The 271,898-nt window shown below is 48.9% G+C and overlaps 16 protein-coding genes and 5 non-coding genes across 47 annotated transcripts; 13 read left to right on the top strand and 8 right to left on the bottom strand.

Annotated features, from left to right (window-relative positions):
• Positions 1-2,479: 2,479 nt before the first annotated feature.
• On the top strand, positions 2,480-14,553 carry GFI1B (growth factor independent 1B transcriptional repressor). 2 transcript variants are annotated; one of them, XR_012045717.1, is made up of 8 exons: positions 2,480-2,634; positions 7,935-8,063; positions 9,606-9,752; positions 10,310-10,572; positions 10,841-10,978; positions 11,448-11,613; positions 12,082-12,344; positions 12,506-14,553. XR_012045717.1 is itself a non-coding variant. In XM_072883373.1 (7 exons), exons 2-7 carry the CDS (start codon positions 7,949-7,951, stop codon positions 12,258-12,260), a joined length of 1,008 nt encoding a protein of 335 aa, XP_072739474.1. In that variant the 5' UTR covers positions 2,480-2,634; positions 7,935-7,948; the 3' UTR covers positions 12,261-14,553. The 2 variants fall into 2 exon arrangements, 1 of the variants encoding a protein (XP_072739474.1); XM_072883373.1 differs by having other exon boundaries at positions 12,082-14,553.
• A 3,694-nt stretch (positions 14,554-18,247) lies between these two features.
• Positions 18,248-34,194, top strand: CEL (carboxyl ester lipase). Of its 6 annotated transcripts, XM_072883380.1 has the most exons (16): positions 18,248-18,457; positions 20,242-20,303; positions 22,858-23,009; positions 24,384-24,653; positions 25,251-25,355; positions 25,782-27,223; positions 27,706-27,856; positions 28,298-28,420; positions 28,775-28,972; positions 29,073-29,203; positions 29,647-29,754; positions 30,447-30,564; positions 31,457-31,643; positions 32,200-32,403; positions 32,907-33,104; positions 33,623-34,194. In XM_072883380.1, exons 6-16 carry the CDS (start codon positions 27,158-27,160, stop codon positions 33,837-33,839), a joined length of 1,701 nt encoding a protein of 566 aa, XP_072739481.1. In that variant the 5' UTR covers positions 18,248-18,457; positions 20,242-20,303; positions 22,858-23,009; positions 24,384-24,653; positions 25,251-25,355; positions 25,782-27,157; the 3' UTR covers positions 33,840-34,194. The 6 variants fall into 6 exon arrangements, with proteins under 6 accessions (XP_072739481.1, XP_072739482.1, XP_072739483.1 ...); XM_072883381.1 differs by lacking the exon at positions 20,242-20,303; XM_072883382.1 differs by lacking the exon at positions 22,858-23,009.
• Positions 34,195-34,264: 70 nt separating this feature from the next.
• On the top strand, positions 34,265-42,188 carry GTF3C5 (general transcription factor IIIC subunit 5). Of its 10 annotated transcripts, none has more exons than XM_072883395.1 (11): positions 34,265-34,304; positions 35,134-35,333; positions 35,575-35,773; positions 36,850-37,045; positions 37,413-37,517; positions 38,047-38,161; positions 38,865-38,945; positions 39,526-39,623; positions 40,306-40,388; positions 40,694-40,836; positions 41,546-42,188. In XM_072883395.1, the coding sequence occupies exons 2-11, from the start codon at positions 35,291-35,293 to the stop codon at positions 41,701-41,703; spliced, it is 1,221 nt and encodes a 406-aa protein (XP_072739496.1). In that variant the 5' UTR covers positions 34,265-34,304; positions 35,134-35,290; the 3' UTR covers positions 41,704-42,188. The 10 variants fall into 10 exon arrangements, with proteins under 10 accessions (XP_072739496.1, XP_072739486.1, XP_072739495.1 ...); XM_072883385.1 differs by lacking the exon at positions 34,265-34,304 and adding an exon at positions 34,562-34,711 and having other exon boundaries at positions 35,111-35,333; XM_072883394.1 differs by lacking the exon at positions 34,265-34,304 and adding an exon at positions 34,573-34,626 and having other exon boundaries at positions 35,159-35,333.
• A 1,671-nt stretch (positions 42,189-43,859) lies between these two features.
• On the bottom strand, positions 43,860-106,993 carry RALGDS (ral guanine nucleotide dissociation stimulator). Of its 4 annotated transcripts, none has more exons than XM_072883376.1 (18): positions 106,796-106,993; positions 52,553-52,663; positions 51,810-52,003; positions 51,336-51,410; positions 50,956-51,149; positions 50,425-50,546; positions 50,051-50,266; positions 49,817-49,920; positions 49,373-49,457; positions 48,586-48,663; positions 48,401-48,487; positions 48,063-48,095; positions 47,699-47,820; positions 47,413-47,508; positions 47,050-47,251; positions 46,461-46,820; positions 46,201-46,315; positions 43,860-46,002 (listed from the first exon to the last, which is right to left on the bottom strand). In XM_072883376.1, the coding sequence occupies exons 1-18, from the start codon at positions 106,814-106,816 to the stop codon at positions 45,827-45,829; spliced, it is 2,391 nt and encodes a 796-aa protein (XP_072739477.1). In that variant the 5' UTR covers positions 106,817-106,993; the 3' UTR covers positions 43,860-45,826. The 4 variants fall into 4 exon arrangements, with proteins under 4 accessions (XP_072739477.1, XP_072739478.1, XP_072739475.1 ...); XM_072883377.1 differs by lacking the exon at positions 106,796-106,993 and adding an exon at positions 70,313-70,734; XM_072883374.1 differs by lacking the exon at positions 106,796-106,993 and adding an exon at positions 70,313-70,643 and having other exon boundaries at positions 46,461-46,787.
• A 4,411-nt stretch (positions 106,994-111,404) lies between these two features.
• Positions 111,405-121,616, bottom strand: GBGT1 (globoside alpha-1,3-N-acetylgalactosaminyltransferase 1 (FORS blood group)). Its single transcript, XM_072883371.1, is given in 7 exon segments — positions 111,405-113,656; positions 114,112-114,246; positions 116,351-116,386; positions 116,485-116,535; positions 117,858-117,920; positions 119,042-119,157; positions 121,159-121,616. Coding segments are annotated over 6 exon segments (1,038 nt in total). The 5' UTR covers positions 119,104-119,157; positions 121,159-121,616; the 3' UTR covers positions 111,405-112,965.
• A 153-nt stretch (positions 121,617-121,769) lies between these two features.
• Positions 121,770-148,348, bottom strand: CCDC180 (coiled-coil domain containing 180). Its single transcript, XM_072883369.1, has 37 exons — positions 148,252-148,348; positions 147,221-147,427; positions 146,292-146,374; positions 145,646-145,755; positions 145,421-145,549; positions 145,113-145,223; positions 143,972-144,067; positions 143,555-143,718; positions 143,201-143,320; positions 142,490-142,569; positions 141,707-141,795; positions 141,069-141,191; positions 140,262-140,435; positions 139,613-139,728; positions 138,141-138,267; positions 137,668-137,707; positions 137,337-137,566; positions 136,521-136,738; positions 135,865-136,040; positions 134,567-134,747; positions 133,874-134,020; positions 133,453-133,597; positions 133,127-133,243; positions 132,618-132,713; positions 132,152-132,265; positions 131,248-131,447; positions 130,410-130,480; positions 129,483-129,615; positions 128,829-128,900; positions 127,821-127,887; positions 127,341-127,482; positions 126,760-126,920; positions 125,792-125,929; positions 124,354-124,465; positions 124,014-124,119; positions 123,323-123,461; positions 121,770-121,901 (listed from the first exon to the last, which is right to left on the bottom strand). Exons 2-37 carry the CDS (start codon positions 147,259-147,261, stop codon positions 121,770-121,772), a joined length of 4,500 nt encoding a protein of 1,499 aa, XP_072739470.1. The 5' UTR covers positions 147,262-147,427; positions 148,252-148,348.
• Positions 148,349-148,679: 331 nt separating this feature from the next.
• Positions 148,680-151,607, bottom strand: SURF6 (surfeit 6). The gene is made up of 4 exons (XM_072882709.1): positions 151,335-151,607; positions 150,756-150,956; positions 150,042-150,133; positions 148,680-149,580 (listed from the first exon to the last, which is right to left on the bottom strand). Exons 1-4 carry the CDS (start codon positions 151,426-151,428, stop codon positions 148,909-148,911), a joined length of 1,059 nt encoding a protein of 352 aa, XP_072738810.1. The 5' UTR covers positions 151,429-151,607; the 3' UTR covers positions 148,680-148,908.
• A 7,077-nt stretch (positions 151,608-158,684) lies between these two features.
• On the top strand, positions 158,685-163,568 carry RPL7A (ribosomal protein L7a). Its single transcript, XM_072882708.1, has 8 exons — positions 158,685-159,152; positions 159,778-159,898; positions 160,344-160,493; positions 161,342-161,482; positions 161,842-161,921; positions 162,265-162,395; positions 162,825-162,894; positions 163,399-163,568. The coding sequence occupies exons 1-8, from the start codon at positions 158,700-158,702 to the stop codon at positions 163,501-163,503; spliced, it is 1,251 nt and encodes a 416-aa protein (XP_072738809.1). The 5' UTR covers positions 158,685-158,699; the 3' UTR covers positions 163,504-163,568.
• On the top strand, positions 160,203-160,275 carry LOC140661438 (small nucleolar RNA SNORD24). Its single transcript, XR_012045752.1, has one exon. It is a non-coding gene; the product is annotated as a small nucleolar RNA SNORD24 (small nucleolar RNA).
• Positions 161,195-161,262, top strand: LOC140661439 (small nucleolar RNA SNORD24). The gene has a single exon (XR_012045754.1). It is a non-coding gene; the product is annotated as a small nucleolar RNA SNORD24 (small nucleolar RNA).
• On the top strand, positions 161,593-161,669 carry LOC140661436 (small nucleolar RNA SNORD36). Its single transcript, XR_012045750.1, has one exon. It is a non-coding gene; the product is annotated as a small nucleolar RNA SNORD36 (small nucleolar RNA).
• On the top strand, positions 162,116-162,188 carry LOC140661428 (small nucleolar RNA SNORD36). The gene has a single exon (XR_012045740.1). It is a non-coding gene; the product is annotated as a small nucleolar RNA SNORD36 (small nucleolar RNA).
• LOC140661437 (small nucleolar RNA SNORD36) lies at positions 162,692-162,767 on the top strand. The gene has a single exon (XR_012045751.1). It is a non-coding gene; the product is annotated as a small nucleolar RNA SNORD36 (small nucleolar RNA).
• A 682-nt stretch (positions 163,569-164,250) lies between the features above and the next one.
• Positions 164,251-169,158, bottom strand: SURF1 (SURF1 cytochrome c oxidase assembly factor). Its single transcript, XM_072882710.1, has 9 exons — positions 169,027-169,158; positions 168,121-168,202; positions 167,869-167,996; positions 167,425-167,507; positions 166,415-166,606; positions 166,036-166,108; positions 165,513-165,675; positions 165,028-165,109; positions 164,251-164,748 (listed from the first exon to the last, which is right to left on the bottom strand). Exons 1-9 carry the CDS (start codon positions 169,087-169,089, stop codon positions 164,682-164,684), a joined length of 933 nt encoding a protein of 310 aa, XP_072738811.1. The 5' UTR covers positions 169,090-169,158; the 3' UTR covers positions 164,251-164,681.
• A 29-nt stretch (positions 169,159-169,187) lies between these two features.
• On the top strand, positions 169,188-172,507 carry SURF2 (surfeit 2). Its single transcript, XM_072882711.1, has 6 exons — positions 169,188-169,367; positions 169,720-169,874; positions 170,105-170,208; positions 170,652-170,843; positions 171,426-171,592; positions 172,409-172,507. Exons 1-6 carry the CDS (start codon positions 169,188-169,190, stop codon positions 172,490-172,492), a joined length of 882 nt encoding a protein of 293 aa, XP_072738812.1. The 3' UTR covers positions 172,493-172,507.
• A 286-nt stretch (positions 172,508-172,793) lies between these two features.
• SURF4 (surfeit 4) lies at positions 172,794-186,987 on the bottom strand. The gene is made up of 6 exons (XM_072882713.1): positions 186,785-186,987; positions 178,983-179,169; positions 177,759-177,835; positions 177,092-177,135; positions 175,931-176,117; positions 172,794-175,685 (listed from the first exon to the last, which is right to left on the bottom strand). The coding sequence occupies exons 1-6, from the start codon at positions 186,830-186,832 to the stop codon at positions 175,419-175,421; spliced, it is 810 nt and encodes a 269-aa protein (XP_072738814.1). The 5' UTR covers positions 186,833-186,987; the 3' UTR covers positions 172,794-175,418.
• Positions 186,952-201,687, top strand: STKLD1 (serine/threonine kinase like domain containing 1). Of its 5 annotated transcripts, XM_072882704.1 has the most exons (19): positions 186,952-187,354; positions 187,868-187,963; positions 188,445-188,489; positions 189,816-189,890; positions 190,517-190,621; positions 190,821-190,891; positions 191,522-191,637; positions 192,119-192,231; positions 192,333-192,493; positions 192,948-193,078; positions 193,672-193,755; positions 195,109-195,225; positions 195,801-195,935; positions 196,912-197,040; positions 198,168-198,296; positions 199,238-199,366; positions 199,910-200,047; positions 200,381-200,460; positions 201,554-201,687. In XM_072882704.1, exons 1-19 carry the CDS (start codon positions 187,340-187,342, stop codon positions 201,599-201,601), a joined length of 1,917 nt encoding a protein of 638 aa, XP_072738805.1. In that variant the 5' UTR covers positions 186,952-187,339; the 3' UTR covers positions 201,602-201,687. The 5 variants fall into 5 exon arrangements, with proteins under 5 accessions (XP_072738805.1, XP_072738807.1, XP_072738806.1 ...); XM_072882706.1 differs by lacking the exon at positions 187,868-187,963; XM_072882703.1 differs by lacking the exon at positions 186,952-187,354 and having other exon boundaries at positions 187,739-187,963; positions 192,975-193,078.
• On the bottom strand, positions 201,458-206,948 carry REXO4 (REX4 homolog, 3'-5' exonuclease). Its single transcript, XM_072882707.1, has 8 exons — positions 206,594-206,948; positions 205,898-206,256; positions 205,446-205,601; positions 205,034-205,227; positions 204,514-204,602; positions 203,864-203,938; positions 203,062-203,136; positions 201,458-202,313 (listed from the first exon to the last, which is right to left on the bottom strand). Exons 1-8 carry the CDS (start codon positions 206,813-206,815, stop codon positions 202,215-202,217), a joined length of 1,269 nt encoding a protein of 422 aa, XP_072738808.1. The 5' UTR covers positions 206,816-206,948; the 3' UTR covers positions 201,458-202,214.
• Positions 206,949-206,964: 16 nt separating this feature from the next.
• On the top strand, positions 206,965-228,978 carry ADAMTS13 (ADAM metallopeptidase with thrombospondin type 1 motif 13). 5 transcript variants are annotated; one of them, XM_072882698.1, is made up of 29 exons: positions 206,965-207,474; positions 207,784-207,850; positions 208,687-208,967; positions 209,165-209,306; positions 209,685-209,821; positions 210,607-210,690; positions 210,776-210,900; positions 211,696-211,842; positions 212,176-212,310; positions 212,865-213,015; positions 213,674-213,778; positions 214,255-214,406; positions 214,531-214,594; positions 215,163-215,289; positions 215,508-215,656; positions 217,054-217,174; positions 217,895-217,975; positions 218,246-218,427; positions 218,871-219,006; positions 221,305-221,434; positions 222,101-222,290; positions 223,008-223,125; positions 223,478-223,607; positions 225,052-225,256; positions 225,761-226,070; positions 226,437-226,583; positions 227,063-227,239; positions 227,578-227,762; positions 228,048-228,978. In XM_072882698.1, exons 1-29 carry the CDS (start codon positions 207,400-207,402, stop codon positions 228,204-228,206), a joined length of 4,212 nt encoding a protein of 1,403 aa, XP_072738799.1. In that variant the 5' UTR covers positions 206,965-207,399; the 3' UTR covers positions 228,207-228,978. The 5 variants fall into 5 exon arrangements, 4 of the variants coding, with proteins under 4 accessions (XP_072738799.1, XP_072738800.1, XP_072738798.1 ...); XM_072882699.1 differs by having other exon boundaries at positions 209,682-209,821; positions 223,011-223,125; XM_072882697.1 differs by having other exon boundaries at positions 209,682-209,821.
• A 1,549-nt stretch (positions 228,979-230,527) lies between these two features.
• On the top strand, positions 230,528-242,542 carry CACFD1 (calcium channel flower domain containing 1). Its single transcript, XM_072883275.1, has 5 exons — positions 230,528-230,697; positions 235,696-235,768; positions 236,201-236,326; positions 236,472-236,579; positions 237,039-242,542. Exons 1-5 carry the CDS (start codon positions 230,574-230,576, stop codon positions 237,130-237,132), a joined length of 525 nt encoding a protein of 174 aa, XP_072739376.1. The 5' UTR covers positions 230,528-230,573; the 3' UTR covers positions 237,133-242,542.
• A 531-nt stretch (positions 242,543-243,073) lies between these two features.
• SLC2A6 (solute carrier family 2 member 6) lies at positions 243,074-247,709 on the bottom strand. Its single transcript, XM_072883166.1, has 10 exons — positions 247,605-247,709; positions 246,815-246,977; positions 246,507-246,713; positions 245,787-245,886; positions 245,041-245,252; positions 244,739-244,891; positions 244,262-244,370; positions 243,867-244,040; positions 243,412-243,557; positions 243,074-243,323 (listed from the first exon to the last, which is right to left on the bottom strand). Exons 1-10 carry the CDS (start codon positions 247,703-247,705, stop codon positions 243,168-243,170), a joined length of 1,521 nt encoding a protein of 506 aa, XP_072739267.1. The 5' UTR covers positions 247,706-247,709; the 3' UTR covers positions 243,074-243,167.
• Positions 247,710-271,898: the final 24,189 nt, after the last annotated feature.

Genomic DNA, 271,898 nt, shown 5'->3' with positions numbered 1-271,898 from the left:
GTGGGCGAGCGCTGAACCAGACACAGCAGTGTCCCCATCTCTCTTCAGGCATTCTACTGTAGTGATGATAGTGAAAGTCACAAAAGAGTATCTGTGCCCATTATCTCAGGGATCGGTTTGTATGCAATTATATCAGGGCTTTGTGGGATGATGGCCACTTGGGGAAGCAGAACAGCTGATACAGATGTTTTATTTGCAGCTGCTTGATGCATAGGTTACTGACACTGGGAGATGTAGTCATCCTCCTTCTCCAAAGGACTGTGCCCAATGCTCTTTGGAGCACCTCTGAAATCAGCTAGCCAGTGAGGTTTTACTGAATACGCTGTTAGATTTTTTGCATAACTAGTTTTCTAGGGTTTTTTTGTGTGGCTGACTTGCTTTTGCTGTCTCTGGTTTAAGAGCCACATTCTGCAGCCATTTGCACTTTATGTCAACGGGAAGTCTGTGCTCAGGGGTGCTAGCAGAAGCCGGCTCCGATGTTTCATAAAATAACATCTCAGTCCTTTCAGCAGCTTGTCATTTTCCTGTTTTGTTTAATTCTTGTAACTGTCTTGTATGAAACCCTGAAGCTGCAATGTACATTTTGGTTTTCTGTTACAATGCTTGTTTTTGTAGTGGGAAATGTAATCCTTCAAATGCCTGTGTTTAAGAGGATGCAAATCAGCTTGCTAGCACAATGCTTTGGGAACGTTTCTTTCATGCAAAACCCAGCTAGATAAATAAGGAGGGGAGGAGGGAGAGGGAAAAGGGATTGTTTGCTTCTATAAACAACAAGAATTAATTACGTTCAGTAAATGACAGATGGGTTAAGATCAAAATCTGAATCTTTCTCAATGTGGGTGAAATCTACACTTCTATCTCTCTTGCATCAAAACCCATTGCACAGCCTGTCCGGTGCCATGGGGCAATGACAGGGCATGATGACAAGAGCTGTGACTTGTGGCAGTCCCGGCAGAGAGCAGTAGGGCCAGCACGCCTGGCACCACCGCCTGCCACGGCGGGATGCAAAGTACCTCCGCTATGAATCTGAAGTGTCTCTGGACCACATCTGCTCCATCAGGGAAACACCAGCCTACCGCCGATCCTGTTGCAGGGCAGCAAAAAGGTTATTGCTTCCCAGTGTTCTCACCACCCTGAGCTACAGTAGGAAAAGGGACCAAACTGAGTCTTGGTTTAATGCAACCAGCTGTAGAAAAGAGAAATGCATTTGAAAGCTCACAGGGAGCAGAAAAACTCCATGATATAAAGGCATTTCTCTGATGGTGATGTCCTAGTACTTGGCACTCAACAGCTGCCTGTATGCTTATATACCTCTTAAATTATAAACTTCTTGGAAGGCAGCTTTGCTGTCCCAATTCCAGCCACGTACAGTGTGCTGTAAGTGCAGGAGGGGATAACCGAGGGCACATACCACCCATGCCACTGTGCACTTGCACAGTCAGGAAGATTGTGATCATCAGAGAATAGGTGAAATCAAGGAATTACTTCCCACCCCACCCCAAGCATTTGGGGAGATGAGCTCTCCTTGTTTGTCCCCAAATAAGCATCATGGCCAAGGATTCTCAAAAGAAAATCACTGCTCTCCAGCTCCTGTTCCCACCTCTACTAGAGGACAACCGGGTGATCTGAGAAAAGTCACTCTGCCTCTGCTTCATTCTCCTGCCTTCCACCCTGCCTTTACAGGGGGGTTTGGCAGTCAATTATTGCACATTCGCAAACCCATTTTCAAACCTTTTTTGAAAGCAAGTGATAGAAGTGCAAATTCTTAGTATTGCTCTTGAAGAGCTTTTTGTAAAGATGCTTATTAATGAGCTTGCTTAATGAGCTTTCTTAAATCTGTATTTATATCCTATATACAGCTGTATATAGATAGAGCAATGCCTAAAATATGTATGGATTGCACACACATATGCCTAGGAAAATAAAGGCTGATTAACACACATCTTTTTCAGTTATTACTGTCCAAGTATTTATTCCTTTTTTCTTGGAAATTGGAGAGATAAAAGATCCATTCTGGAATAAAATAATTTTGTGCATATGTGCTAGATGGTTTTGTTTATGAGGCTGAAGTATGTGAGTGTGTGTATGTGAGACAGATGGTGTGTCTGTTTGTGAAAGATATGATGCGTGGATGAACGTGTGTAAAAATACAGGTTTCTTAAGAGCTATTCTTTCCTTTTTTTTTTTTTTAAAGACAAGACAAAATAACAAATGCCTGCTTGGTACATTATTTCACCGTGTCGTGCTCTTTGTCAATATGACAGAGGAGTACTCCTGCAGAAGGCGAAGCTGCCCCAGAAAGTGAAGGGTGCTGCCCCCAGGGTTTCGAGCTGGGCATCGTGAATTCTCTTCAAGTTTTCAAAGTCCTGGAAAGTTTTGATAAGCAAATACTTTCTGAGCTCTGCTTCTCTATTGGCTGTTTCTTCACCGCCAGATTTTGACACAAATAATCTGATTGAAAAATCAGGGAGGGGAACAGGGGCAAAAAAACAGAGAGAGAAAAAAGGAGAAGTATCTATTTCAGCAGACTGCGACTAAGTGAAAAAGTGGAAGAGAAGTCCAGAGAGAAGACGACGTCTTGCTTGTCTGGGGAGATTTCAAGGCGAATCCAGTAAAGCAAAGTCCCCCAAACAGGTGATTTATTTATTCTTTTAATCACTTTTAATGTCATTGTTTTTCTCATTTCTCTGATAAGTTTTTCCTTCTTCTTTGCTTGTGTTTGCAAATATGTAACATACTCCACTGCCTCAGTCACTTGTCCTGAGGATTCCTTTATGATAATGGTTCACTTAAATGAGTGAAACCTTTTAAAATTATATACCATATACTTACTTCACTCTCACATGTGAAAATAGGAGAACAAAATATAAAAGATGTGACAATCGTCTCGGATACCTGCGTCCCAGCAAGCTCCGTGCAGCAGGAACAGTTTCCAGATGTAGACTTTTGTACTTAAGGATTGAGGAGAGGGTGTACTGTATTTTTCCTTTTAATTGCTCTTTTACAGGGCCAGACCTTTACATTCAGAAAAAGCACACCTCTGCTGACATCAATTAATCTATCCCAATTTTGCTAGAGGAGAATTCAGTCTCTCCTGTTCAGGATTTTTGCTTCAAATCTATCTTTTCTTTTATTCTTTTTCCATCCTTTCTAAGTATATGCTGATTAGTGTAACAATTTTTAGCATATGGAATTAGCTATTTATAGACGCTCCTCATATACCACCAGATTGATTCAATACGTTAAGCAGGAAAACAAATGATTTGCAAGTTCACACAGTAAGTGCATCTATACGTTACGGGGATATAGAACTTGTTAGATTGCACTATATAAGTCGTCTTATCCATGGAAGCCTAAGGCAAAGTTTGCTAAAGCCGGTGGCATTCCCAACATCACTAGGAACTAAATGAGGTTTCTAAAGAACTAATGCTGCAATTATATTCTAAACATTTTTTCTGGATACTACAGATGTACAAGCATTTCCGTTCCACTTGCACTTCTTGGACAAAATTTCCACCATAATTTGCTACCCCACCATAATGTCCATTTGCCCAGTCTTACCACAGGAATTAAAAATGTTCTGCTCATTTTTCCACTAAAAAAGCCACATTCAAATTATTTGCCCCAAGTACATTTGATTTTGCAAGGGTGGAGTAGTGAAGACATGATTAATTTTGTTGTAAAGAACTGAAATTCTTTTTTAATATGACTTTATATTTAAAGAGTCAGGAGTCCATAAACCCTCTTATTTTATTTGGGCTCTTAAAAACTTCAGACACAGCTTGTGTTCTGTTTTGTGCTTTTTTCTTCAAAAATATAGTCTTCTGAAATACAAACTATTCTTTGTTTTTGGAAGCTTCACCTTTGCCAGAAAGAACAGAAAAAAAGCAATATTAAGATTTAAATATAAATTAAGCAATGGGAAGGAAATACACCTCTTTTAGCCTAAAACTTTGTACACTCATCAACTTATATGAAGACATATATCAATTGCAAGTTAAAATTAAGTATTTCCTCTGAGTGTAGTGGGAAAAAGAGTTTCAGCTCTACAATTAACCTCGTAAATTTGGAAACAGGATTACTTGAATTTAGAGGAGAATGAAAGTCAGCTTTAGAATGGAACTTATGCTACAGGTTGGGTTCCTGATTCAGCGTGGCACAATCCTGCAAATACCTGTTCCCCAGTACGGTGTTTCATGTTATGAATCGTCTCACTGAAGGAACCAGAGAGAACAGCTCCGTAATCTAATTCCGTGACAATATTAATTTCTTCTAAATTATATCAAAGGGCCCAATCCTGTCTTTTTGGGCACTGGGCTTCCCGAGGAACATAGGATCAAGTGAATTAGGATCCTGAAGTCAGAAACCACCCCCTAAAAAAAACCCCTTTTAATTTGGTGCTTGCACAATCTCCAGTGTTTCAGTATTACATTACAGTTTTACATGTGATACTCTGCAAAATCACCAGAGAGCATCACTGAGGATGAAGGAACTTTGAGTTTGAACATAGGAGGGGAACATGCGAATGCTGGGTCCGCTTTCAGATCTGCCTGGGGAACTTACAACTGGTAAAAGAAGCTATTCTAAGGTGCTTCAAGTTAGGTACCCAAAATAGTGAAGCAGGTTATTTTCCCTTGGGTCCTTTTGGCTGTCTTTTCCTCAGGGCAGGAAAAGTTACTACAACATTATTGTACAGCTACATGAATGGCAAACAAATAAGAATGTCAATTCTAGCCAGCTACCGATTTTATATCCTGTATTGAATCCAAAAAATGCCACGACACTTCCATTTTGGGTAGGCACTCCTGCCCAAGCAATGAACTCCCTTGTGCACTTGCCAGTTAAGGTAGAAACTGCTGCCACAGGGGCTGGCAGTAACAGACTCCATAAAAACAAAGTTTAATTTTTAGCAAAAGGTTGAAGCTGAATTCTGTCGGAAGCTTCAATGACTTTAAGACGTAGTGGGGTCTGTTGTCCATAGCACTACTTTCCCTGTGAAATACAGCTAGCCATTAGCAGCAGCTGATCACTTGCTGCTGATAATCTTGAGTTTCAAGGAGCGATAGTATTTTTTCTCTCACAATCTGTGCTTCTAGCTTTCCTCTAACGTGCTTGTGTGAATCACAAAGACAGTCCAATGCAGTTGTTAATTAACTATGCTTTGGGCTCCCAGTTCCTGTTTTCTCTGTAAAATGGGGTGGGGGAAGGTAACTTCCTTTTGTAACGTTCAGTAGTGCATTAAATATCGTTGTGCTCAGTAGAGGCCCTTATCAGCAGTCAAGATACTGGACCAAATTTGACTTTTACATATGCTGGGGCAAACACATCCAGAAAAATCCCATTGATTCATGTGCATCTACTTTCAACCGCCATCAGAAAAGAGGGGCTGTACTTAGTGCCTTTGTGTACTTAGCGTATGGGTACTACCATAAACACTGCAAGATTGCTTACGCCACCCATCTCCAGTCCTCTAATTTACCTGGCTAAGCTGTCCGGCTAATGCCTTGGGGTCCTCTAGCCGGTGGGCAGAGTAACTTTTCTAGCAGGCACTGCTGCGTGCAAGCTTTCACCCTGCATTCAGAGTTACCCGCTGCCAGAGCCTCTTCCTCCGCTGTGTAGGAAGCCCAGGGCAATCAACTGGTTAATTCAGGCGGAGAAATCAGATTCCTAAAGCTTGCTGGTATGAATACCCTCCATTGTGGACACAGTCCTGCCCCACCACATGGGAAAATCCCTTTGACATGAGTGGAAATTCCATGTGTAAAGGGTTTGTGGCAAGACTTTAACTTGGGGCACGTCTATATTGCTGAGTGTGGCTCCATGCACAGATACTCCATCTGGGACTGACCAGAGCAGTGAGATCCTCTGAGCTAAGCACTTCTGCTGGGATGCGAGGTGCACAGGCTAAGCAGGGCACACTGCTAGAAGGGTTATGCCCATCGCAGAACGTGCCTGTGTATCGAGCTGGAGGTATTTCTGTGCATGCAGCCTTTCGCCAGGCAGAGATACACTTTACGATACTTAGAAAGAACCTCATTAGAGAGTTACAGAAGAGTAAATACAGCAATGTACTTCCCTCAAGGGCATACTTACGGTTCATTCTCAGTACTGTTTTGTCCTCTTTCTAAAATTAAATTAACAAATCTACTCTTGGCCTCTGCTTTCTCTTATTCATCTCAAGTTACATGCAAATTTCTTGGAAAAAGATGAAGAAAAACAGGTGAGTCATTTCAGAAGAAAAAAATTACTAGAGACACCAAGAGTTATCCCTGAAGTCATAGAAGAAACAGTGGGAATTCTGGACCAGATTTAAAAAGACAGCTATAACTGCATTTCCAAAGGCAGCTGGGCTGGTGAGCACGGGGCTCTCACCGACAACAGTGGGTTTGGCAATCCACCTGTCCACAGCAGACCTCACTGTGAGAATCCCACAGTACATGTACCTGCAGTCGGAGGCAGCTCTGCAAATCTGGCCCTCAGACCCTTAAACAAAACACTGCTGGGCTACATAATTATATTTAGCATGTAGGAGTAGTGCGGGTACTTCTGAACCCTAGGGAGCAGACCTTTTCCGTCCCTGGCTGTTTGGGATTCCAGGAGCCCACACTGCTCTGTCCTGACTTACACAGACATTTCGGGTCATTCCTACTTAACAGGAGCAAACTTTGTTCTTTTTTAGTAAGTAAGTAGGCTACACTTCAACTGCTCTCAGGACAAAAACCGACTTAATAATGCTCATCAACAGAGAGCCAGGACTTACTGCTGACTTTTCATATGAAATATAGCAAGATTTGCTTTTAGTGCTACTATCCTGAACATTTACAAGGGAAAATGCAAATACATATGCAAATAAGGCGCCAGCTGATATTGCCATACACAGCATCGAGCCTGTTGTCATACTGCCTACATGAGAAGAGTTACTAGCCATGGGGAGCGGGCACAGGGCGGGCTGGGTTCTGGGTAGTCAAGATAACAGATGCATTGCAAGAGAATTTTGTATGATTAAATTTCAGCATTTTATGTTTGTTCCTAACCCGTCATTTCAACGGTCTGCAATATTTGAGTCAGATCCAAAAGGTAACCTCTGTCCCCCAGCACTTCTGCTCTGCCTCTGCTTGACTGTTGTTTGTCAGCCAGAATACAAAATACTCAAGCTACGGCCAACAAGAAGGAAACCCACCACACATCATGGCTGCCGGGATTTTCTACTGCATCTCTCCTATTATCCATGTTGTTTCTATAATTATTATTTGTGTACCAATTTCACAGAGGAGCCCATGTCATGGCTTAGGACTGCGCTCTTCTAGGTGCAGTACAAACGCTAAGAGAGACCCTTCCTCAAAGGGGTGTCTCCAACCCATGGTCCCCACTGCATCCTCTCAGGGAAGGTAAGGTCAGAGATGCACCTTGTCCTGTAGCCAGAGCAGAGAGCTCCAAGAGAGAGATTCTGGGTTCTGATGTATCTTTGCCACAGAAACAGTTTTGGTCTGTAACACAGCACTCAATTTAAGCATGGCTCTATTTCTCCACCTACAATATAAAGACAGCAGTAATCCTTTGCCTCAACCTAGGGGTAGGTTATGAAGTGTAATTTTTATGGGGTATACTGTAATCTGCAATCCCATCTTTGATCTGCAGTCCCATCTCTACGTTCAGTGGCAGAGACTATCTGGCAATAAGCTGTTTTGCGTAGCCCCCTCCACAGCTATGTATTTTCCCCAGAGCTGAAATCCATCAAGCACCTAAACCCACGCAAGCACTCCCTGCTCTTCAACTGGGTGGAGGGACCTTTGAGCTGAACTCTACGTCTCCCCAGTAGAAGGGTTTTATTTCTCATCACGTCTGCATACGGAGCTGATGTGCTGGGGAACAACTAAGAAATTACCCCCTAAACCACAGATATTTACCTGCCGTTATTCTATATTTCTGCCCAGGCAGTGAATGGAAAATGCCACGTTCCTTTTTGGTGAAGAGCAAAAAGGCTCATACCTATCATCAACACCGCTTTGTGGAAGATGACCTGCCTGTACTCACGTGGAATCCAATAACCTCTCCCTTCACTGGTGAGTCAATCCATCCGCTATGCTTGTAAGAATACAGGAAGGCAAATCGATAATTCCGTAGGCAAGCTAAGGGAGTAGGATGAGTGAGCTAAAGAACAACTAAGGGCTTCCACACGGGGATGTCAGTCTAAGGACAAACTGATCCCCCACCGTGTGCCCTCTTTCCCTAGGCCAAATCCACGCTGTCCCACTGAAACTGAATTTAGATCCTCCCTTTGTTTCTTGCTGGGTTGCTGGGGAGATTTGAGATACAAGATTGCTGTGTGAAGTTGGTCACTTTTGGGAAAGATGGCCAACTTCAGGCAACTAACAGTTGGGAAAAGAGCTTGCACTTGGTTGTCAGTCTTCTACAAACTCACAGCTCTGCCACCTCGATCTCCAGCTTGCTATGTTCACTGTCCACATTCTCTCTGGACCTACATCTTCTCTACCTCAGTGTGTTACCACCTCCTCCCTATGATTTGCACGGAAGGTTACAGCTAGAGTGAGAAGATACTGGTGATACCGTAACACTGACTGTGAAAGGAGTCCTACACACTCACAGGTGAAGGGCTGGCTGCTATATGCTATATTAACACAAACCAACACTGCTTCTGTTTGTGCCTGCTGTCCTCCCTCTGCCCCTGTTCATGCTCTCCCACAGCCATCCATGCAGTGGCAGGGCCGGGGCAATTATCTTCTTCCTTCAGGCACCATTCAAATGTTCTTTATTCAAATCTAGGATCAACTTACCCTTTGTTCTAGCCCTGGCTATCAAATTAGAGTCCAGCCCTATGATAAGTTTGATAAAAAAGAAAGGAGGTGACATTTTAATTTCAGTTCCTGCCATCATCCTTTGGCCATTTCTTGTGCCTCTCTGGTGCACAAGAGGGTTTGGACGACAGATGAATACTGTCCTTCAGCAGCCCAGTCTCATCTCCAGCAGAAAGCAGGCACATGTATTGAACCTCTGTCCATTTTAGATTCTTACTCTGAAGTCTACTTCTAACAGTGCTGGTTGGTCTCTTTAAGGGCTGGGACAAGCATGGAGAAATGGAAGTGTGGGCAGGAGGAGACAAAGCTCTGTGGTCACCTTTGCAACTGCGTAAGCAGTTACCTCCCCTCTCTGCTTCCCTCCTTGGCTGGCCATAAATTCAGGTTAACAATACCGAACTCTTTTAGGAGAGGGGTGGGGAGGTTAATAAGTTAGTGATTGTTAGTTACCCGCACAAATAAAAATGTTTTAAAATAGAGAAATGATTCTTACAGGTATGTGGCCTTCTACGGTTAATTTTCTCTAACTATACAGGGTATCAAGTGTCCTATCATTTCTTCCTGCCCCCCTCTACCTTGCCTATCTCATCCTGCTTGGAATTTCCCTTTGTCAGCAATGGAAAGACCTTGATTGCCGTGCTGATTGCACCACTCTGCATTTATTCAGGGGATTGAGCATGGGCTCATGTATCCGAGCATGAGTTCATACATAAATACAAAACCCACCTTAACAGACTCTTCTCTTAACAGCTAGAATAAACTAACTGTGACACTACTGTGTGATTACAGCCATAGGAGACAAGACACCGGAGGACATCAAGAAACAGGACCTAGAATGTGTGGTTCCAAAACAAGAAAAGGACCCATCTGAACTGAAAGAAGAAAGTGTCCCTGTCCAGTACCTGAGCAGGATGCTGCCAGGCCCTTCAGCTCAAGGTCTGCTACCCAAGACCACACTTGCAAAAGAGGTCAGGGCTGGGCTGGCTTATGGAACCCCTACAACTGGGTCCAGATTTTCAGTAAATGGCAGCTCTTGACATCAGTGGTCAAACTTGTCCCAGGCAGAGCTCATCGACAGCATTCTGTATTTCCCTTTGCGATTCTGGTCTAGATCAGCATCTCCCTGAAGGATGATGCTATGATTTCCAATGAGTGAGCCTCCAAAACTCAAGGACTAATGCAATTCCATGCTCTATGGGTCAAGGCAGGTGGCCACATCATACTTGTTCAAACACCACATGAAGCAGGGCTAGTAGGGGGGTTAATATTCCTTTAGCATCCCCTCTCCCCTAAAATTTCCTCAGACTGAAATCAAAGTCATAATAGGAACTTTGTGTGGGGGTCACGATTTGAATCAAAGGAGTTATCAACTGCAACTCCCAAGGTCAGGCAGGCCATTAAATGGGGGAATGGTACCTGGGGAGCTTTTTTACTGGTGCCGAGCTGCAGGCAACGGCATGACACTCGCTTCTCCCTCTCCTTTGCAAACTCAGAGATGACCATCCCAGGTCTGCAGATCAAAGACTGCATTAACACGACAAGCACCCCTACCTTCTACAAATCCGGCTTTTCTTGGGATGCTTTCCATTTGCCATACAGCTACCGACAGATGTCTTCCACCATGCAGTCAGCCCTCTTGGACCACCCAGTTAGCCTGTACGGAAGCCACCTCCTGCCAAGCAGCGAGCCCCCTCTGGATTACAGCATGCATTACTCCTCGGACATGGAGACCTACCACTGTATGAAGTGCAACAAGGTGTGTCACAGGAGAACCTCAGGGATGGGGAGGGTCTGGAGTCATTTTCATTGCATACATCAGTGTTTCACTGGCTTGCACCAAAGTGAGATGCATGCGGCTCAAAATGTGTACCTACTTGTTCTCCTGACTGGTGACAAGGACACTAGGAATGATGCAGTTCACATGGCCCACGAGAGGGAAGAATCAAATAAAGAGAAGGAATTAAAAACAGAGATGGAGACACAGCTACCTCATGTCAAAAAGTCACTGGCATTTTGTTTTGCAGGTATTCTCCACTCCCCATGGACTGGAGGTCCATGTCCGAAGGTCTCATAGTGGGACCCGTCCCTTTGCTTGTGAAGTATGTGGCAAAACCTTTGGACATGCTGTAAGCCTGGAGCAGCACACCAATATTCACTCCCAGGTGGGTAGCATGTTTCCAGAGAACCAGCTCTCCAGAGCTCATGAGTGCTTGGACCTTAGCTGTTGCTTACTCCATTATAAGGGAAGTGACATTTCCTAGGTTACAAACACGGTGGCTTTCCTGTGGCGCCCAATGACAATGATAGGAGCTCTGAAGACCATAGATCATAGATCTTGGTCTCACAAATCTCAGACTGCCCTTGAGAATTCCTTGGATGGGAGGGAGGGATCGTTGCTACTGGTTCTTCTGTGCCTTGCCTCCTCCTAAAGGCCGCAGGAGTTTGGATCACAAGATGTAATCAATTTCCATAAGTAACCCTCCCCACATTCTCTTTGTACTGCACCTAGCATATCAGTCCATGAGCTGAGGAGATTTGCTTATCAAATCTACTATTACACTCTTAACACTCTTCAAGCTCTGTCACATGTCTTGCAGCCACAGACATCCCATGATTTTCTTTCCCTAACAGGAAAGAAGTTTTGAGTGCAAGATGTGTGGGAAGACATTCAAACGTTCCTCCACCCTCTCCACTCATCTACTGATCCATTCAGACACACGGCCCTATCCCTGCCAATACTGTGGCAAGCGCTTCCACCAGAAGTCGGATATGAAGAAACACACTTACATCCACACCGGTGAGAAACAAAATATTCCCAATAAGCAAATGCAAATTAGAGTCCATCATGTTGATACACATACATAGTTCCCAGACACAGAGATACTGGACCGGGGATAAGTGTCCAGAGGCACTGGAAAGTCATTCTTCCCTGTGCAGTAAGACAGCAGAAGGTGTAAGCATCACTGAGATGTGTGTCCTCCTCTGTGTGACAGGGAGGTGGTTATTGACCAGCCTCCAGTGCATGTCGTGGTTGTACCCAGCCCTGGATGCCGACAGGGCATGGGCCACACAGCTGGGAGGATTGCCTCTGGTTCTTCTCACCCTCTGGTGCTGGATCAGAGTGCAGGCGCATTAGCAGGACAGCTGGGCTGGCAGGACCCTGATGCCCAAGCGTAGCCAGTCAGGTCTGAGTCTGCTAAAGAGCGTTTCTACCTCCCTTCTCTCATCTGTCAAAGTGTTTCTTACCATTTTCTCTGCCCTGCAGGGGAGAAGCCCCACAAATGCCAGGTATGTGGCAAAGCCTTCAGCCAGAGCTCCAACCTCATCACTCACAGCCGCAAGCACACTGGCTTCAAGCCCTTCAGCTGTGAGCTCTGTGCCAAGGGCTTCCAGCGCAAGGTGGATCTACGGAGGCACCGAGAGACCCAACACAGTCTCAAGTGAGGGATGGCTCCAGGTCTTTGCTGGAGCCCCCACTGCCAGTGCATGCTCCAGGGAAGATGACGCTCCCCAGCATTGCCATCCAGGGTGGGTCTGCCCACCTCATAAAGCTCGTATAGCTTCCTATGTTCCCCTGGGGACGGGCAAAGTCATGTCATTGGCTTTGATGTTCTGGCACCCCAGGGCCTTGCACATCCCAGTAGGTGACAAAGAAACCTGTGGGACCTCTCACTTTTCAATTACAACAGGTACCAGCCCAGATCTGACATCACCTGCTCAAATGCAAATCCAGAGGAATTCCTCCAAGGTCACTATTACTCTGGATTTCCACCACATGCAGAATTCAGTTCATCAGACTGACCAGCAGTGAGGTGGGAACTCCTGGACAAGTGGCAGCAACAATCTGTGCCAAGCTAGTGCTGTAACCATGGTCTGCTTCGATGGTTAGGAAGATAAGGCTGGGGCATGCAAATAGATTGCATTCAGTGAGCTGCGTTCAACCTGGACAAGGCTTCTGCAGAGACTTGCCCAGGTCATAAATTCTGGCAACAGACACCTAGAGTCATTTTCTTTCAGCGGAGCATTTACTGTGATCGAATGACAAGTTAACTGTGTTGTATTTTTAGCTTGGAGTAGGAGGAAAATACTGAAAAAACAGCTCCTATCCCTGGCTGATAACAGGGGTCTCTAAATGCATTCCTCATATGCACCATACTGCAAAGATCCCTGGGTTAGTGGCAGCCAAGCAAGCTCCGGGAAGAGCCATGCCACAGCACTAGGCATAAGCTAATAAGCCCCATGTCTCAGTACCATGCAAGAGAGACTGGCTGCTCTTGGAATCCGGGCTGGTATGTCCCACAATATTTCACTGCATGCTGGACATACCAGCTTAGAGCTGTCCTGGGCAATCCTGTGTCACTGCATGGTCAGGAATGGCCCTTGGATATTGGAGTCAAGGGCCAGAGTTCTGCTTTCCAGCCACTCTCTTAAAGGAGGAAGTGACCTAGCCTGTGCACATTGCCATAGTATGTGAGTACCTTACAAATACTATACAAACAGAGCAGTGGTATTTCCTCCTCCTTCTTCCAGGTCTAGGGGTTGAAGCAAAGCACTGGAACAAGTAAAGAGCCAGTTCCCCTCCAAGCTCTGCTACGTTCTCACTATATAACCTTTGGCAAGTCACTGCACTGGGCTTTTATTTCTCCACCCCTCCTGGTGATGTGGAGTCATTTGCTGAGGTTTGTAGAGTCCCTTGAGTTCTTAACAGAAAGGACAAAGTATTATTATAGCATTAAAAGGACAAATGCTTTCAGGTAAGCGGGGCATTGTAGCAGCACACAGCCCACTCCATAACCACATCCTTGAACACATGGCCTTGGACAATGACACTGGTGGGAAGTAGCCTGGAGAATGGCCTGTGGCACTAGCCGTTTCTTATGAAGGAAGGCTGCCATCATGGGCAAAGAAGAAACAGTCCAAGTGGAAAATTCATTTATTGCCAGGAGAGAAGAGGTCTGTCCTGCCCTCACTGCTGTAAATCCAAAGCCATTCTCTTGACTAAGACCTAAAATGTACTCGCCCCTGTTTTATGCTGTGCCTAAGCTGTTAGTCATTAATATGCATTCTGGAAGCTCAAAACAGAGTCCGTACTCCTGGCTTTACTTGTACACTGTAAATATGTATTTATACCTATCCTAATGTATATTTTTATTGCACTATACCAGACAGTGACAACATGTACAGGCCTGCTGGGATTTATCTGATAAATCTGTTCCCTCTCAGTAACTGGGCTAATACGCTGTATTTCATGTTAAAAACATCCATTTCAAGAAAGGCTCATACTTGGCTCTGGAGATGCAGGCAGTGGGGATGGAGGGGAAAAGGAGAAGGGAAAGAGTACAGCATTGCCCCATACGGTTTGAGTGGAAATTAAGATGGAAATTCACATACAGAACAGGGCTCCCATCAGGAACAGGGCTCCCAAACTTTGACGTGAAAGAAGACAAATTCAGGGAGCGGGGACCTATCGACTGCAGAACAGCCACGAACAACACTCAGAGCTTGGGATCAGGGGACATTCATCATCAGAGACAGATTTGTGCAGAGCCCCAGGCAGGCAGCAAGCCAGCTCCCCAGAGCAAGAGGGCTGTGCAGCTACAACCACATCGGATGACACGGGATTGCGTGCCCGGCAGACGGTGTTATCAAAGCCCCCGTTAAAACTCTGCTGTCCTTTCCTGGTCAGGGCAGGGACTCCAGGGGAGGTGTATAACCTGTGACAGAACTGGGCTTAGGGAACTGGTCCCCAGGTCCTGACCGTGACACCAGGCACACGCACACGTGTGAACACTCTCACACATGTACGTATGCACGAGCCTTACTCAAGGTAAAGTCATTTCAGCTTATTAAGGCTGCTGCCAAAAATGCAAAGTGTGTTTGTTATTCCCCTTGTCCTCCACAAATCTGCAAACAGAAATATTTAAAGAGCATGCCAGCGTCTGAACTGCTCAGAGCTAATACCCTCCAGCCCCAAAACACACGGGCACACCACCACCGACTTCCCTGTCTGTGTCCTGGGGACAGCAGGTGTGTCTGACTCATCTGAAGCTCCTCAGTTTTGGCCATTCTGGAGGGAAGTGCTGGCACACGCGGATCGGCACCGTGGCAAGACTGCCTGTAAAACCACTCATAAAAACAAATCAGACAGCTGGTTCTTCTGAGCCCGCTGAACAAAGGCTATCCATTAGATTTCCATTCCTATCTTTGATTTCCATGGTACGGAGGAGGTATAACCTTCAATGGGCAGCTGGGGTCTTCTGTCCTAAGGCTGTGCTTCTCCAGCCTGCTTCTCCCTCCTAACAAAGCACAGATCACCCCAGTCCTGTCTTTTATTCCTCTAGGGCAGGCAGCTGCTTTCCCCGTTATTGTGGTTACTGAGCCCAGAGACTACTGAAGAGCAGTTACACTGGAGGAGACAGTGTCAGCCCTACCCTTATATTTGTGAGGAACCTGGCGAGCACATCCCCAGGAGATGCAAGGACTGCTTTAGATGGATGGGCAGCCAGTAGAGAAACGCACTGGGGTGGCCTTAGGCAGCGTGCCGCTGCAGAGCCGTGCTCGGGAAAACATGTCTGTGGCCAAAGCAGCCCGGAGCGGCCAGGCTGAGCCACTCCCACAGGCGCTGGGAGCATATCTGCAGAAACACAGGCTGTGGATGGAGGCCAGCTGGCGAGGGCACCAGTGAGATGGTACAGCCAGAGTGAGAAGGTGACCTGAGAAGGGAGGAAGAGGAGAGGGAATTAACTTGCAGTTTTCCAAGAAGGCACTACAGCTTCTTCCCCTAGAGTAACAAGGTGCCACTTTCAGACAAGCAGGTAACACCACCTGCCTCCTTTCTCCCTGAGCCCCATCCTTCCTTTAGGTATATGGATGTCAGCAGCCCAGAGGAAAACTAGGCAGAGCCCCACAGCCTCTTGTTCCCTGCAATCCCTGATCAGGGAGAGCTGTCTCCTGGGAGGAAGATGGAGGGACCGGAGCCCCAGGAGGTGACAGCGGCATTCTGCATGGTTCCCTGGGCTTTCCTCTGCACCGCCTGAAGCTCTGGAAACGCAGGTGAAGGAGGAAGGAAGGAAGCAGATCTGGCATTGCCCAAACCTTGCCACACCAGGCTGGGGGAGAGCCTTCCCCTCCCAACATGGCACCAGCCATGGGCAGGCCTGCTGCATGGAGCGGGCAAAGGGCTTCCCTGATCCTTGGAGCTACTGAATCCACACAATGGGTACCCAAGGATGCTCAGCACCTGTCAGGATCAGGCCCTGGCTGTCACCAACTCCAAACACACCTGGCCTTGCTCTCCAAACATGCAAATCCTCCCCAGTTCTGACCGCTCTGAAAACAACCCCTTTCCCACCATCTCCCCTTGCATCAAAAAAACATTCTGGTTGGTCAATCAAGGAAACAGATAACAAAAAGCAAAATCTCAACTAATCTTTGTGGCTAAAGAAAGAGTTGATTGTTTTTGCCTCTCTCCACGCCCACCCTGTATCCTGCATTTCCCCAGTCCTCTTCACACCTTCTTCCCTTTATTGCTGGGGAAAGAAAATCCTGGTCTTTGGGCTGTTTTGTTTAGCAAATGAGGGATATGCAAAGCAATAACCCCAGGCATCTATCAGAAGGATAGAGGTGCCTCTGTGTCTTCCAGACAGCCTTCAGGCACTGAGAGCAGCAGCCCAGAAGTACTATGATCAAGGGTGGATAGAAGTTTGGACACAGGATGCATCTTTCTCTTCCTAATGAAGACAGAGCCACGGGACACCTGCGGGAAGCGAGGTGTGTTCCCAGCTAGCATGGCATTATGCTGGAGCTTATCTTCAGGTTGTATTAACCTCCACAGAGTGGAATCCTAGGGAAGGCAAAGCCCTGAAGTTTTCACGTTGTGTTGGCAATGGTTAGGGAAGGCCTAAAAAGAACTGGGGGGAAAGACAGGGAAGAATTAGGGTCCAGTTGGGTACAGGTTGTATTGGAAAAAAAATTATTTGCGGAGTCCAGTTGTTTCCCGCCCTAGACTTCATGAGAAAGTGTTTTCAGTGAAAAAAATGATAAGAGCAGAGTCCCTTGTCCTCGCAGCAGGTCGTTCCCCCAGGGCCGTGCAGTCATAGGTGGTGGAGACATACACGCAGGTTGGTTCTAGCCCATCAGCACGGCACACAGGGAAACCTGAAGGCATTAGTCAATCTCCCAGAAATAGCTGCATACACAAGTTTCCTTGTGTAGGGCAAACATTCCTGCCTGCCGTTCAGGGCCTAACCTGGGAACAGACAGGGAGCTTGACCTGCAAAGCTGCTACAGAATAAAAAAAAGTACACCACAAACAATTTTTTATCACTTATTCTGCTCACAAAGCAGAGATGTTTTTCCACTTTTCCTCTGGAATTAGCATGTCCACACAGAGGAGACAACCCAGAACAGCCACACCAAAATTATTCAAGCATAGTTAAATCAGTCGGTTGCCTCTGTGCTGGATGAGACCTAAGAAAATGCAGATCCTTGCAGAGTTCCTGACCCACCATCTTTCAGCTAACAGTCACCATGGACACACACTGATCTTAAGGCTGCAACCCTGAACTGAGGCTTGAGATCTGCCACACATTTCCTGCATGACCTCAGGCAAGACATGAGTGCTGGATTTCTGAAGTTGTTCAGCACACTGTGAAGCTCACAGAAAGCTTCACCCCATCTGTGAGAGGAGGATAATAATTGCCCCTCTCCCTTTCATTTCACTTGTTTATTTCAATGGTAAGATAGTCAGGAACGGGACGGCTCCTCCTTATCTTCTACATGCAGCACTTCGCACAATGGAGCCTTGATCTAGGCTGACACACCTAAGTACTACTGCGATACTAATAACGAGTGATAGAAACTTAATTCAGCAAAGCAACCTAATTCTGTAACTGGCTTAGAAAGAAATCCTCCAAGTGTGCACAGCGAGGCCCTCATATTAAAAGCACTAAACCACCAAACGAGTGGAGAAACAGGGCGAGCAGAAACACAGAGAGAATGTGTTTCCAGACATGAAGCAGCATTTCCACTGGTGAATAATATTCCAAGGAGAGAAACAGAGCTGGATATGGATGCTACAAACATCCCACTTGACGCCCTCATTTTAAAGGCGCTGCTTGTTGAAGATGTCCCTGCTTGTTGCAGGGTGAGTTGGACTAGATAACCTTTAAAGGTCCCTTCCAACCCAAACCATTCTATGATTCTATGATTCAATACAAGCATTTTTCAATCTGGTCCTTAGGCTGATTTTGACCTGCTGGCCCAAGGATGACCTGTGTTCACCGTACCAGATGGCAAGGCAGGCAGAGAGCAAAGAGTCCCCAGGAATGGGGAAATCTGAGGCTGGGGAGGAGCTGAGCATACACTGGGCTCAGCTTTGGTCTGATAAGTTTATCAAGCACTGCCGGCTGCTAACTGTCAGCCGACGAAGAGGGCCTGTTAGGGAGGAGGAACAGCTCCCAGGGCAAGATAGGACAGCCCATGCCTTATCGGAGTGCCTGAGCCAAAGAGGGAACTGGAGAGTGAGCACTTTCCAACCACTTCATGTGAACAACAGACAGATTGGCAGGAAAGGCCTGTCAGCCCTTCGCTTCTGCCACCCAGGCATCAACAGGGAGCCCCCATCCATGCAAATAACTCTGGTAAGTGCAGCGTGAGAGTTGCAAATGTGAACATAGGGGCCTGAGGGAATGCAGGGGTTAGGTTTTCTTAGGAACATTGCCCAGCAGGGAGTCAGATTTACAGCAAACAATTCAGATGCTTACTGAGCAAGCTGCTCCTCAGTGCCCAGAGCAGCAGCTCTCCCCCATGCTGCCTTCCCTAGGTTTGGGAGGGGAATCTAGCATTTCAAAATAACACTAGTCACTAAGTTTTGGTGTACAGATAATTGCTTTGTTTTCCCTTTACTGTTTCTGAAAAATAGTTAAAAAAAACCCTAGGTGAACAGAAGATGAAAAACCTGACCGTTCCCATCTGAGCTGCGAAAGTATGGGCCAGCAATTACCCCTCCACACTTACTCCTAGGGCCGCAATAACCAAATCAATACAGCTGAAGATCGTAGCAGAGAGACTCTCCTACATTTGGATGAGCTCCCTTGGACAAGCACAACCTGTGCAAGCTCCCTGTCTGTACACCTCAGCCATGACAGGGAGGGTAATAAGATTCCCTCATGGCACATCCTCTGCTTGGTTTCCCTGCTGAGGATGTGCCGTGCAGGATAGAACCAGCGTCAGATCAGCAGCTTCAACATACTTCATTTAGTACTAGACCATACAGACAGCTGTCATTCTGCATCCAGCCCCCCTTTGGGTCTTTGGCTGGGTTCAAGCTGGTGACTTGGGTCCCGCCTATATCAGGGAATTTTACTGAGAGCTGGCCCCAGTGCAAGCCCTGACCCTGTGCTGGGAGGATGTGTTCACACCTGGCTGCCTGGATGCAAGTGCTGTCCCAAGCCCTCCATGGGACATGAGGCAGGAAACCTGCAGCAGTGAGGTAGGCCAGGATATATCCAATGTGAGCTAGCCACTCAAAGGCTCCCTTTCTGGTAAGTAACGTATCTAGGGAGCGATTTACCTCCTCCTAAAGCACATATCTAAAACAGGACAGAAGTCATACCTTCAACGCACCTACTTCTGTCACTGAAGAGAAAGGGAGCCTAGTATCTGTAGACATCTAAAGTGACATGAGATGAATTGCACCCCTGTGGTTTCTGCACCACTTGCAGGCCAAATTTCTCACAGCTGTTTCTGCTCCAGCCCATAATCTACTCTCCTCCAGGCCATGAGCAACCTCTAAGCCATTTAATTCCTCTGTGCATCAAGGGCTCCTAAGCAAGTTCCAAGTACAACAGCCATATTCAGCACTGGCTGACACAATTCTGAGGTTCAAGGCTTCCTCATGAAGAATGAGGAGCTAAAAAACCCTACCCCATTGATTCTGCCTTCCTTTTGAATAATTTTAAAGCAATGGGACTTTATCTTACATCCCAGACCCTTCTATATTAGGATCTTTGGTGGGAATTTTGGCAGTGGTCAGGTCCGCTGGTTTCTTCTCTTTATAAAATAGAAGTTATCTCTTGTCTCAGTTGGGGAAGGGGAAGTCAGAGATGATGGAGTATTCCTGTTCTTGAAAGGGCCCCATCCTGAGAGTGTGGACATGGGGAACCAGTGTGTCAGTCAGACATCCCTGCCCCAGCTCTTTATTTAGATCCAGCCTGTAGTAGCTTGACTGGAAATCAGTCAGGCTCAGTGGACACCCAGGTGTGACAGCACTCAGAAAAGAGAGTCCAGGAACTGCAGCTGCATTTTCTGATATCGTAGCATCATGGAGAACCCTAAATATAAGACTCAAAGAAGAAAGATTTTATTCCTGGCTTTGCCGTTGTCAGCTGATCTGAGCCAGTCACTATCCCTCTCTCTGTCTCAGGTTTCCCATCTGTGAAGTGGGAATAACACGGACATGCTCTGAGATCTACAGATAAGAGCAAGGTAGAATTGCTGCACATGCACAGTAATCTTACACTGGAACAGCACCCAGCATTGTGAAAAATCCCACAGAAAACGCATAAAGCATCAAAGCAAAGTCTCTGCATTGTGATTGGTCAGCCTGAGATGCATTTTTCACTTTAAAATATTTGCTCAAATTTGAGTAGGACAACTAGAAATGGAACTCAGGTCACCTGGACTTCCAGTCTTGTTTCTTAACCAACTTTCTAGCTTACCTCCTGGAAGTATAACTTTAAGTAAGACATCCCAAGTTAAAACTCTATTCTTAGGAAAAGTATCATGTACTATTGGTGAGATTTTATTTCTGAGTTCTGGAAAATACTTATAAAAATATGCACAAAACTCATTTTCTAGTGCCTTACATTAAGGGCAGAGCTGACAGAGCAGGAGAAGGTCTTTGCTTTCAGAGTGAATCCACGTGGGACAGCTTAGGTTTGCCATCTTAACTGGAATTTAAGGAAATGATTAGCTAGAAGGTCAGAGAGCCATGTCTGTGTGCCTGCTGCATAGTGTCACAACAGTGGTGTTGGAGGGCTCAGAAATACTAATGATACTTTGCATTTAAATAGCACATTCTGCCTAAAGATTTCAAAATGCTCCACAAAGATGGAAACATCTTATCCCTGTTCTACTGCAAGGAAACCAAGAGCCAGGGAAAGAGAAAGTAACTCAAGGTCATACAGAGAGTGAGTGAAAGACCTGAGAAATGAACCAAGGCATTTTAGCTCCCAGCTCTTATTTTGATCATTAGGCAGTGGGCAAAATTCAGACCCGTTGTGATGAAAACAGCTGCGTAAGTTGTACCCGTGGAATTTGGTGTATCCTCTCCAAATAAACAGGCACATGAGTGTCTTGAAGCCCTGGCGCATCCTTGCTGACATTACTCCTTGCTACTGCGTGTCTGGAAGCAGCCACTACACACCATGACCTATTTCAAGCCAAATCCCTATTGTCTTAACTATGTCTTCCCGCTGAAGTGGACACAATGTATAACAGTCGGCAGGATTTAGCCCCTAGTCTGCAAGTTCTCTCACAGCATCATTATAAATTTTGCAGGAGATACAACACAAACCTTGTGGTTGTCAGGATCAATAATTTATATTTTTGGGGCACCACCTCCTCAGCCCCACTTCCTCAATCCCAAAGTCCCCAGCAATCTTAGCTCGGAAGGGAATGTGACTCAGGCCTTCAACCGAAGGGCTGTCATCTGCAAACCCTGAAGACTGGATGTGGCCGTGGTTTTATCACTGGCCACCAGCTGCCTCTAGAGCTCTTGCCTCCTCCCCAGTGATTCAGCAAATCTTCTTCGAGGAGAAAAACAAGCACACAAGTGAACAAATCACAATGTCAGATTACAAAGATGAGCGGGGAAAAACTGTGGCTCAAAGGGAGAAGATAAAAGCTGGTGAAGTCGCATGATCCAAGGACTGAAAGGCCTGGCAAAGACTTGTTTTTGGAGGACGGGCAATAATAATGTGAAAAATAAGGTTGTAATTTGGAGTCTTTACAGCATGAAACATTGCTAACGATAAAAGAGAACAATGTGGAAGGAAATGAAGCATATTCTGCCCTCCGCTATCTGGGCATTGCACAGGGCGGATAGGGATTTTTACGGGTATAGCTGAGAGCTGAATAGTCCATTCTGGTTTACACTGGAACAAAGTTCCACCAAGCATTCTACTTCCAGAAGGAGTTTCTGCTCTCCATAACCAAGATTTCCAATAGTTTGGAAGCCCATTACCAAGCATTTTGAACTGTTCCTGAAAAAGGTTCTGTGTCATTTGGTATCTAGGGCATGGCAGAGGGCAGTTAGAAATGTTTTAACTTCTGGCAGTTTTGGCCACTGTATCGTATTTATATATCATAGCCCTTTTCCATAAACATTTTGTTTCCTGCTGTAACTACTGAGGTGGAACACAGTATCAGCTTAACAGCTCATGGCACACAGTCTATAGAACAGAAAGTAAAGAAGAAACTTCAGCCAGACTTTAGCTAGGAGGTGTAGTATTTCCCCTAACAGCATTCAGCCCAGACACTCCAGTCAGAGCCCTGTCTTCCAAGAATGCCATGAAATCTTAATGAAAATGAGAGTGTTTGCAATTTATGGAGCGCTCATGTCATGTTTGTGGAATCTCTCAGCCCAGTGGGTCCTCTGATATCTGTGAGACAGAGATACAGCCTTCCACTAGATTAAATGCAACACAAAAAACAAGCACAAAAGGAAGAGGAGCTCAGGAACTGTGTGTACATGTATTGTGGATGGATAAACTGAAGCTGACTTTGGTCTCATATTGCTTTTACACTCCTCCTGATTTACCTCACTAACCAGCGCAGAGATCAATGTTTTGACACTAAAGTACGGCTAAGCAGGACTGACTTAACCTTGCTATGGGTTTGGATATTCTCTGTAAATATTTATGTATCCACCTCACCAACAACTTAGAGCTCACAAAACCTCCTTGCCCCCTCTCTGAGGGCTCTCAGAGGGAGCAGGGTTTTGGGGTACATACTCACAGTGCCTACTGCTCTTCCCTAGGAAATGCAAAGGAAGCAACCACAGCACAAGCCAGAGGACCTCCTCTTAAGCTCACCCCGGGAGTTAATGCCATCTAAACCATGTGTGAATGATGCCAGGGCGGTCACCTTTCAAAGCGTTTCCCTGTGCAGTGTTGCCACCTGCTCTCACAGGTTTGGGGGTTTCCTCTCAAGTCTAGCAATAATCAGGTGTGATCTTAGAGCTGGAGTGGCAGAGCCAAGAGAATTACAGTTTTTAAGCTGAAAATGCGGTACTACTGCACCCTACAGGCTGAAAACAGTGAATATATAATTCTTTTTTTTTTAATGACAATTTCTAAGTCAGGCTCATTGCTTTGGGGAAGAAGGCTGGCTCATGGCTCCTGGGTATTTAGGGCTGGTGGTTCTGCTTCTGCTCCGTCCCGGAGCTCTCACAGAATGAAAACACCCATTGCCCACCCTGCTGGGATGGGCAGGGCGAACAGCAGCGGCTGTAACACTAACACACAAACACACACCCCCTGAGACACACCAAGAACCCTGGCTGAAGGACTCCATGGTGGCGAGGGGAGCAGGGCTCAGCTGTGCTGGGGCTGTCCCGCAGGCCCCAGCTGCTGTGCACAGGGCACCCAGGGGAAAGGGGGAGCTCAGGGACAGGGGGGAGGTTGGTTGCATGGGCTGGAGATGGGATGGACACTTTCACCTGTTAAAGCTGCTGCCCCCTTCTGTTTTATCCCTCTTGATGTGGCACAACAGAGGCAAAAGAGCTTGAGAAACTGCCTGGCAGCAGAACCTCAGCAAAAGTCCGCTTGAGGACTTGCCAATATTGGTGATCTGGTGAAGGCGGCTGCCTCCCCCAGCACGCCCCACGCAGCGTGGGGTGCAGCGAGCCTGGCTTTCTGCCTGCTTCCAGTGGGCTGGAGCCGAGGGGGGAGCGTGCAGGAGTCGATGCCATATGTTCCCGTGACGGCGCTCACCGGACCTGTTCCCTCCTGGCCCCCGGCTGGTTTTGCCAGAAGAACAATCTGTGAGATCTCCCACAAGAAACATCTTTCATTTTCTCACTGTAGTCCTTCATCAGCACTTAAAAAACCCCCGTTATCTTAGCTGCGTTTCCATCTTGCCTTGTCCCCGCAGCCCACTGAGCTGCAGTAACTACAGTGGAGCAAATGCAGAGGGTGAAGTCTTTTGTGCTGCAAATGCATTTCATGCCAGTCGGTCGCCAGCTGCCTGGAGGTTTTCTGTCAGATAGTACAGGGGACCTCAGTCATTAAGGGTCCCCTTAATGACTTTGCAGGGTTTTTTTAATTTTAATGTTCTTTCCTCAGTGGTGTCACAAGAGTCTTTCACGGTACCGGTATGTGATTCCAAGATCCGTAGGCAGGTGGGGCCAAAGATAAACCAACCCAGTGCTCGCATGGCTGAGTCCCTTCTCTTCTCTTCCGAAGTGTGGAGCACAAAGTTCCGTTTTGGCATGTTCCCGTGAAGGCTCCGAGTCCGTGTGTGCCACAGGCAGGAAGCAAACCCGATCCTTTTCCTCTTTCTTAGGGAGGGGTACAACAATCCCCAGGTGTCTGGGGAGAACCTGATCGGCCTCAGCAGGGCCCGTCGCCCGCACAACGCTATCTTTGTGAACTTTGATGATGAAGAAATCCCAACGAAACCCCTGGATGCTGCCGTACAGACCTGGAAGAAAGTGTGCACCAATCCTGTGGATAAAAAGGTGGAGGAAGAGCTGAGGAAGGTGCGTGCCTTTTTCCTGAGCTGGGCTGAGCACTATACCGTGGCATGCAGACCTCACCAAAAATTGTTGTGGTTGTAAGTACTGCTGGCTTCTCTGAAGGTTTTGTGATTGTGTTTCCTGTTTAACCTTGTTAACGAGTGAGATATGGGCCTGTGTAATTAGGCTAGGAACCCAAATCCAGGCCTTTGGGTTCCACTCCAGTTCAATATCAGCTGTCCTTTGTGCCCTTAGCAAAACAAACATTTACTTTTTCTGTTCTCTAATCTATTAAATGAGAAGGGCTGTACTGGCATATTCTGCCAGGGATACAGGAACATTTGGTGTCCTAAACAGCTGCAGCTCCCCTTGAAATGATGGATGGGATAAAAATTTGTCAAGGCATGACAATGTCACGTAAGGAAAGTGAGTGAATGGCACATATCTGAAATGCCACCCAGGGCTCTGAAATTGTCTTAGAGTTGCCCATGTTCTGAAGATGAATTTGCAATTTGCCTTCTGCAGAGCTCTCCAGCCCTTTTGGAGAGTAGACTGGCTACTGGACAGACAGTGTCTGTTTTTCTGAGGATAATGACGGGCAAATCCAAAGGCTGACTGATATAACAAGTCTCAGTAGACACCACTGAGACCACTGTGTTCAGTTCTGAGACCACTGTGTTTCTGTATTATTTTAGCTCTTTGAAGTCCATCCTGTCTCGTTTTGGAATGCAGTAAAAGCCAATATCAGCGTGCACCCGGACAAGCTGAAACTTCTGTTGCCGTATTTGGCCTATTACATGGTAAGTCTGTACATCTGCCCTCGTGCCTGTCGGAGGCTGCGAGGAGGCAGAGCAAGGGAGCATCAGGTGGGTGTTCCTGGTTCTTTACATCTTGTGCTGGACACGAGGTCTTGGACTTTGGGGCAGAGGGTTCCCATGCTCTGATTTTGCAGAGGGCGAGTGGAGGGAAAGGACTTTCTAGGTCATCCAATAAGTCCGTGACAGAGCTGGCATCCAGTCATTACCATCAGATCACATCTCCCTCTGTCCAGGTTAAAGGGGTGTGTTGATCTGATAGGTCTCCTCTCCCCGCCTTGCTAAAGGCAGCATATCCCAGAGACCACCCAGCCTTTCACGCAGCAGTCCAGCACCTCTGTTTCTGAGCTAGGGATACTCTGCAGGGTGCTTGCCCTCAGTTCACGATTGGTTTTCTTTTTTCACCTCTAGGTTACGCCCCCAATGATATGCCCGTGAAAGCAAAACGCAGCACGTATAACTACAGTCTGCCCATCACTGTCAAGACGCCGGGTATGCTGTTCCAGCAGAAGGGCTTTCTGTGGTACAACAAGCAGTGAAGATGGCAAAGAGCAGCTGGCGTATGAGTCTGGAGAGGATGAGGATGACGAAGAGGAGGAGAAGAGGACTTCAAGCCTTCTGATGGGAGTGAAAACGAAATGGAGACAGAAATTCTGGACTATGTGTGAACTCAGCGAGCAGTCTGGCTGCTGTTGGACAGAAGCGCCTCCGCTCTTGTTCCTTGAGCGCTGAGGGCTCAGCCGCCATGCCCGGGATGTGGGAAAGCAGAACTGCACTAAGATGCCGATGGCCTGTCTGCACCGGCTGCGGTGCCTGCTGGTGGGCGTCATTCTGGATGTTTGGGAGCCTCAGGCAAGCTCCAGAAACTCCCAGGAAAGAGCCCAGAATCCAAACCAGCTGGCAATACACCAGGAAAGAGGAGAAGTTACATTCCCAAACCTCTGCGTGTGTGGGAAGTGCACCTTGGCCGAGTTGGTGGCCATGTGGAAAACAGAAGAGGTGCCTGAGGAGGTGCTGGGGGAGCACTCCAGTGCTGCTGGAGTCCCTAAGGCAGGTGCCGCCCTTCTGCTTGTCTAAGGGGACGAAGCTACTGTGCCATGACTTCAGCATGGAGCCTCGCCGGCCATCTTGGAAATAAAGCCAGCAGGAAAGCGCGCTTTCCGGCAGTGAATAATTCCCTTCTGCGGGCTGTCGTGTATGTTGTCCTCACGAGCTAGTGCACTTCTCAATTCCGTTTTGACTTCCCCAGCAGTTAGCAAGGACGGAAGGAAGCAGGCAATGGGGCAGAGCTTCAGGTCCCCAGAGGTTGGCCACTCATTAGTGTGCCAGTGCTGGCTGGATTGTTACCACCCAGTCAGAGGAACTGAGGATCTGCTGGCATTTTCTAAGTCTTGTGCGTTCCCCAGTGGGTTACAAGTGCAAGGTTTCTCATTAGTGGCCAAGAATATGCTCTAATGCATGGTTTAGTATGATTTCAGCCTCCTGCACTTGTGCGAGGCTTCTCAAGGCTTCGGCGTTTTTTATGTTCTCTGGAGTTTTGTCAGACTGAGCTATTTCCTTAGGTTTGGCCTCCAGCACACAAAACAACATCTGCAGGGCTCTCACACAGTGACGCCAGTCTACCTCAGCCATGGTTTGGCCTCAGCCTACTGAAGGACAAGTGTGTAGAGGTTCCCCTGGTTAACCTTAGAGCCAAGTCAGGTCACGGCATTGACGCACAGCTGCGCTCCTAGCTATATATACGTCCACGTCCATTTGGGGACTGGCTCCTCAGGTGTGCGGTCACCATGGCTCGCTGGGAGATCCTGTGCTTTGCCTTGTGCTCCTACCTCGGGGTAGCGTGGGCTGCAACCGTAAGTACAAAAGCACTTCTCATGGCTTTGCCAGATATAGATGTCTGGTCTGGAGCCCATGAAAGAGGACCTGCAGACCGTGACAGCCAAGGCAGGGTGTTTTCCTGCCATAAACGTGGCAAAGGCTGTCACCAGCGTTTTTCCAAAAGTTCCTGTGCAGCTCTGTGTCAGGTCTGGCCTGGTTTACATCTTCAGGCTGAAGGTCCTCATCTTCTGCCATTTGTCTTTGGGAGTGCAGGGGAATTGCTGCTGCCTGTCTGCTCCAAAGGGCAGCCTGCAGGACATCTGCGCGGGCACATCTCCAGTGGCAGCTACCTGTGGGCTTTCCACAAGGGTCCAAAGGGGTGGCTGGGGAAGGCAGGCTGTGAGTGGGTCCGTCTGGGGGCCTGGGCAGGGCAAGGTGTGGGTGCTGGCAACATGGGAAGCCAGAGGCATGAAGGACTGTGCAATGGATTTTCTCTTCTCAATGGTACCATGTGTAGCTGGGCGTAGTGCACACCGAGGGCGGTTTTGTGGAAGGCGAGAGTAAAAAACTGGGACTCTTTGGGAAGTACATTGACATCTTCAGAGGGATCCCCTTTGCTGCCCCTCCAAAGACTCTGGAAGACCCCCAACCTCATCCTGGCTGGGATGGTAAGATTCAACTTTTGAATGCCTTTGGTTTGGGCTTTTATTTTTGCTTCTCTCTCTTTAGTCCGTCATTGACCAGCCAAAGGTGCTGTTGCCTGCTTTCATGTATTAAGCAGCGCCAAGAAAATGCTCTTAGTCTCGTGGTGGGTATGAGAGTCTGTGTCTAAGCGTTCCCAAGCAACTCAAGTAACCACGTGAAGTACCAAAACCAAAGCATGGCACCTGCATCATCTCCCCTCCCCGTGCCTTGGCTGTCCAGAGCTAGTTCATGTGGGAAAGGGTCCCACTTTGTCGCTCCCTCAGACCGGTCACAGTGGCTGGGGAGGCTTTGCTGCCTCTGCACTGGACTCGCAGAGGAGAGGATGGACGGACAGACAGCTTGCAACCAAAGGATGGAGTTGGTGCCTCTAACTAGGACGTGCTGTCTTCCCTCTCTCCTCTCAGGAACACTGCAGGCAAAAGAATTCAAAAATCGCTGCATGCAGATGACGCTTACACAAACTGATGTCCGCGGGAGCGAGGACTGTCTCTATCTGAACATCTGGATCCCTCAGGGGAGGAGACAGGGTATGTGCTTGGCAGAGACCTCTGCCAAGGGGAGGAGATTCTCAGTTGCCTTTTGTGGACAAATTGCTCTGGAGCATCTCTCAGCAGCTACGTTCCCAGAGTGGGCAAGTGCCAGGAGCACTGATTTTCAGAGGGAAAGGTGGGAGCCATGTCAGCCAATGTCCCTCAGCTGCAGCCAGTTGGGAGTTTCAGCCTCTTCTACAGAGCGTGGCCTTTCTTGCCCACAGGCTATTGCAGAGCATCGTCTCTGTTCATGCCTGGGTGGAGGGATCCTCAGCGAGTGGTATGGGGATGGATGGGCAGCACCGTGTAGCTATGTTGCGGCTCACCCTGCTTTTCTTCCTCGTCTCCCAGTCTCCACCAACATGCCAGTGATGATCTGGATCTACGGCGGCGCCTTCCTTGTAGGAGGGGGCCAGGGAGCCAACTTCCTCAATAACTACCTGTACGACGGCGAGGAGATTGCCGTGCGGGGCAACGTGATCGTGGTGACCATCAACTATCGCCTGGGGCCCCTGGGCTTCCTGAGCACTGGAGACGCAAACTTGCCAGGTACCGTAGCTGCTCCCTCCTCAGGGGACCCTGTCGCGGGTCCCCAGCTTATCAGCTTTGCTGTGCCCTTGCTCAGTGGTGGGTGCTCTCTGTTGCTCAGGGAACTACGGGCTGAAGGACCAGCACATGGCTATTGCCTGGGTGAAGAGGAATATCAAGGCCTTTGGGGGCGACCCAGAAAACATCACCATCTTTGGGGAATCAGCCGGTGCTGCCAGTGTCTCCCTGCAGGTGTGTTGTCTTTGTCGGACCCCACCAGAGCCACTTCTCTTCTCTGTAAAGGGGAGAGATGGTCCCCTTGGCACTCGGCCGCTTTCCTCCGCACACGCTGCCTTATTAACGTCCTCTCCTGCCCGGGGACAGCAATGCTCAGCCTCTTCGCTTTGTGGCCGCTCCTGCTTCTTCAATTTAATCAGCCCCACTGCTGCAGGCATGTGTCCTCGCTTTTGGGACCTCTGGTGGAATAGCATTTACTTGCCATGTCCCCCTACTCTGCTCCTCTTCTCACCCCATCACCTTTTAACTTTAACTGCTGAGACCGTTCAACAGCACGAGAGCTGGCAGCTTCCCCGGGCCTGGTGCACAAGCTGTGAGGGGATGGGCCGGGTCTGGCAGGCGATGGTCACTTCAGCATTTTGTACGTGAACCCCCCTTGTTTCTATTTTGCACCGCAGACGTTGAGCCCAAAGAACAAGGGCCTGTTCAAGAGAGCCATCAGCCAGAGCGGCGTCGGTCTCTGCAGCTGGGCCATCCAGAAGGAGCCGCTTGCCTGGGCTAAAAAGGTAGGGTGCAAGTCTCGCTTGAGGGAATGGGAAACAAAACCAGGGATGCCCTAGAGAAGAGGTTCCCTTTGCATTTCCAAAGAAGGGCAACGAAGCTGGTGAAGGGTCTGGAGCATAAGTCTTATGAGGAGTGACTGAGTGAACTGCGGTTGTTTAGCCTGGAGAAAAGGAGGCTCAGGGGAGACCTTATTGCTCTGTACAACTACCTTGAAAGGAGGTTGTAGAGAGGCGGGGTCGGTCTCTTCTCCCAAGTAGCAAGCCATAGGACGAGAGGAAATGGCCTCAAGTTGTGCCAGGGGAGGTTTAGACTGGATATTAGGAAATTTTACTTCACTGAAAGGGTTATCAAGCATTGGAACAGGCTGCCCAGGGAAGGGGTTGAGTCCCCATCCCTGGAGGTATTTAAAAGACGTTTGGACGAGGTGCTTATGGACATGGTGTAGTGGTGGTCTTGGTAGTGTTAGGTTTATGGTTGGACTCGATGATCTTAAAGTTCTTTTCCAACCTCTGCGATTCTGTGATTCTGTGAAGAGCATAACTAGCAAGGGATTTGGCAGTAGCCATGCTGCCAAACACAGAACATTGGAAACACGCTGCTTTGAGATTAAAACCAACCTCTGCCTTGGTAAAGCTGGTAATGAAGCCTGGCTTCAGAGGGTAACGCTGGTAGGTTTCCCTCTCTTCTCCTGCAGCTTGGACAAAAGGTGGGCTGCCCCACAGACAACACCACCGCCTTGGCCAACTGCCTGCGCGTCTCCGACCCCAAAGCTGTGACGCTGGCCTACCACCTGCAGCTGATCCACCTGCCCTGTAAGTCCCCTGGGCCCTGCTGTGGTCCCCCACCCACACAGGGCTCACCGTGCCTTTGACGGGACGCTGGGGCGATTGCCAGGAGTGTTGAAGCAGTGCTTGTGTCCTTCAGAAAGGGGACAATAATGACAGCTCTCGCAGTTGCCCTTCCACAGGCAGGTGCACATTGCGCTGAGTGAACACTGTTCATCGTGCAGTGGCAGCGGTGGCAGAGGAATTATCCAAGGGCCGTGCCTTGGCTCCAGAACAGCTGTTTGGGCTTTCTGTTCTGTGGAAGCAGCAAGAACAATTCCAGAACACAGCTTACAAACAAAACATAATTGACCCCAACCCTGCTATTTTCATTTGAGTCGCTGGGTGGAGCGTAGGGCTCTCGCAGCAGGTAGGGAACGCTCCTGCTTTTGCTGCCTGTGAGAATCTCTTTCCCAAGAAGACTCTCCTCTCCTCCGCTTGCCCTCCTCATGCTCCTGGTACGTAGCCCCAGTATTTAGCCTTGCTCAGGACAGAGAGTGGCCAAGCCACCGCTGTACAGCTGCATGGGCCGGAGCCGGCTGCCCAGACAACGAGTGAGCGCAGGCAGATGGGGTGGGGAGGAGAAGTTCTGCTCTTCCCTTCCTTTGGCTGGGCTTTTTGGGAAGGGGCTGGGGGAAGGAGGAGAGGAATTGCTGCTGTAACCTGCCGGTCCTTGGCTGGCAGACCTTTTGTTCCTCTCCCCCACCTACAGGCGTGCGGTGTACTGAACGCGATCCTGTGGTCACGCTGGAGTCACCACCCAAGCTCTCGTTCACCTCAGCCTATTCCTTCCACAGTTCCTTGAGCCGTGGGATATGCCAGGCCACACATTGGTCTTTTCTCAGCTCCTAACGGACTCCGGTTTTGTCTCCTGCTGCAGCTCCCCTGGTTCACACGCTGGTCTTTGCTCCTGTCATCGATGGAGACTTCCTCCCAGACATGCCAGAGAACCTCTTTGCCAACACTGCTGACATTGACTACATTGCTGGGGTCAATAACATGGATGGACACATCTTCGCTGGCATTGATTTACCTGCTATCAACCGCCCACTTGTGAAAATCACTGCGTAAGTGAAGGATGCTCTTAAAACCCTCAACAGGAGGAACCTTATCTTTAGTGTAGCCCCCAACCTCCAAGGACTTAGACCTGAGTGGACAGGGCACTACCTTCCAAGCAGGATCTCACTCCAAGCCAGGGTGCCTAGGGCCTACGTTGCCAAGGCCAGAGCCTTCAAGAGAAAGGACCAGCGAGTGGGGAAGCCTCCCCATATATCTTTAAGGTGCTCCTGAACTCAGCACCAGCGATAGGCTTGGCAGCCCTGGTGCTCTCTGTCCAGAGCAGGTACATGCCAGACATGCTGGGCGCCCACCCCGTAAGACTCCTCTTTGCGGGCAAAAGGAGCTTGTGGCCAATTTGGCCCCAGGCAGTCCTGCTGGGAAAGCTGGGAAGCACATGCCCGCCATCTAAGACCTGGAATGAAATCACTGGCTTTTCCTCCACCAAACCATTGCTAACCCCAGGGCTGGATGTCAACGTCAATGGGAGCTGGGGTCCGTTTCCATGAGCCCTGCCCCGCTTGAAGGTGCCGGTCTGTAATGAGTTGATACTACTTGTCTTTTCAGGGACGAGGTCTATAATTTGATCAAAGGACTTACCGTGGACAGGGGCGAGCGTGGAGCCAACGTGACATACAATCTCTACACGCAAGTGTGGGGTGACAAGCCGGACCAGGAGGTCATGAAGAGGACAGTGGTGGACCTGATTACTGACTACATCTTCCTGGTTCCCACACAGGGGGCACTGAATCTGCACGTGCAGAATGCCCGGTGAGCAGCTCAGCCCTGGCAGGAGCCCAAAGCCTGCCTGGTGGCCGAAAGGCTGCCTTTCCAGCGCAGGGGGCTTTGGAGCACGTTGAGAGGGCTGAACTTGAAGGAGGAGGCAGGCTTTTTGGTACCGAGTACACACTTGGCGTGGCTCATACAAACGCTATTTCCTAATGCTGCAAGGGAGTCATGCTAGGAACTTGTTTTAAATTCCCATTGAAACAAGTTTTTGCTTCTTAAAAACATCAGACGTCATCCTGGCGATGTTTGATGCCACGAGACATGGCAGTTGGATGATGTGAGGGTTAGGGTGCGAATCAGAAATGGGAGATAAAAATTACCAGACAGAAGGATGTTTTCTGCTGAGAGCACCTCTTGGGTGGATGTGAGCATCTTCCAAGGCCGAATGCCTGGCTCTGCTGCTATTTGGAGCGTGGTTATGAGTCCGCACCCCTTCCTCTGCTCTCCACTCGCAGCTGCTTAGCAAGTCTCTTTTATTTCCCCAGGAGTGCCAAGACATACAGCTACTTGTTCTCCCAGCCTTCCCGAATGCCCGTCTACCCAAGCTGGGTAGGGGCGGACCACGCTGATGACCTGCAGTACGTGTTTGGGAAGCCCTTTGCCTCCCCCCTGGGCTACCTGCCCAAGCACAGGACTGTCTCGGGTGCCATGATTGCTTACTGGACCAACTTTGCCAGGACAGGGTGAGTGATGCCGGTTCCCCATTTGGGGCTTGCTGCAGCACTTCAACCTGCTGCTTTTGCCTATTAACTTCTGAGGAGCCATTCCCCCAAGCGGGGTGTCCTCTGCCTGTCCTTGTGTTGTGAGCCTGGCTCTGTGTCTCCCAGCGGTGGAGTTTGCTCTGGGTCCTCCTCATCCAGAGAACACCTGGGGACAGCAGAAGCTGTCACAAGTTTTCAGAACTTGTGAACTCTTCTTAAACTTAACGATGAGGTTGGTTTCCAAATCCTGGCGTTCAGGCAGGAGTTCAGTCCTTGTCTGCAGCCCGGGACGATGCTAGTGGGGACCAAAGGAGGGCCTGCAGGTCGGCAAGCCGCTCCTAGCAGGCAGGATTGCTGTTGCTTGTCCCAATGTCAGACTCTCTTTGCACTCCCTTAAAGCCTCACTTGAGCCGACGGGGTCCCTGCCGAACACCACACGCCTTGCTGCATCCACAGGCTGCCCTGATGAAACTGAACTTCTATGTCTCCTTTTTCCCCAGTGATCCCAACAAAGGGAATTCAGAGGTGCCCATTACCTGGCCACCCTATACCAATGAAACCCATTACTACCTGGAAATCAACAACAAGATAAACCAGAACTCTGTGAAGCAGAATCTGAAAGCCCGGTATGTGACTTTCTGGAACTCCATCTATCTGAGTCTGCCGCAGGTTGCCAACATCTCCGTGACCGACAAACTGCCATGGAACACCTTTTAAAAAACACCTTTTAAAGATAGGCCCAGTTCATTAAAGGCTTGCTTGTGACTGAGCAATTCCAGCTGCTCTGTGTCTTTGCCGTGCCAGGGTTTTCTCCCCAACGCGAAGTTCGGGCAGCAAGCGCCATCCAGGCCCTGGGCCAAGCGTGTTCCCCTGACCCAAAGCCCAGCAATGTCCCGGGGAAGCTGCTGGCACCCGAGAGCCGCGGCTCGGCCTGCTCTGCCAGCCGTTGGGCTCGGGGCCTGTTTTCCCTCGTTGCGGCCGTGACCCCCGGCAGGACGGGCCCGATCCTGAGCTGTCCTCTGGCTGTCCCCGCCTCACCATCCACATCCACGCTGAGAGCCAGCAGCTCTTAGAGAATCACAGTTGTAACACAGGCACGCAAAGCAAGCGGTGAGCTGTTGCCATTCGTGCACAGAAATCGCCTCAGGAACTTGAAGAGGGGAAAGGAAACCGGCGGGGGAGGTAACACCACACTGGTTTATGGGCACAAATCCCCGCTTGGCAGAGGCCAGGCTGGGCCGGGGAGGGGGAGCACGAGTGCCCGCCGGCCCCCACCTCCGCACCCACGCCCCCACCTCCGCACCCACGCCCCCCGCCACCCACGCCGGGCCCGGCCGGGCCCCGCGCCGCCGCCGTAGGAACCGTCCTGCGGCGGAACGTTTGTGCCGCGGCCCGCGGGTCGGGGGACGGGTGCCGGGAGGGCCCGGGGCGGGGGAGCGATGGCGGCGGGGAGGCGGTGGGGGGAGCGGGGCTCTGCGGTGCTGGAGCTGCCCCGCACGCCGCGGTTGGTGTGCGTGGAGTACCCGGGGCTGGTGCGGGACGTCGGGGCCATGCTGCGGACGCTGGGAGGAGAGCAGGGGGTGTCGCGGGTGAGGGGGGCCGCGGGGGCTGGGGGTGGGCCGGGGAGGGGGCTGGAGGCGGGGGCGGGCCGGGGCCAGGCGGCACCTCGCTGTGGGCCGCCCTGTCCGGGCCGCTCGGGCCCAGCAGCCCCCCGCGGAGGCTCCACGCGTGTTTTCGGGGCGATGCCGCTCGCCTGGGCCGCTGCTGTCCGCCAGGGAGGAGACGGGCGGCGTGGGGCCGGATGGGAGCGGCTGCGCGTCCCCCTGGTGCGGTGCCGGTGTTGGCGGAGCAGGGGCTCATGTGAGGGGAAGGGGCTGGTGGCCGCTGGTGTGGGGGTGTGGGGCCGGGGGCTGTCGGCAGAGAGAGCGCGGGGGAGACGGGTGTGCGGGTGCGACGCGAAGGGAGACTGTGCCTGCCCTTGCTGACAGATCTATGCGGACCCTGCCAAAAGGCTGGAGCTGTATTTCCGCCCCAAGGACCCCTACTGCCATCCCGTATGTGCCAATCGCTTCCCCACCTCCACCGTGCTGCTCAAGGTGAAGAGGAGGACCAAGAAGAAGAAGCAGTTGGGCACGGAAGAGCAAATCCAGCCGGAAGTCCGGTTTGAAATGGAGATTCTTGGGAGCGTCACCACCGTTTACAAATTTCAAGGTAAGACTTGGATTTGTGTCCACGTGGCTTAACGGCGAGCGTGTGTGATGGGAGAGGGAAGGGTTTCCCTCTGAGAATTGAGGACTGGAAGGACAATCGCGTCTGCTGTTGTCACAGCCTCCTTGCTGTATAAGCCTTTGCGTAGCCTTATCAGACTCCTGCTCCTGAATGTTGAGCGTTGTGAGAAATATTGTTGTATTCACAATGAACTTCACCATGGTTTAACCGTTGTTTCTTACAGGAATGTCTGATTTCCAGTACCTGGCAATGCACTCTGGTCCCGATGGCAAGCCAACCTCCATGTATGACAAAGTCCTAATGCTCAAACCAGAGAAGGAAGAATTTTTCAATCGAGAATTACCTCTCTACATCCCGCCACCAATTTTCTCGCGTCTGGACACTCCCGTTGACTATTTTTATCGGCCAGATATACAACACCGGTGAGTGCCTTTTCTCATAATGTAGTAAATAGCTGTGTTGGTTCTGGAATGGAGAGGCAGCGAAACATTTTTGTGGTTTGGTATATACTTCTAACAGACAAGTCTTCAAGCTAAGATTTCCTTTTTTATCACTCGAAGATGCCTTCAATCCATTCTGACTTCAGTGTGGTTATAGGATCTGTGCTCTGGAAGCATCAGGGCAGCACTAAATACATCGTTCATGTATTTCACCTGTTAAAGCTGCTGCCCCCTTCTGTTTTATCCCTCTTGATGTGGCACAACAGAGGCAAAAGAGCTTGAGAAACTGCCTGGCAGCAGAACCTCAGCAAAAGTCCGCTTGAGGACTTGCCAATATTGGTGATCTGGTGAAGGCGGCTGCCTCCCCCAGCACGCCCCACGCAGCGTGGGGTGCAGCGAGCCTGGCTTTCTGCCTGCTTCCAGTGGGCTGGAGCCGAGGGGGGAGCGTGCAGGAGTCGATGCCATATGTTCCCGTGACGGCGCTCACCGGACCTGTTCCCTCCTGGCCCCCGGCTGGTTTTGCCAGAAGAACAATCTGTGAGATCTCCCACAAGAAACATCTTTCATTTTCTCACTGTAGTCCTTCATCAGCACTTAAAAAACCCCCGTTATCTTAGCTGCATTTCCATCTTGCCTTGTCCCCGCGCCCCACTGAGCTGCAGTAACTACAGTGGAGCAAATGCAGAGGGTGAAGCCTTTTGTGCTGCAAATGCATTTCATGCCAGTCGGTCGCCAGCTGCCTGGAGGTTTTCTGTCAGATAGTACAGGGGACCTCAGTCATTAAGGGTCCCCTTAATGACTTTGCAGGGTTTTTTTAATTTTAATGTTCTTTCCTCAGTGGTGTCACAAGAGTCTTTCACGGTACCGGTATGTGATTCCAAGATCCGTAGGCAGGTGGGGCCAAAGATAAACCAACCCAGTGCTCGCATGGCTGAGTCCCTTCTCTTCTCTTCCGAAGTGTGGAGCACAAAGTTCCGTTTTGGCATGTTCCCGTGAAGGCTCCGAGTCCGTGTGTGCCACAGGCAGGAAGCAAACCCGATCCTTTTCCTCTTTCTTAGGGAGGGGTACAACAATCCCCAGGTGTCTGGGGAGAACCTGATCGGCCTCAGCAGGGCCCGTCGCCCGCACAACGCTATCTTTGTGAACTTTGATGATGAAGAAATCCCAACGAAACCCCTGGATGCTGCCGTACAGACCTGGAAGAAAGTGTGCACCAATCCTGTGGATAAAAAGGTGGAGGAAGAGCTGAGGAAGGTGCGTGCCTTACTCCTGACTTGAGTGCTGTGCTGCAGCGTGCTGTGTAGGAAAAAACTGCATGCAGCCCTTTTCTCTGACTTCCCCCGAAAGTCTTGGTGATTGTAACTGACTGATACAGCAAGTATCGGTAGACGCCGCTGGCACTGCTGTCTTCGGTTCAATTATGCAAGTCAAGATTTGAATCTGTCTTTGCAGCCAGCTCACGTTAAGTTTCTTTTTGTGCCTCTAGTTCTTACATTACTGCTCTGATAGCTCATACTGAGGGCCAAAGGCCCCGATACGGAAGAAAGCCCGCTTGGAAAGCTGAACTGCCATTAGTAGCCCAGTTCCCCCTGTTTCCACGGTTGTTTCTGTATTATTTTAGCTCTTTGAAGTCCGTCCTGTGTGGTCTCGGAACGCAGTAAAAGCCAATATCAGCGTGCACCCGGACAAGCTGAAACTTCTGTTGCCGTATTTGGCCTATTACATGGTAAGTCTGTACATCTGCCCTCGTGCCTGTCGGAGGCTGCGAGGAGGCAGAGCAAGGGAGCATCAGGTGGGTGTTCCTGGTTCTTTACAGTTTCTGAGGTCCCACCACTAAGTACCGGAGCTTCACGTTATGTAAAGAGGAAGAGGGAAGGAAAGCCTTGCTTTTGAACAGAAGTTAAAACCATGGAGGATTCAGTAACTCTTTGCTCCATTGGTTTTAATTGGCTTTGCAGTTCAGTCAGACGCTCAAATTGAGTGTCCATCTGGCAACGATAGCAGAATTTTTCCCAACAAACACTTTGTGGTGACCTTGCCAGTTAGTTTGTGAAAGCACGCAAATATTTGGGCTTTGATGCATTGATTGCCCAAGTTTCAGCTTATGAATAGCGGTGTGGCAAGTGTGGAAGATGCTGGTAAAAGACAGAAAAAGACTTTTGGGGCAACGAGGGGAAATATGAGAATTTTCTAAGGAACGCTGCAACGCTGTGCTGTTTTTTTGTAACCATCTTCCCCCACGTGTGTTTGTGCAGTTAACAGGTCCTTGGAGAAGCTTATGGGTTAGGTTTGGGTATGACCCCAGAAAACACGCTGAAGCAAAGATTTATCAAGTGCTGGACTTCCGAATTCGCTGTGGAATGAAATACGGTAAAAGGGCCCAAACCACAGAGACGCCCTCTCTGCTTTCTGGTTAATCCTGGTAGTACTTTTCTTTTGGCTTGTTTTTCAGACTCTTTTGCCATAGTTCTGCTCTGATGAAGATGACACCTTTTGAGTCCGTTGCTTACAGTAGTTCTTCTGTAGACTCCTTTACTACTTTGTTTCATAGTATGCAATATTACGTCTTTCCTCATTTGGCACATTGCAAACGCAGCGGACTGCTGGCTGACTTTCCTCCTCCATGTGTTCCAAGCCCAAGTGGATGTAGCAGACCATCTTCCCTGTGGCGCAGGGGAGGCACTGAGCAGTAGATTCTGTTGCTTACCTCGTCGCTTTTCCTCAAGGACGTCGGCATCTTGTGCTGGACGCGAGGTCTCGGGCTTTGGGGCAGAGGGTTCCCATGCTCTGATTTTGCAGAGGGCGAGTGGAGGGAAAGGACTTTCTAGGTCATCCAGTAAGTCCGTGACAGAGCTGGCATCCAGTCGTTACCATCAGATCACATCTCCCTCTGTCCAGGTTAAAGGGGTGTGTTGATCTGATAGGTCTCCTCTCCCCGCCTTGCTAAAGGCAGCATATCCCAGAGACCACCCAGCCTTTCACGCAGCAGTCCAGCACCTCTGTTTCTGAGCTAGGGATACTCTGCAGGGTGCTTGCCCTCAGTTCACGATTGGTTTTCTTTTTTCACCTCTAGGTTACGCCCCCAATGATATGCCCGTGAAAGCAAAACGCAGCACGTATAACTACAGTCTGCCCATCACTGTCAAGAAGCCGGGTATGCTGTGCCAGCAGAAGGGCTGTCCGGCTCTTCTGCTTCTTTGTTTACCTGATCCGAGTCGCAGTAGGGAAGGGTCTTCCCGTGTTCCAGCTGAGCCAAAATTGGAGCTTTATTTCTGGTTGTGGTATGGTGCAGCTGTTAAAGCCAGTAGAAGAGTCTGCTGCTGGGAAGTGGTGTGAGAGGCCTGGATGCACGTCTGGCTGAGCCACAGGATCTGTTAGCAGACAGAAGGGAGTTCTGCGGGCAACGCTGGGAATTCAGCATTCAGTTCTGTTCAGTGATGGTGCAGAGTAAGGGGAGAGTTGTTCTCTTGTGTTTGTCAAGGGAGAGTAGAAAAGGTTAAAGTTACAAACAAACGCGCTGCGGAAAAAGCCGCCAAGCTCACCGTCTCTCCTGTGAGCGTCCAGTAAGATCTCTGAAGAATGAGCAGCGCGTGCTCAGCTGCTGGGTTGGTCTGGTTTGTGCTGACCAGCAAAGTTGAACCAACGTGGAGACGTGACAGTACAATGCCACGGAGTGAAAGATGTCCCTAATGAGGACTCTCTTTTTTTTTTTTTTTTTTTTTTTTGTCTTTCAGTAAGTCATACAGTCAGTGTACATGATCTGAAACAGGGGCTTGGTACGTGCGGTGCATCTGGTGCAAAAAAGCCTGCCTCCAGCAGGTATAAGCTGAAGGTAAGCATTACTCTCTTTTACCAGAATCTCGAAATAGCTTAGTGAAAAAGGGGTGTTTCCCGTTTTTTGCAGTCATTAGGGGGGCAGTTGTGAGTGAGTTGATGTCCTCAGGTTTACCTGGGCAGCTGCTGTCTGTACACGTCACTACAGAACTTGACCTGCTGTGCGCTGAATGTATTTCTTACATGCTGCAAGATGGGATTGGTACTCTCAGCCCTAGTCTTAGTTGTGGTGAGCATTGTGTTTCAGTTGATAACACTGGAACTCCTTTATGGGCAGTGAAGTGCAAAAAATCACCATGTGTTTATCAGGTCGTCCTGCAAAATCCAGCAGGGCAAAGTAACTATTTAAACGGGAGTCTTTTGTTCTTCCCTTTTTGCTAGAATGAAACCTATGATCCACTGTTAGGCAGCACCAGGCTGCAGACAGAGCTGCAGTTTGAAGAGGTGAAGCGCGTTCTCCGGCCGACTGTGCTGTTGTGACTACGGCTGCAGTGAAATTCTGCTGCATTCCTCATTCGGCTTTCTCTTTTGCCATATGCAGAGCTATGCCTTGGAACGGGTTTGTGTTGGAAGTGCCTTGTTCTTGAATCAGCCCATCGGAAGCACTTTTCAGTTATGCCAGAGTCGTCCTGCTACACCATAAAATGCACATGAATCCTTTCCTTCTTTCCTCCTCTTAGGAATCCATCTACATTTTCCGAGAAGGAGCCCTACCCCCTTATCGGCAGATGTTCTACCAGCTCTGTGACTTGAATGTGGAAAGGTATTGCACGCTGGCGGCCAAGTCTTCTGTGAGAGCTAGATTTCAAAGCCTAGTGTTCGTATCCAGTCCCTTCCCCTGTCTCTCCTTGACCCGAAAAAAAACTTAAGAGGTGTTTGGCTTCTGAATACAAATAGAACAGACTTTTCGCACATGAACTTCCTTTCCCATATGACGATTCCGTGAATAACCAGATACGCTAGTCCAACTCGGTGAAGGAAAATGGAAGTAAGGCATAGTCTGTCTCCTTCGGAGCCTACATCTGAACGCAGAAGGCTAACCTTTCCTTGCCTTTTGCTGCTTTTTAGCCTCCAGAAAATCATCCGTCGGAATGACGGCACAGAGTCAGAGTGCACGGAGCGGGACGGGTGGTGCCTTCCAAAGACTAGTGATGACCTGCGAGATGCCATGTCTCTGATGATAAAGCAGATAATCAGATCCACGAGACCCGGTAAGGATGCTTCTGACCATCAAAGTGTATTCCTACCTTCCTGCCTACTACTGCAGCGTATTACTGCCTTCCTGATGGTGTTAGACGTTGTGGGCTGAATAAGGATGTTGCAGTCAGCGCCAGGGCAGTAGCGTTCCTGTAGTTGCCTCGTCCTTTGTGCTACATCTGGTGTTCTTTGTGTTCTAGCTCATCACAGTGTGTGAGCTGAGGCTGTTGTCCTGCAGCGTGAACGTGGGTTGGGATCAGGAATGGCTGGGAGTAAAGGTTTTCTGTTTCATCTTCCCAGTACGATGGCCTTCAGGTTTTAAATGCCTTTGCCCAGTGATAATCAAGACCTTACTCTTACTGATGTGTCTGTGGGTGGCATTTGACTTTCTATTGATGTTATTAATTGAACAAGAAGTGAGGAAATCATTTTTGCGTGATACTGGGCCAGGGCGGTATCCCGGTGAATTAGGTCAGAACCAGCTAGGAGAGGAGGCACAGCACTGCGGATCAGCTGCTGTTCCGCTAGCATTCCTGGAGTGTGACAACAGATTGCTTTGGGCTTGGTCAGATTCTGTTAAGATGTGCAACATTAGCTGAGCCCCTCTGGCTTCTGCTTTCCTCTCACTTGTTTTAGGAACTCTACTGCAAATGCCTCAGGTTTCACTGAGAGAGGTATCACAGTGTTTGGCTTTCTTTCTTCCTTTCTTTCTTCCCATGGAAGCTCTTTTCTCAAGTACAACAAGCAGTGAAGGTGGCAAAGAGCAGCTGGCGTATGAGTCTGGAGAGGATGAGGATGACGAAGAGGAGGAGGAAGAGGACTTCAAGCCTTCTGATGGGAGTGAAAACGAAATGGAGACAGAAATTCTGGACTATGTGTGAACTCAGCGAGCAGTCTGGCTGCTGTTGGACAGAAGCGCCTCCGCTCTTGTTCCTTGAGCGCTGAGGGCTCAGCCGCCATGCCCGGGATGTGGGAAAGCAGAACTGCACTAAGATGCCGATGGCCTGTCTGCACCGGCTGCGGTGCCTGCTGGTGGGCGTCATTCTGGATGTTTGGGAGCCTCAGGCAAGCTCCAGAAACTCCCAGGAAAGAGCCCAGAATCCAAACCAGCTGGCAATACACCAGGAAAGAGGAGAAGTTACATTCCCAAACCTCTGCGTGTGTGGGAAGTGCACCTTGGCCGAGTTGGTGGCCATGTGGAAAACAGAAGAGGTGCCTGAGGAGGTGCTGGGGGAGCACTCCAGTGCTGCTGGAGTCCCTAAGGCAGGTGCCGCCCTTCTGCTTGTCTAAGGGGACGAAGCTACTGTGCCATGACTTCAGCATGGAGCCTCGCCGGCCGTCTTGGAAATAAAGCCAGCAGGAAAGCACGCTTTCCGGCAGTGAATAATTCCCTTCTGCGGGCTGTCGTGTATGTTGTCCTCACGAGCTAGTGCACTTCTCAATTCCGTTTTGACTTCCCCAGCAGTTAGCAAGGACGGAAGGAAGCAGGCAATGGGGCAGAGCTTCAGGTCCCCAGAGGTTGGCCACTCATTAGTGTGCCAGTGCTGGCTGGATTGTTACCACCCAGTCAGAGGAACTGAGGATCTGCTGGCATTTTCTAAGTCTTGTGCGTTCCCCAGTGGGTTACAAGTGCAAGGTTTCTCATTAGTGGCCAAGAATATGCTCTAATGCATGGTTTAGTATGATTTCAGCCTCCTGCACTTGTGCGAGGCTTCTCAAGGCTTCGGCGTTTTTTATGTTCTCTGGAGTTTTGTCAGACTGAGCTATTTCCTTAGGTTTCGCTTCTAGTGCACAAAAGAAGCATCTGCTGGGCTGTCATACAGTGACGTATAGTGGTGCTCCTGGATACGTATTTATGTATGTGTATATATACACAGAATCTGCATTTGGGGACTGGCTCCTCAGGTGTGCGGTCACCATGGCTCGCTGGGAGATCCTGTGCTTTGCCTTGTGCTCCTACCTCGGGGTAGCGTGGGCTGCAACCGTAAGTACGAAGGCATTTCTTATGGCTTTAAGACTTTATAAGGGGGCTGTGCATTGATCGGTCTGTCTGGGTGTACCTCCAGCCAGGGTAAGGTGTAGGTCCTGGCACCGTGGGAATCCAGAGGCATTAGGGGCTCTGCCACAGACTTACCCTTCTCAATGCAATGCAACAGGGAACTAAAAAAAAAGGGGGAGATGCAGTAGACATACCACTGCCAGGTAAGAATATGTGCTCAGGTATTAGCAGGCACCAAGAGTTAACGCTCTTAGGAATACTAGGAAAAACGCCTGAAGCCAAGCTTTCTATTAACAAGAGGCCCAAGGCCAAAGCAGCCAGAAATCACTCATGCAGAGTTCATCTGTTTCCCAGCCATTTTCAAAATTCCTCTGTCTAGGAAGACTACAGTGATTTGGATTTTTTAATTCTGCCTGAGCAGATAACAGCGTTACCAGCCCTGTCTGTATAATACGATCCTTTAATTTCCAAAAGCTCAGGCTTTAAAACTGATCTACATAGCCAAAGGCACAGAGAAATGCTGGATAGTGCAGCTGCAGCTTTAATACCCCCACTTAGCATCACCACACCATCCAAGTAATCTCCATTGATGGCTGTGAAATTATAGAATAGAAAATAAACATTCTGGCCCTGCTAGGAAATGAGCCCTTGAGCGCCAAAGGAACGATGCCTCAAACCAAGGCAGACCACTGTCTCTGCACCGTAAGGACCAACCATTGTATTTGTTCTTAAAGCCATTGCTTATATTGAAAGGAGTAAAACCAGTAAATTGGACATTGCATTTATGCAACTGGAAAATGCGCCAGTCCCAACAACTCCCAGGTTCAAATGAATAGGGTTCATTTGAAAATCAGGCACTGGTCCCTCAAAACAAAAAGCCCGTATCTTAATTCAAGCACAAAACAAAGCTCAACTCAGCAGAGTTAAACTAAGGTACGAATGACAAGCACAAGTGCTGCCTCCCCCACAGTCGGGTCCGCTCTTTTCCCCAGGAACATGCCAGCATTTTAGGGAAGGAGGACAGGAGAACCCCTGCCTTGGGGCAGAGACATTTGAGCATCAGTATTTTATTGCAAAGACTAATTACATTGCTGTGTACAAGTCACACCAGGCAGTGTGCTCCTTCATTGAAGTGGTACAAAATACATATAGTACAGCCAGTCCCTCCAGTGACACTGGGCTGCTGGGGGACACCGGTGGGAGGGGAGGGGGATGGTGGGGACCAGCATGGCCCCGCAGTGGGCAGGAGCTGGCAGGCACGAAGGAGAGGGAAGACCCTGGGGTGCCAGGCTCTGGGCAGGGTGGGAGGCAGGAGGCTGCCCCTGCGTCAGGGAGCCAGGGGCTCCCATCATGTGCAGTGATGGGCGATGCCACCCGAGGGGACACAGGGCTGGGAGAGCGCAGTGCCGGCCATGCTCGCACCCAAGCAGCCTCTTCCCCAGCTGGTGCCAGGAGCCCACAGCCCAGGTCCTGCCACCAGCCCCTGGAGCATGGCCCTGCAGCATTGCTGCATCCCCAGGCGCTGCTCAGGCCCCTCTCTTGGGGCTGCACCCGCCCAGCAGCACGGACAGAGAGGAAACAGGAAAGATGTGGTGAAAGGAAGTGCTTAAAAAAAAAAAAAAAAAAGATGGCTCCAGGAGCAAAAAAAGGTCCCCCTTCGGTTAGTGTTTTCCTACAGTGATTAAAATAAGCATCTCTGCCCCTGCTTGAGCGACTAGTGGTAGAGAAAGAAGGGAGGGGGTGGCTGGCAGGGTCTGCGGGGCTGCTGCTGCCAAACTCCCTCCCGGCAGCCTTAAATACCATGGTGGGGAGGTGGGGAGAGGAGAGGAACTGGGCTGCAGGGCAGGGGGAGGCTGGATTAGTAAAATGTACAAGTTCGTCTCTTCTATTTACAACCAATAAATATTGAAAAAAAAAAATCAGTAAACTTTTTGTTTTATACAAAAAAAGTCTCATTGCTGCTTCTTCCATGGTCAGTGTTTGCAGAAGTTCGGTTAAAGCCCAAGGTGAGTGGCACTTTCTGCAGGTCAGGCGGTAGCAGCCGGGGCACCCAGAACACCCCAAGCTCTCCGGCTCCTTGCCCGCCTGCACAGACCCAAGGTCTCTATTTACACAAGTTCGGACAGAAATTCACTTTCCTCCTCCGCCTCCTCGTTAGGCTGGCAGCGCTGGGGGCATGACCCAAAGCTTCCCCTGCCGTAGAAGAGACACTGGCATTTGATCTTTGGTGCAAGTTTGAACGTGGGCCGTGGAAGTCCAGCTGGAGGATGCGCTGGACTGGGGAGAGGAGCAAGACCATGCAGGCTTCCAGTCGTCAGGAGCACGAGGTGCCCGCTCCATCACAGCACGGACACAGCCTTCCTCCACAGGGCTCTGAGCACCAGCACGGGGCTGCATCCTCTCCAGCTCGCCTTCCCACCCGGGGCATCCATGGCTTCTCCCAAGGGAAGGGCAGGCAGAGACGTGTGGCGGTGGCAATGCCAGTTATCCCAGGGAGGAAGGACGTGGAGGTAAAACAACACCAGGAAAGCCGGGAAGGAAAGCACCCCACCCTGTGCGAGGCTTTGCAGCCCCGGGGTGACGGCTCATGCTCTGCTCCTTGCAAATGGCCCCTCTGCGAGTCACTGCTCCCCGGCTCGCTTGGACACAAGGCACCTACGGCAGAGGCGGGCTCCAGCTCTGGGCTGGCTGGCGGCTGGACTAGTGTCGCACCGTGGAAGGTTAAAAAAAAAAAAAAAAAAGAAAATAGAGATATCCCCCTCGCTGCCTTCCTGTGTAGAAAAAAAGACCTGATTGAAACGGGAGCTTGTGCAGAGAGAGGCGGAGGCCGACACCGGTTGCCAAAATGCCCCGGCTCTCGGTGCGGGAGGGGGATGCACGGCCGTCCCCCACGGGCGAGGGTCGCTCCTCTCGCCATGCCGGGCGGCACAAGCACTGGCCACAGCCGAGCTCGGAGCAGCCTGCCCCCAAGGCCCCGTCGGTGATGGGTGGCAGTGGGGCTGAGGCTAGAAGATGCCTTTGGCGATCTTCAGGCCTTTCTGCTTCATCCTGGGCAGGGTGGAGCTGGAGCCATGCTTGATCTTCACCCCCTTGGAGAAGCCCCGCTTCTTGAGCACAAAGTCGTAGTTGGCGGCAGAGTTCATGGCATAGAAGACGTTGGCGTTGTCGGGGATCTTCAGCTCTGGAAGTGACCAAGGATGGAGGTCAGGCAGGTACCCTTTCCCTGAAAGGGGCCCAGAGTGGGACTGGGAGTTGTCCCTGGGTGCTGGGACCCCTCTTGCTGTCACCTCCCAGCCCAGCTCCGACCTGGTGCTGCAGGGCTGCATGGCCGGCCAGGGATGCAGCCCCCCAGGAAAGCTCCCCACACCCCAGCACACACCTCTCTCCTCCGAGATGATCTGAACGAGCTCATAGTCTTCAGGCCGGTCCCCGTCCAAGTTGTGTTTGGCCATGGCTTTGCGAATAACGACCGGGGTCTTATCCTGGCTCGTCACCTGTGAGCACAGAGCGTTATTAAGCCGGGCGGTGCAAAACGCTGCAAAGCCTCCCACCACTGTCTCCTCCCAAAATGGGCCATGCCTGCATCCGAGCAGGGCAAGCCACCCCTCCCTGGCGTCACCACGGGTGCCCTGTACTAACCAGGATGCTCTTGTACATGTTGCCGTTGTCCACAGCCAGGCTGACGCGGATGATGCAGCAGTCGTCGACCTGCTGGTTGTAGAGGGGCAGCGAGAGGGAGGAGTAGCTGGAGATGCCGGAGACCGAGCGCTTGTGGGTGCGGGAGGCCGTCACCGGCGTGGAGGAGACAGAAGAGGACGAGGCACTGCTGGAGCCTGAGCCGATGCCCGATGTGTCCAGGGAGGAGAGGGAGGTGGATTCCCAGAACTGGAGGGCAGGGAGGAGAGGGGATGCGAAGGACACAGTGGTTTTAGCTTCTCCATCGGCCACAGACGGGGCGTACCAGCGCTGGGGGAGGGAGGCCAGAGGGATCTCACTGACCTGTGACAACGGGGGACCGACACAACTACAGCCGCCGGAGGTGCGACAGCCCTGCCACACTGCCGGAGCAGCGAAGGGCAGGGGCCTCCCTAGCCCCGGCAGGTCAGAAACAGCCCCCAGGACCCCCACCCACTACCCCCAGCCCCAGTGCCGGGGCAGACGTGGGGCAGTCCCCGCACGACGGCTACACCTGCCTCCGGAGGCCTGGACCCTGCGAGCTGCTCCGTACCTTCTTCTCCTGGCAGTCGGGGGACTCGGGGATGAAGCTGATGTTGATCTCTTCCACGTCGGAGCTGCTGGAGCCAGCGGAGGTGACACTCACGGAGTCAGTGGCATCCCCACTGCACAGGTACTGCCCGCACTTGAGCTGGTCGAAGGATTTCGAGTGGGAGCTGCCGCTGGCACAGGGCTCTGTGCTCGGTGGCTGTCGGCTGCCAGGAGAGATGCGGGGCAGGTGAGAATTAAGCAGAGCCAGGGTGCGTTTGGCTGGCAGGACAGCGGCCACCCCAGCCCGGTGCCCTGCAATCCCTGCAATCGCCCTCTGTTGGCCCCCGCCGCCACCTCGCACCCCACCGGGGACGAGCAGACTCACTCGCTCCATCGCTTGATGATGCCCGTGTTTTTCTTTGCCTTCAACGTGTTGCTGGCTGACTCCGACAGTGGCTCGATCTCACACGACAGCCCGTAGCTGGGAGGGGAGAGATGAGGGTTTGAGCTCTCTGTGCTGCCATGGCCACGGTGAGCACCGTGCCGGCAGGGCAAGCAAGGCAGAGCCGGGAGTGGAGCTCAGGGCAGCTGCTGCTTAGCAGCTGGATCCGAGCGGGGGGACCTCCCGATCCACCACTGGCAGCACGGCCCCGGACCCCGCTCATGCTCACCTCTCAGCCTCGCTGAGTCGCTCCAGGCTGTGGAACCAGTCCACGAACTGGTCCTCCTGTGTGAAGCTGTAGTTGTTGCAGGCCGACTGAAGCAGCTTGATCTGGGCAATGACTTCAAACTCCTGGAGCAAATGGAGGCCGTGAGACCAGATCTGTTTGCCAGCCCCAGCCTCCTCCACAAATGGCCCAGGCCCCCACACAGAGACAGATACAAAGGATCAGAATCCCCCTCCCCATAAATGAAGAACACGACAGCAAAAAACAGAGAGGGATCAACCCCAAAGTGACTGGCACAGCCTGGGCTTGCACCAAGTCAACCTCCTCCCTCCACCCTGCTGTGCTGCTGCCAGGGCAAAGCTCTCACCTTCCTTCTCTTCTCAAAGTTGATCAGCCCGCCCTGGAAAAAAAGGAGCTGAATGTCAGTGTGGAGCAGGCAGAAAAAAATTGCTCCCATCCCTCCCTGTCCCCGGCTCGCTGCCACTGCAGAGCGGGCATCCCTGCCGAGGGGCAGCGCGAGCGCGGCCCATTTCCATGGGCTGACAGAGGTGGATGCACAGGGTGCAGCATCGGATATAGGATGCACAGGGTGTAGTGTCCAATATAAGACGCGTGGGGGACCAGCCCTCCATCTATCAGCCCAGGCTTTGGGGCGGCTGTGCGGAGGAAGGAGAGGAAGGGGAGGATAGAGATGGAGGTACATACGTCCAGGAAATCCTTCATGGCAGTGTCGAGCATCACCAGGTCTGTGAGGAAGGTGCCAAGGTAGGGAATGGTGCCCTGCATCACGCCCTGCGGGGACAGCAAGGGACAGCAGGGTCAGCGGAGAGCTGGGACCAGCCCAGGCAGCCACTGGGGAAGGGGCATGGGGGTGGCCGTGCCAGACTCACCATCTCTCGCTGCTGCTGCTGCCGCTTCTGAGCCCTCTTTGGGTTGATCTCCAAGGTGGCAAATTTGGATGTGCCCTCCTGGATGGTGGTGAGAGGTGGGGTTCAGTGCGGGTGGGAAACTGTGCTAACGGATGAGCTAAAATTCACCCCTGCTTTTACTGGCGCAACTTCCCTTGTAGAGGGAAAGAGAGATGAGGGCAAGAGGAGGAAATCACAGCTGAGGATTTTCATGGCTCACAGGGAGGAGAAGCTTAGTGAATAGGAACTGCTGCTCCCATTTCCAGCTCTGTATAAATAGCTCTTCAATGGGATGTTTTGTTCCCTTTTGCATTTTGTGTCCTCTCAGCCCTCAAACTGGAGCTAGGCTGGGAAGCTGCAGAGAGGCTCCATGGGGAAGAAGGACATTTTTGCTGCAGCCTTTCACAAACCCTAAAACCCCACCTGGAATCAAGATGACTTTGCACAGGGCTGTTAAAATGCAGCTGCCTCTGGGGAGAAGCAGTCACCTGGTGCACTGGATCCTATCCCACAGCTTATCTCTGCTTGCTGAATTGCTCTGCAAGCTTCAGGCAATGACGACTTTTGGGTGGAGAAGCAGAAAGCCCAGCCTGGTCCAAAACCCCTGCCTGCTCCTCAGACTCAGCAGGCCCTGCCCGCACCCACGCCTCAAACCCCAGCAGCGCTGCCAGGGCTTTAGCCTGGTGGCTGGAACAACATGGAAACTTCTGCCAGCATCAGCCCGAGCTCCCTGCCAGAGACAGGGTGACGTGGGTGCCGCTTCCCATACCTTGATGAGAAGCTCCCGACTCAGCGAGTGGTTGTTCTCGTCAGAGAAGATCTCAGAGAGCTCATGGAAAGTGCGGAAGCTCTCCCTGCGTGGAGAAACACAGGGGGAAGTCAGCAATGGTGCCACCCTGGGGTCTCCTCCTTGGGCTCTCTTCTGCTCACCCAAGGGACCCCTGCAATGCTCACAGGTCTAGCAGGGCCTTGCTGTTTGGGGTCTATTCCAGGGTGTTTTGCATGGAAAGGAGGAGGAGGTGATAGTACTTTTATTGCCTCACCCTCCTTAGGTCCCTGACACCTTACGCTGGTCCCTGGGTTTTGGGCACACTCCAAGAGGCAATGCTGGAGCTGAGATGATCCCATCCACACATTCAAGGGCCACAGCCACAGCACAACCTTCCCCTTGAAACCTCCCCATGGCTGCAGGAGCCCAGCAGGCGCTGCTTACCGTAGGACCTCATCCCAGGTCTTCTTCAGCCGGTGAACAGCGTTGCACTGCAGAGCTGAGAGGATGGCTCGGAGGGAGGAGAAGTTCTTCAGGATGCGGCACTCCTGGGGGCACACAAGGAGATGTCAGGACTCAGCGTTAAAGAACGCCCAGGGATCTGCTGGGATTCGCACACCACAAAACCTCAGCCCTTGGGCCAAGGTGGGAGGTGAGCGGGATGGCAAGCTGTCCTACCCGCGCCACTTCGATCCACCGCTCCACCACTTTAGCCCTCTGCTGCGGCTTCAGGGACCGGTCTCCGAGACACGTGGCAATGACACAGTTGGCCACGCTATTGAACTGCGAGACCGTGGCACGGATGGTAGGCGCCAGGTGCTCTTTGCCTTTCTTGTCTCGCTGGGACCAGATGCAGCCCAGGCAGTGGTAAGGCACCACTTTCTTAAACAGCTCCTGGAAGATTAAAGGGATGGAGACGGGTCTCTTTGGGGTCCCTGGGAAGGGAACAGGCCAGGGGGAAAAAGTGGAAGGGAAGAGACAGGCCTCTGCCCAGAGCAGCAGGTAGCAGACGGGCAGAGCACCATCAACACGGCTGTCAAATGAATACTCACAGCATCCATCAGCGTGAACTGTTCTGCCACCATCTCTGGGGAGAAGGAGAGGAAATCCGGCTTCCCATCCCCAACCCCATTCTCCTCCACCAGCTGGAAGGTGCAGCTGCCATGGTCCACAGCTGCGAGAGACGGTGTGAAGCTGAGCACCGCAGCACTGCCGCAAGCCGGGGCCCACGCCGACCCACGCCAGCCCCCTGCAGACACCCACAATCCCACCTCCCAGGCTCTTAATTCCCATCTGGCTTCACGCCTCGAGAAACGAGGCTCAGATAAAAGGATAGTCATTTTAAACCTGGACACAAGTGTCTGCAGAGGATTAAAGGCAGATTAGCTAATCCACTTAGAAATCCCACTTCTGGTGCAGTTGGATTAGCTTCCTGGTGTACCTCCATGTAAACGCAGGCAGGGTTTATGGGAATTCAGCCACGTGACAAGACCCAAGGTTTTGAGGACCCTCAAGGCCAACCAGTAGCACTCTCTCCACCTGCAGCCCCAAATGGCCCCCCACAAGCGGGGAAAGGACCCCACCTTCTGCCTCGGACTCGCTCTGCTCTTGCTGCTGGAACTGGGCCAGCAGGATGCGGGCTCGGCGCTCCAGGTCCGAGCCGGGGATGTTGTGGCACACGTAGGAGATGAGCTGCTTGAGGCAGGCGAAGTCTGGGGGCTTGCGGAAATCCTCTGAGTACTGGTCCAGCCAGGCACCCAGGATGGAGGAGATGGTGCTGCGGGGAGGGGGGAAAACACAGGCAAGCCTGCATGAGAATCGGGTGCCAGGAGAAACCTGTGTGCACCCCCATGAGCCCCAGGCACCAGGAGCACCCCTGGGACTCCACATGCCTTTGTATGAGAACCAAAGAGCTATCACCGGAGCCACCCATCTTGTTCACCCACAGCGCAGTCAGACTTACTTCTTCAGCTCCATCCTCTCGTCCACAGCATGCCTGGCATGGTCCCCATTCGCCTGCACATGGAGTTTGCCATACCTGGTGGGGCACAGCGAGCAGGCAGTGAGCATCCTGGACTCAGCTGTGTCTCGGCGCTGCCTCTTCTCCCTCCACATCACCCCCAGCTCTGCCAGGGGGTCGGGAGGAACCTCTCATACACTGTCCTGCTCCCCCCAGTCTGCCACGGCCTCCGCGTTATGGGAAGAGGGAAGCAGCCAGCACTGGCCACCTCGCAGCAGGGTACCAGCTGGAAGGGCTCCAGCTCACTGGGAAGTTGTGTCCTCCCTGTCCTGCCCCAAAACCTGCATGCTGATGGAGTTGGGAGAAGCCCATCAGCCCTCCAAGGCATGGCAGCAGAAGATGCTGGGGCTCTCCTAGCCAAGGGGGCTCAGACACCGGCCACCTCTAGCTGCGTTCTGGGGCTCAGGGCAGCCTCACCTGTTAAGCAGCAGGTCCAGCACTTGCTTGGTGGTGGCAAAGGCCCGGTAAGTGCACAGGAAGATGGTGACGTAGGTGGAGTCATTGCCCTTGAAGGCTGAGACCAGGTACTCCACCAGCTTCTCCAAGGTCCCAGCTTTTATTGTCCGCACCTTACATGTCTCGTAGAGGTTTAAGGCCGACTCATTCTCAAACTGCCAGGTAAGGAGCAGAAGTCAGTGGGCTGGATGAAGACAGACACATTCAAGCACAATCCCACCCGCTTCACAAGCCACTTATGGGTCTAGGCTGGGACCACGGACCCCCTACAGTGCCCGGGGCTCTCGTGACGGGCCTGGGGAAAGGCAAGCCGGGTCTCCTCTGACATCAAATACCAGCAAGTCAGCTGAGAAGACTTGAGCATTTGGGAAATGCCAGGAAAGGCCTCAAGGTTGCCGAAATCTAGATGCAAATCAGGGTTGCTCTATTTTGCAAAATGGGGCTTCAGCTTGTTTCCCCCATGCCCCTTGCTGCAGGGCAGAGGCCAGCGGTTGCTCCCACGTCCCTGCTCCCAAATAAATACATGATTCCCAGATAAGGCTTGGAAGGAGCCCCCTGGACAGGAGCGTATGGGGGAGCAAGAAGAGGGCAGGACATGGGCTGGTATCGACCCTGGCAAGCCCTGACATCAGGTCACCGTGTCTCTGGCAGGGAAACGTCTGAAAACACCCCGTGGCAGGAGGCTGGCGGAGCCCCCAGCTTACCCCCAGCCATCGCTGCCCTTTGTTAGCCGTGTGATGGAGCTGCACTTTCCGGAGCGATATGCTGTAGATCACACCATCCTCCAGCTCTTCTCCAATCTCCTGTGTGGAGCTCTGCACGGGAGGACAAGATACACCGTGAGATAAGGAGGGTAAAGCGTGGCAGAGATGCTCCTGCAGGCTCCTACAAGGTGTCCTGGCAAGCCAAAGGCAACAGCCGGCAGGCAGCGAGAGTCTCCCTCGCCTGCTCAGAAATACAAACTAGGCGACACCAGTCTTCCTGGCCAGCTTAACCCTGGGCCCACCCGAGCCTGCGCAGAGGCAGAGCTAGGACTTTGGGAAGGTGCTCTCGCTCTGCTCCGTGTCCCCTGGCTCCGCGTCTCAGCCCTTCTGCAAACCCAGGCTGCACCAGTGCCAGGTGCGGGTAGAGCAGGGACCCCTCGCCGGGCAGCGCGGGGGGCGGGTGGCAGCACACCCCCTCCCCAAGCCTTTGCCTTTCCCGTAAGGTGACATTGCCACCCGGTCTGACCGTAATCTTGGTAATCTGCCCCTGTGGGAGCTGAGCACCTCGGCGCACCTTTGGTAATCAATAATAACTGTGAAACCAAGCCGCCTGCGAGCTTTGGCAGTGCTGGCCATGGACACAAGGCAGAAACTCAAGGGGGGAGGGAGCTCAAAGCTGGGGCGAAACCCCAGGGAGCGGCACCGGGGTGGGCTCGGGCACAGCTGGGACAGGTCCCTGCACCCCTGGGGACAGGCACCTCCGGGCCACAGCCTGACCCAGCTATGAGACTCATGTTTCTGCTCTGGGGAGATGGAGACCACCTAAAATTTGGTAAGGAAAGAAGGGATGCTTCTCGGGGCAGGTCCCCAGGCACGTGCCTGCCCCAGCTCCCCCAGCCCCAAGTGCCAGCGCAGGGCTCGGCGGTGGCTCCAGCCCCACAAGGATAATTCGGTTCCCTCCTCCTCCTCTCTCACCACGCTCTGCTGAGTCAGTGCCTCTCTTAAGAGGATTTATCCAGATCCTTTTAAACACCGGGGGGTGGGGGGGGTGGGATCTCCCCCGCCCTCCATCCCCCACGCCAAATGGCGGGACACGGTGTAACACACGGCAAAACCCACTGCTCAGCAGATGGGGAAAATGCCCGAAAGCAATAAACCGGTTAGCAGGGGGAGGTGACCACACGCTGGGGTGCAGGGGCTCGGGGACAAGTGCCCCCTGCATATCACACTGCCAGCCAGGGGCCGGAGCCAGCCCGCAGCTTTCCCTGCAATCTGCCTCTCGGGAGCACAAAAAACCCTGAGCAATGGCAACAACGCAGGGCTCACCGGGGAAGAAGCTGGAAGCTGCCGTGGGGCAACCCAGGACGGAGCCCCAGGAGCGCCGCTGCTCCCTGCAAAAAATCCTCCTCCCAAACCGCTCCCCGTGAACGCGAGAACAGCCATACCCAGGGCCCTGGCTTCAGACGATGCTGCACATCTCAAGAGACACTGAGCAGAAAGCTCCGAACACGACCCTGAGCTGACGTATCGAACGTGCACCTAACACGCTCTTTAACCACCATCCTTTATCGTCACCATCGCAGCAGCGGTCACTGTGCTGTTATCGTACCCTGCTCAAGTCAGGTGCTTGTTATTAGCAAGGAATTAAGGCAGGGAACCACAGCCAGCTCAAAGAATAAGGGGAAAACTTTAAAAAGCCTCTCATTCATGGCTGTAATGAATGAGGACAGAGAATCCCCCTGGGCAGGGTTATTGGACATCTTCCTCACTTTCTGCTGAACCTGCGCTTCTCACTTCATGCCAGACTATCAAGAAGTTTGGTTCACTGAAGCTCAAGGGGTTGAGAGGCTCCTAACTTCGGCTGTGCTGTGAACATCAGAAGTCTTTCCTGGGATTCACTGGCTTCCAGACCAACGCTGACAGCAGCCTCACAAGGCAGTGGACAGACAGACACCTGCATTAGTCCCCCTTTTGTTCTATGCTCTGGGATAAATTATGGCATAAATTTATGTTCAAGTATAAAAAGGTCTGAATTTCAAGAATGGAAAAGGCACTCACTTACCAGCATGGCGTGCCCTGCGCCTTCCTAGACAGCGTGACATAAAAATACATCTCCCTCCTGCCTCGATAAATCCCCCAGGCCGACGAGGCTGGCTGCTGGGGGTAGTGCAGATCCGAGCCCAGCTTGCCTCCAGCCCAGCTGGCCCAGGCACCGGCAGGCTGGCAGCCCTGAGCCCCGATGGTTGGCACTACCCAGCCCGAACACCGACAGGGGCACGGACGAGCCCCTGAGCCCACCCCGACTCCCCGCTCCTCTGCAGCCTCATGTCACATCCGCGCTGGGAGCCCCGCCAGAGCAGCCACCCATGACATTGGCCCCGGTGCAGGGAAGACAAAGCCATTTAAACACGTCAGCGAGGGGAAGGTGAGCTGGTACGTAGCTAAAGGCACTGGCAGCCGAGAGCTGGGCTTCTCCCCCATCACCTCTCCATCTCTCCACCAAAAGCTCACAGGAATGAGGTGCTCCTACGCCAGGTTAGTCATCCCCGACCCCACAAGCAGAGATGCCTTAGCTGGGAACTGGGGGCTCTGGCACAACCTCGGGAGAGAGCTGCTGGCACTGCTCAAGCCTCTCGATCAGCCACCTACAGCGATGCGACCCCACTCGATCCCCAGTCAGCCAAGTTGTCCTTCCTCCACCTATAGATGCTGTTTCCAACAAAAAGAAAGAAAAGCTATAGGAACTCTGCCCAGTTTGTCCACGGAGACCATCAGACCCTGGTGCCCACAGCTATGTGCCGCCCTCCAGAAGTGACAGCAGTAGATGGCTCTTCGGCACGCAAGCCCAGTGCCCAAGGGGCAGTGATAGAGAAGGGGCATCGCTACCAACGGTGCTTCACATCAGCTCTCCCGGGGTCTCTCCCAGTCTTTATCACCCAACCTGCAGATCAGCCCTACCCTGCGTACCTTCCAGTTATGCTGCCTTTGGGCTGGAGGAAAGCTCTGGGTCCAGCAGGACCAGACTCCTGTACAGTCTAACTCAGAAAAGAGATTTGGCTGGGCAGCTGTAAAGCTCAGGCACAAATATCAATAAAAATCAAATGCTTGTTGAGATGCAGTTAAATTAATAAAGAAATCAAATCATATGGGAGGACAAAATGTCCAAGGATCAACCATGAATCATTGGCAGCCTCTGTGCAACTACAGTGGAAAGTGTTGCCATAACTGTGCAGGGGTTTTCACCCTGTGTTTTGTGTCACGTGCAGAGGATACGCCCGATTTTGATGTGCGTAGAAGCAAATTTCATTTCCTTCCTATATCCAAGACTGTCAGATTCATTCATTTTTTGTCTTGCTGACTTGTGCGATATCCCCCAAAGTTCCCCCTTTGCAAACCACATACAAAGTACGCAGCTTCCCAGCGGTCTTCAGCCAGGCTCATGCCAAGAGCCAGGCGAGCTGCTACACTGGTACATTTTAAAATTTGGCTATTTATATTCTGCGTGAGCTTCCTCTTTCCTACCGCTGCTTCTCCAAGATGCTGATTGTGCATTCCGCCCATGTTGGTTAAAAACCAACGAAGCAAAAAGCAGCAGCAGGATGGAGCCAGCGAAGTCCCGCTCCCAACACCTGCACCAAAGGCACGTTTCTGCCTTTGCAAACAAGGAGACACAGGGTGGGAGCAGGGCTGGGAGAGACGCAAAACCTTGAACCGTGGCTTATGTATGTGCCAGCCAGCAAGAACGCTCCAATCCTAAGTCTGGCACTCACACCAGGATTTCCAGCAAGTCAACCAAAGATGAACGTCTTCAAAATGGTCTCTAAAGAGCTCTGCCAGACAAGTGCTGGTAAATATTACTACAACAGCTACTGCTCCCCGTTGCCTGCCCTACACATCTGGAGTTTTCTGCCCCTCATAGCAGAAGGGAACACAAGGTGGGCCTCAGCTGGCACAAAGGCAGCCCAGCACCCACATGCAAACCCTCCTTCACCAGCGGTTCAACCTGAGTAACCGAGCACCGCACCATGGCAGAGATACAGGTCAACAGTCCCTTCCGCCTACTGCATCGCATTGGTAGAAGAGATGCGTCCAACAGGCCCAGACAGTGCTTTAAACGGCTGCAACAAGATTCAGCAAAGCTTTTCTGTGAAAGCACTAACTTTGAGCATGTTGATGGTATGGCATTTGCACCTTCCACCAAACTCATACGGAAGGAACTCAGCACCCCGGAAAGTGAGATCCAACGCATTTCAAGATGGGCACCAAAAAAGGGAAGACATAGAAAATGACCATTTGACCATGATTTCTCCAGCTCAGTGTGCAATCCTGCTCCTCTCCATACAGCAGGAAAAAGGCCTCTCGATGGAGGTGCACAAGGAAAAACCACATGTTTAACTTAGGGGTATCAGACGCCCAGTTCTGCAGAGTTGGAGGCTTTTGCCAAAGCAGCCGTAAGTGAACTCTGCAGGAGTTCATCCCCTGAAATATGAAACTGGAGGTCTGCACCAGATGGCTTGCCTGGTTTTAGAGACCGCCTCTTCCAACTGCAGATAGCCCCAGGCTGCGTGAGCAACGAGTTCCCCACTGACAGTTCAAAGCATTTGTGACTACACCGGGGAGGAATTCCTGCTCCGTGCAATAAACTCTTCTACTCTCTGGTGAATGTTCTAGTACACGGCATGGCGTTGAACTCCACGTCTTCACACGGAGGTTTAATAACGAGCTGTAAGATGTAGCCAAGATTCGTGAGCCTGGAGGAAGGGCTGCAGTGCGAGGGACCCTTGCAGGAGCCAGGCAGAGAGCAGCAGGGAATCTGCCTTCGTCTCTTCTCATCGGCTGAAGGGAGGGGAAAATGCAAAAGCCAAACAGCAAAGCAAATATTGGCTAGGGATCTGCATTTTAGAAAGTGTTTGAGATCAGTCACAAAGGTGGTTTTAGTAAGACAGGAGTAAAGTAAAGGATTAAGTGTGAGCATGACAGCATCCCTGCACGTTACACACAGACAATTATTCAACAATTACCAGGTCTTAAGAGCTCTGGTCCCACGTGCCCCTGGGTTAGCACATTGGCCTCCAAAGACACAAAATAATGAACTGTTATTGGAAAAAGGTATTAATTTCAGCACACGTGGAAGAGGCAAAACTGCTTAAAGTGCTTTTACTGATGCTCCCTGGACAACAGCTGCTTTAAAGATCAAGATGTTCGTGTTACTCTGTTCCCTTTCAGCTGGGCTGCACAAAATGCCTCTTCCACAGGCAGGTACAACACAGCACCGAGAGTTTCTTTGCACCGTGATTTCCAAGGACCGCTGCTACCAGCCACAAGAGAGAAGCAGATGCTAGCCCTGCCCATGGCACATCCCCGAGCTGGGAACCTGAGCCGGTTGGGAACTAACGGTCTCGCTGGCTAAAGAGACAAGAAAAGGCAGAGCTGAGCCTCAGAGACATCACCAGTAGTTTCTCGTTGAAGCTCCACATTTGCACAAGTTCAAAAGGACCTGATGAAAGCCGGTACAGCCAGAAACAGAAAGTGGGGCTTTGGCCTTTACAATCCCCAGTCCCTTCTCAGAATAATCCCTTCCCATCGGCAACGGGAAATGTGCCTTTCCAGAAACGAAAGAAACCTGCTCCACCAAGGACCACGTCCTCCACGCTTGACACAAGCCCTGAGTTAACTTTCGTTTCACTCCCAGGAGCAAATCCCGCACTCATGCAACAAACAGCAGCAACTTTGGGGCCTCTTATGTAAACTGAAGCGTACAACATTATGTAAAAGGAAATAGGAAAAAAGCCACCCCCACCTAGTGAAAGGAAAACGACTGCAGTTCCGTGAACCAAAGACCGCAAAAGCAGAAGTACCCTCTTGTCCTACACATCCAAAATAAGCGCATGCAGCAGAACACCCTTCCCCATGGGGACTTCCAGGCAAAAAGCCCCGCGGTGGATGTTCCCCCACAGCTCCGCCGGTCAGGATCGTCCCGTCCGCTCCCTCACGTTCATCAGCAGTTTCTTTCCCCCAGCCATTCTCAGGAAGGCTACAGAGACTACCCAAAGCTGGCGAGGAAGCTGCCAAGTATCCCCCACGTTCAGGGGAAGGAAAGGTGCCCTGTGCTAGCACCTACCTACGCCCGGTGACCCACGGCACGTGCTTTGGATTAGGAGCCCCATGGAGGGCAGGAGCACTCCTGCTCCCAAATGCCATCCCAGCAATGACCATGGTGGCACTGGGGTACAGTGGTTTCCGCCGGCCACGGGCAGGTTGACCTCCTGCCGTCTCCATTCTCCCTGCGCCGTGTTCCCATTGCTGCTGATGGAGCTCGAGTCCCCTGCCACGGCTCGGCTGCCCCCAGCCCCTGCCCTGGGTGCTGCTCCCTGCGCAGAGATGTTAGGTGGATGGATGTGTTTCCTCCGGTTTTCGACACTCTGCCTGCCGTCCTGCCTGCTCAGAGCTGCCTCAGACCAGGACCAATTCCAACAGCCCATTACAAAAAAACAACAAAGGGGGAAACAGGAAAATAAGAGAAAAAGGGCCAGAAGCGAAACTTAAACCCACTGTGAAAAGGGGGTGTTTTTGCCAGGACAGCAAGACAGTGGTGACAGCTGAGAGCCTGTTCTCACCCCATCAGCCGCTGGGCTCTGCAGCTGGGCTTTCCCGACACCCTTAGCTCCGCTTTCGCTCTGCTTCAGGTGTTCCAGCAGGGAGAGCTGCACCCAGCACCCACGGGGATCACCCAGCGCCACGCGCTCCCAGGGAGCAGGACGGGGCAGAGGGAGGGGGCACATCACCCCATATCTGCCTCTTGTGGGGATTTTATACCTCCTCCCTCGGCGTCTGGGGCTGCCCGAGACAGACAGCAGGTCTGATCATGTGTCCGCAACCTAGAGGGGTTAGAGACAATATTCAAAGGCAGCCTTCTCCACCCTCACGGCTTAGGAAGAAGAGAAAGCAGCGGCTGGCAGATCGGTTGCAAAGGCATCTTGTGACTCGCACGCTGTGAGTCAGTGGCTGGAGTGAGGATTAGGAGCTCAGCACTTGGGTCCAGAAATGAGACAGAGCAGATACACAGGATTCCTCCCCCATGTGCTTTTGTTTTGCTTTTAAAGAAAACTAAGAGCCTTCCCACACGTAGAAACTTTTTTGCTCTTTTTATGGTCTGGAAATCAGGAGTCAAAGATGTGCAAAGACGCTCTGTGTCCACTGCATCCCCCCCGGCCTCCAAGGGGGAGGATCAGGCCCCCTGATGCAGGGGGAGCTGCAGGGGCTGGGGGATCAGCGTGCCAGGGGGACTCCCTGGGAAAAGCAAACTCCATCTGCAACTGGCAGAGCCAGAGATGCCAGAGATGACTGCTTAACTCCAAACCCCGTGTTTCCTACTCCCGAGAGTATTTGAAGACCACCAGCACCTCTGCCTAGATGTTTGCATCCTATGTGAAAGCACCGCCAAAGCAGGACTTCCCTCGTGTTCCCTACCAGGGGATGTGCCGGGAAGGGCTCCCTTCGCAGGCTGCTGAAGGTTAGAAGAAAACTGAGTGCAGCAGGTTTTGCTTCCTCTCTAAGTTGATGGCAAAAAGATCCCGCCGACACAGCAGTTCTAGCTCTTGCTCCACAGTCCTTAGCTTTGTGTTCGTGATCGCTTCGGTGTGCGTTTCAGCAGCATCCATGCTCAGCGCCAACGCCTACGCAGAGTCAGGCTTGCGTACGAGGGACGCAGCTGGCCTTCGCTTACAGAGCAACTGCTCCGCTACAAACTCGCCTAGAGCCCGGAGGGTAATTACTGGAAGTGAAACCAGAACGACATGACTGGTGACAACCGGTGTATAAAAAAATTAATACCTATTGCTCTGTAAGGGTAAATAAAGATCGAGTGGTTCATAGTAAGTCATTTCGGCCCAGAACAAAGGTCTGTATTTTACCAAGATGGAACAGAAAAATCTGCAAAAAACGCAACAGAAACAAGTTCAAAAATTGATTATTTTTGGTGTGTGTACAGTAGCACCTGTAAGTCACATGCAACATGACAGCTCTATAATGCCTTGTTCAAACGCAAAGAAAAACAGGGTGCGTGTCCCGAAGAGATTGCAGTTCAAGCCTGATCTAATGTTACTCTATTGACTCCACTGCTGAAACAGGGCCCTTTTGCACCAAGTGTGTTATTTCTGCAGCAGCAAGAACTGCCATACGTATTTGGAAAGGGATGGTGATTAGGTTGGCATTCAGAGCTGACGTACCTTGAAACCGATTGGTATGCTCATTCCTGAAATGTCAGTCATGTCTTAACACATGTTAACCAAAAGACACAGACTTGTTCGTTGTTGCATCTCCAGGGCAATGCTTGTCCCTTGCATGCATCAGCATTGCAAGCTAGTGAGTTCATCTACCCCAAAAGTCAAGTCTTTACATTCTCAGAGACACAAAGCCTTGAATAATTCTCCTGCTCTCAGCTCGTAGCCCATGTGCCAGTCCAGACAGCCAAAAAATTAATTTTAAGAAATATTAGCTGCTTTAAAACCAGCTTCTTTTGTCAAACCTCCCCCTTGACCCCAGCATGTACCTGACCTGCATGAACGAAGATCATACCTGGGCACACACCTGCAGCACGAGCAAGGCACGTGGGATATGCAGAAAGGGCAACGCAACAGTGACAGCTCCAGCAACTGCCGGGCGTGAAACATCAGCCCAGACCCAGGAAGCGGCGTTCGGCCCCCCATGCCATGCTGCACCATCCCACCGGCCCCACGCCAACATTCCCAGGGAGTTTTGCCACACGCCATTCCCGAGCAGCCTGGATAAGCTGTAAATGACTGCCTATGCAGTAACCCACCTGCTGTAGCTTGCAGAGGGAAAGAGAAAGCAAACTCCTATCTTTCTGTAATTTTGAAGGTGCACAGATTGGGGTGGACAAATTGGAGGCTGTCGAAAAGCCACATCCCTGTCTGTCTGCAGTCTGGCTTACGGTAACTGTGCCATCACCCTTCGTTTCAATTTCAACAAGGTTAATTTCGATTTAGCTCAGACACATCCTTAGCTTAGATAAGCTGAACCAAAATAAGCCCTCGTGAAATAAATGTGTCCACCCATGTGTTTACACTGCCTTACGTCAACTTACATTCCCTCCATTAAAGCTGGTGCGATTGAAGCGTGGGCAAAGCTGACAAGCCCAGACCTCCTGGGCACCCCTCCCCAAAAGCCCATCACCCCAGCCTGCGCAGAGGAGGATGCCCAGGGGGCTCCGGATGCCCCCGGCCCACCCTGACCCCGGAGCAGGGCAGGCTCGGGCGCTCTCCCAGCCCGGTTCAATGCCACCACTGTGCTCCTCGGGGCCGGAGAGGGGCTCGCGGTGCCGGTAGTGCAGGAATGGCCTCGCCGGATGGCTTGCTCTTTGTGTGCGTGTCTGCATCAGGGTGACCCAGTAAACAGCTGAAGCAGAGAAAATGCAGGAACAATCCAGTGCAGGGAGGCAGCGAGGGGCTGCTGGTGAAAGGACGGGAGGAATAAATGTGAGCCTTTGTTCTCCGGCCGTGCCCCTCACGCCCGACTCCCACCCCGGCTGGGATGACGTAGGATGCCTCCATTTGCTGCCGGCGTGCTTCCCAGGCCGCCCTGCGCGGAGGTCCAGGCTGAGCCCATCTCGTCCCAGCCTCCTCCTGACACCCGCAGCCCCAGCGTGTCCCACCGCATCCCAGCTGCAGGTCTCAGGCCATTCCGGTTGCTCCAGGGAAGGGCTGGGAGAGACTTTCCTCTTGGATGGTCTTCCCCCTACTTGCTCCCCTCCCTGGGGCACCTGTGGGATGCTGGAAGGGGAAATGCAAGCACTTTTGCTTTGTAATCAAGAAAAATTTCACCTTCAGAGCATTACTTAAATAGGTATCAACGAGGCAGTAGGTGCTATATAAGCAGGTACAGAGGCAGGAGTCAACAAGCCAACACCTGGGGGGCCTGCAATCAGGATGCTCACTCAACTAAGTCTGATTTCCACAGCTGAAGCAACTGAGAGCTTAAGTTTAATTGGCACCTTTGGGGAGAAAACAACTGAAAAAAAAATTAAAAAAAGAAATCCAGCTGTTGTCAAGTGCCTGAACACGCCGGGAGCCCAAGCAGTGAGGTTTGGACCTGGGCCCTGCCCCGAGCGCTGGGTGTGCCAGATCCTGCGCGTCCAGAGGGGTGGAGAGCGGCTGTGGTACGAGGAACGCAGGTGTCCAGGCAGGGTGCGGGCAGCCGGGGTGGTGGGATGAATTCCCTCCCCAGACCCTCAGCCCTGCACTTGTAGGTGCGGGTCCTGCCATGGACCGTGTCCGAGCACCAGCCAGAGCGGGACCTGCAGGCAGCCAACCCTCCGTCAGCTGTGAGCCAAACCCGGGGGGCGGCAGCAGCTTCACGCAGGGTTGCTCCATTTTCCCACCTACCCTGATTCAGCACAGACTTTGGGGACTATGTTTTCTCCCACCGCTTAAGACCTTTTCCAGCAATGGCTGATGATGAAGGTGTACCAGTGTCTGCAGCAGCACACCTGCGTCTGCTCGGGGACACCGGGCATCGGGATTTCAACCTGGCGCTGGGTCACCACAGGCATTTGCAGGCAAGCATTCCCTCACGTTACTAGAGCTTTCGTGGCAGGTAAAACACCACACAAGTAAGCCTCTTCCTCCTGGCCACAGCACTTCGGCGAGCCAGTACAGGCATGCTCCTACCCTGACTCGTGTTCCTGCCACCTTGCCCCGTTCATCCCCTGGAATTACCAGCCACAGGTGAGCATCCCCACAGCTCGCCCTCCCATTTTAAATTATTTTGGGGGACAAACCCTGGAATACCCAAAAAGCTGATGTGCATAACGACCATAGGGCAGCATCAGTGCGAAGAAGGCAGAGGTGCCCACCTTCCTTCCCTAGCTCCTTTCCTTTGAGGTTGCCTGGACTAAGACAGGTCAAGCCTCAAACAGCCCCACCCTCTCAGAGCTGAGTTTTGCTGAGGAACATGCTGAAATCCATGGGAATAAGGAGTGGGAGAGACAGAGTTTGTGGGATACCCCCCCCCCCCAAGAAGCACCTCAGGGAATAAGTCTTTGTTATGACACTGGCCTGAGCCATAGCTACGCTCTGAGTCACCCCCAGCGTGCTGCGAGGGAGGGACCAGCCTGGCCCGTCTTAATGCCAGTTCTCAATGTTGCAACCAGGACTGAATCTAGTAAACCGCGTTGTCTAGAAACCCAGTAATCACAGTGACAGTCACCAGCAACGGGCACTGCCGCCACAATGCTCAGCATGGGGATCCGGCCATGGGGTCCTGACGAGCAGAACTGCAGCTGCGACCAAATATCCGTTTAAAAAAAAAATAATCAAAAGCAAACAAATAGCAGTATTTGGAGAAAAGCTAGGCTGTTTTAAGATGATAAACCAAACTGAGCATTAGCCTTGCTCTGAAAAGCCTGCAGTGATTGTTGGGGTCGCAGCATGGGAGAAATGGGGGTGACACCATCAGCCCCAGTTCACGCCCCCCACGTGCTCCAGCTCCCGCAGCTCACTGCCTCTGCTGCTGCTCCGACGCACAGAGCCAGACCTCGCCGGCACCAGGCCACCAGCTGAGCCTTTCAGGCAAGTGTCTTTGAACAAAATCCCTGGGGTTTTGGCCTAAACTGGAAGGTGAGGTCCCAAACCCCCCGACCACATGAAGGTGTGTGCTTCAGCATTCTTGTTCACTTCCCACAGCTGAGTTTTCACCCTGCCAGTCTTGGGCAACATGCTTCGCTTTGCCCAGCTTGGCTAAATAATGGTTTCCTGAAGTTAGTTCCAACTAAGAAGACAAACCAAACCAAACACATCATTTCACAAACGAAAACGCCGTCTCGAGCAGGGAGCCTAGCACAGGCTCTCAGCTTGCGAGTCTCCATGGAGACCCAACCACTGCAAAGAGCAGGGAAAGGTTGTGTGGTTTTGCTCCATCACATGAAAAGAAGTTCTGGTAAGACGAGTAAGCAAGCCCTTTGAAAAGCAGGTTTCCACACAGGCCCTCAGCTCAGCTACTGTTTGTTACAGTGTGGTTAGCAGAAAGAAAAGCCGCTCTAAAAATAATGCCTCAGCATTCCAGATGAAGTTGCCTCCGATGAGTTTCCTCTCCAATCTGCTCTGTTTGCAAGTCAAAACAACTTTTTCCTCCCGTCAGCTCTGAGGACTCGGCTGGTGACTGGCAGCTGGAGCATCTCCCTCCTGCCTCCGCCGACCCCGGGGCTCGCCGGGCAGCTGTGCCCACCCCGCTGCACGGGCACCCAGCACCCCACATGCGGAGCAGGAAGACGCCCTTCCCCATCCCAGCGTGTTTCTGACAGCAGGGCTCATCGAAATCCAACTGTGTAATGAAAACAAACTTGCCGCTGTCAAGCTATGCAAGTGAAACCGGCCACGCATGTGCCTCTGCATGTGCTTAATCTCCACTGACATTTAGCTGTCGCATAACTCCTGACCCTCAGGTATGTTATGGAGAGAAACTCGTGGCGGTTATCTAATGTAAAAGCTCTGCCTTATAAGAACCCGTACCAACGCAGCCTCGGGAAGGTAACCAAAGACTTTAGAGATTATTTGCATAACATCATAAAAACAAAACAAACAAAATCACATGGAGAGAGACAGAGGTTTTGGGTGCTGCAGAGCTGCCACTTCATTGCACCGGAGACCAGCGTTTGCTCACTGCAGCCCATGTGACGGCACGGCCCACGCAGGGATTTAGGAAAGGACTTTCCTGTCGCCTCTGGGAGAACTGTTCCCCTGTGTTAGAAGAACAAAAGGCCCATCCACAAAAGCCTTTCTGCAAACACCAGATTACATATGAGAGCAAAGCCACTCCTGCGCTAGCCCGCAGCGTGCGCTCAGAGCAGGCTGGCCGTGCAGCACCCTTGCACCTCTGCCCCTGCTCCGGTGCCCTCCCCGTGTCTCCATTCAGGCGGCCAGCCTGCGAGGCAGAGCCCCCGGGAGCAGCTGGGATTACTCCATGCCGGAGCTCAGCGCTCCCTTTCCCCAACGACTCGGGAGCAAAGTCCAATGCATCTTTACTGGAGCTCTGTGAGCCACGTGGGCTGGGGCTGCTGTGATGTGCAGGTGAGTCCTCACATGGGGACAGGAATGAGACAAACCAACAACTGAAGTAGCCAAACAGCTCAATTCTTCCCCTGCTGCCCGTTTTCCCAGGCAGGCACGCTCCAGCCAGAGGCCGTGACACACTTTCAGTGTGATCCGTAACAGGTCTCCCTGGGCACCAAGTCCCTCCTCATAAGAGCCCTCATGCCAGCCTCACCTTGCAGCCTACAGGTGCTTCTCGACGCAAGTGAAGGTCCCGCAGACCTCTACAGCAAACGACACACATTTTGGCCAGGCTAAGGATGCTGCTGTTGGGTCTAACCCAGCACCACACACACTGACAGCACGGGATGAATAGGTTAATCTATGGAGGGTATGAGTCCTACAACTCAACTCTTTCCCCCCCAAGGCCCAAGTGATGCTTCAAATCCTGACCCCCCTCACGCAGACCCCGCAGGTGCCATCCCACCAAAGCAATGCACAAACTCCGACCCGCCACGAGCTGCGCTGGAGCCCCCCGGGCCCCCCGCCAGCAGCTCGGCCAGCTTTGTATCCAAATCCCGCTCCTTAGCAACGACATTTTTTTCCCCCCTCTTGCTGGGTCCGTGGGAGATGAAGAAATATTTGAGAACTGAAACAGCCCTGCTGCAAGTATATATTTAAATAAAAGGAACACGGCTGCTTGAAAGCCAGTCACTAGGCAGCTCTGGAGATAACGGTGTGAGAGAAAGTACACGCAGGGGATACCCAGCCTTTAAATGCGGTCTAGAGTGACCTAAATAAGCTCTCTGCTCCTTCAACTACACGTCCCTCGGGGGACAGAGTGGCTGGCAGAGAGCTGGAAAGGGTGATGGCGGAGCCGCTAGTGGTGAAGCCCTTCCTATGGCCGGACCAACTCAGGTTGGTGGCCTAAAAGCAGGCCATGCTCTGGCCCTAACTGTGGGGTGCTCACAGCCAACCCCCCAGCTCCGAAACAGTGGTGCCAGCTGAGCGAGACCCGTCCCTGCAGGCACAGCTGGCCTGACGCTCTTTTTGCTCATTCCACCCCAAACCCGGGCACGCAGAAGCATGGAAATCCTCTGAGACCGCATTTAGTTGCCCCTGCCCGGTAATCCCACCTCAACCACTAGAAAACAGATGGCTGTAGCAGAGCAATAGTGTGATCTGGGGGGCCTGGAGCGCCCCGAGCTGCAGCATGGGACCTCCTGCCTGCCCCGTTGCAGGGAGCCCCGGGAGCGAAGCCGGGGTGTGGGCTGCCTGGGGAGGGGTTGCCCGTCCAGCCTGCAGATAAACAAAGATTTCAGTTTCCAGGGCTGCCAGTCTGGTACTAAATCCACTAAAGCCTCAGCGAGATCCCAGTATCAGAGGGTTTCGCACCCCTACGGAAACATGGCACAACAGCCTCTGAGTAACACAATCGCTATACAAACACACTGAGAAACCTCTCTCCAGCTTCTCTCTAACCATACCAAATAATAATAAAAAAATCCCTCCCACCTCTGTTATTCCCCTCCTGCAGCAGCCACCAACAATCAGCATCTCAGCCTGCTCCCGGCCTCACCGCCGGCTCCAAACCCTACTGGAAGGGAGCCAGAAGGTAGGTCCCCATCCAAGAAATACCAACAGATGATGTTCATCTGTCAAATTGCAAGGGGCATATCAGGTTGTGCCTGGGGGAGGAGAACAGGGTGGGAGAAACGGATCTTGTTCCAAAGGCACCATAAGAAGCTAAAAGAAAATGGCTTTTAAGAGATATCTTTGCCCCTCCCTCGCCTCCTTCCGGACTGTAAAGAACAAGCACTGACCTCCAAGGCATCTGGGCTGAGCAATTCAAGTTTTCGAGGATGTGTTTAGAAACTGAAAATCTCCTAATTGTTCAGAAAACAAAGAGAGCCAGAACAGCAAGGACACAAGCTTTTTTGATATGCGTCAGCCCAGCCACTTGTCTAGAGGTTCGGCAATGTCAGCCTCATGAAAGTTTCAGTCTGTGTCATCTGCAGGGGTGTTTATGGCCCGCTTGTCCAGCAAGGACCAGGAAGAGGGCCACCAAATTCACTTTGCGGCTGCCACCAGGCAGGAAGGATTGACACTCGCTGCCGATTTGGGATGGATTGGAACTGGAAAGGTCAAAGCAAAAGGTCTGCAAAGCTGCTCCATCGATCCCTTGCTTGAGACAGTTTAAATTTTCCATTCCCTGCGGTTAAAATCACGGCAAAAACACTTAGCAACACGTGGCCGTGAGACCTTGAGTAGGACCTCAAAGCGATGCCTGGGTGATCGATACCATTTCTGTGGGATACAGGCAAAGGTCTGCCCTGCTGACACCCATGGGGACTCAGCTGAGGAGCGGAAAACGAGATCCGCATTCTCCGCAACCTGCCCAGCAGCTTTCCAGGGATCCTCTATTCCCTGTGGGACCAGACTATCCGCCCCATAAGCTGGCACCGCTTCACCGAAACCAGCTCTGTCCCAGCGCGGGGGACATGCCGAGCCCAGGAAGCACAACACCCTTTGGCGGAGGCGGCAACCCCAGGCTCCCACCGCAGACCTGGGGACCGGCGGCAGCGCTTGGGGCTATTAACGGGGGTTAGCAAAACACTGAAGGTCTCCGGGGGTTTTCTTATTCAAATAATCTGCTTTCTCCTCCCAGCGTGCATCTTGCAGAGTAACTCTACCCGAGGATTATAACCACACCAGGCTGCTGCCAGGACAGTTGTCACAACACTGACACTTATTTTTTTTTTCCTTTCCCCAGTCGTGCACTGTAATGCCGACAGGCGCAACCCACCCGGCGGGGCTTAGCGAGCAACGTGGAGGCCCTCGCATGGGACCACTAGAGGTTAGTGGCTCTCCGAGCATCTCAAAGCTGCTCGGGAGGCAGCAGGTCACCGTACACCACTCTGGGATGCACCTTTCCTTGCCATCGCTTGCAAATGGATGGTAGAGAGAAAGGAGGAATTTGTCTGCAAGTTGTTCAGGGCTGGGAGGAAAGCCCAAGCAATCAGATACCAGGACCATGCTCTGACTAGTACACAGCACAGACCCATGTACAGCCCAGAGCAGAAATCTGGGCAAGGACAACTTCAGAGGAGGTCTGGTGGGCAGTCGTCTCTCTCCGCTGTGCTCAGGTGAGCGGGGGCTCACCCAGGGCCAGTGGGGGCCATGCAAAGCCGCCCTCAGCCCCAGTGACTTTTCCTTTGCAGCCCCCATCGCCCCAGATGCTGCCAAACCCTCTCCTGAGCTTCGGAGCCTCCTCTGGCCGGGGTGCGTGGGGCTCGTCCGTGCCAGGCAGCCTCTCCCCTGGGGTAAGAGCAGCAGGCTACATCCCCCCCTCTTTTCCTCTCCGCTCCTCTTGCTCTCCCTGCCAAAAGCACGGCCCCTCGGCCTCCCGGAGCGCGGAGGGCCGGAGAGGCTGGACTTCCTGCCAGGCATAACACGAACCAGATGATGTACTCCAAACAATGTCAGTACGCCCACCCCCAGGAGAGAGAAGCAGGGAGGGGAAAGGGGGGAAAATAAGCTGGATGGAGCTTTCATGAACTCTCGGCAGAGCTGATGAGCCCCTGCTACCAGGCCAGAGGTGAACCGATACAGCCGGAGCCTGAGATAATCCCTTCCCGTCCATGGCTGACCAAGACTTTCCATTGCAGGTTATAGGGTAGATCGTTTAGAGCTGGGAGAAGGAGCCATCGCCCCCTGAAATGCTGGCTGCCCTCAGCGGATATCTGCACAGTAACTCAAGGTTTTAGTGGTGATTCCCTCCCTCCGCTGGAGCTGCCCCCCTCCAGCGGGAAGCATCCAGAGCTAAGAAGCACATCTGCAGCTGGCTCTAAATCCCAGCAAAGCCAGACTCGCTGACCCTTGCTGGTATTAACCCGTGCACCACCAACCCGCCGACCGACCCGCTGCGCAGGCCAGCCCGCTGAAAGCGCCACCTCTGAACGGCAAAACCTTCCTCCAGCTGAGCTTCTCCTAACACATCGTTTGCTCAGAATCAATGACGTTCCCGGCACACCGAAGATGATCATCCATCGCCTGCGCCAAAAGGCACGGCTCTGACTCGGATTATTTTGGGTGCCTCCACGCGCAACTGCCATCAACAAACCACTCGGGCTGAGACCTCCAGGGGACCAGTCTGACTCTGAACCGTCCGAGGTCAAATCCAAAGAAGCACAAATATTTTGCATCCTCCAGCAAAGTCCTCCCGATGCCTGTAACCTTCCCAGAGGACGCTTTTGTGGTTTGGACAAGCCTGAAGCCTTTACAAGCAGCTCAGATCTGAGCAGACTCCTGCCTCCAGCAGCCAGAGTCTCAAATAAGACATTAAAAGCCCCCGGTTTTAGCGATCTGCCCCCTTCCCCAGTTGCCTTGAGGGAGAGCGTCTCTTTGGCTTCTCCCGGCAGAGAGCCTGGCAGCCTGCCTGCCAGTCAATGGCACAGGGACACACAGCAAAAAAAAAAAACCAACCAACAAGCAGGGCCACCCGTTTATTAAATAAGATGAAACAGCACTACCTGTAGCAGGCTGCCCACAGCCATCCCCTTACCGAACTCCGGGCCGGCTCTGGCCAGGCTGCCAGCGAGCTGGAGAACCCCAGCCTAGAGAGGGATGTGCGCCGGGGCCCGCCCCGCGCTCCCACCCTGCGGCGAGCTGAGCCCCCCCAACCTCATCGCAGCAGTGCCGCCCCCGCACCCACCTCCAGCGGCGGCAGGTCGGGGTCGAGCTGGGTGAAGCTGTGCAGCACCACGGGGCTGCTCTCGCCGGCCACCTCCAGCCTCACGCCGCCCCAGAGGCTCCGCGCCCGCCGGCAGCCCTCGAACATCCTCTCGGGGGCGGGCGCGGCGGCATGGTGCGGCGGGGCGCGCCGGCGGCTCACCATGGGCAGCGCCGCCGCATCCCCGGCGCCGCGCTCCGCCGCCGGCCCCGCCAGCGCCCGCGGGACGCCCGGGGGAGACGGACCGGGGGCGGGCGGACGGATGCCCGGGGAAGGCTGGTCCGCAAGCCGCCGTGCAGGGAGAGCCGCAGCGGGCGGTTCGGCGGGGTCGGGAGGCGGCGGAGCGGCCCGGCCCGGCCCGGCTGATGTCACGGCGGGGCCGGGAAGGAGCCGGCCGGGCTGCAAAACCAGGCACTGGATTTCCTCCCGCAGCCTCCGCCCGCCCCGGGGGCCGGCCCGGCTCGGCACGGCCCGGCCCCCGCGGATGGGGGCGGGGGGGAAGGGAGCGGCCCGGAGCCGCGGGAGGCGGCCGAGCCCTGAAAAAGCCCCGAGCCCGCAAAAAACGCGAAGGCGGGAGCTGCGGGTGGGGGGGGGACACGCAGCTGGCAGGAGGAGCGAGGCTCGGGGGGCAGCGGGACGGAGAAAGGGTGGGCGATGCTCGCGGGAGAGCCAGCTGGAGGGGTGAGCACCGCGCTTTAACCGGGGTGGGCGGGAGCAGAGCCATGCGGGTGGCAGCGGCTCTGGCAGAGGATCCTTGTATCACCAGGTGTTCGTCCAGCACCCAGGTGTGGGGTTCACACACCACCCCCCCAAAAATAAGTATCAAATTCAAGCGCATGAATATTAACACGTTGGTTTTGTCTGAACAGAGGAGTCTTCTCTCATCCCATGAGCTCAGCCCCCCGCCAATAGTGCCGTGGGTGGTCAGAGCACTGCCCAGCCCTTCACTCCCCGCAGCTGGACTTCACGGGGTGACTCGGGCGAAGAAGGGATGTGACCGAGGCCCTGCAGCAAGTCAGTGCCGCCAGCAGGGTCTGATCCCTTCCCTGTGCCAGGCCCCTGGTGTGGGGGAAAAGGGGGGAGCAGGGACCAGGGCACCTGCGCTCAGCCCAGCAGGGGCTCGGGGAAAGAGAGATGGGCCGGGAGACAGCAGGGCTGCAGCTCCCACTTTAAAGAGGCCCTGAGCCTCCAAGATGATGCTGAAACCCTGCAACGTAATTTCGTTTTCAGACACAAAGAGAAACGGGCAAAACTGTTTGTCATTTATCATCCCCCTGCACTGAGCACAGCGTGCTCTCACCCTCCCCTGGCTCTTCCCCTTCCCTCCTCACACGCTGCTGATAAACTGTACCACAGGGTCGGGGCAGTTGCTGCTGACAACACCAAAACCCAGACTTTTACGCCTCAGCTCCCTGCACAGCTGAAATAACATCAGCCTCCCAGGGCCTTCCAGCCCTGCGGCTTTATTTCCAATGAGAACATGGAGCCAAGGCTCACAAGTCCAGCTCTGCTGAGGGCACCAGCAGCTCCTACCCAGGCAGGAAAGGATTAACAAAGCTGCCAGGGATGCGATATGCTTCAAACTTGAAAGTTTACCAGGCAGGAGGATGAGCGAGGACAATGTGGGCTTATTGTCCTGCTTATCTGCAGCCACAAAGGGTCAAGGGGATGTCCCAGCACACGCTGGGAAAGGGCACCCCGGCCTGCACCAGGGCCTTGCACTGCCCAAGGCAGCCCTGCACCTTCAGGACACTCTCTTAGGGGTGATGTGGATTTTAACACTGCTCGGGCACAGAGCCACAGCCCTGATCCCACCCCACAGTGCCGGTCAGGTCACCGGAGCTTTCTCTGCAGCAGAAAGGATGCAACGATGATCTGCACAGAGGTGTCCTTAGACCCACCGGCATGTCATGCAGAAACCGTGTGATACTGCAAGATGTGCTATGAAATGACATCGGTTGCGTGCATCGTTTCACTCGGTACATGCAGAAATCGGAGGCAGCGCCCAGTTCTCTAGAAGAAATCAGTGTTGCCTCTCTGGGCTGTAGGGTCTTTGGGAGGGAGACTGTGCTTCCCTTCGGTGTTTCTCTCTTAGGGCAGCGTAATCATGGCCTACCACTGGAATTGCTTGGCACTGCTCGAGTGCACATAATAAATAACAGCACTACTCATTTTCAGTTGGCAAAACCCTTCAAAACCCTCCAGCTTCGTCTGACCTCTACAGAAAGATGCAGCTCTCTGTTTGATGAGCAATTTTCACCAGTCCCTTGGTTGACCACTAAAGATGGTTTCAGGGGAGAAACACTTCTGATAATGGATAATAAATAATATAAGGCAGGAAGGCAACTGTGAGGGTTTAAAAATAGCCAGCCAGTTTCCTTTCTCCTCTCCTGGGAACCTTCTGGGTCTGAAAAGCAAAACACTCAAAGCGGGGTCAGGAGCCCAAGTTCAGGATGTTTGCTCAGCATCGCTAACCCCAAACATTCAGCCGTCAGGAGCCAGGCTCTTGAAAATCGTGAGATTCAAAACAAATAACTTTTCAGGGCTTCTTATTTGCCTCTAAGCATAGAGCCGAGAGGGAACATGCAGATCACACCCTCAGGTCTCTCCCCTACACCCCTGAAGGTCCAGAAATTGTTGAAAAATGCAATTATTTTACATGCACGTGACTCCAGGAGCAGGGGATTTAAGAAAACGATCAATGATTGAGTGACTCATTAAAAAAATATCATCAATTTACACTTGGCAAACTCAGCAAAAACTTTTCACAACACACTGAGCATTTTGCATTGACGTCAGCTGTAAACGTCCCATTGACTTCAGCAGGCGCAGGAGCAAAGACGGGTGCAGGAACTGGGTGCTGCGGGAAATCCCTTACTTTGTTTCTTTCCACCACTCTGCAATCAGTACTTGGCTGAATAAAAACAAACCCATACGGCCGACACTGGAGCATCTACAGATCACAAATCTATGCTCCTCTGCTGCAGTCCCCAGCCCGCAGGCTTCCCTGCATGGTAAATAATGCAGAGCATGTAACACAGAGAGGCTTTTGCAAGCTTTAAGCCGGTTTCCTGGTTTAGCTCAATCCATTTGGGTGAGGACCTGCAGATTCAGACCTTAGTTTGCTTCTTAATGACTGGGCTCAGCACAGACCCCAGTCGTCTCTCCCTGGCATGTACAAGCTCGTACACGTGGCCTTTGAGCATCCCCCTCAGCTCCATCCTCCAGCCCTCCCAGCGACTGCCCTCCTTCGCTTTCATCTCACTGCTCCACTTCCGACAAGGGCTCTCCAGCATATTTCCTACAGGACAAAACTTGCAGTGACCCAGTTCCTGTGCTCTATATTGCTGGGGCTTTTTTTTTTTTATTTCCATTGGGCCATGGGCTGAGCGAGCAAGGCTGCCCACCCCAAAGCATCGCTCAGAAACGCTTTCACAGGGGTTGCTGCCTCCTGCATGGCATCGGTTGCCTGCAAACACCCCCAGTGCTGCTGCCACCGCCCCAGGGCACGCACTGGCACCGCCTCGCAAAACCCGTATTTTCTTTGAGCCTCGGTGAGCCTCCAGCGGGACAGATGCCTGAGCAGGGAACTGAAAAAAGCTGATCTCAGCCCCAACCACAGAAGGCAAGAATCAGCCCCAGCCGCCTCTAGCCGAGCCCCTCTTGAGCATCGCACACCACCAGCTTTTGCTGTTCGACAAGTGAGTGAACCGGGACCCAAATCAGCAGCCTCCGATGGGAACCGGGCCGGTTTACGTGGGAGTTGCAACATTATCCGGCCTCTGTCCCAAGCTCTGGCACCAACTCACGGGGCGCGTCGAGTAAATCCCCGCAGTGCTCTGTGTCAGGCCGCTCGCTATAAAATGGAGACGGTAACACTTCCTTCTATTGTAGGGGCTGGGGAAGCCCTTTTCGTTGCTGTTTGTAAGGCACTTGGGAGGAAAAGCACTACCGATAGAAAAGAATTACTAACTAAAAGTCAGGCTGTTCATTACAGTTGCATTGAGTCCTAAATCAAACCTTTTTGGACATTCGGATTTTAATTTGAAAGACTTTCATTTCCACTGCCCAGGCTCAACTGGAAGATTATTTTATAAGAAATAATAATAATAAACTAGTACTATCTCTTCTACTTCAGGACCAGGAAAAAAACCTCCGAGCTGGTGCAAGAAGGGAAAATGATGTCCCTGCTCCATTCAGTACAATCCGTATATGTAGATGTTAGATTAGAGCAGTTGCTCCCAAAATTTGGGGACCAACAGACCACAGCCAGCCCTTAGTCCCTCGCAGACCCAGTTCTCACTTGCAAACACAATCCATGCCCCTATTTCACCAGATTTTAGGGGTGAACCACGCACCACTTGCCACAGCTTAGAGCAAGCGCGGATTTTAGGAAATTCTCCGCCGAGTATTTTGGATCCAGGGCAGTTGGATCACTTGCTCTGCCTCCAGGTTTTGGGTGTTTCTCGGGGCCGTTTCCCCGGCCGATCAGGCACTATGAACTCTTTGTGCTGGCAGGGAGGAAGGCTGGCTCAGGCTCTCCTGCACTTTGTGCCCCTTCTGCCCGTGGCACCTGTTCTCCAGCTGCAACACCCCCTCCTCCCCACGGCCCCCGCGGGCATCTACCGATTAAGCGCCGGGTTAATTCAGGAACGCAGCTCTCCTCCAGCCTCTCTGAAGCACGCCAAACGTCGAACACAGCAAGGCAAGCTCCTTATTATTGTCAGTTCCTAGCAGAGGAAACACACCAAATCCCTGGGCAATTAGGATCTAAAACTCTCCATCCAGCTATTCTGTGTTTCATTTCCTGCAGCCCCTGCGCACAGCTGGGCGACAGCATCTCCTGCAGAGACTGCAGACTCCTGAAGCTCAGCAATGGCAATGCAATTATGCCACAAGCCTTGAAGACTCAAGAGCTTGCAGGAATATTTCTCCTCGATCCTACTTCTTATGCTATCCACTTGGCTGTAGTATTTGAGCATCTTCCATTAGGGCAGCAAGTGACAACGCAAACTTTTGCTTTTCAAGCTTGCTGACCTCTAAAAACTCAGCAGGGGGGCCAGAACAAGGCCAACATGGGGAGGTGAGGGGGAAAATCAAGCCACTTTCTAAGAAACAACTGACCACAGCACACTTTGTGTGGGCATTTCTGGGGAAAGGCACCTTGACTTCTTCACAGCAAAGTGCCACACAGCCATTTCCAGTGAAAAGAAAATACTCAGAAAAATAAGAGGCAAAATATAACTACTAACATTAAAATATGCCCAGAAAGCCAAAGACAACAGGATCCATCTTGTGAAAATCACCAAGAGACCTTACAGCATTTTGTAGGGCACTGGTGGCAGGGGGATGCAGCAAAGCAAGCACAAATGCTTGCTCAGAGCTCGCGGTTTCGAGAGGATCATAAAATACCCAGTGAGTTTCGTTACGGACCATCCCCACATCGAGAGGGAGCTGCAGCTGCAGCTCTGGGTCGCAGCATTTTCCTCTTCCACGTGCTTCTCTGCTGCCGTCCGCGGCGGTCCCCCGAGTGCAGAGTTCAGCAGGCATTAAGCTGCTGAAGCCTGACACGCTGCAGACACGCCAGAGCTCCTCTGGTAAAGACTATTATTTCTTGAGCTGTTTGTCTTTAAAGGCAGCTTTTATCTCCCTATCACCTTTCTGCCAGAATGTTTCAGTCAGCTCTTTTAACAAATACCACCTAAGGTGCTTGTAACCAAAAGAAAAACAGGAAAAACATTTTTCTGTGTTGCTTAGCGCTCAGCGTAGGACGAGTTTGAGTCTCCCAGGTGCCCAGAGTTATTGTAATTTCCACCCTTGCTTGCATGGGTCCTCTGTGTAACAGTCGGGAAAAGAAAAATCACTGGTAGAAAAGAGGAGAAAGGTTATGAAGCCACAAAAAATGGCAGGGAAAGATGGGAATGGGTGTAGCCCCTGACGATAGGGGAAACTCCTTTCTGAAATCAAAACATCCCTTCTCATCTACCAGAAAAATAAGATGACCCAGTGAGATTTCATTATATATTGGAAACACGTATCTGTGATCACTGATGTTGGGCAAGGTCCAACGGGGGCAGTTTCATTGGCAAAGCACCCCGAACCTCTCAGGGTCCCCCAAGTCCCCCCACAGCTGGAGTCACTTTCCCGCAGCCAGTGCAGCACCCCGAGCCCCTCGCTTCCCGGAGCGCACCCCGAGTGCTGCCAGCCCCTGTCCTGCTGTGCTCAGACACAGAGCGGACCGGGGCTATGCAGATGCACAAAGCAGTTGATCTGCCTGCCAGCTGCATCGCTTCCCAAAAGCAGCTCAACCTATCAAGGAATCTACCGGACATAACTTATTCCCCTCACTACAACCTTCGTCGAGGGAGGTTATGTGCTGGATTTTCTGTCCATGAGGCTGTTCCTCCCTCCAGCACCTTTGTACTGTGCTAGTGGGGCCAGACTGGGAGCACTAGCTCAGTTCAAAACACCACTCTGTTAAATATGCAAAATATGTACTGCAACGACCGGTTGGTGACTGCCTATGAAAGAGGGAGCAGCATCACCCGCTGTTAGGGCTTTGGGATGCTCGTGTCTTTGCTTGTGAAGGGCTGAGCAGCCCCATCTCTCCCCAAACCCCCTTTCAGCTTAGTGCAGCCCCTTCCAAATCACCCAGACAGCAAGTGCTCTCCATGGCCAGGCTCATGAGCCCAGGTGGAAAAGAAACCGAACGAGGCTCTGGCTCTGCTCACCTTTCAAAAATACATTGAAGGGCAGGCAGTACATTTTTCCACCGACGATAACCAGCCAAAAGCGACACGTTCAGCTGAATCATGTAAAAGGAGACTCTCAGAAACAAGAGGCTCTGGCAACCGATCAATAGAGAAATCTCATCAGATAACAAAGAAACTTTGCTCGGCAGAGCGCCTGTCCTCATCATCACCTCCTATCCCGGCACGTTCTTCAGCCCTGCTCTCACTCGCACCTTCCCTGGCCGACGCAGGTGGGCTGCGCTGCTGCAGCCACGAAGCAACACATATGCCCGTAGCCCCTGCGCCAGGCGGACAGACAGACAGGGAACTCGGACCGGCCTTTGGGTCTCACTCTCCAGCCAGGGGAGCAGGAGGGCAGCTTTATTCCGGCTGTCATCCTCCTGGCTCTCCTCCTGGGTGGAGAGAGGCTCACCCCCGGCCCTCTGCCTGGGTGATAGCTCCTACCAGCATCGCTGAGGGCCTGCACTTGCGTTATAGCTGGGGACGTGCTCTGACCCCACGCCGCTTGTTCTCCCTGGGGACAGGGATGCAAGTTTGCATCTACGTGACTACCACAACTGATGGAAATGGTGCTCCAGCACGCTCAGACTCAGCTCCCTGAACCTGATCAGCACCATACGTTCCCCTATTGCTGGAATGACATGTCTGAACACATGTAGGGGAGGGAATGGTGCCACGAAGCTGCTAAGAAGTCCAAGCGAAAAGTGATGCCATAGCACAAGCACCTGGAAGCAGCACAAAGAGTTGATATGTTGCACAAGATTAAATTATGTCCAAAGACCAGCTTGAACACGGGAGTCAAACAGGCTGCAAGATGCTGGGCTGCAGTGCTGATCTGATCTGAAGAGCTACAGGGAGCAAAATAAAACAGATTTACATGTAGCCTAGGTTTAGTACAGAGAGTCAGCCCAGTATAGGAATAAGGTGGAACAGATTTAAATGCCAAATCCTGGAAATAAGTGAAGCAACAGGAAGGTGTACCACACACATAACGTTAATAACACAAGTAAATAACTGAGGTTACTTAAAATAAGAAATCCAGTTATTCAGGAACAAAGCCCCTTAATGGGGGATATGGAAAAGGATGTTCCAACAATGGTCCTGTATCTCCTTCGGCTGCACAAACGTCAGGGAAAGCATACATCAAAACCCGGACGCATCGGAAAGCCGCCGTGAAAGCTGCAGGAAAGCTGACTTGATTTGAAGTGAGGAGTGAAACCTTGGAGCCAGGCTCTGGCAGAGCGAAAAGCTGATGTGATTGAAAGTGAGCAGCTGAGAGAGGAGCCAGAGGGCCTGGAGCAGCCGCAGGGATGAGGGAGAGGAGCTGCAGCAGGAGTGCGGCAGGAGAGACGTCCAGCAGCTGGACCAGCACCCAGGGCGCCCGGGTGCTTGCTGACGTCCTGCGGCCCCTGCCAAGTCATTTGGGCCAAAATCACCTTGGTCTGGGCTGGGACGCAGTGAGTGGACATGAAAATACTCTGCTTTAACAGCCTGAGTACACACTTACTGGTGTCAGCCACGTGAGAGTCAGGAAAAGAGGCTGGCAAGAGCTGGAAAGGGAAAGTTTCATTGCCCAGCCCCGAGCCGGGTACTGCAGAGATGAAACAAAAAGTCACATGGCTGAAAAGTCAATTAAGAATTGCAAAAGTCTTTTAATATTCCCAGGTATTGTTAGACCCTCAGACAAAGGATGTTTAAAAAAAAAAAATATTTTCCCTTTGGTAATTACCACTTTAAAAGGTTTCCGCTCCGCATTGTTTTAGCGGGGGAAGTTATTCCAGCGCCTCTCTCAATGGCCAGGAAAATTCTTTTTGTTGTGGGTTTTTGGCATGGAGGAGCAGCGTTCTTCCAAACAATACTGTACGCTGGTGGCCGAGGGCCAGATTTATCTCTCAGTTACAGTGGCACAAGTATCAACAAACTCGGCGAGCGCCGCTGAGTCACACCGTGGCGCTGGGTCTGGCCGCGGCGCTGCTGACCCTCCTGACTTTTTACCTTTGGTTCCACGATTTATGCTGTTTTTCCTTCAAGTCTTGGCTCTGGGGATCACGTTGTAGTGCCGAAGAATTTCAGTTTTCATTAAAATAAAAAGGTCATCCCGTGAGCACTGAAACTACTTGTGTTGTTTCCTATGGTTTTGTGTCTTGAGGCAGCCTTTGGTGCCTAAAAATATATGAACTGAGAATGAAAATGTTTTTGTGGTTAAAGTGTTTGCAAGAAGCATCTCCCACGTGGATTTTCTGGTGTCTAATAATACATGAACTCATGCTACAGATGTTTTGGGGCATTTACAAGATTCTTTTCCTCCTCTCAACCATCTCGTTTCATCATATTTGCACAGACTTAATTATCTGCGAGCCCTTGGCCAAATTTGCAACAAGCAGGCCAGCAGGTTCAGAAGTCATTTTCGGAGAGAGGACAGGCAGACAGACACCGGGATGGCATTAACCTCATTTTGGTAGGAAATTAGATTTTAAGAATTTTCTGCCCCTCTCACTGCAAGGAAAAAAGCCAGAAAACATGACCTGAGCATTTGCAGGAGGGTCAGGGACCAGACAGCGAGTGAAACAAGCTGCTCCCTAAGGGTCTCATCCAGCTTCAGTGAGACTTTCTGCAGCAGCGAGGCAGCGTCCTGCCCCCGATGAGCTTCTCCCATCTTTAACTCTCACGGTACAGAAAGGAGGGGCTGATTAATCCATTCCTGAGCGGCCAGCATCATTGCAGGTCAATTTTGTTAATCTCAGCAGTGAACATTATATACGTATTGATGGTTAATTACCCATTGCTATTTGCGACACACTGGTAAGGAGCAGTGTCAGTGTTTCCACTACATGTGGGTGCGTAACCCGGCGGCACGCAGGTGCAACGTCAGCCGGGGCAGGCACTGAGTCATCTTTTTGCAAAAGCCAAACCCCCAGAGAGCTTCCCTTTCCCCCCATCCTCGCCCCGGGCCCCGGCGGAGGTCCACCGCCTTTTGCAAAGCTCTTTTCCAGAGCAGGCTCGCAGCAGGAGGGCCGGGGCGGTGGGTACGTTTAGCAATCGAGGGCCCCTGGAAATCGAGGTTCGCTGTGGGTCTTGGATGGAGTCTGGTGCCATGATGTGACAGGCTGGATGGTCAGCGGCAGCCAGGGCCCTGACACTTGGCGACAGGGCCCTCCCTTGTGCTGAGCCCAAAATATCTGGGGATGGATGGGCAGGGCCAGTTCTCCCCAGGGGCAAGGGCCGTAGGTGCAGAGGCATCGAGCCCTGTGCTGTGGGAAAAGGTGGAGCTGTGCCCCGTAGCTTGCCCGTCTCCTGCGCTGTGTTTCCCTCATCCCTCCGCCAAATAGAAAGGGAAATCCGGGATTTTCAGCTGCTTTTGATTCCCTCTTGCTCCGAACACAGCAGGGTGGGAAGGGATTAGTCTCCATTTCCTGGCTCCAGCCAGCTCACAGGGCTGCCCAGGCGGGACCCCCCTGGTCAGGGGCTCCCCGACCCACGACCGCGACGCTGCCAGCCCCTGCATTGCTGCAACAGCTGTCTCCATCCTGCCTCCCCCTGTCCCCGGCACATCTCCCCAGAGCCCCCAGACGTGCCTCCCAGCTGCTCTGCTTGGTCAGCCCAGGGTCTGGCACTACAAACTGCATTTTCCCTCCTTCCTCGCTTATTTGCGGTTTCTAATTTGTACTTAGTTTCCAGCATGGGAAGTAGAAGTGCTGGGGAGGGTACTATGATGAAAGAAAAACCCCAGACTCTCAGCGCAATGCACATAGGAGCCTAAAGGGAGAAGAAAAGGATGAGCAGGAAGGGGTTATTTTTAAGGTGGGTTTTTTGGGTGCTATTTCCTGGCAGGCAGGAGACCAAGCTCCTTTGTCTCGGGCCACCAGCGCTACTGGGGGTGTTGCTCTGCATTTGTTTCCCTGTCGCCAACATCAGAGCCAGATATTACCAAGACCGTCACACTGCTCATCCCAAACAGCTCCTCAGCATCCCCAAGTCAGGGGCCTGGATCCTGCCGGCTGCCCTCAGGAGCTCACAGCATCCAGCCCCAAACTACAAATGCAGATGGCAGCTGTCAGCAGGACGGGATCAGGGATTCCCCACTCCTGGGCTGCCAGAGGGAGCAAAGACCCAAGGTGTCCAGCCGCCAAGTGCTGCCACAGCCCCAGCACACCCGGGGACAACCCCAGCACGACCCCAGAGAAGCCGGGAGAGGAGCGAGGACACAAGGCAGAGAAGATGCCTGCATGAGCCTGCACATCAGATGACACAAGACAGATCAACAAATCAGCCTTTGGATGTAAACAGCCCTCGGGGTTCCTAACATCAAGACTTCACTTTAAGATAGAGGAAGTTTCTTACCATAGAGGCACAGAGGAAGACGAGCACCCGAGACACTGTTCACAATCAGCATTTGCATGGAGGTAATGCCTGAAAGCCTCAGCCATGGACCACAATATCACAGTGCACGCTGCCGTGCCAGCAAAGTGCTCCCCTCTCCAGACAGCATATGTGATGCCATGCACATGACTCCAGGAGCCGGGAGTTAAAAATACCAAATATCACAAGTTCTGCCCAAACTGAACCACCAGCCCGCCTGGCCTGTACATTACAGCCTTGTCATATGACAGAGCAAACAGCTCCGTCGCCAGGCAGGAGAATCTGGTGAGAGCCATCTCCTCGGGCCGAAACGGAGCCAATCCTTTCAGCAATGTTAATACTTAAACAATGCAATTAAAGCACTCCAGGTTCACAACAGACAGAGCCAACACCGAGCTGGATCTGGCTGTCCTCCGTTACTTGGGCTGTAGTGTTTTACCACCTCGCAAGCATGTTGCACTGAAACCAAAGATGCTATTTGCATCAAAACGGCACTCGATAGCCAGAACAGTGGCCAAATCAAGCTGTTTCAGGACAGGGCTCCTGGCAGGGTAGTTCCTTAGCATTATTTGAAGCTCACATGGCTAAATTCATCCCTATCTGAATACAGCAGCAGTGCCTATCTGTCCTTGGCAATGCTTAAACAAAAGAAAATTGCTGTCTTATATACGGGGACACTAATGCACAGTGAGGGTCAGGGGATCTACTGAAGACATGTGTGGCTTTGGAGAGGTGCTGAGAGCCCCGAGGCACGTTGGTGCTGGCCAAGGAGCAGCCGTGCAGCGACTGTGTGCCGACATGAGGACATTTCAGCGATACCACGGACCACAAGAGTGGAGCTTATGTCAGCAAGAAGCGGTGCCACCCGCGTCTGCGGCAGCAGCCACATCTGAAGGCAGGCAGGGTCCAGCTCAAGGCATTTAATTGCGCGTCAAGCACACGCAGGGCACACCTCTGCTTCAGTATTGCCACTCTCGTCTGTCTCAGCTGCTGCATGGCCCCAGGGCTCGCTGTTTGCTGCCAAAACATGGGGTAAATAAATAGGGCCAGCTCTGATGGAGTCCCTGGATGGGAGATGCCCAGGGCTACATCCACGCTCTGCTGTCACATTTGTGGCTGTGAATGGGGTGAAACCTCCGTTTCCCCTGTGTTTGCAGCTGGCATACTCCAAATCAAGTGGCTGTGTCGATGACAGCCTTGTCCCTGGGTCAGCCCCGCTGCAGGATGCGGCATGGGAAGCCGTGCAGAGGAGGGATGGGGCTGCACTGGCAGGCAGGAGACACCCACACTTACCAACTTGTGATCTCTGCTTAGGGAGAGCAGGATAGCCAGGGCCAAAGAGCCCCTGTGCTCTTGCAAAGACCCCAAGCGGGCACCGAGCAACCCGCCTTTGATTGCCTGTAATGTGCCAAACCAGTCAGTAAACCAGATTTGCCTTATTTGAGCACACATGGGCACCGAGCAGCACTGGCAGCCCTTGCGGCATGATCCCACGACAGCTGCTTCTGCAGGCGCTGCTCTGAGCCCCGATGCAAAGTGACAGATGACAGCAAATTGTATTGACGGGCCCTTACTGAATCAAACCGTCAGGAGGCAGCTGCTCTGTAGCCCGCTGCTGATCTGCCGTTCATCGGGGTGCCCGGCCCCGGGGTGCAGGGATGGAGCCAACTACCGCCAGCAGCACGTGGGCACCAGGACCCGACTGTGCGTTCTTGGCAGTGCCCGAGCCACAAAAAATGCTGTGCTGAGTTCGAGGGTCCCCATGGTATCATCAGGATGAAAAATGAGAGCAGAGAGCAAGAAAGCCAAAAGCACAGAGAAGAGATCCCATTTCACTTGAGAAAGGGAAAGTGCAAGAGGCAGAGCCTGTACCTCTCAGGGATACAAGTCTACAGAGTAAAAGCTGCAAGAGGAGCAAGCTCTTACATTGCCCTCAGATTTCAGACAGAGAAGCTGGTGCTAAAGGATGGGAAACAAGAGCAAAGCAATGGAGAAACACTCTGGGATGTCACCTTGAAAATCAATTCATGTCCTTACCTAGAGATAGGCTGTAATGCCACCAAAATCGGTGGGTTTGCCTTGATTTACACCAGTAGAGGATGTGGCACACAGTATTTTACCTGATATTCTTTGCAGTTTCTGCTCCACAGCCAGTGCTAGCAAGCACTGATCCAGCCAGGCCACTTATAAAAATATATTGAAAGCAGATCGATCGAACAATTACTGGAAACGCCAGCTCCTTCTGCACTGGCAATACACGGAGAATTAGCATTGCTTTAATTGCACCAATAACTCCATCGGAGCAGCAGCGAGAGTCAGTCGGGCGACTCCTGCCCCTGCGGCGGTGGAGTGCCGGCGAGCGCCCAGCACCCAGCGCTGCGGCACACGCCCAGAGATGCCACTGGTGTGACCAAGCCCGACCTGTCGGCTACGCACAGGCCAAGCACAGACGCTTGGTGAGTATCATGTATCTCAAAGTCTGCAAATGGGACGTCCCAGAGGTGATCGTGTTTGGGCCGTAATGACAAACCCTCGGGCAGGATGAGCCCCCGAGGCAGGCTGTACCCCAGGGAGCTGCGTCAGATGCTGGTTCAGGCTCCAGAGGTCTGGGTTTTCATTTCACTTTGGCAACCCTCGTCTGCCTGGCTGCATGAACACAGCCCTGCTAACTGCTTATTTAAAGTGTAACCCTGATATTACTGGCCTGGCACTCCCATGGCTGTATTTCACTTGTTTATTCAATCGATGAACACAGGCACATGCGGAGGTGAAGACTCTGGACACTTTAGTACCAGCGAACCAAGCGTAGCAGCAATCGGTGACCCTCTTCTCCTTCCCTTTAAGCCAATGTAAACGCTCAGCTTATCACACCAACCATTCCCCCTCTGCAGCCTCACCAGGGGCTGGAAACGGGGACTGCCACCACCTTAAAAGCTCCTGGGACAGCCACTTGCAAAGACACTGCCTCTGCCATCAGCCAGCCAAAGGCGCATCCAAGATGGCTCATTGCCTCGCAGGTTCACATTTGCGGCTCACGGGGGTTTAGCCGGCTCACGGGGCAGTAGTTAGATACCCTCCCCAGGACCGATAAAACCAGCACAGAGGTATGGACATGGCAGAGGGGTTACACGCACTGCCCCGGGGGGCTGTGGTAGCACCCCACAGCACTACTGCGGGAGCCACGGACAGGCTTCAAGCTGCCCCGTACATGCACACAAGGCATTGGATGGGCTCAGCCCTCAGCCTTGCCCGGGCAATACCCAGAAATCCCAAGACTTTACAGTGCACTCCTGAATTTCTGCCCTTACAGACAAGAATTCAACCTGGGAGACTTCTTCCATAGTTTCTAGTTTTCTCCAAAGAAACCAAGTGATGATTCACCCAAGGGAAAAGAAGAGTTTGGCCAAGAGCAGGGATGGAGGGATTTGTTGTTTTTGACTGTAACTGTGGTCAGGAAACAGTCCCAGTGCTCATTTTCAGCCCCTCCCTCTCGATAACATCTACCATACACAGGCAGTGGAAAAGAAACAGCCTTTGATATAAACACGACAGAGTTTGATTCATTGTGGGGCTGTTTGCAGCTATCGCTTCACCCCAACACTTGGTGCATGGCTTCAACCTGTGATCGACACAAGCACCAACTCCCCGGCCCCGCTTGGCTCTCGGTTAAAGCCTTTCCACCCCCGACGTGCACAGGCTGGCAGAGCTGCACCGAGGGAGCAGAGGGATGCTGCTGGGGCTGCAGGAGATGTCGAGTGTCTCAGGCCCGGCAGGGCTCAGCTGCCAGCAAGCATTCACCAGTGAGACAGGAGGATTTCACGCCGTGCAACCCACCCCGCTCACCAACTCACCCCATCACCCAAAGGCGGCCACTGCATCTGTGCCCCACAGCAAGCCCCGGGAAGGAGCTGAGCCCCACTGACCCAGCACGGGGGAAGCATCTACCTCCCAGCCTTGGGGATTCTGCCTTCCGAGCTTGCGAGGAAGGTGCATTTCCAGCCCTTTTACAGTGTCATAAACAGGATGGCCGTCATCCCACAGTGGGATGCAACCATTGAGTGCCAGACTGAATCCCAAGGCTGGCTCTGGTGCCCACTAAGCAGATCCCTTCACCCCTTGGTGCGTGGGAAATAACACCATTCCCACTCACTCCTGCAAGGATTAATTAGTTGCCATTTACGCAGCACTCCAAGGTGATACCGGTACTGCGGACAGGAACAACGAAGCTGGAAATTAGTAGCTCATTACTGCTGATCTGAAAGTTTTTCTTCTGTGTGCCAGAGGACAACATTTCACCCAAGCTACCCAGGTTGCAGTCAGCCAAAACACTTAAAGCTCAACTGAACAAGATCTCAAATGCGGCAGGGAATAAGCCCATGCTACAGCAAACCTGGGAACTAATCATTTGTTTCCATCTCCAGCTCCTCTGAGCCTGGCTCTAAGGTCAAACTAAGCTTTTATCTTCTCCTATATTCCAGTATGCTGGGAAAAAAATAATATTAGAGGAATAAATTAGCATGTGAAATGTAATTTAACTAATTATCCCACTGGAGTGGAAAATGTTTGCTAACCACTTTGAAGTCAAACCTACTGCACTTATTAGGACATCACAGAGGAGAAAGGAAGGAGGTGAAGAGGGGGAGACTGCCAGGACAGGCTCCGGAGGATGCAAGTGCCTAAGCAGGACACCGAGAATTTCACCTGATCATTTCCCTTTTCTTCTCACTCTGTAGAGCTGCATTTAGTGTCCAACTCAGACACAGCTGTGCTGGAAGACACTAAAGGCTGTGCTGCACTCCCCTCTGGCTTGCCATTTACTGGACATTGCGACAAGGGTATTTCCCAGTGATTTTTGCTGTGACACAGGGCTGAGTCAGCTGCATGGCATTAGCCTGGGATGCCCTGGGATGAACAACCATGAGCGGACCGACCCGCCGGGCAGGAGCGATGCACTGGGACTGTGCGAGATGGGCCCGGGCAGCAGCATCCCAGCACCGCGGGACATCAGCTCACTGGTCCCTCCCAGCCCTGCAGGCTCCCACTCGCGGGGAGCGGATATTGCCAATTAAGCTGACAAAACAGCGTGCCATAAAGCTTCATCGTATTAGGGAACTGCCCGAGATGCCACAAAAAGCCGTTATATCACTTGCAACCGTCTGTTCATTGATTTCCCCATTTCCCAGATATAGAAACTGTTGCTCTTTTATTAGCAAAGCTTCGGAAATCCCTACCCATAATAGCAAGAGAGGCACCCTAGGAAATTTTGCAACTGCTGCGGCTGAATTATGAAAGGGAGGGATAGACAGCCCCATCGAAAGCTAGCAAGGGAGACAGAGACAAAAGCTTCCCCTGCCTGACACGAACCACCATGCTGGGGGTGGTCTGGGGGGGTTGCTCCCTTTCCAGCTGACCACCCAGTGAACATGGGCACGAGCAGCCCAAGTCTCTCCATCGCCTCCAACAGTCTACTGCCAGCTGGTGAAACGCTCCCCAAAGGAGCCCTGCTCCACGCTGGGGCAGAGCAGTTTTCCTGAAAAACAGGAGTATGATGTTGACCCAACAGATCTGCCGTCCTGGGGGAACGGGCTTGAGCCGGGGGCTCATGTCTTGGTGGGGTGCCCCAATCCAGGTGTTGCCTGGCTCCCTTGCTCATTTTTGAGGCCAAAGCCCTGCTCACCTGGGAACCCAGCCTGAAAGGGGTCAGTTGTGTGTTCAACAACTGGATTTGCAGCATGAGGAAAGCCCATTTTTCAAGCCAGGCCTTCCCACAGCTATGGTCCAACTGGCGATGGAGACTGACAGACAGGATCCTGCAGAAGAGCTCAGCTGAGGTTGTTTCCACACTGTGCCTGGCATGCATGGGAGATCTGGGCCAGAGAGAGAGCAGGATTCGTCCCCGGGGGAAGAGTAGACACCTGACAGCAACCCAGGTGCTCCAGGTCTCAGCGGGAGCACACACGACAGTGACCAGATGCTCCCGTGGCCACATCAAAGCAGGTGCCAATGGGAATCAGGGGCGCAGCAAAGGACGGCTCTGTTCCCGTGGCTTTCGGCTTTGCCCCACACCTCCTGCCTGGGTCTCCAGTGCCGCTGCACCCTCCTCCTCCCCCTGCAACACCCCCATTCCTCGTGGTCACATCCCGGTTCCTCTGCCTCTCCGTCCCTTTGCTGCCGCAGGAGCCTGCACAGCAAGTCCCCCTCAGGGGGATGGAAAATACTCGTCCGACACCTCCCCCACAAAACCAAACAGAGTCCTGATTAGAAAGGTTTCTGAGCACTCTGGGAGCGTGACTTACTCTTGATGTGGAGCACGGCACACAAGCGCGTGGCAGCACATGGCACTGCTCCTCCGGCACTGGTGCCAGCCATGGGGAGGGGAGGGCAGGGCGTTTCGGGAAGGGGAGCTTGCTGATGGAGTGTGATGCTCCTTTTGCAAAGGGCAGGGAGGGCTGCAAAGTGCCAACTCAACGGTGGTGACGTACCTGCCACCCCAGAGCAGCTTTGCAAAGAGCAGCGGGGCTCGGGGCAGGTGGGTGATGCAGCCGAGACCCACGGTGCTGGGAAAACCTCCGACTCCCTTCCCATGAAGTTGATTTGTTTTACCCTCTTCCATCCTTGCCTCCTGCAGATCTGCTCAAGCGCTCCGGCACTTGCAATGGGTCAGGAAGGCAGCGCTGGGCCAGGGCCAGCCCACTGCGGTGCAGGCAGGGTTTGACGCTTGTTAGCGTGTTCCCTGGCTGAATCAATTTCTGGACCCCCACCTCTTACTAGAGCTTCCTTTGGGTGCCAGCATCCAAAGGTCCCCATGTAACACAGCTTTTAAACTTTTCCTGGCCTGCTTGTGCCATCTCCAAGAAGAAAGGCAATTCATGAGCCTGGAAGTCCTGAAATAGAGGGGGAAATGCCAACATGGCTCCCTCCGTCATGCCCACGCAGACTGGCAGAAGCGACGGCGGGAAGATGAGCAGGTACCCACACGCGGGTGGATGTGAGACACTAAACCCTGCCTGGCTAGGCGGAATCTTTCAGCTGTGAAAGAGGAGTTTCCCCATCGCTCCACAGACAGAAACACCGCTCGGGACTTCCCCGCTGGCATTTCCCCACCGGCCCATGCTCTGCAGCAGAGGGAGGTGCCAGCTCTCCAGGGGCGCGGGAGGCACTACACCCCCACTTTCCAGGAATGGAAAACGGAGCAAGCATCCTCAGCCTTGAAGCAGCGGTACAAGAGCACGGAGAGGCAGAGCAGTCCCTAATCCGCCTCCTGCTCACGGGTGCTGCCAGCCAATGCTCGCCCCAGTGCAGGAGAGGGCAGGGGATGAAAGCACCAGCGGAGCCCTGAGCTGGGGTAGGTGATCACGGCTGGGAAACGCACATGGTGCACATGCAGAGCCTCAATTTAAGTGGAAACAAGGGTGCTGGAGACCACGCTCCCAGCCTGCTCTCATGGCAGTTTGAGTTTCCACAGGAAAGCGCTAACCCTTTCTGTCCTGCACAATGGAGCAAACACCCCGGCAATGACCCGAGGGCTGGGGACGCCCTGATGTGCCAGATTACAGACCGGTGCCTCACCGTGACACAGCTCCTGGGACTGGCTGTGCCCCAACAGCCGCCAAAGGGTTAGTGGGAATTGTTAAAAACCCAACCAACCAAACAAAAACCCCTCTAACACAGTGCACAATCCCTTTGAAAATGACTTTTCTTTTCTGCAATAAAACCAGGGATAAGATTAGCAAGCAGAGGTCACTTCCTAGCAACCCAGGCCAGGACATCCCCCGTGCCCCGTCGCAGGCACTGCCCAGGTGAGCACAGGTCTCCAGCTCAGGCTTCCCCCTCTGCAGGGAGGGAAGCCTCCACCTGTGTCGGGCAAACCCTGAGGATCCCCCCGCTGCACCACGAGCCGCAGGGAAATCCAGCACCAGATTGCACTACTGAGCAGGAATGGATATCGCGTAGCGTAAGCCTTGACAAATCTGCTGCTTAAAAATCAAGCTAACTGAGAATAAAGCATCCAGCCGCCGGTGCACCCGCTCCATCCCATGCGCCAGCCACCTCCCAACGCCCAGCTGCCCTCCCTCCTTCCCACGCATGCTGCAGGAGGCACCTGCGCTTTCGGGGCACGTTTCCCATCCCTGGCACACCCTGTCAGCTCTGCAGTGGCCGTCACAGGTATCCTCATTAGTGCAGCAACACAGTAGATCCCGGCAAAGCCCTGGGGTGTTTCTAAATATAGAAGGCTCCCTCCAAGTCCCCTGTTCCTGCAGGCACACTTGCGGGCTGCTGAGCTGGGGCTGGGGCTTCCCGCCCCTGCTGAGATCCAACACATCACCTTGCAGGAAAGTCCTCCCTCCTCCAAGGGAAGGAAGCTCACTTCTATACTGTCATTTCACTTCTTTAAACACACACATAATGTAGAAGAGAAGGTAACATTAATCATGACATATCAATTGTTTGCCATCAAGAAAATCCAGATTTAAGGCTCCCGCAGTGACAGCAGAAACACTGAACACACACAGCAAGAACATGGGCTTTCCCTGCTCCAAAATCAAAGGAAGTTTTGCCTCAAATTTTAACAGCACCTGGATCACACCCAAAACCCTTACACAGGCAGGACACTGACTGCTCACCACCCACCAGCTCCGGAAAGCACTGCCCCTAATTGGGGTTCTCCAGTAGCTTTATCACAGGGTCCCTTCTTGCACAGTCAGATTTGTGGTGTATTTCTGCAAGGAGCAGAGTTAAGGTGACAAGAGGAGCCCTCACCAGGAATCCCCTGACCCAAGCACATCAGGAAACCTCTGCCTCAATGCTGCAACCAACGCCAATTTTTGCATCGTGGACCAAATCCTGCACTTGGTTGCAGCTGCAGCACAGCAGCAGAGCGAGAGGGCAGGACCGATGCCCACACAGACGGCAAGACCGGGCAGGACAGCCACCAAGGGGTGTGAGGGCAGAGTCGAGCTCTGCAGCCGATCACTACCTCCCAGGTTTGCACACCCACCAGCCGCCCCAGGGTGGCAGAGCCAGGACACACGCAGCAAACACTCCCTTTTGCACTGAGCAACAACACAAGTCTTTTTTCCATCTAGAAAGGCTTCCCCTCCCTCCCAAACTCCTCCTTTCATTTTGGTGCCCTGGATTTGGCAAGTGCAAGACATGGTCTGCCTCAAAATACACCACTTCAGAGAGGAAACAGTCACATCTGGAGGCGGTGCCAGCTCTTGGCATCTTTAACTTTGCCAGAAGTTCACCACCCCCGGATAGTGCCGGGGTGGGGTCACAGCACCTCTCTGCCCCTTGCACACCCACCCCGTCCCTGGAGCCGAAAACGGGCTGGCGGCTCGCTTGCCTTCTACTTACATCATCATCCTGCACGCTCAGGGGGATATCCAACATGCACATCTGCACAGGCTGCACCAGAGCCTTCTGCACGTTGAACAAAGGTTTTGCCTCCATCTTCCCGGGGATGGAGGGGCTGCTCATTCTTCTCTCTCTCCTCCGCCGCTCCTCTTCCAGGAGCAGGTCCAGCCCAGGCAGCAAAACAGATTGGAGATCTCTCCCTGCTCAATTTTGTCAGCACATCTTGCCAACAGCTGCTGCTTCTGCTGCTCTAAGAGGTCTTATTTCCTTCCTTGCAAATCAAAGAGCTGCGAGGAGCTGCACCAAGAGGCTGTGTGCGCGCGTGTGTGAGCAAGTGCGCCTGTGTGCGTGTGTGTGTGTGTGTAGCCGGCGATGTTCCCGAGGTTGGTGAAGCAGCCCTTTGCAATCATGCCACGGCACGCTGCCTTCCCCCAGCCTCTCCTTTCTTTCAGGGCAATCTCGGTGCTGGCTCTGGCTGCTGCTTTGCACTGGTGTGAGGTTTTCAGCCTCATCTACATGCATGGCACTTGCAAACCCCGTGCATTGTCTCAGAGACACAACAGGTCCTGCCTGCTGTTGCTTTCCGATTATGATCAAGCTGTGTCTGCAGCAGCTACAGCATTTCCCTCTGGCTGTTGTGGCAGGCAAACAAGCAGAGCTGGAAGGATGAGAGGGTGTGAGACAGAGAGCATGAATGATCTGAGCTGGAGCCTCCCCTTTTCTTTCCTTCTCTTCTTCCATCCCTGCTTTCCATTGTCGGAGGCAGTTTCAGCTCAATGCCTTCCGGTACTCCAAGGACCACAGCGAGGCTTAAATAATTCACATCCAGAGTGTGCTTGGGAACCTTATGGCACTGAAAATGCCACGTGGCACTAAAAGACAGTGAATATTGGCCATCATTTTGCTTGCAGGTCAATTCTGTGTGGAAAGTTTTGCCCAGGTGAGCAAGGCACCAGCTGCCTTTTCCACCAGAGAGTGCCTGGAACTCCAAAACAGAGTTTTGCTAAAGGGAGTATGGCACAAAATGAGGTGTTTTTGCTACAAAGAGCATCTTCCTGCAGAATTTGCACCAACAGTAGCAGTAGGATGAGAGAGTAGACATGGAGCAACGTGTGCACCACCTGCACACACATACCGCACAGACATTATTGCTCTCACAAAGAAGAGTAAACCTGGGGCCAAGTCCATGGGCCACCTTCTCACCCTCATCTGCTGCAGAGAGCAGGCTTAATAACTGGGTGAAACACCCAGGGTGTATCTCTTCAGGGAGAGCAGCAGTGGAGGAGAGCAGCAGTTTGGTGGGTTCATTGAGTCGCACTCAGCAAGGGCAGTCACTGGGGCCAGCTAAGTACCCAACAGAGGGGCCAGGCGAAACGTCGGGGCCAAGTCAGTAAAAAGTCCCCATTGTCCTCAGACAAACAGGCGTTTACGTCCTTACGGCTGCCCTTCTTGCTGGGCCCAGCAGGGATGACATAAATAGGGTGAGCAGACCCTGCTCCAGGCAGGCAGTTTGGGTGGTTTCCCATGACTGCAGCAGCAGCGGGTCCCACTTTGGGGCTGCCCCTTGCTGCATGCAGGGCAAAGGTCTGGGACAGCGCAGCCCTGTCCCGGCTTTCCCAAACTCAGCTGCTGCCCGAGGCCACAGGCCTGGCTTGCAGCACGGCTGGGTTTCAGAGCAGTGCCGAGGAGCCCTGCTGAGCCGGGCATTCCTGCAGCGTTAGGTAAGCTGGGCTTGGCGAGCCCCGCTCAGCACCCAGCCAGCGCCGGCCCCGCTGCCTCCTGGCCTCCCCGGCTGGGCTGAGTCATCCACACAGGAGCCAGAGGCGGCCAAGACGCTGGGGTTGGACGGGTCTCACAGACACATGGACCCTTCGCGCTGCTCGCAGTCAGAGCTGGGCACCTTCCCAGCACGCTGGGGCAGAGCGTGGGACTGGAGTGGGGTCCAGCCCGTTGTTCCCGGGAGAAATGCAAGGATGAGAAAACCAGTGCTTACATGCTGCACGAATGGGAGCTAATGGAGAAGCCTGGAACAAGACCAGATAGGGATAAACCCACCATAAATAAGTTTTAACTGGAAATTAGATAGAAGTTTCAACCACCACATGGCCGAGATGAGCAGCAGCACAGGATGCAGAGGCCAGCACTGCAGCAGCCCCAGGAATGGCCTGTCAGGGGAGGAGAGATGGGAGATCACAGCTACAACGCATAGAAAAAGCAATATTTCCAAGGCCACCTCCCAGCTTCTGGCTGACAGCATTTTGGCAACTGTCTGGCTCTTTTCATGGCAGAGAGGTAGTGCCACAGCCCAGGAAACACCCTGGCATGGCCAGTCACTGCCTCTCTACATACGTGATGTCTTGGTGACTCAATACAACGTGCACTGCCATGGAGGACAGTCCCACGTTTCACACTGCCGTCACCAGCAATGAAATGTGCCCCCAGCACGGGCCGTACCCACAGCTCTGGTTCCAGGAAAGGTGATTCAAACCTGTGCTTCAGCCCCAGCTCAAGTTACTCACCTCCCCCCAACAACAGGTCGGCAGAGCACGGCTTTCCAATAACAACTTTACAGTAACAAACTGGGCTTGGCCAGCCAGGATTGCACCTCCCAATGGGCCTAAGTGACTGCACCAACATCCTGAGAAGGACACAGATTTCACACTCAAGTGCCAAAGTCTCCAAGGGCTACCATCCTCAGGAACCCACTTATCCTGCTCAGCAGCTAATCTTTCCCATGGGAACAGGAGTCTCTGCAGAGGTGGTGTGGAGGTGTAGGAGTCCCATCATCTGCTGGTGCCTGGGTCTGCGGGTCTCCTCCAGACCTCACGGTAGCAGCAAAGGAGAGACAACAGAGGTTGCTACCCCAGAGCACATGCTTCTAGCAGGGGCTCAGTCTGCTCTGCTGGTCCCCTGAGCCCAGCAACCTCCCACCAGGAGCCGAAAAGATGCCAAAGGGATAACCCTTCTGGAAAAGTCACAAACCACACAGGCAGACTGCAAAGGAAAGCAAAACTACAGGTGCGGAGTCCCAGGAGAGGTGCCAAGCACAGCAGCAGCAGAAGAGGTTGGACAAAAGAACAGCCACTCTGGAGAACTGTCTCAAACCAACAGCAACGGGACGCAGTGGACGGGGGTGACGGGACATGAGAGCTGCTGTGCATGGAAGGCTTTGGCCAAAGGTAACCAGCCAGATGTCACGGGCATTCGCACAGTTCCAGAGACAGCATCTTCCCCTCCTCACCAGGGGCCAGCTCATGCATGTTCCACCCACCAGTCTCCCCAGACACCTGCATAAGTCACTGGGGAACGTAACGGTCCTTCAACAGAAAGCGGTGAAGTGGTTTTCAACAATTTCCCATTGGGAGATTTTCAGCAGAAGGCAAAGGCTCCCCAGCATCAAACCAGCCCAGACAGGACAATCCTACGCAGATTTCTGAACGACAGCCTCATCCTACTCCTCCTCCAGTCTGGCTGGCATGAGTGGAAACCATGCTACGATCCCAGATCCTCCGGGAACAGCAGCCGAGCACCTTAAACGTACCGCTGCATCAATAACAGAAACGCCATCCCCACGAGCACAGGACTAACTCACTGCTGCAGCCCAACGCAGCGTGTGCCAGCCCAAGGAATGGAGAAGCCCTGCAAGGGGTGGAGGAGAAATCTCCCCCTGGTATCACCTTACCCCAGCGGCCACTTCTGGCAGACAGGGAAGCCCCAGCACAGCCACTGATTCCTCCCCATTTCATTTTGCACTGGAGCTTTATTGTTTCCTGCCGATCCAGCTGAGCAGATAAAGTCCATCATGAGACCCCACTGCTTAGCAACCATTACTGGAAAAACACTGTTTTCCAGTAACAGTCTTGGCAGGAACAGAGCAACTGCAGGGCAAATAAACTGTGATCCCTACACCGGATGCATCCTGCTCCCAACTGCTCTACTGCTGCCCCAGGGAGAGACCAACTCCCACACTGGGAAGTGCATCCATTCCTTAAGGTCTGAACAGCCTCTGCTACCCCGCAAGCACATTGTTTTGGGCACACCATGATGGACCACAACTGAATCTCTGCATAGGTGGATGCAGGTTCCAGTGACAAACTCATGCATAGGAGGATCTTAGTATCCAGCATAGTTGCAACGGTGTAAACATTCAGAATGCTTCAAGAACCGGTGACCAACCTCTCTCACCACGCTGGTCATTCCTTATACCAAATGACTCACAAGGACAAAGGCCCACCTAAGGAAGGCTGATTCCAATGCTTGATGCGGTCAAGCATCAAAGACTTCCACAAAATTAAAGAAATTACACAGAAATAACAATGGCGAGTTTGTTTTTCAAAGGAAATTGCAACTCCATGTATTGTCCAGAAGCCCAAACATCACTGCATCCTGGACATGCACGAGAGCGCTGTACTTGAGAGAAATGACACAAAACCGACTGGTTTATTTTCACTGTGTGAGGCTGATAGAAAGGCAAAGAGGAAACAAAGCAGCATGATGAGTGAAAGGCAAATGGAAAACCCCAACAGCTCTTCCCCTTTCATACTTATCAGTAATAGAAAGAGGAAATCTGCTTTCAAAAACACAGAAATCCCAACCTGATAGCATCCCTCTGAAGAAATCTGGCATTTACAAAAAGCCTACGGGTAGATTTAGAGAGGCAGATAGAGGCGCAGACATGAAGGTGGATGCCTAGTGGGACTTCCAGGAGACCACGAGCAGGTAGGATACCTATTTCTCAGTGAGAATCTATCTAAGCTCATGGGTGCTTCTGTATATCCCATTTGAAATCCATCTGGCTTGTCCCAAATGAGTTATAAGAACAAATCCCATTGATTTGTATCTGCACCCTTGTTTTTAGGCATTTATTTGCAGAAGCTGCCCTTGTTCCCTCAAAGTTACTCCTGATAATGGCCACAGCCTGTGCCGCACCTCACGCCTCTGGAAAGCCCATCTGGCATTCAGCATCCTGAGCCGAATAAATTCCTGTGCTCCCCAGAATAGATACGTACGCAAAATTAATTTGCAATCAAGCCTGCGCAAAGCACGAGACGGCCTTTTAATAGGTGCAGAGCAGCAATTACCAATGCAAAGTGAAAGCCAACAAGCATTAAAGGGGAGTGGGGGGGAAAACCAATTAGTTTTCTTGGGATTCCTCCACACATTTGCCACTTGAGGGATTTCAATTTTCACGTTTCCCTGGGGGCTGAGAGTGCATCCTGGGAGCCATCATGTCCCCGTGGGGAGGGGATGGGGACGCTTCCCCATGGCCTCCCCCTCCGTGGTCCCAGTGATGTGGCTGTGCTGGACCGGTCTCCATGGAGACGGTCACTGCAGCAACAGAGACCAGAGGTGCAGCTGATGGGGCTGCGAGAGGATGCAAACGAGACCGAGGACCACCTCTCCCCCACAAGAAAGGGGCCGTCAGGTACCCACACGCCTCCTTTCTGCTTCTGAGACCGTTTCCCTGCATCAGCAGGACAAAAGGGCTCTGCTGCTTGCGATCCAGCTGCCTCGTCCCGTGCTGAAAGCACTTTATCCCTTTGAAATCAGTCCCACGGGAGCTGGTAATATTGAGCTGTCACGGTGGGTACGGCATCGGGAGGGAGCCGAGCTCGAGGCTGTCATGGCAACAGTTCATTGAGTTTCCATAACCGCCCTCCCCCTGGAGAGAGGGGCAGAGCCCAGGCTGGGGGCACGAATGCAGCAGCCCCCAGGTGCACGCAGCTGGGGAGCCCAGGGTGGGCAGAGCTGCTCAAGGAGGGGTACCCACTGCTCTAGCCACGATGCCACCAGCCATTGTGAAGGTGGAGGAAGGACCCCATCCCCGGGCAGACGTCACGGAGCAGCTCCCCACTCCCTCCTGCCCCAAGTGGCATCAGCACCCCGTACCACCATGCCGCTGGAGGGCAAGGAGGACAGTCACCATATAACTCCCTGCAGTTCGTAGCTGTCCCCACCATCCCTTCCTCATTCACCCCAAAACTAATCCCAGTTTTCTGCTAGACTGAGCCCATTTAACAACATCCCCCCAGTCTCCCCATCCCATGTGCAGCCACTCGGTGCTGCCAGAGTGACCTGGACGCAGCTCTCAGGCAGGGAAATCCCCGGCACAAGGCCTGCAAGTGTTTTGGGCGTATATTGCTGGGATGACTGTATTCACGCACGGGTGCCCAACTTCCCAGGCTGGGCATACACGGCAGGCTTAGGAGCTGGGGGCTGCAGAGGTACTAGTGTGGGAGGATGCCACAAACTGCCACGTGCTCATCACAGCTGTTCCCCGCCAGCTCCCAACGTGAGGAAAAGCCCCATCATCTCACAGAACATCTTCCCGTCAGGGAGCCCACAGCACTCCAGCATTAAGAAAGACCAGGACCAAGAATACGCTCCCAGACGTCATCACACCCTGGCTCCTCTAGGGCCAGCTCCAGACCATGACCTGGCAGCGCAGCCAGCCGTCTCGCTGGGACTCAGGCAGGCACAGCAGAGCTCAGCTGTCCCCACGCCGGCCCAGCAGCACAACCAGGCGCTTCCTGCTGCAAACAAAATCTTCGCTGGAGAAGAGAAAGGTGCTGGGGGAAACGGAGAGCTGAGGGTACTGGCAAGCCATGACAATCCCTGCTGTTACCTATTATAATTTCTCTGCAAAGGTTTATTCCACCTGCCCACCAGGCCAGAGCAGCAGCTGTCTACGGTGAGAGACCAGGCTGGCAGCAAGGCCAGGGCATCTCTCCGGGCACACGTCTGCATGCATCCAGGCCTGCATGCAAACAGGGGGCACACAGATGTGATGTATAGCATCGGTACCTGGAGCACTCGCCAGAGACAGAGCATCCACTAATTCACCCATTTGGCCGAGCCTCCAGCACTGGGCAGGGTTTTTCCCTTCAGCATATTTTCAGGGCTTAGCTGAAGCTTAAACAAAACCAAAGGAGGAGGTTCTTGTCCCCCCACCCCTGGAGCCCGATCTCGCCTGCAGGACGCCATGCTGTGGAGTCTAAAACCATCTCAGCTCCTCATGCATACTTTACCCTACATAACACATGGCCAAGAGGTTATCTGCAGATCCACATCACTGCTTTGTGTCACTTGGCAGACAATGAACTGTGGGCTCAGAGAGATAAGAGACACGGCTGTGGCAGCTCAGAGGTTTCCAGCCCTACGCACTAAGCCAAAGGTTCTCCCATTCTTCCCCCTTCTCGCTTGCTTTGCAGGCTAGGGGGTTTAAAGAAGTTTCCACCATGTGCAGTCCCTTCTCTGCCAGCTTGTGTTAGCCAGGGGGATGGGAAAGGCTTGTTGCACGGCCAGATTCCTGAAGGAGGTTGACTTTCCTGGGAGTTTCTTTCAGGAGTCCCGTTCAGCTGCTCCCCACCCTCCCGTTACGACAGTGAAGGGCTTGACATTGCTTGCTCGGCTGCAAGGGGAGCCAATGCCTTCTGCAGACCTCTCCCAAGAGGCATGGCCCCGGGTCAGAGAGGGAGAGGCATTTCAGCCTGGACCCCCCTTGCAGGAGGGCGAGGGGGTCGAGGACACGGCAGGGCGGGACTGACCAAACCCCAAGGCTGCCAGCTTCCGTGGACACAGTCCAGAGAGCAGAGAGGCCCTTCCCTGACCTCCCCGAGGGCTGTGGCTGGATCCCAGCTTTCCCAGGCCTGGCCCCCGTGCAGCAGAGATGTGCAGCCTGCCACGGAGGGGGCTGCACCCCCCCGGCCCCATCCCCTGCCAGCTCTGCAGCCCCTCGGGGGCTGGGAGCCCGCTGCATTTTGGGGATGGCAAGTTGTGCGCTCACTTGGCATTGCACAGATTAACGAGCCATCCTACCAACCTGCTGTCTCCAGGTGCTTTCTTACAGCAGAGAGGAGGGCGAAGCCCCCTCAGGCATTGCAGAGCGATGCCTGCTCACAGCTTTTAGTCCAAGCCTCCACTTTTGGCTGGAGAAAGGGAAAATGCCTGGGTTTCCCGCACCAGCCACGGGAGCTAGGGAACACCAGCCAGCGCTTTGGGACATGCAGGCAGTGCCACGGGGCTGCGTCAGCATCCTGACTGCCCGCATGGTCCCAGGCACTGCACCAACGAGGACCCTTGCAGCCAGAGAAACACGCGGCCGGTGCCGGCAGGCAGAGAGCATCCTCCGCATTTGCAGGAGGCCCCGCTGGAGTGGCACACAGGGCAGGAGGTGGTCTGTCCTCCCTCCAGCACCGTACCCATCCCTCACCGCACACCCAGCACAGCCGGGTCTAGTGACTGCGTTGTAAATTGGATGAAACTCAGCCCTGGAGGCCCACCATTGATTTCTGTTGCCTAACGACAGGAAAGCTTTATAATCCTATTAACTAAACACCCTTTCAAGCAGCACTGGGAACAGTGCAAAGGGGAGTTGTATAAGCAGTTAGAGCCACCCAGCGCAGCGCCCAGCTCCGATTAGGTGCTGGGTGAATTCCCCAAAAGCGAGGCTGCAACACCCGCAGTGGCAGGTGCAGTGTTGGTGGTGGCCCCCACAAAAACATGTTGGATCCAACCAAGAAACATGTGCTTCGGCTGCAGGTCACTGGCCAGAGTGCAAACAAGCTAGGAGGCCTTGCACAGGAAAATGGTGCCCACATGTGCGAACTAGCAGGACTTGGCCCCTGAAATACTGACAAAGATAATTGCACTTCAATCTCTTCCTAATTATCATCACTCTGGTAGTACTTATAGATGTTTCCCAGCAAAAGATGGACTGCTTTGGCCAAAATACAGAAACATTTCATGGAAGAATGTGAATTTCATTGCCACTTCCTAAGGAGAAAGGATATATTTCAGAATACTTCTATTTGCAAAACGTTTCAAGATTGCATCCCTCCCCCCTAGTTTGCAACAACAGCCAGTGTGGGGGGGAGGGGGAAAAAAAAAATAATCAAGCTTGCAGAAGATGTAAAATCCCAATTTCCCACCCAGCCCCAGGTACCCCAGAGCCACACTGCATTTCCGTACAAGGGCGAGAAGCCTCCACGCCCCAGCGAGCTCCAAGGAAACACTGCTGAGCCACATGCTAGGATGGAGGCCGGAGCAGCCGTGGGTACTGTAGCCAGACCTCCCACCAAGTACCGCAGGAGGGGCTGTGCCACGGCGCAAGATACAAGATGCCTGGCTGATGCCTTGTCTGACTAAAAGCCCTTCAGGTCCAGATCCCCTCCAAATGGCATGGTCAGGATATCTGCAGCAGTTAGCCTGAGGAGGAGGGTCTGTGCTGCAGCAGGAGGGAGATAAATGCCTTTCCACCAGCAGAAATGCACCTTCCCCAGACTGTGGAAGCATTTATCAGTCATCTCCCCTTCCCTTCCCTTTAATTAGTTATTCACACAGCATTGCAAATTGCCAGGCCTAATATTTTCCACGATGGGTTATGAATGCAGAGGCACAGGACAGGCTCTTTGTCAGGGGACACCATCAGTGCCACGTGCAGTGACGGAGCAGGAGGCCAGGCACAGCTCTCCTAAACAAAACCCTTCCTCCTTTTAGTGCTTATCCCACTGGGGGCAAAATAAACTGCCCTCCATGAGCACTGGGGAAGGAGCATGTCCAATTCCCCCATACTGGGACAAGGCTGCAGGGCCACAGGCTCTGGCTTGCAAACCCACCGCACCGAGGCACAGCGCTTGCACCAGCCTCGTTATTTTGGTGCCACCAAGGACAGCACAGCCACCAGAAGCGCCTGCCTGTCACCATGGAAATGCTGAACGGGAGGGCTTGAAGCCTGCTGGGACTTTCAACCTCTGCCAAGCAAAACAGGTCCCTTAAGCAACCGCGAGCCCTGAGCATTTGTACGAGGAGGAGACCTGTACTCCCCTTGGTCTTCCGGGCACGAGGCAGCTAATGTGGGACTTTTCCCGGAGAAAAAGCCACTTGAAGAAAGGACACTGCCCTGCTCCTCGGCCTCCACGCAGGCAGAGCTCAGCCACATCCCTCAGCTGCTCCTGCCCTGGACCAGCTGCCCTCTCCCGGTGTGCACCCACCAGATCTGCCCTGCAGACACCCCACAGCTCAGGCAGCAGTGGTTTTCCAGGTCTGCACAGCCAATGCTTTTGCACGCCTCGACCACCACTGCCACGGGAAGACTTCTCCATCCCCTCCCAGCAGACCTGACCGCTGGCCCTCCCCTTGGGGCTGCCCAGCCTCCTTGGAGAGGGGCTAGAAAGCAGCCAAGGGCTGGCTGTATTCCTGTTCCCCGTAATTCAGAGCAGGGCACACAGCAGCAGCCACCCTGACCAGGGTGCTTCCGCCTGCCCTGGACCTCGCCGTGCCACCCCAGCCGCCTGTCGCTGTTTTTCACGCCGGTGGCGTCTCCTTCCCAGGGAGGCGAAGTGCCGAGACCGCATGGGACACAGCACCGAGCAGGATGGGCAGGAAACACACAGTGAGAAATCCGCTGCGAGAGGGAGGCAGTGGGGCCAAAAGAGCAGGGCAGGGTGGCTGCCAAAGATTTCAAAGGGGCCTACGGGCTGCCCTGTGAAATGACCCCAACCTCCCCATCCCGTGCCGACGGCCTGCATGGAGCCAGCAGGCTCCTTTGGCGCTGAACATGGCCTTCGCAGTGTTTGCTTCCTGCCTTCAGGCCAGGCAGGGCGTTTATAGCAAGGGAGTGGGAAACAGATTGGGACCGTATGGAGGAGGAAAGATAAAAAGGAACAGCGGATGTCCTGAGAAACCCGTGAGGGTGCAAGCCAGACACAGCTTTCATGGTAATATCAGCCAGCACGTGCCTTCAGGGAGGTTCACATGGCCACATCGTGAATCCCGGGCAGAGCATTGCCTCTAGGCTGTGCCAGCAACCTGCACCCCAGCTGCACATCCTCTCCTCTGATAATGCCAGGAGTGCTTCTCCAGTCACACAAATGATCCCTCCTAACAGCGTTGGTCAGCCTACAGCAGTCAATATCTACACCACACTCCACTCATTTTCTCTCCCCCCTCCTCCCTTTCTTTTTTAGACCCTACAGGGCAGTGTGGAGCCTTATCTGGGATGCCGTGACATCCCAGAGCTCTGGCACCACATCTAAAGCCTCTGATTTTCTCCAGATCCTACGCAGAAACAGGACAGACCAAGGAAGGGCTTCTCCACCCTCTCTGAGCTGCAGCAGGCGAGTGACCCATCAGGGCACTGCTGCATGCCTTCCTTCCCCCCCCAGCCCCCTTGCCCTGCCTCTTTCCTTCCTTCCCCCGTCTTTGAAATGTTTCTCCAGGCAGGGTGGGGAAGGACACTGTATTGCAGCTACACCTACTCCAAGGAGCAGATGAAGTTCAGCAGCCCCAAGCGCAGGAGGGCAGGAGCCTGTGGGGCCACGCTGGAGCACAGCTCAAGCGAACCAAGGAGCACCAGGGGGCTGTAAATCAATCTTTGCAGAGGATGAACTTCCGCTGTGCTCCTGGGCCTCGAGGGAGCGGGAACTCTGTGATCCCCTGGCACGCCACCACCAAGCCGCCTTTGACGTCAGCTCATGTCTACAAACATTGTCTTTGACCCACGGCCAAAACTTGCAATGTAGGGGAATATCAGTGGAGAAAGCGAATATCCGCAGAGATACCCCGCAGAGAGCCCGCTCCAAGAGCGCTAGGCGGCAAGGGGCAGTGGGCCAAGAGCAAACGCGCAGGCGCACCCAGGGTGACTTGGGAGCCAAAAGGGCCCCAAGAAATCAAGTCATTTAAAATGCAAATCCCCAAGGAAAACAGATGGGTGAACCCTCACTATGGGTCACGCAGGCTGGACTCAGGCAGTCCCAGCAGGGAAACCTGCTAACATCTGGAGGCTCTGCCGCTGCCAGGAGATCCCGCAGCAGCCGGGGGCTGACCCCAGGCAGAGCAAACTGGATATTTGGGAGACAGCTCAGCACCCAAACAGCTGCCTGCCAGCAGCTGCCACGGCCACTCCTGAACGCCCAGCACTGCTCCAGCCACTGGGGCAGCAACAGAGCACGTTTAACCATGCTGCCCCATGGACGTGTTTAAATACTACTATACCAACACTAACAGCACAGATGTGGCAGCCTGGAAAGCAGCAAAGGCACTTCTCCCAGCCACTACTGATGGAAAGGTCACGCGTTTGCCTGTTGTTTACGGAGCGCTAGGGAAAGCTGGGGGATGGGTTGACTGGTGACAGTGGGAACAAGCACAAAAGGGAGCTGTGGATCAGGGCTTTCTTTTCATAGGAGGGACACAGTGATTGACATGGCCTTGCTGAGGTCTCACAGCAGGCCTACGGTGGCTTTGGGATTGGATCTCAGGTCTCCAAGGATGGAGCTGGCTCATATTACTCATCACCAAGAAGCCAAACACAGCTCTTCCTCGGTGAATAAGACGCAAACACCAAGCTCCGCCGAGAAGATCTGCTCCCCGCAGAGGAGCCCAGGTTGGTGTGCCCGCCGCTTTCCAGAGAGCCAGGCGCCTGCCATGTCCCGGCTCCCATCACCACTGACCCTTCTCAGCACTGATGAAGGCAAAACCCAAGCCAATAACTCATAGGGAAAACAACAGTGCCATCTGCTGCACAGCCCCACTCGGCCCCGAGCAGCCGGACAGCCCGTGGCCTGCCCACACAAGACATTCACAGGCTTACACAGCTCAAACCGATCACAACAGCATGCAAAAAGCATCCCCAACCAGCACCACGCCAGGCACGGAGGCAGCAGCAAGCATCACTGCAGCGGGAAGGCAACCCTACAGCAGTCCTGATGGCCACCCGCTGCTGTACGGTGGGGGACAGGCTCTGGTTTGCAAGAAAGAGCCAAGGACAGCAGGATGGGGAGGCAGAGCAGAACAAGAGTGTGTCCCAGAGCCCTTTTAGTGACTGCAATGTGTGAAGGAGATGGAGGAAGAAGCAAGCTCACTTGGCAAAAGCAGGCAAACAACCCTTTTCCTCCAACAGCACCCTGCGGGTGAAGCACATCTTCCAGCCTCTCTACAGGCAAGGGGAGGGGGGAAAAAGGCAAACAGCCCTTAACACCAACTGAGCCTTAGCTGACACCATCCCGAGCTTCTCCTTTGGAGAGAAATCCCAGATTCTGGCACTAGATACCATGCACTCCCACGTGTACTCTGTCACCCTGATATCCCAGGGAAACTCCAGGTAGTGGGGACACCTGGGAGAGCAGGGTCAGCCTGAGGGAGCTAAGAGCAGTTTTCTGCACCTCCAGCCCCAGCAGCTGTGGGTAGTTGCCAGTGAGGCACCCCTGCTCCACAAGCGATTGCAGTTTGGTGGCAGGTGAAGCAGTTTCTCTGCATGCACCGCCTGGAAAGCATGCTGGCATCCTCTGTGAGACATGTGTTGCTATAGCAATGGGAAAGGTATCAGAAGCAAAACCAGCGTTGATGGATAGTGCAGATTGCTTTTAAGATTACCCCTGCTTCTCAAGGTCCAGCAGCCAGGGACCGTATAAGGGATGGCACAGTGAAAAACACTGCGAGGAACTGAAAAACACAATCCCAAAGATGCCCAGAATAAACAGAGTCCTGAAAAGCCCCTCCTTTCCTCACATAAAGAGTCATCTCAAAGCAAACTGACCCCAAAGAACATAAACTGCACTGAGCTACAGGACGTCAAATCAATCGTTACAGTATCCCAGACCAGAGATTTACTCTGGAGCCTGCAGCAGTCGCTGCATCCTCTGTTCACGTCTGATCAGCCCTATCTGCAGGCACATACACACATGCATGAGTGGGAGCTCCAGATGGAGCAGCTGAACCACGCTGAGGAGGGACTTTGCATCTCTCCACCCGCTTCCTCCCAGACCCTGCTGCCAGCTGGACTCTCGCTTGCTGTCACTTGTTGCCAGCTCACCCCCCTACCCGCAGCAGAGCACCACCGAGAGTTAACTCCTAGCCATTGGAGTCACTTCAGACACAGCTCCCTTCTCTGCCTCAGAGCAGATGACAGAGAGAGACACAGAAACAAATTCAGCTCCAGCCTTGCTTGCTTGCACTCAGGCTCTCTGCGTCCTGCCCTCAGCCAGCCCCAAGACTGCTTGTCCGCCATCTGCTCTCTTCTCCAGCCCAAACAGCCAGTAAGGGAGAGAGGGGACAAGTCTGCAGCTCCGGGAGCTTGGTTCAGGGTAGAAGCCACCTTCTGACCCAGCTCACATTCAGGTTTCAGTTTTAAAGGCTGAAATTCACCCTTGCACATGAACCTTTGCTTTCACATGTCGTGACATCCTGAACAACACACCTGCAGCAACTAGATCAGAGATGAAAAAAAATCTCCTTGTTTGCTCAGCTTATTTACTTTGCAGCACTCAGTTTTCCCAGTTGTTTGTGTGGGTCTTTCCCTTAGCAACCAGGGAGAGAAACATTTATGAGGCATGAAAAATGTAGCTGTACAGCCGTAAGAACTGGCAGGGTGCGGCTGCGGGTGCAGCTGGAAATTCCTCTTAACTGGTAGTCACGAATGACGGGACTTCGATGAATTGCACCCCTTAAACAGCAAAGTGGCTCATCCTCTTCAAGCAGGACATGCAGGAGGAATCAAGACTTCTAGCCTGTGCTCTCCACCATACCACCCACCATGCAGGATCCTAGGCTTGTAACAAATACCTCTACGTGCCTCAGTTTACCCATATATAAAATGGGGGTAAGTATAAAAAGTGACAGGAAGGCTAAAGTTGAGACCTTAATACAAAGTGCTCCATAGGAATGCAACGTGCATTCCCCAACATGGAAGGGAGACTGAGCTCTGGACGTCTTTTTCTAGACAGCTTTACACCTACAATTTTCTGGATCTTCCAGCGAGATTATTCTCCCCAGTCCACAGCCATGGTGACAGAGTACTCTTGTTCTTGACCCTTGGCAGGGTCAGGACCCAAACCCCGGTATTTTGGTTGCCAATCCCCTTTTCCAAAGAGACGTGCCACAATCCAGCACGCATGCATGCTGCCACTAGCTCCTGCCTCACACACTTACCCCCAACAGAGCTAATTTAGCTTTCGTTTATAGGGCTGGATCAAGGCAAATGAGGCCCAGACCAAATGGACCCACTGGGTGCAGGAGGCGGCTCTGGTATGCACATTTTCCAGTCCAAAAATGGATCCCAGCCCACTTTTCCATCACACCATCAGCCCTTCCCTTTATTCATTCTTGGGCTACCAAGAGTCATCGCTGCCCACTTACCTTCCCACCACCCCCACAAGGGCAGCAGCACAGACCCCCTTCCCTTCCCAGGGTTGGGGTCTGGAGGAGAACATGAGAAGGGGAATAGAAAGTATAAAGTCAGAGGAGCATCAGCAGAGAGCCACATTCTGATGAGACCCCTAAATTTCATGCCATTGCTTCATCCTCCCCTGCCCCGAAAGTACCAGTGGGTTTGTGAGTGTAGAGCTTTTGTCCACCCCAGCTCAATTTAGCTTCATTTAGCCTCATAAACACACCAGGCAGAGACAAGGGACCTCCTGGTGCCACTTGGCCTAAGCGCTGCCTGGGGAGCTGCAGCCCTGGCTTGCTGGCACAGCAACGCAGCAGCTTCGCAGCCTGCCAGCAGCCACACAGCTCAGCAAGGGCTGCAGCACCGCACTGGCAGCTAGACCCTGTCCCAAACTGTCTTGCTTTCGTTCCCAGTCCTTCATCCCCACTTTCACTGGCTGCACTTACCCATTACACAGATAGAAAGCAAAAAAAAAAAAAAAAGATTTCCCCCCCCGGCAAAGGCTGCCGTTTCTCCTCTGCCAAAGCTCACGCTGCAGACCGGAGGTCTGGACTGCTGGCACGTACAGCGTCCCCCTGCACCAGCAGGCAGCAAGGGACAGGCACCTGCAGCTACAGACCCCCAGGAAACCGCCGACAGAGCCCGCCCGCTCCCTGGCACCGCACACGCATTAGTCACCCGTCGCGGACACGCGTGTGCCGCCCTGAGCCCGCTCTAGCCGCGGTGCTGAAGGGGACGGAGCCCGGCCGCCCCCGCAGCCGCGCGCCGGAGCCCGGGGGCACCGTGAAAGTGCCGGGGGGGAGACAAAGCCGACGGGTGAAGCGCGCAACTCACCTGAGTGTCGATCATCATCATGCCCCGCGCATAGCCTCCGCCGGCCGCGCAGGGAGAGCCGCTGGCCCCCGCTCCGGGGCTCCGCGGGGCCGGGCTCACCGCCCCTCCGCGCTGCCCGGCGGCCGGGGGCGCGCCGCGCCGGCCATGGGGCCCCGCCGCCCCCGGGGAGCCGCCGCCAGCGCGGAGCGCGGCCGGCAGAGCGGAGCGCGGGGCGGCACCGCGCGGGGCGGGGGCGGGCGCGCCGCCGGCGGGAGGGAGGGGGCCGCGCCCGGCTCCGCCCGGCCTGGCCGCCCGCGGCCCCGGGCGAGCGGCTGCGGTGGGTGCACGGCTGCAGCGGGGGAACAGGGGCGCCCGCACCCGTGGGCGCCCGCGCCCCAGGGGGCACGGCTGCCCCCGCGGGCGGACACGGAGGCACCTGCCCGCGGGGTACCGACGGGCACCCCCCCGGATGCAGCCTCTGCCTGCTGCCCTGGGCACCCCACCTCTGTTTGGGTGCCTCCCCCTCCCCCGAGGAGGTGGGTGCTGTGGGTGCCGCGGGGGGAGCGGGACCCGTGGGAAAGCACCTTGCGGGCCTCGCCAGGGAGCGCGCGGCGGTTTGGAGGGTTTTGGCACAAGCGGTGCTGTGCGAGCTATAAATAGGAGAGCTTCGGGGCAGAGAAAGGGGTCATTTGCTGGGCGAGATCCCCCTGCGCGCACTGCTGCCAAGCTGTCCCCAGCAAGACACCTCTAACGAGGCGACCCGGCACCCTGCCGCATCGGGACTGCGCCGCCAGCGCACAAACATCCACCCCCGGCTGCCTCATCTCTGCTCAACCCACCGCCCGAAACGGGGGCACGGAGGGACCCGGGGAAAAAGCTGCTGGAGATTTCGGTGCGCAGTCGGTGTGGTGGAGCGTGAGCTGGTGAGACAGCGGAGGCTGAGCGAGTGGGGTTGCCCTGGAAACAGAGAGGCTGCATGTGAAGGGCTCCAGTACCCATCGTTTATACTTATGAGGCCGATGACATGTGTCATTGCAGAGTGATGTCAGGAGAAGCAGGAGCGGAGAGAAGGCTGCTTCACTCTCCATGGCCCAGCGCGCCCAGCCGGTGCAATGCTCCTGGCTCGGGGGTGCAGAGCCGGCCACCGCACTCCTGGGGACCAGCACGCACCCCCGGCACCCACACGAGTGCCACCTGCCCCAGGAGCCACCGAGCGGGAAGAACCAACTTTGCCAGGGTCGCAGTGGGAATTAGTGACGAGGCACAGCCCATCACATCTTACCGACCCACTCCTCCGTGGCTCCAGGCCAGCAGAACCAGCAGCTCTGGATGGGGAGCGTGGCCAGGAAAGGAGAAGGTGCTGCCAGGCCTCTCGCTCTGGCACTAGATGCTGCTACAGAGCAACATCATTCTAATTATAGTAACGGTGTCAGTGCTGAACAGTGGGAAAAATACATACTTCAAAAGGTCTATAACTATGTAATTTGCTGCTGGCAAAACTCACTACAAAAAAAACCCAGAATGAAGCACTTTTTAAAAGTAATTTGTACTCATCTGACTTGCTTTAAATTAGCTAAAGGTTCAGCAGGAGGGGCAGGGGGGATGAGGTGGGCATACAAGCAGCAAAGATTTCTGGTTAAAACTGCTTTCTATTCATATGGCTTTATACTAGTTTTACATGAAACAGCGACATTTGGTGGATCTATGTTTAATCTAAATATAGCCCAAGTCAAGTCAGTACAGCATTACCCTTACGCTTAGAGAAAGGAGGGAGTCGGGTGGGTAGGCAGACATTTAAAAGTCACTTCTTCGATGTGTTTTGCTAGCAATGGTTTCCTAAATTATGTGATTGTGTGGAGCTACGTGTGGAGCAGAACTGCAGGACTGGGGATTTAGCGTGAGTAAAGTGCAACCCACTCCTGTAAATTCCTTCTCCAGTTCCTGCTGTCCCTGAAAGCGCCCATCACTGTCACTGTCACTGTCACTGTCACTCCACCTGGAGAGCAGCTGTTGCTCTCTGCGTGTTTCACCCCTGGGGATCCCACGGGGACTTGCTGGGGCAGTGAGGTGAAGCAGAGCAGGGGGGGGAGAAAATAGTAACCCTGCTGCCTGGAGCTGCCCTTTGAGATTAGAGCAAATCCTTGTTAGGAAAGAAATAAACTCACTCTGTGTATCTCACATTGACTAGTGAGCGACCAAGACTGGTTCCTGTGCGGACACAGAACAAGAGACAAGTCCCTTCCTTGAAAAGCCACAGGCTGAACACGTAAGACAAAGGGTAGGAGAGTAAAACCAGCCGTTCTGGCAGGGAGCTCACAGCTTTCCAGCTCCTTTCCACCACCGTGCTGCTTTTGCTGCATTAAGCCGGCCAGATGCACATGGCTATTCCCCAAGCTGGTTTTGTGCAGGGAAGGTATAACTGATGTTCTTATCCTTCCTCATCCATGTCTGCTCAAAGACCATTTCATTTCCATGCCCCCGCAGCCACAGATCTCGCACAGAGAAAGTTGGACTAGGCCAGTCCTTTCATAACTATTGCTGCGTATCAAAGTGGTTCAAAATGACATTTCTCGTCAATAATGTCAGGAAAAACCACCCGTGGGAGGGTTAAGGGAAATCCAAACAGGAGTGAAAAAGGGTGCAAGTCTGGCTTAGTGGAAATGATTCTTGTCCTGTCAGTGGGGAGAATGAGAGGATCATGGTCTGGCCCCACCTAGGATCATATTCAGTGCTGGAAGTTTCTGTTTCTTGCCCTCCAGAGAAGTTTTCTCTTTGGGGATGAATGCACCATGCAAGTCACCAGCCAGGACAAGGAAAGAAAAAGCCTGTCAGATGGGTTCTTAAATTAGATGGACAATGAATGATGAGTCTGTTCCAGCCGAGCAGAAAGGGACGGATGGAACAAGGGGCCCTTGGGAAGGCAACAAGCTACTGATCTGAGGCTTGGTTAAGGACAAACAGAGCTTGAGTCAGAAATACCTTGAAAGCATAATCAGATCCTCAGGCAGGGTAAATCAGCTGATGATTTATGTACACGTGGTGATTCACTTTTCATGCAGTACTGCATGTGTGTTTCCAAGTCCAAATTCCCTTGGCACAAGGACACATGAGACAGCATTGTCCCCTGTGGCAAATGGAGGAAGACCTCACATGCAAGAGTGACAGTCTGCTGCCTTGCTACCATGTGCCTCAGTTTCCCCACTAAGCAATGGATGTTGGTGGGGAATTCAGATCAGAAAGTAGGTCCTTGTGAAGCTCCCAGACTGCCCACAAGCCTTGGGCTGCACAATCCAAATGAGAGAAGGAAAGCTTGCTGCTGGTGTTGGGGGAAGGGAATTAATCAGCAGGAGATGACAACAGAAGTCCAGGCTTTCATTAATTAGAGGAGGGCATGAGCTGATTCAGGGAGCGTCTCCCACACTGCACTGGCGTGTGTTTCTGCAGTCACATTCTTCTGCTCCCTGGAGACACAGGGAGTTTCTAGGTACTGCTCCAAATCACAGCCCTGTCGAGCAGAACTGTGTCACGTAACATGTGACACAAGACCTTCCCCTGGGGAGACGCTGTGGGCCTGCCAGGAAGATAAACATGTTTGGCACTGCACAAATCAGGCTATTACTGCATCAATCACAGGGTCTTGCATTCAGCCAAAAGGTGGCTAGGAAGCAGAGCTGGAGAGCAAGCCTTTCACAGAAGTTTTTCAGAACAGGTACCCCAGAAACATAGACCACCCTCTATCACACATCATTTGTGCTGGAGAACTTCCTCTCATGGTGGATTTAGTAGAGGCTATGAATATCTGCACAGGAATTCAGGTAATTTAGTATGGCAGAATGAAGCCCGATGGCTGCAAACACAGGCTGCAAACGCAGACCAATTTAGAGCAGAATTAAGGCATAAGGAGAGTTAGCCATTGGCACAGCTGATCTATGGATTTGTGGCTGCTATATCACTTCATGTTTTTACTGTATCTGAATGCTTTTCTAAGAGATCTAGCACAGCCCAGCTACGTATTGTGAGCTTGATACTGACATTAGGAGATAAAATTATCTGGCTTGTCCTGTGCAGATCAGTCTAGACAGTTCCTTCTGGCTTGTAAAAGAATCCATATGCATACATATGCATACATATAGCAACTGGCATAATGAGACCCTAGTTTCAGTCATGGCCTTCGGACACAACTGTTTTACAAATAAGAAATATACAGTATTAATCCTGGGTTTGGTGGGAATATATCTTTTTGGAAATATTTGGATAAGGATCTTTCTTCACCCTTTTGGCTTAGATGATGTGCCTGGTTACCAAACATAGACATCTTCACAGGCAATTTAGTCCTGGTTTAGTTATGTAGAGGGGTGTCTTCCTCCAGCACCACAGCACTAAGAACAGTCTGGAGAAAGTATAATAGGGTAGACCCTTTGTTGGATAAAGCATGAATCAACAGACCCAGCTGCCACTAAGGGTTTTGGGTTGGAGGTATTTTGTGTACCTTATCTATATTATGGGTACTGTGAAACCTTTTCTAATTAGTCTTCTGGAAGATGAAATGCCTACAATGACATTGGCAAGTGCCATTTTCAGCCCGCTCACACAGGACTGAAATGGCTCGTTAAGTCATCTGCAATCAGTGGTGGGGCCCTAAAGCTTTGAATACTGGATACACTGCTGTACAGCAATTTTCTCATGTCAAGAGAAGCAAGAACAGTCAGGCACCTCTTCCCCTTTTTCTCTCTCTCTGCCAAATGAGCCTTTTTTATTTTCCTTTTTTTTTTAAACTGTTCCCTTAGAAACAGTCAGCTTAGCCCTTTCACCCCTGCTTCTCCTCTCTGCGCCGTACAGCACTGCCATCCTCTGCTGCTCCCTGTGGTCTCTCTCCCTGCTCACATTAAATGAGCATGGCACGGACTTGCACAGCCCTTTGGTAGCGTGCCTTGGGAGGTAACGGAGAGGATGTTTACAGCAGACATGCTGCAGCAAGGGGGGTGGCACATGAACCTCCATGCTGTGACCTCAGTTGACAATTATGCAGTTGTCATTGGCAAGCTGTGGCTGTTCCCCTGTGTTTGGACCCCTCCCCGCCGCCTGTTCACCGGAGTGAGCTGTCGGGCTTTAAAGGCCACAAAACGCCTGGTTCAGCTTCTCATCCCATTCACGCAAAGAAGATGTTAACCCCAGCCTACTTCCAGCTCTAGAATGAACTCTCAGTTTCACTAGAGCATTTCATTATAAAATGAAATCACCCTGTTTGCTGGAAATGCATCAGCTCTTACTGTCAGTTCCAGCAGGTTCTAGCCAATTTATTTCACGGAGCTTAGAAAAGTTGGAAAGGACTGAAGCAATGGATAGGAACATGAACCTCTCTACCAGATTTTCTGTGTTGGAAAAGATTACATGATCTACAGAGACATGTGAACCAGGGAAAAGGTTCAGAACACATCTGTGACTGAAATAAACCCAAAGAAGTTCAGTCTGGCTCTGAGCTGTGCCAGTTCTGTCTAAACTCAGGTCTCCAAAACAGAGATTGGAATGTGGAAGATAACGGCTATATGGATTCACACTATTTGTTCTGTCAGACCAGGATTCTTACTGGCAATGGCTGGCACCAGCTCTCTGCTGAGAAGGTCCAAGAAATCCTGCTGCACACTAATCAGGGATAACTTGCTCCAAGCGCAAGTTTCCTCCTGATCCCGACAAAGAGTGTGAGTTTAAATCAAAATGCATGAAAATTTATTGCCCTGCAAAATTCTTTTTTTTTTTTTTTTTTTTTTAAGTCAAAAGGTCTTTACTAAAACTCTAGGTCTTCTCCTTCTCCACAGGAATGTCAAATACCATTTTGATCTTGCTAAGTTTCTGCTAGGCCTCAGGAAAACACTCAGGCAAAGGCATTTGCAGCCTTGCTATAAGAACAGCCTTGCATTTGATAACTGGCCTTTTGGATGCCTTTTTGTGTGCTGCAGCCTCAAACGGGATGCTTGTATTTACAAAGATTAGGAACCTAGAGACCTTTTCATTCTCACCTCCACTTTGGCTGCTGCTTCTGAAATGCTTTGAGACTCCTGTTCTCCAGAGAAACTATCCACATGTTCCCTTCTCAGTTTGTTCACACTGGGAACAAAAATTCATGGTGGGGCATGTTCTGGGGGAGATAATACTCAGTGGGTTTGATTGTGCGGAGGACATCTCTGCAGGGATCAGATGGTCAGTCTCGTATCTCTGTAGTTCTTATCCACTGTGGAAAAACATATGAGGTGAATTTCAGGGGGCTTTGGCTTCCTGTCATTCCATAAATACTCTGGAGAAAGCACCTCGGAGGGTTTGTGGGAGAGGAAGTGTCTGTTGAGATGACTTTCTTCCTGCCAGGCTGCCATGATCCCATTGGCTTTGTCCGTCAGGATGGTCATGTGGCAAGTCTTGGTGAACTCATAGACTTTCTTGACCAGCCCTCCAAACACAGCTCCTCCTTAGTAGAAGTCCCCTTCTCCATCAGGGATGTAGGCTGCTGAAGAGCTCCTCCTCTCATAAGGGAACTGGCTTCGAGGGACATTGAAATAGCCAGGGTGTATGGCCGCTACTATATCACCCAGGGTCTCAGGCCCCCAGGCATTGTAGAACACCATGTCAACATCCAGGCAGAAGAGGTAGTCCACCTCCTGATGGCTCGTCTCTGCTATGTGCTTGTTTATGGCCTCCATCCTGCGCATGGTGATCTCTTGCCAGCTGGGGTATTTCTTGATGGGGACAATGACAAACTTTCATCCAGGTTGCAGCTGGACATTGGGAATTGTCTCAGGGTTGTCAGTGAAGATATAATAGTTCACCCGATAGCCTTTCATGAAATGTTTCTCTGCTGACTCCAAGAAGCAGCCCACAAACCTTGTGTATCTGAGCAGACACAACATGTGAATAGCACAGCAGAGACAAGGGGATGCATGGTGGATTATGAAGGGTACTTTAATGAATGGAAGAAGACAAGGGATGAAGAGTGTTGACTAGCTATTGCTGCAAGGATGCATACACTACACATGCAATAGGTAAAGTATAGTGGAGGACAAGGAACAAGATTATTCCTGCTTTGACCAACCAACCACCTATCTACAGTTCTAATTCCCAAGGCACATGCTAGTTTTTAAAAAATACTGACCGTGCTTTAGGTACCTTGGGTGCTGAGTCTGTTAAGTTGTAGGCTTGTATGATTATGGATGCAATACATGGGCATAAAAGTTTACTACAGACTGGGACAGATTTCACCTCTGCTGAGGACAAGAAAAGCCAAAATTATCTTTCCACAGAGGAAGTACATCGACCCAAGAACTGTGCCCACTGAGTGGTTCACTTACTTTCCAATGGCAAAGGCTGTCACCCATATGGTGAGATGCAGTGGCCTGTAGGCACTGTCTAGGATCTCAGATTTGAAGGCTCCTTCCCAGATGATGGGGGCCAGCCATGGTGTGACTATCAGCACATTCTGATGCCTGAAGGAAAAGAAAAGGGAATGTTAATGAAATGTAACTGTTCCTTTTGGTTTCAAGGCCAGTAAATGGGAAAGAAACACTAAAAAGGCAGCTAGAAGAAGAGTGTGTGTATCAGCATTAACTCATTATGGATGGTATTATCTTCAGATTCTTTTCCCTGACCTCTTATTTAAGGTTACCAAGCATGGACATTTCAGTTCCTTGGATGAAATTAAGCACTGTTTAACGAATTAGCAAAACTCCAAGGATCTACTAAAATCTCATTTAAGCTCATAAGGACTTCTCTGCTGAGGAGGGTTTAATGACCACTGAACTCACAGAATGAGAAGCTATGCATATTTGCTATCAGTCTGATGTAGATCGCTACATACAGATTAAAACACAAGTAATAATATGAAAATTACTATTAAAATATACCCCATTGCTGTGTTATTAAAACACAGCTTGCGGCATGACAGTTTGTTTTTCCAGTATTTATATATAGCTTTAACACATTCAGATATAATTTAAAATTCTGTATGTGAGCCAGTATTCAAATGTGTGACAAAGTTATAGAAAATCCTTAATCTCCTGTGTGGGTAGTGGAAATATTGAATATACATGCAGCAGAGTCTGATTATGCCCTATTACAGCTATGCCACGCTATTTCAACTGTCTTCTTTGTTTTCAGGGTTTCTTTCTTACCTTTTTGATTTTAAAAGAAGATGTCATTTATGATGTATAATTTACCCTAGCCCACTCACATTTGCCCCAGACCATGATCTGTAGCACTCTGCTAATGAAATTTGTCATAAACAGCACAGGGCCACACTTGGAGGCTGAAGCAGTCTCCCATCTGACACGCTCCCATGGCAATAATAGCACAAAAACCAAAGCAAGGGACTGTGGGGAGCAGTTTGATGGCTGAGGCAGCAGTACACTTTCAACCCAGACCTAATACTTCCAGTCTGAGTGGATAAGAGAATAACAATTTCACTCTCTCCTATAGTAATGCATATGATTAGAAGATTAAATTATACAGGAAGAAGAATTTGGTTTGTAGAAAATATACTGAGCTGGTCTCTTTCTGAGTTGATTATCCTTTGGGGGGGGGGGGGGGGGGGGCACGAGGGGGAGAGAGAGAAGGAAACCTGCAAGTTTGTTTCTCTAAGCAAGGCTTTTTTTAATTTCATTTTAAAGGGCTGCACTGGCTTTCCCAATGACTCATTTCCATGGTATGCATCCTCTCAGTGCGTGCGAGTGAACTCCCTTCAGAAGACATAGAGCACTAGAAGCTACATGATTCTCTCCTCATTTAGTCCAGTGTATACTAGCTGATTTTGCACATTAATTTATTCCAATATGGAAGAGAGAAATATTCAGTCGTAGCATGTCCTGTTGAAATAGCAGGGGGAGGGGGGGGAAAAAAAAAATATATGTACCAACAGGGTGTGTTTATTAACATGCAAAAGAATGGTGGCTGTTGAAGGCGAACTGCTAGAGATAAGTCAGGTCATAGGAGCTGGACCAAAGGAGACTGCCAACAAACGACCTGACAAGGAGCGTTTGCCTAAGTCACTTCTTAGCTGCTGCTACCTGAAACCTTTCGTGTCTGTTTAAACTCACTGGTTTGACTGCTTCTCATAGAGACTTGTCTGTGTGAGTGCCTGCAATTTGTTCCGGAGTAAGATCCAGCAGGTTAGCTGAAACCATTGCTGAAGGTCATACAAGGCACTTGCTTGATTTCGCCCCGAAATGGATTCAAAGCTCTCCCACAGCTGGTTACAACTACAACACAGTTCCAGAAGGAATTTCTCACTGTCTTCCAGCTATTATATATCTCCCATCTCTTAAAAAGAGTTCCTGGCAGCAACCATGTAGACAGGCTGTGTGTGTGTGCTAATGTATTAACTGGGTGTTTACAGTAGGTATGTTAGCAAGTATACAGTGACTAAATGCAATCTTATATCAGCATAGATAGCTGTAGACATACGCATATGGTTAGACTTCTCTTGGAACTAGGTACTGTTCTGTGTGTATCAGGACTTTGAAACTGTGAGTGTCACCGAGCACCCAAAGCAAAGTCAGCAGAAACAAACAACAAAGTCCAAACAAAGAAACTTACTTTGGAGCCAACACTCTTGGCTGCTGATAAAATAATCTGTAAAAAGGAAGAAATATCTATTGAATAATACATGAATATGCCCGGAAGAGAGGAACAGCAGTTTAAAGGTCAGGAAATAAAAAGCCAGTACTTACTGGGGGAAAAGCTGGATTAGCTTCTCTTCTGTACACTGGAGTTTCATGGAGCTGCATGATGGGGTGGGAAAAGAAAGGGATTGTAATGCTTTTCCTAAAACAAGAACCAGGTTCAGCTTCAGGACCTGCTGCTGTACTGACAGCTGTCCCAGTCCTCGCTCCAGTTGCTGTGCACACTGCTCTGCCTGGTACAGAGAGTTAGACATTGCCTGTATGCACCTTCAAGGGCTGCCAGACGATTAACAGTTTTGAAACAAAGCACACAACAGAACAGGGATGGAGAGATCCTGGAAGCTCTCCAAGCCTGTGCGTAAATCAGAGTTTAGGGTTCAAACTCTAGGGAAGGACATGCTTGTTGGGGACTGCCAGTACTGGTCATGTATGTGCTTCACTCCCTGCATAACTGTTCCTGTTCACCTGGAGGGCTGAACTACCTGAAATATATTACACTTTAAACAGCATTCAGAGAAATAAGCATCTTACTAGACACAATGTTTTTTAATGGCTTGAAATAATCAGAAATGCCTCTATAAGAAATCATCTTTTCTATTTGCTTTTCTTTTGTTTTCACAAGATCAGTAGGTCATGATAAAGGATGGGAAAAGCCAAGGCTTGTAATTACAGCTATGGTCCGATATGGCAGTGAAGTCACTTAGGCCATGTACCCTGCTCCTCCACAGTGTAAGTTCTCTTTTATGCAGCTTTGACATAGCTTTTAGGACCCATGCTAAGTCAGTTAACTGTACATTAGTTTGCACCACACAATGAAGCTGACTCCTTAAACTGTAAGATTTCTGGAGAAGCAGCAACCCTTTCATTTTACTCAGAGCAGGCTTCTGGTCCACGACTCAAGTGCTGCCATAACACAAATACATTCACAAAGTGAGTGGAAAGCACAGATCATAGAGTGAAGAAGATGAACATGATTAGGAGACTGGGGGTTATTCCTAACTCTGCCAAAACTCCTTATACAATTGTTCATTTCACCTCTCTGACTTACGTTTCTCCATCTAGCAAGCTGGGATACTTAATCCACATCTCAAAGCACAGTGAGATCCTGTGTGTACATGTGCATGTGTGTGATTACACCCTGATAATAAAGCCAATGTTAACCTGTTAGTCATGGTCTCTGTCACCCACAACAAACAAGGCCTCGCTCATGCTGTACAAATATAGAGCTGTCCTGAAGGGCAAGCAGACTAAAGCGGAAAAGGTTGCATTATTACCCTTTTGTTTTAAGAGAGTGACTAATTGTAGATTCATAAAATAAAGAACAAATGACTACTTGTTAATAACTACTTATACTGTCAGTGAAGTACAGCTCCTGTAACAATGATCTGTGTTATTAATTACATACAAAATGGGATACTTACAAGATTTCTGGGCAAGGAAGATAATATGGGAAGTAGTGCACTTTTCCATTCTCAGCTGTAATCCTGGGATAGCAAAGAAACATTTTAAGATAGGTAATACTGAAAGATATCTTCCTAGGATTTTCCAAGATCTCAGAATCTGGCACAGATTTTGAGAAATAACTCTAGCTGACTGCTTGTCTACTTTACTAATTAGTGTAGGATCCAGTGTATTCACGTTTTAATGTAATACACTGCTGCTAAGGCATAAACGGGAAGTTCAGGACAAAACGAGTCCAGAAGCATCCAGCTTGTAACATCAGGTCTAAGAATTTTTATCTACATCAAGTGGTCTACAAAATGTAGGTCTACACATTTTTGAAAAGCGTACACCAATGGAGACACATAAGGCAATGCTCAAAATGGATAAATATGCAATATACACTGATGTGACATACTGACACTTCCCGGAACTTTAAATGCTGTGTGTGCATCCTTTGATTTGTGTAGCAGACAAATAGGCTGCATAAGCTTTTTTCTCCCTTCAGTTCTGATCACAATCTATATAGATTTTTACATACAATCACTTAACTACTGGTGAAATGCAACTACCCACAAGGTGAAATAAGAGCAAATTGCAACATCAGAAATACAGTATAATTAAGAATAATTTAATAATAATTAATAATTTAATAGTTAATAGAAATGCCTGATCTCAGATTCCTTTGAAACAATGTTTGAGTTTGCTGAAGAGAATCTGTAAGGCATACTTAGCATTCAGTATGCTCAAAAGCTACAAACATTCTCAATGTTTGAAAGCAGCAATGTTTGATAGCTACAAAGCTAGCCCTAGGTACACTGGAGTGAGTTTGGACTGTTTGAAGAGACAGAAAATAATATCTTTTAAGGCCTGAACTGAAATGTAACTGGAATATTCTGTACTTGAACATTTGTTTGTGAGTCAGATTCGGTGTTAGCAGACTAATTTAGACACAATTGGTCTGTTTTTCTCTCTCGCTTTGGAGGCTTCTCCCTGTACTAGTGTTACTTTATCTACTATATAAATCACTGTTCTTTCTTACAGCTCTAACGGGGACTTCCCATAAAATGCACTGCCTATATTTTTCTGCTACTATGTTTTTTACCACAGTATAGATATAGACAGCATGTTTTAAATGTGACCAAGCTTGCCAGCAAATGCTTACCAGATAAACGCAGTAACAACAAACAGACAGACAAGAGATCCCAACACTCTCCTGCAAATCATGACTTCTAGAGTAGAAAAAGGAAGGGCAACTTCTTACTCCCAGCAGCTTTCAATCTGCAAAGAACAAAAAAGCAACAGAAATTGGCTATAAATATCTCACTATGAGAGAAATGGATTATTTTATTATAGAAGCATGAGGTTCTCCAAGCAATTTTGTTTTAATTCAGTCTTTCTGAAATCAGGAACACAGAAGGAACCAGACTGTAAGAGCCAGGCCACTTAGTCACTGAGGCAGTTCCTGTAAACCGTTTGAGAAACCTCTCAATTTCAGTGAGATATAATCACAGTTACAAGTGTGTGGGGAGCCTTTCTCATTTGATTCTAGTTTCTGTAGATTCCATTTATTCATCTAAAGCACACACCCTTTGCAAATTTAATTTCATTTTATTAAATTGCATTTAATAAACTCACCAAAACCAAGCATATCAGGTGATACATAGCATATCAGCTAATACAGTTACCCTTTCAGCAGATAAACTCCGTCTTTCACAGAAAAGTAGCTGCCAGAGACAGCTCCCTCTAAAGGTTGATAGAAAGGTAAAAAATTCCACTTCTCAAAATCCCACTTTAAAAAAAAAATTAAATATATATAGATATATTATCTCAAGGCCTTCCACCATTTAAGGCCTTCATGGATTCACGCTGAGCAGTTCTGGATTCTTGCCTAAAAATGCTGCAGATCCACAAATGTAGAAGGATTTGCAACGAGCCTTTCCCCTCTAGCTGTTATTCTATGCTTTGACCAGTTTTATCTAATTCCTATGCTAATTCTGTAATGAGAGCTGCTACACCGATGCCAGGATTTTTCAGTGCCACGTATCTGACCCTGTGCTTGATGCCTCTGGCACACGCAAAATGGACAAGTGTGCAGAGGGGCGTTCAAACAGTTGCTTTTCAATCATTCTTTGAGAGCTGGCTAGACACAGGGTGGGAGACAACCTATGGCAGTGCTTTACTGCCCTTCTTCTCAGGAGGCTTCCTAATTTCCAACCAGGATCTCATGTGCTGCAGTTTAGGTCTGTGCCTTTTTATGACAGTGTTCATGCACCTGGAGACTCCCTTTACATATCTGAAGTCTATGATGTTTCCTTCCCTCTCCTAGCTGGGTCTATGACATATAAAATGTACAAGTACTTGACTTTATGGAATTGTACTCCATTTTTAGGCTATTTGTTTTTCTAAAACATCAAGCCTTGATTGAATTCTGTTTTCTGTGGTGCTTGCAGCCCCTCCCGGCTTGATACCACTTTCCAATTTCATAAACATCCTCTCAAAATTTTCCCCCAAAACATAAATGAAAACATAAGACACTACCACTTTGCAGATAGTCTCCTGGGGATTCTAATTTCCTGCACCTGACCATCCTCATGCACTTATCGCCATGGCGTACAGAGAGCAACAGCATAGAACTTGGGTGGTGGGGAAGGACAGAGGATAATGAACAGATAGAATAAAGGAGAATAAAAGTTATCCTCAAACTGAATAGTAAAATTAAGGCAAAATTAAAAAAGACATGGGTGTTCTGGTTATTTTAGTGCAGTTTCAGCTATTATAATAGGCATAGTGCACTTCCATGTGTCTTTACAGAGTAAACATCTAATCCCTCAGGAAAAGTAATACACATATTTTGAAATATTGCATCATTAGCACAGCTGATGCATTTTCCCTTTGCTTCACTTTCTCTGTTTCAAATCTGCAAGAACACTGGAGCCAGATGAGTTCAGAACGTCTCCTTGCATCTAAAACCATCACATTGACATTTACGGTATTTGTCCTCAACTGATTTACAACTCTAGGGTTCACAATGAATGCAAACAAAAACTAAATAGACGTGGTTGCAGTTAGTGACAGAATCTCCTAACAAGCAGAAAAATGGCTAAAGCATTTTTAACAGTTACTCAGGTTCCTCGAATTTGTTCAGAGATTTTTTTAAAAAGCAATATGGTTGAAAATAGCTATATTACTCCTAAATGAACTTGCTTGACCTCCCAGAACAAAGCAGTACTTTATCTTCAAGCTCTGCCTTGGAAAGCATTCTGGATTGCAGATAAATACCTCATTTGTAGACTGTTCCATGGAAAATATTATTTGCAGATCAACTATTTCAGATTTCTAAACCTGTATTTCAGATTTCTAAAACTGAAGCAGCGAGCTGTGAGTGCAGTGTCATTCAGAATGTGAAGAAAGAGAGGATATCCATGGGAAGGGCTTAATCTGTGCCGAGGAAAAAGGTTCCTTGCTGGACTCCATTGTTAAACAGGCTGCCTGTAACTATTATAACTTCAGACTGTGCCGTGACACAGACACATTCAATCATGCTTGAGTCTTGAACATGAACTTCAGTACAAATCCACTGCTTGGGTTTCTAGCTTTTCAGATTCTCATATTACAGCTAGCACCATAACGAGTTAACTTTACTCTGGCTGAGATCCAACTAGGAAGCACTGCACAGAGTCCACACTTCATTTACAGCACATTCGTCAGATTTTTTATTTCAAGAGGCAAAAAATAGGTCCTTTCACCATTGCACTTGTTCAGTGCAACAGAAATTAAAAAAAAAAAAAAAGAAAATTCTGTTGGACTAAATCTATAACATCACTGATATCAGTACAAACTTGTCAGTTTACACCAACAATGATCAGGACATCAGTAAGATTTGACTGATCTCATGTATAGAGTTGCTTAATCTTCTGGATGGATCGTTTCCACCAATCTTCCCAACGCTGAATTGTCAGCAGGTGAGCTGTACTTTCTTCCTTGATCTGGGCAAACTGCTGCTCAAGTTTACATTTGTATTTCTGTATAAACAACAACAACAATAAAGGACAAAATTGGTAGTGATGAAATATAATTTTACTTTGCCTAAATCCAGGTCCTGATCCACTGCATCAGAAGATTGCATACAGGACACTTATTTTCTGCCTTTGACAATAGAACTATATGCACAATGAATTATTCACTGCCTTCCTTCTGTGTTCCTTTTAAAGGCTTCTGAAACTAAATTATCAGCAATATTTAAATTTTGCTAAAAATAGCAAGATCTTCATCTCACTTCCATTAGCTCCTAAGATTAAAGAGCTGCCTTCTCCAAAGAAGAGAGAGGAAAGCGTGCATCTCAAACATAGAATGCACTCTGGCTCCTGCCGGAACTCCCTAAGTCACGAGTATGAACTGAACTATTACAAAGCTGCTAAAAAGGTATTTCACCTAAACAGAAACTTGTAGACTACCATGAAAATCTCAAGGCACCTTTATTAAAGAGTCCATGCTCCAAAATATAAAATACTGTATTTTTAATGCAGCATACATTCAGGAAAATATTTATGTGGGATGCATTTACTGTATCAAACCCTGCTGACAAAATACGTTCACTTCAAAACCGTACTGTAACCAGGTGCTTAGGTACCATACCTAGATACATAAAACGCTCATGCAAAGTTATAGTTTTGATGGCATTTGCCATTGTTGACAGTGTATTTTACATTTCCCTATTAAAAAAATATATTTTTTTAAAATTAATTCAGTTCACTGGGAGTATGATTACTTCCAGGACAGATGCATAAACACTGACCATTTATTTCCAAATAATTTAGAATATTCTCCTAATTGCTGAACACTACTGTTTCACAAGCTATGGTCAGTGCAAGTCAGAGTCTCAGAGTTGTCTGGAATGTGCTTATTCTTCTAGCAAACTTAGTGAAGAAAGAGTGATCGTTTTTATGGTGGAAACTGATCTGTGATGGTTCAGGATGTAAGACAGGATGTAAGATAGGATGTAAGTATCTTACAGCCCTTTGCCTTTTATGGAAAAATCAGCCTTTGTGATCTAAGGCTAGAGCCTTAGGCTTTAGAAAGAAAGGTGAGTGAAAGCAAGCTGTATTGAAATGGCATTGTGGTAGCAGCTACTTTTTGAATCATGATGCTGCTGAAATGCATGAAGTGTCCTGTTTCTGACACCATCCGTGCTTCTCTGCTGAAACAATTCCCCATTGTAATGTATCTGAACGAGAGGGTGCTCTGAGAAACCAACGCTGTCTGCTTTTGACAACATCACAAAGAAACGGACACGAGAGAGGATTTCTACACATGGTGAGTATGGCTTTAAGATCTGAAAACACTGTGTATATTAAAAACTTATACATAGCTATAATTTTCTTCTTAAAAAAACCAAGTCCACAACAGTAGCAGCCCCACTCACAGTCCTTTCCCACAGACCAACCTTATATCCAGCATCTCTCGCTTCTACTGCTGCTTTGTGGCCCAGTGTAGTCTTAGCTGTTGTAACTGACGCAGTTTCTCTGCAAATAATATAGTCTGAATTGTCTGTGAGAGTAGTCATGGGTATTCCTGGCCAAGTCCTTTAAAAAAACAAACCAAACAAATAAACAAACAAGCAAGCCACAGGAGAAAGAAAGTTAGAAAAGACAGCAGATTATACTAATTCATGTTACTTGTACTTAAAGTGCAAAAGATTAAATGTTTCAATCTCCACAAAAGGATTACCCTAAAAACTACCTTATTTAGTGCAACCACCTTTTCTTTTAAAACTTCAGGATCTCTGCACAGTAAATATAATTAATGTCTTCTTAGTGAAAATACACAGTATGTTCATAGATTTGAAAGCATTGAATTGATAAACAGTGGCTAGCAAAGTGGCATAGCAATAAAATTGAAATTGTACTGCTTTACAATACGTAATTCACTTTTATTTATTTGGATTCATTGCTATTCTTTCTTTACAATCATCACCCACCCAAACTGCCCCATAACTAGTTAAATGACATTACTAATGATGAGCATAGTATTCAGCAGTTTCAACAAGTGCAGCAAAAAACTATGAGGACAGTGTCTGATACCAGTTTAGAGAGGAGAAATTACATAGAACAGTGTTCAGTATCTTCAGATATTACCTGCTCCCACGTTCAATTAACGGTTTAACTTCACAGATTTCTAGAGGAAGTCCAGCTTGTTTACGGCTGATTAAAGTGGATGTCTTCTCTCTTGGCATCTCAGTTTCTGGGAGATAACAGAACAGCAGCAACAAAATAATGGCAGTAGTACCATTGCTTTGAGTAACTATATGCAGCTAGACGCTCTTCACTTTCAAGAAATAGCTTTGCATGCTTGGTCATGCAAATCTTTCCATTTAAAGTACTATAGCATATAAAAGTCTCCTCTTCCTTGGGAAAGTCTGCTGCAATCTTTGAGTAGGAAGCGGAGGCCTGAACAAGCAATCTCTTCTTTACTTACTTGCTACTTGTACATCATCAATAGTGATACTTTCATCTAATTCCAGAAGCAGCTTTTCAGTGAAGGCAGCTAGTGCAGTAACAAAGTTCTGAGCACACTCAGCAGCACAGTCCTGTTGGGACATTGGAGCCAAGTGAGAGGAATTCCTTTGATAATTTGATCTCCTCTCCTTCTAGTTTAGCTCCAAAAGAACTACACAAGTATCCAACCTTGACATTTTGCAACAGCTGCAGATAACAGACATAAGGCTCTAAGTTGCACATAAAAAGGTCTAAAAGTGCCTCTCTGCAGTATTCTCAACACTACCTGATTACCTAAGGTAAAGTACAAAAAGCTACAGAGTTCTGTGTATGGTTCCCCAGTAGTTGAGTATTTGAGTTAAGCATCTAAACCTGATAAAAACAGCTACCTGTAAATGCATCCTTCTGCCCAAAGCAAAGGCCATTTTGGAATTCGGGTACTTTGCGTGGAAGTGCTTTGGCCAGGTATTATTCTAAAACAGTCTATGTGTTTCTCTGTGTGTAGAAAAATGTCAATTATTTGCACTAATGAAATGCACACAGAAGAAACCCTTCCAGGCATCTGTCATCTGCAAGTAAAATAACTAACCAGAGGATGTCACTATTACTCCAAATTTAGAATTATATCCAATAATTCTACCATTAAGAGATAAGTCATCTCTTCCTCAGTATGTTCTATGAATGATACAAAAGATCAGCTAGTTCCACAATAAATCTATTGTTCTGGTTTAGCCCCAGTTGGCAACTAAGCACCACACAGCTGCTCGCTCACCCTCCCCACCCGGTGGGATGGGGGAGAGAATCGGAAGAGCAAAAGTAAGAAAACTTGTGGGCTGAGATAAGAACAGTTTAATAATTGGAACAACAACAACAACAAATTGTAATGAGAAGGAAAACAAGAGAGTGAGAGAGGAACAAAATCCGGGGGGGGGCGGAAGTGATACAACCTCTCACTGCCCACCAACTGACGCCCAGCCAGTCCCCGAGCGGCCATCGCTGCCCACCGGCCAACTCCCCCCAGTTTCTATACTGAGCATGACGTCACATGGTATGGAATAGTCCTTTGGCCAGTTTGGATCAACTGTCCTTGCTGTGCCCCCTCCCAGCTTCTTGTGGGCCCAGCAGAGCCTGGGAAGCTGAAAAGTCCTTGACCAGTGTAAGCACTGCTCAGCAACAACCAAAACATCAGCGTGTTATCAATATTATTCTCATTAAAATCCAGAACACAGCACTATACCAGCTACTTGGAAGAAAATTAACTCTATTGCAGCCGAAACCAGGACATTTAGGCAGGATTGCCTAAAACTGAAAATATTTTCCAGTTTACTTTTGATGGGGAGGAAAAATGTATCCAAGATGTACTCTGCTTTCCAAATGCAACATCTAAGTTCATATTCGAGCAATGACTTTACAATTACCTGCAGCATCTCTGTGTTGAGACGAATACCATCAGCTTGGTCTTTTTGCCTTTTTATTTCCTCTTGGCACAAAGCGTCCAGCTGAAGTAAGTTGTCTGGGTGTCCCAGAGAGGGATGTAACTGATTCTTGTGCACAGCCTTTAAGTAAATACATAAGAATACATAAATACGTAAGAAAGAAATGCCTTCAGTAAAGGATGTGCAATTGAGTCATAATAAGGAAGTAGTAAAACCCACACATTTTATATAAAAGTATTCAGAAAGACAAAGAAAATTTAGTGTATTCCTTGGCTGTCTAGAGATAAACCTTGCAGTGCAGTATACACCAAATTTCCTATCTGCTGGAGAACAGGGCCTCTGATCTCACCTTGGCTTTTGTTTTCAACAAATAATAATCTCTCCCACCAAGTGGTAAACAAGATATTTTTTATGTCTTTATATGTGTATTTTTTCCTGAATTTAACTTAATACTCAGAGGGACAAAATCTCAAGATTTACTCTGTAACATTTTCTGCATGATCTCTGTTATGATTCTGTTATCAGTTTGATATTACCGGACAAAATATACCTCTTTTTTGAAAGATAGTAAATAATGATATTTCATTATCCGTACGTCATAGTACCTACAAACGAGTGCACCCTTACAGTACGAGCTGTATAGCCATAGCACAATGTCACAGCCCTTGAAGAGTTTACAATCTAAGTGTAAGATGACAGGCAGAGCTGTACAAGATTACAAAGAGGCAGCCCAATGCTGGAAGCAGTGGGAGAAGGGACTGAGTTACTAGAAATACAAAGCTTCCAGTACAACTACACAGACTCACTGCAAACACAGAAACTAAATGTGTGGCTAGCTCAGCAGTGAGTGATTAAGCAAACAGTGAGATGATAAAATTTTCTTGTTATTAATTCTGATGCACTTAGCATTGCTTACACTGGAAGCATTCCAATATGTCCACGATACATACCTTGGCATTCTCCCAGTCTTCCAGCTGTTTATTGAAGACGTGCCGAATCTGACCAGTGGAATAGCTGAGCTTCTGCTCGTGTTCTTTTAAAAGACTATCAACTGCCAACTGGGAGACATAAGGGAGCTCCTTCTCAAACAACTTCAGTTGATCCTGAAATTCTTTTTGGAAAAGATAGGGTGTTTATGTGACACGGAAGTATTCATTGCAAGGAAAAAAACCACTCAGCCAAGTTGAATGTACACTGCCAGGGTCAAACAACCTGGAATTTTCTCTGACAGAGATTCTGTCCCCGCCATTCCTTTTTCTAGGTCCAGTGCTTTGATAAACATGCACTTGCTAAAAGATGTGACCTTGTACAGGTTTTCAACTTACTCAAATGCCCTTCTGCCACACTTTTTGTAGCTGATAATATATAAAAGAGAATATTGGCCCAATTTCCAGTAAAATCAACTGGAGTTTTTCCACTGAGTGTGATGGATTAAGAAAGCTACGTAATTCTCAATCACTGCAATTTTCAGTTTACGTAACTGAAAAATTACATACACAAGAAATTAGAAGTCTTAACTGAAGGAATTTACCTATAAGACAGGAATTGTAGTAATCATCTGTCTGACTTTGGTATGACAATAGATTCTGTTTGAGCACTTCTGCACAATGTTCAAATGTCTTTGGCAGATCTTCAGGCATTGTGATTTGAGGCTTCCCTTTTTCGTAGAACTCCTTCAGGAGGTAAAGATAAAACAGAAAAGTTGTTGATAACACATTCAAACAAGACACATCTAGGCATATAACAGTAGCAGGGATATACAAATCTATCAACCACCCTCTTATTTGAGACCAGTTTTCTTCCTCTGATTCTGAAATGCTTAGTTAATATTTTTAAAGAAACCTGTGATTAAAAATACACTGTCAAATACTACTTAAAAATTAGATGCATTGGTGAAGAAAGGAAAATTTTTGGATGGGCATCCAAACATTGTAAAGAACCAAATTATTTAGCTGACACAGGAGTAGACCTATGAAAGCAAAAGTGACCGAAGAACACTGGGTTTTCTTACCTCAGCAAGGCAGAGCAAGCTGTTATTACCCGTCCAGAGAATATTCATAATACTCCCCTTAAAAGTACTGAAAACAAACAAAATTTAAAAAAAAAAAAAATCAGAAACTCACACTGTAAAATTATCACATTGGCAATATTTACTGTTTTTCAAATATTTTGTTCAGGTTTATTTTAATACATTTTTGAGAGCATACACAAAGAAATATTCAGAATGCCTAAGAACCTTCACCCCCATTAGTAGAGATTCTCTTCAGCAGAAGCAAGGACTCTCAGCTATTGTAAATGCTTACTGGAGAACACCTCCACATCACTGTAACAAAAAAGCAATCTTAGCCAACTTCCTGTGCTGAAAACTTACCTTAAGGGCTTACCATGCATTTTAGATAAACCAAAAATATTTGAAGGTGGGTCTAGCTGTTTACTGCAAGTATTTTGAAACACAATGTGGAACAAAATTCTCAAGCACTTAAACATCTTAGGCATTAATTTTAATAGTTTTGCATGGCACTTATGAAATATCTCAATTCTATATAGTAGGACTGCACATATCAAGAAAAAATATGATCATTTTCTCAGAGAAGGAGAATGGAACCATTTAAAAATCACCTCCTAAACAGTTTGTTTCTTGTTTATTCATATAAATGTAGTATTGAGCACAAGAATGCAGTGTATAAAATTTATTGCTCTTCTTAGAGGTGAAAATAACTGAAAGACAGGCTATTTTACATTTTCCAGCCCATTTTTTGTAAATGTACCTGGGCTTCAATGAGGCCACCCATTTCAGATATTAAACAGAATAAAATTGATTACTTTTATATTCACTATTATTATGCTGCAAAAAGGAACTGCTCTGTAAACACTTTCACCAATAAATATCAAGGTTAAATACCTCAAAATTCAATGGTGAATTCTATAGTTCATGATTATAAATAAATAGATAGATAGATAGATAGGTAGGGGGTTTTTTGTAGATTAACTTCTATTTCTGCAAATACACATTACTTACTCAGATTCTGGAGGCTTCTCTCCAAATATCTGGAACCTCTTGTCACTGAGAACTGGTCTAGTTGTCCCTACCCTAGGGAGTCAAAACATTAATTTGAGACTATCCACAAGTATTTTTTTTCTCTGGCTGATTATCTGAGCTAGTCAGTCATATGATGGACATGAAACTGAATAAAAATTGGGAAAAATGTAACTCTAAAACTAGTATTATATGAAAATAATTTTTTGATTGAAAAAAATTATCAGGATTGTCTCCTCAACAGCTCCTCAAAACTTTTCTGTTGTTTTTACTATTACAGTAGCTCATTTCATCTATCTATGGACTAAGCTGAAGACATACTATTTAGACACCAGACCTGAAAATTAAGATATATTGATTTAAAAGTGGGGTTAGTCTATATTTCAACAACTTCACAATACAAAACAACAGCAGATGAAGGAGAAAAAGAAGAGTGTTTTTCCAGCCAAAATCTGAAAAAAAATGCAGTGCTGGTCATGAGGACATAAACAGGGAAGAGATCCCAAATGATAACCTAGACGGAAAGAAGGCTAATATGCTTAAGCGTTAAGAATTTTTCACACAACAGGCAGTGGACAAAGTTTAGGTAAATTTCTGCATGGGAATATTATAAGTAAGACCTTTCAGGGGTCTTACCTTCCTCTTGGCCTCTTTTTTTTACAAGATGACTTCTTGGTGATCCAAGCTGCAGAGCTGTAAGTAGCAGAGTTCCGAGGACTTTCATTAGATACATTTAAGTGATGATTCTTCTTTGATGTGGGAAGAATTGCTTTATATTTAACAAGGAAAGATGAAGAACATTGTATAAATGCCAACTGAAGTATTTTTTATATGGTTATATAGTTTGTGTTCTCATTTCTATAATGTTTCCTTACAGCATTAAGGGGACGACTATAGGAACAATCATTTCTGGCAGACAGAACTGAAGTAACCCAGCAGTGGCAACAGCAATAAAGGTTGTGCACTGGGGCATGAGTAATGGGAATGTAATAGAAAATACATGGTAGATGGGAGGAGATTTAAAACAACATTAAGGCAGGGAATAAGAGGGAGAATGACCGGGCTACATTCATAGTCTTGGCTGTGATGGGGACTTAGGAATGTGGAAGAGAGAGAGGATATCTTTGGAAGTGGCTGGAGGAGTCAAGCTCTGGAGAAGAGAGATGAGGAAATGGGAACACTAGGTAGGGAGCAGTTGGGGTTGCCTCTGCACTCACCTTTGAATGAATGAAAATACACTGTGAGAAGGATACCTGATCCCCTACATATTTTCATGCCTTCTAATTCTTTTCTCCACCCCTTTTCCCTTTTATCTTTTACCTTTATCACAAATATGGGTACTCTTTATAAAGTCATTATCTCATTCTGCAGCTTTCATTGGTTAAGAGCCAAAAATGATCTTATTATTGCAAAGTAAAGATATCCAAGAAGAAAGTTGGGATGCACAAGTCTCTCAGAGCTAGCATGTAAGCCACTGGCCTGGAACATGCTAGACCTGCTCAGCGATATGCTAGGAACTACAATTTAGATGAATGTAATATATTAAAAGAAATGCTGGCACACCTGCTCCTAATAAATGTGAGTGATCATTTCTCTCCTGAGTTAGGCCTGAAGATTTTCTGGACGGCTGAATTCTGAAACAAAAAAAAAAAGAGCTAAGCGGCTATTGAATACCCTGCTATTTTATATGATATACTATATTATATATTGTATAGAGAACTATGTAAGTTCTCTATCCCTACCATGTGCTAAGTGCAGTTAAATTTCCGAGATAATATTTAACAGATAGGATTACTTTTACAATGTAAATGTAAGTACTGACAGTGTAAATATAAGTACTTTCATGGGACTAACTAATTGTTTAACAGGAATTTCAGAATTTCTACAAGCAAAACTGCATTAAAATATTTATTTGCAAATCACACACTTGTCATACTGTTCATTTCACACTTTGTATGTTCATTCAACTATGTAGCATGTAATCACCTTTTAACTAAAATAAGGCTCTAGAAGACAAAAATTGACTACCTAAAATATATCATAGTGCTATAAACTAGATGTCACTTATTACTCACAGTGGGGTATTTTTGCCTATTAGAAATCTTGCTCTTAAAAGAAAGCACTCTCAGCTAGACTGATTTATAAAGCTAGACTGCTTTGTATGTAGTAGTAGTAGTATTACCTATGAACAATATATTCCATAGTTCTGTATATACAGAGGTAAACTACCAAATATGAATTCAGGAAAACCTTTATATGCTTCTGGAATATAAATTTTAACAATACTGTAGTGAAGCCCCTTGCAGTGTTATCATGAGCCTCATGAAGAGAAGAGGTATATATAGCAAAGAAAATATAAAGACAACAACAGAAAAATACCTTTACGCAAACAAGTACTTACTCAAGTAAGTTTTTGATAACACTTATTGATAAATCATCAACTGCAGACTTTCCCATTCTGCTTGGATTTAACAAAGGAAATTGGACAGGATCCAGCCCCATCACCATCAATTTGTTCTCATCTCTGAGACACTCTGTTCGAATGGCAACAGCAATTGAACCTTGTAATGTAACATTCGTTGCAAGAGGGGTGAAGTCCTCCTGAAATGGGAAGAAAAACGAAACCCTGTTGACTGTAGCAGGCAATTAGTGAAAGCATTACATGTAGTTACTGATTACTAAAGCAGATCTTCCAATCATACACTAATTTGCTTCACAGGCTGAAAGAAAGTTTTTTTATAATTCTAGTAGTAATGTTGTTACAGCTATACAACTCTGAGACATTTAAAAGTAGTTAAGAGTAGATTCTCATAATTATCATAAGCAGTATTTAAGTATATACCCTTAAAACAATGATCTACTGTAGATTAAAAAATAAAGACAGACTTTCCAGACAAGGAAGGAAAAAAACCAAACCCACTTGATTAAAAAAATCTCTTCAGGACACATTTGATTTTTTTAAAAATCAAATTATTTTTAAAATTATTTAAAGAAACCCATGAAATATGTATCTATGAATGGTGCTACACCTTGAAAATAAACTCTTGTGAAGAATTGAGCAACTCATTGTGATGCTGCGCATCTTTAACATTTAGTGAACTCAGTGGTGACTGATTCACTCAACCTCTTAAAGAAGCTGACCTAATGTTACAATGTCTTGGACAGCTTGGCATAATGCAGCATCTTTCTTCATTTGAAAATTCAAAGCACAGATTCTGAAAAACCTTTAAAACATATACATAACATAAAACATAAAAATTCACTCAATATTAAATAAAATATAGAGAACTTAAATGCTATCTTACATTATCATGCGGGCTCATTGCTTTTACTAGCAAGCAGTCAAGATACTGGCTCCTCTTTTTCACTTCTTTCAACACTACTTTGGCAAAATCATACAACTCTTCAGAAGTCAAAGCCTAAAAGATATGATAATACAGATGGTATTCACTAAACTAGCTATTTCAAATATGCTGACTGTTGTGCATGCAACGTCATTTGACTCTGTTCTGTCACCATTTTATTTACACATACATGGAAGCAATGAAATTGTATAGAGGCTGAGGTTTTTGTTTGACAAACAGGAAAACAGGTACAGGACCTTTCTGAGCAAAAATTCTGAGGTAAAGTACTCTTTCTGCCCACCCCGCAAATGTGTATAAAAATAAGTCTACCTCAAAAATATTAGTTTATACATTATACAAACATGCACAGTGAATCAAATTAATACCAAGTGAAATTAAATGCCATTTCATGCAGATTAGAACTTACTTCATTTGCAGTAGGATGAGCACAAACATCTATCTTCTGATGGAGCTTCTCCAGATAAGAGTTTAACGTCACTGCCTGCAGATTGGAATTTGCTACCTAAAGCAGAAGCAGATATTGGTGAAGTGAAATCCCATTCAAGGGATTTTCAGAGGCTCCACTTTGAAACCACTAGACTTGCTGGTAAAAACACTCAATCACTGGTACTCAGAGAAGCTGAAAACAGTAATTCACAAAAGCAACACTTCATGTGCTTTACTGCACCACACAAAAATGCTGGTCTATTCAGATGTACATACTCAACATGCTGCAAGACCATAGTGTTTCAGCATAGCTGTAACAGTAGTAAAAACATAGTTTTAAGTTGATAATGACAGAAAACAGGTTTTGAATTAATATAAAAAGTCACTTAGTATTTGTCCACTCTGAATTCAGCCAAAAATCTCTTCATTGGAATAAAAGAGAAATTATTATAATTCATTTAAACAAAGTTCTGATGTTTCTGTTTGTACCTCTGATTTGATTTGCACTCGTAGATTTGTCAAAAATCGTTGGATCTTCTCCATAAAGACTCGATTCATAAAGAGATAATGGAACTTTGTTTCAGACTGGTTGATAAGTTCAGTAGCCTTTAAGAATGCCAGAAACAAGAGACAGAACTAATTAATTTTCACTTTTTAAAACTTAAATAATAGAACTGACCATTTCTACTTATTTTTTCCATCATGTAATTGCTGTACAGAACAGTCTTGCAGTCCTAATCTGGGAGCAAGCTGTTATAAATCACGTTAAATATGCCAATATAATACATAATTTGAAAGAACGAAAGTCTGCACACCTCCTCCAAGCAGCTCGATTCCATTTTTGCCATATCTGTCTTGATTAAACTTTCAAAAAAGTCGATATGCTTACTTTCTTTCTGAACACACTTGCTGAAAGACTTTACCTCCTCAGGCGAAAAGTTACCTCCCTCCAAAAATAATCTGAAAGCAACCAGCAAAGTAAAAGCAATTGGCTATGAGTCTTCCTTTTCTCAAAGACTGTTTTAGCTAAGCAGCCCTAAAACATAGATACCAACACAAATGTGATTAAAACAGTATAATAATTGTGGCTTAACAAAATAAATTTATTTTTTTTAAATAGCAAACTAGATGAATAACAAAATAAACTTTAATTTTACTGTTCAACCTATGCAACAAATGCTGATGCCCAGGAATAGGTAACTACTTATAAACAACCCTCCAATGAAATCTCTATACCTGCAAGCTTTGAGAAAATCCACATTTGAATTCCTTAATTTTCCTAAAGCTTCCTCCAAATAGTTCCGGTAACTTCTCAGGGAAACCTGGATCACTTCCAGATGATTATGTAGCTCTGAGTGCAGACTGTTGCTGAAAGAAACTAACCTAACAGCAAATAATAAAAGACAGGGAAATCATACAGAAAGAGGAGCACACATTATGATTCAGAGACTGCTGGCTGTAAAGACATGAACAAAATGAGAAGAAAATGAGAACTCAGGAGTGTTTTAGTATTTTGAAAGCAACTCGCTGAACTGTCATTGTTTTTATGAACACTTGGCAGATATCAGCAAGCAGTTGATGCTATTTAAGAGTATCCTTCAAAACCAATTAGTCAATTGCTATTACTGTGCAGGTTCAGTAAACTGGATAAAATCTAAACAGATGAAACACCTTTTCTACTTTAAGACTGCCAGCACTTTGAAAATATATGAAAATTGTCATCCATTCAGTACTGATTTTAATTTCTTCAGGGAGAGATAAAGGAAACAAAAATTCTTTACATGTTTTTAAAGTTTCACGAAGTAGTCTTCACTGAAGAGTAATGACATAAAAAACAGATTCAGAATGCAAACCAGGAACATCTCAGACAGCAATCAGGAGTATTTAACAATGGAAATTCACAGCCAGCAACACCTGTGGCACACTTACTTCTCAGTCATAGGAGCACTGAGGAGGACAGACTCCATGTCATGGATTCGTGAATGTAAGTTTTTGATGACATTATTTTGCTGATCACAAAATTTGAGAAATTCAGCTTTCTCCTTTTTCAGAGCTTCCATCACACCTGCACAGTGGCACTCTAGACACTCTTTGTGAAATAGCAGTTCCACTGATAAGAAAAGAAATTTTACAATATGGTCATTATTCCCTGTTTACTGTGGATTGTCACAACCACCAGCCAACCTATTATCAGAAGCAGCAGTAAAATAAACAGAGCCAGATCTCAGAGTGGCTAAAACATACAAATAAAATACATCCAATTCAATTTCTTTGACTTTTCCCCTGTGTTTGACATAGATACCTGGCAGCTCCTAATCCATTCAAATCATAAATGTCTCTTGTTTGCTCTAAGCCCTCTTTTTCCTTTATTTTTAGTCACTGCTGGCATCTCCATTATCTCTCTGTTCTCAGTCTTGTAACAAAAGTAAAGGTGAAGGATTTTTTTTTTTTAGTGGAAAACACACTTGTCCCAATTTTTTTTTTTTGGGGGGGGGGGGCGGGGAATAATTTTTGGTCTCCCTTCTGGAACGATAGTTGGATAAATCAAGAACCAGCCAATCAACCTCAAGAAAACTGCCAGAAAAGGCACCTGTCCTCTCTACAGGAAAAAGTGGAATTGAAAAATTAGTTGCCTGTTCTCCCAAAAGAGAATTTTTTAGTTTTTATGTTAAAGACCAAGAAACAAGAAACCTGTATTAAATAATTTTTTTCCCACCAGAAAAACCTGACACTTCTCATACGAAAAAAGAGTTCTGATTAGTGGCCAATCCGTAGCTGCTCAGTGATATTTCATATAGCTAAATCCTCCCTCTCCTGTATTCAGAAGCCAAGCCCTGGCATTTTGTCTCTCCCAACACTTGTTAATTCTTTTTCTGCAACACTTCTAAAATTATTCTTTGTACATTGCAAACTCTTGTTAAATAATTTCAAGGAGAATGAGGATTCACAAATATTGACAACAGAAACTGAATGTTCTACATCTTTTACGATCAAGTCATTGATCAAGGCACTGCTGGGTATTTTCCAAACATAACGTATGAACTACAGAAAATAAACATCTTTTTTAAAATATATGAGTATCATATTATACTAGGAATTAGTAGACACTCAGCTGCTTCCTATTGTCCTCTACTGCTGAGTCAACTGACACTGAAACAGATTTTGGTCCACTTATGATTGCCTCTAAATGAAGACATGTAATGCTCAGAGTAAAAAAAAGTCACTACCAGCTCTAACATTGTAGATATTTGTCTCTATATCCTCCTGTCTTCGTTGATGCGAGCAAAGACACAGCTGAAGTTCTGAATTCAGCTCCTCTTTCTTGGCAGCTACAAAGACACAGGATATGGACAAGGACTCTGCAAACCATTTCTCCAAGTGTTCAAAAAAGCAGAGGCGAATCCTATGATTGAAAAAGAAATATTACAGTGAGGAACAGTAAGTAATACATAAGAATTTATTAAATATATTAATTCTAAGAATTTAACTTCTGACTATAGGAAGATATGGTTTCATTACCATTTGCACAATACTGGTAGAGTTTTTCTGCTGGCTGCATACTACTGAGTACCAGGCATTTTACCTTCATGGCTCTGCAGGGAATCTGGGCAAATTACCTGCCTTTCTGTAATATATTTTCTCACTAAATAATTTTCTGTAAAATATGAATGTTCTGTAAGAGGTAAATGCTTGTGTGATACTTTGAGAGCCATGGATGAAAAGCAATATAAAAATTTTCTCTTATTTTTATCAATTTAAAAAGAGGAACAACATCAAAATAATCAGATTATTTTTGCATCTTTAGTCTAATGTTTCTTCCAAACAGCTGAAATTTGTCTATTACCTAAAGGGAAAGAAAGAACATAAACTGTTTTCTACTAACCGTTTCTTCAGCTCTATAAACACGGTTTCTTCAATAAGTACGTATTTCAGGTACATAGGAAGTGATTCTTTTTTTTCATATTTTGTAAAATAAGTCTCTGGGATGTCAGTCTTTCCTGCCTCTTTAACTCCAAGAACTGTGTAAGAGTTTCCACTAGAAGTGGAAAAGGTCTCAATGGCAATTTCAGAGCTTTCTGCCTTGCTGCTGTTGAATATAGCCTAGGAAACAACTGGAAATCATCATCTGTTACCTTTAAAGGTATAAGCATAGAATCAACAGTGCACAAGCTAATGTAAGAATCCTAGGATATTAAGAATAACGTTCTCATTCTCAGTTTGGACAACATTCATACAGAGAATATGCTTGCAAGTCTCAATAGGCAGAGTCATCAATGTTTTAACAGGTTTTTGTTATGGTAATAAATTCACGTAACTAAAGACCTGAAAAACTAATACTTAGATACAAATACAGCTTAAATCATTCACCATGGGTTAAGAATACTATGATGAAAGAAAGACACTTAAAAAAAAATTATATGCAAAAGCTTTTTACAAGGATAAAAGCAGTGCAAAAGGAATGGTTTTACACTTTTATACACTCCATTTGCCCATAAAAAGGATCTAAAGCCCTAATAGTCCAGAAATAAATGAAAACAATAAAGACTCCTGTGTGCTTTGTGTACAAACTAAATCTAATCTACTTTAAGGAATTTACTTACCTCAGCAAAAAGAGGACTTCCTATTCATCATTATTTTGTGCAAGACTTCCTTCCCCTTCAAATTTATTCTCTTGTTCACTAACCTGTGTAAAGCTTACCCCCTGTTCTGCAGGCTCAGTTTCTTCACTTTCATGAGGAATACTCTCCCCATCTTCTTTTTCCTCTGCTTCTTCAGTTTCCTGTGCAAAGATCTCCTCATTCTCAGCTGTGTTTGTTTCTTCATTTTCTTGTTGACAACTGACCGTCTTTTCCTCTCCTTCATTTTCTTGCACAATGCTCTCAGCTTGCTGCTCCACCAGACATTCAGCTTCTGAAGCCTTAACTAGTTCTTTCCAGTTAAAGCAGAGTTTTACTGGTCACAATCCAAAGAAATACAGATTGAAAAATAAGCAAGCAAAAAAATACCTGTTTGTACCATTGAGGTATTACCTTGATCTTGAAACGTGGAGTCTGTCTTTCCTTGCAAGTTCTAAAAGGAAAACAACAACAAAAAAAATCTCACACAATTTAAAAATGAGGATTTGCTTGCTCATAAGAAATCCATATTCCTTCTCAAAATATATCTATTTCAATATGATAGTCTTGAATGGGTCACTTATCTTCTAAAGAAGCTATAACACTCAAATTGATTAATACAATTTTGTTACCTTGCAGTTTTCTGTTTAAAAGGCAAGTGAATTTGCTGAAATGCAGTTTGTAACAAGGACACAGTTAAAAGTGTGGGACAGAGAAAGGTTTTGTGTTTCCCCCCTCTAGTTCTACCAAAAGCACTTCAGTCCTATGGCCAAAACAATACTTTAGTTTATATAATCTAAATTTTAAAGGTAATATGAATTTTCCCAAAGTGAAAAATTAATACACCAGTAAGATTTTAAACCAGAAGTAGTTTGTTTTCTTTATACCTGTTTGAAGATTTCCTTTACATTAAAATATTGGCTGATGGATATACTATAAGAAATCAATTCCCGCAAAATAGCTTCTGGGTAAGCCATTACTTTATCCATTAGAACTTGGTTGAATGTCTCATACCTGTCAAATTTAAGGTCACTGTTTAAGAGACTCAAGTATGTATAGAAATAAAATGAAATATTACTACAATGTCTTTAAATCCAAATCTAACTTTTCGACCAATCTCATAAAACCTTTAGGCTAAACATTGTACGGTATCTGTTTAGCCTGAATACAATCACATCCTGGCTTGTTAGTAGAGATTAGTTCATTTCAAATATATAAATGCACAAAAGTTAAGAAATATTTACAATAAAGTATTTTAGATCTTTCATTTGGGATGGGAAAACATTCAAGACCTGTGCTTACATAAGGAATATTAGAAGTGAGAGGTCAAATTACTGTCTTTCATGTTAGTTCTGTATCATGCTCAGCTGTGACTGAAGCTTTTCTGGTTTATTTTCATTTTACTTGGAAATGAAAACTAATGGTTCAAGCTGAGTCTTGATTCAAGAAAAATCAATGTTCACACCTGTTTTCATTTACATTTACATTTGCTTTGTCTCCTATACGAAGATACTTATGGGGAATTTGTGTACGTGTTCAAATGTTCAGATAGATTACATTCCATCTCTGCAACCTCTCACTGTATTTTCACTTACCTAAAAAGGTACATTACCTTTGGGTTTTTTAAAATTGTCCTAATGAATATAAAGAGTACTGAACCAACAGCTCTAAACACAGCTACAGTGTGAGGTGTGTGCATGTGCGTGTATCTGCCTCTCAGGTCCACATCGCTTTTCTAATATGCCTCCAATCTAACAGACAGAAAAGACCTTCTGGGTGTGAAAATCGTCAAACCTTCTGCTAAGATCTTCAGCAAGGAGAGTGGTATGTGCCAATTTTGATGTGATTTTTAATGATACAAATGCCTGATCATGAGAAACGTAACAGCAAGATTACCAAACTATATACTTTGACTATCTTGAGAGTCATTAGTAACTTCTAGTCTTTGCGACTTTGAAAGAGATCAGATCTGTGAGCACAGGTGATGGCACAGACCTACTTTCTGATCCCTGCGATTCAAGAATCTGAACTACTACTTTTACCTTCTGAATAAATAATTATCCCATTGGCATGGATGACATGGTATACTACATAATACTACTGATCCGGTATATTTTTAAAATTATACCAGTCTTCCTTAGTCCTACTTCTAACAGTCTTCCTTAGTCCTACTTCTAAAATGTGGGTATTATTTGCCTTAACCTCGTTCAATATGGAAATTATTTTATTTTACATTCTTATATGAAGTAGCAAGCAGTGTTTTTCCATACCTTCACACCATAGCATAAACAAGACCTAAGTAGTACAACCAACATTCAAATATGCTTTACTTTTTAAGTTTGCACTACAAAATTAATACCTAGCTCTAATGTCATCTGAAGAAGAAAGGGCGTTCTCCAAATATTTCTTCAGCTGTTCTTCAGAGCTCGCTGTTTTCATTTTATTCAAAATTATATCCAGATTAGCTTCCATCATCTAAGGCCACATAAAAAGAACCCAGTAAAAATGATTTAATAATTACTAAAATGCTTCATAACTATTTAGGATGCAAATAATTTCATTATGTACATATATTCTACACCAAGAAGGGAAGATACCTTACCAAAACTCATCTATTAGGAAGATTTTTCATAGATAATGAACAACATCTTTGACATTGCCACCCCAAGTTGCATGTTATACCCATATGAGAACCTGACATACAAACAAGACTCTATACCTGCACAAGATCTTATGAGTAATAGAAACTTGCAGCCACTTAATACATAAAATATAATCTTTATCACCGTTGCCATATCAAGAATAAGATATGACTGTACCTTAAGTGTGAATCAAGCAGTTAGCAAAAAATGTACCTGACAGAATGAAACTACCCTGTAGAAATTCCAGTATAAATGTCAAAGATTACTTTTTAAATTTTATAGCAGGTATTTTGAATTCCAGAGTGTTCTCTGCATTAAGAAGTCCTTTCTTTACATCATACCGCATCCTTGTTTTTATGTTTGTACCTGTATTAAGTTGCCCTGTTTCCGTCTGCATTCATCTAATCTCTTCTGAAGTTCACCTTCCTGCTGGGACAGTTTGAGTTGATGGACATCCCAGAGCCCCATGGCCTCCTGAAAATAGCTGTACAAGTCTCTACAATTCCGCTCATTCTGTTTAGCCAGCTCCTCAAAGTCTCTCTAAAGAAATACATTTAAGTGAACCAGTTACTATTAAACCGTTTGCTGGAAGGTGAAATGAATGAGCAAGGGGACATATGAAATGATAAAAGGCTGTCTGGAAGTACACTATCAGTATTCAACATGGTCTGTTCTACTTGGAGAGGAAAAAGTAGTCCAAGTAAACTGGGTAAGAATGTGGATTTTTGTTCTAGAAGCTGAGAGTATCAAAACTTCTGTTTATTTTTCTGGTACTATAAGGCACAGAATCACCAAGTACTGCATATGTCCTGAAGTATCTGGCCATCTATCATTTTAGGAACAACTGCTCAGTCATTTTCATGTATGGAATCATAAAAGATAGGATTAAAAGAAATTTAGGAGATTATTTAAATCTATTTCTCTGCCTCCAGGCAGGATGGGCTATACCTAATTCATCCCTGACAACCTATTATAAATATAAACCAAACAATTATGAACTCTTCTCCTTGAATCACACCAAACATTTTATATGTGGGGCAGCTGTTCAGTCACACTATGGACCTCTTTCTAACATTGCATCAAGAGCCCAAGATGCCTATGGCATTTCAGGCAGTAGCGCAGGAAGAACAGACTACTCCCAGAGAGCAATAAAAATACTTGTAATAAACGTACATCCATATGCTCCAGTTCTTCTTCAAACTGACTTTTTAGTTTCTCAGTCAACTGAAGTAAGTCAGAATTCACAATTTCTTCAGCCTCTTTTTTTGTGCAAACATTCAGATTCAACAGGTTATTCTAAATTAAAAGAATGCTAAGTTATTGACATGCATCTAATACAACAAATATTGTGTGGCTTTTAAAGAGTATGGCTAAACTTAGTGTTTCTTCTTTTCTTGTGAATGGATGGAGAAAGGTTCAACCCCCTAGATCTCACATTCTGTTAGTAAACATTCTATCTGGACACAAAGGGAGAAACTGAGGCACAGAGGTGGAATTTCTTTCCCAAGATAAGACAGATTCAGCACAAAGGCTGAGGGTTCTGACCCTGCATCCTCCACCTAAATGTGGGACAGTGGTCCTTTCATTACTGGCATTTGTTACTGCTTTTACACATTTCAAGTACAAATACCACATGCTACTGTGAAACAAAATGGACAGTAAGTTTTCTAACAGAATAAGACAGAGGTTAAAAAGTAATTACACTTGTTATCTCAGTGTTTGGTGGATCCTCAAACACGTATTACTGTAACAACACACTGTATACCGTTACCAACAATCCTTCCATGAATTCGCCAAGCTATGATACTAACCTTGCATAACTGCACTTCTGCCAAACATTTTTGCTGGACCATCTCATACTGCATGCGTATTTTCATCATAGACTGCACATTGTGGGTATCTGAAGGATATGGAAGAACAGACCATTGTAAAGATTTCCGTATTTCACAATGCAGTGTGAAACGGAAACATGACAGAGGACCCATGTTGAGTCTCAGCACAGTTAATATATCCCAGTAGTGTCTTCACACTTGTACGACACTATCAACTTACAAATAAGATGTTTTAATATGAATCTTTTTATCATTATGCTTAAAAGTAGTGAGTTATTTACAATCGCTAGCAACTTCTTTGCTACTATACAGGTTACAAACATTAAGACAGGATGTGCTCGGGAGAACGACAAGGTAGACACACTGAGGGAAGGCACACTACAGGACTCGGAGAAAGGAAGCATCTCAAATACTTCTCCTCTCATCCCCCAGGAGCTAAAAAGGAGTATTTTTCTATGATTGAGAACTGATCTGCATTAAAATTAACCTTCTATTTTCCCCAGATTAATTCTAACCAAGTCAGTTCCTGCTAGATCTCACCATGCAAAAATGCTTGTGCTGGCAAAAGGGAGGTGATGCAATAGACAGCTTATTTGGTCGTATTGCTAGCTCAAAGCAACTTAGAAGGTACATGGAAATGCATGGAACAAAGAATATAGCAAACGTATACTTCCAAAGCAACCGTCTGACTCATTACTACCTGGAAAAAAGAAAGAAAGAATTGCTTGAATTCCAGACTGTTTTTATGATTTCCCAACTTACCTATACTTTTGTTTAAATTCACCAGAGATCTGTACCATTCATCTATCTCAGCTTTTGTGTGTGTTGGAGGCAACAAATCACTATTGAAATAGGAAACAAGAGTCAGATATCTTCAAATATAATCCAGTCAGTTCTTAAAGGATAAAATTATGAATCAGAGTAACCATACTACTGTGCTTTATTTACAGCCATATCAGCAATGAAAATAAAACAAGATGACTGCTGTTTTTCAAGGCCACTGTTTACTGACAAGGAACTAACAGTCATCTATCTTGTTGCTACATACATTGTAAAAGAAAAACTGTAAATATTGTAATGCATTGCACCCAAACCATCTTCTTGTTGTCAGGATGGACACTCAAACATAGCAGTGTTTGAAATAATGCCTTGACAAGATCACCAATTTTTATTTCTCTGCCCATCCTTGTCTGCCCCTTTCTACCACGTTTCAAACGTTAGTAAGATTTACTTTTGTGTTTCTGCATTTCTAGCCCTCGATCACCCCCTGTTTAGTGTAACTGGTGCATTAAAAACCAAGAATGCATTTTTTCCATTAAAAAGAGCTTTACAAAAGAAGTTTAGGCCCTGCCTTACTGCTGCATTGTACAACCGCACACTGAAAGTGAGCAAAGGGCATTTTGTAGTCAAGTCCCTCATTAACTCTAGGAAGAATTCTATTTTCCTTTGTTCCTGTTCTCTCTTTTGTCATACCCAAGGTGCTGCAAAAACTCCAGTCTCCTTTCACTAAGTAAAATCTGATCCGTTATCATATTTTCCATTTCTGTTTTCACAGTTGGGGGATTCTGTATTTCTTCATTTGCCATAAATTCTCTGTGGGATGGAAGAATACATTGAAGTAAATATCTGTTTGGGAAAATTTCATGTTTGAAATACAAATACAAAAATGTTTTATACATAACAGGTAAAAAAAGAATGCTAAGTACTTTTAGCTTTTTATTTTTATAATGGAAAAATGATAAAATATTACTATTTATAGAAAACGTAAGTGAACACTAGTCACTTTGTGTTATTCATACTCCAAAATATAATTGTAAAATTTCTGACCTGAAACTGTGAACTACGTAGTTCTTTCGGATGAGCTTCCAGTCCTTGACTCTACCTTGCCATTTTAATCGATCTGATAATTCCCTCTTCATCTCTGATTTCATTAGATTAAAGAACAGCTTGGCAATTGCCCTCTGATTATCCAACAGTGCTCTGTTAATCATCTGTGTATTAAAAAACAAAAAACGGAATAAAAGCAGCATGTAACATGCAAAAAAAATAATTTGCCTGTTCTATGTAAAAAGAGGGAAGAATACTACAAATTATAAAGAATACCCTGCAAAATAGAAAACTCTCCTATATTGCAGTGATTGATAGGTAGAAATAATGAATTTCAGTTGGAAAGAAGACATTCTGGGAATATTCAGATTGCTGTCTTCTCGCAGGTAAAACAGTCTCTCAGTATGAAAGATTTACCATGGCCTCATCATGCATGAACCTGTAAACATCAGCTGACAAGAAGAAGGAAATTTCCTCCAGTATCACAGTATACTTCCTCAGTACATCTGTTATCTGTGCAATAAAAGAATAAAGAACAACAAAAAAATCGGTATAACTCAACTGTCAGTTTCCCAAGTTAAGCAATGATATGAACAAGACAATTTTTTTCCATTAAAACAAATTCAATTCGCTGATAGACAGATTGAGAAGAGAATCTTAAAATATCTATCTTAAATATCTTAAATACTTATTTTTTTAATCATTCATAAAAATAGTAACTAAAACATTCCATTTTGTTACTACTCAACTGATTTCTCTTTAATATCTGTGATAATTGAGTACTCTGCAGACAGGCTGCAATCTGAATTTAAAAATCAAACCAACTTCCTTTCAAATATCTGTAGTGAATCCACCAGTGGTTGTTTGAAGTGGACATAAAATCTAAGCAAACGTGGTCATCTCTGGTATTTTTCATAACTAATCAAACAGAAAAGTTACTGGTGATACTGCTGGAGCTGTTCATCATGTCTACTTTACAAAGAGAGGACAAACTGACACAGGTATAACAGACAGCTTTTGTTTGCCTACAAGGAAAAAGTAGCAAGGACTTCCTTAAGGACTATCCATTTATTTATCCAAACATTTACTGTGATGTCCAATGACTTTTACAGGTCAGGCTGAAGCCTCCGTAACTGTAGCATGTCTGCTACTGATACCCAGCCCACCCAAACTAAAATTAGTTAGGGCACATCTATGCACGTTCTCAGCTGCAGAATAGCTATGTCCCAACAAAATAACATTAGGCCTGTTGACAGTTTGGCCTAAATAACCCTGCAGAAGAATAAAAGCAGCTCACATATTCCTTGCATCTTTACTACAGATAATTGTGGAAGAAACAAACAACTTGTAACTGGAAAAGAAGTATCTTCTCCTGATTACGTTGGTATAAAATGAGGGAATGATCTATCGGTGAAAAGACAGTAGTCACCTACACAACAGAAGCCCTGGTGGACCTCTTTGTCTCCTGTGGAAACAATCTACTCTTTGCTCTGCATCCAGCATGACGAGCAAATAGTAATCTTATGCTTAATTAACAGCTATTAAAACTACAGCTCACTTTATCAGCTCGACTCCATTCAACCTTTTTTAAGGTTTCATCCATTTCCCTAATCCACTTCCTTCTGGTCAAGGATTCCTGATGGATGATGTTCCACAGTTCTTCCAAACCCTGCAAGAAGGATTTACTCACAGTTTCACTGAAAAGTAAATGTCAAACCCTGCCCCCCTTCAACCAACCAACCAAACCCCCCCACCCCCAAAACAACAAGCATTTATATCTTAAAACTACAGCAAGACATAAGAAGCTATGTTACACAGACCAGGTACAAACAACTGAAGATGAGAAAGTGGCATGAGCTGCCTTACCTCAATCGAGAAACCTTCTAGAGTAGAGTCCAACTCAATCTTTTTAAACAGAAGTTCAATTTTTCTATCAGATTCCATCAGTTTTGTCAGAAGGGATTTTCCAGGCTCCAAAACAAAGGGTTCCATCTCCTAAAAAGGTAAGGAAGTCAGTCTGATCTTTTGAATATTAGGCCCTGACCTTAGTATAGCAGTCCAGACTACCTGGATTACAAAATCCAGTCTTACCCTGGCAATGCAGGCAAGCTCGTGATACATTGAGGATAGTGCTTCATCATGACGGCCTCGCCGGCGTTCTGACAGGCGTTCCAAGATATTAGTCTTCGTTTCCTCGGGAACTGCCAAGAAAGAAATCAGGATAATGTAGCTTGGAACTGTCGCTGCAGAATACATAACGCACGCACAACGAATTGCTAAAACCACACTGTGACCTCTGTAGTTTGTGCAGCTATCACAGTGCATGACAGCTTTCCACAGGAAGGGAAATCTATGCAAATGTACATTAAAAATAGTCAAGCATATTTTTAAATTTCCTTTGATTTTATTAATTTGTGATTTTCAGAAGGATAAAAGCGTGGAAGCTATGAACTAAGGTCAGGTATGATGCAAAAAATTGCAACTTCCAAGAATGAGATCTGCTTACATCATAACTGGCATTTACCATCTAAACACAAATTGTGATTGATGGACAATTTTACAACCATTTTTTCTATGAGTAGACTCTTCATCTTCAAAATTAGTTACAAATCATAAAACATGTGTCAGGTCATTTCTGAGCTTGATTTTATACTTTGTTCAGCTAAAACCATTATATGTATGGTGGCTCCTAAAAATGCAAATTAAAATATCTGACATTAAGGGAAATAAATTTTACCAACAAAATCAGGTAGGGATCCAACTTCCTGAGCTGCATTTACATCTACACTTTTCCAAGCCTTTTGAAATGTTGTAGCTTCTCTGAAACAGAAGGAGAATAAAGCTTTGATTTGTACTAAATACCTAAGAGTAGGGATTGCAATCGGTATAATATGCAATTTAATTGGCAAAACGTAACATTTAAGTGAACATAAGCATCACTCTAGCTTCAAAGAACATGGTTCAAAGAATTAATATTGCTTCTTCTGAGATGAATTGGACTGAGTAATTATCTATCCTCGGTTGATCACAACCTCAAATCTGCTATGATGGCATAAAAAGCAATAAATGCTAGATTTAATACGTGTAAACTACAAAGACATACATACTGTCTCTAAAAGGTATAAAAATTATAAACTATTAAGTAAGAACTAGCTAGAAATGTGGAAATAGCCTTTATCTGCCCACTGCTCTTCCCATCAGCTGGGGCACTGTGTTTCTCCTTGGGGGAAGTGAGAATAGGAGTGTCATTATTCAGCAGAAGAGTTAGGGTGAAAAGGATGGACGCAGCAATTTATTTTCTTGCTCATTACATAATCATTACTGCATCACCACATAAACCATTAACGCAGTTTAAAATACAGTTCAAAAATATATCTCAGACTGGGCTTATATCTAGATTGCTTTGAACAAAAAAAGACGTACAATTTCTTTTTAAAAGAAAAGCCATACAATATGTACATCATTGCAAATATTAGCCTGTTAATCTGCACTTTAACAGGCAGCAGCTCATTATACTCAATTTACATCCAGCAAGGAGACAGTCTATTACAAGTCGTTAGTGCTGTGACCAAGAATTCAGGAGTGTCTAGCTCCCAGTGCAAACCTTACAACTTCATGCCTATAGTCAGGAACACATAATTGGGTTTTTACGCTTCTGTTCTCTACCTGTACAATGGTGGCTTTTCTGTGGAGTCGTTGTAGGGCATTCTTTCAACAGCTTCTTTCAACAGCTTTTACCAGCTTCTGCTGGTAACATGGTAGTAGCCTGGCATCAGTAGAAATTTCTGAATCCCTCACCAAAACGAGCCTTTCACTCTTTATAGAAAACCTAGTCTTGTTCCTTACTTTTTCCAAAGAGTGTACTAAGTGAACCTTCAAAGAACCATAATCAAAATGGTTAGAATTCTTTCCAACCTACTGAACAAAGAATAATAACAAAATAATTGACAAAAACAGTGGGGGAAAGGCGGCAGAAGAAAAAAGGTAAAATAATTAATACTACTTGGCACATGCAGAACAATTTTCATCCAAGACTATTTTCAAAATAGGAAAGAAAGATAACCCTTTCCTCAGAGAGGAAAACTGAAGCAAACTGGATTGTGTGCCTAGCTTATGGTTACAAGGAAAGTAAACAACAGAGTCAGAAATGCCTGAATCTGGCTTACCATGCCTCTTCATTTATCTCTTACTGCTGTGTTATAATGATTCTGCCTTCAGTTAATGTATCCTGATAGGCAGTGAAGACACAGGAACACCCGTCCATGCATTAGAAAGCATATGCTGAAGATAACACAATTACTTTCTACTACAACAAAAACCAGAAAGGTTGAAACTGGCCTCTGGTTTGAGGTCACCACTTTAACAGCCAGCAAGCAACGGACCAACATAATTAACTCATTTGGCTTTTACTCGTTTCTTTGTTTTACCTCATCCCCAAAGATCTGTTTGTAGACTTCCCGGCTGGGAGGAGGGGCACAGGCCCCGCCGGCTGCATGCGGCCCAGCACAGCCGAGTTCCAGGCCCGTTTCCAGAAATGCGATTTACAAGCTAGGGGCCAAGGGGAGATAAAACATTTCGGTTTTAAAAGGTTCTTCTAAGAGTGAAACTACATGCCTACCGCATGGTTTCCACTATCTGCTAACACTGCTGCAGGCGAAGCATTCCGAGGATTTAAAAATATCTACGTGACGATTTACCGGTGTCTGCGAGCCCTGGACTGAAGGGGGAAGAGCCCTTCTGCTCCCTTGGCGGCAGCGGCCCGCCCTGTCCCCTCAGGGGAGCCGCGGGTCCCCGCTCCCCTCAGCCGCGCTCCCGCCCCAATGGCCGCGTCGCGCGCCGGCATAGCAACGGAAAAGGGGGCGTGGCTGGCAGCCTCCCCGTTGCTATGGCAGCGCGGGGAGGCAGGGCCTAGGCCTGCCCCGCCCCCCGGGACCTCGCCCCCCTCCCCGGGACCCGGAGGCCGATCCCAGGGCGGGGGTCGGTTCCCTCGACGGCAACCAGGGCCCGCGGGTGTGGGGAGAGACATCCAGCACCACGCAGTTCACCAAAGGAAATAACTGCAACTGACGTTTTCCCTTTAGGAAAACAATAATAACGATAATAAATCAATCAGAAGGCGTTTCTTTGGGATAGGAACTTTAATTACCAAACACACGACGGGCTTTTTTGTTATTATGACGTTGGGAAGCCACGGCAGCGACTGCCCCACAGGCTGGCTTCCTCGGGCGCTGCCTCCTGCGCCGCGGTAGCGCAGCCCGGCTGGGCAGACGAGGGTCCGCTCCGACAGCTCGCCGCTGAGCCCAGCGGCAGAACCAAGGCCTGTCCCCAGGCCGCCAGGCCCAGCTGCCTCGCTCTCACTTGAAGCCAGCTTTTTTCAAGTCCTCTGGCAGAACCCGGCCTTTCTTCCGGGCCCTGGCTTTCTTCTTCTCTATCCTATCCTTCTTCTTCTTCTGAATGTTCTTGCGACGCTTTTCCTGCCGCTGTTGCATCTTTTCTACCACTTTTTCTGTCCGCTTCTCCCACTGCCTTTGGCGTTGGGCTTTACGCTTCTCCTTACGCTTCAGAGCTTCTTTCAGACGCTCCTCGTTGTCACGAATCTTCACGCCTTCCGCCTTATAGAGAACATTTGTCCATTTCACCTTGTTCTCCAGCTCTTGAGCTTTCTTCTGGTCCTTATCCTTGAGTTCCTCCAGCTTATTCTTCCTGGTCTCCAGCCTGCTCAGCAGCTGCTTGTAGTTTTTGCCCGTCAGAGGAGTGATATTGCCTTTCACCGCTTTCCTCTTCTCTTTCTTCTTCTGGATCTTGTTCAACTCATTCTCTTCGTGGACTTCGACCTTGTTAAAGACCATCTCAGCCGTGGCCTCCTCCTTTTTGCTTTCTGGCTCTACTGGTACCTCCTCAGTTTCTTTCTTCTCCATTTTTGCCTTCATCTTCAACTCCTTTCTTCGACGCTTCTTTCTCTCTCTCTCATATTTCCTTCGCTGCCTCTTCTCCAGGACTGCAGGAGGTAATTCTTTGGCATCATCCTAAGAAGAAGGACGGACATGAATCAGGAGCCTTAAAGGGATAAAGCAGAATTAAAAGTGGGATGTCCTCAAGTTCCCGATTTCAAACTTCTCCTAAGAAATACAGTACACGTGACAAGAAGCCGTGGGCTCAGCTTTTAGAGATACTAAACACAGTAAAGGCACGTCAAACCCTTTACTGTCTCTCAACACCCCGTAGCTATGTTCCCTTTCAGGCTTAGTCCTTTTCTTTTTCCTAAAAATCTCCAGAGGCGTGCTCTCCTCCAAGCCAGGCCCTACCTCTTCTCACAGAATACCCACAGGTCTCCCAGCAATACCTACAGACGCTTCCTTAGGCAATGGGATTAGCTCAAACCCGGAGCCTTGGAAGGTCGTAGTCCTGTCCCCACATCCCCTGGGAGGCTAGGGAGAACGTATACTGCATAAACACACATATGGAGACATATTAAGAGTTCTCATACTTGTCCAGAAGCTTTTTTAATCTTCTCGTGTAGTCTCTGACGCAAGAGATTCATTGCAGAAAAAGAAGGGGAATCCAGTTCACTTTTGCTCCCTGAAAATGAGTGGAAGAAAATAAACATACTTAAAAGACAGCAGTAGCTAAACAGAAGAACTTTCTGTGGCTACGGGAAAAGCTCTGAGAATTCTTTAGATGCTGCAAATAGAATGGAAAATCTAAAGAAACCAAGTTTCTATTTCATTGGTTTCTTTAGAATTCCCAGTTTTCTGCCCATATTATCATTCAACACTGCCAGCCGGAACGGCCTGGCATGCCCTGCGGCTGCCCAGCACGCCAGAAGACAAGTACCAAGCTAGCGGAAACAAAGACGCCAAGGACATCTTTTCTTTGTGATCAGGTTTTTCGGATTCGTAACGGAAAGCCAGCCTGGCATGAGAGAGATCACATCCACACCATAACTCCCAGCAGTTACCCAAGTACGTAAGAAGTCTGCGATTCAGACTAAACGCTATTTCCAGAGAGCCACCCAGCGGTGATGTGACACGTTTATGTAGGTATGCGAAAGCTTTTAGGCCACGTGGAATAAGCAAAGATGTTTTCCATTCAGCTCAACTTCTTAAAGGCTTTCCAAACTATACGTGTGTGAAGCAACTGAAAAGCAGCTACCTCAGCTCAGGTAACTTGAACCGGACCACGGCAACACTGGTATTCTTACCTGTAACCAAACTCCCATTTCTGCTCTGTGTAACACCCTGTGGAGATGATTTGCTGGCTTGAGGGGCTGCTTTCTGTCCCGGAGCAGGTTTACTGGTGTTAGAGACCACCTGTTTGGCTGAAGGAGCATTTGTCTTCTCAGCTTCCTTCCTGGATTTCTTTCTCTTCTTCTTCTTGAGCTCAGGCTGGCCTGGCTTAGACACTAGAAGGCAAAGACAAGTTACACAAAACGGGACAACACTACATTCCCACTTCATAATGTTCAGTTATGACCGAAGACTAAAGTTCCAGCGTTGCAACGGCATATCTCCATCTTAAAAAATTACGTATTTTAGGATTTATTTAGACAGACCACACGTGCTTGCACACTTCACTAAAATCCCAGTTCTCCCACGTCCGATCACCACCTGTACAGAAGCGCTCAGAAGCTCCACGTTACAGCAGAGGTTGCTTTTTCTTAAACAACGGCACAACGCATCCGCGCCGGGCCCAGCACCCCGTGGACGCAAGCCCGCCGCAAGCCCGGACTCCCACAGATCGGCGGGGAGGGACAGAAGCCGAAGCACCGCAGCTCCATTACCAAACTTCCTCTTCCGCGGCTCCGGGGCGTGCTGCACGCAGACCTTCCTCGCCAAGCCCTGCAGGTAGGAGTCCTGGGCGGCCAGGCTGGCCATTATCGCCGCGGGGCGGCCCGCCCCTCGGCGGGCGCTGCCCTGCCCAGCCGGGCCCGGCTCCCTCAGCGCGGGCGGGCCGCAGAGCCCCGGCCGGGCCCCAGATGCGCTGGCTTCTCCTCAGGGCACCGTGAGGACCGCGGCATCCTCCTCGTGCGGCGCCTCCGGCAGGAAGTGACCTCAGCGCGCCGGAAGTGACGGCAGCGCGACGGCCGGGAGGAGGCGGCGGGGGCCGCGGCGGAGCGGGCGGCCGGAGCCGGCCCCGGGAGCCGGCCCCGCGGAGCGCCCGCCGGCATGGCCACAGCCAGCGCCACAGCCAGCGAGGGCCGAGGGTCCGAGGTCCCCGCGGAGCCCCAGCCAGACGGGGGTGCTCGGGCCTCCTCTGGAGCGGCTGCGGGTCGCCCCGCCGCTCCCGTTTCCCCTCGACACCGTCCCCGCAGCCAGCGGCAGGTTGCCCTCCGATTCGCCCCTGCCCAGTCAGGCTCCGACCTGGAGGTCCCAAACCCTCCTTTGCCATGACCGGGTCGGAGGAGGCAGACCTGCGGCCGGTTCAGTCTGCAGCGGCCAAGCTTCTGCCAGCCGGGGTGCGAGGTTCCCCGCGCGGTGCTGGCAGGCGTGAGGATGACGATGGTTTCCGGGGCACGGGTAGGACCACAGCCCCTACGCAGCAACAGCCGCAAGGAGCGGGGTTTTCTTCAAAACGCGGGGGAACGCCCATCCTAGCGCACGCTTATGCTGAACGCTGTCGTATTTTCTCAAAGCCTTGTGGCTGAAAACACACGCTTGAAAAATTATACAAAAGAGTTAGTTTTATTAAACCACCTAATTACAAAAATAAATGGAATGGAAGAAAAATAAAAATTATTACCAAAATTCACATCCCAAGAAACAAGACGCTACAGCAGAACGCTGGGGAAGCTGGGCTGAGCCGCTTGCTGGAATGCAGCCCTGGCTCTGCGGTGCCGAGACCGAGCTGTCCCGACTAACCGCAAAGAGAAAGGGCAGAAGACGTGCCGAGCTGCTGAACAGCTGCAGACAAAGCACCAAAGGTGCTTCTTTGGAAGGAAACTGCGAGAGGAACCGAGTGTCCCTCACTGCTCCGTACACCCCCGTCATCTCAAGATTTCTTTATCAGACAAAACTATTAGCCAACGTAAATGCTGGCTTCATGTTAGCTCAGGCTATGTTAATAGAAAGTTTCTGTGTAAACACTGAAAAAGGAATCGGACTAACTAAAGCGTGTCGCTGCTGCTATCTGCGGCCTTGAGCAAGTGGCACCATCAACACAGTGGGATTCCTCAGTTTGCCCTTTTCAAAAGGGAGAATACTGCTTGTGGGCAAGCGTCTCCTGAGAGCCTCCTCCCAAACGCCTGCGAGCAAGAAGCTCAAGTTTGTGAAGCACTCTGCCAGTGAAGACTGCTGTGTAAACAAATACGACAAGATCCTTACTGTAGTTAAGTAGAACAGAGGTTGTCAGATGCCATCCTGAGAGAGCTTTAAAGCAGCCAGAATGTCCATAACTGTGGGAAGCAGGGTAAAAACCCCAAAACTGTCACTGCCCCCACATTTGGCTCAAGTTTATCCCAAACAAATTCAACCCCCAACACTCCAGCGTGTCCTTATTGAGATTCACATGGAAACAAACTCGATTTCTAATGAACTCCACATGTAACTTGTCATGTAAAAAGCAAACCTAACTCTAACTTGTCAGAACAATCAACGTTGTATTTACTTATCACTATCTCTTAAGGGAGAGGAACACTCACGGCAATGTCCCAGGGGTGGAGAAAGCACTGTGGCTATCCAGTGAGCAGAAACCTGCAAATACAGCTCCAGTGCGCTCTCCTGACAGCGGGAGGTGCTTGCTCAGTACAGCAGGTGGAAGACTTCCAGCAGCGCAGTGCCGCCAGGAGGAACACGTTCGGCAGCAGAGGATCCTCTTCAGGAGTGCTCCGTGGGGCCTGCCCCGTGCCCGTTCACGTGAGGGTGCGAAGGGGTTGAGCTCTGGGAGGTAGCAACGCTCTGCTCTGCTGTGGCAGCTGTCAGAGGCATAGAGAAGCTTTCAGGGGACAGCGTGGCAAAGTCTTGTCTCCAGTAGGCTTCGCACAGTGGAAGATCATTGCTGTCACACAGACTGTAGCTTTCCAGAACAAACAACCCCAGTAAGGAGAGAGAGCAGGTGCAATAAGAGAGGAGGGGAGGGAGGGAAGGAAGGGGTGGGGGGAGCAAGACAGAAGCAAAGCATTAAGAAAATGGCAAAAAAACATTCATGGATGCAAGGTCTGTGTTCACAAATTCATCACAAGTCTTGTGACACTGGCCTTCCCTGAGACATTCCTTAAGGGCTAGTCTTGAACCTCATGGGTCTGGTGAGGATCAGGGGAATTTCAGAGACAGAACTGTTGCTACAAACTAAAACACAGGCTCCGTTCTAATCCAGGCGCTCTAAGTCCCTGAAAAGACCTGGGCTGAAGTCCTGGCACCCCAAATATAGGAGTTCTGCTACTGACTGGAGTGAGACAAGGACCTCATCCATAATTATTTTACTTGGAATTAGATCACAACCTACGTGAGGAAAAAAACATAAATCCTGCTCTAAACTCAAGTTCAACAAAAAAGCTAGCACAAATGTTTTAGGGCCTGTCCCTGTCATGATAAAGAAGAGACCTGTCTGCACCCTTGCCCTTTCAAAAAAGTGCTCCACAGAAGGTCTGGGTCTTCTACTGAAGCTCCCCAGCCTGACTACAAGGTACTGATGGCTCCTACCATTTTCAGCAGAACCTGAGCTAACAGTTCTTCTAAAAGCAGTTTGCTGGATTTGACCACTGCAGACTATAGAGCTGGATGAACCAGCAGCGTGGGAAAGTAACGTTTTTAAACAACTGGCTAATTCTTGCCTGTGCTCTGAGGAAAACACCATGTGGAAGGGCTGAAACTAAAAAGAAAAATGATGCAAGAAACTGGAACAAAACCAAAACAAATTCCAAAGAGAGGAAGAAGCTGCACACACAAGAGAAACCCAAGACAAAGTGAGTGCTGGAGCGGAAAGCAGCTTGCGTTCAAAGTAAAACAAACCCAATGGGTCAAGTGATTTTGTTGTTGCAGCTTTATTTACATTTTTAATGTATGGACTTGAATAGATGCTTAGGGAAATATTTTAAGTGTAGAAATATGAGACACTTCAAATTGCACAAACATGAAACATGTTGAGAACTAACCCCACACTCAAGACAGCTCCTGTGACCTCAGAGGAGGGAGCGATGGAACATAAATGCAAGTTTGGGGTTTAGGATGAGAGAAGGCAAGCTGGCTTGGAGTTACTGCTTTGGGGAATAAGCACACAAAGCACTAGTTGCAAGCATCTACTTCCGAGCTCTTTTCTGGCAGTATCACCCAGCTGGTTTTGCAGCAGAAGTGAGAAGGCAGTGGATACAGGTTTTTGTATCTGGGGCCTTTGTAAAACCCGCTGGAAGATCACCCTTCCCTACAGTCTCCAACACACAGTGAAGTTGGGTTCAATTAGCAAAGACCTTCAGGACTGAACCAGAACTACGAGTCCTTTTCTGTCAGTCTTAGACCTCAGGCCATAGTTTCCAAGGAGAACCTGGCCACAGCATCCACCACATCTTGGCAGGGGAGTTACTAACAAAATTTTAGCTGTGTCAGAAGCATAACTGCTTCTCCTGCTGCCCCAGTTAGAACAGTTCCAAAAGTCTAAGCTTCACCTCTCACGTAACACTCCTCAAAAGTCAGGGTGAATGAGCAGCTACCGCACAGCCCACAACAGCACTGGCCAGCCTGCTACTCTGTCCTTTGACTGAGGGTTTCTCAGTGCGTGGAAGGGACTTCACTACTCCTCTCGAGGCACGCAGCCAGGTCTGTGTGCAGAGGAACAGCTCTAGGAAACTACTTGAACACAGGGAATGAAAGCAAAGATTCCTTCAGAACCATCTACTCAGCTTTATTTTCAAGGACCTGCTTTCAGGTCTCCTTATCAAAACCCTGTGTACACACAAAAAGCCTAGCAACAAAACCCGACCCTACACCTGAGGTGCATCCTATTAGCTACACACTACGGGCAAGGGGCTGTCTCCTAAGCCCCGTTAGCACAATGGCAGTGACAACTGCTGGGCAGGAGACACTCCCTGCCACTGGCTTTTCACAGCCCTCGGGAGCAGTGCACAGGGACCAAACAAGCTACACAGCATGGGGCAGCTCTCAGCTTTGCAGCATCTGGAGGTGTGCTGCTGCAGGGAGCTCACTTTTCTACAGCCTTCCCTGGAGGGACGACCTAAAATAAACTGACCTTCAGGGAAGCTGGAGCATGGGGAGCAGTTTGGCAGGATGGCTGTAGGGAAGCCATGTCCTGGCCTCACGGGACTGCACACGTCTCTATAAATCCTGTGGGATCATGACCCACAAGAAAGTAACAGCTGGTGCAGAGAGGCAACCCCCGCTGGGCTCACAGGACAGCACAGAATGCCTGTTTGTGGGCAAACCAGCTATTGCATTTACACCATGCAAACGTGATTATCACTCTACGACTACGTGACATAACAGAAACCTTTTTTCCCACATTAGACAATAAGGTTTCATTAAAAATATTTTAGTACTCTAATTATAAAAGGACTTTGAATAAATCACTGTTTCTATATTTACACACACACACAATTTCTTTGGTGCAGAAAAAGACAGGAAAGAGCACAGGGAGGGAATAAGTGCTAAAAGCAAACGACTAAGTGCTACATGATATGAGGCTTCAGTGGAGGGATTGTAGCTCTGCAGAGTTGCCAAGTTTCCTCTCCTCGTGACCACTCTTACAAGAAAGGGCACGAAGGCAAATCCATTTGGTGTATGCCAACATTTGTGCTTAGATGTTAGTTCTGTTACGAAGCATTGCTTTATGTGGCATCTGGTGCCAGGAAGGTGAAAAGACCATGCCAGCATGGTCAGAACCCCTTAGTCCAGAAGTTAAAGCTACTGACACACGGTGCTGGCAGTCTGGTGACAGTGTGAGAGAAGCACGTCTGGCACAGGTGAGGCACTCTCATCCCACACCGCATTGCTTTGGATACAGCTCACTGCTATGCTGTATGCAGCCTATGTAGTGGATGCACCCCTGACCCATCAGGGCCTGGACTGGTGCTTGGGTTTGCGGCCATTACTCTTCATTTCTGAGATATTTCTAGGGTCTCTTGCCACCCCGCAAAAAACTGAGTAAAGTTTGAAAAACAACTCTAAACTTTTACCTCTAGTTTTCTTCCGATGTCATAGCTTTTCCTAAGCTATGTCATATCAATATCTTTTTACTCTTAAAACACATATATTACCCATAATAACAGCCTAACTTCCACAGATATTGAGCAATTAGGGTTTTAGTTGACTTAGCCGGGTTTATAGGCATTCAGCATTTTTAGAAAGAAGGGAAAGGCAAAAATAGAAAACCTGGTCATTAAAATTCTAAATAAGATTTTTAAAAGTTAAGTTTTTGTTTAGAAGTCATAGCATTATTGCACTGACTTCAATTAGCTTGGACATTGCAGCCAAAATAATCAGGTTCTCATTTGTTTTCTCCTGCTTTCATTTACTGCATCATCAACTAGAAGTGCTGGAGTGCATGACAGAAAATAAAATATAAAAAATAAAGTGTCTGAATTCTCTAAAACCTGTTTTCTAAGAGTCTTTTTAAAATATTAAAAATCCCACAAACAAATCAGTAAAAAGTCTTCAATAGAAAATCCTATCATAATACTTCATAATTCAATGAAACTGAGCAAGTCTTTTTTGCTCATTTCAAACGTTCACCCCAATAGGACACCAGGCAGCCGGGGGTAGTGGACTACAAGGAAAAAGGCACACTGTGTAACCAGGTCACTTGTGAAAGAACTCACCACAAAGATGTGGTGATCTCATCTAACATGAGGACCCAGCTCAGCAAGCTAGTCTCTCTAGGGAGAGAGACACAGGCTCCTCCAAAGGGATACTCAGACAGAAGCCTATACCCCCAAGGAAATTAATCTCCTTTTACAATGATTACAAAAGAAGCCTAAGCAAATTATCTGTCAAATCTAGCCAACTAAAGCAGGCACCTAGAGTTGGATGCTGTGAATATCTCCTTCACCATGACATTTATACCCTGTAGGATATCTACAAGGTAAAGGCAGTTGCTTTAGCTGCAGAAAAAGTTTGACCTAATTAAAACCAGGAGTGAAATTTTGTTGGGAACATTCTCAAGACCTATACTCTAAGGACTACTCGTTTGTCTGGACTAACTACCCCAAAAGGGCTGGAGTCATAAGGCAGAAGTCCACTGCCCTATTTGTACCTGGAAGAGTAATATTCTTCTTCTAGCTCGTACAGGTCAATGGAGATCTCATCCCGTAGTGCAATCAACTTCTTGTCACATTCCTCCTGCAAGCTCCTCAGCTGCTGGTTGCGCTGGTTGATAGCTTCATTCACAGAGGGGAAATCATTGAGGATCAAGAACTGCTTCAGGTCAGACACAAGTTTCATCAGGGACTCACCAGCTCGGACCTTGTAGCAGGGAGAAAAGTCACATAGCACATAGTATATCAAAACAGTGCTTTGCTCCAATTCTAAAACAAGATCTCCCAAGCTGCTCCTTCAGCCCAACCCTTGAATGAAGTAGAAACTCCCACATTACGTGAGGATTCTGACAGAAGCCTGTTGCTGACAAGCCAGGCTACCCAGCTTTCCCCCTAGAGAAGGATTCACCCAACAGCCACCCCAAATATCAGGTTAATCTTCTAGCAGCAGTCCTCGTGAGAGTTATAAGGCTGCCCTAGATGCAATAACAAACCCAACAGTACCTGAAGGATGTGCTGCCCACTGATTTGAACAGCAGATGCTACTCACAATGTTTGCAGCTCTGACATGCATCTCATAGTTATCTTGTTCACCCTGGGTTGCTCGAGAGACTTGAGTTTCATCCTCAATCTAAAGAAAAAAGTGTACATATCCACCTTTACATACTAAAATCCTGATACATGATTACTACGTTATAAGGCGTCTCATTTCAGTTCAATCCACACCTGGAATCCCTCAGGCAGCCTCTGGACTCTACGGCACCCACACATCATCTGTGCTACCCTCCCCGCTTGCTTCTGCCATTCTCCCCCCTTCAGCAACATTCCTTGGCCGCCCGCAGGGCGGAGACAGGGAGGCCAGCAGCAGCCGGGGAGAACAGACCACCGCCCGCCCTGGGGAAGAAACCCTCTTCCCTCACGGCCGCCCTCGGGGGAACCGGAAAAAAGATGCCCCCACCGCCCCCCTCAGGGCCGCCCCTGCTCTTCCCTCAGGGCCTCTGCTCTCCCCTCAGGACCCCCCGTCTCTCCTCAAAGCTGCCCCCAGGGAAAACCCGCCCCTCTCCCCTCAGGAGCCCGGGTGCTCCCGTGGGCGCAGCCCCCTCCCCTCGGGGCTCGGCTACGGCCCAGTCCCACCTTGGCAGTCTTAATGATTTCGGTGAAGTTGTCCATGATGGACTTGACATCGTCCTTGAGGCACTTGTTGTAGGACTGCAGCAGGGTCTCCTTGCTCTGCGGCAGCACCCGCTGCTGCGCCATGGCGGCCCGCGCCTTCCCGCCCCCCTCGATCCCCCCGGGCCCCGCCCCGCCGCGCGCGACGCCGCCGTCCTCTCGCGAGACGGCGCTCCCATAGATATTTCCCAGCATGCACCAGTGCGCCTTTCTCTTCCTCAGTCCAAGATGGTGAGTGGCGGCGGGCGCGGGTGGGGGCTGGGGTCATCCGCCGCCATCCGTCCCCATCGCTGGGCCGCGGCGCGGCAGCGAGGGCCGCGCGGGCGCTCGGTAGCCTGGGGGGGCGGTGGAGGGGTGTTTCGTGCCCGATTTGCGGCGACCGGGGTCGGTCCGGGGAAGGCTGCGTCTGGGCCTACCCGCCCGCAGCGGGGCGGCCACGCAGCGCTGCGCCGCCCGGCTCGGGCTGCTGGAAGCGGGGCAGCCCGGCTAGGCCGCAGCGTTTTTCCCGGTGTAGGGCGGATGCTGGGCTCGGTGGCCAGGAAGCCGCGCTGGGGGTGTCTCGGCTGCTCGCGGTGTCGGGGAGCGCCGGGCTGGGGAGCGCTAGCTTCTCCTGGGGCGATTACTGCCCAGGCGAGGAGATGGCGCGGTTTCAAGCGGCGTCCCTCTCAGGGGGGTTCATAAACCTTTTAAAGTCAAAATGGAAGGATGTGCTCTCTCTGGGAGGGCGAGGCTAGGCTGGGAGGTTGCCAGGCTGGTGAAATGCCTGGGAAAATGCGTTTCCAAGGTGGACTGAAAGCTCTTTTAAGTACACAAATATTTGAGGCAAAAGAAGGAAGAGTGTGTTTCTTACTTGCAGCCGAAAGGAAAGAAGGCCAAGGGCAAGAAGGTGGCACCGGCCCCTGCTGTAGTCAAGAAGCAGGAGGCCAAGAAGGTCGTTAATCCCCTCTTTGAGAAGAGGCCCAAGAACTTTGGCATTGGTGAGTAAGTGAATGTTTGGGCTACTCGCTCAAGGCTTTTGTGTTTTATGGAGAGATGTCTAAATCATAAACAGGAGCATATTGTGATACAGCTGTAGAGTGGAGAGCGTGATGAAGGCAGTTGCCTTGCTGTCTGCAATTAAGAGCTGTCCTTCATTGGGTATGCGAAGGTGGCTGTGGACAATTTGCAGTGTTTCCCATATTACATAGACTTGTTACGTGATTCTGTTGTGATGAATGTTGCCCTTTTGCGCGTGGTGTGGTAAGTCAATTCAGACTTCTGTAGTGACATTTTTGTACGGTGTGCAGATGATGTGAAAGAATATTTGCTATCTGAGTGATAGTGCTGACATATCACCACCAAGATCACTGATGCACTCGTGCCTGTTCCGTGCTGTTGCTGTGTGGGTTTGGAACAGCTTTGAGTTAAAGTCTGTATTTTTAGGACAGGATATCCAGCCGAAGCGTGATCTCACACGTTTTGTGAAATGGCCGCGCTACATCAGACTGCAGCGCCAGAGGTCCATCCTTTACAAACGCTTGAAGGTGCCTCCTGCTATTAACCAGTTCACTCAGGCTTTGGACCGCCAGACAGGTAAGGATGTGCCCCGCAAAGTTCTCTTGACTTGGGTCGTTAATGGGATATGGCTCAGAGAAAAGAAACCAAAATAAGACTTAACAAAGGTAAGCCGGAGAGTATCTTTGGAAGCATTTTAGGGAGGCTTTGATACTGGGGTGCTGTCAACAGCAAGCTGCTGTCTGAATTTGCTGGCTGAAGTCTTGATAGCTGCTATGTACTTTGAAAAGGGAATAGAAAATACCGAAGCTCCTACTTCGTGACCCAAACCCAGGGTTATTGTAACTGCATATTTCCATCGGAGTGCGTTCTTCCAGCTTGATGTAGACCCACGTAGGGTTCTTTTAACTGTGTAAACAGATAGTTTGAGAAACCTGTACCAGTGCGGGCTTTGGGGGGAAAGCCAGCATCCTGCAGGCTGATGTTGACACGGGGGAAGAAGGGGCTTCAGGGGCTTCTGTGAAATGAGTAAATAGTCTTTTCCAGGTGACAGTGTCTATGCAAGAAACTTTCAGCCTATGTAGAGTAACTCCCTCGTAGATGTTGCCAAACAAGTTGCTTGCTTTAAAGGCGAAAGTGCACCACCTTTAACCATAATTGCTGTGGGGGTCAACAGGCATTTCCTCATCCAAACAGTGAAGGAGCTCTCATTGCCAACAGAGGTGCGTGTAGAGGTAAATACGGGCTCTAGAGGCACTCCGCTAGCTCTGCTCTGGCACTGCACAAATGATGCTAACTTTTTGCTGTCTAAATACACTTGATGACAACCACCAAGATCGCTGATGCACTGCAGTCTTTTAAAAAGTAATGCTTAGACCTTTTTTTAAGGTCATGCAACTAACTAACTAGTAGATGTTCTCTTCCAGCTACACAGCTTCTGAAGCTGGCGCACAAATACAGGCCAGAAAATAAGCAAGAGAAGAAGCAGAGGCTACTGGCTCGTGCTGAGCAGAAAGCTGCAGGAAAGGGAGATGCGCCGACTAAGCGGCCGCCAGTCCTCCGAGCAGGTAACTCTACATAGACTGGGCTGCTTGCATATATGGGAGTGTGGTGCTTTGTTAGAGAGAAGACTGATGAGTTGGTGCTCTGCTCCAACCAAACAGGATTGGACAAGCTATTGCAATGATGTATGAATTTCTTCACCTGAGCTCAAAGTGAAGAGCAAAATAGACGAGCTTTTTAACCCTGAGCTTTAGCAGATTGTCCATGGAATATCTTCTCTCTGCCACTGAATGGATGTGAAAAGTTTTCACAACTTTCCTAATGAAGCTGCACTATGGAATCCGAGCTGGTTGCATGAGGCTTATATGAAATTTCTGAAAATAGACTGAGCGGAATCAAAGCTTACCTATAACTTGTTTTTCAGGTATTAACAGTGTCACAACTCTGGTAGAGAACAAGAAAGCTCAGCTTGTAGTTATTGCCCATGATGTAGACCCCATTGAGGTAAGCATACTTGCTGGTGCATTACAGGCTACCTGTGTAACTTAAGCTGAGGTCAGAACTGGGCTTGGGGTGAAAATGCATTTTTAGGACACGTCTATTGCGTGAAAAGAGAATGCATAAAAAGACTTATTTACCAGGACTGGGATACTTATGCATGTTCATAGTTGTCCTGGTGTTACAATGAGGCTTGGCCCTTGCAATGATGTATGAATTTCTTCACCTGAATCAACAATGACGAGCAAAACGAGCTTTTTAACACTGAGCAATTGCCACAGCCCAGGCTCATTCAAAGAATAAAAAGACGTTCTCCCTCAGTTACACAGCACATTCCCTTTCTTTTCAGCTGGTGGTCTTCTTGCCAGCTTTGTGCCGCAAGATGGGAGTGCCATACTGCATCATCAAGGGCAAAGCCAGACTGGGGCGACTGGTCCACAGGAAAACTTGTACCTCTGTTGCTTTCACCCAGGTTAACCCGTAAGTATTCTGTGTGCTGACTTGACTCACTGTAGTGGAGAAAGCAAACTGCCTGTAAGCACAGACTGTAGGGCAGACGGATATGAAACTTGCATCTCTAAAGTAGTAAAACTAAAATACTAACTCTGTAACGTCTAATATAGATGGCCTTTTGTATTAAGAGCTCTATCAGATCCTGAAGATAGAGATTACTTTGGCTTACCAAAATGTTACTCTAAAATACGTAGGTGGAACTATTAACCTTCATCTGAGCAGTGCAGGTTCCTAAAGCATTGGTGGTTGGAGCGATCAACCCTTTGCAAATGATGCTGATGCTTATGCTTAACCTGAAAAATCATGTTGTCACTATGAGCTCTTAGATCCTGAGGCAAAAGATTTATGGAAAATGTTAAATTGAGGCTCTGAAGGAACTAAAATTATCACCAACAGGGAGGATAAGGGAGCCCTTGCAAAGCTCGTGGAGGCTGTCAAGACCAACTACAATGACAGATATGATGAGGTAAGATTCTCTGTGCTGCTAGCCTTATCTTTTAGATTATAGTTAACAACCCCAAAAGCTTCCTAGTGAAATGCAAATTATTTCAGACATAGTGACATCAGCTTAAAGCCTGTTGGGTGTCTTGTACCTAGATCTTCTTATGATGTATAGAGATTCCTTACCTGAGGGTGGGGTAAAATGTGAACGCTGCACCAAGCTACAAGTAAACGGAGCTATTGCAGGGCTAGGATTGTAGGGAGGGCAACAGCTTCTGCTAGGCTCAACTCCATCCCCCAAGTCCAGAAGTTATGTGGTGGCCAAATCCAGCACCATTCATGGGGAAAGATTTTAAACTCTTGTATCTCTGCACTGCCCTGAAACGTAGTTCACTGCTTGAAATGTGTAGGACTTGATACTTGAGGGAGCTCTTCCCCTTGTGCAGAAAGGAGTGGAATTGAGCGAGTTGGTTGAATGACGTAGTAAGAGATCGTATGAGGCATCTAACCTGTTCTCACTTCTTTGCAGATCCGTCGTCACTGGGGTGGTAACGTCTTGGGTCCAAAATCAGTGGCTCGCATTGCTAAACTTGAAAAAGCAAAGGCTAAAGAACTGGCTACTAAGCTGGGCTAAAGATGTACTGGATTGCTACCATGTTTTCTGTACATAAAAAGAATAAACCCCCAGATGAAGTTTCAGTGGTCTCTATGAATGGGAGTGTTCCAGGCAGTGGGTAGCACATGAGCATTGCCTTACTTCTGTTTGCCTTCCATCAAATGATTGAGTAGCGCTGCACAGAAACAGCTGCATAGAGCAGGTTATTACTTAGAACAACTGCCCTTAACTACTCATCCTGTGTAGCAGCTCCTCTCCTCTGCACAGCCCATCAACAGCAGCTTAGCTGCACATGCTGTGTGATCATAAAGTTGAAGGGGCTAGGCTAGTTCTGGCTTTAAGCCTAGCTTGCTTATGCAAATATGTCTCAATTGGAAATGGCTCCAGATCATCTCCATTAGTACTTCAGACTTGGTTACAGTATGGGTTATATAGGGTGTTACCACATCCTATTAGGAGGTCTGTAGTGCCTCTTCCATGGCAAGAACAGTCAATGAAGGCAGGCTGAAGCAGGGGAAGAATCTAGACCTTCCTGTCCTTCTGTTCTTTCCTGACTGCTGACTTGGTCTTGTGGCACTGTGGGAGGCTACCAAGCTCGATAAGGCTCCAGCTGAAGTAGCTGCTGCTTGTTTTTGCTAGTCCTCATCATGCTCTTGTAAAGCCACAGGCTGCCTTACCCAGCTAGACTTGAGTATCCACAGTAACCTTTAATTTGGGTCTGTCACTTTTAAGATGTAAGATGCAAAATGCAAGTCACAACGCAAGCACCTAAAGGCCCTCTTTATTCTGATGCAACTGCTGTGAACCACTCCTGACTTCAGGAACGACTACTCAGTGCAAAGAAACTTGCCGTCTTTTGGAAAATACAGCAGTGGAGAAGTGTCATAGCTTACAACCAACTGCAACAGAAAAAAGCATCCTTGAGATTACTGCATAAATCAGCTTCACTAGAAGTCTCAACAGCCACTTACAATGTTGAAGTTCAGTGCTTCCAGGCTGCAGCCAGAATCACACTGGTAGGAGCTCTGAGTCTGCATCAGTTGCTTAAAGTCTGTTTGCAGTGTGATAGCTGCACGTGTTCACTGAATATGTTGCCCTGAAACTGAGTGCTTCAGTTACTCAGGACTGATCAGACTGCTGTTGTCTATAAAAGTTTGCTTGTGACTGTAGTACAGAAGAGAAGTTGGCTCTTCCCCTCACAGAGGTATCTTTTGTATAAATTTTCTGTACCACAAGAATGAAGTTGCAGCACATAAGCCGTACCTACAAAAGAAAACAACCATGCTTACACCTTTTCAAGGTGGACTGGACCTCCCTAAGTCAGCTGCAGTGCAATAAAACAGTTACTTCAAATCACCTTGCAAATGTTACTTAGGTTAAAGCTTGAGGCTTTTGTAGCTTAAGAGCTCATCCAGTCTCACTGATGCAGGAGCAAGAGTGCCAGGCAAAAATGGCTCCCTTGCTTTCAACAGAAGGCAGTTCAAAGGTTTACCTTCAAAAACCCGCATGGATGGTCAGTCAAATGCTGGCTGGGTAACTTACCAGGTGATGATGTACTGCATGTGCTCGTTCCTCAGGCTCACTCTTGTCTGGCCTCCGATGGGCCCCCCTGGGACTGTGCTTCCTAGAGGTACAACACAGCACACACGTTAAATCTCGAGTCTGCACCGCGTAGAGCTGCCCTTGCTGTGAGAAACGGGATGAAGGTGGTCAGTCATGTGGACACCTCTTCCTCGGGCAACGGCGTTCCCAAGTTACCAGCAAAGCCAGAGCTGTGGGGGCAGGCGGCCCTACAGCGAGTGGTTGGTTGTGCTCAAGGCATCGAACACCACCTGCATCTCTTCTGAGCATGCTACCGTTCCCCTGTGCCAGCTGCCTATCGCCTTCAAAATAGTAAGCCTAGCAGAGTACACAAAGAAGAGAAAGATGCAATACCTTTCCAAGTGCCCAGGGGAAACAACTAACTGAACAGAAAGGGGGGAGACCAATGTAAATTGGATGTGGGGTTGGGTTCCTCTGTGACTTACTGAAATCTGCATCGATAAAGATGGGCTCAGCACCGGTCACCTTTGCCATAGCCTCCAGGTCACGGTAATGCCAGCGGTTTTTCTCAATGTTGTTTTCAGGCACAAAAGGTTTCCGGGTTTCTGATAACCTCACCACTCCAGTGAGATCAATTTCATCTTCAATCTGAAGGGAGAAAAAAGGAATCTTTCAAGGTTCATGTCATATTCTGGCACACCAGGTCCTGGTAGAAAAGTATGGCACTTGTGGGGTCTGATTATAAATCAACTGGTCATGCCAGCAGTGGGGCAGTGCTGTAACACAGCAGGGAAAAAGGCAGATCAAGAACACCTCCTTGTTTGTAAAAACCAGTATTTAACAAAAAAATGGGAAGAAAAGGTTTATCTTCTTTGAAAAGTGCAATGACTATTTAAGTAACCTCCCATGATGCTGAACATGACTACTGCCTTTCTGGGTTTGTCAGTAGTGCCTCTGGGTAATCACAGGGCAGAAAGTAATACACAGCATTCCCTGTATCCCCCTTACCTGTCCCTTCAGCCTGGTCTCCGGTTTCAATTTCTTTTTGGGCACGAATCCTCGGTTGACTAAAATCGTGACCCTAGAGTTACATAAAGAAGTATGGCTCATGAGTGAAAGGAAATCTATTCTTGCTGCTGCCTAGAACCAAGTACCAAAGAAAGAAGCAATCCATATGTTTGGTGCCACTTTTTTGTCATCTGAGTGTGCACTATAAGGGAATTTAAAAACAATTTTGAATCGAGCCTCAGTGACCTAACAGACTGTGAAAGATACCTTTTAAGGGAGTGGGAGTGATTTATATAAACCCGACCGCCATGATTCAGCTTTTCAAAACAGAAATGAGTTGCTCACGTGAACCATGACTTTAATTAACTTACTTACTTACCCTAGTTCTGTGCAGTAGAAAGGAGTAATGACATTCGCTCCATTTTCTGGGTGGGATGTCAGCCGCCCAGCTTCTCTGGCTTCTCGCTCAGGGTCTACAAGTGACCGTGGCAAAATATAGAGCTCCTTGGAGTGGTCAAAATGCCCTCGGACCTTTACAGGTCTGTACTCCAATTCCTTCAATTCCATGGGGCTGCATGGAACAAGATGCAAACAAAATCATGGCTGTGATAGGCAAATCAAATTAGGGGATTTTTCTGTGGGATTCTCCTTTTCCCTAATGGTTCACTCTAGGGCCAGTTGGCAAACAGAAACAGAAGACAAACACCTCATGGAGTAAGCAGCTGGCTTACTATTTTATTACTGTCACGGTGAATCAAATCGAGACGATTGTGACTATCCAGAGAGCAGTTCTTTTCCCTGATATCTGTAACCCAGTGCCACCTCAATGGCACGCACAGCTTATCAGCAGGTGGGTACCCTGCGTGCGCATCCAGCCAACAGGGAGCTTTTCTTTCCCATCCCAGACCATGAAATTGAACACCTGAACTGTTTTGACAGTTGTGCCATGGGCCAAGTGACCTTAAAAAGCTCTCTTGTATCTGACACAACTGCTCCACACTTGGGGCAGGGCCTGCTATTGATCCAAGACTCCCTGTTGCAGGAATAATCCCTTTGGGACCTCACAGACACCAGCTACCAAGTCCTCCTTCTCCAGGAGGATTACATACAGTATGAACTACATACCACATTCTCCTGAACACAGATTCATCCTTATTACATGCATTTAGAGTATCCCACAGGGAAGCGTTCACTTATTCTTTTACTAAAAACAAGAAAATTAACAGGATATCTATCTTTCTAATTTGCTTGCACGTCCTGATTCCCATTGCATTCCTTCATTTTCATGCAGTTTAGTTTAGTAGAAGCTCATTAGTGCAGGGACCAAATCTAATATCCCCAGCACACAGTCAGTGCTCTGTAGACAACAAACTGTCTCAGCTTCCTTACTCTAATGTCAGAGGGATGGGCTCTGATGTAATTCTTGATGCCAGTTGCGCAATCAAATCTAATTTCCACTTTCGTCGCTGAACCTGGAAGTACACAAACACAAAAGGAATTCCTTATGGTAGAAGAGAGCAATGTAATAACCCCAGCAAGCCTTAAAATCTTTGCCATAAGTTTCTCCTCAGACCTGGCCTAAAACAGGGTAATTGGAGATATGGAAATGGAGGCTACTGACTTTAATTTGAGGAAATATTTATACTGAAATACAAGTGTAAAAAATAAGAATCTCTCCTTTAAAGACTTACAAATGGACACTTGGAAAACAGAAAGGGAAAATAACAGCAAATCTTTACCCTGTATGTGATTTGAACTAAACAGCCAGAGATGGAAAAAACCTGACAGCCCTCAAGTGCTCATCTCCTGAAAAAATGAAATATTTATTTGTACCTGCCAAGTGCCGAGACAGAATGTGGTCAGAGGGACCAGGAAGAGGCCCCATTTGAGTAAGATGTCCTCTCCAGATGCATCAGCAGCTGTTGTAGAACTTCGTGGTCTGCAGAACCTCAGACAAACATCTAGAGAAAAACAGAACGAGGAATAGGATTTGTACAGGAGAGGAGATGCCAAATTCCTGCAGAAAATGTCACCTCTTGGTATCAGGTTGAAACAGGGCAGAAGCCTAAACAAATCTTTTCTTACCTTTAGTCTGCTGGACCAGACCAGAACCTGCTTTAGTTAGGGGATACCCAAAAAATGTTCTTCTGATCAAGCAGTGCGACACCTACATGAAATAAGAAAGATCCTTTGTAGTGTCTCTGCTTTGTAAAATTTGTATCTATCTAGATGATATCAGTTGCTCAATGATTGCATGAAATTTGTTTACCCGTTGATATGTCTCATCTGAGCAACCACCTGTGAAACACCACGGGTTAGGTTATAATTAAAAAAAAAAAATCAAATTCCAGTTACAGAGCTGCCTGTAGCACAGCAAACGTTCTATCCCTTTCCATCCACGCTATCAGCAAACGCATACACCATCTTAATTTGTTCTGGAAATAAATGCCAGCCCAGCACCTGCCCTTCCCGCCTCCTCCCCTTCCCGCCACGCTGGAGCGGCACAAGGACAGATTTAGTCTTTTTTCCCCCGATTCTGCTCACTTTTAGCACTGCTTCGCCCCGTGCAGTGAAGCCGGTCCCCACTCCGCCACTGGAGGCACCAACCCACCGCGGCCAAAGCCCGGGCCCCGGCAACGGAAGGGCGGCCGCTGGGGGAGCCCGGCCGGGCGCACGTAACAGCGCCGAGCACCGCGGGGGACGGGCCCCGGACAGGATCGGGGCCTCACCCGGCCCGGCCCCGCTCCCCTCAGCCCTCACCCGGACCTGGCCCGTCCCCCGCTCCCCTCAGCTCGGGTCTGGCCCGGCCCTGCTCCCCTCAGCCCCCACCCGCTCCCCTCAGCCCGGCCCCGCTCCCCTCAGCCCCCGCCCGCTCCCCTCAGCCCGGGTCCGGCCCGGCCCCGCTCCCCTCAGCCCCCGCCCGCTCCCCTCAGCCCGGGTCCGGCCCGGCCCCGCTCCCCTCAGCCCCCGCCCGCTCCCCTCAGCCCTCACCCGGCCCCGGCGCTCCCGCAGCAGCCGCGGCCCCGCGCGCAGCAGCAACCTCCACGTCGCCATGGCAACGTCGCCACCGTCCCCCGCGCCGCCAACCGCCTGCGGCCCAGACAGTCCCGGCGCGGGCAGGCAGGCAGGGTCCTCTCTAGCCGCCTCTCTCTATGGTGCCGGCTGCTCCCCGGCCGGGCCGGCGCCGGAAGTTGAGGCGAGCTCCTGTCTGGCGGCGCCTCTCTATGGCGGGGCCGGGGCCTGTCGGCAGCGCGGCCGTGGCGGAGGTGCCCGAGGAGGAGCGGCTCTTCCTGCGGCAGCACCCGCTCCTCAGCCTCGTGGAGCCGGGCAAGGTGGGGCTGGAGCCGGGCCGTGCGGGGCTGAGGGGCGCCTGGGGCCGCCCGGTGGGGGGCCATGAGGGGGAGTGGGGGCGCCTCGCTGAGGGGTTCGTGAGGGGATGTCGAGGCCGCGTCCCCTGAGGGGGCGGTGAGGGGGGACAAGGCCGGTTGGTAGCAGGCCGGGGAAGGTGCCCCAGCAGTTGGGCTCGGCCCCGGTGAGCTCCCTGGCCTGGAGGCTTTTCTCCCGCCGTGGAAGTCAGAGGAGGGCTGGGGAGGAGGACGCTGTGGGAGCTTGAGGTCTGTCCTGCCCTCCCCAGCCCTGGGGTAATCCCCTGGGCTTCCCTGACCAGACATCCTTTTTCTTCAGGTGAGATGCAGGCTGACGGGCCACGAGATGCCATGTCGGCTGTCGGAGCTACAGGCTTATACTAATGGCAAGAAGTATCAGCGGCTGATAAAGACAGCCAGAGAGTTTGACTATGGCAAGTTTGAGCCCCATATAGTGCCCAGCACAAAGAATCTGTACGTATTCTTCCTCTTGTGTGTTATGCTTCACACTTAGCTCAATCTCAGACATAAAGTGGTTGACCTTTACAAGTTCTTGAGTCTTTATGGGTTTGGGAGACTGGGAAAGTCTTTATAAAGTATTTATCAACTTTGAGCATAGTGCTTATAAGTGAAAAGTTCTTAAGTAATAGCATACTTAAACTCTGTCGCTGGCTCTTTCTTTCTTTCTTTCTGTGTCTTGTCAGACACCAGCTATTTTGCAAGCTCACTCTCAGACACATCAACAAGTTTCCAGAGCACGTGCTGCGTCACGTCCAAGGGAAGCGCTATCAGAAGGCCCTAAAAACATGTAAGTGGCTTTTCTGAAGATACAACCAGCCAACTTTTTTCCCTGAGCTGTTGAGATTCCAGTAGCTCTACATGAAGGAAGGGGATACGTTTTCTTTAGATTGACAGTAATGTACTGCTGTTGCCATGTGTGCTCCTCAGCCAGGAAGGAAGATCCCAGATATAGGGAGCAATAGGCCTCTAGCAAATCCTTGGAACATCCTTACTTGAGAGGAGCGGTTCTAAAACTTCCCCAGAGAGGGTGGTTCACACGTCCAGCACAGTCTCTGCGTTAACATCTTTCCCATCTTTCATGGTCCATAGTATCGCTGTAGATTACATGAATGTAGAGTTGGAGCTCAAGATACTTTTGAGTTGCATTTCATATAAGCTAGGCTGGAAATGAAAAGGAGTAAGATGACTGGGTAGCCTCGCTAACTGCTGCCCAACCCCTCGCGCTGTTAGATGAGGAGTGCCAGAAGGAAGGAGTGGAGTACATCCCTGCCTGCTTGCGACAGAAGAAGCAGCAGACGCAGCACCCTGATGACCAAATGAACGGGAGCAGGCAGCCTTACAGAAAAGAGGAATTCTGGGAGCCAGAGTCCAGCAACGAGGACGGAGAGGAGACGGACGACAGCATGAGTGACCTGTACCCACGTGAGTAAGAACGTTGGTATCGTCTATGTCCTGAAGGGAGTTTGTTGGCTCATTTTCTCCTGACTTCTTTTTACTGCTCCCTGCTGCTCGCGTGCTGGAGGCATGTGACTTCCATCCGGTTGGGTGTTCTTGGGTTTCAGAAAAGCTTGCCACTGCCAAATAAGAAATAGCAGTTATCACTGAGTAATAACCAGCACTGGATCACAAGAGGTGTGAGGGGAGGGATGCAAGATCCACTGGGATTTGCTGCTATAGGTCTCTCTACGGCAAGGGCTCCTGTCTGATAGGAGCTGGTCAGGCCGTTCTGCTGACGAACACCTGGAGACGCTGCCTCGCTGTAGGAGAGCGGGGACAGGACTGCCTGCGCTGAACAGTTCCCAGAACGGGGCTAGTGAGAGCACCAGGCACGCTTCTAAAACACCAGTGTGTTTATTTCCCAAGTATTTCAGTAGTGACACATATATGCTCGGAGACTGGAAGCAGCTTGGCAAATCACCTTTAAGGTGCCCTTAAGTAAAGTTAGGGGGAGACAGAGCCTATCTGCACAGGGAACTGATCCTGAGCTAAATCTTTGTGTTGTAGCTCTACTCTTCCCAGAAAAAAGCCCAGCAGCTCCACAAACCACAAAGGGCAGCGATGACTTTGCAACAGACAGTGAGGATGAGGGGGCCAAGCAGAATGGCGATGTGAACGGAGAGGATGGTGGAAGAATGGATGTCAGCAGAGCAGTTGGCAACAAAAGGGGAAAGGTGGGAGTCACGCTGCTGCGTGCAGCAACAGGGGAACGTGGAACCGGGATCCCATCCTGTAGGTGTTTGTCTGATCTATTCCTGTCTGAGAACCAGCAGAAGGTGCAGAGCTGTTCAGGAGAATAGACTTTCCCCATGTGCCAGCCACTGACTCGCATCCCGAGGTGTGAATTACTACCAGTAAATGTTTATCCTGTCTGCTCTAACTAGGGATGTTCCTGCCTGTATAAATAGCTCATCTTTGATAGAATCCTGCTGCATGCTCTCTTTAACAGGGAAACTGAAGTGTGTCTTGTGGGTTCTATAATCTTCCTCCCCATAAACACACAGATGCTAGTTAAACCCTTTTGAAGTCACAGGGTCCTTCTAGACCCTTTTTCTGCCTCTTCTGAGGAGCTGGCCAGGTCCTGCCTTCCAGGACATACCCTGATCCTTCTCTGTTTGGGAAGCAGGCAGATAGTACATACATAAAGACAGATAAACCTTTAACTGTCTAAGGCAGCCCCTGAGGAAGGGGCTGGATCCTCTATAACTGTATCAAACTGGAAGGTTAAGGCTGGATGAAGTTCAGGCTCATTTCTACAGGGAGACCATCACTGCTTGTACCTAATGAAACCCTGTGCCCGTCAGAGCAAGGAATGCTAACTTGCAGGACAGGGCAAGGAGACATCCTGGCTGGTTCTGTCACCAGGGCTGTGCTTGTTCTGTCTCTGTTGGTAAAGGAGACCCCACTCAGTTTCTCTTTAAGCTCTCTTGGGCAGGGCTGGATTTGGGGTTTGGAAATCAGCTGATTAACTTTCTTTTTTTTCTCTACAGAAACAGTCAGGTCCTTTAAAGAAGAAATTCAAGAGTCACCATCGAAAGCCCAAGAACTCCAAGAAAGCAACCAACGGCAAATAAATTTTATGCTAAATATGTGGCCTGAAGCCTGTTGTATAACAACTCTAGAGGTGTTTGCCTATTCAGTTAACTGTTACAGAGAGGGGAAGAGGGGGGTGGAATCAAGTTGTATTTAACAGCCTCAAGCCACCCCCCACCACCAAGGGAAGGATGACTGCTGCCATCAAGTACAGGCAGCGCAGTGCTTGGACCTCTTTACGGAAAGATGATTTTCAGTAGGTGGGAGAGAAAGCACACAAGACCACTAACCAGCACATCCTGGTAGCCTATCTGTGGAGTGTCACCAGTCACACACGCCAAGTGGATACAAAGATGCCATTGTTTTATTTTGATTGTTTCCAAAAATCAAAACATTTTCAAACACAACTAAGGTACAAAATACAGCATAAAATGAGAATTTATACTCATTTCTTTTTCCACATAGAAAGCAAAAATATATTCAGAATGAATTCCAGAACACTTTGCAGAGCCAATTGATAGCTGACATCCTGCTTGTGAGAGCTTCTCAGCCACGGGGAGAGGTCACTGTATTTTTGGGAGATGCATGAATACAGCAGTGTATGTATGAAAGCAGAATCTTCTGCATCAGGACTCACAGTTAGTAAGTCTGCATATTGCGCTGTCTAGAAATATCTTATAATGCCCTCCACCTAACTGTACCCCTTCAGTACCAAAACATTTCTGCTGCAAGGGACAGTATCAGTTCCTTTTCTGGGGTCTTTTGTTGGAAAGGGGACTTGATTTTCACAGAGGAAACTGGTTGATATTTCAGACTAGTCCATCATCCAGCTCCTTAGTTAGGACACAAAGAAGTTGAGAAAGCCAACTTAAGGGCTACTTACAGGAGTTGTTTCTATCATTCCGTTTATAAATACTATGAACACCACCAGCAGTTATCTGAGAATGGCTGCCTTGATGTAGTCTAAAACTGTTCTAGGACCTGCAGTGAAATTGAGCAAAAGGATCCTGCGCTGCACATCTGTAACTGAAAGGACCACTTTGTTTTGCTGTGAAGAGACGGGCACATTGAACACTTGAGGTGAAAACTTCTCTTGCAAAAACCATTTAAAAAGAAAGCCTTCTATGTGACCTGAATGTAAATGCTGGCTTCCCCTCCCATCTACCCCCACATACCAATTCGTTGCCTTCAGCAGCAGCACATCTTGCTATTACACAGGCTCTTTTCCCCTTAAGATGATGAAATCACTGGCTTAACATTCAACAGTGCTCTTCTACTTGTCACCAGTTCTTTCAGCCTGGTTTTCTCTCCTAAAAATGCAACCGTTAAGCTGAACTGTCCAGGTTAGTGTCCTTACCAGGAGACCCTGGTAAATAGCTCCTGCTGGAGGCGTTCAGCTGAATTACTCCTTGAACAAACAGTTGAGCAGCTTTCTCAAGGGAGACAACAGTGCAAGGAATCAGTGTAACCTTAGCAAGTTGGCAGGGCTCACGCTTTCTATAATTCTTTCATAATCTAGTGAAACAGGTTCACCTAGTTGACTAGCAGAGGACAAAACGCCTCCTCTGAGCAGCACTAAGCATGTTCACAGCAGAGAGGCTGTGGCACTGAGAGGTGAAAACAGGGCCTTCCTCTCTCCTCACCATTATGCTGAGGAGTTCTTCTCTGAACATGCAAGTTACATCCCTGGCTGCTTATTCACTGCACAGGCTTCGCACTTGCATTCTTCAGCTATAACTGTTTGCATACAGAGTTGAGAACTGGGGCTATGGCAGCACACAGCTGACTTCATGTTTCCTCCCTGCACACCTCAGGTGTGGCCTGAGATGGCAGAGAGAAGGGGCTGTACTGGACAGTTCAGCACCCCAGCTCTTCCGCTGTTCAGTCAACTGGGACTTTCACAGCTGAGACTGACAGAAGTGAATCTAAGAAGCAAAGACTACAGCTTAGAAGATTGACTGCTCTCATCTTGCATGTACTGAGTGCAAGGAAAAGGGGAGTTTCTGTAATTCTGAAGACACTTTCACCAATAACCTGCCATTCAGATATGAATTTGGGGCATATATGGATGGAAGCTGGTTAATAGCAGAAAGGAGCTTTTATTATGGAACCTGCAGCACAACTTGACTCCCTTCTTGGGAATTCAGGAGGGGCAGCTTTGGGGAAAGAATGCTAAATAGAGTTCTTTTGGCACAGAATTTTAACAGAATGCAACATTCCGTCTCTTCAGGAGTATCTCCCCACCTTCCTTCTTGAAATCTGATTACCCATACAGGATTCCTGATTAGCAATACAGGATTCTCCCTTGTTCCCCTCAAGAGCAGAACTGGGACATGTTAGAAAACCCTCTCCCTTTTCTTACCTAGAGGGGGGTACAACTACTTTCAGGGTTTTCTTTTTGCCTTCTATTTGGGGGCAGGACAGACCTCCCCTCTTGTTAAACAAAATGGAACTACAGGCCTCTGAGCAGCAAAATAACAGTGATTTTTTTTTATGCTGCTTTCCACCTTGATAAGCAATGCTATAACCAGCAATGGAACTCCTTATGCACAAGACAGTTTTGATGAGGGTGAGAAAGGGGATCCACTTTTTTAGTTATAGCTAGAACCCAACAACAGCACACTGAATGATACAGCTGCATCTGCTCACAGTACTTCAAATTTTAAAACATTGCTGACATTAAAGACAGCAACTGTTCTACTGCAACTCACTGAAGCATCAGCAAAATGCAGGTTCCTTGGGTTAGTTCCAAATCTAGGAAGTTAGAGTAAGCCTAGGCAACATTCCTTGAAGAAACAGGATTTTATCTATTATCTTACTGGTGCCACTGTAAATCAAATTCAAAACATCTGTGCCTTTAATAGGAAGGGGGCATGTATGTGTAAAATGCTGGCAGTTTTTGTTGAATCCATAGAGAATCAGTTCTGGACTTAATATGTTATGTCCCAAGAAGTGTCGCTATTCCTGTTACCACTCTTTTTTCTTCTCATCCATGGAGACTCCACCAGGGCCCAGTGCAACCACGAGGAGGAGCCCTCCAATTACAGACATGGTCTGGAAGAAATCATATTTGAGGAAGTCGTGCATGGGCTTGTAGGCTGGGACGGTCCAGAAGGCATTGAAGTAGATGTTGATGCCAAACAGCCAGATGACTAGAGTCAAGGCAGCCAGCTTAGTCTTGAAGCCAATTGCCACCAAGATAATCAGGGCTGTGCCCACAATGTTCTGCAGAATCTGCAAGGATAGAAACCCACAAGCTTACATATAGGTCTTAAAATAGATACACAAACAGCAGAACAGAGCATGGATAAGTCCAGCAGAACAAGTTGTCATGGCATGGATGATTTAATAACTTTGCTAAATATTAATTCTACTAAAAATAGACTTAAATGATAAGCATTGAGTAGGTCCTGCAGCCAATCTGGAGTTGGTACTATATTCTAGTTCCTTAACTCATACTTTTATACTCAAATACTTACAGAAAAGAAGTTCATATCAAAATGTAGCAGTGTCATGAACATGAGCACCAGCAGCACACGGCCCCCCAGCTGCATGTACTGCTTGGGAGAGCTTTCCCGCATGGTAGGGACACCAGCAAACATGCTCTTCCCCTCTGAGCGCGACTCAGCCAAAAGCAGCAGCAAGCCTCCCCCAAGGGCAAGGTTCCTACAGAAAGATAGAAATGGAGAAAAAAAAAAAGCAGTTTATTACAGTTTGCACTGATCTATAGATTTAAAGTCTTATCTGACAATTTGAACTCAGTAAGAATCTGCATGCTAGTGAAGAGTGACCTACTCTGCACCTTGCAATGCATGTCCACATTAGACTTCACAGCTGAAACAGCAGCATTGTACACAACAACAATTTACACAAGCCTGTGTAGACACATACAGCCTGCCAGAGAAGTCCGGCACCCACAGCTCAGGCACAGTTGCTTAGCATCTGTTACAGCATGAATTTAGTTGTGTTGAAGTTATTCTGTACCTCAGGTTTAGCCACATAGGCCAAAGTAGTTCAGAGGTTGCTTTGAGAAAACAGAACAGCAGTACTGCTAGAAGTAGTTACACATTTACAGGGTTGTAGTAAGGCCAGAGTATAGTTCCTGTGCTGCCCCCTGCCCTCCCCTCAGAGGAGTGGGGTGAAAAGGCGACAGACAGCCATCGCAGGATTTGACAAGAAAGCTCACGTTTAAGAACCCTGTCTTCTACTTAGAGAATGTGTTAGAGATTTAAAATCCTAGAAACTACTCCAATATCTACATGCTTTAGTTTTCTTGGGAAATGGCTTCAGTCATGCATAAGCACAGTTGCAGTTTTAGCCATTTAGGAAATAGCAGCAGCTTACTGATCCAGTCTAGACAGTTGTTTGAGTTCTCAGCAAGGAGGTTAGTAGCAGAAGCACTTAAGATCCTAGTGGGTTAGGATTAGTCTTTCCTTTCTACAGCACCGAGCCTGCTGTCTATGGTTTAACACAGACTGTATGGATTTTAAGTGCTGTCATTTCTTGTTTAATGTAAATGCATCATTTATAAAATCTTTCTAGTAAATACTATGTACAAAGATAATTTCCTTTGTCAGAGTGGCAGCGACAGACAACAGTTTTCATTCTGTTTTGGTAAAAACTGTATGAAGTAGACATACCTCATCAAGAACTTCAGGTCCCATAGAATGCTGTATGCAATAGTCTAGGCAAAGAAGACGACAGATTAAAACACCATATAAATTACACTGAAGTTCTGAATTTATGTTATGATCTCAAGCCTGTACTATCCATAGCAGAAGTCAATTAGAAGTATATTATACTGAAGGAAACAAGGTAGGTTACATCAATGTGGTCCAATGAGTCAGTGTAAAACAGGGAATAGAAGCCAGAATTTTACTTGTGCTTTAGCCCCAACAAAAATTCATTGGTTTTGAACAGGAAGGATGCTACTAGCTAGGATCCTTCATGATGGGGACAGTCCTTTATAAAAGCCATGTGCTGAAGGCCAAAGCAACTGCAAGTTCCACATTTGGCATGTTACTGACATACAGGTAAACTGCAAGTTACTGCTGCTAAATTGGTCAAGGTCAAGTATTGAATCACCATCTCCAGCTGACTAATTGCAATTATAGCCAAGGATCTATTGGGCACATCAGAAGAACAGAAGCAGCAAAATAATTCAATGCCATTGAGGACTGGCACTAGGCCAGGGTGGAAAAAAATTCCAGGGTTGTGAGTGGTATTTAAATATGTTGGCAGTACTGGGGCTAAGAGAGGAGATTTGAAAGATACGGTTTAGAAGGGCTGAAGACTTAAGCCTCCTACCTGTAATGCTATAATTCCAAACAGTCCAAAGCAGGCATATTGCACAAAGTTCCTACTCAGCACCAGGATACAGCCGCCTGAGTTGGGGAAATTGAACACAGTTACACTTCTGGCTTGCACGGGAAAAGATGCTGCAGGAATGCTAACTTGTTTTGAACTGAGCAGACTGATTTCTTTCAACTGTGCCACAGAGAACATCAGGCAGGAAATTTTAATGGCACATTGGCACAAATCACTTTGAGAACAAGAAGTTTTAGTACATTTTAAAATATTTTATAATCCCAGAAGTAGCTTTTATTTTACAGAGGGTAAGCACATGCTGAATGCAGTCCCCAATGCACAGCACTGTACAGCAGCTATCAGTGTTAAAGCATTAGAAGAAGTTAAAAGAAACTTGACTCATCATGGATTTTCCTTTTTTTTTTTTAATGAGATAACAGTTAGGGCAAACATGCTGCACTCCTTTTCCTTGAAAGCTTTTGTTTTATATCCTTCCTTAAGTCTTCTGTCACAAAGCACTGACAGCCTTTGCCACTTCAACAGGAGGACTGGCAACTACATTAAATTAAGCTGACTCTCTACACAAAAATATGAGGGTAAAAACCCCAGACACAAGGCAAGAAATTGGCAGAGCAATCAAGAACAGCAGATCAGGGACATAAACAAAATAATTTTACTTCTGTCCATTTCTGATACCCTAAGTCCACCTAGCACACAGAGAAGCTCTGCTTCTGGGATTATTTTGATTCCTGGGCTTTGAAAGTCTGACACAGGCACCTCTCAGGCTTAAGTGTACCAGCTGCAGGATAAGACTTTGCCATTGAGATTAATACCCATAAAAACAGCAGGCTGAGAAAGTCTTAACACTGCCCTGTTTAAGAAAATATTAGTATTTCATTTAGAGAATTCAGGGGGTGTGGTATGTGTTTATAGATGCATGTACAGAACTGAAAACAGATTGTCCTAATGGATTCTTGGCATCTGACTCAGAGGTAGTGTGTCACAAGGAATTCTCTACGACTACTTCCAGAAAGGCTGAAGCAGGTCAATTAAGAGTTCTTTTCATTCAGCCCATGTAGTACTATCAGTTTTAAGCTGTCAACAGCTGTTGAGAAATCAGTGAGGCATCCTGTGCTTACAGGATTCACAGTGCTTACATGAGCCAGGGTGGTGGATACACCGGAGCGCTGTGGCATCCACCTTAACAGCCTTAGAGCCACTTACTCAGCTGTCCGAAGAGATTTATGAACACAAAGATGGAGGCCAGGAAATAGCCACAGTTCCATGTGCCATCAATGTAATCCCTCTGTTCACTCCACTGGAACCACATGCGGATGCCATCCTCCAGGAAGGTGCTGATCAGGCACAGGCGGGCCACGTGAGGGAGGTACTGCTTCGTCACCCTCAGGAACTGCATGGGCAGACAGCATCGTTAGCAGGGAAGGAAGGCAAGGTGATACTCAAAGGCATAACAGATTCATGCACTCTACAGACTCTGAGGTCAGCAGTTCTCATCCACACAGGGTCATCAACATCTAGAGAAAAACACATACTTGGGACTTGGATTTAATTAAATTCTTCTCCCCTCCAGTTTGAGGACGCTTGGGAGCAGTGGGGGAAACCTGTTGTCATGCTCCACCCAAAGAGCATTTTGGACGAGGACTTGGAGAAAAGCAGAATCCAGCAGCACCTTTCTATGTAAGAAGAACTGTGTTTTGATGGAGCTCTTACTAGATGGAGGCTGACCTTGGTTTTAGTTTGTCTATCTCAGAGTTTCATGTTACAGCTCAACTATCAGATAGCCAGGAGCTGAAAGGGCAATCCTACTTCCACCCACATGCTCAGGCACTCAACACCCTGTAACAACCTGATTCAGGGAGTCAGGCTGACAGAAGACTAATTCTGTACAAATTAAAAAACAGTAATAAGCTTTCTGCCAAGCTACTTCCCTCTAACAGCTCAGAAAAGCAACAGTGCAAAGCATGTGTACTTGTGTAGCAGCAGCAGCTGTTAGATCAGCATAGCCATTGCATGAAATTGCATCCTCTATGCAAGTAGTTTCTACTTCCATTACATATAGAAAATGTAGAATTCCATTACACATAGAAACATAGTTTCTACTTCCATTACAAATAGCATCCGTCTGCAGAAAGAAAACTGGCACTTGTATGTACAATTCAGTGTAGTAAAAAGGAAATTATATCATGCAACAGATGCCAAGCCTTAGTTCTTGGGAATGCAAGATGTATCTGGTCCCACATACCCCTTCATCCTGCAAACTCACTGGTTAGTTTGCTCTACAATTACAATAATTATAAAGGAACAATACAGAATTGCCAAGCAGGATCTAGACTAGCATGCTCTATAGGACTGTGAGGTGCACAGGAAAAGTTACTGCCTCTGGATTATGACAAGTGCTTAACTGTCACCCAGTTTCCTAAACAGCACTGGTTATTACCTAATGGAGAGACTTCCGCTAGGATTTGCAGCATCACTCCAAATGCAAGCTAGCACCTGGCTGGCCCATTTCATGCCCAGGTTCAGCTTAGCCAGATCACCAGAAGGACACATTTGGAGTCAGTGTATGCTACTGTTTGAGCAAGTGCAATCTAGTAAGAAACAAATGTAAACTTAATCTAAAACTAACTACAAGATTATCCAGCAGGTTTCTACCTTCAGATGACAGGAGCAGTTTGGGCAGGTTGATGCTTGTGAAAGTAAATGCCCATGCCACAAGCCTTCACGCAGAACTGCCAGACTCTGCAGAGATCCCTGCGTTAGAACTAGGAGGAGGAGCCATTTAACAAAACCCCATTATCCCACACAGAGTTCGATGTGTTGTAAGGCACATTGATTCATACAGTTTATGCAATATTAGAATACTTCAAGCATGAAAAGGGGTGGGGAAACCCACATGAGTATAGGTGTCTTCTAGACAGCATTGAACTATGTTATAAAATTGGACAGAAGAGACACAAACCTTTTCTTTCATAATTCAGTATTTACATTGACTTCAGTTAGACAATACAGCTGACTGGTTTCTTTCTGGGCAGAATCTTTTTTTTTTTTTAAAGTTCTGGCAGCATTGCATGCTTTCTGTACATATGGGAGCATGGAGAAAGACTAAAGCCATTCCTGAAAGTTTCTTGTTGCCACAGTAATTAGTAAATACTAAAGGCTGTTCCAAATCCTATGCAAATGACAAACCTTGCTTACTGTGTAACTGAAGATTATCACAAGAATAAAAATCCAGCAAACATGCTTAATAGTTAATGTTGGAACAAACTACACTAGTTGCACTGCATGCATCCAGAGTCTAAGGGTCAAGCTTCAAGTTAATCAAGTGCATTTTAAGTGCAGCTGTACTCTGACTCAGGGCTGCCACTTCAGGCTTTTTTTAAGCCATGTCACCAGTTGGATGAATGAGTCAGAAGAAAATTTGTGATCTTTGTCACTGAATGAGACACACATCTTGGTTTACAGCTTTCCTCTCTCCTGGATTTCACTATGCCTTTGGGCAAACTTGCTGAGGAACACTAGGGTAGAGTTGTTTTGGAAATACTACAAAACAAAGTCATTTGCACAGTAAGTCTGCCTTGTCAAGATGCAGAACAAGCAACTTTGGTCTAGAAGGAAATGAAAGAGGACAAGTGCTGGGCATCTGTAAGAAAAGGAAAAAAACCACTGCTGTGGAAAGGCTGAAAAAAGAAGCAAACATTAGAGAGGATATCTGCCTCCAGGCCTCATCTTTGCTGTTTTGAAGTGGGTCATGTGAGCTGATCTCATCTTCCCCTTCCCTGAAACAAAACAACTGCCACCAGTCCAGGTGAACAAGGCAAGAAGGCATTTAACATTTACCTGTTCTTGTGGCATATAGAGGGAATTTAACGCTATCTGTTAAACATGAGCGCACACATCCAATCAGCTTAAGACAAGTCAGAAAGACCAAAGCCTAAGGCGCTGCAGTGCTAAGCAACCTTATCATGACACACATCATCTTTGGACATCCAAAACTCACGTAGCTGCATTTACTTAGCTACGCACAAGTTGAAACCCCTGTACACAGCAAGCTTAAAGTAAAAAAGCTTCAGAAACAGGCTATATGAACAAAAATCCAAGCCAAAAGAACAGCTAGCCATGGAGATCCAAAGAGAAAGGAAGAAAACAGTTGTATAATAACCACAAGAAAAGAACATAACAGACAGCAAGTGATTTTAGGATTAGAGGATTCAAGTACACATTGCCTAAGTAACTTAACTAAGGACAGAGTAACTTAGAAGAAACAGATCTCTAGAAGTGGGACTGAACTAATAGTACCAGACACCCTGGTTTTGTCCCCACACATCCCTAGCAACATGTGGCCCAAATGCTGGGCCCCAAGACCACTTCCTACTTCCTTTATGATTCACACAGATGAAAGCAGCACATATGGGAAACTTGGTAGCTGCAGTCAATAAACATATCCAGCTAAGACATGGGACTTGAAACGCACACTCCACTAAGCACAATACATGTAAGCCAAAACAAAACTGTTGAGATTGATGGAGGCGGCAGTGTTAAACTCATGACATCAAGTAATTGGATGGCTTATTCTGCAATGGGCTTTGCATCCACTGTTCTTAGCACATACTCCCTCCTTGCAAGAGGCAAAACATCTTGAGGAAAGACAACAAAATGTTAAAGTAAAACTATTTTAAAAAAGAACAGCTGGTTCTGTGCTGGCAGCCAAGTTGCTAACAGACACCAGAGGGGTTTTGTGTTGCCACTTCCCCCTCTAACAGGATTAGAAAGGCAAAGATAGATTTAAGTGCTCCTCTTAGTTTAACAAGCAAAGATGCACAAGAGGATCCAGGGATCCGCAAGTCAAATCTCTGCTCAAAACCCACTTTTTCAAAAGGGGGCTTGAAATATTCCAACCCATAAAGAGGCCTGACCAAAGAGAGGTAGTAAAGTGATTCTGTCTTGACCCTCACCTTGCTTTCCAAACTATATCCCACCTTCAACAGTCTCAAATTTGTTACAAATCCAGTCCATTTTGTTAAAAGTGTACATACCATAGCATAATTACAGGTATTTTAAGACCAATACACAGCCAGAAGTTGGGAATTTTTGCTGTCACCTACGTATATTCTGCCCAAACACACAAGCCTTTTCTGTGTGCGTTCATGTGTGTCTTCTTGGATCAGGGAAGTTGCGATCATGGCGATGAATGGCAGTCTGCTAATCTACACAGAAAGCCCTTTGGTGGGCTGCACAGCATTATTAGCCTAGAGCTTCTGAGAGAAGCATATTCCAAATATCTAGCTTGTATTCATTTAAGGGATTACTTTGTTCTGGGAGGACAGAGACCTCTAGCAGCCTGCGACACCAGTGATCTTTTCTGGAACAGGATGCTCAATCCTCTGGCAGACAGAAAAAAATCACCTCCTTTCACCAACCTGTGTATCTCCACTTAAGGAGATCCCACCTGATAATCATTAGGACAGTAACACCCATCACACCGGGCTAATCGATGTCTACAAGTTATTTGTGAAAACTGGGAACAGAGGCTTTCCTGCTTATTTCAAAAACAAGAAGAGAGCTCTGACCCACAAGAACATTGCCAGCAGTCTTAATCAGGTTTTTAATTGCAGGAAAATTTCTCATGATAATGCATTTCACTCCTAAAGTGTGCTTTATACCAATTCCCTTTTCTAAAAGGCTATTTATTAATCAAATCTTTAAAGTGGGATTTTACTCATGTATCACATTTTGCTATCTCTCTTCATGGGAAGATTCTTTCCCAGCCTAACTAGAATAGGCTATTTGGCTTATAACAATGAAGGATCACTGGACTAACATGACTACTTCACTAAGAGAGTTTCCAAATTCAGCTTTTTAATAAAAAACACAAAAAAGTTCAGACTAGCAATGAAATGTTTTCTTCTCGCTTCTGTTTTTGGCAAAATAGGATACAGAGATGTTATAATTAGCTGAACAACGTGCATCAGCATTTATGTTGGAAAATTAAATAAAACTCCCAGAGTCTGGCTCTCCCTTAGAGTCCTTTCACTGCAGTACAATGACTCAATAGTCTCCTTGCATTTTTTGTCCATAATTTTTTTTCAGAACAGCAGAAATACCAGGCACCCACATTCCTAAAGATTATTACAGACACCGGAAAAGTTGCTTGAGATCTGCTCCCTCTTATGGGGATTACAGAGGAGAGAAAACCAGTTCTATAACCCTAAACAATCAGTACAGGCCCCAGATACAGCTATTTTCAGTATGATAATGTCAGCAGTACATGGTGACTGCAATGAAGGCTTCGTATGTAATATTTTAACAAGACTCACTAAAAAAGGGCTTAACTTCTGACTATGTAAGTTATTTAATTAATAACATTGGGCTGGTGTTATGGGCGTTAAACACAAACCAACCCATAAAGCCTGTAGCTGGGCATCATTCTGAACCAAGATCCTGATTTCCTTGCACTGTGTATCACCTAGATTTTAAGAACCCTTAACAGCTTTTCCCACCCTCCCCAATATCTAATAAGTTGCCTTCTCTGAAATCAACAGGACCACCCCCCAACACCCACTGAGTAGCTGTCTCCTCCGCTGCAGTCCTTGGAAACTGCTAACAGCTCAGAGCAGAACAGCTCACCAGCTGTACTGTCCACCTGCAGGCTACAAACTCATGCTACAGCCAAGCTAAACGAATGACTAGTTCTCATCACAAGTGATCCCATCACCAGCATTGGTGCTCACTTGACCTAAACAATGAGATAACTGGAACCAACAGAAAACATAAATTTTTTTTCCCTGCAAGTTCAGCTCTCCAGTCCAGCAACAGAAAAGTGCTAGGATGAGAGAAAAGGAGAACCTAGCCTTGGGAGAAGTAGGACAACCCCCTTCACTGATGGCTAGCTGTCAGGCAAGCTCAGCTGCCTTTTAAGAACGTGCCTTCAGCACACTAGTTCACCTCTGGATTAAGAGTCACTTGTTACTACTGAGTATCTTGGCATATAAGGCATAATTTGCTAATTCAGAGGGAAACCACAGTATCAGAGAAAAGTTAAACTTTAGTGTTTGAATTTAAGGAACAGATTATTCTTGCTTTTGTAAGAGACATTCAGGACTTGCTGATAAGCCATGGAAGTAGCTGTAACCTTTTCCCACAGGGCTTTTACACTACAGAAATTAAGGCTTATTAGGTCTTGAAAACTAGTATAGGGAGTGGAGAAAGCAAGGATATCATTAAGAATGCATTCAGCTCCCAGAGCAGCCATTGTCCAGCTTCACTACCTCCGCCTCCATCAAGGGGAGTTTCAACATAATTTCAGACCAAATGTTCCAAGTATTTTTTTTAATCCAAGATGAACTAACAGCTTCCATAATGCCAAGTGTTAACTTCGCAATATATGTCAAAGGTTATTGTTTAGTAAATCTCTCCACTCCTACACTGGTGTGATACTGAGTTTTTGCAGCATGCACAGTACTCAAAGTATCCGATTGAGCTATGAGGTAGCTATTTAGAGGCAGAATTATCAAAGGAGTTAGTTACTTGGAAAGCCATAAAAACTGTTTTGCAATCCAATGGGTAAGTATATGCAAACACTCCAAATTCTGCAGCTAAAGGAAAGACTCATCTTTAAATAGACTGTGGCCAAGCACAAATAAAGTTGTGCCATTTAAAACTCATTTCAGGAGGAAGCAAATTGCATTTTACCTGGACAAAAGAGCTTTCAGTAGTATGAAAAAAAAGAGGGGTTAAAGACATCTAGAAATAGTCACACAGGAATAAATAGAGAGGTGTTATAAAAAGGTCAGGACAAGTGTTGTAAATTTTGGCAAGTAATTTGAACGCTATAGCAATAGTTTACTTTCTCCTCTAAAAGGAGTGAGGAGACAAGGTAAACAGAGGAGGACAAAGATGATCCAGACACCCCTTAAACTGAATACTCCACACGCCATAAGAAGCTCTGTCTCTAAAACGAGTCTTCCATCTGGGGGCGGGGAGGAAGCGCAGAACAGGTTTTCCCAGTGAAACTCAGTTAAAGACAGAGGCAGCACAGCCCCCTCAGAGCTGTGACGCGTTATCGTGCACCACACAACTCGCACTGCTGCAATAGTCAGAGTTGTAGAACCAGGCAGAATCAGATTTTCCAGAGAATTTGCTAAAGATGATTAGATGCTGCCTCTTATTTTCAGTTAGATGAATCACCATGACAGTGAAGATCTTTCTAATACCATCACCAGCAGATCAACTACTTACACTCAAAGTACTCCTGTTCTCATACACAATAAGAGATCACAAACTTCTGTTTAACAGAGAAATCTGTGAGGGCCTCCACTGAAATAAATGTAAAAAGGATTACAAAACAACATCAGCTTGCTTGCTTTCCTTTTGCCCCCATTCTAAGCACAGCACTATGCTGCTGGCAAGCCTCTTCCAGTTTGGGTTTCCTCCAGATATCAGTCAGGGTTTAGATTTTTGCTTTCCTGTCACTATCACCCCGCCCCAGTTTCCCACACCCCTTTATGCCCTATTTGCCAGCCTAGACGGCTTGCAAGAAGACGAGAGCAGCTCAGCCTCCTGCTCTCCTTCCATTTATTCACTCCCAGGGAGAAGCCCAGTTCCCAAGGAGAACTCGTCTGCTTCGCTGCACAGACGGCCCAAAAGCAGCCACAGAGCTCGCGTGAGGGCGGGGGGCAGCCGCTCCCACAGGGACCCGGCCGCGGGGCCTGCGCCGGCCGCCCCCACCCCAGCGAGGAGCCGGGCCCTGGGAGGCAGCGCGGCCGAGGATGCCCACAGCCCCGCCGGAGGGACAGGCCCCGAGGCGGCGACCCCACGCCGGACCGCCGCCATCCCAGCCTGCCCTAGCGCGGCCCAGCAGGGCCCCTCAGCGCGGCAACCTAACCCCCCTCCTCGGCGCGGGGCCCGCCGAGGCGCCCCCTCACAGCCGGCCCCAGCACCCGAGGAAGCGGCCCAGCGCACAAAGGCCGCCAGGCCGGAGGAGGGAAGGCGGGCTGGAGGGCACCCACCTGGTCCGCGAAGTCCTCAGCGGTGCTCATGATGTCGTTCTGGCCCATGGCGGCGGGAGGAGGGTGCTGCCGGCTGCTGCGCGCCTGGGGCCCGGCCTCACTCTCACAGACGGCCGCAGGAAGGGCGGGAGGGAGCGCCGGGCCGGGCCGCGCCGCCGCTCGGCTGCTGCTGCCACGTAGGCCAGCCCTTAAAGGCGCCGCGCGGGCGGCAGCGCCGGCGCACGCGGGGCGGGACGGCGGCCCCGGGAGGGAGGGGCGGCCCCGCCCCTCCCGCGCCGCGCACTTAAAGGGGCCGCGCGGCCCGGCGGGGCAGCGCTTTGAGGGGTTGTGCTGTGGGTGCGGGGCCTGGGCCGCCGCCGCCGCCCGGGAGTTTGTAACAGCGCGGTTTTTGGTCTAAAAGCGTAGCCAGGGAGGAAGGAGAAGTGCTCCTGCCTCTCTCTGCCCTGCTGGGCACCCGCTGCTAACGGCTGAGGGGCCGCTATCGCCCTGGGCCTGCGGGTCCCTCCACACCCGCTGCCCGTCTCACCTCACCGGGAGGTGGGACCCTGTCCCGCCATGGAGAAATATGAGGTGCTGCCCGAAGGGCTGGGCCCTGCCTGGCGGGAAAGTGGGGGTGCAGCCTTGTGGGTGGTGTAGGTGGTGCTGGGGGGGTACGTGGCCCCGGGGAAGGGTTTGTGGCCTAGGGGAGGGGGTGTAGGCACCCCTGGGGTAGTACATAGCCGTGGGGAGGGACCATAAGTGCTTCTGAGGGGTGCGTGGCCTTGGTGAGGGTCTAAGTGGCACTGGGACCTGCATGGTCCCAGGGAGGGAAGTGCTGGGGTGTGGACGGCCCTGGAGAGATGGGGGTGTTCTGCTCAGCAGGGGGGAAGTGAGGGGGAACGTCCTGGAAGGGAGGGGAAGGGCTGTGTGCCTCTTGAGAGTTGGGGTGCAGATAGGGGGGCCTGTGGCCCTGCCATGGGGAACTGGGGGTGCGTGCTGTGTGAAGGGTGTCTGTGAGAAAGTGGTTTGAAGAGGCTTTCTGCCATGGTTGTTCTGCCACTTGCAGCTGAGCAAGTGCCTCAGCGTGTCTCCTCTGCCCTGCAGGTGCTGGAGCAGCTCCAGCCTGGGGCACTGGGCACTATGCTGGTAGTGGAATTGAAAACAGAAAAGGGTGCAGAGAAGAAATACATAATAAAGCAGGTGAGAAGGTGGTTGCTAGGAAAACAAGAGTCCATTGGCATGTTTGCCATCTCTATGGGCCTTTCTGATAGTAACAGACAAAACACGTTAAGCAGCTTGGCTGCTGGGTAAGAGTAGGCTTACATCTTACTGTGCTGCTGCTTTGGAAATTGGAAGATTCAGATCAGTTTACTAGAATATTGAGGTTAAAAGTGGGGAAAGGGGAGCAGCCCATTTAGGTCCATCCAGTGTGTTTTTACCTTAGCTTACTGCTACTTTGACAGTGCAGGAGAAGGACTGTTGCAGACTCATTTAAAGCTCTGTTTCTGGCCGTCTCCCAACAACAAGGCTGATTCAAACATTAGAGATTGGCGCTATCATTGAAAATTTATGCCAATTCATACACAATTGGCAGTCCCAGTCATCTTGGCAAGATTGTTCTGGCTTAAAGTTTGCCTGTCTCTATATTAACAATCTCATCCTTGTCTTTTGTTTGGTGCAGGTTGAATGCATTGAAGAAAAGCAAGCAAATGAGGCCTTGAAGGAGGTATCGGTGCAATTTTTATTTTCTATTTCACTTACAAAGACCAAAGTCTTAACAGAACAAAGTCTTTTATCTACGAGGATTAACTAAGTAAATAGTTGAGATGTAAATTAGGTAGGACTATCTGAGGGGTGTTCTCCCTGCCCTCTGCTTGAGCTCAGGCCAGGATTTTGTATTAATTGTTCCTACATTTGAACATGTAGATTCAAATGGACAGCTGTTCTCAGAGGATAGTCCTTTTTCAGGGTTTGTATTTGTTTTGTGTTGAAGACAAAGAGCAAAGCTCATCCTTTTGGCCTTTAAGCTGAAGGAGAACCTTGGTCTGTTTATAGTTTATTATTAAGAACTCAATTTCTAGTTAACATATTTCATTATATGTTCATTCCTCAGAGTTGGACATTTTTTGATGTGAATGATTTGACTGGTTTTCTTCCTTTGTTGTACTTTTTTTTGTGCAAACTTGTTTCAATGCCTCGAGTAAGAAGCAACATCAGAAATACTGTTAAAATACCAAAATTTGTTTCAACAAAATATGTGAAGTAGCATATAATGGATTAGTCTCACAGTGTCCAGTATGCATGACATCTGCAGTTGAAAGTGAGTGAGAATATGTGTCTGTACAGATGCTTCATCCTACTCAAGAGAAGTGACCTCTTTATGTACCAAGACTGTCTTTACTGATAAAGTTTGATCCAATTTTTCTGCTGATGTACGTGTCTGTTGAAATAAATGCAGTTGTGCCAGCTGGGACTGTGTCTGCTCTTAGTTTTTCTGTTGCACCTGCACAGCCACAAACACAAATATAGGAGAGTAAGTTGAATTCTTTTTACCTTTCACACTATCAGCAAATTTGCTGAAGTAATTGGTAATTGTTAGAGCCTTACACAGAAACCATCTTCAAGGAGATAAGCATCTCACTAGTGTAATCATATTTTCTGAGGTTCAAGCTTGCATAGGGGTTACTGGAAATAATGGCTATGCTAGAAAAATCATCTTGACTTTCATATTCTAAGATATGTTTTCAGGTTTGGATGTTAGGAACTGAAGAAGGAGGCGGTTTACATATCATCTCCCTAAGGATCAGTTTATATCCTTGAATTTCACAAGGCTGTTACAGCATTACATTGAGTAGAGCCTTACTGGAATATTTTCCTTAACTTGACACTTGTGCATGCAAATGTATAACAGAGCTTGCACATTGAAAGAATTTGATCAGATATGCAACATGAACAAGTCAGGAACTGGCTTAGGATATTACTTAAGGTCCTGTTAAGTGTAGCTGACTGTGTAGCTATAGAAAGCTCTCTGTATTTTTTTTATTCTATGCAGGCAATGGATTTGCTAAAACTTCATCATTCAAACATCTGTGCTTACAAGGAATTGTTTGTGACTTGGGATCATGAGGTGAGAATGAAATAGGATTGGTTAAACAGGAATACATGGTTAACGTTGTAGGCATGTAAGCATTTTTGCAGGTTTAAATTTGGGGTCATTGGTGTGAGAAAGGTTATTTGATTTGAAACAAGCCTCCTTTTTTTAACTCCTGAATAAACATACTGAAGAGCTGTGAAGATATATGGATTGGAGTCCATCACATGGCAGTACTGCACACTGACTCACTGATTCTGATGTGAATCAGTGTGGAGTACTGATTTTCATGCCTGCATGAAAACCCTTTTATAGGAGACTATAGGAAGCTGAAAGCCCCGGCTTATTTGCAGATTTTATTCAGTGCTCAGGCAAAATTTGTTTTAATTTTATGATGTATATTTGACTTGAATTGTCCCATATGGCTTCAGATAAGATGCTTGATAATGTTTTTTTTTTAAAAAAAAAACCCAAACAAACATGCTGTATTTTTAATAAAGTAAACATTGTCTCCTCCATAAGATATTAATCATCTCAGAACACCTTGGTATTGGTGAACATAACACCCACCAGTTTGGCCAAGTGCTCAGTTTTATCTTTCTTACTGGATATGTTATTACTTGCAAACACTTAGACAATTTTGGTGTAACATTTTATTACAGATATCATCTCTGTTCCTTTGTCTGGTAATGCAGCACTTGGGCCAAGGAGATCTTTCGTCTGTAATCAAGGAAAAAAGGCAGAATTCAGAAAAAATAACAGACATGGTAAAAAGTACAGAAGAGGCATCTGGTTGAACTGACAGTCTCACTGCTTTTATATTTCTTCCTCTGTATTCCCTCTTTCTCAGTCCTCCCCAAAATCTTCAAAGCACAGTGTTTTGCTGAAGGGTGGGTTTGGAAGCTATCTATCTATTTGGAAGTTAGTGTGTTTATGTTACACTTTCATGTATATTCCCCTCAACAGGTGATTCTGAATTTCCTGGGACAGATGGTAGATGCTTTGTTTTATATACACAAACAAAATATTTTCCACAGGTGAGTAGAAATCTTGTTCTCTTTGCCTGATAGGTCATTGTTCTTTGCAGTAACTGTTGGTTCAGCACAGCTGGTCACTTAGAGGCAGGGAATTTTACTGTTCAAAAGGGGGAGTAGGAGTTAGAAATTCTGGACTTCATGTATAGATTAGTTTTCTGTGACTTCAGAAAAGTCATCTGTTTCTTGAGTTTTGTCTAGAATTATCTGTTTGAACGAGGTGTTCTGTCTGTTTTTTGTTTTGAATGTGCTAAAATTCTAATATTAATTTTAATATTAGAATACTGACCATCTCTATTAGTGCTTACATTTTGGTGGCTGTGATGGACAAGGTATACCTTGTCCATCTAAAATAAGAGTGAACCGTTGCATTCTATGTTCAGATAAAACTGTTACAATCACAAATTTTAAAGCATTTCCCAGTAAAAGAAGAAAATAATTACATTTCAGTTGATTATCACTTGTATATTTAAAAAAAAACAAACAAAAAACCCCCAAACCCCTTACCACCACCCCACCAACCCTCCCAAAAAAACTTCCCAAACCTTCTGATGTGTAAAGATGCTGGGAACCTGTAGTTATATATCATTAGACTCTGATTTCACAGGCTGACAGAAAATATTTGTGTTGCAGAAATCTCAAGCCATCAAACATACTTGTGACTGGCGAAGCATCCTTCATGCTTAGCGACTTCAGTACAGAAACACTTATGACAGATGAGTTGAAATGGAAAATAAGAGTGGAAGAAAGTAGATATTTGTTTTACATTTTTTTACTTTATTTTTAAAAGATTCAGTTATGGTGAATATTTTTAGTCCTCAGAGAAAAACCAGCCAAAGAGGAAAAAATTATCTTCCCTCCCCCTTCTCTGCATTATACTATTTGTCTTCTAAAGTATGAATAGGATATTCATAGGCAGTTGCCTGCAGCATTAATTGTGTTCACAACTGAAAACTATAGATATGTCTGAGTCTCAGAACTCTGCAACAGATAGAGTTGGAATCCTTTTTAGCTTGATACACATGCAGTGACATCTTAGAAAATTGTTCATTAGTTATCGTGTGTTTCTTAGTCTTTTGTGGCATATGACCAGTAAAAAACGTCTAATCTCTGCAGAATCTCTAAATTATTTTTAGGCACAAACAATTGCCTGTAGTTCATGCATGTGCAAGTAAAAACTGTGTATAGTTCAATGCCAGCAACATTACGGTATGATTCTTATTTCAACAGATAGCAAGTCTTGGATGGCTCCAGAAACATTTGGTTTTTCTTTTACTGAGAAATCTGACATCTGGTCTCTAGGTTGTATTCTACTTGACATGATGACCTGCTTTGTTCTGAATGTATGTAATAATGTTTCATTATAGATTTAAAATGTCAGTGGCCCACCAGGATATCTGTAAACGAGTGTGTGAAAACTCTTCTGATACTATACTCTTTACAGGCAGAAGAGATAACTTCATTACTGCAGGATATTAGACAGGATACCAGCTGTCTTGAGGGAGTTCTGACACTAATGCAAAATGGAGATAACAGCTTTTTGCCTTTATTTCCAATTTTATTTATGATGCTACAGATTCAGCCCAGCATGAGACCCACAGCAAAGTGAGTTCTGGATGCTTTTCCTTTATTATTTTTTGTCCTAAACTCCACTTACCTTCACAAAAATGGAATCGTTAGCTACTGTTTGAAAGACACTGAGTCAAGGTTGCTGATCTTACTGCCTCAACAAATGGAGTTTTTAAAGTCAAAGACTTGGTGTTCATTCAGAAGTGGGCATTCTGATATGCGTAGGTGTCCTTTTTTGAAGAGTGACATTCTAAAATCGTTATACACAATTTTACAAGCCATTAGCTTGAAGCCTAAGCATGGCTTGCTCAATGTAAGCTCTTTCATTAGCTGTTTTGAAGTTAATTGTGTAAGTTCTGTCAAAAACAATCCAGTCTTCAAAGAAGTATTGTTTTCATTTTGATGTAAAAAGCTACAAAGCCTGTAGAATTTTTTCGGTGACTTACCAGTTCTAACTTATTTGTACTGCTTTTGTCTCTCATAATTCTAGGGATCTGACTGATGTTCCATTTATTAGGGAATGCCTGACTGTTGCTGGTGTCTCTTTAGTAAATCTGAAAAAGTCTTTGCCTCCCAAAATAATAGATGTGCTCCTTGAGGGAGGAATCGAGAGTGTTCTAGGTAATAAGGAAAATGATTAATGTGATGGTGATTTTCATAGGAAATAAACCCACATGTTTTCCAGTCAGCATATATTCTACTTGAAAATGAATTATTGGGCATTCATTTTACTTGAAATAAAATGGGATGCTATTTGGAGGAAGGATCACTAAACAGCCTTTTCTATAACCTCATAAGATTACTAGCCATACCTACTGCACAAGTTAAATGGGGTCAGAGATCATTCCTCAGAAAACTGGGGAGCCCCACTTATTTTGTCTGCATTCTAACATGTTTGCCAGTTTATGCCATCTTAATCTGAAAAGGCTATCAGAATAATGCCTTTAAAGCCCTTGTCCCTGCTCTGATTTAATATTCCAACAGGTCCCCAAAATATATAATGCCAAATACAGAGATTATAGGGGTGAATCATAACACTTTGTAATATTTAAATGTTTGATGCATTAGGGGAAAAGTTTTTCCATTTTCAACAATCACAAATTACATTATTTTCATTTGTATCAATTCAGATCTTGTACAAAATAGAGAAAATTTGAACGATTTTTATAAGTGTTTGTATTAAGTAGTTAGAAGAATTTTCTTGTTTTATGTAGAATTCATGCAAGCTTTCTGGGATATAGAAGAAGCACAGGCTAAAGCCGTTCAGCACCTTGCCAGCTTTGTAAGAGATAAAAGTGGTAAGGCACTATTTTATTAATTTTTCTTCTGCTCTTTCCTTACATTTTGAGATAACAGGAAGAGGAAAAAATTCTTATGACAATAAACAAGAATGAAATTGCTCTCTTCCTAGTTCTCATTGTTGGAACGTACTGGAATAGGCCACTAGTTGATGTGGTTGTGTTGGTACTTGTTTTGTAAATGCTTTTATTGAACAGCAGAGGTGTTTTACTAGATAAGAAAAATGGGTACTGGAAGAAAACTTAGTGATATTTTAATTGGCAGCAATGGTGAATTGGCAAACTGACATTTGAAGAAGGTAATTCGTATCAGCATTGGGGCAACTTGGGGGTAATGCCTAGGGCTATAAGACTGATAGACACATGTAGCTTCCTTTTGCTCTAGTTTTTGTGTGTCTAGTAAAGCTGCGTGAGTGAAGACTGTATATTTTCTCCCAGCATCTGTGCATTTTTCAGACTAATCTTTCAGATCAAGATTAGTATTTTCAAAGCACTGTGTTAACTCAGTTATAAAATGCGCTGCTATTTGAAAGCGATAGCATTTTCATGCTGGCATTGGCTTATGATGTTAAAGCGCAGAGGTGTTCATATCAGTAACCAATAAGGAAAAAGAATAATTTACCTTTTTCCTTAGAGTTACCTGTATCTTCAACTCTGTTACTGAAGAAATCTTTACTCAGTAATACAGCAGGCTTTGGTTATAAATAACAAAATGAATGGATCTTTGATTTCTCATTCAAACCTATTGACAGCAATACAAGGCTGTGTGCACATCTGACTGACTTGTTTGGCACTTCTACACCATGGCTTACCATGACTGATGCTCACATCTTTGAAGGTGCTCAAAATGGATCCCTAAAAGCCATCCAGTGTGTCCTCAACATTTTATCATAGATTTGTGGATTCACTGAATAGCTGTATTAGCTATTCCAAAAGCTCAAAGTCTTCCTAGAACTAGGAGACCTGCTGAAATACTTTCCTCCACAGGTTCTGAAAAACATGGGTTTGGGCTCGTGCACAATGTTCTACCACACAACTTGCTACATGACCAGTGAATGATGCCAGTGTGACTTAATGAGGAACGTGCTGGCTACGCTTGGCTTGCATAGCCTTGCAGCTCTCTTAATAGAGGCATTTCCCATAGAGACTACAGAATTCACTCTGTATTGTTCCATCTTGACTTGCATTTTGTTCTCTTTGATTCAAGAGCGTTGTTCTGCCATATCACATCATCATAGGGACTCAAATTTGAGACTGGAACTCTTGTGTTTTGGAGCATAGATACCCACTGAGCGTTCTAAGCAATTGACTGTGTAACTGAATGCTGTCTCAAATAATTTATTTTCCCTGCAGCCTTGCCCTATCTGCTAACAGTCACAGAATTTATCACTTTTGCCATGAAGACTCATGCAGATTCTCTCAAGTTACAAGTAGATGGTTGCAGTTTACTGCTTGAAATTCTTAGTCAAGGTACAGTTATGAGACTTCCAACTTATGCTGGGTAATACAGCCTATCTCTTGTAAAGTTAGATGTAGCAGATAAGGTTTGAAATAGGTCCAGTAATGATTTTAGGGGATAAATTTAAAGTAATAGAGGAATTTAACCAGCTTTAAGAGTCTGGATTCTCATGGACTTTCTTCAGGACTGGCATACATGAATTCTGTGTTAGTGTTAATTTAAAATACAGGCTACTGATCTTAGGCTACCAAGTTTGTTTTCATGTTGTGTAGAGTGTTAGAGTGCATAAATAAGACTCTCAGTGTTCTGGTATTGAATTTCAAACCATAAAAGTATGTTTTGGTCTCTTGTGTGGTCCCTGCTGTCACTTTCTTGGCAATTTACCCCAATTAACACCTGACAATGATACAAGCTTGAAAATAGTAAGAGTTGTGTTTCACAAAAAGAAAATTTAAACTAACTTTTGGATATGTTATGTGAAGAAATACAGTTAATTGCATGTTTTACTTATGCTGACAGCAGGGGGTTCAGACTTCATTCAAAGCCACTGAAATCTTTGTTCTGTTCAACTGTTTACTTTTGACAGCTCTAGAACAGGATGTGGTGATGGCCCTGGATGAGAATGTGACCAGCTTTCTGTTAGACACAGTGAGAAAACACTCTGAAAATGAAGAGTTACTTTCGTTGGTCTGCACATTATTGATGATGATTTCAGCCAGTGGTGGGTCACCTTGTTCATTTTTGGGAAATATTCTTATGTTTCTACTTTTATAATCCAAGATATAATGCAGAACTTGTGACTTCACTGAGAGATGTGGATGTCTGTAGGTATTAGTTTAATAGTGGTAAGATTTAGTAATACTTTGGTAATAGTGGTAAGATTTTTTTAATTATTGGTAAGATTGACTAGATATTGGTAATGTAACACTCCTGAAAGTATAAGATACACTGCTGAGGCTTCAGGTGCTTACAGAATTGTATCTATTAGAGTGGTCCTGTATTTCGTCTTGTTTTGGGAACAAGTACAAACTGTGCAAATAGTAGTGCTTGGGAAAATGAGGGCATGGAACCTGGATTTTATTTTTGGCTGTGCCATGGTGAATTGAAACCATTCTACTTAATTTCTCTACTTTGGTTTTTCTCCTGAGATTGTAATTGCTAAATGTTTATAGTATTTTTTTACTTGTTTACTTGTTTTCAGTGTCAGTTCAACAGTCATCAGAAGACCGTTTTTATAAATGGTTACAGAAGGATTTAGCAGCAAGGGGATCATCTTTAAAAAAAAAAAGTACAAAGTGTCATGTACAAATAAATTTACCATCTAAGACCAAACTATTTTTATACAGTGTTTCCTAATTCTGAAGCTAAGGTAGCTTGAATTGCTAATGGAAAACATTTGAAAAACAGTAATTTATACCCTCTCAGTTCCTTTTCTGCTCTGTAAATTTTGGATCTGTAAGGAAAAAGGATGGCCAAACATCAGTTTGAAAGGGTCACTTGTGCTAAACACTATGCTTAAGTGCCTTTTGTTAAAGAATTCGGTCTGTTCTCTTGCTTTCTTTTGTCCAGCTGATGGTATCATGTTACTGGTTTGTTATCACTGTTTAAATATGGTTAGTGGTGCTGTCTGTTTCAAGGACAGCGAGTGGGACAAAAATACCAGAGTCCATAGAATTTCTCTTTCTGTGTTTTTTCAGAAGTTGCTGCAGAGAATCTAAGGAAAGTTGGAGTAATTCCAGACCTTCTGTCAATTTTAAGAAATTTTCTTCATAATGAAAAGATCTGCCTCTCTTGCTGTGGAGTTCTCTGGAGCTTGGCTGTGAGTGGTAAGTAGAACACAGCAAGTATTGTGCCTAGACTCATGTGACTGAAAGGCAGCAGGTATTGTGCCTAATTGAGTTCAGACATTCCTGTTGGTGGGACTGTTTTTTTCTTCTTTCTCCCATTCTGGAGAGATGTCTCCACAGCACTACCAGAATAACTTTAAGTGATCCGGAGTTAAATGAGAGAGAACTAAAAACTAATGCAGACTTTTTAGCAACCCTTTTTGTGGTAAGGTGTCAAAGTCAAATCTTTACTGTTTAGGCAAAGATGTGGCTTGTCAACAGACTGTCAGAAATGAAAGGGTACACGCAGTTTCTGGTTTGTCAGTCGTGGTTTTGCTCTGCTCTTAGCAGAGGGAGTGCAGTGCAAACAGCATATTAGATTAGGTATCAGAATAGCATTTGGAATTAATAGCATCTTATTTCTTTGCATCACACTTCTCTTGGCAGCGCTAGGCTAAATCTTGAGTTGGACATCTCCTAGAGACTTGCTTTTCCAAAATAAATGTGATTGGCAAGGTGCAAGTGTACTCTTCCCATTGCCTTAGAACTAAACCAGCATCATCCCACAGTGTTGGAGAGCCATGGGTGATTGCTTGAGCTGACCCCTTCTTACGAGACCACGCTGCGAGTTTAGGGGATTTGTTTCTGTGGCATGTTCTTGTATAGGTGTGTGGTGTTCTAATCGTCAAGGAAGGCTGAAAGCACAGAGTGTGCACAATTGGACTTTGTGTGTTTTTATTCCCTCTGTGCAACAAACTGCCCATTTGATTTATGTGACCAGCTAAATATCCATCCTGCAGACCATATTCTGTCAAAAAGGTGGTTATTTTTGGAGGTTTCTTGCTGTGATCCCCATGTATAATTTAAATGGCAAAGAAACCTAGTTCCTGGAGAAGTTCAGCTTTCTGCAATAAACACTATTTGTTAGTCCTGTAAAATTTGATTTGTTTTTGTACACTTTAAATTCCTTCCCTTTGCTGTTGTCCCATACTAAAACAATGTTGCATTACTCCAGCGCCACCACCCATTAAGGTTTTAACTGATACAATTTGATATACAATGTGCTTATGATATTATTACTTGATTAAGTCTGCTTGATGCATTTCCTTTTTGTTATGGTGATTCAGAGAATAATGTAGACCAAGCATTGCTGAAAAGTGCTGTCCCTGTTACCTCTGCCGTCCTTCAAGAGCACCTCCAGAACGGAACAGTTACGGAGTCAGCTTGCTCGGCTCTATGGGTGTTGTCACTCCAAGGTGTGTTTTCCCAGCCTTCTTGTCCCTTGTGCACAGAAAAGGCTAGTATGCCAAACACATCTGTGTCAGTGGTGATCCTTGAAATACAGGCTGCTTGGCCTTAGCAGGCTCTGCAGATGGCAGCAGAGTTAGGAACTTGATCCTCTCTTAACTGGTCTTCCATGCACTTGCTCTCTAACGTTCCCTAATGAAGCTATTTTTGATGAGCTGTAGCAATTATATAACTGGATACTGCTGGTGGTTACTGTAATGATGGGCAGCTACAAGAACCTCGTTGTGCAGGGCATTCCCTCTGGCTTCTCTCAAGACCAAGAATCCCATTTGTGTTACTCCTTTGAACACAGCATTAGTGTTGTGCAGCATGGTCTAGGAGGGTTGTTTTTATGCCATTTGCTTTGTAAATTGGGAATGATATTTCAGATTAAAAAATAAAACGCATATGTCTCTCATTAGCATATGCACTAAGGAATGCATCCTTGCAGTACTACTCTTGTCTTATTTCTTCCTCGCAAGAATATTGCCATGTGTTTACCTACTGCCCTGTGCTTATACCATCGTTCCACTAGGAAGAGCTGAGTAAAACACCCCAAGCAATCTCGTTTCTAGTACCCACCAGCAGAATAGGTTGATTATTCAGGACTCTCCGTTCCTTTTGGCTTGGAGAATGAAAGGGAATCTTGACGTAGAAGATGTATCAGAAATTTCTCCTAGACCCCTGGATCAACTCATAAGATGTTATTGGGCCTTTTTTACTGCAATACAGGTTTTCACATGCTTTTTGTAACTTTTGTTGCATTATTAAAAAGTCATTTCAGAAACAGGAGGCAGAAGTTGAAATGCTGATGAGTGTTTTAAAGGCTTTTCAGTATTTTGAAGTTTTGGGAGTTTGTGTGTTGTGTGGCTTTTTATTTGTTTTTTGCTATTTTGGTTTTTTTTTAAAGGTTGCTTAAGTGAAAATGAATATGAGCCCACAACAGCGCTTCTGCTGGATGCGCTCAGGATGCACCTAGAAAGACCAATGCTGGTGAAGAACGCCTGCCTGGCATTAGCAAGCCTTCTAAGGCTATCTGGTAACATTCAGCAATCCTTTTTTTATTAATTGCAAATCGGCTCAGAAGTAGATGTTTCTGTATAGTTCAAGAGTTCATAGTGGGATTGGGATTGGCATCCGCTCTCCCGAGTTAATCTTTCCTTGCAGGACTGGAAGAGAAAATAGTGAAACTGGAGGTGCAAATTTTTTCTTCCCGTGCACCCAGCATGCATGTATGAGAAGTATTAGATCAGCCCAATCTGATCCATTAGTAACTCGAGAGTGTTTTGTTACTTATTTTACAATGAAGTTGTTTCAACTGTGCAAATGGGTAGAGCTCAATCAACGTGAAAACAGTAAACATGAAAATATCATTCTGCCGTGCATGACAGTGTCGGCTCCATATATGGTCTTCTACTTGTTGCCCAAATATGCTTCAGAATAGCTTTTAGGAAGGCTGACAATAATGGACATGACTTCCTGGAAAAATATTACATGTGTGCTAGCTGGAGCAGGGGACTGGAAAGCAGGTAATGCAGTCTGCAGCTACCAATTAGCGCAGCAGTGTTTGTCTCCCTTTCAGAAATATCAGCTTTGAGATTTATAACGGATTCAAAAGGCAGTGGAATCAACCAGATCAAAGATGCATACCACCTTCACTTTGATGATCCAGAAGTGGTGGAAAATATCTGTGTGCTGATTAACGAGATGGTTCAGTATGGTGAGATGGTGGTGGTGCTTGTCAAGTATCTTCCTCTCCCCAGCCCCCAAAAGATAGTAAAGAAAACCGTAACAGCAGCTGCTCAGGGACGTGTTAGTTGCTCTCAGGAAAGAGAGAATATATTCTCATGTATCTGAGAAAGGAGGATGAATTGGAACAGAGTTCATCCCACTTCTTGAATAATTATAAATGCCCCTCTGATATTATAATGTTATAACTTCATCTTACTTGCCTTCTGTGTGTGTAGATCTGTCCCCTCCCTGCTCTCCTTTAGCTCCTGCTGAAACCATCGGCAGTTGTAACTGTAAATTATCCTGTTCATTTACATTACAGATGACGTTGTGCTGGATATGCTGTCCCAGAAAATGGAAGAACTGCTGTCTGAAATAAAAAGATGTTTTCCATCTAGCACGGTATGTAGAAGTCACTGTGATAATAGGGTGGATGCTTAGTATATTGTTTCTGGTCATGGATTTTATAATTCTCAAATAGCTGGAATTACGTAGTGCAGAAATTTACAGAATTATGTGTATATGGGGTGAAGAGTGAGAGTTCAGAGTAAGAATATTTCTAACTACTGAAAACAAGTAGTTGGAAGGTTTTTTTTCTTTATGCTTTGTGCTGTAATTTTTTAAAACTATGTTCTGGTCTCTTGCAACATTGCATTGCATTAATTTACTACATTCTTCACACTAAAACAGGCTAAAGTTTACAGGAATAAAGTATATTACATCCAATTATTTTTGCTTTGTAAGTGACATCCTTAAAAACCAAACAACAAAACTAACCCTTGTGACAGTTTGCCTGAAGATTTAACTTACATTAAGTTCTAACACGTAGTCATACTGAAAAAATGTAACTGTTGAAACACCAGAAACAGCAAAGTTATCAAAGCTATTTAATGTGTTACACTAGTATTTCCTTTGCAATGGCTTGCCATCAAGAAACCAGTAATTAGAAGTTTGTTCATCAAGCCAATAAAACTGGTTAGTATTAAACTTTGCTCTTTTTAGTTACGCATTTAGCCAGCTTACATAATTTGTCTCAGACAGTTACACGCAGACTTGTTCTCCAGTGTCTCCCACAGCCATTGCCTGCACCATTTTAATGAACACTGCAGCTATAAAGTAGTGCAGAAAAAAGAATCACAAAAGAGAAGAAAGCTCCCTCTTCTGTTGTAATTTGTTGTTCCCTGTGTCCTCTGTTGACAAACAGCACAGACAGACAAGACCAGAACACTCTCTCGTTCTGGCAATAGTGTGCGACATGCAACTGCTAAATCTCCAAAACCCATTCCTCCTTACCTTCCAGTATCTATTTAGATTATTTAAATCACAGCATTAGTATTCAGTCTGGTAATTGCAGTTGTTTTGGATTTTGCAGAATCAGACCCCACCACTCACTTTAAAGGCTTATGTTAGACACAGTGTTTTTATTAATAAAGGAATATAAAACTAAGTGAAGCAACAAGGTAATCTATTTGACAATTCTCACATTTCTCTCCAGGAGATAATGACCCTTGTGGATGCAACGCTTTTGAAACTGCGGAAGTAAAAGAAAAACTTTTTTGTATAAGAACAAGACTTGTACACTTCTGGTTCAGATATAAAAGCTTGGATCCTCCAGAAATATTTTAAAACATTTTTGTCACCAGAAAGATTAATATTGGGCCTTTAATAATATATAAACAGTTATATATTCTGTGGATTTAGGTACCACAACTGTGAGACTAACAGCAATAATTAATAATTCACCTGACTTTGTAGACTTTTAAAATATTTGAAATAAAGCTTTTAGTCTTGGGAGTTTCAGCAAAGCAATGACAGTTTCTTCCTTCATCTATTGTAATTTAAAAACACTTTTTTTTAAACTTATTCAGTGTATATTTTCCTTGCAGAAATTGAACTGATTAAGTACTTCACAAATGCAGGCATTTGTTACAAGTATTGTTTAAACACGGTGGTAGGCATTAGACATAGGAACCATCCAGAAAGGGGATACTAGCAGTATTCTTGTACAGCAGCAGTCACGTACCAGGTTAGGAAGTATTGTCTTCTGATTGATTTTATGAAGTAGCTGCTGTCAGTTCTGAGTTCTCTCTAAATTTGCCCTGGAATGTGACATGAAACCAGCAAATGCTGCAGATAAAAACATAGTGTAGAATCATTCAAGTTTTACAATTTTTGTTAGATTTGTTCTTCATAGCAGCTTCCCATTTCTTTTTCTCTAAGGTGTACAGTCTCATAGCTGCTTGTGCATCCTGAATCTAAAAGAGAACAGAACAAACAGGAGGCTTAATGAAACATAGCTGACATGGTTTAAGAACATCATTGTTAATAACCAGCTAAATCTTCCATCATTTTAATACCGCCTTTCAATTAACGTTTCATAATCTCTTTCTAGATTTAGGTTCTGTGACTAGTGGAAGGGGATGAATATGTGTTCAGAATGCACGGCCCACCACAAGGCTATGCACTTCTTCTGATTGTGACTTGGAAAGCCATAATGAAAAAATACTCTCGATAGTGTCTTGGAGATACCCTCATAATTTGCCCTGCTTTTTCGGTTCATTCCTCTATTATATCCTCCTGTCCACTGAAAGAAAGGAACTAACTGCTGAGATTCAGTAGTAGGCTCTCACACTATTTTATCCAACCCACCATAGTACAATGGTGCAGAATGCTGCTTTTAAGGTAAGCAGTCGATACTTGAGAATTACTTTTTTCCTCTGGGGATCTTAAAATAACAAGAACTAATATTTAAACAAAATACTGTTGACTTGTGCAAATGAAGTTTATGAAAATAAGGCAATAATCCAAGAGATATGAGACATGTAACAGTAAGCAAGCTTAGATGGCAATCTTACTGCATGCTGGTGTCCAAGCAGAGCTTGCTAACTTTCACCGAGAGGCTAGAATGAAGCCACAGCATTCTGGACGGAAGCCAGATCCTAGAGCTAATGCATAGTACCTTGTTGATCTACCCAAAAATGTATGTTCTGATGAGATACATACCGAGCAGTGCTCTGATGTCTGCACTTGAACATTTAGCAGTCTCTCGCAGAGCAGTTTCAATGACGGCCGTGGATTCTAGAAATAGAAAAGATAGAATCATGCTGTCTCACACTAGTTGAAATATATATATAGATGTGTGTATATATATAAAAATATTAGTGTAAGTGTATTCCTCAAAGTATAGCACATCTCAGCTTCTACCAGTGAACTGTCAAGAAGAATTAATGAATTACAAGATTTATGCATGCACTGCTGAGAGGATTTTATGTGTATTACCATAACCCTAAGATTTATGTTTGGAGTCCTTTGTTGTGAGAAAGAAAACCTGAGTATATAGTTATGAAACTTAAAATATCTCCCTATAATCTGAACCTTTACTCCTGCAGTCTAAGCAGAAACTTGAAGCCAGATATTTTTTTTAATATCTCTATGGAATGATACTATTAAGAAGAACACATAAGCCTTACTGTAAGTAGAACTGTACCGTCTTAGTCTGCTATCCAGAAAAGCATTATGAAGAACATGCAAGTGCTAAAGAATGGGACAGCCACTGAATTTTGTGCACAGGTATTACTGGTAATGTTTGTACTGAACTAAGGAACTTACTGATATATTTCAAACACTAAGTAACCATTCAACTAGACTAGTATTTTCAAACGACAAAAAGCAGGCATCCCTGTTTCAGGTAGGAAAGAAGGAACGGGGTCAGGCAGGGGTAAGCGTAGGAGGAGTGAGCTAGCAGCTGGGAGTCAGCAGCTTGAGAGTCAGTTAATTGAGGTGCACCTTCCTGTCAGTTTCTTACCTTGACTCTCTGTCTGAAAGGCTTGTATCTTTGTGTGTCACGTATTTTCTTCTTAGGGTGATCAAGAAATAGGACCTAGAAGAAATCACATTTTCCAGTCCAAAGCGTGCTGTTGCGTGGAAACTTACACAGTTGAATGTAGGGCTTCCTGCTCTTTCCTTCCATGCGTTAGAAGAGACAGTTCAAAACCATGAATGGGCAAGACCAAGATCATCCAGACACTGGCTGGATTCAAGAACCACAGTTCTACTTAGTATGAGAAACAGAAATGAATCTGGAGACACTGCCTGTAGAGACTACCTGCAGTGCTGGTACAGCATGACACAAGATACCTGTCTCTGGGGGCTGAGCTTTGGGGGGCTAAGCAAAGCATGCAAACAGTTTCTTCATAATCCTGTTTCTTTCCTGGCTCTTCAGTAAGCAGATCAGTGCTATTCGCAACAGAGTTTGGAAGCTGAAGAACTTTAGTGGGCGAGTGACTAGGGCTATACTTGGTGCAGCATGAAATAACAAGAAACTGAGACAGGTGATAAAGCTGTAGTTTCTAGGAGTTTAGGTGTGTTCGTCAGAACCACAAAGATGTATTAAAGTTAATAAATCTTAAATTTTTGGAGCCTTGTCTTCAAAATAACAAATCTGCAGCCGTGTACCTTTAGATCATTGCGTAAAGCATGTCCGACTAAAATCCTTCCGTTCAAGATGTCAGCGACCTCCTTCTGAACAGTTTTAAAATCTTCACCTAAAACCACCACACAATGAAATGCCTTCCATTAGATGCAGAAGACAACTAAGCAAACTACAGTCAAAACACTGCATCTTCTTTGTGGAGGCAATTGCATCCTTGGGACTGTAGCTATACAAATTTGTACAGGACACTAAATCCTCTGCTTGTTACAAGAGCATAGAGAATTCTATAAAGAGCATAGCACTAAAAGGAAATAAATTTTCTATTATTCCCATACCATAATCCATGAGTTAATTTCTTCTAGGGCATTAGTGACCACTCTGTAAAAAGTACTTCTTCCCACAATTTTTCTTAGCGTTCAGACTACGTTTTGTTTTATGTTTCCCAAAATAGGTCTAAAATTTTTCCAAGCCAACGAGGCTTCTGTGATAGCCTGTTAAATTCTCCCTCCTTAAAGAACATTTTGGGGGAAAAAAACCTCCTACCTGTATTTATATTCTCAGGGCGTATGCCACTAACAGCTGTTCTGTAATCAGTCACCTCTTCTGTAGGCTTGACATACTTGTCATAAATGCACTTTCCAAACTGGTTCACGATGGACACACGAGCCACAATACTGTCTTCACCCTTGGGTCCCACTCCCACCATCTCACAGTCCATGGCTACAGCTTGTGTCAGCCTAAAAGACAAAGGACAGCTTGGTGACACCTCTGTTACAGGGAATGCATAGCGGAGTTCACAAGGTTCACGTGTTGATAGAAATGGGGAAAACTCAGCAGTTCGTCTGTCAGCAGACACATGGAGATGTCAGCGTATGCTGTGCACCTGGAAATCACAGTTATGAGAAGATAATCGTGATGCCTCTGCTGCCATCCTTCCTGCTGGCATGCCACTCACCCTTCAGAAGCCTTTTCTTTAACCAGCACCTGCTCCACAGACTGTTTCGATTGGCCTGTTTCGAGTCCCAGATTTCTTCTAGCAATTTTTGCTGCTTCAGGTCCTATTGCTGCTTCAATATCTTTTGGATCAACGTCATCAAACCAGATTTCAGCCCTGGTAAGTACAGATTTAATTACATATAACAGTCTTAAAGCGGTCTTCCATTTACATAGTGTAGGAAAAGCTTATTTATTTTTTAAATCATGAAATTAACTCTGTGAAAATTAGTCTAGTACTGTCACCTATGCAGGTTTGTTGCTATATCTGAGGAGCAGGGGCAGCATGCATCTTATTTCTCACAAAATTTAGTCTGGAAGAGTGCAGCTGTTTTGAATGTACTGCTCTGTGCTCCTTAAGTACACCTCCCAAACTAAATAGTCACATGCATGTATCATGCCTGAAGTACTCACTCTTTGGGTTGCTGCTCCGCACATTCTTCAGCTTTCCTCCTCTTATGTTTTATATCACCTTTCTCCTTTAAAATGTTGCCATTTTTCTTTTTTTCTTTGCGGCCTTTTCTGTCGCTTTTGGTGCCATTTAAATTCTTATCTGTTGCAACCCTCTTGGATTTAGGCTTAGCCAAAGGAGGAGTGTCTTTAGCAGAACCATTGTCCGTTTTATTTGTGGGTTTGGACTTTACCACATTCCCGTTCCCATTGACAGCTGCAACTTCTTGGCTATTTCCCACTTTGAGTGGATGCTTCTTTTTGGTGTATGTTTGACATGTAGAGAGGGACTCGCTGGAGCTATTTGCCTTTTGTTTCAGTAGCTAAAATGACAAAAAAAAAACCCCAAAAGGATTGTCTCCCTCCATTTCCGACCCCACCATGGTTCCCAAGGGCTCCTGGCACTCTGCCCCGGTGCCAAGTGGCCCTGCACTCTCTAGCTGGCCTAAGGGGAATTACCTGCAACGGGACGTCCCGGATCCCTGCCCGCAGCACTTTATTTGTTGACACAAAGATTATTATGGTGTTTTTAATTACTACAGACAACGTGGGACTGCATTCAGAGAACGACAGCGCGGCCCCAGCCCGCCCCGGGCGGCTCCCCCGTCCCAGCCCCCCGGGGCTCGGCTCGCCCAGGCGCATCCCCCCGCTCCCCCTCACCTCCTGCAGCGCCTTCCAGTTGGAGGAGAACTCCCGGGGGCTGCGGGGGGGAGCTGCCACCGCCATCGCCGTGTCGGGGCCTTTCGGCGCGGCCCCCGCCGCTGCTTCCCCAAGGCCGCGCCAGACCTTCCTCCTCCTCCTCCTCCTCCTCCCGCCCTTGCTGCGGGCCGCGACGCTCGGCCCCGGCGCCTCGGGCTCCGCGGCGGGGCTCTGCTTCGCCATGCGGCCTGACCCCCTCCGCGGGGCCGCCGGGGCGGGGGAAGCGAGTCCCAACCGGTCCGGAGCTACCGCTCCCGCCACGCCGGGGCCGGGCCCGAGCAGCGCCGCACCGGCCCGGCGGGGAACGACGACCCGCGCTTCGGTTCCGGGCTGCGCGGCCTGCCGGGCGTGTGAGGCCGGGGCCTGCCCCGGCGAGGGCCTGGCGTGGGTTCACCCCCGCTGCCATGGCGGAGGCGTGGGGCCTGTCAGGACACAGGTTGAACAGCACAGAGCCCTTTTCCCCCCGCGAATCGCCCCTTGGGTGTTTGGCTGCTAAGACTGGCTCAAAGCTCGTTATTGCCGCGCTCTTTGGCTGCAGTAAAGTTGCAAACATTGCGCAAAACCTTCCCCCCCTCCAGCTGTTCCTGTAAAGCCTCGGGCTGCAGGCCGTTCCCCCCGACTGCCCCTCTCTGCAGAGGATCAGCTCCCCTGTTTATTTAAACCCTGCACTCTTCCCTTCCGCTCCACGTGATGCCTTGAGCCAAACATCATTTTAATCACCCCTGGGTTGGCGCTGACTCCGCAGCGCTGGTTGCAACTCCTCCAGCATGATTGTCAGCTTGACGATCTGGGCGCTCGTGATGCTCCCCTTGGGGTTCTGCTGGCCGTCGGCTTTCCAAGAGGTGAGTTTGACCTCCAGAAAATGCAGTTTCCAGGAAGCCTTTTTTATTTCTAGGAAAAAAAAGAAGAGACAACACAACGTGTTCTAAGCCAAAATCCATCAAACCTCACTAATCAAGAAGATAAAGCTGTTTCCTCTGGGTGGCTGTTGTGCAGCCCATGCTTAGTGCAAAAGAAAGCCATGAGAACTTGGCATCGGTACTTGTTGAGTTGTTCGCTGGCGTTCCTTCCAGGTTAGGTTCGGTTAAGCGATAGTCTTGTATCCATTTGTTTTTCTTAAAAAAAAAGTAAAGCTGTTCTTCTTCTTGCAGAAATTTCTCGGCACTTTGGATGCGGAAGATGTTTTCTCTTATTTTGGAACCAGTTCGGTGTCTGATGGTATGCAGGGCTCCTTCCTTCTTGATTCTGGAACACGTCTGTCAGTTTAGTTCTAATCCTGTACATTTGATAATGCTAAGAACACTTATTAACGAACGCTGGTCTGACAAGCATTTAACATTTCTGAGTCACATTATTCAGTGAGGCAATCCATGTTTCAGTGTGAAAGCGGTTGAAGAACTGGGTCAGTATTTAGAATCTGCTGAAGGAGATATGATAAATCTTTTTGCACCTTTCTCCTGCGGTCCTCATTCTCTGTGTTGGTATTTTCTATGAGGTTAACAGATACAGGTCTTCTGAGTGGGAAGCTTTAGACTAAGAATAGCTTTAAATGCACTTGATAATTTTTTTGAAATAAACACGTCGAGAGACTAGTATGCTAGGTCTGGATTGATGGTAGTTCAGAATAAAGATACATTTTAAATTCTCAAATCCTTAAAGCAAGGATATTGTCTACTTGTGCGTTCACCTAGTGCTCATCCCAGTGTCTCTGTCTGGATTAGGATCATTCTCACTCAGTAATACTTAACATCTGAAGAAGTAAAACTGTCTCAGCCTTTGTTAAATGAACTGTTCTCCTTATCGAGAGAGCAAAAGCGCCGATAAATCAGGAGCCAGTTTCAGAGCTGTTGTCTTTTCCCAGTCAGATTATCCTCACTTTGGAATACATGAAAGCATAGAAATTCTTTGACTGTTGACATGATGGCCCCGAAAGGCCACAGTTGTCATTTGGAAAGTATTCTTTCCTAGGGAGATAGGTCATTACATTTGTTTTCTGTGTATCATAATTTCTCATAACTGTTCCCCTTGTTCTGGTCTTGTTTCATTTTTTTCAGTACCTGAGTTTGTTGTCGCTGAGCCAACTTGCCCTTGTAAAGAACGGATTGGGCTGATGTCCTGTCGGATTCAACATTGCTCCATTGAGGCCTGGGGAGAACTCTATGCCTTTGAATTTTTAGAGGACCATGCCCTCCTTTCCTCCTCCTTTGTGAGCAATCAAGTGGTGAACTCTTCCTTTAGCTTACTGAAGCAATTCTCAGGCAACTGCTTTGCAGGTGGAAATCCACTGCAACCTCCCGGGGCTAAGTGTAGAGTCACTTACTGTGAAGGGCAGCTGGTGAGTATGCACTGAACTTATTCTTACAAGCGTTTACAGCCTTTGTAGGTTTGCAGCTTGATGCACCAAACGTGTGAACCATCCATTTAATAAATCTGAGCATTACAAAGGAGAAACAGGAAGGATATGGCACACAGTTCTCCATTGATAGCAAATGTCTTTGGAATAACTCAGAGATGGAATTTCATTTCCTTTAGCAAGGAGTCGTTATTGCAGATGAGGAAAAGATTCATATCAGGCCTGTGAGAAGCAAAGATATAGCCTTGCTGAAAGACCTCGGCTTCTCCAGACCCCACATTCTCTTCAGAAGTGCTGCAAGAGGGGAAAATACAGCAAGAGGTAACGTACATGGAGAGGAAGGCCTGCTTGTTCTGCTTGGAAAAGCTGTCTCCTGGTAGTGGGGTTGCTTGCATGAGCTCGGAGGAAAAATCTGTATCTACAAATACACGAGTATACTTGATAGATGTTTCTCACCTCACTGAGGTGTAACTAGTGTGTTTTCATTTAGGTATTTGTTATTTTGATAGCATAAGCCTGTTATTAAGGGTGCTGGCAAGTGAAAGAAACCAACAGAAGTGGGAAACCTGAGCAAGCAACTGGAGGAGTGGTCTTCCAGTGGGATTATTCTAGTCTTTCAGGACAAGGGAGTGGATCTTTAGGACCTTTTATGTTGTCTTGCATTTTAAACTCCCTGTGTCCCTTTGTGCTGTTCAGCAGGGCGGTTTCCTTCTCGCCTGCAGAAGAGGGCTGAGGGAGCTGTCAAGCATCTGGAGCTGATGGTCATAGCAGGTCCAGATGTTTATTTGTACCACAAAGAGGACACGGAGCGATATATTCTTGCCAACCTGAACATTGTGAGTAGCTTTCTGTTTGGATTGCTCTCCCAGTGTGAGAGCTCACAGTGCCACTGGCTGTGTCACGGGCAGACAGACCTCTGTGAGTGCACTTTCAGAGGTGTCGGTGGTTACCTGCTCCTAGTACAGAGCACTGCTTATGTGCAGGGTGTTCCTCTCTGCTTCTCTTGGCACTGCATGGCAAGCTTTCCCTTGCGCAAGGAGCTGCACAAGGAAAAGTGGATGTTAGAAGCTTTGGGGTTGTAGCTTTAAAGCCCACATAGAAAATGTAGCTCTTCATTTCATTACTAATGTTGTATGTCAGATACGGTAGCAAGAGTTTTATCACCAGAGCCTTGATCGAGTCCCTGTTGCTTTCAGTGAGACTGAACAAGATCCACTGAATTAATCTTACATTTTACATTTCAACATTTTATTTCTATTACAGGATTTCTCTAAATGTCTCCCTTTGCTATTATTAAGAACTTGTTTATGCATTTTCTGTGTGTGTATATTGCAAAAAAGTCTTTAGCATTCACTCCCCTACCCTGTGAAACTGTTTTCCATGTAGATTTTTCTTTCTGCTTCAGAGTATCTGACAAGCCTAACAACAGTTCTCATCTGTTGAGAGATTTATTTACATTTGTAGTGCATACTTTAATGTTGTACTTCCTGGTGATTTTATAGGTGCCCCTTATGGTTACCAGGTGTGTTACCTTTGTAGCGAATGCAGCCCTGTTATTGGGAACAGGTAGTGGCAGTCACTGAGGTGCCTTCTTTATTGAATCGTTTCTGTCTCTTAACAGGGGGCAGAGCTGCTGAGAGATGCCTCACTGGGTGCTCATTTCAGGGTTCATCTTATGCAAATGCTTGTTTTGAGAGAACCAGAGGTAAACGGGGAGGACTATGTTCAAGTGTTGTCCAAGGGGTTGCTAAAAGCTGTATGAAATGTGCAAACATGTGCCTTCACTCTAGGCAGAGGTAAACATCACAACAAATATCACCTCCTCGCTGATCAGCGTTTGTGAGTGGAGCAAGAAGGTCAACCCCCAGAATGACTCTGACCCCCAGCATGCTGACATTGTCCTCTACGTCACCAGGTGCTGAAGCTCCCCTGCCCTGGGAGGGGACTGGAAGCAGGGCTGATGGTGTCCAGCTGTTAGCACAGTGACAGTGATTTGCACTGGGTCTTCCAGCAGCTGGGCATCACAGAGCCTTTGGCAATGGGTTGATTCTCCTGTTGGGGTTGATTCTCCTTGCCCTTAGTGTAACGCAGTTAGTCAGAGGTGCTGTTTCTTCGGTTTCTGAAGGAACTGGAATATTCCCCAAGCACTGACCAGCCAGGCTTGAGCAGACATTATGTGCTTCCAGATCAGCACAGCCAAACCCACTGCAGCTTTTTGTGGGCAGAAAAGTAGAACAGTAACTGGAAGTGAAAACCCACTGGTGTTTTCCATGGAAGATTTCTAGTGCTACTCTGACTCAGACATTTTGTCTGACTTTCAGGCTCCTTGCTCTAAATTGCCTTGGCTAAATTTGTCAAAGGCAAGCTATTCTTGAGTGTAGTGGCTTTGTTTTGGTGCTTTTTCTTCAAAGAGATGACGATAGTGCCCTGTCTTTTGCAAATAGGATTAGGTAATTTTATTGTTTTGCTTGTCTGGGGTCATGGGGGATTTTTTAATGTAGAATCACCACAAATTTTGAACAGTGGACGTTCGTGAGACCCTACTGCTAGCATCTTGCCCCAGGGAGATCCATGTGTCAAAAGAAATGTTAGGTGGCTGGCAAAGTTAGATCAGGAAGGTGCCAATAAATTCAGTTGAATGCCTACACCTGACTTTATTAGCTGCAACGGTTCTTTGCTCTTTCCTCTCTATCTGTCTCCCTTACTTTAGGTTTGACTTGGAGTTACCTGATGGGAACAAGGAGCTACGTGGAGTGACTCAGTTAGGCGGAGTCTGCTCCTCCTCCTGGAGCTGTGTTATTACCCAGGACACCGGCTTTGACCTGGGGGTCACCATAGCCCATGAGATTGGGCACAGGTCAGTAGGAAAGCCCCAGAGCAGCCCAGTATGTTTTATTCAGGTAAAAACATTCCCCAGTTTAAAGGATTCAGAAGAAGGAAAAGGATCTCTTGGCATAACAGGGGGTTTCCTATAGATTATTCAAAACTTTTGGAAAGAGTTCCTTGCTTTTCTTGTATTCCTGCATGCTCTGTGATTATTAGAAGCTGCAAAGAGGAGAGAAAACCTTTGTGACAACAGTAGAAAGAAAGGCTGCAGAGGGAGCTCAGCCCTTGCTTAGAGAAGAAAGGCTCCGAGGGAACCCAGCCCCTGGGTTTTTTCTCCTCGGGCACTGTGCTTTTTCTGTTACAGTCTTGGAATCCCCCATGATGGTGAGGGGAATCGGTGCAGCAGCAGTGGTTACATCATGGGTTCAGCAGGAAACCACAACAGCATTGACCTCGCCTGGTCGCAGTGCAGCCGAGAAGAATTCCTGGCCTTTGTCAGGTAAGGGAATGGTGGAGTTCTGTGTGCCCATGTGGGAGCGTTTCCCTGTGCTGGGAGCTTAGGAGAGGGCAGGGAAAGACAAGGAATAAAATAGGACGTTCTTGGAAAATGAGGAACTGTTAAAAGCTTGGGGTTTCTTTATTTCTTGTCACTTGTGTCTGTTGCTGAGGTTGAACCCAGGTTTGCTTCAAGTAGCTGGAAATTAGTTTGGTTAGTGACTAACATGCCTGGGCTGTGTTGGACTTCTCAGACACTAGCTCAGCCTGGAAATTTTATTTAAAATGTCAGAGCATCTAGTTTTAAACAAGCATTGCAGGCTGTGAGCTGGCTGGGTGAAGAACAGGAATGAGTTTCTGTTATAACTTCAGCAGCAGGGAACTGTGAGCATCTCCAGGCAGCTGCTGCAACTAAATCCATCACAGCCCACAGTAAGCATGTGTTGCCTGGGAAAGCAACAGCCAACTCCCAGAATGAAACTCAGCACAAGTTTGCAAACATGTCATTGTCCTTACTGCCCACAGCTGGGAAAATTATATTTCTTATGTTTCTATCAGCACAGGCCAAACAAACTGCTTAAATGACCTGCCGGACATGGACAGCAGCATCCCAGGATGGAAGCCTGGCTTGTACTATGGAGCAGATGAGCAATGTAAAATAGCCTTTGGGAGTGTTGCCACAGCATGCACCTTTGCTGACAGCAATGTTGTAGGTAGAAAGTCTGTCTGTCTTGCTAGGGGCAGCAGGGAAAGGTTCTGGAACCAAGATTCAGGAAAGGGAGCTGGGGACATTTTTGCTATAAAGGGATGGAAGGTGCTTTCCTGCCACAGATTTCTTGGCAAAGAACAAACCTTCAATGGCTTTAAAAATGCTTCCCTTCTCTCCATCAAGTCCTGCATCTGCATAATTCTCCTTTAAGGTTTGCACAGTACCCAGAGCCTTTTGTCCAAACAGGGGCCTGGCAGTGCTAGTCCTGGGTACGCCTACTCAGGGTCCTGTCTTAGGGAGCTCTTGTTCATTGGATTCCTTCAGCTTCCCCACCGTTGCTCAAGTCCCCGTGTCTGAGAAATGCAGCATGGCTAATAGCTGCCATCAGGATGTGTTTTGTTAATGAGGGAGCACTAAGGTGGGTGAAACTTTAATTGCTTCAGTTGATCATCTTCTGGCATTGCAGCTGGCAGTGATGGTCTTTTGACATGCCCACAACTTTTGCCCAGGAGCAGGAGAAATGAAGGGATTCACTTGCATTGTTGGGTAGCTGTGGGGAAACCAAACATCCAGGACATGCACCATTTAAACGGAGCAGCTTTTGGGACTGCTGTGTTGATGAGCCTCCCTGAACTCCCTAATTTTCTTGTCACACCAGGATGTATGTAAAGTTCTCTCATGCCATGTACAACCAGGAGACAAATCCAGCTGTACTCGGCTTCTTGTTCCCCTCTTGGATGGTACTGAATGTGGGCTCAATAAGGTAAGGAGGCTGCTGATCCAATGATCAGAAGCGGGTGTGGGTGCTATGGAGCTCATTAGACAGCAAGACATTGTCGGTGGCTGAAAGGTACGTGGCACTCACTGCCCCTCAGCCAGGGAGCTAAGGCCAGACACTCCAGTCATAAACCGGTACCAGCTACTCTTGGTGTTGCCACCTTGTCTGTATCTCTGGAGTTGCTTTGCAGTTCTGTAGCCTGATATTTGAGCTCTCCTCAAAGGCTTTGCTTTCCACTTGAAATGACCTATCAGCTCTTTGTTTTAACCCCAACCTCATGTTGGACCATAATTAGGAATGGGACTCTCTTAGGCTCTTGTGGGAAGGTGCCTCATTCATATTGGGATTCTCTGTTACAGTCTGGCCTGCAAAAAGATGGGGACTTGTGCCACCCTTGTAGATCCCAGCCCTGCTGGGTTCACTGGGGTGCTGCTGCCAGTTTTCTATATTCTTGGTTTTAGTGGTGCTCCAAGGGACAGTGCAGCTCTCTGGAAGAACTGAACCCCATGGCTGTAGTCCATGGGCAGTGGTCTGTCTGGAGCCCCTTCTCCTCTTGCTCCCGCAGCTGCGGAGGTGGAGTTGTGATAAGGCAGCGGTTCTGTAACAACCCCAGGTAAGAGGTGGGGAGCTGGGGAGTTTGCAGTGCCTCTTGGCTGATTCAGGGCCGTGGGGTCTGAGTCTTGCTCTTTGCTTGGGGCAAACCTGCCTCTGTTGAGGAGTTCTTCTGTCATTTCCAGGCCTGCTTTTGGGGGGCAGGAATGCCGTGGCGCCAGCATCCAAGTGGAGATGTGCAATACTCAGGTAATGGAGCTCAACACATCTTCTGAGCTTTTTTTGTAACGCTGTTTAACCCTTTGAGAGCTGTATGGTTTGGGACTGTACTTCTCAACAGCTGGCTGCTCTGGGAAGGAGGACTAAAGATCTGGCATACATCTTTAGTCTGACATACAGCCTCCATCTGTCTGACAACAGGAGAGGTATTTGTTCCACTGTGTCTGAAGACAGCAGTCTTATTTAATAGCATTGTTCACATGTAATGAAGCATTTTCTCTATGCTTTCATAGCAGGTCAGACGCTGAGAAAATAGTGACTCACTTAATGATAGTTTTCTTCAGAGGGACATTCTTACATTGTTCCTATTTTCCTTATCCATTTATTTTGTATAAATAGCAAAGATATCAGCTTACAAACACAATTCTCTGCATATCCCGCAGCCTCCCTTTAAAGTGGTTTTCTTTATTTGCAGTTGTTTTGGTGTTTTACTTACCAGCCACTGTTGTCTGCCTTTAGCTAGTGGGTAAAATGCTTCTTGAGACTCTGTGCCTAGTAACTTCCTTTCACTACCCATACAATTCTCTCTGGGATGTAGGCCTGTTTGGTGACCCAGCAGGACTTTATGGCTGAACAATGTGCAGCAACAAATTTAAAGCCACTGTATCTCACTGTAGAAGCCCCATCCTTTTATACCTGGACTTCTGCTGTTGGCTTTGCCAAAGGTAAGGAAAGACTGAGAAACCATGGTTTCTTTGTGAAGGGGAGCGCTCATGGACCTGTCTGTACTTGGAAGTCAAAAGGCCGTTTCAATGATTGTTTTAGTTTTCACGTGAAATCTGGATACTCCTTCTGTTAGATCCTTTTGACTTCTTCCCATTGATGATGGTCAGCCACGTGCCTTTCTGAAAGAGTAACTCCTTCTTCTGTCTGCCTCCTCCAGGGGACATGCTATGCAAGCACATGTGCAGGGCTGTTGAAAAAGAATTCATGGTAAGCCGCGAAGACAGTTTCATAGACGGAACCAGATGTGAGCAGGATGACTCTGAGCGCCACGGGGCTTTCAACCTGTGTGTAATGGGAAGCTGCAGAGTAAGTGACTGGGGAATCCAGGTGAACCTCCGACATGTAATCTGCCCCAAAGGAGTCAGTTTACTAGGAGCAGCGGAAAAAACCACAGTGTCCCAAACAACAGAGCGAGCTCTTCTCAAAAGAAGAGAGTTTTGTTCTTAGCTTATTGGATGGAGTCCAACAAATCTACTGTTCTGTCTGTGCATCCAATGCCAATGCCCTCTAGATAAGACATTCTTCTAATTACGCAGTAAGTACATAAGGCTATTCATCCCTAATCCAAGAAGCAATTGGTTTATGCGTTGGTTGAGGAGACATCAGTAGCTGTTCAGTTTGCATGGTATAAATAGCCCTATAAAATGCTGACTCTGTTGCAGAAAAGTTACATGATTTGGACATACAAGTCAGTGGCAAAATAAGGAGTAAAACCTGGGAATCGTAAGTTGACAAATTGATTGTTGCAGTATCGCTAATCAAAACTGAAGTATAACTCTCTCTTTCTGGATTGGACATGAGAAAGGCATTCTTTCCTGATGAACTTGAATATAACTCCCCTGCGCTGTCTGCATTTTAGTAACTGCTCAATGCTGACCCGGTTATATGTTTTCTGTTGTTTCTTTACATTCCCAGAATACACTTTTAACATTTTATGTTTTTCTCATTATCCTCGTGTTCACAATGTTTTGTAATGCGTTTCCACCTAATGAACAGCAGAGGGTGTAGGCATAATCTATTCTGATTTCTGCTGTTCTTTTGGTGACAGTGATAAATATGTATGTTATGGCAGCATCCAAAGCCTGGGATCAGTGCCTCTAGCATAAATTCAGCAGTTGCACATGTTTTGCTGCTAAGCCTGCTGAGATCCTCCTGTAGCTTTGTGTAAATTAGTCTTGTTCGTGGGAATGAGGATAGAATCTCTTTTCTGAGCTCCATGGGGTTGAAGGCCAGGCTGAAGGATGTGAGCTAGGTTTGGGTTTGGGGAGCTAAAGATGCCTTTAGAACCTGCCATTCATGTTTACTGTTCTCCTGGGCTGCTTTTTTTTTTTTTTTTTTTTTTTTTTTTAACTCCCCCCTCCAGACAGAAAGAGTTCATAGAAGAGGGGGAGTGCAGAGCCTTTGTTTTAGGTCACAGGAGAAATCTTTCTGAGCTGCTTCTTATGGGAAAGAAAATGTCACACATTTCTTAGCTGAGAGCACAAATGAAACTTGTGCTCTCAGCTAAGACTTTCCAATCCCTGGCTTTGCATACTGCTGTACAGTGGTAGATCTAGGTCCAAATGCATTTTTGTCTATGTTGTCGTCTTAAATTCAAATTACAAATGAAAAAGGCAGTTTCAGGAACTCAGGCAATGTTGCTTTCATTCATTTGTTTTCTTCTTAGAATAGGCAAATCTTGACAGACTCTTCTCTTTGCTCAGACATTCGGGTGTGATGGCCAGATGGACTCCAAAAAGATAACGGACTCTTGCAAGGTCTGTGGGGGTGATAATACCACTTGCACCAAAGTGAGTGGATCTTACACAGAAGGAAAAGCTAAAGGTGTGTAGTCCTCACCTTCAGGCTCAACATTATGGTACTGTTTGTATGCTGCATGTTTGTATGCATATTCAGTGTTCATAATCTTCTGTATGTGACTTCTTGTTTCTGCTTCTGCTGGATTTTATTTTATGGAGGACATGGCAATGGAGTTTGGGTAGTCAACAGAGAAGGCAGCTAAGATCTCTAGCAGGGAGGTAGCTGTTTTGTAGGCAGAGTGACTTTTTTGGTCATAGTTTGTCTCTGGACATGGGCCAGAAATGTAGCCATTTGGGAAGTCCAGCAAATTACTGCGAGCTGGGGGCTGTGTCAGATGCTTCCTGAGGTGTTAAACATCCATTTGGGAACTGATCTGACTCTTGCAGTATCACGTATAGCTATTAGCGGAGAACATAAAAAGAACAAAAGAAAGATGAGAACAGGACACAGAATTCAGTTCAGTTTTGTTTGCTGTATTCACCATCGCTATGTTCAAGCCAAGCTGATAGAACTAAGGTCAGTGTGAATTTAGCCTGCTGGCTATCAGTGTTGTGACCTTATTTTTTTTTATATTAGCTATATAACCCCTGTCTGCAATTAAGCTTTGTTGCTGCTTGTGAGGCTTGTCCTCCAATGGTTAGTGTGCTACTAAGGCCAAGAGGGGTTGATTTGTAATCCCCAGCCTTTTTGACAGAGGTACAGTAATGGAAGGTGACCATATCTTCTTTCTTTCCATCCTTCCAGAGTACGTTACATTTCTGTCCCTGCCTTATAACACCACCTTGGTCCATGTTACCAACCGGAGACCACTCTTCACACATTTGGGTGAGTTGAATGAAAAGGAGAAGAGGGACTACAGGCTGGGCTAAAACAAGCTTGTAAAAACAAGAAAATAGTTTGGGAGGAAAGTTCTTGATGATGCAATTTGTTTGTGGGATGCTTTCCAGTGGGAAGCGGTAGAAGCCGTGCTTTTTGGGATGCCCAACTTAGATAAAACTGATTTCTAGCAAATGGGCAGCCTGTAGCTGCCAGAACCAGGGGATCCTGGTGATCCCATCATATCTCTCAACCTCACTGCTACTTTTGCTCCTCTAGCTGTGAAGGTTAAAGGAGAGTATGTGGTTGCTGGAAAAGGAAACATCTCGCTGAATGTCACCTATCCGTCGGTTCTGGAGGACAGCCAGATCAAATACAAAGTGTTTCTCACCAAGGACAACATGCCAAGCCTGGAGGAAGTCCATGTGGATGGGCCAACACAAGAAGAAATTGAAATACAGGTAAATAAAAACAGCACAGTTGGAAAGGGGCCAGTCAGAACTGGCCAGGCTGAGTTTGTGTAGCTCTGCTGCAGTGCAGAATCCAGGCGTAGCAGGCTTTGTGTCCAAGGCCAGTGGAGATGGTGTTCACTAAGAGCAATGGTGTTGCTCTTCTTGGGAAAGGTTGAGGGCTGGCTGCCTACAGGCTTTCTGCAGGTCTGGGGGATGGTTGTTTGGGGAAAAGCATACAGAGTTAAACCTTTTGCTTGGCTTAATCTTTTTTCAGTGTCCTGTGCACAGAATTCACAGGGTGAGTACTCTGACTGCATCTGGCAAGAATTGAGAGTCATAGCATTGAGGCTCAGGATTGGATGGAAAAAAGGGGGACTAGCTTCTCTTATCTCTGTCCTAAGAAATGAGTCTGAGTTGATTTGTGCACTGACCACAACTTTTTCCTTCACCAGGTCTATCGAAGGTATGCAAAAGAATATGGCAATGCCACCAACCCAGACATCACCTTCAGCTACTTTGTCCCCAAAGATAATCTGACGTATATGTGGATTCCTCAGCCCGGGCCATGTTCAGTGACCTGTGGGGAAGGTGAGGCAGCGGTACTCAATCTTTACTTTTTATGGAGATCTGGGCAGACTTCTAGTTTGGCTGGCTGGTAATCACCCAGACCTTTACTCCGTGGGCTCTCCTGGGCTGACTGAAAGAAATGTGGCATCAGCGACAGATACTTGATTAGAACTTATTAAACAACTGAACTGAATTTAAAAGCAAATTGCTGGAAGTGAGCTGCAGTTGCCAGTGTTAAACTGAACCAAAGAAAAGAGTGGTACAGCTTTTGAATTAAATTAGCAAATCAGCAAATGAGCTGAATCATCAAAATGATAGTGAAAACGTTTGATCGTGAAGAGGATTTTTAAATAGGTTTTAACTGAACTTTTGGGTTTAAGACTAAATAATTTTCTCAGATTTTTCAAAGTTATTGAAGACTGTAATTTGAAGTTGGCTCAACATCAAAAGTCTGAGACCAAAGTGGTATCTAGTGTCTAACTAAAGCCTCAGGGCTAATTATGAAACTTCCTTCTTAGAATTCTTTTCCTGTGCCATGGCTAATCCTTTCTGTCTCCCTGAAGAAATCATAATGCAGATTGTAACAGATCACTCTGGTAGACGGTCTGACATCTTGTTTACCAGATAATACAGAAGACACTGGCACATCTCTATAGTTTTATGACAAGGATTTAGAAAATACATTAATGAATACTTACGGAAGTCAATCTATAGGACTAGTTATGTCTGGAGAGCTTTTCTCCAGCGGATTCCCCAGGTGAACTGCTTGCTGAAACCCTGAACTCAAAACACTCTAGGGCTTCCCAGCTAATGCAGTCACAAACAAAAAAATGAGAAAGCTGGGACTTAAAATAACTGAAAGTTGAGAATCTGAGCTGAAGTTTCATCTTGAGAGCTGAAAGTGATGCTCAGGCCCTCCTTACAAATAGACATTATTTAAAAACAAGGAGAGTAGTGAAAAGATAACATTGCTGATTGATTCTTGACATTTGCTTCTCAGAGTCATGCTCTTTGAGATTCAGGAATGCCTGTCTCTCTTTATGGGTAGCTCATTCACTGCAAAGGAGACTCTTTACAGCTTTGCTTGTAACTTTTTTGAGTTTGGATTTTCACCCACTTTACCTGTTAGGTTCAGTATTGTTGAAAATCTTGTTTATAGCTGTAGCTTATGAGTATTTCATTTCTTGCATGCCACAGGCACTGCAAGTCTGCAGTTTCTCTCCCAGTACCTCTAGTCTAGTTTTGGATATTGATGATCACTTTGAGGACATTGGCACGATGCTGTCTGGGTACAAAGGCTGTGTGATGATACTACATGATTAGTTCTACAGAAAGTCATTTAAAAATGGCTGACTGCTAGAGCTTATTTTCAGCAACCTATCCCTCATCAGTCAGACATCAAGATCATTAGAAGTAATTGGGACCAAATTATGATTGATATCCTTGTTCTTGCAAACAGGCAGTTTAGAGCAATCTTTCCATTTTGGCAGTGGATTATCCATCAAACTTCTCATCTTTTGGGTGTTGTCGTGGTTTAACCCCAGCCAGCAACTCAGCACCACACAGCCGCTCGCTCACTCCCCCCCGGTGGGATGGGGGAGAGAATTGGAAGGGTAAAAGTGAGAAAACTCATGGGTTGAGATAAAGACAGTTTAATAGGGAAAGCAAAAGCCATGCACTCAAACAAAGCAAAGCAAGGAATTCGTTCACTCCTTCCCATGGGCAGGCAGGTGTTCAGCCATCTCCAGGAAAGCAGGGCTCCATCACGCATGACAGTGACTTGGGAAGACAAACGCCATCACTCCAAACATCCCCCCGCTTCCTTCTTCTTCCCTCAACTTTATACGCTGGGCATGACGCCATACGGGATGGAATAGCCCTTTGGGCAGTTGGGGTCAGCTGTCCCGGCTGTGTCCCCTCCTGACTTCTTGTGCACCTGGCAGAGCATGGGAAGCTGAAAAGTCCTTGATTTAGTATAAGCACTACTTAGCAACAACTAAAACATCTCTGTATTATCAATACTGTTTCCAGCACAAACCAAAACACCAGCCCCATACTAGCTACTGTAAAGAAAATCAACTCTATCCCAGCCAAAACCGGCACAGGTGTTCATCTTGGAAAGTCACTTTAAAACTCTCAAGGAAAAGTTCTATCAGAAAGAAGGGGTTTGTGTGTTTATAGAAAATCTGTGTTCCCAAATATGCCATTTTCCTACACAGATGATTTGAGTAAAGCAAAATTACTGCATCCTCCTAGCATGAAAGAGGTGAACCGTTCACTTTGTTTATAACTTCCTTTCCTTTTCCTTTTGTAACCCAGGGATGCAACCAGTGGATCATGTGTGCTTTGACCAGACAAAGAATGAAATAACAGAGGATCAGTGGTGTCTGGAGCTCCCACAGCCCCTTTCAGAGCATAAGCCCTGTGCCATGGAGCCATGCCTGTACAGGTTGGTGTTCCTGGAAGCTCAGCTGAATTCTTGCTTCGCTTGTCCTTTCTCTGTTAGCTAACCCAGTCTCTGCAGTCTCATTTGCATTGTGCAAGGTGACAAAAAAGGAGAGGTATGAAGTAGCTTCTTCCTAATTATAATGGCGTAGCAGATCCCAAACCATGTTCTGTCTTTCCTGGTCCCGTGAGGTAATTGAGATGTCAGCTGAATGAATGGGACATAGTGCTTCCAATATTTTACAGTAGTCTGCTAAATGAAAATACTTTGAGGGCGTGGCCAGAAGAAGATGTGTGCTCACATCCTTTCCAAGACTGTGCCAACAAAGATTTGATCTTACTCTGGAGGAGACCCTTGTGTTAGTCAGACTGGAAAGAGGACCAGTTGCCCAGCCTGCCCAGACATTGATCTCATAGACATTTTAGTGTTTAATAAAAAGTGATTACACTGTGAACTATAGCTCTTTCGCTTAGGTGCTTTTAGGCCTAGAGAGCTGTCAGTGCAAGGACTTAAATTTCCAGCAGTTGTTCTCTCAATCACATCCAGACAAGGCTCTTGAAATAGGGAAGCTGAATACTCTGTACGACCCATTTCTGTAATCAGTGGCATGAGTAATAAACCTCCATGATCCAGATGAGAAATAGGGTGATACAATTACTTCCCATTTAGGTGGAAGATATCTCAGATAGATGAATGCTCTGCTGTCTGTGGAACTGGAGTTGCCCAGCAGAATCTGACCTGTGTTCAGTTTCGTGATGGATTGGAGACTGTTGTGGATGACAGCTTGTGCCCAGCAGAAGAAAAACCCCTCTCCGCTGTGCCGTGTGTGGTTAATGTCTGCTCTTTAGGCTGGGACAAAGTGAGTTTACTGGCTTGGCTTACTTCAGGAGCCTCACTGGGAGCTTTGCACTTGTGACCCACAGGAGGCTACCAGTTAAGAACCACCACCTTACTACTGGAGTCTGGGAGGGTGGTTTACATGAAGGAGGTCTGCCCAGTTAAAGGTTCATCCTGTCACTTTAGACAGCTCTGTGCCTCTTAATTTATGCTGCTGGATTCATCAATTCATAGTCATGGTTTGTTTAGGGCAGCTGTTGGCTATGTTCCTCCTTCATTTCTCCTCGCAGAGTCCAACAAAATCAGAAACAGAAATAACCCCTGGTCCACTAGGAAATACCTCACTGGCAAACAGAGAGGTTCTGACATGGTAGGGAGCATTGCAAGCAGGGAGGAGGGCTTCTCAGCACAGGATCACTGGTCCAAACCCGTATAGGGGAGCCACTGCCAGGTTTACATTTACAGATGGGGAATATACTGCTTTAGGTATCTCCAGTCTCAGGTATCTCTCTTCAGGTAGCGTGAATTAGGAGGGGTCTTGGCTGATGGATGTCCTTAGCTATTCCTGATATTTATATGTTCTGCAAAAATGGAGAAAGTGCTTAAATGTGCCTCTTTCTTCAGTGACAGCAAATATGTTGTAGGCTTGATCTGGCAGTATCCCCCAGATTCATTAGATCAGGACTGGTGTGGAAAGCAGGTGCCAATGTCAGTCTGGGTCTTTTTGCTCTGTTCTGAGGAGGAAGATGCACACTTACTTCAGACTTCGGAGTTACTTGGGCATATCCAGCTGGAAAATCGGACTGTATATGTCTGGAGCCCTCTAGCTGGAGAGTGTTCCGTCTCCTGTGGTAGAGGTGAGATCTTTCAGCACTGCAGGGAAATGTTACTTGGCTGTAGGTGTGAGCTTAGTGCCTAGGAACCTCAGGGACCTGGTCTTTTCCCCTCTACAGTTCTAAGTGCATGTGTAGCGTGGTCACAATTTTTTTGAGTCTGGAAGAGGCAAGGTGGCCTGGCTCGGACAGGGAATAGTTTAGAGGCCTGGCTGGCTGGTGCTGTGCTTCACAGCTGGGGGGGATGAGTGCAATAAGGGTGCCTGGGGCTTGGGCAGAGTTTGCTTGTTTTGTACGTGCAGATGTGACTGACACTGCTTGGCTTATTTTCAACCCTTGCATGCATGCCATGCAGTAAGATCGTTTCCCTTTCTAGGTAAGACTCAGCTACAGTATGTATGTGTGGCTTTTGACACCAGAGAAGAAACCCAAGAAGAAAACTGTCATCCAGGGCCAAAGCCAGAGAGCAGGATGGAAGTCTGCGATCTCAGTCCCTGCCCACCAAGGTAAAGCAGTTACCAGGAGACAACGAGCCAGTGAGAGGTCTTTCCTTCCTCTCTAACTCCAGGGACATGATAAAGTAAGGGTCAGGCTACTTTGAGGATGTTATCTTCCTCTCCCCTTGTTTGAAAGCACAGCCAGCTGCAAAAACAGTAGCACTGATCCATACTAAGAAAACTAACAGAGTCTTTCCTGGGCTGGTATATTCTCAAGCAGAACTAAGTCCAGTCTCAAGCAGAACTAAGCTATCCAGTCTTTAGAGTTTGAGTCCAGGGAAAAACTGAAAACCTCTTGATCCCTTATTACCCTGGGGAAGTAGGAACAAATCCATAACTGCAAAAGGTGGTGACACATTTGCCAGCTGCAGTTTCCACATAGCATCAAGGAGAGCAGCTAGAATTAAATGCTCTAAGAATCTGGAATAGCTTCTCTGAGAACTGTAGGAAATTGATTGCACTTTCCTTAGGATTTATGGTATTGCAGACTGCACTCAGTGGGGTGACTGCTGATCTCTCAAACATGAGCCAGTGTGTATGTGTGCATTAGCAGAATTCCAGTTGTGCATTAGCAGAATTCTAGTTGTACTTCCATAGACTGGTTGGATTTAAATGCAGTGAAGCCAGGTGACAGCTGGAGGTACTCAGTGATGGCTGCGTTATTCCCAGGTGGCATTACAAAATGGGCTCACGCAGTGTAAGCTGTGGAGGAGGTGTGATGCACAAGGTCCTCTACTGTGCAAGGGGGACTGGGGAGAAGGCAGGAGAGATAGTGGCAGACACCCAGTGTGATGGTTTGCCTTGCCCAGAGGAGCAGGAGCCATGTAATTTGGAGCTGTGCCCTCCGAGGTCAAAATGGCCACATGGGCCACAAGAGCGTGCACTGGGGAAGAGCGGTTGTCCATGCACATGTACGGTGTGATCTAGGATATGGCTCGGGGTTGATAAATGGGGCAGAGCTTGCTCTGCCCTATTTGCTGTGGGACTGGAAAGCCACTGGCATCTGAACTTTTTTTACGTGCTACAGGATGCTGCTCCCAGGATGAAATACCCTGGGTCGGTTTCTGATCTGTCTGTTCAGAGTGGTGTGCGTTTTGGAGGGAGATAAGATTGTTTTTGCAGTTAAGCCTGTGTGTGTCACCCTGGGGAAGACTGTGATGGACACAGAGTAAGACTCAATGTATATTTTGAGTCTGTGGGCTTCTTGCAAAATGTGAATGCCCTTTGTTTGGGTCCAACTCCAAACCTGCTCCAGACTGCCCAGCCTTGTTTCGAAGGCTGCCTTCTAAGTACCATAGGCAGCAAAGCGTGTGAGGCGGAGGGGTGAAGAAAGCTGCTGAGAAGCAGAAGGGGGGAAGGATGAGGGAGTTGCAGTGCATTTTCTACAGTGAGAGATAGTAGAGGGTGGGGATTCATCACTAACTTAATTCTTCTCCTCCATGTCCTCTGTCAGATGGAAGGTAACCCCGGCTGGCCCCTGTTCCTCCAGCTGTGGGCTTGGCTTAGCTGTTCAGCTGGTCACCTGTGTGCAGATTCGCCAAGGCAAGGAGATTTTGCTGGAGGAGCGTTTCTGTCCCGTGGCAGAGAAGCCCCTTACCAGCGTCCCCTGTGTCATCCGAATGTGCTCTTATGAATGGAGCTTCAGCGAGTGGACAGAGGTATTTGCGCCTGTTCAGATGCAGCACTTGGTGTCTAGTGCAGCGGTTTTATAGCCATTCACTTCCCTAAAGCATACAGGGAAGAAATACCACTTCTGCCTTGTATATTTACCTCCCACAGAAATGCTAAACTCTTTCTAGGGATGTCTTCCATCCTTTCCACTGCCCTGTGTTTAGCAGCCATAGGTCTGCTTCCCACCTTTCTCAGCTAAGGTTTTGGCTGCAGTTTAAAAATGGTCCTTGGCATGTTTTCTTGTGGAATGCAGATCTTTTCAGATTTTTTAGGAAGTCGTTCTGCAATTCAAATATATAGTTTGGAAGATCCCCAGGGAGGTGGGCTATGTTATAGCTGATGAAACTAGAGCACTGAAAGGGCAAGTGATGGAACAGCATCAGTGAACAAAAGATCAACCCCACAGATCACGCCTGAGCCAATAAATGTATTTATTTCTAAATACCAACTGAAACACATGTATAAAGGCCTGTGGGTTTCTTCCTCTGCAGTGTTCAACTTCATGTGGGAATGGCATTCAGACACGGCAGGATTTCTGCCTCAACCCGCTAACCCGTAAGCACGTGAACCCCATCTTCTGCAGGCGCTTCCCCAAGGCCATTGTGGTACGTGGCTGCTCCGCAGGGCCCTGTCCTGAGCAGGCGGTGGGGACCGGGTCCCGTGGAGCAGAACTGCAGACAGTGACACCAGCCACGCATCTGACAACAGCTGCAGCTGCCAAAGAGGCGAGATACAAGGACCTGAATCTTCCTCCATCTGCTGTGCCAGCTGTGCCTCAGGAACAGACAAAGACCAGTGGAGGTGAGGAGGACACTACCAAAAGGCAGAGATAGGTGCTTACTGCGTGCAGCTGGGTTGTGGTGACCCTGCTGCCATACAGGGACAGGAGCATGGGAGGGAGTACTTCTGGTTGGGAGGGACAACATGCTGTTCCTTCCAGCATGCCATGAGCTGTCCATGTTATCTGAGCTAGGAACAATGACTCCCTTCCCTGGGCTTCCCAAAGCTCTTCTGACTTGGGACTCCTGGGACAACAGCTGACTCTTCCTGTGCTTTACCCTGAAGGTGTGCACTTGTCTGTTCGTTGTGCCGCGAAGGGAATGGGGGCTGTTTTTCAGCAGCTGTAGTTCCTTCTGGATGTGTTTCTCATCTGTCTCTGCTGTACAGGTGTCTGTGGAAAGCTCTTTCTTAATGCCACTGGGGTCATCAACATGACGGGTGTAGAGAGCAGCGACTGCACTGTGGCCATCGGACGTCCTCTCAGGGAGGAGATAACAGTCAGCATCCTGGAGAGCTCCCTCAACTGCAGTGCAGGTACTGCCCAGGGCGTGCTGGGGACTAGCCCGGCCCTTTGGGAAATCTGCACCTCTTTTGCCCGTGTGCTTTTGGTGCCCTGAAAGGTTCTTGCTGCCTTGGAGCCTGTGTAATCTCTGAAGCCATTTTAGAAGTTTTTCTGTCCCACCAAGTCGTTGCCAGATGGGACTAAATGAAGATGATGCCATTCCTCCCCCTACATAATGGTTTCTGACCTGTTTTGTTGATAGATATGAGATGAAAGGATTTTATGGGGTTAAAGAAGCTGCTTGCTTTGACCTGTTGTAAACTCTCTCTGTAATATACCCTCTTGCTGGAATCAGTACAGTTAGATTAGTTAACTGGACTTTTTTCATGACAGATTTTGATAAGATGGGGACAAGATGCAGAAATTACTTGATTCCAGACCTATATAAGATAGGTTGTGGCCTTTTACTTGAAGTAAAAGTGTTTCTAGTCCCTGTGCTCATCTATTCCAGGTGAGGTAGTGCTGTTTTCTGGGCGAATGATGTGGCGGACAGGCTGCAGGAAGCTCCCTTTGTCACTGATAAATTCCAGAACGAACACACTGATTGTGAAACAGCGTGTTTTCCTGCCAGGAAATGGGGTCATTCTTCAGTACAACAGCAGAACTGCAACTAAAAAATATTACCAAGGTACCTTACTGAAAGCTTTGCTATTGCTTTAGATTAAGGCACCCATGACAAGGCCCACAGAGTTCCATGGATCATGGTTGCCCATGGAAATCTGTGGAAACCTTGCTTCATTTTTAGCAGCTAAGCCCCTTCTTGAGGAGTGTTGGAATTAATAGTACTTGTGGACTACCCCTCCGTTTTAAAGGCAAGCCCCCTGCAGGTGTTTGCTGATGCTTGGAGGTTCCCAGATGAAAATCCTTAGAGAAACTTTTCTGCCTGTGTTTAATTTAAATGATTTCTTGGAGATGCTGGACACTTCTCTAAATCATTTTCTTTTCTGCTCCCTTTCCCCCTCTCAGACTGTGACAAGCAGCTGTTTGGTCCCCAAGGTGAAATAGTGAATCCTGTGCAATTGCCTGATGACAGGCAAGAAGTAGTGTGTCGGACCTTCATCAATGTGGCTCCTCGGCATCGCATAGCTATCCGCGCCCTATATATTGACCTGGGCAATGAGAGCAACCAAACACATTTTAATTACATCCTGGTGAGTCAGAAACCTAACGGGGATGATTTGGATGGGAACGGACCCATCTCCTCATCAGAAATTTCCATCCAGATGCAAAGTTCAATCACAAATCCTAGAGGGTCAGACTCTGATCTCTGTTACGTAGACGTAGATGTGAATGAGCACTACTGATGTCTACTGTATTTCTTCTAACCTTTGTATAGGGCAGCTTTTCCCCCTGAGTGACCAATTTGCAAGTCCCCAGTATTTTGTGGGTACTTCACTTGTAGGCTGCTATGATCTAATGGTTTGGTCTTTATGCAGGTCCGTGATGTAAGCACCATGAAGACGATGGTGTTCCATGGGAAACAACAATTCTTCTGGCAATCAACAGGAAGCCAAGCTGAAATTGAATTTCATGAAAATGTTAAGGATCACCGAACCAGTTTCTGGGCTGAATATCGTGCTATTGAGCCCAAATGAAAGGGGCCAGGACCACTGCACTGAGAAAGGCCGTGGTCCAGTTAGTCACTGCTGCCTGTTCACTGCTCGAGGTCACATGAGTCATTTAATCTTTTTGAAACTGCTTCCCCATCTATTGAGTAAGAACAATAATATCTACTGACTCCTTTGGGATCTCAGTTAATATTTATAAAGGTTATGCAAAAGACATGTAACTACCAAATATTTACAAATAGTCCTCATACGGATTTTCTGTCGGTGTTGATTGGTATTAATGCAGTTTACATGTCTGCAGTTAGTGATTTGGACACTGAAGTCTTGGGGTCCTGCTTCTGTAATACGCTGTGACCTTTTAGGATAGTAATTTAATTTCTCAGTGGCTCAGTGTCCCATTACAAACCTCTGTATACCACAAGTAGCTACGATTATGGTTTAGCCATTAAGTTCACTCTCCTGCAGTGTAAATGCCCCTTAAAACTGAGGCCGTTGAAATTCTGGAAATGTTATAAAGAAGGCAAAGATATGTATGAGGACGAACTGCTAGCACAAGAAGACTAAAGACATGTGTGAGGGCAAGACAGTTTCTTTGCCCAGGAGGGCAGTGCAGTTCTAGGACAGGTCACTCGGAAAGCTTGGATGTTTTCAGGATTTGGCTAGACCGAGGCACTGCTGACCTGGTCAAGCCCTCGTGACAGCGGGCTTTATATGGGAGGACTAAATGACATCCAGGGGTCCCTCCCCAGCCACCCCTCCTGTGGTTCTACTATTATGTATCTGATAGTGATACCAGTACTTCTTTTCTATGGGAAAATAAAAGAATTCTGTCTCTTAATTATGCGTTTGGTGCCAAGATGTATTTACTCAGATAAGAACAGTAGCTGTGCTATTAATCTGCTTGTATCTTCATCTCACAGGAACTGTGCAATGAGAGATTGTTGAGACTGCATGATACAAGTTGTAGTAGGAAGGGTATTTTAGAGCAGTGACAAATATTCACTCAAGTTTGATTTCAGTACATTTTTCAGGTTGTTTTTATTTAATATCTTGAACATTGGACCATGCTTTGGTCCCAATCTGTCGTCATCCTCAAAATCACAATATACTGCTTAAGGGGTCTTTTCCGCACCTGGAGCCTGGCTGGACACATCTGCCCTTGCTCTTCACGCTGGATGCAATAAATGGTTCTGCCTGGGCAGTTTTAACCCTGCTTCTGCTCTCTTTCAGGTGAATTCTCTGACATATTTTTACAACTGCAAAATTTTATTTTCTTCTGTCTTCTTAATAGTTGTTTTTTGCTGGTTAAGCCTGGAGTTTTTTGCTTGCCAGCCTCCAGATTTACGTTCCGTTCCTGGAAGAGCTAGAAAGTATATTCTTGAAGCGAGATCCTTGAGGAGCTGGATATATCAGCTATCCCATTGCAGTGCGTGGGTGATGCAGGCACTGGGCCTTCATTTCCTGTCTAACAGGAGATGTTAATGAAAAGACATCCTTTTCTTAATCCTTTTTTGTAACCTTTTAGCAGATGGGATCTGTCTTCCCACTCTGCTCTGGATCCCAAGTCTCACTGCTATTTATTGTTCCAGATCAACTATGCAGAGTCCCTGGTCTGCAGAGATGGGCTCTGGTTACTGACTGTATGCTCCATGTTAATTTGCAAAAAATGCAGCTGTTGTCATTATAATTTAAGAGAATTGAGGCTGTTTCCCTGTACCATTTGTTTGGATATCAGTAGGTTGCCAACTGGGACATCTCTGACTTGCAAAGTCCTACTTCTACTCCTGTTTTCTAGGGACAAAACCTGATGCCATTCAGATTAAGGGGAGTGTTCCCTCTTATCTCGAGGGCAGAATTTTGTAACGCTGTTAAATTCACGTTAATGCAAAAATTCGTGTTTCCCTTTCTTCCGAGCAGGCACTGGCTGCCTGGATGACAGCATCCAGTTGTTAGCCGGGGGAAGCGGGACCCGGAGCTCCTGCGCACCCCAGACCCTGGCGTGGACCGCATGCCTGTGTGGCTGCTTATGAATATGTACACGACGGGCTCTGCCCACCAGCCTTTTAATGACAGTGACATCAAAGCCCTGCCTGCTGGAGGAGGGGACCCACAATGCAATACGCAGGCAGACGTGGAGGCAGCTCCCACGGCCGCTGGCATCGCTGCTGCAGGCAGAGACCCTCCATTGTCAGCCCTGGGGGGGCTGCTGGGGGGGCCAGGCCCTGCATGGGGGCGCGGGGAGAGGCCCAGCAGCGGCAGGGCTGGGTTTAGGGGCTGTCTCCTGGGCTGGCTGGAGGGGGGAGCGTCACCTGGGGCGGGGGGGACATCCTGCGCTGCTGGGGCTCAGGTGGGGAGCGGGGTGCTGCCCCCTGACCCCCCGGGAGCAGGGGTGCGATGAGCTCGCAGGATGAGCAGTTCCAAGCAGCAGCCCCTGACCCAGCGGCTTCCTCCGCCGATGATGGCATGACCTGGTGGTACAGGTGGCTCTGCAGGATTGCCGGGGTCATCGGGGGCATGTGTAAGTATCCCCTTCCCTTGCGGCCAAAGGTTCCCCCTCGGCACCGCTTGTGCATGCGGAAGCGCGTGTCGGGGTCCTGCTGCCTCGTGTTAGGGTCACGTTTGCGTGGGGGGGTGTGCCATGAAACAATCCTGTGGGGTTACGGGTTTGTGTCTGCCCTAGACATTAGTTTGCTGCCTTTCGGGCAGAAGGAAGAGTCGTGGACGTGCCTGAAGTTGGGGTGGTTTTAGCTGGCACACGAAGGATGTGCTTTGCGCTCACCGAACTTGCTGAACTGCGGCACCTGGGAGAAGGGACGTCACGGGGGGATCTGCAAATCCTCAAGTTTCTCCTTGGGTAAAGCACTCGCTGGAAGTGATGGGAGCAGCAGCCGAGCCCCTGGTCCTGCGGGAGGGCTGTGGGCAGATAAACCAGGTGATGATTCTGCTGCCAGCACCAGGTACTCAGCAGGGTCAGGTTCAGGGCTGGAACAGGGGCCGTGGGATTAGGTTCATCCTATCGGACTGTCGGGTGTTTGTATGGTCCTGCAACTTATTTTCTTTCCCCGTTCTGAATGTTGGAGCAGGTTTCCTGTTACTCCTGTTGTTGATCACGGAGGCCTGCCTGTGGTGTGGTTTGGTTTTTTTTTTGAAGGCGAATAACGGACTTGGTTTGTGTTGTGTGTTTTTAAGGGGTTTAGTCTTGAACACAGAGAAGAAGGGAGCCAGCGTACAGCAAAGTGAGTTGGCTGCGCTCTGAATTACCTGCTGCTGAAAAAAATTTTCCCAGGGAAAGAGTCTTTGCAACTTTGCCAGAAATCAGCCTGTCCTGTAGCGCTGTTTTGCTACATTCTGTGGAGAGATTAATAGCTCTTAAAAGCAGGAGGGACTGTTATGACCACTTAGTCTGATCTCCTGCAGAGCACAGGATGGAGAATTTCTTCTGCTTCAGGTCCACAACTTCTAGTAAAACAGGAGTGTTTCTCAGCCAGTGCAGTCAGCCCTGGTTTGTTTCCTCGGCTGCAGTGTTTCGTCGGATCCCCCTCTCTGCCCCCTTCCCAGGCCTGCCTCTTGCCTCGGGACTTGACCGCACAAGCTCACGGCGTTTTTGCAGCTGACCTTGTAGACTGTGGTATCGCTGGGCAGGCTCGTCGCAGCCCTTTTTGGCTAGGCTGGGAAAACATATGCTGCTCTCACTGTTTTATGTCTTAGGTGCTGAAATTCTGGAGGTGTGAAAAGATTTGGTAGGACTGCGCTTACGGGGCAAAACGTACTGGCCTCCCCATGCTCTGCCTGGGGCCCCCGTGCTTCTTGTCCCGGCAGACGGCCAAGAGACCAGCTGGGACGTGTCTTCAGTGCAGGTCCCAGGTGGGGGTTTAGTGTAGCGGCGTCTTTCCCACGGGCTGGGGCTGTAGCCGGAGCCTCGGTGCTTTTTATGTGGCTTTGTCCCATGCACGGCTCAGGGGGTGCAGGTGGAGGGTGAAGAGCTGGAGAGGGTGGCTGTTGGGTCACGCTGGTGGTGTTGCCCACCTCATGCTAGAGCAGCTCACGAATGGCTTAAAAGCAGCGCAAGTCTTTGTAGACGTATTTTTTTCTCTGCCTTCATGTTTCAAAGCAGCTGAACTATGCTTGGATTATTTTCCCAACCTTTTGTTCACAGCTCTGAGAACTCATGACTTGTTTTTAAAAGAAAGCTGAGAGTTTTACGTATGTGGGTGAGCCTGGGAGAAGAAGCTTTTGGAAGAAGAGCCAGGCTCTTGACAGGATTGCCGATGATTTGGGGAGTTGGACAGCTTGCTCTGTAGCCCTGACAGTCTCCCTTCGTTAGGTTCATCAGGCAGAGAACGAGGCAGCGTGAGACACAGACTCCTCTTATGAGGAGGGAAATGGCGGTCTGTGGCAAGAGGCAACCCTCCAAAGCCCCGTGCTAGTAATGGCCCTCTTCAAAATGCTCCTTGTTCAGCACCACCTTGTTGAAGGTGGACAGTTTGGAAAAGGGGGGACTAATAACACGGCAAGGCTGCTATTTTCAAAGCTTGCTATGAAAGAACAGAAATTGTTCATAAGGATTTTGAGCAACTGGATTGTGGTCCTGCTACAGGGCTGGATTATTTCTTACAGAAGGAAAAATTCCCTGTAGAAAGGAAGAGAAACTTTGTTAGTGGAGGTGAGACTGGCGGACAACGTCTACCATGTGCAAGCACCTGCAGCCCACAACTCGCTTAAGCCACAGAGGTCCAGGGGCTGGAGCAGGAACGAGAACAACGAGGTTCGGGATCTGTTTCTGGCTCTTGCGCAGGCTGGCTTGGTGACCTCGGCCAAGTCCCTTCTCTTCCTTGTGTTCCTGTTTGTAAAAGGACGAGGAGAGTCTGTGGCTTTTGTAAAATGCTCCAGGAGCAAAAATAGGCTTGTGTTGAGGACAGTGACCAGCTGCTTGAAATGAATAGAGCCTTTGTAGGGGGTGGTGTTCTTCCCCCTCATTTTAGCTCCCAGTTATTTGTGCTTCCTCAGGGATTCGGGATGGGACAGCAGTTAAACAAATGGCAGAACTGTCTGTCTTCCATAGCTTACGTGCCATTGAGCATTATCTACATTTTAAACCTATTGCGAGGCCTCTATTTTGCAAAAAGAAGTCTCTGGGTTGGCAGCTCCATCCCCTTTTGGCTACTGAGGCAGGAGCCGATCCTGTCCCGGTGGGACAAGGATGTACCAGGCTGCTGTGGGATGCGCTGCTCTGCGAAGGAGACGGAAGGTCACCCAATCGTTATCTCTGTGGCTGTTGGCAGCCGCCACCGAGCGCAGTGTTCCTGCAATTATAAACCTTCGACTCCTTTCCTGCTGGTTGGTGCTCGTGCTGACATAGGGGCTTGCTCAGCTCAGGCTTGCTGGGTCATTAGCCCATTGGCACTGGGGTGGCTGCTTAGCTGAGACTCCTGCAGGGACACTTAGTGCTTGAGGGTTGTTTTGGCATGTTTGAGGACAAAACCAAACCAGAACCCTGACAAAACAACCCCTGGTTGGCTAGATTAAAAAAAGACTAAGGCCAAAAACCTACTTGGAAAATAACATTCTGCCTCCCTCGGTTTGTTCTGTGGTGGAGAGGAGTTTTGTAGCTGTGAACCGCTTGGACCTCTACGCTCTGCCGTGCTGTTCGGCAGGGTTCTGCCCCAACCCTCGCTGTGTTTTGGGGGTAGTCGAGATGCACCTGGTTTTTGCTGTTCTGCTAATTATAAAGTGTCAGAAAGTCATTTAGCATTATTTTCAGAAGCGTGCTTTCCTGGGGGAGAGCAAGTGTCACAAGCCTGCGGTGCTTCCCCTGAGCTCCTATTTCATCAGCGTCCAAGGGCTTGTTGGTCACAGAGAAGAATTAGAAACCTCCGTCTTGTGCCCTGCTCTCCAAGCTGCCCGCTGCTCCCAGCAATCCTGCTTGCCATCGCTTTTCCAGCTCTCCAGCCGTTTGCATGTGTGGCTGTGAGCAGATCATCCCACCCCAGTGCCTCAGTTTCCCCTGCAGTGTGGGGACGCTGGCACTGGTCCCTTTGCGATGGGAGGATGAGAAGTGCCCTTGGAGCATGGATATTAACACGTCCTCTGGCATTTCTCCTCTGCTTGCTGATCTTGTTCTTGCAGGATTCTCCGAAAGGTTTTGGGTCCTGTGGAATAGTCCTAGGAAGCCTTTAAAAATAACCTTGTTTGGTTGTTTCCTAAAACCAAGAGGTCACTTGCTTGTGGGATATCCTTCGATCGGTCCTGTCACAGGCCTGCAGTTCTGTTTCTCAGTCTGGTAAATAAGGATAACTATTTTTAAGGGAACTTAGAGGATTCAGCAGTGACTGCTTAAAAGAAACCTTGCAAACATGTGCCAGGCTTTTGAAGGTCAGGACTGCTCACAGCAGCTCTGCTCAGGGATCCCCTTAGCAAAACACAAGCAGACACCTGAAATACCCAAACCCAGGCTGGTGTCATTCTCAGAGACGGACTCTGCTGCTCTTCATTGTGCCGCTAATCATCCCCAAGACAGGCTTTAAGGGCGGTATGATTTTAGCTGGAGTTTTGCAGGGTGGTGGTGTTTACTGTGGACTCAGTCCGTGTCTCGCTGCCCTCCCTGCTTGGGCTCGGGTTCCCAGGTGAGCAGCGGCAGCCTGTTGGTAGCCTGTTGGTAGGAAAAGGGCCGTATCAAGTGCCAGGAACACTCTGCAAGTTTAATGAGGCAGGAAGGAGGTGCGTGCATCCTCGGCTTGGACGCTGCTGCCTGGTTCCTCTCCTTGCATTACAGAATCAGGAGTGCTGGGGCTATTTTGGGCTCTGCTTGATCTAGCATCCGCTTCCATTTGTATTGGCGGAGACCCAAACCTGGCTCTTTTCTGCCCATCTCTAGTGCGGAACCAGCGCTGTGTGGCTGAGACCAGGTTCACCTCTGCTTTCTTTCTTTCTTGCTTGCCTGCGTGCCTTGGTGCTGCAAGTCATGTTTTTGCTAAACTTGCCCCGTGCTGCTCAGAGATGGGTGCCTGCTGGGACCTCTTTGTTCATCCCAGGACAAAGCAGTAATTCCTTAGCAAATAAAAACCGGGGTGCCACAGGGTGCCACGTACATGACTCTACGTAAAAGCAAATGCTCTGTTCTACGCAAGTGAAATAGTTGTGCAAGTGTCTGAGACACCAAGCATTCGGAGCAAAAGGACACCTGACCGGAGGAGCTGGGAACAAACCCTCTCCCCTGCATCCCGGGCTCCTGTTCGGGCCATCAGACCTTTCCACCCTCCCTCCTGTGCTGGTCTGTACAGGTGCTCTGCAGTGCCAAGAGGTGCTGGCCAAGGCAAAGGCTCTTCTGGGCAGTCCCCACTCTGCAAAACAGCCCAAAATCCAGGAGAGCAAAATCATGCTGGTGTGGCTGCAAGGTCCCGTTGCAGGGCAGAGCTGGGAGGAGAAGCCAGCCCTGCCTGCCGGGCTCCGGCCCCGCTGTCCCCGTGGGCACGCTGGGTTGGTCTTCATGGTCACTGAAAGCCTCTTTGCTTTCCAGCCTGTGCCTTCGCTGGTCTCTGGAACTGTGTCACCATCAACCCCCTGAACATCGCGGCTGGCGTGTGGATGATGTGAGTAGAGTTTCTTTTCTTTTTTCTGCTGGGGAGGAGGTTTGGTTAATTAGGTGCCACTGGGCAAGGGGCAGAGCTGCCCTGCTTGGGCAGCGGACGTGAGTGAAACGTCCGTCAGGCTCTGCGGGCTCTGTGAATTGCCAGATCTTGCTCCATCGGGTAGGTTGAGATGCTGGGTTTATTCTATTTATATTCTTTCTTCACCCCTTTTTAGGTAAATACTGAGACACCCTTATCCAAAATAAGTCTCGGGCACCAGGGTTTGGGAATTATCAGGAGGCAGGGAGGGAGCGCAGTGGGGTCCAGCCCTGCCATTCCCTTCTGCCTGTGTTGGGGCACGGGAGCGGCTGGTCTCTGGTGGCCCCGGGGACATTGCCAACCCCTGCCCTGGGCCACGCAGACAGGATTAACTCTGGTTTGCTCTATCTGGAGGCTCAATGCTTTCGTCCTGTTCCTGTGCGAAGCCCCCTTCTGCTGCCAGTTTATCGAGTTTGCGAATGCCGTCTCTGCGAGGGCGGACAAGCTGCGGCCCTGGCAGAAAGCCGCTTTCTACTGCGGGTGAGGATGCTCCTGGGGTGTGTTGTGGTGGTGAAGCCATCCTGGGAACCGCGTTGGGATGCACGTGGGCACGCCGCGATGGACGAGCATCCCCACGTCCCGTGGGGAGCGGAGCCCAGCTTTGAGGGCTGCTTCTGTCTTCCAGGATGGCTGCGTTCCCTGTCATGCTCAGCCTGACGCTGACCACGCTCTTTGGAAATGCCATTGCGTTTGCCACCGGCGTGCTTTATGGCCTGTCAGCACTCGGCAAAAAGTAAGAGAGATCTGTCTGCTTGTGGAGGGGAGGGAAGGGGAAGGTGGACCTCCAGCCCTCACCCCCATCTGCCTCCCTCGGGCTATGCTTTCCTCTTGTACTAACCATGCTTTCAGGTGTCAATGCTGCCAGAGAACATCTCCCTGCCAGCATCTCAAAGCCCTGCGAGGGAAGGTCCTAGGGTTTGCTGAAGCTCTGAGCTTTTCCTTGGGAGCTCAATCTAGGTTGCCCTGTGGGTCCCAGCCCTCTTTCTGCAGCCGTTGGATGGATGGGCCCAGCTTTGAGGGCGGTGAGCAGCTTTGGTGGGGTTGGAGAGGGCCAGCAAGTCTCATTTAACTCTCGGCATCCCTCGGCATGGAGGAGCCTGGGCCCCAGTTGGGAGACCTCTCTGCCAGGTGCTGTACCCACCATGGTGGGCACCCGGAGCTCACATCCCCACGCTGTCCCTTCTCTCTGCAGGGGAGATGCCATTTCCTATGCTCGGATCCACCAGCAGCAGAAGCAAATGGATGAAGAGAAGCTCACGGGGTCCCTAGAGGGACAGGCTCTCTGAAGCACGCGAGCTCGGGGTAACCTCTCTTGGACACTGAGATGGTGAAGATACAGAAATCCACTCTGCCCTTCCCTCTGCCCACTCCCTTCTCTGTTATGCCATGATTTCCCTGGACACTGCAGCAACTGGAAATCTCAGGGGCTGGGGCAGGCTGTGCCCTCTTCTCACACCAGCAGCCAGACCTCAGCGCGTTGGCCCCTCTCTCCTCCTCAACCTTCAAGCAAATATCTCACGGTCCCCCTATTTTTTTTTTTCTTTTTCCTGCAGAGGTGCTGGCTCTTTGAGTGCTGCTTTACAAGCCTTTCTTTGGTAGCCTTTAGGTAGGTAGCCTTTCTTTGGAGTGATGCCTAATAACGAGCCGAGGATGCCATGCTCATTTGGGAACGGCTCTCCGGATGGGGTGAGGAGGGACAGAGCTGACGTGCCAGCTCCTTGCCTGCGCTGGTCTCATGGCAGTCAGGGAGCTGCTGGCCCCACGCCTGAGGGTAACCCGCCATTGCGCGTTACACATTTTTAGTAACGTGCTTTGGTGTGGCCCTTCCCAGGTGTAAAACGCTAACCCAGGGTTTAGCAATACGTGGTGATGCTTAAGCTTGGCCTTCTTCCACTGAGTATATTTTAGTATGGGTCCAGTTAGGCCAGGCATCAGAGGCATCGCTGCACGGGAAAGGAATTCCAGCAAAAAACCTGTATAAAGACAATAACCATCTCTGCAGAGGAGCTGCCAGAGGTGCTGGGGCAGATCCTGATACCTCCAAAGCACAGTCCCCCCTTCCTCTGGATGCAGCTGCAGGCAGTTACTGCAATTTACTTGAATTATAAGAATTAATTACTTTGTCTTAATAAGGGTACTTTACTTAAGCTTCACTCTTTTACTGGAGAAGAAGGGAAGTGAGGTTTGCTTTACCTCAGCTGAAAAAGGGTACTATTGCTTGAGCCAAGCGGGGTTGTTTTTGCTGGTATAAGGGTTACTGATGTGCAAGAGCATCCTTCTCTCGTGAGCCTGGGACTCTGCTCTGTTATCTCTCACTCCCTGCATCTGCTCCTGCTCCCGTGACCCATCCCTCTGTGCAAGGGACCTGCTCTTTGCTTATGTCTGGTACAGCCTTTGTCTTTGGGCTCATGTTTTTTGCATCAGTCCTGAGCTGGTTTTGCACGGGAAGGTGGCATATCCTTCCTTTGCAAACACAGAGAGTCTGTACCGTTTCAGTGTGGATAGCTGGGATGTCTTAATTCTTTATTCCAGGCTCCATCAGTGATTTTCACATTGTATTTTCTGTTTGCTTTGTATCATGCAGAACAAAACTGCTCGCTAAGTCCAGATCCCCCTCTTCTCGTCACGGTTTCTTCTGGGGGTTTTAATTTATTTGATTTTTATGTGATTGCTTTTTGTTTTGATTAGGAAAAGGGGGAATAATTTATTTCTAGTTATTTAAGTATTTTGATGGGACTCAGTTTCTCTGGACATAGGAGAAAGGAGTGCTCTGTTTCCTGTCCTTCAAAGGACTACCTCATTTCATTGGGGGGTCTCTGAACCCAGGGAGAGCCCTGGCTGCTGTAACCGGGATGCTGTAAAATCCTATTTTCAGCCTTCAGAACATTTCTCAGACTTTTGAAAAGTGTGTTGTCCTTTGACCTTTGTCATCTTCTGAGCCACTGGCTTGACAAAATTTGTTTTCCCCCCCTTCTGGGAGAGGGAAGGGAGGAAACCTGGGCTGTAGGTGCTGGTATTGGAGGTTTGGGCTCCCTTGGCAGCCAAGGCAGGGAGCAGCTATGGTGAGCAGTGGCAGCGGGGACTGCAGCCTGTTCTTATGCCTCTGCCCTGGGAGCTGAGCTCCCGCTGCCACCAACACTTCGTGGTCCCATTTGAATCACTGGGGTACCAGAGGGGTTGCATTGCTGTCTGAGAAACGCTGTTGGAGGCTGGCTGCTGTCTGTTAGAAGGGTCTGTCTGCCAGCCACTCTGTGGCTTCTGAGCAGTGTTGTGTTGGAAACTATCTATGTAACGTGTCCTTCCTCTAGGTACGGTGCGCGTTCACGTCAGCTGAACGACACCAGAACATCCCTGGCAGAGCCTGGGACGGAGCCGCTGCTGGAGGGGGTGCCTGGGTACGGGTGTAGTGTGGGCATTGCAGCAGGAGCAGAGCGGTCCCTGGAGATCGGGGGGCTAAGCTGCCAGCTAACGTTAGCTGTTGTTTCCTCCTTGGCGTTCAGGGAGGTGTGAGGATTTACACCAGTCAGGAACGCGGCTTGGGTTTATTTACACACACGGGCCCTTGCAGCTGGACGCTAGGTAGCCGCTTTGTGCTAAGCTCCTTTCCCCCCCAGCCTCTGAACCGTGATTGCTCTGACACCAGCTTGTCTGGGACGCGGAATAGGCACCACCAGCCCAGGTGCAGCTTGTTTCAATAAAGGCTGTGCTATTTCGGAGCTCCCAGCTCAGGGCTGATCCCTGTCGCTGCATGCAATACATGGGGCATTGGCCTTCCTTGTGCATGTGTGCAGGGACCACGCTGCCTGCGGTAATGGGGTGCTGCAGGAGGAACACACTGCAGCCCGTGGGATGCTTCAGTGGTAATAGCTTCTCAGCTCTTCGAGCCAGCGGTGTCCCTGTGCAGAACCTTTATTGGATGGGTGAAGTGCAGAGTTCTGCCTAGCAAACAGGACATCTGCTTTGATTTCAGGGGGGTTTGGGGAGTTAAGTAGTGTATAGTAGAGGAATGTTGCAGACTGATGCACGTAGCTACGAGCATGTCTTTGGTAGTGACTGCTTTGCTCTGTGAGTAGTTCCACAGCAGCTTTAGTGACAGGAGGCAAAAGGCAAAGCAGAGACGATAGAGTGATGCTTGCAGGCTGATCTATGCCCAGGGTGAGGAACACAGAACTGGTAGGACCCTCGCTGGCTTCATCTGATTGTCCTAATGCCATAGACCAGCAGCCGTCCCTGGGGCTGCTGCAGGCAGGTGCTGCTCCAGGTCACCTGGAGGGCTCGTTGGCACAGATGGGTCTGCTCTGCTCCCCTGGCACCAACGGCAGAACTCCCTTGGACGCCAGCAGTGCTGTCATGCTGTGTTTTGTGGCAGTTGGGTCTGACACTGGGGCCCAGGCAAGCGAACAATCTGCATCAGCTCTGCCACCGTTAGCAGGTTGCAAAGCTCCGCTCCGAGCTCAACGCTTTTGTTGGAAATGGGCCTCAGGGACTCTTCTGTAAGAGCTGAGCTGGAGCCTTTGGCCACAATGCTTAAAGACGCGGGCTCTGTTCAGTTTGTCTGTGCCTGCTGCAACAGGAGGTGTCTCAGATCTGTGCTGCAAGAGTGCTGACTCCTACAGATGGACGTCTGGAGTGGGAGCTCCTGGGAATTTCAGCTGTCTGTGGTGCAGCTGAAGCCAAGCCAGATGCTGCCATCATTGCAGATGTGGCTTGGTGACAGCACCCATGGCTTTTAAGAGTTGTAGTGACAGTTAGTGGATGGTCTCACCTCCGTGTGGGCAAGAGACTGTTTTTGTGGAGATAGAAAGGACCTTTAGAGTAGTAGCATCACAGTAGTTAATATGCCCATTCACAGTGCATGGTGGTTATTAGTTGTGTTTAGAGGCACCATCAGGGTGCTTGGAGCTGTGTAAGGATAAATGAAGTTAAAAGCCCTGCTCTAGAGATTTTACAGGCTCAACCCAGTCCCCGCTGATGGTGTCCAGGCTGGATGGCTAATCCACAGGGTCTCCATGGAAGAGGTTCTGCTTGCCAGGTCTTGGAAAGACCTCTTGGGAGACGATGGGACAGAAGTTTTGTTACATGAGAACTCAAGAGCGGGTGATGCAGTGACTACAGTGAGTTCTTGATGAGCGTGGAAAGACACCTGGGTACTGGCAGCATATGTGCGCTTAGCAATGGACTGTTACACCATTCACCACGTGAGCTGTGCGCTTCTTACCCCCATGCATTTATACAGCATGCAACTCTCCCATGTCCCATTCAGTCATGAAGCTGATAGCGCTTGTGCATATTAGCTCCGCTGTCCCCTGGGGCTGTGCATTAGGCATGAAGAGAAGAGCAGAAGCTCTCTTTCTGCTGCGTACCCAGACCTCGCTGCTCTGGGCAGGAGCTGATTTTGTAACGCCGATTGATTCTCTGTGTGTGCAGTGAATAAAAAGACCATTCTACCTCTGGAAAGAGCCACTGTGATTTCTCAGACTCTAAATGTTGTAGCAAAAACGCTCCGACTTTCTATATGGAAGACAGGAGGTCACTCAGAAAATGCTTCTCCAATGAGGTTCTCACAGGACCTGAAGAGTCCAACCTCATTTCATATTTGGGCACTTCCTCCTTAGGCTGAGCCCTGGGAAGCTCAATTCATCTTTGTCATTTTTTCCTCAGGAAAAAACATCCACTGTCTTCAGGGAAGGGTTTCACTGAAGTGAAGATATCAAGACCTGGTCCATAGCCATGTGAGAAAGACAATGCTCTAGCACAGGGCTGCCAGAGATCCTGATCTTCAGAAGGCCAGTGGAAACCAGAGGCTCTTGAGACCTCTCGTAATCAGGCCATGCTTAGAAACAGTCATATTCCAGCCAGGGCTGAACATCTTTCTGGAAATGGGTCTCAGCTGCAAAGGTTAGGTCTAATACTGACTTTTCTCTGTGGTTTTGATTTTGGCCCACCTCTCTTCCTCTGTCCCAGACTGCTTTAAATGAATCCTCTGATAGCACATCTTCTCTTAGGTGATTTCTCTCATCTCCTGCTGCAGGGGATCTAAGTAGTAGTCAGCATATCTTGAGATCTGGGTCAAATATGCTATGTTACCCCATGCTTCCTTGTCACAGCAGGCTGAATGTTCCAGGAATGGGAGGACACAAGCATCTCCACCAGACCTCGGGGTGCCAAGTGCATTTCAGGAGGTTGGACAAATGCTTGGGCAAATCATCTTCCAGCTCAGCCTTTGTTGTTCTGCCCCTTTGGGAGGAGTTAGGTTGGATGTAGTACTCAGTAAGGCCATTCATTCCTCGCAGCCATAAGCACCTCCTGCAGCTGTGTTTTACCTAGGGTTAGGCTCTAAAAAAATTTTTAAAAGTCCTTAATCTTGCAGGACACATGGGAAAGGGGTAAGAGCGATTTGCTGCTAACTATGCAGTTGAAATCTCAGAGTGATGGAGGTGGAGGCTCCACACACAACCACGATGGAGGTGCATCCACCTTCCTCTTTGTGGATGAGTAAAACCCTGGGGTGGGAAGGACCTGCCCCAGCACAAAGTACTGTCAGTACCTACTGTCTCTTTCCTACAGTGAATCACTTGCACTACAGCTGAATGTTGGTCTGTTCCCGTTCTTTGTTTTGTCCTGGATTTTCTTTGTGAACTCTATGTGGTCTTGTTCATTGGGCTTCTAGTGTAATGTGTGTTTTTAGAGCAATAAAACGTGGCAGCTTTTTGTACAAAATATCTGGCTCTGCCTCTTTCAAAGTCCTTAACTACATAAGACTCATCTGGGAAGCTGCAGGCTGCTGTGGTCCCCTTGTCACAGTCCTGGTCTGCCTCTCCCATCCCACCCGCCTGCAGCTCCCTTCTCTGCAAATCAAGACAACATCTTGCAGTTGGAGGCAGAACTGTTTTATTCTTGCAACTACATGATGAACTTTTGCCAAAACGGCTACAGCTGTTAACTCTGTTCCAGCCAAACCCTGGGGCTCTCTGGCTGCTTGGGTGGCTGCTGAGCAAAGGACAGGCATGGTCTTCTGTTCACAGCCAAATGTTCTGTTTTCCAGGACATCTTTATCTCCAGCCTGGCACTGGCTACCTGGTCCCATACCTCAGGTTGACATGTTGCCCAGAGAGCAACACGTAGTGTTGAATGACAGGAAGAGAAGGTAAAGTTCCAGCTGGCAACTTCTACATCCAAAGCAAGAGAGTCATTGCCACCCGTTCCTCTCCCATTGCCTTCGCAGAGAGCTCCAGCCTCCACCTCCAGCAGCACAACCATTTTCTTTGTTTCCCTTGAGCGTGTGGACTGGTGGCCTGGCACGGCTGGGAGATGGCAGCTCCTACCTCATGAATGACCTCCGGCCAGTCCTGAAGAAGGCCTCGATCTGTTCCAGGGATCTGCCTTTGGTTTCTGGAATGCAGCAGCCTGTGAATAAGATGTTCCCGGCGCAGATGACAGCGAAGAATAGGAAGGGCACCTCGAGGCCGAAGGCTTCCTGGAAAGCGGGACGGAAAGCAGACATGAGCTGGTGCAGAGGGGGTCTGAGGGGGGGCAGCCGGACACCCTCCCAGGGCAGTACCCACCACGACCCGGAGGAAGAATTGGGTCAGGGTGAAGGCTGTCAGCCAGCTCACGACGACACAGAGGCCCGAGGCCACCCCACGGGCTTTCAGAGGGAGGATCTCCGACATCAGCAACCAAGTGATGGGGCCCCAGCCCATGGCATAACCTGCAGGGGAGGAGGAGCAAGGTGAGGCTGTTGAGGCTTTAAAGCCCCCTGGAGAGTGCAGAAGAGCCCTGTGCAATCCTGCCCTGCTCCCGCATCAATCATTATTCCCCCCCATTCATGCTCTGTCAGTCCTCAAAGTGACTTCAGATGCCATGGTCTTTCTTGGTCTTCCAGGGATATCTGCCTGCCTTCCAACTCCAAGCCCAAATCTCCTTGCTCTGTATCATCCTGTCTCAGATGAGAAACATCCCCCCAGGCTGGTATCCAGCCCTGTGCTGTGGGTCCTGGGCTCTCGCTCTCTGCACCTACCCATTATGAAGAACATGGTCGCCAGGAGAGGGATGAGGGTGATGTAGTTGGTCGGCTCAGCAGGAAGGTTGGCAGAGCTCACCAGGGTCTTGTTGGCAATGGTGCCATTTTGAGAAGCTGGCATGAAGTGGATATAGAGCCCCATGGTCAGGTTGGAGACCAACATGACGCCAGCTGTGGAGAGATGCAACAGCATAGTGGGCCTGATGGGTGAGTGATCACCTCCGTGCCAAGAGCTGAGCTCCCAGGAACGCCTCTGCTCATGAGCTAAAGGAAAGAAACCTCCCCCACTCCCTGCCCAAGTCCTGTATGGCTGAAGTTTCCACTCCTGCATGTTTGCAGAGCTTCTGGAAATCCTTAAATAAGAGCTTCCCTTGCACAACAGTGAGACATACCTGATACAAAAAGAAGAATCTTCCTCCCAGCTTTATCCATCGACACAGCAGCGATCATCACTGAGAACAGACGTACCAAGCCAACAAGAGTTGCATCGTACTCTGGTTTCTGCAACGGCAAAAGCAGTGGGGAAGCTGAGATGGGAGAGCCAGGGAAAGGGCAACACAAATTCCTACATGCGTTGCCTTGACTCTGGCTGCTGCCTTTGTCAAAGCTATCCTCCCATAATAAGAGACCAGAGAAGAAGAGCCGGAAGAGGAGGAGAGGAGGAGGAGAGCGGGGAGACAGTGGGGCCAGTCCTGCTTCCCATCCTCACGCAGCCTTTTGCAGGGCAGGTGCTCGGCCATTGCTGCCAACCAGGTGCTTTAAAAAAAGGCTTCAAAGTTGGGGTCTTAGAGCTGCAGGGGAGTTGGAGCATCGGGCAGCCATCACGGAAGACGGAGCAGTCTGAGCACAGGCCGAACCCCAGGGCTCACCAGGATGACTGATGTTTTCTTGAATATTGACTGCAGGTACACGAGGACACAGGTGACACCGGAGAGCTGCTGCAGGAACCTCATCACCACTGCGATCAGGATGGGCTTGTAAATGAAGGGGTCCTTGATCTCAGCACAGGAAACTCGCTGGCTCTGGAGAGGACAAAGCCAGAAAGCCGAGGTGTTACCACCTCTGGGCTCCACCGCGGTACCCAGAAGATGGCTCAGGAGTTGCCCAAAGGAGGCTGGATTTTGCAGTTTTCACATTACATCTCCCCCGTGCCGGAGGTGAGCCTCCTCACCTGCTTCCTCACGCTGTCCTTGATCTGCTCATACTCCCGGGCGTAGTCCGTGTCCTTGCCCCGCAGCCAGCACAGCGACCCCAGGGCCTCGTCATCCTTCCCCCGGGAGAGCAGGAACCGGGGCGAGTTGGGCATGAAGCAGAGCAGGACGATCATCACGAGCACGGGCACCTCCCCTGCGACGGCCAGCCAGCGCCAGTCCAGGACCAGCCCTGACGGAGCAGGACAGTTAGGAGGGGAGTCCTGGCCTTGCTTCCACATGGAGAGATTTAATAAACCCAGAGGGGGGAAAAAAAAAGCAGCCCAAAATCTAGAGGGGGATTTTTCCATGTTTTTCTCCTAGCAAAGAAGCTTTTTCAGCTGTTGTTCAATATGGGGAAATTCCAGCAAGCTCCCCCAAATCTTAGAGGATCCAGCAAGATCCACGCTGGCAGGAGATGCACATGCAGTTCATCGCGTGCTGCCCTTCAGCCCTGGTGAAAGCTCGGCAGGACCCCGGTCTGCAGGCACGGGGATGGCCACGGGTCTGCGGGGGTTATGGATTCATCCCTCTGAGCACACACACACGTGTGGGTTATGCACAGGCCATCCTCTCCAGACCCCCTTTGCACACCCGTGGTGGTGGTTGTGAGCTGGCTGCGAGGGGAAGGAATCCACCAACTTGCTGAGAAAATTGTGTAAAATAAACTCCCCTTCCCTAAGGTCTCGCCGAGGGTTTCCTGCCCTCCAAACACTGAGATACTTGCCCAGTGCATACAGGACGAGGGAGCCCAGCACAGCCATGATCTGAGGACAAGCACCCAACAAGCCTCTGACCCCGGGGTGGGAGATCTCTGAGATGTAGACCTGGAGCGGGACAACACACGGTTAACAGAGCTGCAATATATAGCCATCACCACTAAAACCTGTCCTCTGTCACTTCACAGTCATTCACCGCAGCCAGGGGAAACCCAAACTGCTGGGAAACCGCCCTCTTGGATGGAAACATGACCAGACCAGCAGCATGAGCGGGTCCTGGCAGGCGGAGAGGACAGCCTTGCAGGCACGGCCGCTTCCCTCCCTCGCCCCGGCATGGGAGAAGTGCTCCAGCAGCATGTTCAGACTCCCATTGCTGGAAAGACAGGCCCCAGGGTTGCTCAATTCTTGCCTCCCCCTCTGCATGCAACACGAGGTCGGCCTTCGGTAAACACAGGAGGAAATAACTGCCTGTAGGAACAGGGCAGGGATGGAGGACCTGCCTTCCCTTTTCTGTGGGCAAGTCAGTCCAGCGCTGTGAAGGCAGCTCGGGCTGGCCGTGTCGGGGCCACTAGCCCAGTGCATCCTCCCCCCAGCCCCATCGCCCAGCCACAGCCCTGGAGCTCTGCTGATGGCTCCAAAAAGCAGCGTGACGCCCCAGGCTCAGCCACGGCACCGCCCTGTCTCCCGCCGTGCGAATCCCTGGCAAACTCCCTCTCACGGCACGTTACCGGGATGGAGGCGGACGTCACGCCGCCGGCATAGCCCGTCAGCACGCGGCCCAGCAGCAGCATCCCGATCCCCTGGGCGCCGGCCATCAACGCGTATCCCACGGCGGAGGGCAGCGCCGAGAACATGATGCTCAGTTTGCGGCCCAGGCGGTCATTGAGGAGCATGGCGCTGAGCCCCCCCGCTGCCGCTCCCAGCGTGAACACCGACTGTGGGGAGACGCAGAGAGGGGCCTCGGTGGGTCTGGGCTCCCCTCGCACACCCGCTGGCTCTGCTCCTCACCCCCGGCAGGGACAACCTCGCTCCTTACCCCGAACCAGGATGCTGTGTGCTGGTCCAGCCTCAGCGCGGGGCTGGGGTGAGCCTCCAGCGCAGGGATGACGGGTGAGGGGTAAACCAGGGCGAAGCCGAAACTGAAGTTCCCCAGGACAGCGACAAACACAGCCAGGTAGAGCCGCTTGTTGTGGAGGCTCCTGAGGGAGGGACGGAGCGAGAAGGATGTGTTGGGTGCCCTTATCGCACCCAGCAGAAACTTTAACTCTGCCTTGCAGCTTCCCCCAGCCTTTGCCGAGGCTCTCGTGACACCCACGGAGAAATTTTCCTGGGGAATGTCCCTGCACAGCCCCAGGCTGGTGGGGTTTCTCCGAGTGGAGCAGCAGCCGCTCCTGCCATGTGGTGGGGGGCGAGAGCCCGTCCCCCTGGGCACCGCCGATGCTTTCCTCTGCGCCGGGCAGTTTTCAGCAGGTTCAACAAACTGAGAAAAGCAGAACCTGCACCGGGCGGCACCACAGACCCCGCTGGCAGCCGGCTCATCCCGGCAGAGCAGGGAGGGGGTTCTTTTCAAGGCCCCCGTGCCCCCCAGCAGGACCTTATGTCCGCACGAGAGTCGGATGCCCAAAAGCACGCGCACCCGCAGCTCTCCCAGGCGGGTTCATCCGGCACCGCACGCCCTGGGTGGGATAAGACCCCATCTCGAAGCAACTCAGGAACGACAGCAGTATGAAGCAGCTCTTCCACCAGCTCCCCCCAGCCCAGTGCTCTCAGGATGGGGGGCACAGCCCACCCCGCAGCCAGCCCCATGGCCCTAGCCTGGCCCTTACTGCAGGTACTCCTTGTTGAGCCTCTTGACAGTGCTCTGGGGGAAGGTCCGATACGAGGAGCTCGTCTTCCTCACGAGGGGCTCCCGCGCACTTGGCTCCATGGCAGTGCCGTGGCCGGTGCCCGTCGGGGTGTGGGTGCCGCTTCGCTTGGGGCCGGATGCTCGGGGCTGCCTCCGGGGAAGGGGAGGAAGAAGCAGCTGAAAGCGAAAGGGGAGAGGCTGCCCAGCGTTGCCTAATCAGAGAAATCTGTGTCTCGTGGGCTCACACCCGGCTGGCCTCTGGGGAGGAAACTGGGGGGGCCGGAAAACCAGCAGGCAAAGACCCACAGGGAAACAATGGTGCTCTGCAGCCGTCACCCTGCGCCCGCCCAGCCCCTGTCCCTCCCAGACCCCATCGACACCAAAACCCATCACTGCAGCGGCACTTACAGAGACGATCCTTGCAGAATCGTTTCCACGAGCAGAAACGTCCCTTTGCTAAGGCCATGTCTCTTCCCTGGAGGAACCGGTACCAGCTAGACTGGCCGAACTCTGCTTCTTTTTACAAGGGTAAATTGCATCTGCGTGAGCCTCCACAGCCACCCTGGGGAAGAGTTTTCAACGTAGACCAGAGCTGAGAAAGAGGAAGGAGAGGAGACGAGAGGGAAGTGAACATGGCAGGGGGCACAGGGAGCAGGTGAGGGGGATGAAGAGCGCTGATGAGGATGGAAAAGGGCAGGGCGGCATCTCTGCCACATTGGGTGCAGCTGCCGGGGACCCCGGGCTGCCCACGGGTGCCTTTGCCCCCTGGCCCTGATCCCCCCAACCCCACAGGGCTCAGCGTTGTGCTGGGGCATCTGCGGGTCCTGGGGGGCTGCAAGGTCCAAACTTGCCCTGTAGGAAAGGGAGGGACACACCTCCTGGCTTTGCACTTGGATTTAATTAGCAAAAGCTGTCATTCCCTGAACCACTGTAGTGCTCCTCTTGTTTCCATCATTTACCTTAGTCCCTGGTGCTTTCGGGACCACCTGGACAGCTTCTGCACCCCCAAGCCTGCCTGGGAACCCCAGTGACGCTTCGATATCAGCCAGGACCTGCTACACTCTTCCCTCTACGCAATCTGGTTCCCCTTCTGCAACCAAGATGTGCCGCATTTAGTGTCTGATCGATGCTGGGAATTTACAGCTGACTCAGGCACTCGAGCCTGTGATTTCTCTGCAGGAAGAAAGGTCACGGAGCAAGGCGACATCGGGCTGGCAGGCCAGTGTTAAAGGAGAAGCCGCTGCCCGAGCATTCCCACACCATTCAGGGAGTGGCACACCCACCACCCCAGACCTGAACTGCTCGGACCCGAGTCCCTGCGCAGCGGCAGCTCCCCCGAGCTGACGGGTGCCCCTTTTCCACTCCTCGCTCACGCACACACTCACTCTCAGGCGCTTCCTCTCCCCTCTGCCTCGACCCTGGGTTTCCCGAAGCAGAGTCTCCGATACGACGTACGCCAGACGAATTTATTGAGTGGTACAGCGGTGAAAACAGCTCGAGCTGGGTGCCTCCGGAGAGGGACCCAGAACAAAGAAATCCCTGGGCAATGATACCCTTACAATCTAAATTCCTCTCCCCTCAGGAGACAGTTTGCACCAATAGTAGTATTTGGGTCTGGGGTCTTCCCGTTCTTCATTGGGCCCTTTCATTGTCTCTAGGCGAGCCGATTCCTCTCTTATCTTGAAGATCGCAGCTTCTGCTAAGGTTGAAGCCTCCTTCTCTTTCTGCTTTGCACTGGTTTCGGGGTTCTTCCTTCGTGTAGCCAAGTAAAAGTTCAGTGCATGGTCGGTGGGTCTAGGTGGAAGTTCTTGTGGCCTGAGACTTCAGCAAGCCTTGATACTGATGCTAAAGTGACTACTACAACACCGGCTCATCCAAAAACTTTACAGTGTCACGTTGGTCCGAGCAGGGATGTCACAACAGCCTCCAGCTGACCTGGAGGTGGTCCCTGCACCCTGGGCACCCCCTCCATCAGCAAACACCATCTGTCACCTCCCTCACGTGCATTTTTCTCCGTGCATCTGGGCTAGCAGAGCCTCTTTGCTCCCACGGTGGCAATGCTCTCTGCAAGGTCATGGCCCTGCATGGGGCAGCCGGGGCCAGGGAGCATCGCTGCTGGTTGCGTCTTGCAGATCAAGAAAAATCTGCAAGTGACTGGCCTTAGGGAATTCCAAGAAGAAGGATGCTGCAAATTTGCAGCGTTCTTCCTCTTGGAATTCCCTAAGGCCACTCATTGAGAAAGTTATTCTTTATTCCCTCTACCCCTCCCAGGCCTCAGCTTTTTCCCTAAACCAGGTACACTGAGTCTCTGCAGTGCAATATTTGCCACGTTCCACCCCAAAGCAGCTGCCTTTCAGCACTACCAGTTAAAAAAGGGCCCCCAAAGCAGGATGCGGTAGCAGAAGGAGGGCGTGCTGGGGGTGGAGGGCTGCGGGGCGATGCTGCTGGGGCTGGGGCTGGGTGATGCTGCTGGGGCTGGGCCAGGTGAAAAGTGGCTGCAGGTGCTGAGCACAGAGGTGCTCATGGAGGGATGTGACTGCAAGGTCTCCGGAGGCTGAGGCTGCTGCAAGGTAAGGGCTTTTCTCTTTTTTCCTCCCTGATCCTTGTTTTTGCTACAGATATCCCTAGCAAGGAGGAAGCTGTGGGCTGGCCGGTTGGTTATCTCTGGCTCTTCCCATTGCGGAGCTGCTTGGCTGCTGCTTTTTGCGACTGGGCTGAGCGTGCTGCCCAGTGCAGGGTCATGCCGGCTCTGGGCTTGTGCTTCTCAGAGAGGTTTGTGTGCTGGTTTGTGGGTCCCTGCCGGGAGTGATACAGCTTAGAGCAAAGGTGTGAAACCTGCATTGCACGTCTGTGGTGTGCTCGGGGGTGAGTGGAACGTGCACGTTGTGGGTCTTCTGTGCACGTTGATGGGTCTGTTGCTCTGCTGCCTGTGCATCCTTTGAATGTTCATGTCTCTCAAAGACAAGGGCTGGGAGCTTCCCGTTTGTGAAGGTGAAAACTGAAGCGGGGAGAGACGATGTGTCCTGATGGGGTGTGGGGAATCGGTGGCAGTGCTGGGCGCTGACCCGGCTGTGCAGTCTGGTGGCTTGGGTGGGGAGAAGATGACTCGGAGCAGACCATGAAATGGCCATGAATGCAACAACATCTCTTGCTGATTCATCTCCCTCCCTTCAGTTGTTTATGGAGATTGATGTGGCCTCTAGTGAGGGGCTTCAGAAAGCAGGATCCGCATCTCCCCTCTGCCCGGGGCTTTGTGCTCTCCCCTCTCCCAGGGGCAGGGGTGCTGAGCCCCAGGCCCTGGCAGCTCCTCCGAGTCGGGTTGTGCTTGGGTGCACGGGCTGGGTGCTGGGTGGCCAGGGGCAGCCTGCTGCAGCCCCTGGGACCCGGCAAAATGAGCCTAGGGTGCAGGACCTGCTCTGCTGCCGCAGTGGGGTGAGCCTGGCCGTGCTGGTGTGACCCCAGCATGTGAGTGCACGGGGCTGGAGCCCCGAGTGCCACCTCCTGCCCCAAAGAGGCTATTGCCTGTGTCTGATTTAATTCTCGTGCTTCTGGCTACAAAGCAACTATTAACTGAAGCGTCGTCAAGCTCATAAATGCGCGTTAGCTGGTTTTGCTGTATTTATGTGATAATTTAATTACCATGTTTTTTCCCTGTTTGTGGGAGGCTTTTGGGAGGGAGCAGGCGGGGAGTGGTGTTAGGATGGGGCTGGGTCCCTGCTCTGGGCTGGGGCAACTCCTCGGCACGTGGCTGCTGCATGCACTTGTCACAGACATTGCAGAAGGACACTACATCTGTCCTAAACCTGAAGCCACTTGGACATGGGACAGAGAGGACTGCTCACTCCAACTTTCCCCCCCCTCCCTTATGTTTGGAGAGAAAAAATATATTGGAGAGGAGCCGGAGCAGTCGGATCTCCCTGAAACGTGAAGGGTTATCCAGTTTCTGTGCAGATTTGTCAACTGCTTCAAACAGGAAATTACTTCGTGTCTTGAAAAACCTCCAAGCACCTGTAACGCTGGGAAGCTCGGGGGAGCCGGCACCCGCGCTGGTCTCGGCTCGGGGAGCCAGGGCTGAGCCCCCGGGCAGGTGGGTCCCTCGGTGTGCGGGGGGGTGGTGGGAGTCCCTCAGGCGTGGTGTAACGGGTCCCTGCCCTCGCTTTTGGTGAGCAACGTGCATGGCACCACATCTCTGCTCTGCCCTGGATAATTTATTTCTAAAGGTGTTGTGGTGGTAAGGAATAAAGCACCTACCACCCTGTCCCCGCTTCACATCTCTCCTGGGACTCTCCCTGACTTTCTGTAGGTCCTACCAAAACACACAAGGGGTAGCTAAGGTGAAAGAAGGCTCCGCATCAGTGGTGTCTGCAGTGGGCTGTGCTTGGCCATCGGCGTGGGGAAGGGGCTCCTGCCCCGCTCCCCACCTCTGCGGCACACGACGGGGCTCCGGGCCCTCGAGGGTGAACTGGGGAGGAGCGAGGCGCCTGCTTTGGGAAAGCAGCAAACCAACCCGTGGCCGATTAAAGGGCAATCTGGTTTTGCTGAGAGCTGTTGGCTGCCTCGGCCAGCGTGATGCATTGCTCCAGCTCAATAAGACCTTCCTCCCCCTCTGACAGCTGTGCAATAGATCATGAACATATGCAAAAAAATAAGCTGCATCAAAGCCACTTGGCAACTTAACTAACCCAATTCATAAATTAATTTCTATTCCTCTTGTAAAGGAGAAATCAGTCACTCCTCAAGGCTATTTGTCTCTATCGCTCATCTGGCCACATCCTTTCATAAATCTTCCCCGTAAGTCTGAACTGGTGATTGCTGGGTCAAGCTGTAATAACGTTCAGTGCCTGCACCGGGCTCGGGGCAGCCCTGGGGATGCTTTGCCCTGGACTGGGGCAGGGTTGCTGCTTTCTGCATCACCTGCATCCCGCAAGGCTGTAGCAGAGTTGGTGTTTTGCAGCATGGTGCCCCTCTGTGGGTGCACGTGGGTGATTTTGGGGAGCGCGTGGTCCCTGCCGGGGAGCAGTTGGGGCGGTGCAGAGGTATGGTGATGAACCAGCTCCTTGCAAAACATGGGTGAATGGCATGCACCATTCACCCACGAGTTTCCAGAGCTGCACAGGGGGTGGCTGGTGACTGCAGGGTGCTGGGGCATGTGGAAGGAGGGTGGGTGCTTGGTGGGGACCGGCACCAGGCTGGGTGTACCCCATGGCATGGCGCTCGTGGAGCTGGGGGACCTGAGCCCAGGAGGCAGCTACGGCTGCTCCCCTCGCAGCTTTCCGAGACCCTGTGGCTTCACCGAACGGTGCCTCGCACCCCTGGCTTCAGATGGGCATCGGTGCCTGGAGCCCCAGAGTAGCTTTTCCAACTACGCAGACAGAAGTCGGCTCTTCCCTACTGTATCCCTCACCCTGCTCCCCCCTTGCAGAAAAAAATCACCACCTTTTCAGGCTGCCATCTGTTTATTTTGTTGGACTCGGAACTTGCTGAAATGTCTTTCGATGGATGAAGCAACGCAGAGTAGAAGAACAGAGCCTGGCAGGCTGCATGGTGAGTGGAAAATAGTTTTTTGGGACTTTCTGGAGTTTGAAGGCCCGATGATGGATGTGCATGCGAGGGATGGTAATGGCTTTGTAAGTATCAAAACACAGAGCAAAAGAATAACTCTGCCTAATAGACTGAGAAATGTATGTCGGACAGGATCTGCTCTGCTCCGACACAGGCGAGAGCGGCGGTGCTGAATGATGAAGTGCTGCGGGGCTCGGGAGCAGAGGCTTGTATTGGTTTAATGTATTGGAAAAAATGGTACAGCTAGTTTTGAAGAAATATTAGATACTTGCTATGAATGTGTTGGAAAAGGCTGTATCTTGTCTCAAAAGGAGCCTCAGAGACCCGCTGTGTTTGCAGTGATCTGTTCGAGGGGTCGCAGCCACTCGTGGCTCTGACCGGCCAGGCAGGGCTGCCGGTCCCAATGCCTCCTGGCTCCCCTCTTGCTGCCTTCCCCCTCTGCTTCTGGTGTCCAGACCTACTGACAAAAGTGATGGTTTTATGTGGAAATTTTGTGAGGATAAATATTTGCCTGTCAGCAACGCTAGGTCAGAGCTTGATTTCTCATGTGCCATTTGGAAATGACATTTCCAAGCAAAATTAGAATTTCCCATTGAGGTTTTTCTGTTGTTTTTAACTTGGAAAAGGGTTGAATTTAGGGGGTTTCCTGGTTGCCACGCAAGTGAAAGACTTGTTCATCCCCCCATGCTTACAGCGTGAGGTTTTGGTGTCCCGTTTCTGACCTGACTAATCCAGAAGCCAGGATGAGCTGGAAGATGTGGGTACGATCTTCAGCTCTGCATGGGATTTACCAAAAGTGGGATGTTTTTTCCAGCTTGTGGGGCTTTTTTTCAGGTCACGTGAACCCTTGTGACCCACAACTTCCAGCTCCTGCAGGTACAAGTGAAACTGAGATGGTGGATAAAAAGGGGATGTGGGGGAAGGTTGCAGGTTTCCAGCCCTTCCTGTGCACTGTGCTGGCTTTGCCTCTTGCTGCATCTCCTGCTGCAGCTTTTGGGTGGCTGCTGGCCCGGGCTGGTGTGTGCGAGCAGCGTCAAGGCAGCGCAGGGGCCTTGGAGCCCTCCTGGACGCACGCTCCTGGAGCCTGGATTTCCCTGGGGCTGTGGTGGCTCCTGGGAGAGGTTGGGATGTGGCCAGCGATGCTCAGAGCTGGTCCCCCGTGGTCCTCGCACCCCATAAATCTGTGTCTGACCTCGCTCAGATGATGTGGTTGATCCTCATGCGGGACATCTGTGCAGCGACACTGCATGAAAGCAGGAGCTGAGCATCTCCAAGGATGCTATGCTTTTGGGTGGGCCAGCCCTGGGAAATAGCTCAGGTTTTCTGCAAAATCCAGCGCTGGGCAGGATGAGCCGGGACGCGGCCGTGGCTGCCTCCAGCCCGGGACAAGCCCTGGTGGCTCTCGGTGCCCGGTGACAAGCTGGGAGGGGGCTCGGGCGGTGTGAAGCAGCGGCACTGGCTGCTCGTGGGGACGGGTGAAAACCCGGTGAGCACAGGGCTGCACCGCAGCGGCTGTGGCAGCGTGCGTAGAAATACAGCCCAGCCTTGCTGGGCTGCGGGGATGTCTCCGGGGCAGGCTTCAGGGGCTGGATGCTATCCCTTCTGAGCCCCGATGGCGTAGGTGCCCTGCAGCCTTGGGAAGACGCTTCTGCCATCACCCGGCTCAGCTCACATCCAGAATGTAGCCATAGGGGCTAAAAATAGAATTTAAAGAACAAGCACAAGAAAGTTTCCTTTCTGAAATACTCTGTATATCCAGAGCCATGTTAAGGCACCAACAAAGTTTTTGACACCCTGTGTTGGTTGAGAGGTGGTGAGATAAATAAAATGACTTTCAAGAATAATTTTTTTTTTTTTTTTTTTTAGTGTGTCCAGTTCAGCTCCATGGGCTGCTGGGACAGGCTTTGAAGCAGCGCCTGTTGCAGTGCCACAACCTGGGGTTGGTTTTTTTTTTTTGATCCCTCTTCCCTTGCTATGGGCATTTCTGCTGGGTATTTGAAGTGAAGCTGCTTTTCCTCTGATGGCAAGGACTGGATTTCTCTATGCCTTGGGACACAAATCTCCCCCCAAATTCCTGAGAGCTGCTGCCTGCTCCTTCCTTGGCTCTGTGTGTTTTTTTCCTGTTTAATATGCTTTTTTTTTTAAAAAAAAAAAGGGGGCAAAACAAAACATATCATTTCCTTGATTTAATGTGAGCCAATTATGGCTCACAGGCTGTTAACTTCATCACCACTTCTTCCAAGAAAGACCTTGGTAAAATAAACCACCACGCCGGCAGAGCAGAGCAGAGCTGGCAGCCGTGCCGGTGCGCCGGGACCTGCCGTCGGGCTCCGCGTGTGACCGGCAAAGCCTCGGCTCGAGCCACGGCATTTTATCCCCCCGCAGCTGGAAAAAAAGCTAACGGCTCTGTCACACACATGCCCGCTAAAATATCCAACCACTTGTTGTACATCTGCTGACGGATACCAACTGGAAAGGAGATTAGGGCTCAGACTCCCGCGCTGGGCTGTCTGCCCCTCCTAATGAGGAACAGATTGGAGCCCTCACCGTCGCTCGAGCGCGGCTCGCTGCCTCCAGCGCCCGGCAAATGGCAAAATCAGGAGGGCTGGGGCAGCCGGCGGATACCAGGGCGTGGGCCGGGGTTATTAAACTGTGCCAGCAGCCAGGCACAGCTGGGGCCAGGGCTTGGGTGGATGCTGCGTGGGGTGCTGGGGGGGTCTGCAGTGGGGTGCTGGGGTCTGCAATGAGCTGGTGGGACCCCGGGGGTTGGGGGGCAGCGGAGCTGATGCACGTTTGCAGTGAGGGCTGGCACGGGGTACCGGGGATGCTCTGTGGAATGCTGTGCTTCCCCCAGGAGGGCCCTTGTCCCTGTGCTGTCCTGCCCATTGCCCCCAGATCGCAGTGATTCACACATCTGGAGGCAGGATCTGACCCCTCCGACCTGGGCACTGCTGGCCTGGGGACCTGGAGCCGGGTGGTGTCCAGCCACAGTGAAATCCCACATAGGATGCATCACCTCTTGCATGGCGTTTCCCAACCGCTTTGCCTTAGGAATAAAAACACTCATGGCATTTAAAAGCACCTTGGGGCCATCGCCAGGAGCAGGGTGCGGGGCTCGTGCTCTCCTCCAGCCACTGCCGCGGGGTTTTGCACGCCGGCTGCGGCACCAGGACCTGCAGACCGTGCGCGCGTTCGCCGGCGGTTGCGTTGCTGTCTCCTGAATTGCTCCGTCCCTTGGCTGGGGGCCAGCGCAGGAACGTTAACATTTTTCTGCAGCTAATTCGGGGCCGTGGGCAGACCCGGTGCTGCCTTCTCCCTCCCTCCCTCCCCACCGCTGGCGCTTGTTTTATTTTATGTTTCTTTTCAGCGGCGGTTGAATTGAAAATTAAGATGTGCTGGGACCTAATCCCAAATAAAAATGCCAGCGCGTTCCCTGCGGGGCCCTTGGTTTAACCTCTGAGGCGGGCAGCGCTGCGCTGGTCGTGCAGCCCTGCGTGCGGCTTGGCTGTGGAGACGCCGTCCCTGTCCCTGTCCCAGGGCTGGGAGCAGGGGCAGAGGGAAACCCGGCTCCTTCCCTTTGGCAAAGCGCTTTCCACCGGTGGCAGGGTGGGATTGCTCATAAATGATTTGCCTTGCTGGGAATTTGGGGATTGCAGGGGTGCCCTCGCCGAGGAGGCTGATGCTCTCTGTGGCCCCGTGGGACTTGCATGCTATGCATCATCTGCCAAGCGCCTGCCGTTGCTGGCTCCCTGCGGGACAAGGGACAGGGATGAGGCCATGTCCCAGCCGATGCTGTGACACCGCGGTGGGCAGGCTGGCATCCAGCTGCCATCGACCCCTGGCCGCTGGCAGAGAGGAGCGGGATTGCCGCGGTGGCCTATAAAAAGGCAAAATGAGCTGGGATTCCCATACAAGGGGGAAAGGGAGGCAGCTGTGTCCTTGAAGCAAGAGAATAAGGAGCTTTTTATAAGCCCATTTTTGCAGGCACCTTTTAACCCGTTTATCCTGCTGACAGAAAATCTCGTGGATGAAATTTGGAGTGAAAGCATAGACCTGAAAGCACATTTCTGGTCCACTGGTGATCTGTTAACGGGATAATCCTGTTACAGCCGCCTCTTAGTCCTGGAGTGAATCTTGAGTGTTCCTGGGCAGATATTAATTTATTTTATTGGCATAACGCACTCTGCTCCGTGATCCTAGGGTGTCCCCAACACCCCAGCCCTCAGTTGCTTTCCCATTCAAGGTCATTGGAAGCAGCACTAAATACTTTCAGTTGCTCTTAAACAAAAGTAGCTTTGAGTTTTTGAAGATCAAGATGCACCAGATGGACCACGATTTTATTCAGGGGTCTTTGGGCCAAGCCTTACATGCATTAAAAAAAAAACTTTACACTCTCCACGGCCTTGAGTTTCTCTGAGTTTTGTGAAAATCGGTGGCTGGATAGAGGAGAAAAAACCCAATAACGTGTCCCTGCCATGGGAGAAAACTGTTATAGGCAGCCTGTGTCCACGCCGGGAACCAGCCGGCCACCGCCTCAGCTCCTCTCCCTTCCCACTAGCTTTGCTGCAGCTCCTCTGGGTTTTTTTCACTGCATTTTTAAACCCCACGTGGCGTGTGTGTCCCCCAGCCCCTGAACTCTCCATCACCCGCCTGTAGCCACCGCGGCAGGTAGGAGCGGCCCTGACCCTTTGCTCCCAAAATTAATTTCCCCTGGGAAAGCCTCCTAAGCCGGTTACACATCCCGCTGCCCCCCGGGTACCTAACGGGCGACCTTGCAGGGGGATGAGACAGGAAAATTTGGGAGCGGGAGGAGCAGGCTTTATACGGGAGCGCGATGGGAGGTGCCATCCCTGCTCGGTCCCGGTCTCATCCCGGGGGCTCCCCAGCTTTCGGGGAGCCCTTGCCCGGGTGTCCTGAGCCCCTGGGGCTCTGCCCGTGTCTGGAGGAGCTCATGTGAAACCCATTAAAAGCATAAGGAAAGGGAGCGCGATGGTTGGGAATCGTTTTGTTTGGGTTTCTAAAACGTGCGCATGAAAACACTGTGTGGTTTTCTGACAAATTTGAAACAGCGCTGCTCAATTCGCTCCAGCGCTGCTACTGTTGATCTAGCAGACTGTAAAGCATTTATTGGAGTTGCTTGAGGCGAACTTAAGCATCTGTGGAATAACAAGTCCAGGAAGTAATTGCATTCACAAGGAAAATATTTTTATGTATAATTCAGTGACCCATTTTATAAACATTGCGGTTCCACCTTGGACTTTTTTTTTTTCCTTTTTTTTTCCCCCCCTTTTTTTTTTTTTTTTTCATCTGCAGCCTTCCCTATCCAAGTGTCTGAGGTTAGCGAAATATGCGGGGTTGTGTTTGGTGGCTCTGAGTTTGGTAAGGCATGGCGCTGGGCGGGAGGTGGGGAGGAAAGCCCCGGCGCTGCAGGGAGGCCGGGGGTCCAGCTCCGGTGGGGCTCTGGAGGTGACACCACGGTGGGGGGACACCGGTGCCGGGCGCTCCGGAGAAGCAGAGAGACAGCGTGGATTGCTCCCGCCGAGCTTGGCAAGCGCAGAGGAATTGTTTGAGGGCAAGGGCTTTTCTTTCTTCCTTAGCAAACCAGCTTTATGAGAAGATGAGTCATTTACAGCCTGGGTGGCATCGCACTGGGTGCAGGGCTGCAGAGCCCGGGGGGCCCTCTGCATCGGGACGTGCAGCTCTGTGGGTGCCCCCGGCCGCGGTGCCCCTGCGATGCCTCTGTTGAGGGGCAGCGGGTTCACCCCGTGCAGAATTTTTCAATTCCTGCAATGTCCAGTTTTCTGGGGTTTTCTGGGGTTTCATTTCCATGCAGTATAAATGCACCCTCCGCCCCCCCTTTCTTGGCGCAGGAGCTGCGTTTGCTCTCGTGGCACGGCACAGGTCAGAGCTGGAAGGAGCCATCGCACAAAGACCTTTTGGAGGGGTCCTGAGCACGGCAGCCTGGGCACAGCTGGTTTGGGAACCAGCATAGATACAGGCGTTTAAATGGGCGATAGTGTAAAAACAGAACAAAGTTATGAAAACATAAAGCCACAAAACACCTCATTAAAATGGCACTTAATTTTTGTGGGATTAATATTGTGGGGTTTTTTGTAGGAGTGCTGGCACCTTAGCTGGGGTAGAGCTGCCCCTCCTGGGGCAGGGGATGGGATCGATGGCACGGGAGCTCACTCCCCCTTCTCCCGCTTTGCCTACCCCTTATTCCCCTTGGGGGGGAATAAAAATCCAACCCAATGTGAACGGCAAAAGGTATGTGGGTGCTGTGCCATGAGACCAGCAAGCATCTCGTGGGTCCCCATCCTCCCTGCAGCGCGGCGGGGAAGCAACCGAGCCCCCGGTGCCTGTGCTGCTGGGGGGGACCCATCGCTTCCCACCCGGCAGCGAACCCCCGGCTCCTGCCCCGCTGTCTCTCCCCGTGCACAAGGCATGGCTCGAAGCCAGGCAGCGCTGAAAATCGGAGGGCAAAACTCAAGTCGGAGGTGCCAGGCGGAGCCTCCCCTTTCCTGTTGCTTTTCCTGTTGCTTCCATCGCCCCCAAACCGCCGTGCCCCGGGTGCAGCCGCCCCCCTGCCCACGCAGTGGCAATGCCAAGGGCAGCCACAGCCCCGGGGCCGGGCCCCCCTCCAGGAGGGAGAAGAAAACAAAACAAAACAGGCCTGGGAGTAAATATTATCTGAATATAAAGGAACGCAATGTTTCTTCGTATGGGTCTAGAATTTCTGCCTTTTAACAGCTAACCTTGACTCAGCCAATATCCACAACATGCAGCCCTGGCCAAAATATGCTGGGCCTTAAAGTACCACAACAGCTGTTTTTCTTGCTAAAATATGACATTAAATTTTTTTGGACGGCTGGATGCTTCCTTGATGAAAGTGAAATAAGGGGCTATTTTTCCTCTCTTTCCTTCTCTCTCTCTCTCACCCCCCCACCCCATCTTTTCTCCTCCTTCCGTGCAAGGCGATAAAGCCCGAGCCTTTGCAGACATCCCGTGCGGGCAGCCGGCCGATGCGCCCGCGGGGCCGGAGCCCCGCCTGCAACCCAAGAGAAGGGGCTGCTGCTCGCTGAACCCCCCCTTGTTATTCCTGGATCCCTCCCACGCCCCGGCAGAATTGACGCCAGCAGCAGTTACAGCCCTGACATCTTGTTTTGCCGATGGTTTGTAGTATGTCAAAAATGTTCCACCCTTAAAACGAGGGCACCGGCGGGGGGGCCAGTGGTGGTGGGGCCACAGGTCCCCTGGTTTTGCACTTCGGACCCCCTGTCCTCGCAAGAGAGGCAGCTGGGGGCTTTTCAAGAGCTCCAGCTGCAGCCAGTGGGACAGGGCAGGAGCCCGGTGGCCACATCTGGCCCGGTGAGCCGGCGCTGGTCCCTCTCACTGAACTGACCCGTATTTTGAGAAATCACCGGTGGCGTGAGCCAGCGCTGGCCAGGATTCGCCCCTCTTCCCCCCGCAATGGCAGCGAGGTCTCATGCGGGGTCTGCAGCCAGCCACGCACCGGCGTGGTGCAAACAAAGCTGCGGTGGCTTTTGGTTCAGTGGTGTCACTCGGCACGACGGGTGCCTTTCCGGACACCGTGTTTGCCTGTGGGTGCTTTTACTGGACGAGCCATGTTCCCCAGGCTGCGGTGGGCACTGGGATGGGGATTTGCAGCGGAGTCACTGCCCTGGGTCTTAAAACACGGGAGCGGCTGCGGCGGGAGCAGGGATGCGTGGTGGGATGTGCCTTGGCCAGTGCCGGTGAGGTGGCTCTGCTTGCCAGCGCTGCGGCCGCCCGTGAGCAGCACGGCCCAGTGGCACCTGGGTGCGGGTCCGGGGCAGCTCAGGACACGCTGATGCTGATGTGCCTGAAACCCATGCACGGGTGATGTGGGCAGCGTCGGGATGGAGCGTCCGCTCCCCTCGTCCCCATCCCACCCCCACCTCTGGAAGCACTGTGGTTCCTTGCCCGGCTCCCTGTGTGCTGTTGAGAACAAAGTCCCTGCCCTCCATACCTGATCCTCCCCTTCTTTTTCCTTTTTTTAATGATCAGATTGGTTGAGACAGAAGAATTTTAAAAAGGGGGGGGGGGGGGGCTGCAGGATGAGGGTTTCACTGCCCAGAGCCTCCTGGGCTCCTTTATTTCGACTGGGGTCTGACATCTCACGGGCCGATGAACCGGGAGCACCGGCAAGATGCTGCGCAGGCAGCGTGGCGTCGCAGCCACGGGGTCAGGCCCGGGGTCTCCAGCCCCGACTCAAGTTTACCCATCGCTCCTCTTATATCCTTAACGATTTTGCTGCAGTACCTTATTTATACCTAACACTTTATCCGTCAAGCCGTCGTGCTCGCTGCGCATGTATTTATTTTCGGAGACCCATGAGTACTGGTGGTGATGGGGATGCGGCCGGGGGGTGTGCGGGGTGCCAGGCTGGGTCCCCGGCGGTACCCGTGTGTGTGTGTATAAGGTACGTGTTCCCCTTTCCCCGGCCGGCGAGCATGTGGTTGGAATTAGCGGCGCGGCTGCAGGGGGAGCGGGCAGCTGGGTTTCTCCGGAGCGTTTCAGTGCTTAATCTCTGAAGAATGCAGAATGTCTGTCTGGATGCCCCGGCCAAGATCAACTCTGCGGCACGGGGAGGCCAATATAAACGTTCATGTTTTGTGTCACCGAGATTTCATTAGATGTTTTTTATGTAATTGCATAAGTCGAACTACCGTGATGAAAATGCCACAGCGAACAAATGAGATGAATTGTGAAATCTCTCCTTCGAGGAGACGCTGGCCTCCTCCGGACCGCGAGGATCCAACTCCATCCTCTTCCAAGGCACTTGTGACCTTTTGGGATAAATAAGAGGCTGTTTGCCCGTCGTCCTCCCCCCTCCGCCCCTCACCCTGACGTCAGGGCGAGCTCAGGCCTCAGCTGGGCAGCAGGTCTCCCCATGGCCGGCACTGGGAGGCGGAGGGGCTGGTGGCCCCGCACTCCGATGGGCTCCCATCCCTCCTCTGAAACCCAGGGGGAGGCAGTGGGACTTGGGGAGAGGAAGAAAAATCTCTCCCATGTCTTGGCCGCCTGACATCCAAGTGCTCGGCGGCATCTGAATGATATCACCGCCCTCTGGGTTTGATTGAGGCGGAGAGGGCGAGCTGCAGGGCTCGGCTGGCATTCGCAGCGATGCTGCACCCCATCCCTATCCTCTGACCCTCTCCGCTCATGACAACGACTTTGCTAATGTGTCCCTTAAAGGCCTGGCATGTTTCCCTGATGCTACAGATTAATGCCGATTTAATTAGGCCTTAATCAGTGCCTGCTCGGTTCAAACACAGAAGTGGTCCCTGAGCCAGGCAGCTCCGTGGGCTGGGGAGCACCGGGACAGGACAGTGCCACTCCTCCCCGGGATGCGAGGGCTCAGTGGGGCGGCATCCTGGACCCGTGGCCTTCCCCGGCTGCGTGCCCATCCTGGTTCTCCTTGGTGGCTCGGCAGCATGGACAACTATGTGGGGCGAGACGCCGGACCCACTGGGACAGCAGCCCGGCACAAAGCCCCTGGGTTTTGCTCCCAGGGGAGGTTTTCCCGCAGATGCGTGGCGGGGATGGGGAAGGCAGCGCAGGAGCCCTGGGTGCCGCATCCCTGCGATGGCTTCTGCGAGACGGGCTGGAACGGTCGCCCTCGCTGCAGACACATCTGCTGGGCGGGAGGGCCTGGAATTTGGGATATTGTTTTTCTGGCGGGGAGCGGTGGGTGCCAAAAGCCTGATAAATTAATCACCTCTGACATGGGTCAGTCCAGCTTCTGGCGTGCGCAGGCTGGGCCCCCTGAGCCGCTGAGCGGAGACGGTGCTGCTGCAACGCGAAAGTTCATTACGCAGCGAGGCTGCCTGGGAGAGGAGCGGGTTTTGGCCAGGCTAGGAGAGGGCAACCGCTGCTGGTGGGAGACTTGGCCACCGTGCTCCCCCGGGATGGCCGGCTGCAGGGGATGCAGCGGCACGACTCTTGCCAGCTGCCCGTGCCTGGCGATGCCACGACCTGACGGTGCCTGTTTGGCCCTCGGGAGACGGGAACGTATTTAGGATTTGCACAGCTCCTGGCACAGCAAGGTCCTTGGTCAGGGACTGCTGGAGTGCTAGTGGGCATACAGAGCCCAGGGGAGGCTGCGTGGGATGGGGATGTGCAGCGTGCAGGAGGTGTGCAGGACATAGCAGGGGTGCAGCTGCCCGAGGCCATAGGCAGCTTACCGTAGTCACTCAGCCCAGTCCCTGCAGGCAGGTGTTTGCTATCGGGGGCTCGGGGCTGGATGTCCCACCCTCTGCACACTGGCAAGCCTGCAGCTGGGTCAGTGGGGTGATGCTGGTGCATGGTCCAAGGTGAGAACCACATTTCCACCCTCCCATGATGAGCGGCATCGTGGACCCACCGCGGTGGGACTTTGCTTTGTGGAGATCCGATCGATCCAGTCTCTTTGCTGGCTGCCCAAGCCCAAGGCGAGGCAGGCTGAGCCTGCACCCTGCCAGGCTCCTCTTGCCCTTGGGGAGGGGATGGGGGGCCCGTGGGTCTGTGCTGATATAGGGTGTCCATCCCTGGGGGGTGGCAGTCCCTGACCCTGGAAGAGTCCCCGCTGCTCACAGCGCTCCCCGCAGAGGAGACGGTGAAGGGCTTCGTTCACCCACTGCTGGGGTTTCTGCACTGCTGGGAAACGAAGGGGATTTTTCTGTTTTTAATGACTGCATACCGTCTGCCTCCTCCTCATTTTATTTACTCTCCCCTCTCGTTTGCTGCTTCCCTTCCCAGTAACTGGCAGCATCTCTCCCCCTGCCAGCAGCAGCATTTGCTTTACCTTCCCCAGTCTTTCTTGGGACCATTTCTGCTCAGAAAAGGAGAAAGAGGGAAGCGGAGCAGGGAGCAAATCTTGGAGGAAAGGGTCCCACCGGGGTCTTCAAGAGCGTTACAGGCTGCGTTTGTGCCTTGCATTCCCCAAGGCATTTACAGGCGCCGCGCAGGGCAGGACTGCGCTGCTCTGGGAGGTGGAAGCCGTTGAGGGCAGGAGGTGTTAAGACACACGGCAAGTGCTGCAATATGCATTTGGGATCTGAGCAGATCTTATCAGGATGATGCAGAAGCCTCCCTCCATCCCTCCTGTCTTCTCGGCTTGCTTGCTCTCCTTCTCTCTCCCCCCCCTCTTTTTTTTTTGTCCAGACATAATTAATGTAAACCAAATGCTTTGTGCACAGCTGCTGGCATCCTGAAACCATTTTGTGTGTGGTCTTTCCTTTAGCCCGGACAGAGATGGAGCAAAACTCTGAGCGCTATCCCAGACCTGCTTGGGTAGAGAGCAGCATCTATTGCACAAGAGGCACCTTGAGCTTCTGCGTTCCCCTCGTGGGATGAGGTTATGTGATGGCTGGTTGAACTGGTTTAAATAAAACCATGGAGCTGCCCAAAAACTTAATCTCCCAAATCCAGCCAAACCCAGGCTCAACTTTTCTTGCTGGTTGAAGGAAATTTGCTTAACTGAAACCCCAAATGTTTGTCTCATTTTCATGGATGCCCCTGCATGTCTTGGTTCTCCCGGGGCTGGATGCTAATGGACCAAAGCTGCTGCGGGAAGGATGTCCTTGTGCTGTGTCTGGCACCTTTGGACCTGGGGAGCAGCGAGATCTTGTGATTTATTTTTTTCCAACCAAAGGGCTAATTTCTGATCACTGCTGTCGCTTGGTATTGCCACTGGATCTTTAGGGTATGAGGTGTGAGGGAAAGAAAGTATCTGGCCCTACCTGTTACGCTCCCAAAAGCCCAAGCAGCGATGGAGCCTCTTGCATCTGGAGTGGCTCCTGACCGACCACAACCCCTGGTCTCCCTGTCGCACCGGTGCCAGGGCTGAGGGGCTCCACACCTTTTGCAGCCCCACGCTTCGCTGCCAGCACTGTCCCTGTGGGCACCCCTTCCTTCCCAGTCCCTCTCAGACGGTGCTTTCCTCCTCCATTGCTCCGATCGCTCCCTTAAAACCCTAGCATGGCATCTGGGATCATCAGCAAAAAATAGCAACTTCCATGTCCCACATCCTGCTCGCTCGCCAGTAGCACTCCGGGTGTGCCGGGAGAGGTGCGAAGTACCGAGGGATGCTCGACTTCGAAAAAATCCCTTTTTTTTTGCCAAACACCCCGCCGGGGTGGCGGATGCGATCCTGCCGCGGTGCGGCGAGGGCAGCTGAGCACCGCCGGCATGCCAGCTCGCCCTGGGCCCTGCAGTGAGTCAGTGGCTGAGCATTTTGCAAACGTTTAAGCTAAATGGGAAGCATCTGACAGCCCTGCCGTGGACATGCTTTGGATTCCAGGGTGATTAGGATGCTGCAGATGCCTGGGCGAGAAGGTGGGCTGGGTGGTGTTTCTGGGAGAGACCGCTCTCACATTTCTGCTCAAAAACTCTCCCCCTGTTGTGGCTGGGAGCCGGGGGTGACACCTCTTGAATGCATCCTCCCCATGGAGACGGAGCAACTGGGGCACGTCTTGAGGTGGCTCCTTCTGTGGCAGCTCCAAGCAAAGAGCTGAGCAGAAAACCCATGTGCAATGGAGCAGTCACAGACTGGGGCAATATTTGCAATTTACTTTTCCCTTCCTCAAACAAAGGCATCGGTCTGGAGAGTGCACGCACGCGTCCACACAATACTTTAGTTAAAAAAAAAAATCTGACTTTCTGTGGAAGACTAGTTTCCGTGGAAAACTTTCAACCAGCCCATGGTGGGGTGTCTGGAGAGGCTCGTGTATCCAGAAGGGGCGATTTCTGCTCTCAGCGCTTGGTCGGGTGATGCTCACAGGAGAGGGGAAGGGTCCTGACTTGCAGGGAAAAGCAGGGCCCCGCACCCAGCCCCAGCCCCGCTCCAGGATGCTCCGGGGCCGTGGGGCTGGTGAGCACCAGAAAAAGAATTGTCTGCACCAAGTGCCCCGCAGCTCCCGGGCGATGACAATTTTAAATGAGTGAGAGGTTGAAAAATAGTGGGTGAGATTTTTTAAAAGGTCACCTTGGCCAAGGAGGCAAAAATTCTTCCTTGCACAAGTGAGATGCTTTAGGAACTGCCTTAAAATTAATCCAAAACATGAGCCTAGCTCCAAATGAGTGGGACTTGGCAAGACGGCTGGACACATTATCTTTAAATATAGGCAGGCATCCCGGAGGGTTTCTGGTGGTTTTCCTGGTCACTTCGTATTCCTCCGTCTCCCCCTCTGCTCCCCCCTCCTTGCATAATTCTCTCTATTTTAATGCCTCTTTCCACATTTTGGGTAGTCGTTTGTGTATTGGTATGAAGTCTCCCCAAACCAGGCAGGGTTGCAACACTGCAAGAGCTTTTGTGCCGGGATGTTTTGCTGGCAGCGGCACTTTTCCTTGGGAGGCCATTGCCCGGGCGGCCGGTGGCCTCTGCCCCGAGGAGGCTGCGGCTCTCAAGGGATGGCAAAGGGTTTTCAAAGGTGCAAATGCCTCTGGCTTTTGGGTTGGGGCTCTGAGGGACCCCAATCTGTGCAAAATTGGAGTGAGACCTTATGTGAGACCTTCGGTTGTTCCATGCAGTGACCCGAGCGGGTCCTCACCAGCCAGTGCAGCCCCCAAAATTCCTGTGCCGGGGGCAGAGTGCCCGGCGTGCCAGTGGGCTTGCAGGGATGGGCTCTGCAGTGCTTTCCTGAGCTATTCAGCTCCCTTTATCCTCTTCCCACCTTAAACGTGAAGTTGGGGGCATATGGAAAACGAAGGGGACTCGGTTTAGGCTGGGAAGGAGAAGCAAGCCCCTTACCACCAAAGCAGGGAGGCTCAGGACCTGCTTGGGCTTTGAAGAGGGCTGTTGGACATGTCTGGACATACAAAGACACATCTGTCTTTAATCCTTCCCTCTGTAACTGAGACCAGGTCCAGGCAGAGCCACAGCAAACCCTCGCCGCGTGCTGCAGGTATGTGTGCATATGTGTTTGAAGGGCCTTGGCAATGCAGCGGTGCTAGACCGGTTAGAGCCACATGTTCTCGCAAATGCAGCTTCCTATTGACTTGTTAAACATTTGCTATTTATCAGATTTTGCTTTTAAACTGTCTGTAACAGTCTGGGAGAACTTGTGTCAAAATCCCTTCCAGATGTGAAGGTGCTACCTGATACTTTGGTTATAACCTGGACTCTCGCTCCTGCTCCATTCAGATTAGCTCAACTACTGTGAAAATGAAAATGCAAATAAAGACATAGAAAGAGAGGAGAGACGCATGTAAAACTTCCCCCAAACCTTCCCTTTTACAGGCAAAACAGATCCTGCCTTTATAAGGAGATTGTGAGTTTTATCAGTGAACATTTGCTTTGCTGGAAAACCACAGGTAAGCAGGGGAGAGCAGCCGCCCATCGCTGTCTGTCCACGTGGGTGTTTTTTAAAGCATTATTGACTTTTTTTCCCCATTGAAATAATGTTTCTTTGGGTCTGGGGCTTCCAGACACATCAGCTTGTTTTATGAGCATCAGATGATGTGTGCAGTTGGAAACCCGAGCGGTTCCCTTGCATTCGGAGCACATGGATCAGATAACGACGGTTTGTTAAATGCTCATTGAAAGGCTGTTGCAAGGTTGGGAACTTTTCTTAGCAGCACCCGCTCTGCAGACACGCTGCCCTGTCCCTCTCCAGAAGAAGCTCTGTGGCCACAAGATATTCCCAGATTAAAACAACTTCTCTCGCTCCATGGTATCTGTCAGATCGTATACGGCCCAAGCCAGCTCCCATCGTAGCGAGGGAGGGTTTTTCCACTGACTTTAAGAGGCGTTGGACCGGGGCCATCCTCTGTGTAATGCGGATCCGGGAGTGTGCGTGATGCACTGCATGATGACAGAATTTCTGGGAGATTGGCCTAAACCAAAAACCTTGGACCGCCGCTCTCTGGGACTGCTCCACCGGAGGAGCGGGGAGGCTGGAGACACCGAACCTGGACCTGGAGCGGGTTTTTGCAGCTGTGAAAGCATCCCCGCAAGAGCCGAGCGAGCCCGGCTGCTTTGCATCTGCCCTTCCCCGGGTCGGGGACTCGGCACTGGGGTTTGGTTGCTTGGGTCGAGTCCACCATCTGCTCCCGCCTCTGGTGCTGCCGGGGCGAGCGGACCCCTGCGAGTGTGTGAGCAGCTCAGCCTGTCTGCGACACCGCAGCCGAGCTCCCCGTCCCCCGAAAATACCCCGTTGCTGCCGGAGGCTGCCGAGCGGTGCTGGGATGGGGCTGCCCTGCCCATGCCAACCGGGCTGGAAATTTTGGTTGGAAATCTTGCTGAAAGGCTGAGAGGAAAGAGGAGGAGAAGAGAAACCCGCTGGGATGTTGCATGGAGTTGTTTTAAGCAAAACCCTGATGCATCCATGTTTTTTTTCTCTTGCTGGTGCTGGGTCAGGCTGCTTTGCACCCACGCAGCAGGTACCACTGTACTGACCTCCGCAGCTGCATCTGTTCTAACTCCATCCTGCGCGGCTGCAGAAAGGTGTTATTTCTGCAGAGCAGCACCGGCCACGGCAAATCCTGCCCTGCTCTTCCTGCGTGCCCCCCAGCTCCTCTGAAGCACAGGAGACCTTCTTTGTGCACCCAAAAAAGATATGCGGAGGGGCTGGGGTAGCTGGAGTGAAGCTGAGAGATACCAAGTGGTCCCGGATAGGTGCTTCAGTTGCTCCATCTCCCCTTTTTTCCAGGCTGATGGATGGGGCTGGTTTCTCATAGTGCATCGGTACCATGTCCCAGGGCTGTGGAGCCCTGGGTCTGTGTAGGACATTGGTGGTGACTCCCCTTTGTCCCTGCAGACCTGGTGTATCCCTGTTACAGGGCACAGACATCTGTACATCAGAACTGGAGGGCGATGGAGGAGCCCAGGGCAAAACCTCTCCCTGGGGCTCCCCACAGAGCTCCTGCCTCTACCTGCACAAAAAAAATCACCACTTGTGAATTTCCAGGGAAATCAGGTTTCTTTGGTCCTCCCCAGGAGGAGGCAGAACTTCCCTGGAAGTCCTGGTGGATGCAACTCCTTGGGTTGTCCATCACCACTCCCAATGAGCTGCAGCTGCCTCAGGCTGGAGCAACAGCACTTTCTGAAGCGGGATAGCTTCGCTGCAGCCTAAAGGGCATAAAAATGGCCAGAAGGAAAACCTTGGCCCCACGGTCTGTGAGTTAACCTGGCAGGGCTGGCCGGGCTGGCTCACCGCTTGAATGTGCACGGAGGAACGGTGGTGCAAGGGTGAGGAGGGAAGAGCAGCGTGTGGAAAAAAACCTGAAGCGGTCTTTCAAAATCACATGGTGATAAGGCATTTTCTGGAGTGCCCCATACAGCTGGCAGCAGAAACCAGGCTTTTATGTCTTGGTCTGGCTAGTTTTTCACTTTCCGCAGCCAAAGGGATTTGGATAAAGTTTGCCTGGAAGATTAGCTGGCACCGAGCCTGACTAGACATCTCTGGAAGCCTCCCCTCGAGCAGGAGTAGGTCCTAATTCCCCTCTTGTCCCGGCCCTGCCGTAGGCGAGCACGGGGGAACATGTCTCACCTGGAAGGGACGGTTCGACCACGCCGCCCCGAAGCCCCGTCGCTGCCCGCTGGCCCCTGCTGCAAGATCCCCTGCTGCGGGGCTGCAGCTCAGGGCCAACCCTCTCCGCCCCGGCACGCCGGGTCCCCGCTCCTCTCGCGGTGGGGATGCTGGGGAGCGTGCAGAGGCGAGCGAGGTCCCGGGGGATCCCTGCTGCCGCAGTCCCCGCGTGCGGCAGAGCCGATGCCCCGCAGCCTGAGGGATGGGGCAGGAGCACGGAGCCTCGGCACTGGCGCCTGGCTGTTACGGCTTTGCATCAGCCCTCGCCTGGGGACGCGCGTCCTTCATGGGATCTGTCCCAACGCCGAAACCGAGCAGGGAAACGGGGTGTGCGGGAGCCCCCCAAGCAGGGCTGGCCTCCCCCAGTGCCAGCTCTGGGGCAGATGTACCCTAGCCACCGCACGCCAGCTTCGGTACCGGCTGCGGTGTCCGACCACATCTGAGCCGCTGGCTCTGGGGCAGAGCTGGCAGGGGATGGAGGCGCGGGAAGAGAGACCGTGTGATGCCGTCCCCACGGGGCCAGCGGGCTCCGCGCACTGCCGCTGCGGCCCAGACAGAAAGCAAATGGGATTTTGTGCCTGGGGAGGCATCGCAGAGCAGGAGGGACGCCGGCAGGCTCCTGCCTGCCCTTGTCGCTGCTCTCCACCGCTGTGCTGGTAGCAGATGCCGATGCCTCCGGAGTGGAAAGCCAGTCCCTCCCCTCTCATTCCTTTTTTCCTTTTTTATTTCTTTTTTTCTTCCCTCCCCCCGGCTGATCTTAAAAAAAGCCCGGGCGGTTTGGGCTTCGTGAAACCCAAATGCCTTTTGCAGCATCAAGCCCGGATCCCATAAGTAATATCCCAGCGTTCGAGAATAAGACAGTATATGAAGTAGACGGGGAGCTATAAAGACGCTTTAAAAGGGGCAATAAAAGTTTTGGGTTTCATATCGTCTTACCAAAGAAGAGAATAACAGAGAAGCAGGAAATTTCAGTAGCAGACATGACAAAGGTCACAGCACTCAGACTGCACCTTAGACGAAAACACCTACTCTTATGAAAACAGCAAGAATTTTTGGCAGGGGCTCAAGAGCTCTTACAGGCAAAGCTCTCAGCAGCGCTAAAAGGTTACAAGAGACTGTTTTGTCTACGTTGCTGTAAATGTTTATAATATTTCCCTGCATTTGTATTGCAGGGGATATCCTGCCCCAGCGATAGCAAATTCAGCCCATGCACCTTCCTCCTGGCTCTGGGGGTACCTGGTCCTGCCGCAGCGGGTGCTGCCACCAGCACGGGGCTGACGCCGCGGCCGGGACCCTGCGGATGTACCCGGCTGCGTTTCGGCCCCAAGGCTGGGTGCTGGTCCCACAATGGGTGCAAAGGGATGGACGGTTTGCACAGCTGGAGAGGGGATCAGCAGGGAGAGGCAGGAGTTTTGACTGGTTTTGGGACTTGGGACTGTTTTTTGGGGATGCCCTGAGCAGTCATCGTGTGGCAAAGTACTCCAGTAGCGTGCATGCAATGGGGAAAGTGTTGCACACAAACCCTCGGAGCATCTTGCAAAGCATCCCGGGGGCTGGATGCTCCGAAAGACCTGGTGTGCTGCGTTGGTTTAGGTGCTGGTGAACCCTTTAAAAACTCTTTGCTAACTGATCCCTCCCGGCATCAGCAGGGAGAGGGGAAAAAAGTAACCTTGCCTGGGATTTTATTGTATGCAATACACTTTTGAGGGGTGTGTTTTTTTGGTGTAACACCTGGATGCATGGCAGGTGGGAGCAGGAGCTTTCATTTACTCAGCTGGGCCTTAGCTAATGTGCCCTCCTCATTTGCAATGGGGTTTGCCAACCTTTTTTCCCTCCTGCTCAGCCACGGTAAGGCATTGCAGTTACCCAGTGCCTCTCCTCCCAGCACTTTGCCTGCACAAGGCTCTCCCCATGCCCACGCTGCCCGTGAACTGCCAGGGCTTGCTGCGGGGTTATGCGTGTCACTGCGGCCCAGGAGGGGCCGAACAGTCACAAAGTGAGTTGGGGGGGTCGGGTGCCTCTGATCAGCGGCTGCAGCAAGCAGCAAAGGGCGTGCAGAGGGACGGAGGCTGCTGGCACTGCTGGTCCGGCTCCTGGGGAGGGTCAGCGTTGAGTATTTGCACATGGGGCAATGCACACCCAGAGGTGTGCTTGGGGTG

Source organism: Ciconia boyciana, chromosome 18 (genome assembly GCF_034638445.1).
Source record: "Ciconia boyciana chromosome 18, ASM3463844v1, whole genome shotgun sequence".
Classification (NCBI taxonomy): domain Eukaryota; kingdom Metazoa; phylum Chordata; class Aves; order Ciconiiformes; family Ciconiidae; genus Ciconia; species Ciconia boyciana.
Note: the sequence above shows the minus strand (reverse complement) of the source record. Positions and strands in the feature narration are given on the sequence as shown.

What these genes read in the sequence shown, in the direction of transcription:
- GFI1B (XM_072883373.1), top strand. Translation starts at nt 7,949, where the DNA reads ATGCCACGTTCCTTTTTGGTGAAGAGCAAAAAGGCTCATACCTATCAT. An exon ending in AATAACCTCTCCCTTCACTG is followed by an intron (nt 8,064 to 9,605) that starts GTGAGTCAATCC and finishes GTGTGATTACAG; the next exon opens with CCATAGGAGACAAGACACCG. An exon ending in GCCAGGCCCTTCAGCTCAAG is followed by an intron (nt 9,753 to 10,309) that starts GTCTGCTACCCA and finishes TTGCAAACTCAG; the next exon opens with AGATGACCATCCCAGGTCTG.
- CEL (XM_072883383.1), top strand. Translation starts at nt 27,158, where the DNA reads ATGGCTCGCTGGGAGATCCTGTGCTTTGCCTTGTGCTCCTACCTCGGG. An exon ending in ACCTCATCCTGGCTGGGATG is followed by an intron (nt 27,857 to 28,297) that starts GTAAGATTCAAC and finishes CTCTCCTCTCAG; the next exon opens with GAACACTGCAGGCAAAAGAA. An exon ending in ACCAACTTTGCCAGGACAGG is followed by an intron (nt 33,105 to 33,622) that starts GTGAGTGATGCC and finishes CTTTTTCCCCAG; the next exon opens with TGATCCCAACAAAGGGAATT.
- GTF3C5 (XM_072883385.1), top strand. Translation starts at nt 34,562, where the DNA reads ATGGCGGCGGGGAGGCGGTGGGGGGAGCGGGGCTCTGCGGTGCTGGAG. An exon ending in GAGAGCAGGGGGTGTCGCGG is followed by an intron (nt 34,712 to 35,110) that starts GTGAGGGGGGCC and finishes CCTTGCTGACAG; the next exon opens with ATCTATGCGGACCCTGCCAA. An exon ending in CGTATTTGGCCTATTACATG is followed by an intron (nt 37,518 to 38,046) that starts GTAAGTCTGTAC and finishes GTGTTTGTGCAG; the next exon opens with TTAACAGGTCCTTGGAGAAG.
- RALGDS (XM_072883377.1), bottom strand. Translation starts at nt 70,495, where the DNA reads ATGGTGAGCCGCCGGCGCGCCCCGCCGCACCATGCCGCCGCGCCCGCC. An exon ending in GGTGGATCGAAGTGGCGCGG is followed by an intron (nt 49,921 to 50,050) that starts GTAGGACAGCTT and finishes GTGTGCCCCCAG; the next exon opens with GAGTGCCGCATCCTGAAGAA. An exon ending in CCATGAAGGATTTCCTGGAC is followed by an intron (nt 48,096 to 48,400) that starts GTATGTACCTCC and finishes CTTTTTTTCCAG; the next exon opens with GGCGGGCTGATCAACTTTGA.
- CCDC180 (XM_072883369.1), bottom strand. Translation starts at nt 147,261, where the DNA reads ATGCCCTACAACGACTCCACAGAAAAGCCACCATTGTACAG. An exon ending in TAAAGGAAATCTTCAAACAG is followed by an intron (nt 137,708 to 138,140) that starts GTATAAAGAAAA and finishes TTTTCCTTTTAG; the next exon opens with AACTTGCAAGGAAAGACAGA. An exon ending in GCTTGCTCTGCCTTGCTGAG is followed by an intron (nt 127,483 to 127,820) that starts GTAAGAAAACCC and finishes TACCTCCTGAAG; the next exon opens with GAGTTCTACGAAAAAGGGAA.
- SURF6 (XM_072882709.1), bottom strand. Translation starts at nt 151,428, where the DNA reads ATGGCCAGCCTGGCCGCCCAGGACTCCTACCTGCAGGGCTTGGCGAGG. An exon ending in GCCGCGGAAGAGGAAGTTTG is followed by an intron (nt 150,957 to 151,334) that starts GTAATGGAGCTG and finishes TTTGCCTTCTAG; the next exon opens with TGTCTAAGCCAGGCCAGCCT. An exon ending in TTAAAAAAGCTTCTGGACAA is followed by an intron (nt 149,581 to 150,041) that starts GTATGAGAACTC and finishes CCTTCTTCTTAG; the next exon opens with GATGATGCCAAAGAATTACC.
- RPL7A (XM_072882708.1), top strand. Translation starts at nt 158,700, where the DNA reads ATGCCCCCACCGCCCCCCTCAGGGCCGCCCCTGCTCTTCCCTCAGGGC. An exon ending in GGCTTTGGACCGCCAGACAG is followed by an intron (nt 160,494 to 161,341) that starts GTAAGGATGTGC and finishes GTTCTCTTCCAG; the next exon opens with CTACACAGCTTCTGAAGCTG. An exon ending in GCTTTCACCCAGGTTAACCC is followed by an intron (nt 162,396 to 162,824) that starts GTAAGTATTCTG and finishes TATCACCAACAG; the next exon opens with GGAGGATAAGGGAGCCCTTG.
- SURF1 (XM_072882710.1), bottom strand. Translation starts at nt 169,089, where the DNA reads ATGGCGACGTGGAGGTTGCTGCTGCGCGCGGGGCCGCGGCTGCTGCGG. An exon ending in TGCGGGAGCGCCGGGGCCGG is followed by an intron (nt 168,203 to 169,026) that starts GTGAGGGCTGAG and finishes TATTTCATGTAG; the next exon opens with GTGTCGCACTGCTTGATCAG. An exon ending in TCTGGTCCAGCAGACTAAAG is followed by an intron (nt 167,997 to 168,120) that starts GTAAGAAAAGAT and finishes GTTTTTCTCTAG; the next exon opens with ATGTTTGTCTGAGGTTCTGC.
- SURF2 (XM_072882711.1), top strand. Translation starts at nt 169,188, where the DNA reads ATGGTGCCGGCTGCTCCCCGGCCGGGCCGGCGCCGGAAGTTGAGGCGA. An exon ending in GCCTCGTGGAGCCGGGCAAG is followed by an intron (nt 169,368 to 169,719) that starts GTGGGGCTGGAG and finishes CTTTTTCTTCAG; the next exon opens with GTGAGATGCAGGCTGACGGG. An exon ending in TTGGCAACAAAAGGGGAAAG is followed by an intron (nt 171,593 to 172,408) that starts GTGGGAGTCACG and finishes TTTTCTCTACAG; the next exon opens with AAACAGTCAGGTCCTTTAAA.
- SURF4 (XM_072882713.1), bottom strand. Translation starts at nt 186,832, where the DNA reads ATGGGCCAGAACGACATCATGAGCACCGCTGAGGACTTCGCGGACCAG. An exon ending in CTGAGGACTTCGCGGACCAG is followed by an intron (nt 179,170 to 186,784) that starts GTGGGTGCCCTC and finishes CTGCCCATGCAG; the next exon opens with TTCCTGAGGGTGACGAAGCA. An exon ending in GACCTGAAGTTCTTGATGAG is followed by an intron (nt 176,118 to 177,091) that starts GTATGTCTACTT and finishes ATCTTTCTGTAG; the next exon opens with GAACCTTGCCCTTGGGGGAG.
- STKLD1 (XM_072882702.1), top strand. Translation starts at nt 187,808, where the DNA reads ATGGTTGTTCTGCCACTTGCAGCTGAGCAAGTGCCTCAGCGTGTCTCC. An exon ending in TGACCTGCTTTGTTCTGAAT is followed by an intron (nt 192,232 to 192,332) that starts GTATGTAATAAT and finishes TACTCTTTACAG; the next exon opens with GCAGAAGAGATAACTTCATT. An exon ending in CTTTGTAAGAGATAAAAGTG is followed by an intron (nt 193,756 to 195,108) that starts GTAAGGCACTAT and finishes TTTTCCCTGCAG; the next exon opens with CCTTGCCCTATCTGCTAACA.
- REXO4 (XM_072882707.1), bottom strand. Translation starts at nt 206,815, where the DNA reads ATGGCGAAGCAGAGCCCCGCCGCGGAGCCCGAGGCGCCGGGGCCGAGC. An exon ending in CCCTGAGAATATAAATACAG is followed by an intron (nt 204,603 to 205,033) that starts GTAGGAGGTTTT and finishes TGGTGGTTTTAG; the next exon opens with GTGAAGATTTTAAAACTGTT. An exon ending in AGACATCAGAGCACTGCTCG is followed by an intron (nt 202,314 to 203,061) that starts GTATGTATCTCA and finishes GTTCTCTTTTAG; the next exon opens with ATTCAGGATGCACAAGCAGC.
- ADAMTS13 (XM_072882697.1), top strand. Translation starts at nt 207,400, where the DNA reads ATGATTGTCAGCTTGACGATCTGGGCGCTCGTGATGCTCCCCTTGGGG. An exon ending in GCTTCAGCGAGTGGACAGAG is followed by an intron (nt 225,257 to 225,760) that starts GTATTTGCGCCT and finishes CTTCCTCTGCAG; the next exon opens with TGTTCAACTTCATGTGGGAA. An exon ending in CTCCCTCAACTGCAGTGCAG is followed by an intron (nt 226,584 to 227,062) that starts GTACTGCCCAGG and finishes CATCTATTCCAG; the next exon opens with GTGAGGTAGTGCTGTTTTCT.
- CACFD1 (XM_072883275.1), top strand. Translation starts at nt 230,574, where the DNA reads ATGAGCTCGCAGGATGAGCAGTTCCAAGCAGCAGCCCCTGACCCAGCG. An exon ending in GCGGCTGGCGTGTGGATGAT is followed by an intron (nt 235,769 to 236,200) that starts GTGAGTAGAGTT and finishes CTCTATCTGGAG; the next exon opens with GCTCAATGCTTTCGTCCTGT. An exon ending in AAAGCCGCTTTCTACTGCGG is followed by an intron (nt 236,327 to 236,471) that starts GTGAGGATGCTC and finishes TCTGTCTTCCAG; the next exon opens with GATGGCTGCGTTCCCTGTCA.
- SLC2A6 (XM_072883166.1), bottom strand. Translation starts at nt 247,705, where the DNA reads ATGGAGCCAAGTGCGCGGGAGCCCCTCGTGAGGAAGACGAGCTCCTCG. An exon ending in CCTCGTCCTGTATGCACTGG is followed by an intron (nt 245,253 to 245,786) that starts GCAAGTATCTCA and finishes CTGCTCCGTCAG; the next exon opens with GGCTGGTCCTGGACTGGCGC. An exon ending in AATTCTTCCTCCGGGTCGTG is followed by an intron (nt 243,324 to 243,411) that starts GTGGGTACTGCC and finishes CCCGCTTTCCAG; the next exon opens with GAAGCCTTCGGCCTCGAGGT.